We start from the raw sequence: 248,545 nt of genomic DNA, 5'->3' as shown, positions 1-248,545 counted from the left end.
TCATGACTTCCATACTTTTGTACTCTATGACTCTATTTATAAAGCCCAGGATCCCGTATGCTTTTTTAACCACTTTCTCAACCTGCCCTGCCACCTTCAATGATTTGAGCACATATACCCCCAGATCTCTGTTCCTGTACCCCTTTTAGAATTGTGCCCTCTAGTTTATATTGCCTCTCCTTGTTCTTCCTACCGAAATGTATCACCTCGCATTTTTCTGCGTAAAATTTCATCTGCCACATGTCCGCCCATGCCACCAGCCTGTCTATATCCTCTTGAAATCCATCACTATCCTCCTCGCAGTTTACTACCGTCCAAGTTTTGTGTCATCTGCAAATTTTGAAATTGTGCCCTGTACATCCAAGTCCAAGTCATTAATATATATCAAGAAAAGCAGCGGTCCCAGCACCGACCCTGGGGAACACCACTGTACACCTCCCTCCAGTCCGAAAAACAACCGTTTACCATTACTCTCTGCTTCCTGTCCCTTAGCCAATTCTGTATCCATGTTGCTGCTGCCCCCTTTATTCCATGGGCTGCAATCTTGATGATAGGCCTACCGTGCGACACTTAATCAAACGCCTTTTGAAAATCCATATACACCATATTAATTGCATTGTCCTCAAGTACCCTCTCTATTACCTCATCAAAAAACTATATCAGGTTAGTTAAACAAGATTTGCCTTTAACAAATCCTTGCTGGCTTTCCCTAATCAATCCACACTTGTCCAAGTGACTGTTAATTCTGTCCCAGATTATCGTTTCTAAAAGTTTCCCCACCACCGAGGTTAAACTGACTGGCCTATAGTTGCTGGGTTTATCCTTACACCCTTTTTTGAACAAGGGTGTAACACTTGCAATTCTCCAGTCCTCTGGCACCACCCCCAGAGCGAATAGATTCCCTCTATCTACCCTATCAAATCCTTTAATTCACCTTAAACATCTCAATTAGATCACCCCTTAATCTTCAATACTCAAGGGAATACAAGCCTAGTCCATGCAACCGATCCTCATCGTCCTTTTAGCCCCTTTTAAATCTCTGCTTTGCTCCAATTCTTGCCTCTTGCGCATCCCCAATTTTCATCGCTCCACCATTGGTGGCCGTGCCTTCAGCTGCCTCGGCCCTCAGCTCTGGAATTCCCTCCCTAAACCTCTCTGCCTCTCTCTCCTCCTTTAAGACGCTCCTTAAAACCTACCTCTTCGACCAAGCTTTTGGTCACCTGTCCTAGCGTGGCTCGGTGTCAAATTTTGTTTGTTAACCGCTCCTGTGAAGTTTGGGCACGATTTAAATCCAAATTGTTGTTGTTGAATGGTGATGAGGAGGGATGAATTTTGACCTTGAACTAACTACAAGATGCACTGCAGCAACTTGCCAAGGCTTCTTCGACAGCACCTCCCAAACCCGCGACCTCTACCACCTAGAAGGACAAGAGCAGCAGGCACATGGGAAAAACACCACCTGCACGTTCCCCTCCAAGTCACACACCATCCCGACTTGGAAATATATCGCCGTTCCTTCATCGTCGCTGGGTCAAAATCCTGGAACTCCCTTCCTAACAGCACTGTGGGAGAACCTTCACCACATGGACTGCAGCGGTTCAAGAAGGCGGCTCACCACCACCTTCTCAAGGGCAATTAGGGATGGGCAATAAATGCCGGCCTAGCCAGCGACGCCCACATCCCATGAACGAATAAAAAAAAAAGCACAAACCAGCTGTCAAACTCGGATTTCAGGCCTGGTCAATGTTGCTGGCAGGCACTGTTTTGCAGGCATCTGCTTCAATCCTGTCGATTTTGGAGCCTAATTTTCTTTTGTCCAGCCCTTAATTATTCTGGACTCAGCCTGTGTTCTTGCTGGGCAGGATTTTGCAAACTTAGCACTGGGGTTGGCAAATAATCAGTGAATTTCCGATTCATGGAGAGAGAGTCTCCGCCTGATAATCTGAAGTCATTTCTCCCCCCCAAAAAATGCAGCTATCCAATAATTTTGAACTAAGTAATGTAAATAACACAGCCTAATTGGAATTTAGGGCTGAATTTTTTTGAATTTAAATTAAGCAAATTTTGAATGACGAGAAACATCTCTGACTCGGAGTGGGATTTGCTGCATCCATCATTTCCCATTTTTTCTTTTTCTTGTGCATGGAATCACCGTGATAGAATTGTCTCGTTTTTCGACTGGCCAGTTCAAGGTTCAGTTTAATTACAGTGTCGAATAATAGAATACAAAGACCATGTCATGAAACTAGGCACACGTCGAAGAGAAAACAGACGGGTATTTACATGTAGCCTGAAGCAGTGAGGCACCAAAATGCAACGCACCAACACTCTTGTTTTATCGTATATATAGACATCAAGCCATATACATTACATTGGATTGTGGCTCCCGCCAAAGATTGTCAGACACAGACAGCACAAGTTACACAGCTCGCTAAAAACAAGCACAGAGGAATGCATCAAGTCTTTGAAGAATATACAGTCAGAACTTTTCTTTTTAAGTGCTATGGTCACAAACATTAGTAAGTTGGGAGTCAATGGTTCATCATACAGTGAAGGAATAAAATATCAATGACACAAGCTGTGTTTTTATTTAAATATTTGGTTTGTACTCCATGTACGTTGTCCCTCTCCGATTTGTCTCATCCTGTGGGTGTGGGAAGTGTGTGTAACCTGTCCAACGTGAAGAAGAGTGAAACAGAACTTGCTCACGCTTTCTGATACAACGTTGACTGAATTTCCAAAGGTGAAGGTTTGTATTTGATCTGAGCAGCGTGTCACTCTGAACTGTGCCGACACAGGAGCCATTATCTTTGGGAAAGGTACGTCTGGAATCTTACTTTAAGGTACATTGCGAGACTAAGACAAGGAGACGCAGGTTCAAACTAGGAAAAGGCAAATTCAGGACTGATATCAGGGAGTTTTTATCCACACAGAGAGCGATTAACGGACTCCCATATGGAGGAGTGGAGGTAAAATCCTTGGAATCATTTAAGAACCAACAGGACGGTGCAATGGGGGGAGTGGATGAATGAATTAAGATGGACTCAATGGTTCTCCTCATCCATGTTGACCTTGTGGTCTTTTGAAAGCACTCAAAGGAGAAGTGTACTCATCTCAATTATCACCTACTCCTGCAAGTTACAAAGAGCAAATACTACACCAATGTCCTCACCGCAGTCCCTTCCTTCTTACGTTTTAAGAACTCGAGAGGCAGCTCGACAGCGAGCATTTTGTGTCACCATCGTCCTGCAGTAACAGGGCTCAGTCACCTCCCTCAGCAGGTGCTGTTGTGACTGTGTCACATTACACGCTGCTCCTTGTGTGGATCCACCATCTGCTCGCTGCACACGGCATTTTATCAGCAAATTGTGGCTTGAGAAGATAACCGAGTTACTTTAACTGACTGCCAGCTTTTTATTTCCCGATTTATTTTAAAACCGAATTCAAATTCTCAAACTGCCCTGGTGGGGATGTGAACTCACATTCTCTGGATTATTCGTTCTGCGACAGAGCGAACCCCATCATTGAAAGTCCTTTGTTTGTTCTCCTAAACCAATGCTTCAATTATCAGACAACACCATGGATAAATGGCTAAAGGACTCAGATAACGGGGATTATTTAAAGATGTAGTCCAGACAACTGAATTTCCACATAGTCTTTGTTGATATCCAGCGATGTGTTTGTAAACTCACTGGGGTTTCTCAAACAGTGACTGTATTGTGTTGAACTTCCCTTGGAGTGACATCTTCAAGCTTTGCCCCGAAGACACCATGAAAAAGATGAGGGAGTGGGGGCTACAACTAACGATGAACTCCACCCAACAATTTGCACAGATCCTCTCTGCCCCTACAAACGTAAATCAAGCTAAACTCCAAAATACTGAACTGATCATCTACTATCCATCTTAGATTGGCTTCCTCCCCCCCTGGCACGACAGTTCCCAGGGCTCAGTAACTCGGGGCCACCATGTTCCACACAGTGTTCAATCATCTGTGTCAGTACTTTTCCTTGCAACATGCGATCTTGCACCTAACCATTTGTTTGTCCAGCTCGCTGACGTTGAGGGATAAAGCTTTCTTTTGCCACTGTATGGGGAAACACAAAATGGTTGCTACTTGCGGTTGCGGCCGTGCCTTCAGCTGCCTGGGCCCTAAGCTCTGGAATTCCCTCCCGAAACCTCTCCGCCTCCAGCTCACTCTCCTTCTTTAAGACGCTCCTTAAAACCTACCTCGTTGACCAAGCTTTTGGTCACCTGTCCTAATATCTCCTTATTTGGCTCAGTGTCAATTTTTGTCTGATGACGCTCCTGTGATGCACCTTGGGACCTTAAAGGTGCTGTAAAAATGCAAGTTGTTGTTGATATCTCCATTTGGAACATCATCTGACAGATCAGCTGAATAGAGTTTCAAACAGAACAGAAAATGGTAATTCCCCCCAAAATTAAATGGACAATCTCTACATCCCTCGCAGTTCAGTCAGAAGAAAGCCTGCAAACTCCACCTTTCAGTTCAATGATGCGTGGTGGCTGTTTTGGCGAGGACACTGAAGGTGGTCACCGTGTGCAGCGGTGCGACACAGTCACCTCTCCGGAAATCGCTGCATCGTTTCCACTGTAGGTCGAGGTTGATCTCACCAGAAGTGGCGAGCCATGGTGGGCCTCCCAGGGGTGTGACCTTCACAAGAGACCCGTGAAGCTCACACTGGCCCTGGACATGACTGAGTCACCATGGTCTTTTTGCACAACAGGAAGCAAGCACTCAGCGAGGTATTTGGACCTATTCCATGGCCTTGAAATAAATTGTAGAATTCGGCACAATCCCAACGGTTTATTGGGAATATTATCCCATCGATCCTGGGCCTGTGGAGAGTGAGCAAAATCGGCACCTAAACACCCTCCTCAACTCCGTCCTCAACTCCCACCTCAACTCACCTGATGAAGGAGGAAAGCTCCGAAAGCTTGTGATTTCAAATAAAGCTGTTGGACTTTGACCTGGTGTTGTAAGACTCCTTACATTAATCAACTCACTTAGAAACAGGAGAGTGTAGAGGAAAAGAAAAGCCTTGGGTTCCCATCTGACTGGTACAGAGTTATTTTGGTCTCCTTATCTAATGAAGGATGTACTTGCCTTAGAGGTGGTACAACGAAGGTTCACTGGATTGATTCCTGGGATGAGAGGGTTGTCCTGTGAGGAGAGATTGAGTAGAATGGGCCTATACTCTCTGGAGTTTAGAAAAATGAGAGGTGATCTCATTGAAACATATAAGAGTCTGAGAGGGCTTGACAGGGTAGATGCTGAGAGGCTGTTTCCCCTGGCTGGAGAGTCTAGAACAAGGGGGCACAGTCTCAGGATAAGGGGTCGGCCATTTAGGACTGAGATGAGGAGAAATTTCTTCACGCGGAGGGTTGAGAATCTTTGGAATTCTCGACCCCAGTGGGCTGTGGATGCTCAGTCGTTGAGATCGATAGATTTTTGGACTCTAAGGGAATCAAGGGATATGGGGATCGGGCAGGAAAGTGGAGTTGAGGTCGAAGATCAGCCATGATCTGATTGAATGGCAGAGCAGGCTCGAGGGGCCGAATGGCCTACTCCTGCTCCTATTTCTTATGTTTTTAAAATATCACCTTCGACCCCATTTCTCGCACCGCTTTCTCAGCCAAATGTCTATCCGGCTCTTCCTTGAATCTGCCTTCCCAAGCAATCTGTTCCCGATGTTCCATCCCCCTCTGCGTAAAGTGGCTAAACCTAGACCCTCTGCTCCTTTCCCCCCTGCTGAGCTTGAATCCGTGTCCCCTTGTAGAGTTTGCGATTACAATCAGACAGGGTTCAGTGTCCTTCTCCCCCTGCGTCTCGATATCAGTGAGCCTGCTCGTCTCCAGGATAAACACTCCCCGGTTTCTGTTGCCTCTCCTTAAGGTTCAGGTGCCTGGTTTTCAGGTGTCAATTTGGGCACCCTTCACTTGCACATCTACGGTGTAACACTCTTAACCACACTGCAGTCATGCAGGTGACCTTGTGCACCTCAGAGCATTTTGTGATCAGAGCGGTCAGACTGCGCCGTGCCCACGGACTTGCTGCGCAGGGCATGGCAGGGAAGGGCCGATGTCCCTCTGTCTGCTACTTCCAGTGCACTGGTTGGGATCAGATTCCTGTCCGCATCATTTGAACTAAACCACAAACCGATTTCAAACAAATGGATTACCCACTTAGTTAAAATAATGTGTCAAACAAGTGTGGCAAAAATAGTGAGCAGAGGAATTTCAGCACCCACCCCGCACCGTGCTCAGGTAGGTCCCACTGTATTGTCACTTTGCACTATATTATTAGTGTCAACGTAACAAAAATTGGTGCACTTAACTGACTGATATACAATACAAAATTCCCTGTTTGAGTCGGGTGCTCCTTCAAACAAGTTATTTTTTTTTTACATTGATTTCCCTCCCCTCAGCCCCCACCCCACCCACCCCCCAAATTCAGGACTCTGTTTTCTCTTTCTTTTTACTCTTTTTCAGGAAAGATGGAGTGCGAAACTTTTTCTTCTTTTTCGACGGAGACTTGGACGGTGACCCCTCGGGTGAGAGCGGACCCGAGACTGATTCGGATTTGTCCTTGGCCGGTTTAATGGGGGCCTCGGTGCCATTCTCTGTGTTGGTCATCATCTGACTTATCCCTTTGCTCAGCTGCTCCTCCACGGACTGGTCCTCCTCCTCCTTCCCGTTAACCACTACTCCGGGGGACGTGGCGGTCTCGCACTCACCCGGTCCCTTCGAATCTTCGGACAGCTTGGTTTCTTCACCAAAAAGCGCAAGAGAAAAAAAAAAACGTGTGAGAGTCGTAATATTCCCAGTCTGAGTAGAACTGAACTGCCACAATACTTGTGTACTGCAGTGAGTTATTGCAGAACGCGAAAGAGCAGAATTGATGGGCAGAGCTGTCTTCTGGCTGCTTCTGCAGAGAACTGACTGGAAAGTGAAGCTAAAACAGTCCTTGAATGGCCTTGGACAATTTTGCTGCTATCACTCAGAGTGCTCGGTACAAGAACTGCACTGCACTGTGATTTGCCAATGTGCTGACGCTGCCATCTCAGCCTCCCAAAACAGGTTATTATTTGTGCCACTCAACATCTAAATAAATTTTTTTTTGTACATTTGCACCGGATGTTGAGTCCGTTCAACGACAAGCGCAATCTGAATTGGCACGTCGTTAATACCTAAGAGTTGCCGAGTCTCTTCCGCAAGAGGGGGGAAGCTGCACATGGAGCCTCGTTACCATGAACCCTGTCACTGGGTGAGCTTCTCTCCTGGTTCCAGTGGCCCTCCGGTTCCAGTCCAGAGAGAGAGCAGCGGAAGCCCACAGTGAGCTCGACCCTCGATCAGAAGACCGACGTGGTTGGTCCCAAATGAGGGTTGGGTGGACAGCGGTCATCGGAGGTCAAGGCGTAGAGGAGCGGGGCCTGTGCGGGGGGGGGGGCGCGGGGGCACACGCACTTTAGCAAAATGAATCCACAAGCACAGGATGACCAAGGTTCAGGGACAAACCACACATGCAGGGAGACTCGGAGAACAGTCCGATTTCAAAGGCGGCAGCCGGGAGAGGCAGAGGAGGAGATGGCCTAAAAACGTCACGGCCGGCCACAGGGAAGAGGAGCTTGTCGGGAAGCGGGGGATCAAAGCTGGGATGAAGCTTTACCATAATCAGAAGATAGTCCTGGATGAAGGGGTCTGACTGCTGCCTCATAGAGCAAGATGCAAATTGGAAGTATCCCCTTTTGAAGCCAGTCCCTGGGGCAGTTTAAAGCTTTGATGGGGTTTGAATTCAATTTCAAAGTATTATTGGAACTTACTCAACTGTTTCTTTGAAATACTTCATATTTTTTGGTATATTTTTCTGCTGATCAAAGTGAGGGATGTCATTGCTGGGGAATGTAAGGATCAGTGCGAGCCGCTGTCAGCAGCATGAGGAGAGTTTTAATTGATTATAGCGCGCTGTCTTCACGCCCAGAGACAAAATCACAGTGCGATGCCCCATTTGACCCGCCCTTCCCAACACCCTTTCTAAAAAAAAATTATAAACACAACAAACATAGAAACTGAAAGGCACACAAACAAAAGATGCCAACCATCCCAAAACAAAGTATAAATCAAATCAGTTCATTCAGACCACACACAAATCCAAGGATTGTGCGAATGAGTGGTGAATGGGAGTTGTTAATCTGCTTATCTCACTTTACAGCATTCAAAACCGAATCCTATTGCCCGACTTAATCCTGCGTTCCAAAGAAGCAAACCGTCAAAAATGTATAAACGGCTTGAAGCCTTACCAAGCGTAGGCTGGTCACGGTTATCTTCTCCCTCTCCCTGATGGGGTGGGGGGGGAGAGTCATTCATTCTGACTGGGCAGAAAAGATATGCAAACTCGGAGGCTGAAACGTAAGCGGTGAGGGGAAAGTGCAGACTGGATCTTTGCCGCACAGGGGGCGGTTCTTTCAGCGAGATTGAACTGAGTGGGTGGGTGAGTGGGGGAGAAGTTAATCCTCCAGCAGTCACTGCTGAAGACCTACCAGGAACCGGTGTCTCACTTGCGAGAAACATGAACTGCCCAATCAAGACACGCGTGTCAAACAGATACACGTATGGTCGCTCTCTGTCACTGCTGCGTCACACGATGTGGGGGTGGGTCAGACTAAGGGGAATACTGAGGATTGCGAGCGATAGCATGGCGGGGGATGGAGGAGGTGAGGGGGGGTGGGGGTTGAACAATATACTTACTACAAAGACAAGTACTCAGTATCATGAGGAACTCCTTTTAGCGTCAGCCAAACAAAGGAAAAAAAAAGAGAACAAAGATGGGACGAGATGGACACAATTCAGCATGCATCACACAATTAACCATATTCGATAGAAATTAAGAAGCATCATATTCTTCAATCACAAAGTGGCAGGATTTTGAACAAACACCCATTTAACTTTGTCGGCTCGAAACGAGCCTCGGCGATGTTGGCAGACAGATGCTCGGCGCGTTGGTTCCTTTACTCTGCTGGTCCAACCCGCTCCCAGACGAGGGCCTGCCGCACCCCTGCATCGGGATCCTGGGGTTAACGGGCCGAGGGGTTCGAGTGCTCACTGCCCCGAGTCGCAGGAAAAGGTGTGGCGGGGGTGGGGTGGGTGAGCGCAGTGAGAGGGCAGCGTTGGCACGGGAGAGCTGTGCCGTTCCCAAGCAGCGTCATGCACAAGCTGCCAACCACCCGACCTCACCGAGCATCTCTGCCTCCTTGTAAGACCAGGAGCACCACTGAAATATCAAGTCGGGGTCAAGACATCCTTTCGACTCTTGGCCTGAACTTTCTCGGCGACAGTCTCACACATTTTGCCTGCAACTGTGAAAAGTTTACCGGCGGCTGTGAATTTGCCCGTGAGCGTAACAGGTGCTGCACAGACCGGAAGAACCCAACACTGTGCGACGTCAGTACCTGTGGCTGTCTGTTAGGAGCGGAATCGGGGAGCGGGGAGGTGGAGAATGTCAAAACAACTTTCTCTCAAAGAGTGGGAGTGGGAGTGGGAGCTTTTGCCCGAGTTTCTGTCACCATTACGTGGGTCGTTCCTTGACTCGCTCTGCACTTGACAGTCACAGCTGGTTTACAGGTCTGGAGTCTCCTATCTGATTATAATTTTGGTTGGCTTTGTGTTCACTCCCTGGATGACCTGGTGGGGACAGGCAACACCGGGTGTGACGTTCAGCTATTCAGACCAGGAAGGGGAGAGGCTCCGTCACGGCTTTGTATCGACTTAGCTGATCTCAGCTGGGGGGGGGGGGGTGGGGGAAAGTTACAATTGAACCCACCTCTGCTGGAGTAGGGCAGGATCGGCATCTGATTGCCAAACCTGTGACTCTTTGCTGGAAAGGGCTCCGCTGTGATGCACTTCACGGTCAAACAGCCAACTGTCCAGTAGCCATCTGGTGATGGACCACAGGCTGGTCGGTATCACAGCCCCTCGAGGTGGGGGTGGGGAGAGAAGAGAGAGGAAAGCTCCTTGCACCAAACACAACCTTTTGTCAAGGTAAACAACTCAACAGACCCAAAAAATACCAGGACTATTCCCGTCATTATCTTCTGTGGCACTGGGTGGGTTAAGAGGTTAATTTCTTTGTAATCGGAAACCTTCCTTCAGTAAAAATGTCACAAAAATAAGTCCCCCCACCACTTGTTGACGTTACTCTTGACTCTCTTGACGTGTATACGTGTCGCCCAGCAGGAACCCTCGAGCCACAGGCTGACGGGGATTAACACCAGCCCCCAATCTCTGTGTAGCAGATGCTTCTCTTTTCATTGAAATACAGTATGGAGGCAACACAAAACACGGCATGCAGCACAATACAGAGAAACAAACACGGCAACAAACCAAAGACATTCAGCAATGGCACCAAACCTAAAAGGAAGTACTGTTTAAAATAGTAACAGACTGTGAGTAACAGATACGTGGGTGTACACAGGGAATAACAGATACCTGAGTGTACACAGGGAATAGCAGATACGTGGGTGTACACAGGGAATAACAGATATCTGGGTGTTCACAGGGAATAACAGATATCTGGGTGTACACAGGGAATAGCAGATATCTGGGTGTACACAGGGAATAGCAGATACCTGGGTGCACACAGGGAATAGCAGATACGTAGGTGTACACAGGGAATAGCAGATACCTGAGTGTACAAAGGGAATAGCAGATACCCGGGCGTACACAGGGAATAGCAGATATCTGGGTGTACACAGGGAATAGCAGATCCCTGGGTGCACACAGGGAATAGCAGATATCTGGGCGTACACAGGGAATAGCAGATCCCTGGGTGCACACAGGGAATAGCAGATATCTGGGCGTACACAGGGAATAGCAGATATCTGGGTGTACACAGGGAATAGCAGATATCTGTGTGTACACAGGGAATAGCAGATATCTGGGTGTACACAGGAATAGCAGATATCTGGGTGTACACAGGGAATAGCAGATATCTGGGTGTACACAGGGAACCGCAGACACTTGATCGTAAAGCTGACAGAAATGCTTTGCACTTTGATTCATCCCCTCCTTTTCTGCTAGCTTTCCCCCCTCCTCTGCCCAAGGAATGATTCGTTGCTGGGGTACAGTTTGCCCATGAACTCCCATAAAAGGCTGGCACATTCTTCAGCAAAGATGGCCACAAACCTTCTGTTATTTCTTTGGTCACAGTAAAAAAAAAAGTTGGACTGTCAAAAGTAACTAAGAAAGCCTGATCCGATCTCCCAGTAACAGGAGCGGGTGGTGGTGGTGGGAACGCTCCCAGTAACAGGAGCTGGTGGTGGAGGTGGGAACGCTCCCAGTAACAGGAGCTGGTGATGGAGGTGGGAACGCTCCCAGTAACAGGAGCTGGTGGTGGAGGTGGGAACGCTCCCAGTAACAGGAGCGGGTGGTCTAGGTGGGAACGCTCCCAGTAACAGGAGCTGGTGGTGGAGGTGGGAACGCTCCCAGTAACAGGAGCTGGTGGTGAAGGTGGGAACGCTCCCAGTAACAGGAGCGGGTGGTGGAGGTGGGAACGCTCCCAGTAACAGGAGCTGGTGATGGAGGTGGGAATGCTCCCAGTAACAGGAGCTGGTGGTGGAGGTGGGAACGCTCCCAGTAACAGGAGCTGGTGGTGGAAGTGGGAACGCTCCCAGTAACAGGAGCTGGTGGTGGAGGTGGGAACGCTCCCAGTAACAGGAGCGGGTGGTGGAGGTGGGAACGCTCCCAGTAACAGGAGCTGGTGATGGAGGTGGGAACGCTCCCAGTAACAGGAGCTGGTGATGGAAGTGGGAACGCTCCCAGTAACAGGAGCTGGTGGTGGAGGTGGGAACGCTCCCAGTAACAGGAGCTGGTGGTGGAGGTGGGAACGCTCCCAGTAACAGGAGCGGGTGGTGGAGGTGGGAACGCTCCCAGTAACAGGAGCTGGTGATGGAGGTGGGAACGCTCCCAGTAACAGGAGCTGGTGGTGGAGGTGGGAACGCTCCCAGTAACAGGAGCTGGTGGTGGAGGTGGGAACGCTCCCAGTAACAGGAGCTGGTGGTGGAGGTGGGAACGCTCCCAGTAACAGGAGCTGGTGATGGAGGTGGGAACGTTCCCAGTAACAGGAGCTGGTGGTGGAGGTGGGAACGCTCCCAGTAACAGGAGCTGGTGGTGGAGGTGGGAACGCTCCCAGTAACAGGAGCGGGTGGTGGAGGTGGGAATGCTCCCAGTAACAGGAGCTGGTGGTGGAGGTGGGAACGCTCCCAGTAACAGGAGCTGGTGGTGGAGGTGGGAACGCTCCCAGTAACAGGAGCTGGTGGTGAAGGTGGGAACGCTCCCAGTAACAGGAGCTGGTGGTGGAGGTGGGAACGCTCCCAGTAACAGGAGCGGGTGGTGGAGGTGGGAACGCTCCCAGTAACAGGAGCTGGTGGTGGAGGTGGGAACGCTCCCAGTGAACAGGAGCTGGTGGTGGAGGTGGGAACGCTCCCAGTAACAGGAGCTGGTGGTGGAGGTGGGAACGCTCCCAGTAACAGGAGAGGGTGATGGAGGTGGGAACGCTCCCAGTAACAGGAGCTGGTGGTGGAGGTGGGAACGCTCCCAGTGAACAGGAGCTGGTGGTGGAGGTGGGAACGCTCCCAGTAACAGGAGCTGGTGGTGGAGGTGGGAACGTTCCCAGTAACAGGAGCTGGTGATGGAGGTGGGAACGCTCCCAGTAACAGGAGCTGGTGGTGGAGGTGGGAACGCTCCCAGTAACAGGAGCTGGTGGTGGAGGTGGGAACGTTCCCAGTAACAGGAGCTGGTGGTGGAGGTGGGAACGCTCCCAGTGAACAGGAGCTGGTGGTGGAGGTGGGAACGCTCCCAGTAACAGGAGCTGGTGGTGGAGGTGGGAACGCTCCCAGTAACAGGAGCTGGTGGTGGAGGTGGGAACGCTCCCAGTAACAGGAGCTGGTGGTGGAGGTGGGAACGCTCCCAGTAACAGGAGCTGGTGGTCTAGGTGGGAACGCTCCCAGTAACAGGAGCTGGTGGTGGAGGTGGGAACGCTCCCAGTAACAGGAGCTGGTGGTGGAGGTGGGAACGCTCCCAGTAACAGGAGCTGGTGGTGAAGGTGGGAACGCTCCCAGTAACAGGAGCTGGTGGTGGAGGTGGGAACGTTCCCAGTAACAGGAGCTGGTGGTGGAGGTGGGAACGCTCCCAGTAACAGGAGCTGGTGATGGAGGTGGGAACGCTCCCAGTAACAGGAGCTGGTGGTGTAGGTGGGAACGCTCCCAGTAACAGGAGCTGGTGGTGGAGGTGGGAACGCTCCCAGTGAACAGGAGCTGGTGGTGGAGGTGGGAACGCTCCCAGTAACAGGAGCTGGTGGTGGAGGTGGGAACGTTCCCAGTAACAGGAGCTGGTGGTGGAGGTGGGAACGCTCCCAGTAACAGGAGCTGGTGGTGGAGGTGGGAACGCTCCCAGTAACAGGAGCTGGTGGTGGAGGTGGGAACGCTCCCAGTAACAGGAGCTGGTGGTGGAGGTGGGAACGTTCCCAGTAACAGGAGCTGGTGGTGGAGGTGGGAACGCTCCCAGTAACAGGAGCTGGTGGTGGAGGTGGGAACGCTCCCAGTAACAGGAGCTGGTGGTGGAGGTGGGAACGCTCCCAGTAACAGGAGCTGGTGGTGGAGGTGGGAACGCTCCCAGTAACAGGAGCTGGTGGTGGAGGTGGGAACGCTCCCAGTAACAGGAGCTGGTGGTGGAGGTGGGAACGTTCCCAGTAACAGGAGCGGGTGGTGGAGGTGGGAACGCTCCCAGTAACAGGAGCTGGTGGTGGAGGTGGGAACGCTCCCAGTAACAGGAGCTGGTGGTGGAGGTGGGAACGTTCCCAGTAACAGGAGCTGGTGGTGGAGGTGGGAACGCTCCCAGTGAACAGGAGCTGGTGGTGGAGGTGGGAACGCTCCCAGTAACAGGAGCTGGTGGTGGAGGTGGGAACGCTCCCAGTAACAGGAGCTGGTGGTGGAGGTGGGAACGCTCCCAGTAACAGGAGCTGGTGGTGGAGGTGGGAACGCTCCCAGTAACAGGAGCTGGTGGTGGAGGTGGGAACGCTCCCAGTAACAGGAGCTGGTGGTCTAGGTGGGAACGCTCCCAGTAACAGGAGCTGGTGGTGGAGGTGGGAACGCTCCCAGTAACAGGAGCTGGTGGTGGAGGTGGGAACGCTCCCAGTAACAGGAGCTGGTGGTGAAGGTGGGAACGCTCCCAGTAACAGGAGCTGGTGGTGGAGGTGGGAACGTTCCCAGTAACAGGAGCTGGTGGTGGAGGTGGGAACGCTCCCAGTAACAGGAGCTGGTGATGGAGGTGGGAACGCTCCCAGTAACAGGAGCTGGTGGTGTAGGTGGGAACGCTCCCAGTAACAGGAGCTGGTGGTGGAGGTGGGAACGCTCCCAGTGAACAGGAGCTGGTGGTGGAGGTGGGAACGCTCCCAGTAACAGGAGCTGGTGGTGGAGGTGGGAACGTTCCCAGTAACAGGAGCTGGTGGTGGAGGTGGGAACGCTCCCAGTAACAGGAGCTGGTGATGGAGGTGGGAACGCTCCCAGTAACAGGAGCTGGTGGTGGAGGTGGGAACGCTCCCAGTAACAGGAGCGGGTGGTGGAGGTGGGAACGCTCCCAGTAACAGGAGCTGGTGGTGGAGGTGGGAACGCTCCCAGTAACAGGAGCGGGTGGTGGAGGTGGGAACGCTCCCAGTAACAGGAGCTGGTGATGGAGGTGGTAATGTTCCCAGTAACAGGAGCTGGTGATGGAGGTGGGAACGCTCCCAGTAACAGGAGCTGGTGGTGGAGGTGGGAACGCTCCCAGTAACAGGAGCTGGTGATGGAGGTGGGAACGCTCCCAGTAACAGGAGCTGGTGGTGGAGGTGGGAACGCTCCCAGTAACAGGAGCTGGTGATGGAGGTGGGAACGCTCCCAGTAACAGGAGCGGGTGGTGGAGGTGGGAACGCTCCCAGTAACAGGAGCTGGTGGTGGAGGTGGGAACGCTCCCAGTAACAGGAGCTGGTGGTGGAGGTGGGAATGTTCCCAGTAACAGGAGCTGGTGGTGGAGGTGGGAACGCTCCCAGTAACAGGAGCTGGTGGTGGAGGTGGGAACGTTCCCAGTAACAGGAGCTGGTGGTGGAGGTGGGAACGCTCCCAGTAACAGGAGCTGGTGATGGAGGTGGGAACGCTCCCAGTAACAGGAGCTGGTGGTGTAGGTGGGAACGCTCCCAGTAACAGGAGCTGGTGGTGGAGGTGGGAACGCTCCCAGTGAACAGGAGCTGGTGGTGGAGGTGGGAACGCTCCCAGTAACAGGAGCTGGTGGTGGAGGTGGGAACGTTCCCAGTAACAGGAGCTGGTGGTGGAGGTGGGAACGCTCCCAGTAACAGGAGCTGGTGGTGGAGGTGGGAACGCTCCCAGTAACAGGAGCTGGTGGTGGAGGTGGGAACGCTCCCAGTAACAGGAGCTGGTGGTGGAGGTGGGAACGTTCCCAGTAACAGGAGCTGGTGGTGGAGGTGGGAACGCTCCCAGTAACAGGAGCTGGTGGTGGAGGTGGGAACGCTCCCAGTAACAGGAGCTGGTGGTGGAGGTGGGAACGCTCCCAGTAACAGGAGCTGGTGGTGGAGGTGGGAACGCTCCCAGTAACAGGAGCTGGTGGTGGAGGTGGGAACGCTCCCAGTAACAGGAGCTGGTGGTGGAGGTGGGAACGTTCCCAGTAACAGGAGCGGGTGGTGGAGGTGGGAACGCTCCCAGTAACAGGAGCTGGTGGTGGAGGTGGGAACGCTCCCAGTAACAGGAGCTGGTGGTGGAGGTGGGAACGTTCCCAGTAACAGGAGCTGGTGGTGGAGGTGGGAACGCTCCCAGTGAACAGGAGCTGGTGGTGGAGGTGGGAACGCTCCCAGTAACAGGAGCTGGTGGTGGAGGTGGGAACGCTCCCAGTAACAGGAGCTGGTGGTGGAGGTGGGAACGCTCCCAGTAACAGGAGCTGGTGGTGGAGGTGGGAACGCTCCCAGTAACAGGAGCTGGTGGTGGAGGTGGGAACGCTCCCAGTAACAGGAGCTGGTGGTCTAGGTGGGAACGCTCCCAGTAACAGGAGCTGGTGGTGGAGGTGGGAACGCTCCCAGTAACAGGAGCTGGTGGTGGAGGTGGGAACGCTCCCAGTAACAGGAGCTGGTGGTGAAGGTGGGAACGCTCCCAGTAACAGGAGCTGGTGGTGGAGGTGGGAACGTTCCCAGTAACAGGAGCTGGTGGTGGAGGTGGGAACGCTCCCAGTAACAGGAGCTGGTGATGGAGGTGGGAACGCTCCCAGTAACAGGAGCTGGTGGTGTAGGTGGGAACGCTCCCAGTAACAGGAGCTGGTGGTGGAGGTGGGAACGCTCCCAGTGAACAGGAGCTGGTGGTGGAGGTGGGAACGCTCCCAGTAACAGGAGCTGGTGGTGGAGGTGGGAACGTTCCCAGTAACAGGAGCTGGTGGTGGAGGTGGGAACGCTCCCAGTAACAGGAGCTGGTGATGGAGGTGGGAACGCTCCCAGTAACAGGAGCTGGTGGTGGAGGTGGGAACGCTCCCAGTAACAGGAGCGGGTGGTGGAGGTGGGAACGCTCCCAGTAACAGGAGCTGGTGGTGGAGGTGGGAACGCTCCCAGTAACAGGAGCGGGTGGTGGAGGTGGGAACGCTCCCAGTAACAGGAGCTGGTGATGGAGGTGGTAATGTTCCCAGTAACAGGAGCTGGTGATGGAGGTGGGAACGCTCCCAGTAACAGGAGCTGGTGGTGGAGGTGGGAACGCTCCCAGTAACAGGAGCTGGTGATGGAGGTGGGAACGCTCCCAGTAACAGGAGCTGGTGGTGGAGGTGGGAACGCTCCCAGTAACAGGAGCTGGTGATGGAGGTGGGAACGCTCCCAGTAACAGGAGCGGGTGGTGGAGGTGGGAACGCTCCCAGTAACAGGAGCTGGTGGTGGAGGTGGGAACGCTCCCAGTAACAGGAGCTGGTGGTGGAGGTGGGAATGTTCCCAGTAACAGGAGCTGGTGGTGGAGGTGGGAACGCTCCCAGTAACAGGAGCTGGTGATGGAGGTGGGAATGTTCCCAGTAACAGGAGCTGGTGGTGGAGGTGGGAACGCTCCCAGTAACAGGAGCTGGTGGTGGAGGTGGGAATGTTCCCAGTAACAGGAGCTGGTGGTGGAGGTGGGAACGCTCCCAGTAACAGGAGCTGGTGGTGGAGGTGGGAATGCTCCCAGTGACAGGAGCTGGTGATGGAGGTGGGAACGCTCCCAGTAACAGGAGCTGGTGGTGGAGGTGGGAACGCTCCCAGTAACAGGAGCTGGTGGTGGAGGTGGGAACGCTCCCAGTAACAGGAGCTGGTGGTGGAGGTGGGAACGCTCCCAGTAACAGGAGCTGGTGGTGGAGGTGGGAACGCTCCCAGTAACAGGAGCTGGTGGTGGAGGTGGGAACGCTCCCAGTAACAGGAGCTGGTGGTGTTGGGAACGCTCCCAGTGAACGGGACTGTCTGCTGTCAGAACCACCGCAGAATCATGCTTTAAACACCCAACAGCAAGCTCGGGGGATGACTGCCCTTCCGATCAATCTTTCCAGCTGTTCTTATTCGACCTCAATGAGAAATGTAACAAATTCAGATACAGAGCTACGATGGTGGAGACGCTCGAATTGGGAGAGGTACAGGAACCAATCAACATCCACCAACAACTTACCTCCTGGTGACTTGGGAGATGCGGGTGCTTTAACTGGTGAAGTTAGCGGGGTCTTTAGAGGAGAAATCCCTGCGGAAGTATCATCCTCATCTGGACCTGTGTGCGAAAAAGTCTCACTGTTCATTTAAAATACTTGGAAGGTCAATTGATGTTTTAATACTGATTGTGGGATGAAGTCGAGGAGACAGGACCTTCTGCTCAGACATTCAGGAGGTTCACTGCAGTGATAATGTGAACAGGGACTGCTGTGAAAGGAGGAAAGACTTGCATTTATATATAGCCTTTCACATCCTCGGGACGTCCCAAAGCACTTTACAGCCAGTGAAGTACTTTTGAAGTGCAGTCACTGTTGTAATGTGGGAAACACAGCAGCCAATTTGCGCACAGCAAGATCCCACAAACAGCAATGTGATAATGACCAGATAATCTGTTTTTACTGATGTTGGTTGAGGAATAAATATTGGCCCCAGGAGAAGCTTCCCTGCTCTTCTGTCAAATCGTACTGTGGGATCCTTCACATTGACCTGGGAGGGCAGATAGGGACGCGGTTCAATGTCGCATCTGAAAGATGGCACCTCCGACAGTGCAGCACTCCCTCAGTACTGTCCTGGAGTATCAGCCTGGATTATTATGCTCAAGTCTCTGGAGTGGGACTTGAACCCACAACCTTCTGACTCAGACCAGTGTGCTACCCACTGAGCCACAGCTGACACCTGACACGAGCAAGGGAGGGTCTCTCTCTTCAAAACATTTTTGAATCGTGCCTGAATTCCGACGAATACAATGCCCCTTCAGTTTAATGGAAAATTCCTTTGGATTGAAGTGTGACCCTCATTGTGAAACGATATCTTGATGTCATCCAGCAAGGGTTGGAACAAGAGCCACACTGTGACCAGCTTTGGCCAGTTCCACCCGCACTTCAACAAAACGCAAACGCTATCGATGATTTATTTTTTTCAAAACATAAATTCTGCGTCACTAAAACAAAAGCAGAATGCTGCGGACCCTGGAAACCCGAAATAAAAACAAGAAAATGCTGGAAACACCTGGCAGGTCAGGCGGAGAGAGAAACAGAGTTAACGTTTCAGGTCGATGACCCTTCGTCAGAACTGGAAGATGTTGAAGACATAACAATCAATCAGCTAGTGCGGAGCGGGGGACGCGGGGGGAGCGGGGTGTTGATGAAATGTTCCAGTTCGGGGCGAGAGCAGGAAGCTGCACCAACACAGTCCTCAATCTTCCGTGTCACGTTTATCCGAACTTTCAGAAGTTTCCTCCGAACATTTGGCGCGCAAGAGAACGAGGAGACCTTACCGTCCAATCCCAGCTGCTTCCGCTCCACTTCTCTCTTGTACTCCTCGAGTTCCTGGTCCGTGAGCTCGTTGAAAGGGTTCGGCGGCTCTGGCTCCTTTGTCACCTCCTGCGGTTCGTCCTCGGTCAGAGTTCGGGCTTCCGAAGCCAGCTCACTTTCTGCGGACTGACAAGAGGACAAGGCACAAGAGCCGTCAGCCCAGTTCTGAGCACCCCACGGAGGGTCGTTTGCCTGAACGACGGAACGCTGGGGTGAATTTGACCTTTAATCAGGATTTCATCAAACTGCAGGTGAAGTCGAACCACAGAGGTTTACAGCACAAAAGGGTGGCCGTTCGGCCAGTCGTGCCCATGCCATCCCTTTCATTACAGAACCACACAGCACAGGCGGAGGCCATTCAGCCCGTCGTGCCTGTGCCGGGCTCTTTGAAAGAGCTGACGTAAACTTGTCGTAAGACGATCGGAAAGCGGTTTTTGGGAATATTGAGGGTCAGTCAAGCCGTGGTTGCAACTTACTGGGCTGCGACTCTTCTCTGCGATGACTCCGGCTAAGAGCTGTGACTGGGGTCCTGCTGACTTCATATCCTGCCGATTCTGCTCTCGGATCTAAGGGTGAAAGAACAATCTTCAATAAGATAATGAACAGATCTTACTGCGTCATCAGACACAAAGGTGGCAAGCAAAATGTTTTTAAGCAATTGATGTCTCTTGGCACTGCGAACAAACAGAAAGGAAAAGACAACTGAATCGCCTCCTGGAAAAGTCCTTCTCTGCTCGTCTCTCATCTTCTAACTTCTTCCCTCTCTGATTCTTTCTGCCTCGCTCCCTCTCTGATTCTTTCTGCCTCGCCCCCTCTCTGATTCCTTCTGCCTCGCTCCCTCTCTGATTCTTTCTGCCTCGCTCCCTCTCTGATTCTTTCTGCCTCGCTCCCTCTCTCATTCTTTCTGCCTCGCTCCCTCTCTCATTCTTTCTGCCTCGCTCCCTCTCTCATTCTTTCTGCCTCGCTCCCTCTCTGATTCTATCTGCCTCGCTCCCTCTCCAATTCTTTCTGCCTCGCTCCCTCTCTGATTCTTTCTGCCTCGCTCCCTCTCTGATTCTATCTGCCTCGCTCCCTCTCTAATTCTTTCTGCCTCGCTCCCTCTCTGATTCTTTCTGCCTCGCTCCCTCTCTAATTCTTTCTGCCTCGCTCCCTCTCTGATTCCATCTGCCTCGCTCCCTCTCTAATTCTTTCTGCCTCGCTCCCTCTCTGATTCTTTCTGCCTCGCTCCCTCTCGAATTCTTTCTGCCTCGCTACCTCTCTGATTCTTTCTGCCTCGCTCCCTCTCTGATTCTTTCTGCCTCGCTCCCTCTCTGATTCTTTCTGCCTCGCTCCCTCTCTGATTCATTCTGTCTCGGCCCCTCTCTGATTCTTTCTGCCTCGCTCCCTCTCTGATTCTTTCTGTCTCGCCCCCTCTCTGATTCTTTCTGCCTCGCTCCCTCTCTGATTCTTTGTGCCTCGCTCCCTCTCTGATTCTTTGTGCCTCGCTCCCTCTCTGATTCTTTCTGCCTCGCTCCCTATCCGATTCTATCTGCCTCGCCCCCTCTCTGATTCTTTCTGCCTCGCTCCCTATCCGATTCTATCTGCCTCGCCCCCTCTCTGATTCTTTCTGCCTCGCTCCCTCTCTCATTCTTTCTGCCTCGCTCCCTCTCTGATTCTTTCTGCCTCGCCCCCTCTCTGATTCTATCTGCCTCGCCCCCTCTCTGATTCTTTCTGCCTCGCTCCCTCTCTGATTCTTTCTGCCTCGCCCCCTCTCTGATTCTATCTGCCTCGCCCCCTCTCTGATTCTTTCTGCCTCGCTCCCTCTCTAATTCTTTCTGCCTCGCTCCCTCTGATTCTTTCTGCCTCGCTCCCTCTCTGATTCTATTTGCCTCGCCCCCTCTCTGATTCTATCTGCCTCGCTCCCTCTCTGATTCTTTCCGCCTCGCTCCTTCTCTGATTCTATCTGCCTCGCTCCCTCTCTGATTCTATCTGCCTCGCCCTCTCTCTGATTCTTTCTGCCTCGCTCCCTCTCTGATTCATTCTGCCTCGCTCCCTCTCTGATTCATTCTGCCTCGCTCCCTCTCCAATTCTCCCTGCCTCGCCCACTCTCTGATTCTATCTGCCTCGCTCCTTCTCTGATTCTATCTGCCTCGCTCCCTCTCTGATTCTTTCTGCCTCGCCCCCTCACTGATTCTTTCTGCCTCGCTGCCTCTCTGATTCTTTCTGCTTCGCCCCCTCTCTGATTCTATCTGCCTCGCTCCCTCTCTGATGATATCTGCCTTGCTCCCTCTCTGATTCTTTCTGCCTCGCTCCCTCTCTAATTCTTTCTGCCTCGCTCCCTCTCTAATTCATTCTGCCTCGCTCCATCTATGATTCTTTCTGCCTCGCCCCCTCTCTGATTCTTTCTGCCTCGCTCCCTCTCTGATTCATTCTGCCTCGCTCCCTCTATGATTCTTTCTGCCTCGCTCCCTCTCTAATTCATTCTGCCTCGCTCCCTCTATGATTCTTTCTGCCTCGCTCCCTCTCTAATTCTTTCTGCCTCGCTCCCTCTCTAAATCTTTCTGCCTCGCTCCCTCTCTGATTCTTTCTGCCTCGTCCCCTCTCTGATTCCATCTGCCTCGCTCCGTCTCTGATTCTATCTGCCTCGCTCCCTCTCTGATTCTTTCTGCCTCGCTCCCTCTCTAATTCCTTCTGCCTCGCTCCCTCTCTGATTCTTTCTGCCTCGACCCCTCTCTGATTCTTTCTGCCTCGCCCCCTCTCTGATTCTTTCTGCCTCGCTGCCTCTCTGATTCTTTCTGCCTCGCTCCCTCTCTAATTCTTTCTGCCTCGCTCCCTCTCTGATTCTTTCTGCCTCACTCCCTCTCTGATTCTATGTGTCTCGCTCCCTCTCTGATTCGTTCTGCCTCGCTCCCGCTCTAATTCGTTCTGCCTCGCTCCCTCTCTGATTCTATCTGCCTCGCTCCCTCTCTGATTCTTTCTGCCTCGCACCCTCTCTGATTCTATCTGCCTCGCTCCCTCTCTGATTCTTTCTGCCTCGCTCCCTCTCTAATTCCTTCTGCCTCGCTCCCTCTCTGATTCTTTCTGCCTCGCTCCCTCTCTGATTCTTTCTGCCTCGTCCCCTCTCTGATTCTTTCTGCCTCGCTCCCTCTCTAATTCTTTCTGCATCGCTCCCTCTCTAATTCTATCTGTCTCGCTCCCTCTCTGATTCTATCTGCCTGGCCCACTCTCTAATTCTATCTGCCTCGCTCCCTCTCTGATTCTATCTGCCTCGCTCCCTCTCTGATTCTATCTGCCTCGCTCCCTCTCTAATTCTTTCTGCCTCGCCCCCTCTCTGATTCTTTCTGCCTCGCTCCCTCTCTGATTCTATCTGCCTCACTCCCTCTCCAATTCAATCTGCATCACCCCCTCTCGAATTCTTTCTGCCTCGCTCCCTCTCTGATTCTATCTGCCTCGCTCCCTCTCTAATTCTATCTGCCTCGCTCCCTCTCTAATTCTATCTGCCTCGCTCCCTCTCTGATTCTTTGTGCCTCGCCCCCTCTCTGATTCCTTCTGCCTCGCACCCTCTCTGATTCTATCTGCCTCGCACCCTCTATGATTCTTTCTGCCTCACTCCCTCTCTAATTCTATCTGCCTCACTCCCTCTCTGATTCTTTCTGCCTCGCTCATTCTCTGATTCTTTATGCTTCGCTCCCTCTCTAATTCTTTCTGCCTCGCTCCCTCTCTGATTCTATCTGCCTCGCTCCCTCTCTGATTCTATCTGCCTCGGTTCCTCTCCAATTCAATCTGCCTCACCCCCTCTCGAATTCTTTCTGCCTCGCTCCCTCTCTAATTCTATCTGCCTCACTCCCTCTCTGATTCTTTCTGCCTCGCTCATTCTCTGATTCTTTATGCCTCGCTCCCTCTCTGATTCTTTCTGCCTCGCTCCCTCTCTGATTCTATCTGCCTCGCTCCCTCTCTGATTCTATCTGCCTCGGTCCCTCTCCAATTCAATCTGCCTCACCCCCTCTCGAATTCTTTCTGCCTCGCTCCCTCTCCAACTCTATCTGCCTCGCTCCCTCTCTGATTCATTCTGCCTCGCTCCCTCTCTGATTCTTTCTGCCTCGCTCCCTCTCCGATTCTATTTGCCTCGCCCCCTCTCTGATTCTTTCTGCCTCGCTCCCTCTCTGATTCTTTCTGCCTCGCTCCCCCTCGCTCCCTCTCCGATTCTATTTGCCTCGCCCCCTCTCTGATTCTTTCTGCCTCGCTCCCTCTCTGATTCTATCTGCCTCGCTCCCTCTCTGATTCTTTCTGCCTCGACCCCTCTCTGATTCTTTCTGCCTCGCCCCCTCTTTGATTCGATCTGCCTCGCTCCCTCTCTGATTCTTTCTGCCTCGCTCCCTCTCTGATTCTTTCTGCCTCGCTCCCTCTCTGATTCTTTCTGCCTCGCTCCCTCTCTAATTAATTCTGCCTTGCTCCCTCTCTGATTCTTTCTGCCTCGCTCCCTCTCTGATTCTTTCTGCCTCGCCCCCTCTCTGATTCTATCTGCCTCGCCCCCTCTCTGATTCTTTCTGCCTCGCTCCCTCTCTGATTCTTTCTGCCTCGCCCCCTCTCTAATTCATTCTGCCTCGCTCCCACTATGATTCTTTCTGCCTCGCCCCCTCTCTGATTCTTTCTGCCTCGCTCCCTCTCTAATTCATTCTGCCTCGCTCCCTCTCTAATTCTTTCTGCCTCGCTCCCTCTCTAATTCTTTCTGCCTCGCTCCCTCTCTGATTCTATCTGCCTCGCTCCCTCTCTGATTCTTTCTGCCTCGCTCACTCTCTGATTCTTTATGCCTCGCTCCCTCTCCAATTCAATCTGCCTCATCCCCTCTCGAATTCTTTGTGCCTCGCTCCGACTCTGATTCTTTCTGCCTCGCTCCCTCTCCAATTCTATCTGCCTCGCTCCCTCTCTGATTCTTTCTGCCTCGCCCCCTCTCTGATTCTTTCTGCCTCGCCCCCTCTCTGATTCTTTCTGCCTCGCCCCCTCTCTGATTCTTTCTGCCTCGCTGCCTCTCTGATTCTTTCTGCCTCGCTGCCTCTCTGATTCTTTCTGCCTCGACCCCTCTCTGATTCTTTCTGCCTCGACCCCTCTCTGATTCTTTCTGCCTCGCTCCCTCTCTGATTCTATCTGCCTCGCTCCCTCTCTGATTCATTCTGCCTCGCTCCCGCTCTAATTCGTTCTGCCTCGCTCCCTCTCTGATTCTATCTGCCTCGCTCCCTCTCTGATTCTTTCTGCCTCGCTCCCTCTCTGATTCTATCTGCCTCGCTCCCTCTCTGATTCTTTCTGCCTCGCCCCCTCACTGATTCTTTCTGCCTCGCTGCCTCTCTGATTCTTTCTGCTTCGCCCCCTCTCTGATTCTATCTGCCTCGCTCCCTCTCTGATGATATCTGCCTTGCTCCCTCTCTGATTCTTTCTGCCTCGCTCCCTCTCTAATTCTTTCTGCCTCGCTCCCTCTCTAATTCATTCTGCCTCGCTCCATCTATGATTCTTTCTGCCTCGCCCCCTCTCTGATTCTTTCTGCCTCGCTCCCTCTCTGATTCATTCTGCCTCGCTCCCTCTATGATTCTTTCTGCCTCGCTCCCTCTCTAATTCATTCTGCCTCGCTCCCTCTATGATTCTTTCTGCCTCGCTCCCTCTCTAATTCTTTCTGCCTCGCTCCCTCTCTAAATCTTTCTGCCTCGCTCCCTCTCTGATTCTTTCTGCCTCGTCCCCTCTCTGATTCCATCTGCCTCGCTCCGTCTCTGATTCTATCTGCCTCGCTCCCTCTCTGATTCTTTCTGCCTCGCTCCCTCTCTAATTCCTTCTGCCTCGCTCCCTCTCTGATTCTTTCTGCCTCGACCCCTCTCTGATTCTTTCTGCCTCGCCCCCTCTCTGATTCTTTCTGCCTCGCTGCCTCTCTGATTCTTTCTGCCTCGCTCCCTCTCTAATTCTTTCTGCCTCGCTCCCTCTCTGATTCTTTCTGCCTCACTCCCTCTCTGATTCTATGTGTCTCGCTCCCTCTCTGATTCGTTCTGCCTCGCTCCCGCTCTAATTCGTTCTGCCTCGCTCCCTCTCTGATTCTATCTGCCTCGCTCCCTCTCTGATTCTTTCTGCCTCGCACCCTCTCTGATTCTATCTGCCTCGCTCCCTCTCTGATTCTTTCTGCCTCGCTCCCTCTCTAATTCCTTCTGCCTCGCTCCCTCTCTGATTCTTTCTGCCTCGCTCCCTCTCTGATTCTTTCTGCCTCGTCCCCTCTCTGATTCTTTCTGCCTCGCTCCCTCTCTAATTCTTTCTGCATCGCTCCCTCTCTAATTCTATCTGTCTCGCTCCCTCTCTGATTCTATCTGCCTGGCCCACTCTCTAATTCTATCTGCCTCGCTCCCTCTCTGATTCTATCTGCCTCGCTCCCTCTCTGATTCTATCTGCCTCGCTCCCTCTCTAATTCTTTCTGCCTCGCCCCCTCTCTGATTCTTTCTGCCTCGCTCCCTCTCTGATTCTATCTGCCTCACTCCCTCTCCAATTCAATCTGCATCACCCCCTCTCGAATTCTTTCTGCCTCGCTCCCTCTCTGATTCTATCTGCCTCGCTCCCTCTCTAATTCTATCTGCCTCGCTCCCTCTCTAATTCTATCTGCCTCGCTCCCTCTCTGATTCTTTGTGCCTCGCCCCCTCTCTGATTCCTTCTGCCTCGCACCCTCTCTGATTCTATCTGCCTCGCACCCTCTATGATTCTTTCTGCCTCACTCCCTCTCTAATTCTATCTGCCTCACTCCCTCTCTGATTCTTTCTGCCTCGCTCATTCTCTGATTCTTTATGCTTCGCTCCCTCTCTAATTCTTTCTGCCTCGCTCCCTCTCTGATTCTATCTGCCTCGCTCCCTCTCTGATTCTATCTGCCTCGGTTCCTCTCCAATTCAATCTGCCTCACCCCCTCTCGAATTCTTTCTGCCTCGCTCCCTCTCTAATTCTATCTGCCTCACTCCCTCTCTGATTCTTTCTGCCTCGCTCATTCTCTGATTCTTTATGCCTCGCTCCCTCTCTGATTCTTTCTGCCTCGCTCCCTCTCTGATTCTATCTGCCTCGCTCCCTCTCTGATTCTATCTGCCTCGGTCCCTCTCCAATTCAATCTGCCTCACCCCCTCTCGAATTCTTTCTGCCTCGCTCCCTCTCCAACTCTATCTGCCTCGCTCCCTCTCTGATTCATTCTGCCTCGCTCCCTCTCTGATTCTTTCTGCCTCGCTCCCTCTCCGATTCTATTTGCCTCGCCCCCTCTCTGATTCTTTCTGCCTCGCTCCCTCTCTGATTCTTTCTGCCTCGCTCCCCCTCGCTCCCTCTCCGATTCTATTTGCCTCGCCCCCTCTCTGATTCTTTCTGCCTCGCTCCCTCTCTGATTCTATCTGCCTCGCTCCCTCTCTGATTCTTTCTGCCTCGACCCCTCTCTGATTCTTTCTGCCTCGCCCCCTCTTTGATTCGATCTGCCTCGCTCCCTCTCTGATTCTTTCTGCCTCGCTCCCTCTCTGATTCTTTCTGCCTCGCTCCCTCTCTGATTCTTTCTGCCTCGCTCCCTCTCTAATTAATTCTGCCTTGCTCCCTCTCTGATTCTTTCTGCCTCGCTCCCTCTCTGATTCTTTCTGCCTCGCCCCCTCTCTGATTCTATCTGCCTCGCCCCCTCTCTGATTCTTTCTGCCTCGCTCCCTCTCTGATTCTTTCTGCCTCGCCCCCTCTCTAATTCATTCTGCCTCGCTCCCACTATGATTCTTTCTGCCTCGCCCCCTCTCTGATTCTTTCTGCCTCGCTCCCTCTCTAATTCATTCTGCCTCGCTCCCTCTCTAATTCTTTCTGCCTCGCTCCCTCTCCAATTCTTTCTGCCTCGCTCCCTCTCTGATTCTATCTGCCTCGCTCCCTCTCTGATTCTTTCTGCCTCGCTCACTATCTGATTCTTTATGCCTGGCTCCCTCTCCAATTCAATCTGCCTCATCCCCTCTCGAATTCTTTGTGCCTCGCTCCGACTCTGATTCTTTCTGCCTCGCTCCCTCTCCAATTCTATCTGCCTCGCTCCCTCTCTGATTCTTTCTGCCTCGCCCCCTCTCTGATTCTTTCTGCCTCGCCCCCTCTCTGATTCTTTCTGCCTCGCCCCCTCTCTGATTCTTTCTGCCTCGCTGCCTCTCTGATTCTTTCTGCCTCGCTGCCTCTCTGATTCTTTCTGCCTCGACCCCTCTCTGATTCTTTCTGCCTCGACCCCTCTCTGATTCTTTCTGCCTCGCTCCCTCTCTGATTCTATCTGCCTCGCTCCCTCTCTGATTCATTCTGCCTCGCTCCCGCTCTAATTCGTTCTGCCTCGCTCCCTCTCTGATTCTATCTGCCTCGCTCCCTCTCTGATTCTTTCTGCCTCGCTCCCTCTCTGATTCTATCTGCCTCGCTCCCTCTCTGATTCATTCTGCCTCGCTGCCGCTCCAATTCGTTCTGCCTCGCTCCCTCTCTGACTCTATCTGCCTCGCTCCTTCTCTGATTCTTTCTGCCTCGCTCCCTCTCTGATTCTTTATGCATCGCTCCCTCTCGAATTCTATCTGCCTCGTTCCCTCTCTGCTTCTATCTGCCTGGCCCCCTCTCTGATTCTATCTGCCTGGCCCCCTCTCTAATTCTATCTGCCTCGCTCCCTCTCTGATTCTATCTGCCTCGCTCCCACTCTAATTCTTTCTGCCTCGCCCCCTCACTGATTCTTTCTGCCTCGCTCCCTCTCCAATTCTTTCTGCCTCACCCCCTCTCGAATTCTTTCTGCATCGCTCCCTCTCTGATTCTATCTGCCTCGCTCCCTCTCTGATTCTTTCTGCCTCGCACCCTCTCTGATTCTTTCTGCCTCGCACCCTCTCTGATTCTATCTGCCTCGCACCCTCTATGATTCTTTCTGCCTCGCTCCCTCTCTAATTCTATCTGCCTCGCTCCCTCTCTGATTCTTTCTGCCTCGCTCACTCTCTGATTCTTTATGCCTCGCTCCCTCTCCAATTCAATCTGCCTCATCCCCTCTCGAATTCTTTCTGCCTCGCTCCCACTCTGATTCTTTCTGCCTCGCTCCCTCTCTAATTCTATCTGCCTCGCTCCCTCTCTGATTCTTTCTGCCTCGCCCCCTCTCTGATTCTTTCTGCCTCGCCCCCTCTCTGATTCTATCTGCCTCGCTCCCTCTATGATTCTATCTGCCTCGCTCCCTCTCTGATTCTATCTGCCTCGCTCCCTCTCTGATTCTTTCTGACTCGCCCCCTCTCTGATTCTATCTGCCTCACTCCCTCTCTAATTCTTTCTGCCTCGCTCCCTCTCTGATTCTTTCTGCCTCGCCCCTTCTCTGATTCTATCTGCCTCGCTCCCTCTCTGATTCTATCTGCCTCGCTCCCTCTCTAATTCTATCTGCCTCGCTCCCTCTCTGATTCTTTCTGCCTCGCCCCCTCTCTGATTCTTTCTCCCTCGCTCCCTGTATGATTCTATCTGCCTCGCTCCCTCTCCAATTCTATCTGCCTCGCCCCCTCTCTGAATCTTTCTGCCTCGCCCCCTCTCTGATTTTTTCTGCCTCGCCCCCTCTCCAATTCTATCTGCCTCGCTCCCTCTCTATTTCTGTCTGCCTCGCTCCCTCTGATTCCTTCTGCCTCGCTCTCTCTCTGATTCTTTCTGCCTCGCTCCCTCTCTGATTCCTTCTGCCTCGCTCCCTCTCTGATTCCTTCTGCCTCGCTCTCTCTCTGATTCTTTCTGCCTCGCTCCCTCTCTGATTCCTTCTGCCTCGCTCTCTCTCTAATTCTATCTGCCTCGCCCCCTCTCTGATTCTATCTGCTTCGCCCCCTCTCTGATTCTATCTGCCTCGCCCCCTCTCTGATTATTTCTGCCTCGCCCCCTCTCTGATTCTTTCTGCCTCGCTCCCTCTCTGATTCTATCTGCCTCGCTCCCTATCTGATTCTTTCTGCCTCGCTCCCACTCTGATTCTATCTGCCTCGCTCCCTCTCTGATTCTTTCTGCCTCGCTCCCTCTCTGATTCTATCTGCCTCGCTCCTCTCTGATTCTTTCTGCCTCGCTCCCTCTCTAATTCTTTCTGCATCGCTCCCTCTGATTCCTTCTGCCTCGCTCCCTCTCCAATTCTATCTGCCTCGCTCCCTCTACGATTCTTTCTGCCTCGCTCCCTCTCTGATTATTTCTGCCTCGCTCCCTTTCTGATTCTTTCTGCCTCGCTCCCTCTCTGATTCTTTCTGCCTCGCTCCCTCTCTGATTCTTTCTGCCTCGCTCCCTCTCTGATTCTATCTGCCTCGCTCCCACTCTAATTCTTTCTGCCTCGCCCCCTCACTGATTCTTTCTGCCTCGCTCCCTCTCCAATTCAATCTGCCTCGCCCCCTCACTGATTCTTTCTGCCTCGCTCCCTCTCTAATTCTATCTGCCTCGCTCCCTCTCTGATTCTTTCTGCCTCGCCCCCTCTCTGAATCTTTCTGCCTCGCCCCCTCTCTGATTTTTTCTGCCTCGCCCCCTCTCCAATTCTATCTGCCTCGCTCCCTCTCTATTTCTGTCTGCCTCGCTCCCTCTGATTCCTTCTGCCTCGCTCTCTCTCTGATTCTTTCTGCCTCGCTCCCTCTCTGATTCCTTCTGCCTCGCTCCCTCTCTGATTCCTTCTGCCTCGCTCTCTCTCTGATTCTTTCTGCCTCGCTCCCTCTCTGATTCCTTCTGCCTCGCTCTCTCTCTAATTCTATCTGCCTCGCCCCCTCTCTGATTCTATCTGCTTCGCCCCCTCTCTGATTCTATCTGCCTCGCCCCCTCTCTGATTATTTCTGCCTCGCCCCCTCTCTGATTCTTTCTGCCTCGCTCCCTCTCTGATTCTATCTGCCTCGCTCCCTATGTGATTCTTTCTGCCTCGCTCCCACTCTGATTCTATCTGCCTCGCTCCCTCTCTGATTCTTTCTGCCTCGCTCCCTCTCTGATTCTATCTGCCTCGCTCCTCTCTGATTCTTTCTGCCTCGCTCCCTCTCTAATTCTTTCTGCATCGCTCCCTCTGATTCCTTCTGCCTCGCTCCCTCTCCAATTCTATCTGCCTCGCTCCCTCTACGATTCTTTCTGCCTCGCTCCCTCTCTGATTATTTCTGCCTCGCTCCCTTTCTGATTCTTTCTGCCTCGCTCCCTCTCTGATTCTTTCTGCCTCGCTCCCTCTCTGATTCTTTCTGCCTCGCTCCCTCTCTGATTCTTTCTGCCTCGCCCCCTCACTGATTCTTTCTGCCTCGCTCCCTCTCCAATTCAATCTGCCTCGCCCCCTCACTGATTCTTTCTGCCTCGCTCCCTCTCTAATTCTATCTGCCTCGCTCCCTCTCTGATTCTTTCTGCCTCGCACCCTCTCTGATTCTATCTGCCTCGCACCCTCTCTGATTCTTTCTGCCTCGCTCCCTCTCTAATTCTATCTGCCTCGCTCCCTCTCTGATTCTTTCTGCCTCGCTCACTCTCTGATTCTTTATGCCTCGCTCCCTCTCCAATTCAATCTGCCTCATCCCCTCTCGAATTCTTTCTGCCTCGCTCCCACTCTGATTCTTTCTGCCTCGCTCCCTCTCTAATTCTATCTGCCTCGCTCCCTCTCTGATTCTTTCTGCCTCGCCCCCTCTCTGATTCTTTCTGCCTCGCCCCCTCTCTGATTCTATCTGCCTCGCTCCCTCTATGATTCTATCTGCCTCGCTCCCTCTCTGATTCTATCTGCCTCGCTCCCTCTCTGATTCTTTCTGACTCGCCCCCTCTCTGATTCTATCTGCCTCACTCCCTCTCTAATTCTTTCTGCCTCGCTCCCTCTCTGATTCTTTCTGCCTCGCCCCTTCTCTGATTCTATCTGCCTCGCTCCCTCTCTGATTCTATCTGCCTCGCTCCCTCTCTAATTCTATCTGCCTCGCTCCCTCTCTGATTCTTTCTGCCTCGCCCCCTCTCTGATTCTTTCTCCCTCGCTCCCTGTATGATTCTATCTGCCTCGCTCCCTCTCCAATTCTATCTGCCTCGCCCCCTCTCTGAATCTTTCTGCCTCGCCCCCTCTCTGATTTTTTCTGCCTCGCCCCCTCTCCAATTCTATCTGCCTCGCTCCCTCTCTATTTCTGTCTGCCTCGCTCCCTCTGATTCCTTCTGCCTCGCTCTCTCTCTGATTCTTTCTGCCTCGCTCCCTCTCTGATTCCTTCTGCCTCGCTCCCTCTCTGATTCCTTCTGCCTCGCTCTCTCTCTGATTCTTTCTGCCTCGCTCCCTCTCTGATTCCTTCTGCCTCGCTCCCTCTCTGATTCCTTCTGCCTCGCTCTCTCTCTAATTCTATCTGCCTCGCCCCCTCTCTGATTCTATCTACTTCGCCCCCTCTCTGATTCTATCTGCCTCGCCCCCTCTCTGATTATTTCTGCCTCGCCCCCTCTCTGATTCTTTCTGCCTCGCTCCCTCTCTGATTCTATCTGCCTCGCTCCCTATCTGATTCTTTCTGCCTCGCTCCCACTCTGATTCTATCTGCCTCGCTCCCTCTCTGATTCTTTCTGCCTCGCTCCCTCTCTGATTCTATCTGCCTCGCTCCTCTCTGATTCTTTCTGCCTCGCTCCCTCTCTAATTCTTTCTGCATCGCTCCCTCTGATTCCTTCTGCCTCGCTCCCTCTCCAATTCTATCTGCCTCGGTCCCTGTACGATTCTTTCTGCCTCGCTCCCTCTCTGATTATTTCTGCCTCGCTCCCTTTCTGATTCTTTCTGCCTCGCTCCCTCTCTGATTCTTTCTGCCTCGCTCCCTCTCTGATTCTTTCTGCCTCGCTCCCTCTCTGATTCTTTCTGCCTCGCTCCCTCTCTGATTCTTTCTACCTCGCTCCCTCTCTGATTCTTTCTACCTCGCTCCCTCTCTGATTCTTTCTACCTCGCTCCCTCTCTGATTCTTTCTGCCTCGCTCCCTCTCTGATTCTTTCTGCCTCGCTCCCTCTCTGATTCTTTCTGCCTCGCTCCCTCTCTGATTCTATCTGCCTCGCTCCCTCTCTGATTCCATCTGCCTCGCCCCCTCTCTGATTCTTTCTGCCTCGCTCCCTCTCTGATTCTATCTGCCTCGCTCCCTATCTGATTCTTTCTGCCTCGCTCCCACTCTGATTCTATCTGCCTCGCTCCTCTCTGATTCTTTCTGCCTCGCTCCCTCTCTAATTCTTTCTGCATCGCTCCCTCTGATTCCTTCTGCCTCGCTCCCTCTCCAATTCTATCTGCCTCGCTCCCTCTACGATTCTTTCTGCCTCGCTCCCTCTCTGATTATTTCTGCCTCGCTCCCTTTCTGATTCTTTCTGCCTCGCTCCCTCTCTGATTCTTTCTGCCTCGCTCCCTCTCTGATTCTTTCTACCTCGCTCCCTCTCTGATTCTTTCTACCTCGCTCCCTCTTTGATTCTTTCTGCCTCGCTCCCTCTCTGATTCTTTCTGCCTCGCTCCCTCTCTGATTCTTTCTGCCTCGCTCCCTCTCTGATTCTTTCTGCCTCGCTCCCTCTCCAATTCTATCTGCCTCGCTCCCTCTCTGATTCTATCTGCCTCGCCCCCTCTCTGATTCTTTCTGCCTCGCTCCCTCTCTAATTCTTTCTGCCTCGCGCCCTCTCTAATTCTTTCTGCCTCGCTCCCTCTCTAATTCTTTCTGCCTCGCCCCCTCTCTGATTCTTTCTGCCTCGCTCCCTCTCCGATTCTTTCTGCCTCGCCCCCTCTCCGATTCTTTTTGCCTCGCTCCCTCTCTGATTCTATCTGCCTCGCTCCCTCTGTGATTCTTTCTGCCTCGCTCCCTCTCCGATTCTTTCTGCCTCGCCCCCTCTCTGATTCTTTCTGCCTCGCTCCCTCTCTGATTCTTTCTCCCTCGCTCCCTCTCCGATTCTTTCTGCCTCACCCCCTCTCCGATTCTTTCTGCCTCGCTCCCTCTCTGATTCTTTCTGCCTCGCTCCCTCTCTGATTCTATCTGCCTCGCTCCCTCTCTCATTCTTTCTGCCTCGCTCCCTCTCTCATTCTTTCTGCCTCGCTCCCTCTCTCATTCTTTCTGCCTCGCCCCATCTCTGATTCTTTCTGCCTCGCTCCCTCTCTGATTCTATCTGCCTCGCTCCCTCTCTCATTCTTTCTGCCTCGCTCCCTCTCTCATTCTTTCTGCCTCGCCCCCTCTCTGATTCTTTCTGCCTCGCCCCATCTCTGATTCTTTCTGCCTCGCTCCCTCTCTGATTCTATCTGCCTCGCTCCCTCTCTAATTCTTTCTGCCTCGCTCCCTCTCTAATTCTTTCTGCCTCGCTCCCTCTCTGATTCATTCTGCCTCGCTCCCTCTCTGATTCTTTCTCCCTCGCTCCCTCTCAAATTCTATCTGCCTCGCTCGCTCTCTGATTCTTTCTGCCTCGCTCCCTCTCTGATTCTTTCTGCCTCGCTCCCTCTCTGATTCTTTCTGCATCGCTCCCTCTGATTCATTCTGCCTCGCTCCCTCTCCAATTCTATCTGCCTCGCTCCCTCTACGATTCCATCTGCCTCGCTCCCTCTACGATTCTACCTGCCTCGCTCCCTCTCTGATTCTTTCTGCCTCGCTCCCTTTCTGATTCTGTCTGCCTCGCTCCCTCTCTGATTCTTTCTGGCTCGCTCCCTCTCTGATTCGATCTGCCTCGCCCCCTCTCTGATTCTTTCTGCCTCGCCCCCTCTCCAATTCTATCTGCCTCGCTCCCTCTCTATTTCTGTCTGCCTCGCTCCCTCTCTGATTCCTTCTGCCTCGCTCTCTCTCTGATTCTTTCTGCCTCGCTCCCTCTCTGATTCCTTCTGCCTCGCTCTCTCTCTGATTCTTTCTGCCTCGCTCCCTCTCTGATTCCTTCTGCCTCGCTCTCTCTCTAATTCTATCTGCCTCGCCCACTCTCTGATTCTATCTGCCTCGCCCCCTCTCTGATTCTATCTGCCTCGCCCCCTCTCTGATTCTTTCTGCCTCGCCCCCTCTCTGATTCTTTCTGCCTCGCTCCCTCTCTGATTCTATCTGCCTCGCTCCCTCTCTGATTCTTTCTGCCTCGCTCCCTCAATGATTCTATCTGCCTCGCTCCCTCTCTGATTCTATCTGCCTCGCTCCCTCTCTGATTCTATCTGCCTCGCTCCCTCTCTGATTCTTTCTGCCTCGCTCCCTCACTGATTCTTTCTGCCTCGCTCCCTCACTGATTCTTTCTGCCTCGCTCCCTCTCTGATTCTATCTGCCTCGCTCCCTCTCTGATTCTTTCTGCCTCGCTCCCTCTCTGATTCCTTCTGCCTCGCTCTCTCTCTGATTCTTTCTGCCTCGCTCCCTCTCTGATTCCTTCTGCCTCGCTCTCTCTCTAATTCTATCTGCCTCGCCCACTCTCTGATTCTATCTGCCTCGCCCCCTCTCTGATTCTATCTGCCTCGCCCCCTCTCTGATTCTTTCTGCCTCGCTCCCTCTCTGATTCTTTCTGCCTCGCTCCCTCACTGACTCTATCTGCCTCGCTCCCTCACTGATTCTATCTGCCTCGCCCACTCTCTAATTCTTTGTGCCTCGCTCCCTCTCTAATTCTTTCTGCCTCGCTCCCTCTCCAATTCTATCTGCCTCGCTCCCTCCACGATTCTATCTGCCTCGCTCCCTCTACGATTCTATCTGCCTCGCTCCCTCTCTGATTCTTTCTGCCTCGCTCCCTTTCTGATTCTGTCTGCCTCGCTCCCTCTCTGATTCTTTCTGGCTCGCTCCCTCTCTGATTCTTTCTGCCTCGCTCCCTCTCTGATTCTATCTGCCTCGCTCCCTCTCTGATTCGATCTGCCTCGCCCCCTCTCTGATTCTTTCTGCCTCGCCCCCTCTCCAATTCTATCTGCCTCGCTCCCTCTCTATTTCTGTCTGCCTCGCTCCCTCTCTGATTCCTTCTGCCTCGCTCTCTCTCTGATTCTTTCTGCCTCGCTCCCTCTCTGATTCCTTCTGCCTCGCTGTCTCTCTGATTCTTTCTGCCTCGCTCCCTCTCTGATTCCTTCTGCCTCGCTCTCTCTCTAATTCTATCTGCCTCGCCCCCCCTCTGATTCTATCTGCCTCGCCCCCTCTCTGATTCTTTCTGCCTCGCCCCCTCTCTGATTCTTTCTGCCTCGCTCCCTCTCTGATTCTATCTGCCTCGCTCCCTCTCTGATTCTTTCTGCCTCGCTCCCTCACTGATTCTATCTGCCTCGCTCCCTCACTGATTCTATCTGCCTTGCCCCCTCTCTAATTCTTTGTGCCTCGCTCCCTCTCCAATTCTTTCTGCCTCGCTCCCTCTCTGATTCTATCTGCCTCGCCCCCTCTCTGATTCTATCTGCCTCGCTCCCTCTCTGATTCTTTCTGCCTCGCTCCCTCTCTGATTCTATCTGCCTCGCTCCCTCTCTGATTCTTTCTGGCTCGCTCCCTCTCTGATTCTTTCTGCCTCGCTCCCTCTCTGATTCTATCTGCCTCGCTCCCTCTCTGATTCGATCTGCCTCGCCCCCTCTCTGATTCTTTCTGCCTCGCCCCCTCTCCAATTCTATCTGCCTCGCTCCCTCTCTATTTCTGTCTGCCTCGCTCCCTCTCTGATTCCTTCTGCCTCGCTCTCTCTCTGATTCTTTCTGCCTCGCTCCCTCTCTGATTCCTTCTGCCTCGCTGTCTCTCTGATTCTTTCTGCCTCGCTCCCTCTCTGATTCCTTCTGCCTCGCTCTCTCTCTAATTCTATCTGCCTCGCCCCCCCTCTGATTCTATCTGCCTCGCCCCCTCTCTGATTCTTTCTGCCTCGCCCCCTCTCTGATTCTTTCTGCCTCGCTCCCTCTCTGATTCTATCTGCCTCGCTCCCTCTCTGATTCTTTCTGCCTCGCTCCCTCACTGATTCTATCTGCCTCGCTCCCTCACTGATTCTATCTGCCTTGCCCCCTCTCTAATTCTTTGTGCCTCGCTCCCTCTCCAATTCTTTCTGCCTCGCTCCCTCTCTGATTCTATCTGCCTCGCCCCCTCTCTGATTCTATCTGCCTCGCTCCCTCTCTGATTCTTTCTGCCTCGCTCCCTCTCTGATTCTATCTGCCTCGCTCCCTCTCTGATTCTTTCTGCCTCGCTCCCTGTCCGATTCTTTCTGCCTCGTCCCCTCTCCGATTCTTTCTGCCTCGCTCCCTCTCCGATTCTTTCTGCCTCGCTCCCTCTCTGATTCTTTCTGCCTCGCTTCCTCTCTGATTCTTTCTGCCTCGCCCCCTCTCTGATTTTTTCTGCCTCGCTCCCTCTCTGATTCTTTCTGCGTCGCTCCATCTCTGATTCGTTCTGCCTCGCCCCCTCTCTGATTCTTTCTGCCTCGCTACCTCTCTCATTCTTTCTGCCTCGCCCCCTCTCTGATTCTATCTGCCTCGCCCCCTCTCTGATTCTTTCTGCCTCGCCCCCTCTCTGATTCTATCTGCCTCGCTCCCTCTCTGATTCTTTCTGCCTCGCCCCATCTCTGATTCTTTCTGCCTCGCTCCCTCTCTGATTCTATCTGCCTCGCTCCCTCTCTGATTCTATCTGCCTCGCTCCCTCTCTGATTCTGTCTGCCTCGCTCCCTCTCTGATTCTATCTGCCTCGCTCCCTCTCTGATTCTTTCTGCCTCGCTCCCTCTCTGATTCTATCTGCCTCGCTCCCTCTCTAATTCTTTCTGCCTCGCTCCCTCTCTAATTCTTTCTGCCTCGCTCCCTCTCTGATTCTATCTGCCTCGCTCCCTCTCTAATTCTTTCTGCCTCGCTGCCTCTCTGATTCTATCTGCCTCGCCCCCTCTCTGATTCTTTCTGCCTCGCTCCCTCTCTGATTCTATCTGCCTCGCTCCCTCTCTGATTCTTTCTGCCTCGCTCCCTCTCTGATTCTATCTGCCTCGCTCCCTCTCTCATTCTGTCTGCCTCGCTCCCTCTCTGATTCTATCTGCCTCGCTCCCTCTCTGATTCTTTCTGCCTCGCTCCCTCTCTGATTCTATCTGCCTCGCCCCCTCTCTGATTTTTTCTGCCTCGCTCCCTCTCTGATTCTATCTGCCTCGCCCCCTCTCTGATTCTTTCTGCCTCGCTCCCTCTCTGATTCTATCTGCCTCGCTCCCTTTCTGATTCTTTCTGCCTCGCTCCCTCTCTGATTCTATCTGCCTCGCTCCCTCTCTCATTCTTTCTGCCTCGCTCCCTCTCTCATTCTTTCTGCCTCGCCCCATCTCTGATTCTTTCTGCCTCGCTCCCTCTCTCATTCTATCTGCCTCGCTCCCTCTCTCATTCTTTCTGCCTCGCCCAATCTCTGATTCTTTCTGCCTCGCTCCCTCTCTGATTCTATCTGCCTCGCTCCCTCTCTCATTCTTTCTGCCTCGCTCCCTCTCTCATTCTTTCTGCCTCGCCCCATCTCTCATTCTTTCTGCCTCGCTCCCTCTCTGATTCTATCTGCCTCGCTCCCTCTCTCATTCTTTCTGCCTCGCCCTATCTCTGATTCTTTCTGCCTCACTCCCTCTCTCATTCTTTCTGCCTCGCTCCCTCTCTCATTCTTTCTGCCTCGCCCCATCTCTGATTCTTTCTGCCTCGCTCCCTCTCTGATTCTATCTGCCTCGCTCCCTCTCTCATTCTTTCTGCCTCGCCCCATCTCTGATTCTTTCTGCCTCGAACCGTCTCTGATTCTATCTGCCTCGCTCCCTCTCTCATTCTTTCTGCCTCGCCCCCTCTCTCATTCTTTCTGCCTCGCTCCCTCTCTGATTCGATCTGCCTCGCTCCCTCTCTGATTCTATCTGCCTCGCTCCCTCTCTCATTCTTTCAGCCTCGCTCCCTTTCTAATTCTTTCTGCCTCGCCCCCTCTCTGATTCTTTCTGCCTCGCTCCCTCTCGAATTCGATCTGCCTCGCTCCCTCTCTGATTCTTTCTGCCTCGCCCCCTCTCTGATTCTATCTGCCTCGCTCCCTTTCTGATTCTTTCTGCCTCGCTCCCTCTCTGATTCTATCTGCCTCGCTCCCTCTCTCATTCTTTCTGCCTCGCTCCCTCTCTCATTCTTTCTGCCTCGCCCCATCTCTGATTCTTTCTGCCTCGCTCCCTCTCTGATTCTATCTGCCTCGCTCCCTCTCTGATTCTATCTGCCTCGCTCCCTCTCTCATTCTTTCTGCCTCGCTCCCTCTCTCATTCTTTCTGCCTCGCCCAATCTCTGATTCTTTCTGCCTCGCTCCCTCTCTGATTCTATCTGCCTCGCTCCCTCTCTCATTCTTTCTGCCTCGCTCCCTCTCTCATTCTTTCTGCCTCGCCCCATCTCTGATTCTTTCTGCCTCGCTCCCTCTCTCATTCTATCTGCCTCGCTCCCTCTCTCATTCTTTCTGCCTCGCCCAATCTCTGATTCTTTCTGCCTCGCTCCCTCTCTGATTCTATCTGCCTCGCTCCCTCTCTCATTCTTTCTGCCTCGCTCCCTCTCTCATTCTTTCTGCCTCGCTCCCTCTCTCATTCTTTCTGCCTCGCCCCATCTCTCATTCTTTCTGCCTCGCTCCCTCTCTGATTCTATCTGCCTCGCTCCCTCTCTCATTCTTTCTGCCTCGCCCTATCTCTGATTCTTTCTGCCTCACTCCCTCTCTCATTCTTTCTGCCTCGCTCCCTCTCTCATTCTTTCTGCCTCGCCCCATCTCTGATTCTTTCTGCCTCGCTCCCTCTCTGATTCTATCTGCCTCGCTCCCTCTCTCATTCTTTCTGCCTCGCCCCATCTCTGATTCTTTCTACCTCGAACCGTCTCTGATTCTTTCTGCCTCGCTCCCTCTCTCATTCTTTCTGCCTCGCCCCCTCTCTCATTCTTTCTGCCTCGCTCCCTCTCTGATTCGATCTGCCTCGCTCCCTCTCTGATTCTATCTGCCTCGCTCCCTCTCTCATTCTTTCAGCCTCGCTCCCTTTCTAATTCTTTCTGCCTCGCCCCCTCTCTGATTCTTTCTGCCTCGCTCCCTCTCGAATTCGATCTGCCTCGCTCCCTCTCTGATTCTTTCTGCCTCGCCCCCTCTCTGATTCTATCTGCCTCGCTCCCTCTCTAATTCTTTCTGCCTCGTCCCCTCTCTAATTCTATCTGCCTCGCTCCCTTTCTAATTCTTTCTGCCTCGCTCCCTCTCTTATTCTTTCTGCCTCGCTCCCTCTCTGATTCTTTCTGCCTCGCTCCCTCTCTGATTCTTTCTGCCTCGCTCCCTCTCCAATTCTATCTGCCTCGCTCGCTCTCTGATTCTTTCTGCCTCGCTCCTCTCTGATTCTTTCTGCCTCGCACCCTCTCTGATTCTTTCTGCATCGCTCCCTCTGATTCTTTCTGCCTCGCTCCCTCTCCAATTCTATCTGCCTCGCTCCCTCTACGATTCTTTCTGCCTCGCCCCCTCTCTGATTCTATCTGCCTCGCTCCCTCTCTGATTCTTTCTGCCTCGCCCCATCTCTGATTCTTTCTGCCTCGCTCCGTCTCTAATTCTATCTGCCTCGCTCCCTCTCTGATTCTTTCTGCCTCGCTCCCTCTCTGATTCTTTCTGCCTCGCTCCCTCTCTGATTCTTTCTGCCTCGCTCCCTCTCTGATTCTTTCTGCCTCGCTCCCTCTCCGATTCTATCTGCCTCGCTCGCTCTCTGATTCTTTCTGCCTCGCTCCTCTCTGATTCTTTCTGCCTCGCTCCCTCTCTGATTCTTTCTGCCTCGCCCCCTCTCTGATTCTTTCTGCCTCGCTCCCTCTCTCATTCTTTCTGCCTCGCCCCCTCTCTGATTCTATCTGCCTCGCCCCCTCTCTGATTCTTTCTGCCTCGCCCCCTCTCTGATTCTATCTGCCTCGCTCCCTCTCTGTTTCTTTCTGCCTCGCCCCATCTCTGATTCTTTCTGCCTCGCTCCCTCTCTGATTCTATCTGCCTCGCTCCCTCTCTGATTCTATCTGCCTCGCTCCCTCTCTGAATCTTTCTGCCTCGCTCCCTCTCTGATTCTTTCTGCCTCGCTCCCTCTCCGATTCTATCTGCCTCGCTCCCTCTCTGATTCTTTCTGCCTCGCTCCCTCTCTGATTCTATCTGCCTCGCTCCCTCTCTAATTCTTTCTGCCTCGCTCCCTCTCTAATTCTTTCTGCCTCGCTCCCTCTCTGATTCTATCTGCCTCGCTCCCTCTCTAATTCTTTCTGCCTCGCCGCCTCTCTGATTCTATCTGCCTCGCCCCCTCTCTGATTCTTTCTGCCTCGCTCCCTCTCTGATTCTATCTGCCTCGCTCCCTCTCTGATTCTTTCTGCCTCGCTCCCTCTCTGATTCTATCTGCCTCGCTCCCTCTCTCATTCTGTCTGCCTCGCTCCCTCTCTGATTCTGTCTGCCTCGCTCCCTCTCTGATTCTTTCTGCCTCGCTCCCTCTCTGATTCTATCTGCCTCGCCCCCTCTCTGATTCTATCTGCCTCGCCCCCTCTCTGATTCTATCTGCCTCGCCCCCTCTCTGATTCTTTCTGCCTCGCTCCCTCTCTGATTCTATCTGCCTCGCTCCCTTTCTGATTCTTTCTGCCTCGCTCCCTCTCTCATTCTTTCTGCCTCGCCCAATCTCTGATTCTTTCTGCCTCGCTCCCTCTCTGATTCTATCTGCCTCGCTCCCTCTCTCATTCTTTCTGCCTCGCTCCCTCTCTCATTCTTTCTGCCTCGCCCCATCTCTGATTCTTTCTGCCTCGCTCCCTCTCTGATTCTATCTGCCTCGCTCCCTCTCTCATTCTTTCTGCCTCGCCCAATCTCTGATTCTTTCTGCCTCGCTCCCTCTCTGATTCTATCTGCCTCGCTCCCTCTCTCATTCTTTCTGCCTCGCTCCCTCTCTAATTCTTTCTGCCTCGCTCCCTCTCTGATTCTATCTGCCTCGCTCCCTCTCCAATTCTTTCTGCCTCGCTGCCTCTCTGATTCTATCTGCCTCGCCCCCTCTCTGATTCTTTCTGCCTCGCTCCCTCTCTGATTCTATCTGCCTCGCTCCCTCTCTGATTCTTTCTGCCTCGCTCCCTCTCTGATTCTATCTGCCTCGCTCCCTCTCTCATTCTTTCAGCCTCGCTCCCTTTCTAATTCTTTCTGCCTCGCCCCCTCTCTGATTCTTTCTGCCTCGCTCCCTCTCGAATTCGATCTGCCTCGCTCCCTCTCTGATTCTTTCTGCCTCGCCCCCTCTCTGATTCTATCTGCCTCGCTCCCTCTCTAATTCTTTCTGCCTCGCCCCCTCTCTAATTCTATCTGCCTCGCTCCCTTTCTAATTCTTTCTGCCTCGCTCCCTCTCTTATTCTTTCTGCCTCGCTCCCTCTCTGATTCTTTCTGCCTCGCTCCCTCTCTGATTCTTTCTGCCTCGCTCCCTCTCCAATTCTATCTGCCTCGCTCGCTCTCTGATTCTTTCTGCCTCGCTCCTCTCTGATTCTTTCTGCCTCGCACCCTCTCTGATTCTTTCTGCATCGCTCCCTCTGATTCTTTCTGCCTCGCTCCCTCTCCAATTCTATCTGCCTCGCTCCCTCTACGATTCTTTCTGCCTCGCCCCCTCTCTGATTCTATCTGCCTCGCTCCCTCTCTGATTCTTTCTGCCTCGCCCCATCTCTGATTCTTTCTGCCTCGCTCCGTCTCTAATTCTATCTGCCTCGCTCCCTCTCTGATTCTTTCTGCCTCGCTCCCTCTCTGATTCTTTCTGCCTCGCTCCCTCTCTGATTCTTTCTGCCTCGCTCCCTCTCTGATTCTTTCTGCCTCGCTCCCTCTCCGATTCTATCTGCCTCGCTCGCTCTCTGATTCTTTCTGCCTCGCTCCTCTCTGATTCTTTCTGCCTCGCTCCCTCTCTGATTCTTTCTGCCTCGCCCCCTCTCTGATTCTTTCTGCCTCGCTCCCTCTCTCATTCTTTCTGCCTCGCCCCCTCTCTGATTCTATCTGCCTCGCCCCCTCTCTGATTCTTTCTGCCTCGCCCCCTCTCTGATTCTATCTGCCTCGCTCCCTCTCTGTTTCTTTCTGCCTCGCCCCATCTCTGATTCTTTCTGCCTCGCTCCCTCTCTGATTCTATCTGCCTCGCTCCCTCTCTGATTCTATCTGCCTCGCTCCCTCTCTGAATCTTTCTGCCTCGCTCCCTCTCTGATTCTTTCTGCCTCGCTCCCTCTCCGATTCTATCTGCCTCGCTCCCTCTCTGATTCTTTCTGCCTCGCTCCCTCTCTGATTCTATCTGCCTCGCTCCCTCTCTAATTCTTTCTGCCTCGCTCCCTCTCTAATTCTTTCTGCCTCGCTCCCTCTCTGATTCTATCTGCCTCGCTCCCTCTCTAATTCTTTCTGCCTCGCCGCCTCTCTGATTCTATCTGCCTCGCCCCCTCTCTGATTCTTTCTGCCTCGCTCCCTCTCTGATTCTATCTGCCTCGCTCCCTCTCTGATTCTTTCTGCCTCGCTCCCTCTCTGATTCTATCTGCCTCGCTCCCTCTCTCATTCTGTCTGCCTCGCTCCCTCTCTGATTCTGTCTGCCTCGCTCCCTCTCTGATTCTTTCTGCCTCGCTCCCTCTCTGATTCTATCTGCCTCGCCCCCTCTCTGATTCTATCTGCCTCGCCCCCTCTCTGATTCTATCTGCCTCGCCCCCTCTCTGATTCTTTCTGCCTCGCTCCCTCTCTGATTCTATCTGCCTCGCTCCCTTTCTGATTCTTTCTGCCTCGCTCCCTCTCTCATTCTTTCTGCCTCGCCCAATCTCTGATTCTTTCTGCCTCGCTCCCTCTCTGATTCTATCTGCCTCGCTCCCTCTCTCATTCTTTCTGCCTCGCTCCCTCTCTCATTCTTTCTGCCTCGCCCCATCTCTGATTCTTTCTGCCTCGCTCCCTCTCTGATTCTATCTGCCTCGCTCCCTCTCTCATTCTTTCTGCCTCGCCCAATCTCTGATTCTTTCTGCCTCGCTCCCTCTCTGATTCTATCTGCCTCGCTCCCTCTCTCATTCTTTCTGCCTCGCTCCCTCTCTAATTCTTTCTGCCTCGCTCCCTCTCTGATTCTATCTGCCTCGCTCCCTCTCCAATTCTTTCTGCCTCGCTGCCTCTCTGATTCTATCTGCCTCGCCCCCTCTCTGATTCTTTCTGCCTCGCTCCCTCTCTGATTCTATCTGCCTCGCTCCCTCTCTGATTCTTTCTGCCTCGCTCCCTCTCTGATTCTATCTGCCTCGCTCCCTCTCTCATTCTGTCTGCCTCGCTCCCTCTCTGATTCTATCTGCCTCGCTCCCTCTCTGATTCTTTCTGCCTCGCTCCCTCTCTGATTCTATCTGCCTCGCCCCCTCTCTGATTTTTTCTGCCTCGCTCCCTCTCTGATTCTATCTGCCTCGCCCCCTCTCTGATTCTTTCTGCCTCGCTCCCTCTCTGATTCTATCTGCCTCGCCCCCTCTCTGATTTTTTCTGCCTCGCTCCCTCTCTGATTCTATCTGCCTCGCCCCCTCTCTGATTCTTTCTGCCTCGCTCCCTCTCTGATTCTTTCTGCCACGCTCCCTCTCTGATTCTATCTGCCTCGCTCCCTTTCTGATTCTTTCTGCCTCGCTCCCTCTCTGATTCTATCTGCCTCGCTCCCTCTCTCATTCTTTCTGCCTCGCTCCCTCTCTCATTCTTTCTGCCTCGCCCCATCTCTGATTCTTTCTGCCTCGCTCCCTCTCTGATTCTATCTGTCTCGCTCCCTCTCTGATTCTATCTGCCTCGCTCCCTCTCTCATTCTTTCTGCCTCGCTCCCTCTCTCATTCTTTCTGCCTCGCCCAATCTCTGATTCTTTCTGCCTCGCTCCCTCTCTGATTCTATCTGCCTCGCTCCCTCTCTCATTCTTTCTGCCTCGCTCCCTCTCTCATTCTTTCTGCCTCGCCCCATCTCTGATTCTTTCTGCCTCGCTCCCTCTCTCATTCTATCTGCCTCGCTCCCTCTCTCATTCTTTCTGCCTCGCCCAATCTCTGATTCTTTCTGCCGCGCTCCCTCTCTGATTCTATCTGCCTCGCTCCCTCTCTCATTCTTTCTGCCTCGCTCCCTCTCTCATTCTTTCTGCCTCGCCCCATCTCTGATTCTTTCTGCCTCGCTCCCTCTCTGATTCTATCTGCCTCGCTCCCTCTCTCATTCTTTCTGCCTCGCCCAATCTCTGATTCTTTCTGCCTCACTCCCTCTCTCATTCTTTCTGCCTCGCTCCCTCTCTCATTCTTTCTGCCTCGCCCCATCTCTGATTCTTTCTGCCTCGCTCCCTCTCTGATTCTATCTGCCTCGCTCCCTCTCTCATTCTTTCTGCCTCGCCCCATCTCTGATTCTTTCTGCCTCGAACCGTCTCTGATTCTATCTGCCTCGCTCCCTCTCTCATTCTTTCTGCCTCGCCCCCTCTCTCATTCTTTCTGCCTCGCCCCCTCTCTGATTCTTTCTGCCTCGCTCCCTCTCGAATTCGATCTGCCTCGCTCCCTCTCTGATTCTTTCTGCCTCGCCCCCTCTCTGATTCTATCTGCCTCGCTCCCTCTCTAATTCTTTCTGCCTTGCCCCCTCTCTGATTCTATCTGCCTCGCTCCCTCTCTAATTCTTTCTGCCTCGCGCTCCTCTCTAATTCTATCTGCCTCGCTCCCTTTCTAATTCTTTCTGCCTCGCTCCCTCTCTTATTCTTTCTGCCTCGCTCCCTCTCTGATTCTTTCTGCCTCGCTCCCTCTCTGATTCTTTCTGCCTCGCTCCCTCTCCAATTCTATCTGCCTCGCTCGCTCTCTGATTCTTTCTGCCTCGCTCCTCTCTGATTCTTTCTGCCTCGCTCCCTCTCTGATTCTTTCTGCATCGCTCCCTCTGATTCTTTCTGCCTCGCTCCCTCTCCAATTCTATCTGCCTCGCTCCCTCTACGATTCTTTCTGCCTCGCCCCCTCTCTGATTCTATCTGCCTCGCTCCCTCTCTGATTCTTTCTGCCTCGCCCCATCTCTGATTCTTTCTGCCTCGCTCCCTCTCTAATTCTATCTGCCTCGCTCCCTCTCTAATTCTTTCTGCCTCGCCCCCTCTCTAATTCTATCTGCCTCGCTCCCTCTCTGATTCTTTCTGCCTCGCTCCCTCTCTGATTCTTTCTGCCTCGCTCCCTCTCTGATTCTTTCTGCCTCGCTCCCTCTCTGATTCTTTCTGCCTCGCTCCCTCTCCGATTCTATCTGCCTCGCTCGCTCTCTGATTCTTTCTGCCTCGCTCCTCTCTGATTCTTTCTGCCTCGCTCCCTCTCTGATTCTTTCTGCCTCGCCCCCTCTCTGATTCTTTCTGCCTCGCTCCCTCTCTCATTCTTTCTGCCTCGCCCCCTCTCTGATTCTATCTGCCTCGCCCCCTCTCTGATTCTTTCTGCCTCGCCCCCTCTCTGATTCTATCTGCCTCGCTCCCTCTCTGTTTCTTTCTGCCTCGCCCCATCTCTGATTCTTTCTGCCTCGCTCCCTCTCTGATTCTATCTGCCTCGCTCCCTCTCTGATTCTATCTGCCTCGCTCCCTCTCTGAATCTTTCTGCCTCGCTCCCTCTCTGATTCTTTCTGCCTCGCTCCCTCTCTGATTCTATCTGCCTCGCTCCCTCTCTGATTCTTTCTGCCTCGCTCCCTCTCTCATTCTTTCTGCCTCGCCCCATCTCTGATTCTTTCTGCCTCGCTCCCTCTCTGATTCTATCTGCCTCGCTCCCTCTCTCATTCTTTCTGCCTCGCCCAATCTCTGATTCTTTCTGCCTCGCTCCCTCTCTCATTCTTTCTGCCTCGCTCCCTCTCTCATTCTTTCTGCCTCGCCCCATCTCTGATTCTTTCTGCCTCGCTCCCTCTCTGATTCTATCTGCCTCGCTCCCTCTCTCATTCTTTCTGCCTCGCCCCATCTCTGATTCTTTCTGCCTCGAACCGTCTCTGATTCTATCTGCCTCGCTCCCTCTTTCATTCTTTCTGCCTCGCCCCCTCTCAAATTCTATCTGCCTCGCTCCCTCTCTGATTCTATCTGCCTCACTCCCTCTCTCATTCTTTCTGCATCGCTCCCTCTCTCATTCTTTCTGCCTCGCTCCCTCTCTGATTCGATCTGCCTCGCTCCCTCTCTCATTCTTTCAGCCTCGCTCCATTTCTAATTCTTTCTGCCTCGCCCCCTCTCTGATTCTTTCTGCCTCGCTCCCTCTCTAATTCGATCTGCCTCGCTCCCTCTCTGATTCTTTCTGCCTCGCCCCCTCTCTGATTCTATCTGCCTCGCTCCCTCTCTAATTCTTTCTGCCTTGCCCCCTCTCTGATTCTATCTGCCTCGCTCCCTCTCTAATTCTTTCTGCCTCGCCCCCTCTCTAATTCTATCTGCCTCGCTCCCTTTCTAATTCTTTCTGCCTCGCTCCCTCTCTGATTCTTTCTGCCTCGCTCCCTCTCTGATTCTTTCTGCCTCGCTCCCTCTCTGATTCTTTCTGCCTCGCTCCCTCTCTGATTCTTTCTGCCTCGCTCCCTCTCCAATTCTATCTGCCTCGCTCGCTCTCTGATTCTTTCTGCCTCGCTCCCTCTCTGATTCTTTCTGCATCGCTCCCTCTGATTCTTTCTGCCTCGCTCCCTCTCCAATTCTATCTGCCTCGCTCCCTCTACGATTCTTTCTGCCTCGCTCCCTCTCTGATTATTTCTGCCTCGCTCCCTTTCTGATTCTTTCTGCTTCGCTCCCTCTCTGATTCTTTCTGCCTCGCTCCCTCTCTGATTCTTTCTGCCTCGCTCCCTCTCTGATTCTTTCTGCCTCGCTCCCTCTCTGATTCTATCTGCCTCGCTCCCTCTCTGATTCTATCTGCCTCGCCCCCTCTCTGATTCTTTCTCCCTCGCTCCCTGTATGATTCTTTCTGCCTCGCTCCCTCACCAATTCTATCTGCCTCGCTCCCTCTCCAATTCTATCTGCCTCGCCCCCTCTCTGAATCTTTCTGCCTCGCCCCCTCTCTGATTCTTTCTGCCTCGCCCCCTCTCCAATTCTATCTGCCTCGCTCCCTCTCTATTTCTCTCTGCCTCGCTCCCTCTCTGATTCCTTCTGCCTCGCTCGCTCTCTGATTCTTTCTGCCTCGCTCCCTCTCTGATTCATAAGAACATAAGAACATAAGAAATTGGAGCAGGAGTAGGCCAATCGGCCCCTCGAGCCTGCTCCGCCATTCAATAAGATCATGGCTGATCTGATCCCAACCACAAATCTAAAGAACACAAGAAGTCGGAGCAGGATCCGGCCACATAGCCCCTGGGCCCTCTCCGCCACCCACAGGGCATTGACCGATCCGAACTCAGCTTCATGTCCAATTTCCTGCCCGCTCCCCATAACCCCTAATTCCCTTTACTTCTCGGAAACTGTCTATTTCTGTTTTAAATTTATCTAATGATGTAGCTTCCACAGCTTCCTGGGGCAGCAAATTCCACAGACCTACCACCCTCTGAGTGAAGAAGTTTCTCCTCATCTCAGTTTTGAAAGAGCAGCCCCTTATTCTAAGATTATGCCCCCTAGTTCTAGTTTCACCCATCTTTGGGAACATCCTGACTGCATCCACCCGATCAAGACCCTTCACAATCTTATATGTTTCAATAAGATCGCCTCTCATTCTTCTGAACTCCAATGAGTAGAGTCCCAATCTACTCAACCTCTCCTCATATGTCCGCCCCCTCATCCCCGGGATTAACCGAGTGAACCTTCTTTGTACTGCCTCGAGAGCAAGTATGTCTTTTCTTAAGTATGGAGACCAAAACTGTATGCAGTATTCCAGGTGCGGTCTCACCAATACCTTATATAACTGCAGCAATACCTCCTTGTTTTTATATTCTATCCCCCCAGCAATAAAAGCCAACATTCCGTTGGCTTTCTTGATCACCTGCTGCACCTGCATACCAACTTTTTGATTTTCTTGCACTAGGACCCCCAGATCCCTTTGTACTGCAGTACTTTCCAGTCTCTCGCCATTAAGAAAATAACTTGCTCTCTGATTTTTCCTGCCAAAGTGCATAACCTCACATTTTCCAATATTATATTGCATCTGCCAAATCTCCGCCCACTCACCCAGCCTGTCTATATCCCCTTGCAGGTTTTTTATGTCCTCCTCACTCTCTACTTTCCCTCCCATCTTTGTATCATCTGCAAATTTTGATATGTTGCACTCGGTCCCCTCCTCCAAATCGTTAATATAGATTGTAAATAGTTGGGGACCCAGCACCGACCCCTGTGGAACACCACTGGTTACTGGTTGCCAGTCCGAAAATGAACCATTTATCCCAACTCTCTGCTTCCTGTTCGATAACCAATCCTCCACCCATGCCAGAATATTACCCCCAATCCCGTGATTTTTTATCTTAAGTAATAATCTTTTATGTGGCACCTTGTCGAATGCCTTCTGGAAGTCCAAATACACTATGTCCACTGGTTCCCCTTTATCCACCCTATACGTTATATCCTCGAAGAACTCAAGCAAATTTGTCAGACATGACTTCCCCTTCATAAAGCCATGCTGACTTTGTCCTATTAAATTATGCTTATCTAAATGTTCCGTTACTGTCTCCTTAATAATAGACTCCAAAATTTTACCCACCACAGATGTTAAGCTAACTGGCCTATAATTTCCAGCCTTCTGCCTACTACCCTTTTTAAATAACGGTGTTACATTGGCAGTTTTCCAATCTGCCAGGACCTCTCCTGAGTCCAGGGAATTTTGGAAAACTATCACCAAAGCATCCACAATCCCTACTGCCACTTCCCTCAAGACCCTAGGATGGAAGCCATCAGGTCCAGGGGATTTATCCGCCTTGAGTCCCATTAATTTACTGAGTACCATCTCCTGAGTGATTTTAATCGTATTTAGCTCCTCCCCCCATAGAGTCCCCTGTTTGTCCAGTGTTGGGATATTCTTAGTGTCCTCTACTGTAAAGACTGAAACAAAATATTTGTTCAGCATTTTTGCCATCTCCATGTTTCCCACCATTAATTTCCCGGTCTCATCCTCTAAGGGACCTATGTTTGCCTTAGCCACCCTTTTTCTTTTTATATAACTATAGAAACTCTTGCTATCTGTTTTTATATTTTTTGCTAATTTCTTTTCATAATCTAACTTCCCTTTCTTAATCAATCCTTTAGTTACTTTTTGTTGTCTTTTGAAGAATTCCCAATCTTCTATCCTCCCACTAAGTTTGGCTACCTTATATGTCCTTGTTTTTAGTCGGATACTATCCTTGATTTCTTTACTTAGCCACGGATGGCTGTCATTTCTTTTACACCCTTTTTTCCTCAGTGGAATATATTTATTTTGAAAGTTGTAAAATAACTCCCTAAATGAACACCACTGCTCATGCACCGTCTTACCCTTTAATCTATTTTCCCAGTCCACTTTAATCAATTCCGCTCTCATACCATCATAGTCTCCTTTATTCAAGCTCAGTACGCTTGTTTGAGAATCAACCTTCTCACCCTCTAATTGGATATGGAATTCAACCATGTTGTGGTCGCTCGTTCCAAGGGGATCCTTAACTAGGACATTATTAATTAATCCTGACTCATTACACAGGACCAGGTCCAAGGTTGCCTGCCCCCTTGTAGGATCAGTTACATACTGCTCAAGAAATCCATCCCTGATGCACTCAATGAACTCGTCCTCAAGGCTGCTCTGCCCAATTTGATTTGTCCAGTTAATATGATAATTAAAATCCCCCATAATTATGGCTGTTCCCTTATTACATGCCCCGACTATCTCCTGATTAATACTTCTTCCAGCAGAGTTGCAACTATTAGGAGGCCTATATACTACGCCCACTAATGTTTTTTTTCCCTTATTATTCCTTATCTCCACCCAAACTGTTTCATTATCTTGATGCTTCGCTCCCTCTCTCATTCTATCTGCCTCGCTCCCTCTCTGATTCTTTCTCCCTCGCTCCCTGTATGACTCTTTCTGCCTCGCTCCCTCTCTAATTCTATCTGCCTCGCTCCCTCTCTAATTCTATCTGCCTCGCCCCCTCTCTGAATCTTTCTGCCTCGCTCCCTCTCTGATTCTTTCTGCCTCGCTCCCTCTCTGATTCTTTCTGCCTCGCTCCCTCTCTGATTCTTTCTGCCTCGCTCCCTCTCTGATTCTTTCTGCCTCGCTCCCTCTCTGATTCTATCTGCCTCGCTCCCTCTCTCATTCTTTCTGCCTCGCTCCCTCTCTCATGCTTTCTGCCTCGCCCAATCTCTGATTCATTCTGCCTCGCTCCCTCTCTGATTCTATCTGCCTCACTCCCTCTCTCATTCTTTGTGCCTCGCTCCCTCTCTCATTCTTTCTGCCTCGCCCCCTATCTGATTCTATCTGCCTCGCTCCCTCTCTCATTCTTTCTGCTTCGCTCCCTCTCTCATGCTTTCTGCTTCGCTCCCTCTCAAATTCTATCTGCCTCGCTCCCTTTCAAATTCTATCTGCCTCGCTCCCTCTCTGATTCTATCTGCCTCGCTCACTCTCTGATTCTTTCTGCCTCGCTCCCTCTCTCATTCTTTCTGCCTCGCCCCATCTCTGATTCTTTCTGCCTCGCTCCCTCTCTGATTCTTTCTGCCTCGCTCCCTCTGTGATTCTTTCAGCCTCGCTCCCTCTCTAATTCTTTCTGCCTCGCCCCCTCTCTGATTCTTTCTGCCTCGCTCCCTCTCTGATTCTATCTGCCTCGCTCCCTCTCTGATTCTTTCTGCCTCGCCCCCTCTCTGATTCTATCTGCCTCGCTCCCTCTCTAATCCTTTCTGCCTCGCCCCCTCTCTGATTCTATCTGCCTCGCTCCCTCTCTGATTCTTTCTGCCTCGCTCCCTCTCTGATTCTTTCTGCCTCGCCCCATCTCTGATTCTATCTGCCTCGCCCCCTCTCTGATTCTATCTGCCTCGCTCCCTCTCTGATTCTTTCTGCCTCGCCCCCTCTCTGATTCTATCTGCCTCGCCCCCGCTCTGATTCAATCTGCCTCGCTCCCTCTCTGATTCTTTCTGCCTCGCTCCCTCTCTGATTCTTTCTGCCTCGCTCCCTCTCTAATTCTTTCTGCCTCGCTCCCTCTCCGATTCTTTCTGCCTCGCCCCCTCTCCGATTCTTTCTGCCTCGCTCCCTCTCTGATTCTTTCTGCCTCGCTCCCTCTCCGATTCTTTCTGCCTCGCTCCCTCTCTGATTCTTTCTGCCTCGCTCCCTCTCTGATTCTTTCTGTCTCTCCCCCTCTCTGATTCTTTCTGCCTCGCTCCCTCTCTGATTCTATCTGCCTCGCTCCCTCTCTGATTCTATCTGCCTCGCTCCCTCTCTGATTCTTTCTGCCTCGCCCCATCTCTGATTCTTTCTGCCTCGCTCCCTCTCTGATTCTATCTGCCTCGCTCCCTCTCTCATTCTTTCTGCCTCGCTCCCTCTCTCATTCTTTCTGCCTCGCCCTCTCTGATTCTATCTGCCTCACTCCCTCTCTGATTCTATCTGCCTCGCTCCCTCTCTCATTCTTTTTGCCTCGCTCCCTCTCTCATTCTTTCTGCCTCGCTCCCTCTCTGATTCTTTCTGCCTCGCCCCATCTCTGATTCTTTCTGCCTCGCTCCCTCTCTGATTCTATCTGCCTCGCTCCCTCTCTCATTCTTTCTGCCTCGCTCCCTCTCTCATTCTTTCTGCCTCGCCCCATCTCTGATTCTTTCTGCCTCGCTCCCTCTCTGATTCTATCTGCCTCGCTCCCTCTCTGATTCTTTCTGCCTCGCTCCCTCTCTGATTCTTTCCGCCTCGCCCCATCTCTGATTCTTTCTGCCTCGCTCCCTCTCTGATTCTATCTGCCTCGCTCCCTCTCTCATTCTTTCTGCCTCGCTCCCTCTCTCATTCTTTCTGCCTTGCCCAATGTCTGATTCTTTCTGCCTCGCTCCCTCTCTGATTCTATCTGCCTCACTCCCTCTCTCATTCTTTCTGCCTCGCTCCCTCTCTCATTCTTTCTGCCTCGCTCCCTCTCTCATTCTTTCTGCCTCGCCCAATCTCTGATTCTTTCTGCCTCGCACCCTCTCTGATTCTATCTGCCTCGCTCCCTCTCTCATTCTTTCCGCTTCGCTCCCTCTCTCATTCTATCTGCCTCGCTCCCTTTCAAATTCTATCTGCCTCGCTCCCTCTCTGATTCTATCTGCCTCGCTCCCTCTCTGATTCTTTCTGCCTCGCTCCCGCTCTGATTCTTTCTGCCTCGCTCCCTCTCTGATTCGATCTGCCTCGCTCCCTCTCTCATTCTTTCTGCCTCGCTCCCTCTCTCATTCTTTCTGCCTCGCCCCCTCTCTGATTCTTTCTGCCTCGCTCCCTCTCTGATTCTTTCTGCCTCGCCCCCTCTCTGATTCTATCTGCCTCGCTCCCTCTCTGATTCTTTCTGCCTCGCTCCCTCTCTGATTCTTTCTGCCTCGCCCCCTCTCTGATTCTATCTGCCTCGCCCCCTCTCTGATTCTATCTGCCTCGCTCCCTCTCTGATTCTTTCTGCCTCGCCCCCTCTCTGATTCTATCTGCCTCGCCCCCTCTCTGATTCAATCTGCCTCGCTCCCTCTCTGATTCTTTCTGCCTCGCTCCCTCTCTGATTCTTTCTGCCTCGCTCCCTCTCCGATTCTTTCTGCCTCGCTCCCTCTCTGATTCTTTCTGCCTCGCTCCCTCTCCGATTCTTTCTGCCTCGCCCCCTCTCCGATTCTTTCTGCCTCGCTCCCTCTCTGATTCTTTCTGCCTCGCTCCCTCTCCGATTCTTTCTGCCTCGCTCCCTCTCTCATTCTTTCTGCCTCGCTCCCTCTCTCATTCTTTCTGCCTCGCCCCCTCTCTCATTCTATCTGTCTCTCCCCCTCTCTGATTCTTTCTGCCTCGCTCCCTCTCTGATTCTATCTGCCTCGCTCCCTCTCTCATTCTTTCTGCCTCGCTCCCTCTCTGATTCTTTCTGCCTCGCTCCCTCTCTCATTCTTTCTGCCTCGCCCCATCTCTGATTCTTTCTGCCTCGCCCCCTCTCTCATTCTTTCTGCTTCGCTCCCTCTCTCATGCTTTCTGCTTCGCTCCCTCTCAAATTCTATCTGCCTCGCTCCCTTTCAAATTCTATCTGCCTCGCTCCCTCTCTGATTCGATCTGCCTCGCTCCCTCTCTGATTCTTTCTGCCTCGCTCCCTCTCTCATTCTTTCTGCCTCGCCCCATCTCTGATTCTTTCTGCCTCGCTCCCTCTCTGATTCTTTCTGCCTCGCTCCCTCTGTGATTCTTTCAGCCTCGCTCCCTCTCGAATTCTTTCTGCCTCGCCCACTCTCTGATTCTTTCTGCCTCGCTCCCTCTCTGATTCTATCTGCCTCGCTCCCTCTCTGATTCTTTCTGCCTCGCCCCATCTCTGATTCTATCTGCCTCGCCCCCTCTCTGATTCTATCTGCCTCGCTCCCTCTCTGATTCTTTCTGCCTCGCCCCCTCTCTGATTCTATCTGCCTCGCCCCCGCTCTGATTCAATCTGCCTCGCCCCCTCTCTGATTCTATCTGCCTCGCTCCCTCTCTAATCCTTTCTGCCTCGCCCCCTCTCTGATTCTATCTGCCTCGCTCCCTCTCTGATTCTTTCTGCCTCGCTCCCTCTCTGATTCTTTCTGCCTCGCCCCATCTCTGATTCTATCTGCCTCGCCCCCTCTCTGATTCTATCTGCCTCGCTCCCTCTCTGATTCTTTCTGCCTCGCCCCCTCTCTGATTCTATCTGCCTCGCCCCCGCTCTGATTCAATCTGCCTCGCTCCCTCTCTGATTCTTTCTGCCTCGCTCCCTCTCTGATTCTTTCTGCCTCGCTCCCTCTCTAATTCTTTCTGCCTCGCTCCCTCTCCGATTCTTTCTGCCTCGCCCCCTCTCCGATTCTTTCTGCCTCGCTCCCTCTCTGATTCTTTCTGCCTCGCTCCCTCTCCGATTCTTTCTGCGTCGCTCCCTCTCTGATTCTTTCTGCCTCGCTCCCTCTCTGATTCTTTCTGCCTCGCCCCCTCTCTGATTCTATCTGTCTCTCCCCCTCTCTGATTCTTTCTGCCTCGCTCCCTCTCTGATTCTATCTGCCTCGCTCCCTCTCTGATTCTATCTGCCTCGCTCCCTCTCTGATTCTTTCTGCCTCGCCCCATCTCTGATTCTTTCTGCCTCGCTCCCTCTCTGATTCTATCTGCCTCGCTCCCTCTCTCATTCTTTCTGCCTCGCTCCCTCTCTCATTCTTTCTGCCTCGCCCTCTCTGATTCTATCTGCCTCACTCCCTCTCTGATTCTATCTGCCTCGCTCCCTCTCTCATTCTTTTTGCCTCGCTCCCTCTCTCATTCTTTCTGCCTCGCCCCATCTCTGATTCTTTCTGCCTCGCTCCCTCTCTGATTCTATCTGCCTCGCTCCCTCTCTCATTCTTTGTGCCTCGCTCCCTCTCTCATTCTTTCTGCCTCGCCCCCTCTCTGATTCTTTCTGCCTCGCCCCATCTCTGATTCTTTCTGCCTCGCTCCCTCTCTGATTCTATCTGCCTCGCTCCCTCTCTCATTCTTTCTGCCTCGCTCCCTCTCTCATTCTTTCTGCCTCGCCCCATCTCTGATTCTTTCTGCCTCGCTCCCTCTCTGATTCTATCTGCCTCGCTCCCTCTCTGATTCTTTCTGCCTCGCTCCCTCTCTGATTCTTTCCGCCTCGCCCCATCTCTGATTCTTTCTGCCTCGCTCCCTCTCTGATTCTATCTGCCTCGCTCCCTCTCTCATTCTTTCTGCCTCGCTCCCTCTCTCATTCTTTCTGCCTTGCCCAATGTCTGATTCTTTCTGCCTCGCTCCCTCTCTGATTCTATCTGCCTCACTCCCTCTCTCATTCTTTCTGCCTCGCTCCCTCTCTCATTCTTTCTGCCTCGCTCCCTCTCTCATTCTTTCTGCCTCGCCCAATCTCTGATTCTTTCTGCCTCGCACCCTCTCAGATTCTATCTGCCTCGCTCCCTCTCTCATTCTTTCCGCTTCGCTCCCTCTCAAATTCTATCTGCCTCGCTCCCTTTCAAATTCTATCTGCCTCGCTCCCTCTCTGATTCTATCTGCCTCGCTCCCTCTCTGATTCTTTCTGCCTCGCTCCCTCTCTCATTCTTTCTGCCTCGACCCATCTCTGATTCTTTCTGCCTCGCTCCCTCTCTGATTCTTTCTGCCTCGCTCCCTCTGTGATTCTTTCAGCCTCGCTCCCTCTCTAATTCTTTCTGCCTCGCCCCCTCTCTGATTCTTTCTGCCTCGCTCCCTCTCTGATTCTATCTGCCTCGCTCCCTCTCTGATTCTTTCTGCCTCGCCCCCTCTCTGATTCTTTCTGCCTCGCTCCCTCTCCGATTCTATCTGCCTCGCTCGCTCTCTGATTCTTTCTGCCTCGCTCCTCTCTGATTCTTTCTGCCTTGCCCAATGTCTGATTCTTTCTGCCTCGCTCCCTCTCTGATTCTTTCTGCCTTGCCCAATGTCTGATTCTTTCTGCCTCGCTCCCTCTCTGATTCTATCTGCCTCACTCCCTCTCTCATTCTTTCTGCCTCGCTCCCTCTCTCATTCTTTCTGCCTCGCTCCCTCTCTCATTCTTTCTGCCTCGCCCAATCTCTGATTCTTTCTGCCTCGCCCAATCTCTGATTCTTTCTGCCTCGCACCCTCTCTGATTCTATCTGCCTCGCTCCCTCTCTCATTCTTTCCGCTTCGCTCCCTCTCAAATTCTATCTGCCTCGCTCCCTTTCAAATTCTATCTGCCTCGCTCGCTCTCTGATTCTATCTGCCTCGCTCCCTCTCTCATTCTTTCTGCCTCGCTCCCTCTCTCATTCTTTCTGCCTCGCCCCATCTCTGATTCTTTCTGCCGCGCTCCCTCTCTGATTCTTTCTGCCTCGCCCCCTCTGTGATTCTTTCTGCCTCGCTCCCTCTCTGATTCTTTCAGCCTCGCTCCCTCTCTGATTCTTTCTGCCTCGCCTCCTCTCTGATTCTTTCTGCCTCGCTCCCTCTCTAATTCTATCTGCCTCGCTCCCTCTCTGATTCTATCTGCCTCGCTCCATCTCTGATTCTTTCTGCCTCGCCCCCTCTCTGATTCTATCTGCCTCGCTCCCTCTCTGATTCTATCTGCCTCGCTCCCTCTCTGATTCTTTCTGCCTCGCCCCCTCTCTGATTCTATCTGCCTCGCCCCCTCTCTGATTCTATCTGCCTCGCTCCCTCTCTAATTCTATCTGCCTCGCCCCCTCTCTAATTCTATCTGCCTCGCTCCCTGTCTAATTCTTTCTGCCTCGCTCCCTCTCTGATTCTTTCTGCCTCGCTCCCTCTCTGATTCTTTCTGCCTTGCTCCCTCTCTGATTCTATCTGCCTCGCTCGCTCTCTGATTCTTTCTGCCTCGCTCCCTCTCTGATTCTTGCTGCATCGCTCCCTCTGATTCTTTCTGCGTCGCTCCCTCTCCAATTCTAGCTGCCTCGCTCCCTCTACGATTCTTTCTGCCTCGCTCCCTCTACGATTCTTTCTGCCTCGCTCCCTCTACGATTCTTTCTGCTTCGCTCCCTTTCTGATTCTTTCTGCCTCGCTCCCTCTCTGATTCTTTCTGCCTCGATCCCTCTCTGATTCTTTCTGCTTCGCTCCCTTTCTGATTCTTTCTCCCTCGCTCCCTGTATGATTCTTTCTGCCTCGCTCCCTCTCTAATTCTATCTGCCTCGCTCCCTCTCTAATTCTATCTGCCTCGCCCCCTCTCTGAATCTTTCTGCCTCGCTCCCTCTCTATTTCTGTCTGCCTCGCCCCCTCTCTGAATCTTTCTGCCTCGCTCCCTCTCTGATTCTTTCTGCCTCGCTCCCTTTCTGATTCTTTCTGCCTCGCTCCCGCTCTGATTCTTTCTGCCTCGCTCCCTCTCTGATTCTATCTGCCTCGCTCCCTCTCTCATTCTTTCTGCCTCGCTCCCTCTCTCATTCTTTCTGCCTCGCCCAATCTCTGATTCTTTCTGCCTCGCTCCCTCTCTGATTCTAACTGCCTCACTCCCTCTCTCATTCTTTCTGCCTCGCTCCCTCTCTCATTCTTTCTGCATCGCCCCCTTTCTGATTCTATCTGCCTCGCTCGCTCTCTCATTCTTTCTGCTTCGCTCCCTCTCAAATTCTATCTGCCTCGCTCCCTTTCAAATTCTATCTGCCTTGCTCCCTCTCTGATTCTATCTGCCTCGCTCCCTCTCTCATTCTTTCTGCCTCGCTCCCTCTCTCATTCTTTCTGCCTCGCTCCCTCTCTCATTCTTTCTGCCTCGCTCCCTCTCTGATTCTTTCTGCCTCGCCCCCTCTCTGATTCTATCTGCCTCGCCCCCTCTCTGATTCTATCTGCCTCGCTCCCTCTCTGATTCTATCTGCCTCGCTCCCTCTCTGATTCTTTCTGCCTCGCCCCCTCTCTGATTCTATCTGCCTCGCTCCCTCTCTGATTCTATCTGCCTCACTCCCTCTCTCATTCTTTCTGCCTCGCTCCCTCTCTCATTCTTTCTGCCTCGCTCCCTCTCTCATTCTTTCTGCCTCGCCCAATCTCTGATTCTTTCTGCCTCGCCCAATCTCTGATTCTTTCTGCCTCGCACCCTCTCTGATTCTATCTGCCTCGCTCCCTCTCTCATTCTTTCCGCTTCGCTCCCTCTCAAATTCTATCTGCCTCGCTCCCTTTCAAATTCTATCTGCCTCGCTCGCTCTCTGATTCTATCTGCCTCGCTCCCTCTCTCATTCTTTCTGCCTCGCTCCCTCTCTCATTCTTTCTGCCTCGCCCCATCTCTGATTCTTTCTGCCGCGCTCCCTCTCTGATTCTTTCTGCCTCGCCCCCTCTGTGATTCTTTCTGCCTCGCTCCCTCTCTGATTCTTTCAGCCTCGCTCCCTCTCTGATTCTTTCTGCCTCGCCTCCTCTCTGATTCTTTCTGCCTCGCTCCCTCTCTAATTCTATCTGCCTCGCTCCCTCTCTGATTCTATCTGCCTCGCTCCATCTCTGATTCTTTCTGCCTCGCCCCCTCTCTGATTCTATCTGCCTCGCTCCCTCTCTGATTCGATCTGCCTCGCTCCCTCTCTGATTCTTTCTGCCTCGCCCCCTCTCTGATTCTATCTGCCTCGCCCCCTCTCTGATTCTATCTGCCTCGCTCCCTCTCTAATTCTATCTGCCTCGCCCCCTCTCTAATTCTATCTGCCTCGCTCCCTGTCTGATTCTTTCTGCCTCGCTCCCTCTCTGATTCTTTCTGCCTCGCTCCCTCTCTGATTCTTTCTGCCTCGCTCCCTCTCTGATTCTTTCTGCCTCGCTCCCTCTCCGATTCTATCTGCCTCGCTCGCTCTCTGATTCTTTCTGCCTCGCTCCTCTCTGATTCTTTCTGCCTCGCTCCCTCTCTGATTCTTTCTGCCTCGCTCCCTCTCTGATTCTTTCTGCCTCGCCCCCTCTCTGATTCTATCTGCCTCGCCCCCTCTCTGATTCTATCTGCCTCGCTCCCTCTCTGATTCTTTCTGCCTCGCCCCCTCTCTGATTCTATCTGCCTCGCCCCCTCTCTGATTCAATCTGCCTCGCTCCCTCTCTGATTCAATCTGCCTCGCTCCCTCTCTGATTCTTTCTGCCTCGCTCCCTCTCTGATTCTTTCTGCCTCGCTCCCTCTCTGATTCTTTCTGCCTCGCCCCCTCTCCGATTCTATCTGTCTCTCCCCCTCTCTGATTCTTTCTGCCTCGCTCTCTCTCTGATTCTATCTGCCTCGCTCCCTCTCTCATTCTTTCTGCCTCGCTCCCTCTCTGATTCTTTCTGCCTCGCTCCCTCTCTGATTCTTTCTGCCTCGCCCCCTCTCTGATTCTATCTGTCTCTCCCCCTCTCTGATTCTTTCTGCCTCGCTCCCTCTCTCATTCTTTCTGCCTCGCTCCCTCTCTCATTCTTTTTGCCTCGCTCCCTCTCTCATTCTTTCTGCCTCGCCCCATCTCTGATTCTTTCTGCCTCGCTCCCTCTCTGATTCTATCTGCCTCGCTCCCTCTCTCATTCTTTGTGCCTCGCTCCCTCTCTCATTCTTTCTGCCTCGCCCCCTCTCTGATTCTTTCTGCCTCGCCCCATCTCTGATTCTTTCTGCCTCGCTCCCTCTCTGATTCTATCTGCCTCGCTCCCTCTCTCATTCTTTCTGCCTCGCTCCCTCTCTCATTCTTTCTGCCTCGCCCCATCTCTGATTCTTTCTGCCTCGCTCCCTCTCTGATTCTATCTGCCTCGCTCCCTCTCTGATTCTTTCTGCCTCGCTCCCTCTCTGATTCTTTCTGCCTCGCTCCCTCTCTCATTCTTTCTGCCTCGCCCCATCTCTGATTCTTTCTGCCTCGCTCCCTCTCTGACTCTATCTGCCTCGCTCCCTCTCTCATTCTTTCTGCCTCGCTCCCTCTCTGATTCTTTCTGCCTTGCCCAATGTCTGATTCTTTCTGCCTCGCTCCCTCTCTGATTCTATCTGCCTCACTCCCTCTCTCATTCTTTCTGCCTCGCTCCCTCTCTCATTCTTTCTGCCTCGCTCCCTCTCTCATTCTTTCTGCCTCGCCCAATCTCTGATTCTTTCTGCCTCGCCCAATCTCTGATTCTTTCTGCCTCGCACCCTCTCTGATTCTATCTGCCTCGCTCCCTCTCTCATTCTTTCCGCTTCGCTCCCTCTCAAATTCTATCTGCCTCGCTCCCTTTCAAATTCTATCTGCCTCGCTCGCTCTCTGATTCTATCTGCCTCGCTCCCTCTCTCATTCTTTCTGCCTCGCTCCCTCTCTCATTCTTTCTGCCTCGCCCCATCTCTGATTCTTTCTGCCGCGCTCCCTCTCTGATTCTTTCTGCCTCGCCCCCTCTCTGATTCTATCTGCCTCGCTCCCTCTCTAATTCTATCTGCCTCGCCCCCTCTCTAATTCTATCTGCCTCGCTCCCTGTCTGATTCTTTCTGCCTCGCTCCCTCTCTGATTCTTTCTGCCTCGCTCCCTCTCTGATTCTTTCTGCCTCGCTCCCTCTCTGATTCTTTCTGCCTCGCTCCCTCTCCGATTCTATCTGCCTCGCTCGCTCTCTGATTCTTTCTGCCTCGCTCCTCTCTGATTCTTTCTGCCTCGCTCCCTCTCTGATTCTTTCTGCCTCGCTCCCTCTCTGATTCTTTCTGCCTCGCCCCCTCTCTGATTCTATCTGCCTCGCCCCCTCTCTGATTCTATCTGCCTCGCTCCCTCTCTAATTCTTTCTGCCTCGCCCCCTCTCTGATTCTATCTGCCTCGCCCCCTCTCTGATTCAATCTGCCTCGCTCCCTCTCTGATTCAATCTGCCTCGCTCCCTCTCTGATTCTTTCTGCCTCGCTCCCTCTCTGATTCTTTCTGCCTCGCTCCCTCTCTGATTCTTTCTGCCTCGCCCCCTCTCCGATTCTATCTGTCTCTCCCCCTCTCTGATTCTTTCTGCCTCGCTCTCTCTCTGATTCTATCTGCCTCGCTCCCTCTCTCATTCTTTCTGCCTCGCTCCCTCTCTGATTCTTTCTGCCTCGCTCCCTCTCTGATTCTTTCTGCCTCGCCCCCTCTCTGATTCTATCTGTCTCTCCCCCTCTCTGATTCTTTCTGCCTCGCTCCCTCTCTCATTCTTTCTGCCTCGCTCCCTCTCTCATTCTTTTTGCCTCGCTCCCTCTCTCATTCTTTCTGCCTCGCCCCATCTCTGATTCTTTCTGCCTCGCTCCCTCTCTGATTCTATCTGCCTCGCTCCCTCTCTCATTCTTTGTGCCTCGCTCCCTCTCTCATTCTTTCTGCCTCGCCCCCTCTCTGATTCTTTCTGCCTCGCCCCATCTCTGATTCTTTCTGCCTCGCTCCCTCTCTGATTCTATCTGCCTCGCTCCCTCTCTCATTCTTTCTGCCTCGCTCCCTCTCTCATTCTTTCTGCCTCGCCCCATCTCTGATTCTTTCTGCCTCGCTCCCTCTCTGATTCTATCTGCCTCGCTCCCTCTCTGATTCTTTCTGCCTCGCTCCCTCTCTGATTCTTTCTGCCTCGCTCCCTCTCTCATTCTTTCTGCCTCGCCCCATCTCTGATTCTTTCTGCCTCGCTCCCTCTCTGACTCTATCTGCCTCGCTCCCTCTCTCATTCTTTCTGCCTCGCTCCCTCTCTGATTCTTTCTGCCTTGCCCAATGTCTGATTCTTTCTGCCTCGCTCCCTCTCTGATTCTATCTGCCTCACTCCCTCTCTCATTCTTTCTGCCTCGCTCCCTCTCTCATTCTTTCTGCCTCGCTCCCTCTCTCATTCTTTCTGCCTCGCCCAATCTCTGATTCTTTCTGCCTCGCCCAATCTCTGATTCTTTCTGCCTCGCACCCTCTCTGATTCTATCTGCCTCGCTCCCTCTCTCATTCTTTCCGCTTCGCTCCCTCTCAAATTCTATCTGCCTCGCTCCCTTTCAAATTCTATCTGCCTCGCTCGCTCTCTGATTCTATCTGCCTCGCTCCCTCTCTCATTCTTTCTGCCTCGCTCCCTCTCTCATTCTTTCTGCCTCGCCCCATCTCTGATTCTTTCTGCCGCGCTCCCTCTCTGATTCTTTCTGCCTCGCCCCCTCTGTGATTCTTTCTGCCTCGCTCCCTCTCTGATTCTTTCAGCCTCGCTCCCTCTCTGATTCTTTCTGCCTCGCCTCCTCTCTGATTCTTTCTGCCTCGCTCCCTCTCTAATTCTATCTGCCTCGCTCCCTCTCTGATTCTATCTGCCTCGCTCCATCTCTGATTCTTTCTGCCTCGCCCCCTCTCTGATTCTATCTGCCTCGCTCCCTCTCTGATTCTATCTGCCTCGCTCCCTCTCTGATTCTTTCTGCCTCGCCCCCTCTCTGATTCTATCTGCCTCGCCCCCTCTCTGATTCTATCTGCCTCGCTCCCTCTCTAATTCTATCTGCCTCGCCCCCTCTCTAATTCTATCTGCCTCGCTCCCTGTCTAATTCTTTCTGCCTCGCTCCCTCTCTGATTCTTTCTGCCTCGCTCCCTCTCTGATTCTTTCTGCCTTGCTCCCTCTCTGATTCTATCTGCCTCGCTCGCTCTCTGATTCTTTCTGCCTCGCTCCCTCTCTGATTCTTGCTGCATCGCTCCCTCTGATTCTTTCTGCGTCGCTCCCTCTCCAATTCTAGCTGCCTCGCTCCCTCTACGATTCTTTCTGCCTCGCTCCCTCTACGATTCTTTCTGCCTCGCTCCCTCTACGATTCTTTCTGCTTCGCTCCCTTTCTGATTCTTTCTGCCTCGCTCCCTCTCTGATTCTTTCTGCCTCGATCCCTCTCTGATTCTTTCTGCTTCGCTCCCTTTCTGATTCTTTCTCCCTCGCTCCCTGTATGATTCTTTCTGCCTCGCTCCCTCTCTAATTCTATCTGCCTCGCTCCCTCTCTAATTCTATCTGCCTCGCCCCCTCTCTGAATCTTTCTGCCTCGCTCCCTCTCTATTTCTGTCTGCCTCGCCCCCTCTCTGAATCTTTCTGCCTCGCTCCCTCTCTGATTCTTTCTGCCTCGCTCCCTTTCTGATTCTTTCTGCCTCGCTCCCGCTCTGATTCTTTCTGCCTCGCTCCCTCTCTGATTCTATCTGCCTCGCTCCCTCTCTCATTCTTTCTGCCTCGCTCCCTCTCTCATTCTTTCTGCCTCGCCCAATCTCTGATTCTTTCTGCCTCGCTCCCTCTCTGATTCTAACTGCCTCACTCCCTCTCTCATTCTTTCTGCCTCGCTCCCTCTCTCATTCTTTCTGCATCGCCCCCTTTCTGATTCTATCTGCCTCGCTCGCTCTCTCATTCTTTCTGCTTCGCTCCCTCTCAAATTCTATCTGCCTCGCTCCCTTTCAAATTCTATCTGCCTTGCTCCCTCTCTGATTCTATCTGCCTCGCTCCCTCTCTCATTCTTTCTGCCTCGCTCCCTCTCTCATTCTTTCTGCCTCGCTCCCTCTCTGATTCTTTCTGCCTCGCCCCCTCTCTGATTCTATCTGCCTCGCCCCCTCTCTGATTCTATCTGCCTCGCTCCCTCTCTGATTCTATCTGCCTCGCTCCCTCTCTGATTCTTTCTGCCTCGCCCCCTCTCTGATTCTATCTGCCTCGCCCCCTCTCTGATTCAATCTGCCTCGCTCCCTCTCTGATTCAATCTGCCTCGCTCCCTCTCTGATTCTTTCTGCCTCGCTCCCTCTCTGATTCTTTCTGCCTCGCTCCCTCTCTGATTCTTTCTGCCTCGCTCCCTCTCTAATTCTTTCTGCCTCGCTCCCTCTCCGATTCTTTCTGCCTCGCCCCCTCTCCGATTCTTTCTGCCTCGCTCCCTCTCTGCTTCTTTCTGCCTCGCTCCCTCTCCGATTCTTTTGGCCTCGCTCCCTCTCTCATTCTTTCTGCCTCGCTCCCTCTCTGATTCTTTCTGCCTCGCCCCCTCTCCGATTCTATCTGTCTCTCCCCCTCTCTGATTCTTTCTGCCTCGCTCTCTCTCTGATTCTATCTGCCTCGCTCCCTCTCTCATTCTTTCTGCCTCGCTCCCTCTCTGATTCTTTCTGCCTCGCTCCCTCTCTGATTCTTTCTGCCTCGCCCCCTCTCTGATTCTATCTGTCTCTCCCCCTCTCTGATTCTTTCTGCCTCGCTCCCTCTCTCATTCTTTCTGCCTCGCTCCCTCTCTCATTCTTTTTGCCTCGCTCCCTCTCTCATTCTTTCTGCCTCGCCCAATCTCTGATTCTTTCTGCCTCGCTCCCTCTCTGATTCTATCTGCCTCGCTCCCTCTCTCATTCTTTGTGCCTCGCTCCCTCTCTCATTCTTTCTGCCTCGCCCCCTCTCTCATTCTTTCTGCCTCGCCCCATCTCTGATTCTTTCTGCCTCGCTCCCTCTCTGATTCTATCTGCCTCGCTCCCTCTCTCATTCTTTCTGCCTCGCTCCCTCTCTCATTCTTTCTGCCTCGCCCCATCTCTGATTCTTTCTGCCTCGCTCCCTCTCTGATTCTATCTGCCTCGCTCCCTCTCTGATTCTTTCTGCCTCGCTCCCTCTCTGATTCTTTCTGCCTCGCTCCCTCTCTCATTCTTTCTGCCTCGCCCCATCTCTGATTCTTTCTGCCTCGCTCCCTCTCTGATTCTATCTGCCTCGCTCCCTCTCTCATTCTTTCTGCCTCGCTCCCTCTCTCATTCTTTCTGCCTTGCCCAATGTCTGATTCTTTCTGCCTCGCTCCCTCTCTGATTCTATCTGCCTCACTCCCTCTCTCATTCTTTCTGCCTCGCTCCCTCTCTCATTCTTTCTGCCTCGCCCAATCTCTGATTCTTTCTGCCTCGCCCAATCTCTGATTCTTTCTGCCTCGCACCCTCTCTGATTCTATCTGCCTCGCTCCCTCTCTCATTCTTTCCGCTTCGCTCCCTCTCAAATTCTATCTGCCTCGCTCCCTTTCAAATTCTATCTGCCTCGCTCGCTCTCTGATTCTATCTGCCTCGCTCCCTCTCTCATTCTTTCTGCCTCGCTCCCTCTCTCATTCTTTCTGCCTCGCCCCATCTCTGATTCTTTCTGCCGCGCTCCCTCTCTGATTCTTTCTGCCTCGCCCCCTCTGTGATTCTTTCTGCCTCGCTCCCTCTCTGATTCTTTCAGCCTCGCTCCCTCTCTGATTCTTTCTGCCTCGCCTCCTCTCTGATTCTTTCTGCCTCGCTCCCTCTCTAATTCTATCTGCCTCGCTCCCTCTCTGATTCTATCTGCCTCGCTCCATCTCTGATTCTTTCTGCCTCGCCCCCTCTCTGATTCTATCTGCCTCGCTCCCTCTCTGATTCTATCTGCCTCGCTCCCTCTCTGATTCTATCTGCCTCGCTCCCTCTCTGATTCTTTCTGCCTCGCCCCCTCTCTGATTCTATCTGCCTCGCCCCCTCTCTGATTCTATCTGCCTCGCTCCCTCTCTAATTCTATCTGCCTCGCCCCCTCTCTAATTCTATCTGCCTCGCTCCCTGTCTAATTCTTTCTGCCTCGCTCCCTCTCTGATTCTTTCTGCGTCGCTCCCTCTCTGATTCTTTCTGCCTTGCTCCCTCTCTAATTCTATCTGCCTCGCTCGCTCTCTGATTCTTTCTGCCTCGCTCCCTCTCTGATTCTTGCTGCATCGCTCCCTCTGATTCTTTCTGCGTCGCTCCCTCTCCAATTCTAGCTGCCTCGCTCCCTCTACGATTCTTTCTGCCTCGCTCCCTCTACGATTCTTTCTGCCTCGCTCCCTCTACGATTCTTTCTGCTTCGCTCCCTTTCTGATTCTTTCTGCCTCGCTCCCTCTCTGATTCTTTCTGCCTCGATCCCTCTCTGATTCTTTCTGCTTCGCTCCCTTTCTGATTCTTTCTCCCTCGCTCCCTGTATGATTCTTTCTGCCTCGCTCCCTCTCTAATTCTATCTGCCTCGCTCCCTCTCTAATTCTATCTGCCTCGCCCCCTCTCTGAATCTTTCTGCCTCGCTCCCTCTCTATTTCTGTCTGCCTCGCCCCCTCTCTGAATCTTTCTGCCTCGCTCCCTCTCTGATTCTTTCTGCCTCGCTCCCTTTCTGATTCTTTCTGCCTCGCTCCCGCTCTGATTCTTTCTGCCTCGCTCCCTCTCTGATTCTATCTGCCTCGCTCCCTCTCTCATTCTTTCTGCCTCGCTCCCTCTCTCATTCTTTCTGCCTCGCCCAATCTCTGATTCTTTCTGCCTCGCTCCCTCTCTGATTCTAACTGCCTCACTCCCTCTCTCATTCTTTCTGCCTCGCTCCCTCTCTCATTCTTTCTGCATCGCCCCCTTTCTGATTCTATCTGCCTCGCTCGCTCTCTCATTCTTTCTGCTTCGCTCCCTCTCAAATTCTATCTGCCTCGCTCCCTTTCAAATTCTATCTGCCTTGCTCCCTCTCTGATTCTATCTGCCTCGCTCCCTCTCTCATTCTTTCTGCCTCGCTCCCTCTCTCATTCTTTCTGCCTCGCCCCCTCTGTGATTCTTTCTGCCTCGCTCCCTCTCTAATTCTATCTGCCTCGCTCCCTCTCTGATTCTTTCTGCCTCGCCCCCTCTCTGATTCTATCTGCCTCGCTCCCTCTCTGATTCTTTCTGCCTCGCTCCCTCTCTGATTCTTTCTGCCTCGCCCCCTCTCTGATTCTATCTGCCTCGCCCACTCTCTGATTCTATCTGCCTCGCTCCCTGTCTAATTCTTTCTGCCTCGCTCCCTCTCTGATTCTTTCTGCCTCGCTCCCTCTCTGATTCTTTCTGCCTCGCTCCCTCTCTGATTCTTTCTGCCTCGCTCCCGCTCTGATTCTTTCTGCCTCGCTCCCTCTCTGATTCGATCTGCCTCGCTCCCTCTCTCATTCTTTCTGCCTCGCTCCCTCTCTCATTCTTTCTGCCTCGCCCTCTCTGATTCTATCTGCCTCACTCCCTCTCTGATTCTATCTGCCTCGCTCCCTCTCTGATTCTATCTGCCTCGCTCCCTCTCTGATTCTTTCTGCCTCGCTCCCTCTCTGATTCTTTCTGCCTCGCTCCCTCTCTGATTCTTTCTGCCTCGCTCCCTCTCTGATTCGATCTGCCTCGCTCCCTCTCTCATTCTTTCTGCCTCGCTCCCTCTCTCATTCTTTCTGCCTCGCCCTCTCTGATTCTATCTGCCTCACTCCCTCTCTGATTCTTTCTGCCTCGCCCCCTCTCTGATTCTATCTGCCTCGCCCCCTCTCTGATTCAATCTGCCTCGCTCCCTCTCTGATTCTTTCTGCCTCGCTCCCTCTCTGATTCTTTCTGCCTCGCTCCCTCTCTGATTCTTTCTGCCTCGCTCCCTCTCTGATTCTTTCTGCCTCGCCCCCTCTCTGATTCTATCTGCCTCGCCCCCTCTCTGATTCAATCTGCCTCGCTCCCTCTCTGATTCTTTCTGCCTCGCTCCCTCTCTGATTCGATCTGCCTCGCTCCCTCTCTCATTCTTTCTGCCTCGCTCCCTCTCTCATTCTTTCTGCCTCGCCCTCTCTGATTCTATCTGCCTCACTCCCTCTCTCATTCTTTCTGCCTCGCTCCCTCTCTGATTCTTTCTGCCTCGCCCAATCTCTGATTCTTTCTGCCTCGCTCCCTCTCTGATTCTATCTGCCTCACTCCCTCTCTCATTCTTTCTGCCTCGCTCCCTCTCTCATTCTTTCTGCCTCGCTCCCTCTCTCATTCTTTCTGCCTCGCCCCCTCTCTGATTCTATCTGCCTCGCTCGCTCTCTCATTCTTTCTGCTTCGCTCCCTCTCAAATTCTATCTGCCTCGCTCCCTTTCAAATTCTATCTGCCTTGCTCCCTCTCTGATTCTATCTGCCTCGCTCCCTCTCTCATTCTTTCTGCCTCGCTCCCTCTCTCATTCTTTCTGCCTCGCCCCATCTCTGATTCTTTCTGCCTCGCTCCCTCTCTGATTCTTTCTGCCTCGCCCCCTCTGTGATTCTTTCTGCCTCGCTCCCTCTCTAATTCTATCTGCCTCGCTCCCTCTCTGATTCTATCTGCCTCGCTCCCTGTCTAATTCTTTCTGCCTCGCTCCCTCTCTGATTCTTTCTGCCTCGCTCCCTCTCTGATTCTTTCTGCCTCGCTCCCTCTCTGATTCTTTCTGCCTCGCTCCCTCTCTGATTCTTTCTGCCTCGCTCCCTCTCTGATTCTTTCTGCATCGCTCCCTCTGATTCTTTCTGCCTCGCTCCCTCTCCAATTCTATCTGCCTCGCTCCCTCTACGATTCTTTCTGCCTCGCTCCCTCTCTGATTCTTTCTGCCTCGCTCCCTTTCTGATTCTTTCTGCCTCGCTCCCTCTCTGATTCTTTCTGCCTCGCTCCCTCTCTGATTCTTTCTGCCTCGCTCCCTCTCTGATTCTTTCTGCCTCGCTCCCTCTCTGATTCTTTCTGCCTCGCTCCCTCTCTGATTCTTTCTGCCTCGCTCCCTCTCTGATTCTTTCTGCCTCGCTCCCTCTCTGATTCTTTCTGCCTCGCTCCCTCTCTGATTCTTTCTGCCTCGCTCCCTCTCTGATTCTTTCTGCCTCGCTCCCTCTCTGATTCTTTCTGCCTCGCTCCCTCTCTAATTCTATCTGCCTCGCTCCCTCTCTGATTCTATCTGCCTCGCCCCCTCTCTAATTCTATCTGCCTCGCTCCCTGTCTAATTCTTTCTGCCTCGCTCCCTCTCTGATTCTTTCTGCGTCGCTCCCTCTCTGATTCTTTCTGCCTTGCTCCCTCTCTAATTCTATCTGCCTCGCTCGCTCTCTGATTCTTTCTGCCTCGCTCCCTCTCTGATTCTTGCTGCATCGCTCCCTCTGATTCTTTCTGCGTCGCTCCCTCTCCAATTCTAGCTGCCTCGCTCCCTCTACGATTCTTTCTGCCTCGCTCCCTCTACGATTCTTTCTGCCTCGCTCCCTCTACGATTCTTTCTGCTTCGCTCCCTTTCTGATTCTTTCTGCCTCGCTCCCTCTCTGATTCTTTCTGCCTCGATCCCTCTCTGATTCTTTCTGCTTCGCTCCCTTTCTGATTCTTTCTCCCTCGCTCCCTGTATGATTCTTTCTGCCTCGCTCCCTCTCTAATTCTATCTGCCTCGCTCCCTCTCTAATTCTATCTGCCTCGCCCCCTCTCTGAATCTTTCTGCCTCGCTCCCTCTCTATTTCTGTCTGCCTCGCCCCCTCTCTGAATCTTTCTGCCTCGCTCCCTCTCTGATTCTTTCTGCCTCGCTCCCTTTCTGATTCTTTCTGCCTCGCTCCCGCTCTGATTCTTTCTGCCTCGCTCCCTCTCTGATTCTATCTGCCTCGCTCCCTCTCTCATTCTTTCTGCCTCGCTCCCTCTCTCATTCTTTCTGCCTCGCCCAATCTCTGATTCTTTCTGCCTCGCTCCCTCTCTGATTCTAACTGCCTCACTCCATCTCTCATTCTTTCTGCCTCGCTCCCTCTCTCATTCTTTCTGCATCGCCCCCTTTCTGATTCTATCTGCCTCGCTCGCTCTCTCATTCTTTCTGCTTCGCTCCCTCTCAAATTCTATCTGCCTCGCTCCCTTTCAAATTCTATCTGCCTTGCTCCCTCTCTGATTCTATCTGCCTCGCTCCCTCTCTCATTCTTTCTGCCTCGCTCCCTCTCTCATTCTTTCTGCCTCGCCCCCTCTGTGATTCTTTCTGCCTCGCTCCCTCTCTAATTCTATCTGCCTCGCTCCCTCTCTGATTCTTTCTGCCTCGCCCCCTCTCTGATTCTATCTGCCTCGCTCCCTCTCTGATTCTTTCTGCCTCGCTCCCTCTCTGATTCTTTCTGCCTCGCCCCCTCTCTGATTCCATCTGCCTCGCCCACTCTCTGATTCTATCTGCCTCGCTCCCTGTCTAATTCTTTCTGCCTCGCTCCCTCTCTGATTCTTTCTGCCTCGCTCCCTCTCTGATTCTTTCTGCCTCGCTCCCTCTCTGATTCTTTCTGCCTCGCTCCCGCTCTGATTCTTTCTGCCTCGCTCCCTCTCTGATTCGATCTGCCTCGCTCCCTCTCTCATTCTTTCTGCCTCGCTCCCTCTCTCATTCTTTCTGCCTCGCCCTCTCTGATTCTATCTGCCTCACTCCCTCTCTGATTCTATCTGCCTCGCTCCCTCTCTGATTCTTTCTGCCTCGCTCCCTCTCTGATTCTTTCTGCCTCGCTCCCTCTCTGATTCTTTCTGCCTCGCTCCCTCTCTGATTCGATCTGCCTCGCTCCCTCTCTCATTCTTTCTGCCTCGCTCCCTCTCTCATTCTTTCTGCCTCGCCCTCTCTGATTCTATCTGCCTCACTCCCTCTCTGATTCTTTCTGCCTCGCCCCCTCTCTGATTCTATCTGCCTCGCCCCCTCTCTGATTCAATCTGCCTCGCTCCCTCTCTGATTCTTTCTGCCTCGCTCCCTCTCTGATTCTTTCTGCCTCGCTCCCTCTCTGATTCTTTCTGCCTCGCTCCCTCTCTGATTCTTTCTGCCTCGCCCCCTCTCTGATTCTATCTGCCTCGCCCCCTCTCTGATTCAATCTGCCTCGCTCCCTCTCTGATTCTTTCTGCCTCGCTCCCTCTCTGATTCGATCTGCCTCGCTCCCTCTCTCATTCTTTCTGCCTCGCTCCCTCTCTCATTCTTTCTGCCTCGCCCTCTCTGATTCTATCTGCCTCACTCCCTCTCTCATTCTTTCTGCCTCGCTCCCTCTCTGATTCTTTCTGCCTCGCCCAATCTCTGATTCTTTCTGCCTCGCTCCCTCTCTGATTCTATCTGCCTCACTCCCTCTCTCATTCTTTCTGCCTCGCTCCCTCTCTCATTCTTTCTGCCTCGCTCCCTCTCTCATTCTTTCTGCCTCGCCCCCTCTCTGATTCTATCTGCCTCGCTCGCTCTCTCATTCTTTCTGCTTCGCTCCCTCTCAAATTCTATCTGCCTCGCTCCCTTTCAAATTCTATCTGCCTTGCTCCCTCTCTGATTCTATCTGCCTCGCTCCCTCTCTCATTCTTTCTGCCTCGCTCCCTCTCTCATTCTTTCTGCCTCGCCCCATCTCTGATTCTTTCTGCCTCGCTCCCTCTCTGATTCTTTCTGCCTCGCCCCCTCTGTGATTCTTTCTGCCTCGCTCCCTCTCTAATTCTATCTGCCTCGCTCCCTCTCTGATTCTTTCTGCCTCGCCCCCTCTCTGATTCTATCTGCCTCGCTCCCTCTCTGATTCTTTCTGCCTCGCTCCCTCTCTGATTCTTTCTGCCTCGCCCCCTCTCTGATTCTATCTGCCTCGCTCCCTGTCTAATTCTTTCTGCCTCGCTCCCTCTCTGATTCTTTCTGCCTCGCTCCCTCTCTGATTCTTTCTGCCTCGCTCCCTCTCTGATTCTTTCTGCCTCGCTCCCTCTCTGATTCTTTCTGCCTCGCTCCCTCTCTGATTCTTTCTGCATCGCTCCCTCTGATTCTTTCTGCCTCGCTCCCTCTCCAATTCTATCTGCCTCGCTCCCTCTACGATTCTTTCTGCCTCGCTCCCTCTCTGATTCTTTCTGCCTCGCTCCCTTTCTGATTCTTTCTGCCTCGCTCCCTCTCTGATTCTTTCTGCCTCGCTCCCTCTCTGATTCTTTCTGCCTCGCTCCCTCTCTGATTCTTTCTGCCTCGCTCCCTCTCTGATTCTTTCTGCCTCGCTCCCTCTCTGATTCTTTCTGCCTCGCTCCCTCTCTGATTCTTTCTGCCTCGCTCCCTCTCTGATTCTTTCTGCCTCGCTCCCTCTCTGATTCTTTCTGCCTCGCTCCCTCTCTGATTCTTTCTGCCTCGCTCCCTCTCTGATTCTTTCTGCCTCGCTCCCTCTCTAATTCTATCTGCCTCGCTCCCTCTCTGATTCTATCTACCTCGCTCCCTCTCTGATTCTTTCTCCCTCGCTCTCTGTATGATTCTTTCTGCCTCGCTCCCTCTCTAATTCTATCTGCCTCGCTCCCTCTCTAATTCTTTCTGCCTCGCCCCCTCTCTGATTCTATCTGCCTCGCTCCCTCTCTGATTCTTTCTCCCTTGCCCCATCTCTGATTCTTTCTGCCTCGCTCCCTCTCTAATTCTATCTGCCTCGCTCCCTCTCTGATTCTTTCTGCCTCGCTCCCTCTCTGATTCTATCTGCCTCGCTCCCTCTCTGATTCCTTCTGCCTCGCTCCCACTCTGATTCTATCTGCCTCGCTCCCTCTCTAATTCTTTCTGCCTCGCTCCCTCTCTGATTCTTTGTGCCTCGCTCCCTCTCTGATTCTTTCTGCTTCGCTCCCTCTCTGATTCTTTCTGCCTCGCTCCCTCTCTGATTCTTTCTGCCTCGCTCCCTCTCTGATTCTTTCTGCCTCGCTCCCTCTGATTCTTTCTGCCTCGCTCCCTCTGATTCTTTCTGCCTCGCTCCCTCTCCAATTCTATCTGCCTCGCTCCCACTACGATTCTTTCTGCCTCGCTCCCTCTCCGATTCTTTCTGCCTCGCTCCCTTTCTGATTCTTTCTGCCTCACTCCCTCTCTGATTCTTTCTGCCTCGCTCCCTCTCTGATTCTTTCTGCCTCGCTCCCTCTCTGATTCTTTCTGCCTCGCTCCCTCTCTGATTCTTTCTGCCTCGCTCCCTCTCTGATTCTTTCTGCCTCGCTCCCTCTCTGATTCTTTCTGCCTCGCTCCCTCTCTGATTCCTTCTGCCTCGCTCTCTCTCTCATTCTATCTGCCTCGCCCCCTCTCTGATTCTTTCTCCCTCGCTCCCTGTATGATTCTTTCTGCCTCGCTCCCTCTCTAATTCTATCTGCCTCGCTCCCTCTCTGATTCTTTCTGCCTCGCTCCCTTTCTGATTCTTTCTGCCTCGCTCCCGCTCTGATTCTTTCTGCCTCGCTCCCTCTCTGATTCGATCTGCCTCGCTCCCTCTCTCATTCTTTCTGCCTCGCTCCCTCTCTCATTCTTTCTGCCTCGCCCCCTCTCTGATTCTTTCTGCCTCACTCCCTCTCTGATTCTATCTGCCTCACTCCCTCTCTGATTCTATCTGCCTCGCTCCCTCTCTGATTCTATCTGCCTCACTCCCTCTCTCATTCTTTCTGCCTCGCTCCCTCTCTCATTCTTTCTGCCTCGCTCCCTCTCTCATTCTTTCTGCCTCGCCCCCTCTCTGATTCTATCTGCCTCGCTCGCTCTCTCATTCTTTCTGCTTCGCTCCCTCTCAAATTCTATCTGCCTCGCTCCCTTTCAAATTCTATCTGCCTTGCTCCCTCTCTGATTCTATCTGCCTCGCTCCCTCTCTCATTCTTTCTGCCTCGCTCCCTCTCTCATTCTTTCTGCCTCGCCCCCTCTGTGATTCTTTCTGCCTCGCTCCCTCTCGAATTCTATCTGCCTCGCTCCCTCTCTGATTCTTTCTGCCTCGCCCCCTCTCTGATTCTATCTGCCTCGCTCCCTCTCTGATTCTTTCTGCCTCGCTCCCTCTCTGATTCTTTCTGCCTCGCCCCCTCTCTGATTCTATCTGACTCGCCCACTCTCTGATTCTATCTGCCTCGCTCCCTGTCTAATTCTTTCTGCCTCGCTCCCTCTCTGATTCTTTCTGCCTCGCTCCCTCTCTGATTCTTTCTGCCTCGCTCCCGCTCTGATTCTTTCTGCCTCGCTCCCTCTCTGATTCGATCTGCCTCGCTCCCTCTCTCATTCTTTCTGCCTCGCTCCCTCTCTCATTCTTTCTGCCTCGCCCTCTCTGATTCTATCTGCCTCACTCCCTCTCTGATTCTATCTGCCTCGCTCCCTCTCTCATTCTTTCTGCCTCGCTCCCTCTCTCATTCTTTCTGCCTCGCCCAATCTCTGATTCTTTCTGCCTCGCTCCCTCTCTGATTCTATCTGCCTCACTCCCTCTCTCATTCTTTCTGCCTCGCTCCCTCTCTCATTCTTTCTGCCTCGCTCCCTCTCTCATTCTTTCTGCCTCGCCCCCTCTCTCATTCTTTCTGCCTCGCCCCCTCTCTCATTCTATCTGCCTCGCTCGCTCTCTCATTCTTTCTGCTTCGCTCCCTCTCAAATTCTATCTGCCTCGCTCCCTTTCAAATTCTATCTGCCTTGCTCCCTCTCTGATTCTTTCTGCCTCGCTCCCTCTCTCATTCTTTCTGCCTCGCTCCCTCTCTGATTCTTTCTGCCTCGCCCCCTCTCTAATTCTATCTGCCTCACTCCCTCTCTAATTCTATCTGCCTCGCTCCCTCTCTGATTCTTTCTGCCTCGCTCCCTCTCTGATTCTTTCTGCCTCGCCCCCTCTCTGATTCTATCTGCCTCGCTCCCTGTCTAATTCTTTCTGCCTCGCTCCCTCTCTGATTCTTTCTGCCTCGCTCCCTCTCTGATTCTATCTGCCTCACTCCCTCTCTAATTCTATCTGCCTCGCTCCCTCTCTAATTCTATCTGCCTCACTCCCTCTCTAATTCTATCTGCCTCGCTCCCTCTCTGATTCTTTCTGCCTCGCTCCCTCTCTGATTCTTTCTGCCTCGCCCCCTCTCTGATTCTATCTGCCTCGCCCACTCTCTGATTCTATCTGCCTCGCTCCCTGCCTAATTCTTTCTGCCTCGGTCCCTCTCTGATTCTTTCTGCCTCGGTCCCTCTCTGATTCTTTCTGCCTCGCTCCCTCTCTGATTCTTTCTGCCTCGCTCCCTCTCTGATTCTTTCTGCCTCGCTCCCTCTCTGATTCTTTCTGCCTCGCTCCCTCTCTGATTCTTTCTGCCTCGCTCCCTCTCTGATTCTTTCTGCCTCGCTCCCTCTCTGATTCTTTCTGCATCGCTCCCTCTGATTCTTTCTGCCTCGCTCCCTCTCCAATTCTATCTGCCTCGCTCCCTCTACGATTCTTTCTGGCTCGCTCCCTCTCTGATTCTTTCTGCCTCGCTCCCTTTCTGATTCTTTCTGCCGCGCTCCCTCTCTGATTCTTTCTGCCTCGCTCCCTCTCTGATTCTTTCTGCCTCGCTCCCTCTCTGATTCTTTCTGCCTCGCTCCCTCTCTGATTCTTTCTGCCTCGCTCCCTCTCTGATTCTTTCTGCCTCGCTCCCTCTCTGATTCTTTCTGCCTCGCTCCCTCTCTGATTCTTTCTGCCTCGCTCCCTCTCTAATTCTATCTGCCTCGCTCCCTCTCTAATTCTATCTGCCTCGCCCCCTCTCTGAATCTTAATGCCTCGCCCCCTCTCTGAATCTTTCTGCCTCGCCCCCTCTCCAATTCTATCTGCCTCGTTCCCTCTCTATTTCTGTCTGCCTCGCTCCCTCTCTGATTCCTTCAGCCTCGCTCTGGCTCTGATTCTTTCTGCCTGGCTCCCTCTCTGATTCCTTCTGCCTCGCTCTCTCTCTGATACTTTCTGCCTCGCTCCCTCTCTGATTCCTTCTGCCTCGCTCTCTCTCTAATTCTATCTGCCTCGCCCCCTCTCTGATTCTTTCTCCCTCGCTCCCTGTATGATTCTTTGTGCCTCGCTCCCTCTCTAATTCTATCTGCCTCGCTCCCTCTCTGATTCTTTCTGCCTCGCCCCCTCTCCAATTCTATCTGCCTCGCTCCCTCTCTGATTCTTTCTGCCTCGCCCCCTCTGTGATTCTTTCTGCCTCGCCCCCTCTCTGATTCTTTCTGCCTCGCTCCCTCTCTAATTCTATCTGCCTCGCTCCCTCTCTGATTCTTTCTGCCTCGCCCCCTCTCTGATTCTATCTGCCTCGCTCCCTCTCTAATTCTTTATGCCTCGCCCCCTCTCTGATTCTATCTGCCTCGCTCCCTCTCTGATTCCTTCTGCCTCGCCCCCTCTGTGATTCTTTCTGCCTCGCTCCCTCTCTGATTCCTTCTGCCTCGCCCCCTCTGTGATTCTTTCTGCCTCGCTCCCCCTCTGTGATTCTTTCTGCCTCGCTCCCTCTCTGATTCCTTCTGCATCGCTCCCTCTGATTCTTTCTGCCTCGCTCCCTCTGATTCTTTCTGCCTCGCTCCCTCTCCAATTCTATCTGCCTCGCTCCCTCTCTGATTCCTTCTGCTTCGCGCCCTCTCTGATTCTATCTGCCTCGCTCCCTCTCTGATTCTTTCTGCCTTGGTCCCTTTCTGATTCTTTCTGCCTCACTCCCTCTCTGATTCTTTCTGCCTCGCTCCCTCTCTGATTCTTTCTGCCTCGCTCCCTCTCTGATTCTTTCTGCCTCGCTCCCTCTCTCATTCTATCTGCCTCGCTCCCTCTCTCATTCTATCTGCCTCGCCCCCTCTCTGATTCTTTCTCCCTCGCTCCCTGTATGATTCTTTCTGCCTCGCTCCCTCTCTAATTCTATCTGCCTCGCTCCCTCTCTAATTCTATCTGCCTCGCCTCCTCTCTGAATCTTTCTGCCTCGCCCCCTCTCCTATTCTATCTGCCTCGCTCCCTCTCTATTTCTATCTGCCTCGCCCCCTCTCTAATTCTGTCTGCCTCGCTCCCTCTCTGATTCTATCTGCCTCGCCCCCTCTCTGATTCTTTCTGCCTCGCTCCCTCTCTGATTCTTTCTGCCTCGCTCCCTCTCTAATTCTTTCTGCCTCGCTCCCTCTCTAATTCTTTCTGCCTCGCTCCCTCTCTAATTCTTTCTGCCTCGCCCCCTCTCTGATTCTATCTGCCTCGCTCCCTCTCTGATTCTATCTGCCTCGCCCCCTCTCTGATTCTATCTGCCTCGCTCCCTCTCTGATTCTATCTGCCTCGCCCCCTCTCTGATTCTATCTGCCTCGCTCCCTCTCTGATTCTATCTGCCTCGCTCCCTCTCTGATTCTATCTGCCTCGCTCCCTCTCTGATTCTATCTGCCTCGCTCCCTCTCTGATTTGATCTGCCTCGCCCCCTCTCTAATTCTTTGTGCCTCGCTCCCTCTCCAATTCTTTCTGCCTCGCTCCCTCTCCCATTCTTTCTGCCTCGCCCCCTCTCTGATTCTTTCTGCCTCGCCCCCTCTCTGATTCTTTCTGCCTCGCCCCCTCTCTGATTCTTTCTGCCTCACTCCCTCTCCAATTCTTTCTGCCTCGCCCCCTCTCTGATTCTTCCTGCCTCGCTCCCTCTCCAATTCTTTCTGCCTCGTCCCCTCTCTGATTCTTTCTGCCTCGCCCCCTCTCTGATTCTTTCTGCCTCGCTCCCTCTCCGATTCTTTCTGCCTCGTCCCCTCTCTGATTCTTTCTGCCTCGCCCCCTCTCTGATTCCTTCTGCCTCGCTCTCTCTCTGATTCTTTCTGCCTCGCTCCCTCTCTGATTCTTTCTGCCTCGCTCCCTCTCCGATTCTTTCTGCCTCGTCCCCTCTCTGATTCTTTCTGCCTCGCCCCCTCTCTGATTCTTTCTGCCTCGCTCCCTCTCTAATTCTATCTGCCTCGCTCCCTCTCTAATTCTATCTGCCTCGCCCCCTCTCTGAATCTTTCTGCCTCGCCCCCTCTCTGATTCTTTCTGCATCGCTCCCTCTCTGATTCTTTCTGCCTCGCTCCCTCTCTCATTCTATCTGCCTCGCTCCCTCTCTGATTCTATCTGCCTCGCCCCCTCTCTGATTCTTTCTCCCTCGCTCCCTGTATGATTCTTTCTGCCTCGCTCCCTCTCTCATTCTATCTGCCTCGCTCCCTCTCTGACTCTTTCTGCCTCGCTCCCTCTCTCATTCTATCTGCCTCGCTCCCTCTCTAATTCTATCTGCCTCGCCTCCTCTCTGAATCTTTCTGCCTCGCTCCCTCTCTGATTCTTTCTGCCTCGCTCCCTCTCTGATTCTTTCTGCCTCGCTCCCTCTCTGATTCTTTCTGCCTCGCTCCCACTCTGATTCTTTCTGCCTCGCTCCCTCTCTGATTCTTTCTGCCTCGCTCCCTCTCTAATTCTATCTGCCTCGCTCCCTCTCTGATTCTATCGACCTCGCTCCCTCTCTGATTCTTTCTCCCTCTCTCTCTGTATGATTCTTTCTGCCTCGCTCCCTCTCCAATTCTATCTGCCTCGCTCCCTCTCTAATTCTATCTGCCTCGCCCCCTCTCTGATTCTTTCTGCCTCGCTCCCTCTCTGATTCTTTCTGCCTCGCTCCCTCTCCAATTCTATCTGCCTCGTTCCCTCTCTATTTCTGTCTGCCTCGCTCCCTCTCTGATTCCTTCTGCCTCGCTCTCGCTCTGATTCTTTCTGCCTGGCTCCCTCTCTGATTCCTTCTGCCTCGCTCTCTCTCTGATACTTTCTGCCTCGCTCCCTCTCTGATTCCTTCTGCCTCGCTCTCTCTCTAATTCTATCTGCCTCGCCCCCTCTCTGATTCTTTCTCCCTCGCTCCCTGGATGATTCTTTGTGCCTCGCTCCCTCTCTAATTCTATCTGCCTCGCTCCCTCTCTGATTCTTTCTGCCTCGCCCCCTCTCCAATTCTATCTGCCTCGCCCCCTCTGTGATTCTTTCTGCCTCGCTCCCTCTCTGATTCTTTCAGCCTCGCTCCCTCTCTGATTCTTTCTGCCTCGCCCCCTCTCTGATTCTTTCTGCCTCGCTCCCTCTCTAATTCTATCTGCCTCGCTCCCTCTCTGATTCTTTCTGCCTCGCCCCCTCTCTGATTCTATCTGCCTCGCTCCCTCTCTGATTCTTTCTGCCTCGCCCCCTCTCTGATTCTATCTGCCTCGCTCCCTCTCTGATTCCTTCTGCCTCGCTCCCTCTCTGATTCTATCTGCCTCGCTCCCTCTCTAATTCTTTCTGCCTCGCTCCCGCTCTGATTCTTTCTGCCTCGCTCCCTCTCTGATTCCTTCTGCATCGCTCCCTCTGATTCTTTCTGCCTCGCTCCCTCTGATTCTTTCTGCCTCGCTCCCTCTCCAATTCTATCTGCCTCGCTCCCTCTCTGATTCCTTCTGCTTCGCGCCCTCTCTGATTCTATCTGCCTCGCTCCCTCTCTGATTCTTTCTGCCTTGGTCCCTTTCTGATTCTTTCTGCCTCACTCCCTCTCTGATTCTTTCTGCCTCGCTCCCTCTCTGATTCTTTCTGCCTCGCTCCCTCTCTGATTCTTTCTGCCTCGCTCCCTCTCTCATTCTATCTGCCTCGCTCCCTCTCTCATTCTATCTGCCTCGCCCCCTCTCTGATTCTTTCTCCCTCGCTCCCTCTCTGATTCTTTCTGCCTCGCTCCCTCTCCAATTCTATCTGCCTCGCCTCCTCTCTGAATCTTTCTGCCTCGCCCCCTCTCCAATTCTATCTGCCTCGCTCCCTCTCTATTTCTATCTGCCTCGCCCCCTCTCTAATTCTGTCTGCCTCGCTCCCTCTCTGATTCTATCTGCCTCGCCCCCTCTCTGATTCTTTCTGCCTCGCTCCCTCTCTAATTCTTTCTGCCTCGCTCCCTCTCTAATTCTTTCTGCCTCGCTCCCTCTCTAATTCTTTCTGCCTCGCCCCCTCTCTAATTCTTTCTGCCTCGCCCCCTCTCTGATTCTATCTGCCTCGCTCCCTCTCTGATTCTATCTGCCTCGCCCCCTCTCTGATTCTATCTGCCTCGCTCCCTCTCTGATTCTATCTGCCTCGCTCCCTCTCTGATTCTATCTGCCTCGCTCCCTCTCTGATTCTATCTGCCTCGCTCCCTCTCTGATTTGATCTGCCTCGCCCCCTCTCTAATTCTTTGTGCCTCGCTCCCTCTCCAATTCTTTCTGCCTCGCTCCCTCTCTGATTCTTTCTGCCTCGCTCCCTCTCCCATTCTTTCTGCCTCGCCCCCTCTCTGATTCTTTCTGCCTCGCCCCCTCTCTGATTCTTTCTGCCTCGCCCCCTCTCTGATTCTTTCTGCCTCACTCCCTCTCCGATTCTTTCTGCCTCGCCCCCTCTCTGATTCTTCCTGCCTCGCTCCCTCTCCAATTCTTTCTGCCTCGCTCCCTCTCTGATTCTTTCTGCCTCGCTCCCTCTCCGATTCTTTCTGCCTCGTCCCCTCTCTGATTCTTTCTGCCTCGCCCCCTCTCTGATTCCTTCTGCCTCGCTCTCTCTCTGATTCTTTCTGCCTCGCTCCCTCTCTGATTCTTTCTGCCTCGCTCCCTCTCCGATTCTTTCTGCCTCGTCCCCTCTCTGATTCTTTCTGCCTCGCCCCCTCTCTGATTCTTTCTGCCTCGCTCTCTCTCTAATTCTATCTGCCTCGCCCCCTCTCTGATTCTTTCTCCCTCGCTCCCTGTATGATTCTTTCTGCCTCGCTCCCTCTCTAATTCTATCTGCCTCGCTCCCTCTCTAATTCTATCTGCCTCGCCCCCTCTCTGAATCTTTCTGCCTCGCCCCCTCTCTGATTCTTTCTGCATCGCTCCCTCTCTGATTCTTTCTGCCTCGCTCCCTCTCTCATTCTATCTGCCTCGCTCCCTCTCTGATTCTATCTGCCTCGCCCCCTCTCTGATTCTTTCTCCCTCGCTCCCTGTATGATTCTTTCTGCCTCGCTCCCTCTCTCATTCTATCTGCCTCGCTCCCTCTCTAATTCTATCTGCCTCGCCTCCTCTCTGAATCTTTCTGCCTCGCTCCCTCTCTGATTCTTTCTGCCTCGCTCCCTCTCTGATTCTTTCTGCCTCGCTCCCTCTCTGATTCTTTCTGCCTCGCTCCCACTCTGATTCTTTCTGCCTCGCTCCCTCTCTGATTCTTTCTGCCTCGCTCCCTCTCTAATTCTATCTGCCTCGCTCCCTCTCTGATTCTATCGACCTCGCTCCCTCTCTGATTCTTTCTCCCTCTCTCTCTGTATGATTCTTTCTGCCTCGCTCCCTCTCCAATTCTATCTGCCTCGCTCCCTCTCTAATTCTATCTGCCTCGCCCCCTCTCTGAATCTTTCTGCCTCGCCCCCTCTCCAATTCTATCTGCCTCGTTCCCTCTCTATTTCTGTCTGCCTCGCTCCCTCTCTGATTCCTTCTGCCTCGCTCTCGCTCTGATTCTTTCTGCCTGGCTCCCTCTCTGATTCCTTCTGCCTCGCTCTCTCTCTGATACTTTCTGCCTCGCTCCCTCTCTGATTCCTTCTGCCTCGCTCTCTCTCTAATTCTATCTGCCTCGCCCCCTCTCTGATTCTTTCTCCCTCGCTCCCTGTATGATTCTTTGTGCCTCGCTCCCTCTCTAATTCTATCTGCCTCGCTCCCTCTCTGATTCTTTCTGCCTCGCCCCCTCTCCGATTCTATCTGCCTCGCTCCCTCTCTGATTCTTTCTGCCTCGCCCCCTCTGTGATTCTTTCTGCCTCGCTCCCTCTCTGATTCTTTCAGCCTCGCTCCCTCTCTGATTCTATCTGCCTCGCTCCCTCTCTGATTCTTTCAGCCTCGCTCCCTCTCCAATTCTATCTGCCTCGCTCCCTCTCTGATTCTTTCTGCCTCGCCCCCTCTGTGATTCTTTCTGCCTCGCTCCCTCTCTGATTCTTTCAGCCTCGCTCCCTCTCTGATTCTTTCTGCCTCGCTCCCTCTCTAATTCTATCTGCCTCGCTCCCTCTCTGATTCTTTCTGCCTCGCCCCCTCTCTGATTCTATGTGCCTCGCTCCCTCTCTGATTCTTTCTGCCTCGCCCCCTCTCTGATTCTTTCTGCCTCGCTCCCTCTCTAATTCTATCTGCCTCGCTCCCTCTCTAATTCTTTATGCCTCGCCCCCTCTCTGATTCTATCTGCCTCGCTCCCTCTCTGATTCCTTCTGCCTCGCTCCCTCTCTGATTCTATCTGCCTCGCTCCCTCTCTAATTCTTTCTGCCTCGCTCCCGCTCTGATTCTTTCTGCCTCGCTCCCTCTCTGATTCCTTCTGCATCGCTCCCTCTGATTCTTTCTGCCTCGCTCCCTCTGATTCTTTCTGCCTCGCTCCCGCTCTGATTCTTTCTGCCTCGCTCCCTCTCTGATTCCTTCTGCTTCGCGCCCTCTCTGATTCTATCTGCCTCGCTCCCTCTCTGATTCTTTCTGCCTTGGTCCCTTTCTGATTCTTTCTGCCTCACTCCCTCTCTGATTCTTTCTGCCTCGCCCCCTCTCTGATTCTTTCTGCCTCGCTCCCTCTCTAATTCTATCTGCCTCGCTCCCTCTCTAATTCTTTGTGCCTCGCCCCCTCTCTGATTCTATCTGCCTCGCTCCCTCTCTGATTCCTTCTGCCTCGCTCCCTCTCTGATTCTATCTGCCTCGCTCCCTCTCTGATTCCTTCTGCTTCGCTCCCTCTCCAATTCTTTCTGCCTCGCTCCCTCTCTGATTTGATCTGCCTCGCCCCCTCTCTAATTCTTTGTGCCTCGCTCCCTCTCTAATTCTTTCTGCCTCGCTCCCTCTCCCATTCTTTCTGCCTCGCTCCCTCTCTGATTTGATCTGCCTCGCCCCCTCTCTAATTCTTTCTGCCTCGCCCCCTCTCTGATTCTTTCTGCCTCGCCCCCTCTCTGATTCTTTCTGCCTCACTCCCTCTCCAATTCTTTCTGCCTCGCCCCCTCTCTGATTCTTCCTGCCTCGCTCCCTCTCCAATTCTTTCTGCCTCGCTCCCTCTCTGATTCTTTCTGCCTCGCTCCCTCTCCGATTCTTTCTGCCTCGTCCCCTCTCTGATTCTTTCTGCCTCGCCCCCTCTCTGATTCTTTCTGCCTCGCCCCCTCTCTGATTCCTTCTGCCTCGCTCTCTCTCTGATTCTTTCTGCCTCGCTCCCTCTCTGATTCTTTCTGCCTCGCTCCCTCTCCGATTCTTTCTGCCTCGTCCCCTCTCTGATTCTTTCTGCCTCGCCCCCTCTCTGATTCTTTCTGCCTCGCTCTCTCTCTAATTCTATCTGCCTCGCCCCCTCTCTGATTCTTTCTCCCTCGCTCCCTGTATGATTCTTTCTGCCTCGCTCCCTCTCTAATTCTATCTGCCTCGCTCCCTCTCTGATTCTATCTGCCTCGCCTCCTCTCTGAATCTTTCTGCCTCGCTCCCTCTCTGATTCTTTCTGCCTCGCTCCCTTTCTGATTCTTTCTGCCTCGCTCCCGCTCTGATTCTATCTGCCTCGCTCCCTCTCTATTTCTGTCTGCCTCGCTCCCTCTCTGATTCCTTCTGCCTCGCTCTCTCTCTGATTCTTTCTGCTTCGCTCCCTCTCCAATTCTTTCTGCCTCGCTCCCTCTCTGTTTCTTTCTGCCTCGCTCCCTCTCTGATTTGATCTGCCTCGCCCCCTCTCTAATTCTTTCTGCCTCGCCCCCTCTCTGATTCTTTCTGCCTCGCCCCCTCTCTGATTCTTTCTGCCTCACTCCCTCTCCAATTCTTTCTGCCTCGCCCCCTCTCTGATTCTTCCTGCCTCGCTCCCTCTCCAATTCTTTCTGCCTCGCTCCCTCTCTGATTCTTTCTGCCTCGCTCCCTCTCCGATTCTTTCTGCCTCGTCCCCTCTCTGATTCTTTCTGCCTCGCCCCCTCTCTGATTCTTTCTGCCTCGCCCCCTCTCTGATTCCTTCTGCCTCGCGCTCTCTCTGATTCTTTCTGCCTCGCTCCCTCTCTGATTCTTTCTGCCTCGCTCCCTCTCCGATTCTTTCTGCCTCGTCCCCTCTCTGATTCTTTCTGCCTCGCCCCCTCTCTGATTCTTTCTGCCTCGCTCTCTCTCTAATTCTATCTGCCTCGCCCCCTCTCTGATTCTTTCTCCCTCGCTCCCTGTATGATTCTTTCTGCCTCGCTCCCTCTCTAATTCTATCTGCCTCGCTCCCTCTCTGATTCTATCTGCCTCGCCTCCTCTCTGAATCTTTCTGCCTCGCTCCCTCTCTGATTCTTTCTGCCTCGCTCCCTTTCTGATTCTTTCTGCCTCGCTCCCGCTCTGATTCTATCTGCCTCGCTCCCTCTCTATTTCTGTCTGCCTCGCTCCCTCTCTGATTCCTTCTGCCTCGCTCTCTCTCTGATTCTTTCTGCCTCGCTCCCTCTCTGATTCTTTCTGCCTCGCTCCCTCTCTTTCTGCCTCGCTCCCTCTCTGATTCTTTCTGCCTCGCTCCCTCTCTGATTCTTTCTGCCTCGCTCCCTCTCTGATTCTTTCTGCCTCGCTCCCTCTCTGATTCTTTCTGCCTCGCTCCCTCTCTGATTCTTTCTGCCTCGCTCCCTCTCTGATTCTTTCTGCCTCGCTCCCTCTCTGATTCTTTCTGCCTCGCTCCCTCTCTGATTCTTTCTGCCTCGCTCCCTCTCTGATTCTTTCTGCCTCGCTCCCTCTCTGATTCTTTCTGCCTCGCTCCCTCTCTGATTCTTTCTGCCTCGCTCCCTCTCTGATTCTTTCTGCCTCGCTCCCTCTCTGATTCTTTCTGCCTCGCTCCCTCTCTGATTCTTTCTGCCTCGCTCCCTCTCTGATTCTTTCTGCCTCGCTCCCTCTCTGATTCTTTCTGCCTCGCTCCCTCTCTGATTCTTTCTGCCTTGCTCCCTCTCTGATTCTTTCTGCCTCGCTCCCTCTCTGATTCTTTCTGCCTCGCTCCCTCTCTAATTCTTTCTGCCTCGCTCCCTCTCTAATTCTTTCTGCCTCGCTCCCTCTCTGATTCTATCTGCCTCGCTCCCTCTCTGATTCTATCTGCCTCGCTCCCTCTCTGATTCTATCTGCCTCTATCCCTCTCTGATTCTATTTGCCTCGCTCCCTCTCTGATTCTTTCTGCCTCGCTCCCTCTCTGATTCTATCTGCCTCGCTCCCTCTCTGATTCTTTCTGCCTCGCTCCCTCTCTGATTCTTTCTGCCTCGCTCCCTCTCTAATTCTTTCTGCCTCGCTCCCTCTCTGATTCTATCTGCCTCGCTCCCTCTCTGATTCTATCTGCCTCGCTCCCTCTCTGATTCTATCTGCCTCTATCCCTCTCTGATTCTATCTGCCTCGCTCCCTCTCTGATTCTTTCTGCCTCGCTCCCTCTCTGATTCTTTCTGCCTCGCTCCCTCTCTGATTCTTTCTGCCTCCCCCATCACTCGTTCGGTTTCTTTCTCTCTGTCTGGTTCTCACACGACTTCACTCATCATTTTGTGCCGCTCTCTGTGTTGAACTCCTTCTCTCCCTCTTTCTTTCAGTCTCTCCCTTGCTCCGTTTCCTCTCTCTTCTGTATTTCCCATTCCCTCTGCACAGCTTCTCTATCCTGCTCTGTGTATGTTTTTCTCTCTCTTTCTGTGCGTCTCTCACTCTGTGTGTCAGATTTTTTACTATTTCTGGTTGCATGAGGTGTGAATCGCAGCTTCCGATGTGCTGACCTCACAGAGTTGTAAATTCAGCAAGTTGGTCACCAATCAATCCAGTAAGGAATTCAGGAGAAACTAATTTCTTTTTACCGTTTATTCCAGCCAAACACACCACTCAATAACTGGCCATGTGTGTTGAACAGTCCATTTGATAGTATTTGAACTCTTGTGAGGCATCTTACCTTGTTCCTTGTTTCAAGCACTTCCCGAGGGTCTGTAAATAGAGGCACAAATTGGTTGGGCATTTCAATCTTGATTGGAGTCCCACTGCCAGATTTTGTGACGTCATCAGCCTTCATCCACTGTTTCAAACCAAAAGATAAATGTGTCACTTCTACAGCGATTCCAGAGGGCTTCACTTCCTCTGGTAGCACACACTGGCAGGTCACACTGGCAGAGAGCACTGGCAGGTCACACTGGCAGAGAGCACTGGCAGAGCACACTGGCAGAGAGCACTGGCAGAGCACACTGGCAGAGCGCACTGGCAGGTCACACTGGCAGGTCACACTGGCAGAGCGCACTGGCAGAGCGCACTGGCAGGTCACACTGGCAGAGCACACTGGCAGGTCACACTGGCAGAGCGCACTGGCAGAGCGCACTGGCAGAGCGCACTGGCAGGTCACACTGGCAGAGCACACTGGCAGAGCACACTGGCAGAGAGCACTGGCAGAGAGCACTGGCAGCGCACACTGGCAGAGAACAATTGACAGAGCGCAATGACACAAAGGTGCAAACAAACCAAATGCAATTATAAATCCAATCACAAAGTTTTGATTGATTTAATTTCCAAGTACGTTCAATAAAGATCTCACCGCAGATGTAATCTTTTCAACTCGATAGAAAAATGCAAAAATTCTGAATTTGCAAAAATCTTTGCGTTGGTGCCTCAACATTTGGTTCAAAAAATGTTACATTTCTGATTTGGGCACAGAAACAGGATCAGGAGGAGGCCATTCAGCCCCTCGAGCCTGTTCCACCATTCAATTAGATCACGGCTGATCTGTATCTTAACTCCATTTACCCGCCTTGGTTCCATATCCCCTTATACCTTTGCCGAACAAAAATCTATCAATCTCAGTCTTAAAAATGTTGAACTGATTCCCAGCATCGACATAGAACTGAAGTCCGCACGGAGGGAGGAGATTGAATGGGGAGGGAGATGAGGATCTGTGTCAGAGGACCTGCTGTGTGTCAATCACAAAAATACCCCAGGACTATCCAGATGGGGGGGGAAAAAAAAAGAGAATTATAATTCTGGCTCCTTTTAAACTTCTTCACTCGTCACTCTTTCCACCAGAGGGTGCTGACGGCGGGAGGCGTGTGCTGCCCCTGCACTGCACCAGGCACTGCTCATCCTGCAGGGAGAGGCTGAAGGTTTGCTGGGGAGGCCAAATGAGATTCGATTTCCAGAAAGCCACGGGCAAGTCGATCTTTTACGCATGCATTAAATGCATGATCAAAAATAAAAGAGGCTGCACCTGACACCGGCCGCAGCCTCCTCCCACGGGGAAAACTGGTTTTTTGCATTCTGCAAACTGAAGTGAACGCGCTCTTTTTTTTTTTCAAACTGGTCGTCCGAATGCAGGCTTGGTTTGGGAATCCATTTAACCCTGTGAGATCTGAACCTGCTGTCGAGGGAGACGCCCAGTTTCTGTTTGCATTAACAACTGCAGGCACACTGCATGGTGGCGTGCTTGGGTACTGGGGAGGCATACCCGGTCTGATGCCCTCCCGGACACTCCTCCCGACACCCTCCTGCATACAGCCAGGTCCTCATCTCGGCCCAGAAGGGGTAAAATGATCCATTCCTGTCCGTCCCCTCGCGGTAGGCTCAAGATAGGGGCCAGCGGGCTCCGCCTGTGTCACATTCCAGTGTGGTCGGACAGTCCCAGGTATCCATTACTCTTCAGGTGACTGACCGCCTGTGTTACATTCCAGTGTGGTGGGCAGTCCCAGGTATCCATTGCTCTACAGGTGACTGACCGCCTGTGTTACATTCCAGTGTGGTCGGACAGTCCCAGGTATCCATTACTCTACAGGTGACTGACCGCCTGTGTCACATTCCAGTGTGGTCGGCAGTCCCAGGTATCCATTGCTCTACAGGTGACTGACCGCCTGTGTCACATTCCAGTGTGGTGGGCAGTCCCAGGTATCCATTACTCTTCAGGTGACTGACCGCCTGTGTTACATTCCAGTATGGTGGGCAGTCCCAGGTATCCATTGCTCTACAGGTGACTGACCGCCTGTGTCACATTCCAGTGTGGTCGGCAGTCCCAGGTATCCATTGCTCTACAGGTGACTGACCGCCTGTGTCACATTCCAGTGTGGTCGGCAGTCCCAGGTATCCATTGCTCTACAGGTGACTGACCGCCTGTGTCACATTCCAGTGTGGTGGGCAGTCCCAGGTATCCATTACTCTACAGGTGACTGACCGCCTGTGTCACATTCCAGTGTGGTGGGCAGTCCCAGGTATCCATTGCTCTACAGGTGACTGACCGCCTGTGTCACATTCCAGTGTGGTGGGCAGTCCCAGGTATCCATTGCTCTACAGGTGACTGACCGCCTGTGTCACATTCCAGTGTGGTCGGCAGTCCCAGCCAATATTTTTTGTGCAAAAATAAAAAAAACAATGCTGCATCATCGGTCATAACATCTGGCAACTGACCCACGTGATTGTCAGAAGCCTGACAGAGGCCCACCGACTGGGGGTTATTCCAAATCAAAGGTGCCTAAACTTCACAACTTGGCTTTTTTTTGTCTGACAGATGAAGGACTTTTGTTTCAAGCCTGAAGTTTAACTGTCGATTTCAACTACTTCAGATCGGAACCAGTTTTTTCAGACAGCAAGTGTTGCTCATGGTTCTGCTGTTGCCATTTACAGCTCTTGTACAGCCATCTTTTGTTTCTTTACCTGTCCCATTCCCACCCTCCCCCATTACCTGTCCCATTCCCACCCTCCCCCATCACCTGTCCCATTCTCACCCTCCCCCATCACCTGTCCTATTCCCACCCTCCCCCATTACTTGTCCCATTCCCACCCTCCCCCATTGCCTGTCCCATTCCCACCCTCCCTCATTGCTTGCCATATTCCCACCCTCCCCCATTACCTGTCCCATTCCCACCCTCCCCCATTCCCTGTCCTATTCCCACCCTCCCCCATTACTTGTCCCATTCCCCCCTCCCCCATTCCCTGTCCCATTCCCCCCTCCCCCATTACTTGTCCCGTTCCCCCCTCCCCATTCCCTGTCCCATTCCCACCCTCCCCCATTCCCTGTCCCATTCCCCCCCTCCCCCATTACCTTGCACCATTATCCCTTTTGTTATTTAATCACTCCTGCGCTCCACCCTCTCACACACCTTCCCCTTTTGTTCTTTCCTTTCCTCCTCCTCCTCCCTCACTTTCCCGGGCTCCGGACTTGCTTAAAAACTGTTTAATCTTCAACTTCTTCCAGTTCTGAAGAAGGGTCATCGACCTGACACGTTAACTCTGTTTCTCTCTCCCCAGACGCTGCCCTGACTTGCTGAGCGTTTCAGGTTTCCAGCATCTGGGCTATTTTGCTTTTGCTGAAGTTTAACGAGGCTGCCTGAGAGCTGATGCCATTGGACGCACAGCTCCTGCAGTCTCTGCTCCTGTCACCTCTGCGCCGTACAGTAAGATAACTTGTGGGATGTTCTGGGAAAACACTCGGCAGCATCTGTGCAGAGAGACACGCGGTTAACGTTTCATCAGAACTGGTCCCGTACACCCCGTTCACCTTCGCTGCTCTCTGTTTCCCCTCCTCGCGTTTGATCGCACGTCTGCCAAAACCCGCTTTGACAGGCCACATCGCTTTCCCCAGCCGACTGTCTCCGGCTCCGAGTTAATTCCAGGTGGATCCCAACTTCAATTCCATCCTCCATTTCTCCGATCCATCCTTGGCCGCCGATTATCTCAGCGTCCACTCTAACCACCGCTCGCGCCAATTCCTGAAGACCAGTTCTGATTGAAAGGTCATCGGCCTGAGACCTGAACTCCGGCCCCGATATTTATGGCTGAATAACGCAGTGAGGTCGGAACACTCCAAGACGGGACATTTGTATGGCACGCTACCCCTCCAGCCCGTCGTGAGGGGGGAGTTAATATTGAGGCCTCTGTTTTACTCTCTCCTCTGCCTGACCTGATGAGCATTTTCCCAGCATTTTCTGTTTTTTTTTAATTTCAGATTTCCAACATCCGCTGTTTTCGAAGGTTCCTTGTGGGGGCTGCATTCCTGATAATTCCCCTCCGCTCCCCGCGCCCTTTCCCTGTCGCTGGCGAGTACGGAAAATCCATTGGCTTGACCCTCATGATTGAGGTGTACAAAATTATGAGGGGCACAGATAGGATGGATACTAAGGAGCTTTTTCCCTTCGTTGAGGGTTCTATAACAAGGGGACATAGATTCAAGGTAAAAGGCGGGAGGTTTAGAGGGGATTTGAGAAAGAACTTTTTCACCCAGAGGGTGGTTGGAGTCTGGAACTCACTGCCTGAAAGGGTTGTGGAGGCAGGAACCCTCACAACATTCAAGAAGCATTTGGATGAGCACTTGAAATGCCATAGCATACAAGGCGACGGACCAAATGCTGGAATATGGGATTAGAGTAGACAGGGCTGATGGCCGGCGCGGACACGATGGGCCGAAGGGCCTCTATCCGTGCTGTATGACTCTATGACTCTATGACTCTATGACCCCTCCCTGACAGCACCAAACCCGCAAGCGCGCACCGCGGACAACACTGCGCACGTCGTCTTGTTACCGTGGTTTTGGCCCTGGGGCTGCTGGGCCCTCCTTGTGACTCGTCGCTGACGTTAACCCTCAGGTAAGTGTTTGGAGAGTTCAGCCACCTGGTCTTCTCCTGCTGCTGTTTGTGGCTGTGGTGCCTGATCGAGGGGAGAGGAAGCACGTCATCGTCGAAGGTGAAAGCCGTGACAGTGGCGGGGATCTCCACCTCACTCTTGTGCTTGACCTTCTCCTGGACAATCGGGTGCCTGTACGCATAGCCCGTTCGGTAACCCTGGAATCGCAACGGGAAAAGGTCGGCTGACAGCAAACACGCACAAGAGCTCGTCGCCTCGCTTTTCCCAGTTCTCTAAACCCGCTGACTTGTAAAATAAAAAGGGATCAATAGCCACTGTTATAGAATAACACTCCTAGAACATAAGAACATAAGAAATAGGAGCAGGAGTAGGCCAATCGGCCCTTCGAGCCTGCTCCGCCATTCAATAAGATCATGGCTGATCTGATCCTCGCCTCAAATCTAAATTCATGTCCAATTTCCTGCCCGCTCCCCGTAACCCATCCTGTCCTGCCATCGTGACAAACAGTCTGGAACTTAATTCGGAGGAATGATCTTCAATTGTTTATCCCACCAGGTGTAATGGAATATTGCACACGGATCAACAGAATAAGCTGCCTCCAGTCACAAAGCTTTGGAACAGGAGGAGGCCATTCAGCCCCTCGAATCTGTTCCGCCATTCAATTGGATCATGGCTGGTCTGTATCTTAACTCCATTTACCCACCTTAGCCCTTGATTCCATTACCGAACAAAATTCTTTCCATCTCAGTCTTGAAAGTTTCAGCATCCACAGGTTTTTTGCGGGGGAGAGAGAGTTCCAGATTTCCACTCCCCTTTGTGTGAAGAGGTGCTTCCTGACATCACCCCTTGAATGTCCGAGCTTTAATTTTAAGGTTATGCCCCCTTGTCTAATCCCGGCCTCTCCACTGACTGAAAGTCTTGATTGCACCTCATAAAAACATCCATTCCTGCTCAGACTCACAGCGAACAGTCTCAGGATCTCAAACATTTATTTATTTTTTATGCCCAGTGCAATTTTTGGAGAGGATGACATCCCACCAGAAGCGTGGAGTTGATTGGAGCGGCTTTCAATTGGTCTGAGCGACAGGCCCACTTTCAGACAGGCAGTAAGCGAACGTGAACTTGCTACTCCCACCACTTCAGGGAGTGCAGACGGTGGAGTTTGACCAGTCGGTCCCTGCCACCGTGCCACAGTACTGTGGGTGACGGCCTCTCACTGTGCACCGCGGTGACAACATTCATCTTTGCCACCTCCCCCTTTTACCACAGTCATTCTCCCAGTTAAAGACCCCCTCCCCGAATACCCTACTCATCTCTAAGCACCCAAAGGACAATCACACTGAGTGGCCCCGGCAAAACATATATTTTTTTTTTACAAGTCTCGCAGATAAGCAGCAAAATCAAAATAAGATTGTTCATAGAATCTTCCAGCACAGATGGAGGCCGTTCGGCCCATCGTACCTGTTCGAACTCTTTGAAAGAGCTATCCAATTATTGCCACTCCCCTGTTGTCAGGGTGTCGCACTCTCCTCTCGCCTCTGAGTCGGACAGTTGTGGGTTCAAGTCCCATTCCAGAGACTTGAGAATATAATCCAGGCTGACACTGCCTGAGGGAGTGCTGCACTGAAGGAGGTACCAACTTTCGGATGAGACGTTAAACCGAGGCCCCCATCTGCCCTCTCAGGTGGACGTAAAACATCCCATGGCCACGATTCGAAGAAGAGCAGGGGAGTTCTCCCCAGTGTCTCGGGCAATATTTGTCCCTCAACCAACGTCACGAAAACAGATTATCTGGTCTTTCTCACATTGCTGTTTGTGGGATCTTGCTGTGCACAAATTGGCTGCTGCGTTTCCCACATTACAACAGTGACTACACTTCAAAACATGTGTTTTTGGCTGGAAAGCGCTGTGGAACGTCCTGAGGTTGTGTAAGGTGCTGTCTAAATCCAAGTCTTTCTTTCTGCCTTTATAAAAACAAGTTGTTATATGCCTCGATACTTTTGATATCTGCTTGTGTGATTTCAATCCTTTGCATGTGTGTTTAGCATCTCTTCTGCAAGCCACTCCAATAACAAAGCAGGCCACTCAATCAAAGAGCTTAAATACCGGCTCTGTCCATTCGACTCACCAAGTTGTCCAGCATCCTCATCAGAGCCTCAAACTCATGTTCACCGACTCGGCTCTTCTGCATCCGTCCAAACGTATTGCCTGCCCAGCCCACAGAGCCGATTTCGTAGGCCTTGCATTTGTCGCGGTCCAAAAGGATCACGTTCTCCACTCCGCCTGCACTGGAGAGGGACGAGATCTGCAAACGAGGCGCACGTGTTAAAGTCTTACCAGCGGACTGAGGTTGGGGTGTCACTTTGGCCTGAGTCCTGAGTCAAGGAGAGATCCAGACTTCAGCCATGCGATTGGGGAGACGGTAAGAAGCTGAGGCAAGACTCCACCCACCCCCCCATCTCCCCAACGACAGGTGGAGAGGGCCAGTGGGATGAGGTAAACAGAGGGGCTTTGGAAAAGACTTGGGAGCAAGTCACCTCCCTGCTAATTAGGCTTACTGGAAAAAAAAACTTTTACGAAGGCCCAATCCCAATTTCTCCATCGCACAGAATGATGGCTACCTGAAGGTGTTATCAACAGGCCATTCCCATTCCTTGGAGTTATTACATCAAAGGGACTTGAAACTTTAGAGAAGTATAGACTATGGGGTGACCTGGTCGAGGTTTATAAGATGATGAAAGGAATAGATTGTGTGTGTGCAGACAGTTTGTTCCAATTAAATACATTAGGGAGGACCAGGAGTCACGATTTTAAGTTGTATGAGGCCAGATCTGGGTTAGATGTCGGGAGGTGGTTCTTTTCCCCAGAGAATAATGGGCCTCTGGAACAGGCTGCCGGCTCGTGCGGTGGACGCCGATTCGCTGAAATCCTTCGAGCGAGAGCCGGACCTGTTTCTGGCTGGGGCGGAGATCACCTCATATAAAAGGTAGGTGCCGTGTTACTATTAATCGGGGCCAAAGTGATCTCCTGGACCAGTTTCGACTGCCTAAAGGGGGAGGGGTCAGAGAGGAATTTCCCAGACTTTTCCCCCCCTGAATTAGCCTGGGTCTTTTATCTGATTTTTCGCCTTTCCCAGGAGATCACATGGAGTTGGGTGGTGTGGGGAGTGTCCACATTGTGATACACGAGGCAGTTGTGTGGGACAGGCTGGGTGGACCTGAGGGTCTTTTCCTGTCCGTCACTGGTCGTATGTAAGCACCCTCCAACCTGTTACTCTGCACCACGTTCAGGAGTGGACTTCATGCTTTATTAATTTTGATCAAGCTTTTTTTGTTCCTGTTGACTGCAAGTTCCTGTAAACGATTTGCTCCAGAGTCATGTTGGGTTTTAATTCATCGCATATTATGAGAGGATGGGTCCAGCCGGCTGTAAGGGAATTAAACGGGAATTCTAAAGCAGAATCATAAGGGAATTAAGAACCTGAAAATGGTGCATTTTACTCTCACCTGTATTTCACAGGCAGACTGAAGATGGTAAATCTTATAGAAAGCCTCTTCCACAGTTTCACCAAGGGCTATCACACCATGATTTCTTAAAACCAGTACCTGAATGGAAGACAGAATTAAAATTAACGTGGCAGCTTGCAACAACACATCCCAATGACTGCGCTCCACTGGAGTAAGTTGTAACTTGGCATCTCCGAAGATCACTTGTTAAGATGACGGGTGTGTTTGGCAGTGTTTTCCCGTTAGCACACAGAGAATGCAGTAATACCAAGTACGGGTCTGTGGCCTGCAATGTGCCGGAGGTGCCCGAGTGTGGTTCAGTAGAGCTCCAGTCACACGCAGCCCATGGAATGGGTGGTGAAGAGGAAACCAGCCACATAAAGAATGTGGCTACGAGAGCAGGTCAGAGGCTGGGTATTCTGTGGCGAGTGACTCACCTCCCGACTCCACAAAGCCTTTCCACCATCTACAAGGCACAAGTCAGGATTGTGATGGAATACTCTCCACTTGCTTGGATGAGTGCAGCTCCAACAACACTCAAGAATCTCGACACCATCTAGGACAAAGCAGCCCGCTTGATTGGCACCCCATCCACCACCCGAAACATTCATTCCCTTCACCACCGGCACACAGTGACTGCAGTGTGTACCATCCACAGGATGCACTGCAGCAACTCGCCAAGGCTTCTTCGACAGCACCTCCCAAACTCGCGACCTCTACCACCTAGAAGAACAAGGGCGGCAGGCACATGGGAACAACACCACCTGCACGTTCCCCTCCAAGTTCCGACTTGGAAATATATCACCGTTCCTTCATCGTCGCTGGGTCAAAATCCTGGAACTCCCTTCCTAACAGCACTGTGGGAGAACCTTCACCACACGGACTGCAGCGGTTCAAGAAGGCGGCTCACCACCACCTTCTCAAGGGCAATTAGGGATGGGCAATAAATGCCGGCCTCGCCAGCGACGCCCACATCCCATGAACGAATAAAAAAAAAAGCTCCCCCTGTAAACATTTTAAAATCTCCATGCCTGCTGCCTCCCTGCAAGGTGCCTTCTTGCCCCTGCCAGTATTCTATGTGCAGCCGGCAACTCTTGGCTCACTGTCGCTGCCCGACATGCGAGGGCCCTGTTGCCCTTTCTGGTGCTCCCGCACACAATGAGCAAAACAAAATATTCAAATGAGCTGACCCGGTGCTGCGCCTCGCCAGAATCATCGACACCAGCACGTTCACTCCCGTGAAGCTTTCAACATCGGAGAGGTTTCTTTGTTTTTTGCAGTCATTAGCACAACATTCTGTCCTTCAATCCTGATCTATTGCAGTGACCCGACAGCGAGAATGGAGGACGCTGTGTCCAAGGCGCTGCTCGTACTCTTTCGCTGCTGAACCGTGAGGGTGGAATTCAGATTATTTCTTCTCAACAGCCTTTCAGCTCAACTCATTGGCCTGTGCTGTGTCAGTCAGTCCCCCGAGCATCATTACTCTTTCATAGTTCCTCATGGTGGTTTTAGCAGTTGATTGCTAAGGCACTTTATCCCTCTGTGTTCAGCGATCATAAACCTTCCTACCCTATACTGCAAGGGGGTGGGTGGGGGGGGAAGGTGTATGAGAATCATGTGACTTGTTTCATAACGCCCGTTGCCTGATCAATCTCTTGTACGTCAAGCCTAGACGGCCTGAGACCAGCAGGTAAAATCTGGTGTTGGCGAGGCCCAGCGTCCAATCTCAGGTGGGTTATTGGGGGGGGCGGGAGGGGGCGCGAAACCGAGACCAAACAGGGGACAGGTGAAAAGCAAAGGGTCAAGGTTCACACAGCAAAGTTGTCAACTCAACAGCCAGTGCAATAGCTCACCTCACCTCACCCATTCCCTTTCCAGACGGTGGTCGGTGCATTTGGGGGCGGGGGGATAAGAAATGACTGAAGGAAATGGGCAAGTAAGGATCAAATATAAAACTATGAGTAATATAGGTGTAAAGGCAAGTACCTTGCAGGTGGGTCCCAGGCATTTCTGTAGCTGAATCCGATCGTCCTCCTCATCCGGGGCTCCATTGTATTCATAATACGCCACATCCCCAACTAGCAAGGCCTCGTGGGATAAAGGCAAAATGCCGCACTTCATCGCTGAAACCTGTAAGACAAAAGGAAATTGCTCGGTCGAAGGACAGTATCCTGCTTTGCGATAAATAGAGTGATGTTTTACCATTCATATCTTGAGGGACTGGAGTGAAGCCAGACAGATGCTTCCTTCAGTAAACAGCCGAGATACCAATATTGAATAATTACAATAATACAACAGAATACACAGTCAATTATGAAGGACTCTCTGGCAGCGCTGACTGCTCTACTATAGTGCATGAGTGACAGGCACCAGCACCAGCTTAAAAAGGGAATCCTTTGGGGGGGGGCGGGAGGGGTAATTGTAACTTTCGGCGATAGGGTACGATGGTGTAGTGGTTATGTTACTGGCCTAGTAATCCCGAGGACTGGACCAATAAGCTAGGTTTGATTCCACTCCGCTCAGTTCCCAATCTGTATTGTACCCTGGGGTCGGGGGGTTGGGGGAGGTTGTGTTGTGATTCCTGGTGGTTCCAGTACCTCCTGATGGCCAGATACAAGGACCACCGGGGGTGTTCTTCGAACTGGCTGAGTCTCCTTTCTCTCAGCAGCAGAGCTATCGAGGGGTAGGCAGACCAGAGAGGGACAACAACTTTCCGAGAACCAAAATTACATAAGAAAGGAATTAAATAAACCATAAAACTGAATAGCTGTGGATGCTGGGACAACTGAAAATGACAAAACTAAGATCGGTAGATTTTTATCGGGGGAGGGTTTTGAGAGAAAAGGAACCAAGGCAGGTGAATGGAGTTGAGGTCCTGATCAGCCATGATCTAATTGAATGGAGGAATAGGCTCGAGGGGCTGAATGGCCTCCTCCTGTCCCTGTGCAGATCCAGAGTTTGACTGGCCGAGGAATCTAGAGTTGACCGTTTCCACATACCGTTAAATAACACAGCGGACATCGAGAAGTCCGGCGCTGGGAACACATCTGGCCGTCTCGATTTCACGTTGCAGTACTCACCGCAGCAGTGGCAGGCGTGTGCAGGTGTATTATGCACCGGACGTCAGGGCGGGCAGCGTATATCGCCGAGTGCAGACTGAATCCGGCACAGTCCACAGAGAAACCGGTGCTGCCCTGGTTAACCACTTCTCCCAGGATGTTCACCTTCACCTGTGAACGATTGAGTGAACATCAGTCGCAAATCCTTAATCTTCATCGGGTATGAAGCGAAAAGGGCAGGTAGACATCGGGGACTTGTTGAGGCGAGGAGAGAAAGAGGCACAGCATGGGACAGTTGGGGAACAAGCAGGGAGAGGAACCAAGTAGTCAGGCTTTCCGGCCTACCAGAACCACTGTCTTGCTGTCACAGCAAGATCTGTTGCCGCAGGGCCACCTTTGACAAAGTATTTTTAATGTATTTCATGTGATATTTTGACAAATATTCTTCAGATTTTCATTTCAGGATTCTTTTCTTAAAATTTAATTTTAAGTCCATCATTAAAAACTGGATCCAGCAGCACAGCCTGGCCCAGAAATGACTGTTGTAGACATCAGGAGATGAACAATGAGCACATTTCCTACGACCTTCCTCTGTCTTATTTTGAACGCAGACATTTGACATGTTTCATTTAACTGGGTTAACTCCTCTCCTGAAACAATGGACAAAGGAATGTCGCAGGAGCATGTCGAACATTTGTCCCACTTTTATCGACAAATGTTGGGACTGAATTCCCCAAATACCCTGAATAAATGTCCCAGCTCCCCTTCCATCCAGAAACATCCCAGGCTGAGGAGCCCGACCTGACTTTCCCATTTTCAAAAGCTCTCCTGTCCTCACTGAGCGGTCAGATGGTTGGTGAACTGGGAGTGGACAGTTCAGCACCTTTTAATTGCAGCGAAACCATTTTCTATCATGAGTATATCAGCGGCTTCACTTCAAGCAACATTTAATGGTCAGCAATCTTCATCTTAGTTCACAGCATCTTGAGACAAAAGCAATGTCTCTCCAACACCGAAACAGAATATCTGGTCACTTACCCATTTGCTGTTTGTGGGAGCTTGCTGTGCACAATTTGACCGCCACATTGGCTTGCATTACAACAGTGACCACATTTCAAAAATAATTTACTGACTATGAAACACTTTGGGACATCGTCATGATGCGATAGGTGGTATATAAATACAAGTTATTTCTTTCTTTGCTTTCCCCCATATAGTGCAGGTACAACCTATAACAAGGAACTCTGAGCTGTACTTTGCCCTGTGCGATTACATGGGGTGGAAATTTGTCCTGGACAGTATCGCATCAGCCACCAATTACGCTCCCTGCCCAGATATTCAGTTCTACACCCTTACTGTTCTTCATGGGATCTTTTATATCCACCTGAGGGGGCAGACGGGGCCCTTGGTTTAACGTCTCATCTGAAAGACGGCACCTCCGACAACGCAGGACTCCCTCAGTACTGCACTGGAGTGTCAGCCTAGATTAATGTGCTCAAGTCCCTGGTGTGGGGTTTGAACCTACAACCTTTTGACTCATGGGCGAGAGTGCTACCCACTGAGCCACAGCTGAAATACCAACTGAACAGGCTTACAACGAATCCAGAAATAATTCTTCACAGAAAGCCTGTGAGGATGTGGACTGCACCTCCCCGGAAGGCCCCAGATGCAGAACGAATTGAGGTGTTCACAAGATGGACAGATATTGATTTGGGAAGTGAGAATATGAGAAAAGAAGGGGGAATTGTGATTGAACAAATAAAGAGCTGGCATGACTAACAAATGGCCAATCAGATGGGCCGAATGGCCGACTCCTGTTCCTTTGTGAAAAACACTGGGCAACTAGCCTTGGTTTGGTATTAAATTAAAAGCAAAACCAAAGAAGTTGAACCCATGAGAGAGAAGGGTTAAAGGTTCAGTGTTTACGATGAAGATACTCACCAGGATAGATCCAGAGACCTCCCCGTAGGAGATACCTCTGGGGATGATGAGAAAATGATCTTGTTCTTTGCTAACTCTGAGCTGAAGACAAACACACAGAGAAGAAAAGATAAGGTCAGATCACAAGTTAATTTAGCAATGAGGAAGACCATTTGGCCCATCTTAGTGCATCCGTCCCTGAAGTCCCCCATTACAGCATCCAATGAAATGATTCTAGGGTTTTCACATTTACCACTTCCCCTGGAAGTCCATGTGTTAATCACTCTATGGGTGAAGAGGTTTGAACCTGTGTCCCCTTGTCCGCCTCCAGCAATTTACTAACATAGAATTACATAGAATCTGCAGCATAGAAACAGGCCATTCGGCCCAACTGGTCTATGCTGGTGTTTATGCTCCTCGCGAGCCTCCTCCCTCCCCTCTTCATCTCGCCCTATCAGCATAACCTTCTATTCCTTTCTCCCTCATGTGTTTATCCAGCTTCCCCTTAAATGCATCTATGCTAGTCGCCTCAATACTCCTTGTGGGAGCGAGTTGCACATTCCCACCACTCTCTGGGTAAAGGAGTTTCTCCTGAATTCCCGATTGGATTATCGGTGACTATCTTATACTTATGGCCCCTAGTTTTGGGCTCCCCCACGAATTTGAAGTAATTTTCTGGATCCATTTCTTCTGAAACCATTTCCAACCTTCTTTCCCTCGACAAGGCCACCACTCAGACTCGAGGATGAGAAGCCGAATTTTCTCCAGTACCTTTCCTCTTAACTCAGGCCCTGACACGAGGGATCAGCATCTTTGGAGCAGTATTCAACAAACAACAAATGCTGCTGACAGAACAGCAATGGTGTTACGGTCTCCAGGCAGCACAACGAGGCTCCCAAAACCTTTCCCACACTAACTGTTCTCCAGAGTTTGTATCGTGGAAACACTGTGTACGGGTGTCAGTTACTTCAGGCAACTTAGGGAGGCACATCTTCAAGTAAATGGCCACTTTTTGTGAATCTTCCATTGTCAAACCTCCATCAAATGGTATTGTAAAAATTACATAGAATGTACAGCACAGAAACAGGCCATTCGGCCCAACTGGTCCATGCCGGTGTGTTTATGCTCCACCCGAACCTCCTCCCACCTTACTTCATCTAACCCGATCGCCATATCCGTCTGCAGCACAAAACTGAATGTAGCAAAGTTGATTTTGAGGTGTTGACCGTTAATCAGTCCATGATACCGTGTGTCACGTGTGTTGGCTTCGTTTTGTAAAATCTCTTTCCTTTTATAAGGTTCTCCACCCCTGAATCCAACTGCGGTGGCTGGGAGACCAGGCCTGTGCTTCTCCATGACGAGTGAGGGGAGGATGCTCACATCAAGGTCAGGAATTGGCAACAAGAAAATAGCTTTCACACACCGTGTCCAACCGACCCTCTCACTTACATTATCTTCTGAGCAAAACTGCAGGTAACAATTTGAAAGAGAATTTTCTCCTTCACCTTCAAAGCGCCATGAAATCCATCTAACAGACATGGCAACTCAGAGTCTTCAATCTTAGCCTGTTGCATTCCACAGACTCCCTGCACAAGGGCTGAATCCAACGTGCCTCCTCCCAATAGCCAGAGGTTCACAAAGTGGGTTCCTGGGACACAAGGGAATCCATGAGTGGGGGTGAGGGGGTCCGCCAATTCATAAATGTCTGTGCTTTTCTGTATTTGTTGACTCACGAACACATTGTTTCCTATTGCCTTGCACCAGGGCAGAAACATTTCCTTCAATTAATGCAATTCCCTTTGAATAGCTCTCACCATCCAACTGAATTAGGACAGAGGTGTCTGGGAGTCTGCCCGGATTTCAGGGGTCCGGGGGAATTTGTCCGTATTTGAGGGAGTCCTTGGGAGTTTTCCAAGGTCCAAAGGGGTTTGCTGGAAGTGTTGCGATACTCGAGAGGGTCCCTGAAAGTGTATCAATATTTGAGGGGGTGCACAGGAGTGTGCCAATACTCGAGAGGGTCCCTGAAAGTGTATCAATATTTGAGGGGGTGCACAGGAGTGTGACAATACTCGAAAGGGTTCCTGAGAGGGTGTATCAATATTTGAGGGGTACAGCGGAGTGTGACAATACTCGAGAGGGTTCCTGAGAGGGTGTATCAATATTTGAGGGGGTGCACAGGAGTGTGACAATACTCGAGAGGGTTCCTGAGAGGGTGTATCAATATTTGATGGGGTGCACAGGAGTGTGCCAATACTCGAGAGGGTTCCTGAGAGGGTGTATCAATATTTGAGGGGGTGCACAGGAGTGTGACAATACTCGAGAGGGTTCCTGAGAGGGTGTATCAATATTTGATGGGGTGCACAGGAGTGTGCCAATACTCGAGAGGGTTCCTGAGAGGGTGTATCAATATTTGATGGGGTGCACAGGAGTGTGCCAATACTCGAGAGGGTTCCTGAGAGGGTGCATCAATATTTGAGGGGTGCACAGGAGTGTGCCAATACTCGAGGGGGTTCCTGAGAGGGTGCATCAATATTTGAGGGGTGCACAGGAGTGTGCCAATACTCGAGAGGGTTCCTGAGAGGGTGTATCAATATTTGAGGGGGTGCACAGGAGTGTGCCAATACTCGAGAGGGTTCCTGAGAGGGTGTATCAATATTTGAGGGGTGCAAAGGGGTGTGACAATACTCGAGGGGGTTCCTGAGAGGGTGTATCAATATTTGATGGGGTGCACAGGAGTGTGACAATACTCGAGGGGGTTCCTGAGAGGGTGTATCAATATTTGAGGGGTGCAAAGGGGTGTGACAATACTCGAGGGGGTTCCTAAGAGGGTGTATCAATATTTGAGGGGGTGCACAGGAGTGTGCCAATACTCGAGGGGGTTCCTGAGAGGGTGTATCAATATTTGAGGGGGTGCACAGGAGTGTGACAATACTCGAGGGGGTTCCTGAGAGGGTGTATCAATATTTGATGGGGTGCACAGAGGTGTGCCAATACTCGAGGGGGTTCCTGAGAGAGTGTATCAATATTTTAGGGGGTGTGCCAATATTTGAGAGGGCCCCTGAAAGTATATTAATATTTGAGGGGACCTCCACACAGACGCGTTTAGAACGCACTGATCTGTGCCGATACAAACTCTTACAAGCTCCAATCTTGTCCTTAACGAGACATTTCTTCAGTTCTTTCTGACCAGTTAATGGGCACAGCAGACACTGTTGTAATTGAAGGCTGCTGTACATATCCATGACTTGGGATGGGGGCAGGCCTTCTTCTGAGTCGAGGTTTCACTTGTTAATTGCGCCCTCAATTTCTCCAATCACACCTCGGCTTAACTATGACGTAAAATTACACAGAATATACAGCCCAGAATCTGGCCACTCGGCTCAGCGGGTCCGTGATGGTGTTTATGTTCCACACGTACCTCCTCCCAACGAGAGCCTGAGAGCACCCACACCACTCATAACCTGCACCACTTTAGTCGACACGTATGTCGGCCGCTGTGGAACTGTCACATTGTTCACCTCCCACTGAGAATTTCTATTGATTTAACTGAGAGTCCTGCAGTGTTGTGGCCGAATTTTATTTCTCAGATTCAATTCTGGTTCAGTTCAGGGGAATCAGTATCGACCCATGACTCATTGAGCAAGCTGCCAATAAAAAGGATTTAATGTCATGTCAGCCCTGCTCTCAACCAGACAGAATAAGACGATTCGTCCGGTGCTGGGGTGCAGGGAGATTACTGTCTGTGGAGTTTATTGTCTAAACAGTTTAAATAGCGTAAGTCGACAGATATTGTGGGGTTTTGCTTGACTCGCAATGAGGGTCATGGAGTATTTATGCAAAACAACCACTTAAGAGATTAAATGGATCGGCAGAATGAGTGGGCTTGGTGCAAGTGTTCTTTCTCCTGCCTTCATGTCTGATGTTCCTGCATAACAGACAGATCCGATCTGGTACTGTCCCAAGGCTGGGCGATTACATTTCATTCAGTCTGGGCTCAAGGAGCAACCTCAAGCAACACGATGGCAAAGTGAAGACGAGGGAGGGTGGAAGATGACACTCGATTTAAGTAAGGAATAAAGTTCGAGGCACAGCGAGGGAACACTTTCAGAGCGATCGGCTCCTGCTTCCCATTCCACATAAATCAGCTGCTCCAGTACAAGCAGCAAGCTGAGCTGTGTCGCTCCCCGACCTGGAAAGATCAGAGTGCGGTGAGTTCAACAACGGCCCAGGCCGAAGCCTGGAATTCCGTCCATGTTTGGGTTTTATATGATGGACTCGGAAGGTGTAACTTCAGGGACTGATACAATCGACCTGTTTCAGAGATTGGAATGTATAGAGTGTCTAAGAGGCACCTGAGACAGAGAGCGAGAGAGAGAAAGAGAGAGATAGAGACATAGAAAGAGAGTGAGAGAGAGGGAGAGGGAGAGAGAGAGACATAGAGAGAGAGGGAGAGAGAGAAAAAAAAAGAGGGAGAGAGAGAGAATTAGAGAGACAGAGGGAAAGAGAGAGAGGGAGAGAGAGTGAGAGATAGAGACATAGAGAGAGGGAGAGATAGAGACAGAGACATAGAGAGAGGGAGAGAGAGGAAAAAAGAGGGAAGGAGAAAGAGAGAGAGAGAATTAGGGAGACAGAGGGAAAGAGAGAAAGGGAGAGTGAGAGATGGAGACATAGAGAGAGGGAGAGAGAGGGAGAGAGAGGAAAAAAGAGGGAGGGAGAAAGAGAGAGAGATAGAGAGAGAGAGAAAATTAGGGAGACAGAGGGAAAGAGAGAGAGGGAGAGAGAGTGAGAGATAGAGACATAGACAGAGGGAGAGAGGGAGAGAGAGGAAAAAAGAGGGAGGGAGAAAGAGAGAGAGAGAATTAGGGAGACAGAGGGAAAGAGGGAGAGATAGAGAGAGGGAGAGAGAGAAAAAAAGAGGGAGGGAGAAAGAGAGAGAGATAGAGAGAGAGAGAATTAGGGAGACAGAGGGAAAGAGAGAGGGAGAGAGAGTGAGAGACAGAGACACATAGAGAGAGGGAGAGAGAGAAAAAAAGAGGGAGGGAGAAAGAGATAGAGAGAGAGAGATAGGGAGACAGAGGGAAAGAGAGAGAGGGAGACATAGAGAGAGAGAGAAAAAAGAGAGGGAGGGTGAAAAAGAGGGAGGGGGGAGAGAGAAAGAGAGAGGTAGTGAGGGTGATAGAGAGAGAAAGAGAGAGACAGAGACAGAGAGAGAGAGAGAGGCAGATAGAGGAGTGAGAGAAACAGACAGAGAGAGGAGAGAGAAGAAAGAAGACAGCGTAGGAGAGAGGAGATAGAGAGAGAGAGAATGAGAGAATGAGAATATGGGGGCTGCCCTTTTGCTCAGAGAAATGGTGACATGGATGTGACAGTGAGGAGACCATTTCCGACCCAGATACACCTTTCCAAATGTCCCTTGCAAATATGCCAAGTGAGGACTTCCTTACAGGCACTGCACTGACAGTTCAAAGCCAACCGCTCACCTTCTTGAGCAAATACATCTCTTTCCCCCACAAGGTCATGTCCAAGTTGCCTCACCAGGGTCGTGCCCAAATAAAACCAATGTCCTGTGTATAAAATGCAGCATCCTATTTGCCGATTTTAGGGCCTTTCTTCCCTGCACTTTCAAATATCCACATAAATACCAACCAGCAGGAAGGAAAGCTTCAGAATTGTCGACGGGCAGAATTCATCCATTCTCATTTGAGTGAACCTCTGCTGTTTTTAATAAGGGATACATCCCCTGAGCGTGTGGTCTCACCAATCCTACTCACTGTGATGTATGTGTTAGCAAGCTGAGCCCAACCAAAGAGGTCCAACAGTCGATGGATACTGGCAATCTTGCATCGCATTAGTCTCTCTCCCTTGACAAAGGCCAAAGATTCAGTTGTTCGGAAGTCATTGATTGGTGCGACCATCGTCACCCCTTTTTTTGACAGAAAGAGTTAAAAAAAATTACTTATCTGCTCGCTTATCAGCAAGCCCAGTGCTTGCATATTAATACAAAATGTGAGACGCGAAGACACAAAGTTTCTTGTAAATTTCCCTTGTGCTCACAACCTCTCAGTCGGCACGACTGTTACATCCTTTTCTCTGGTGTTGTATTCTTTGACAGGATTTGAGTGGTTTGCAATGTTACGCCCATGTTACGACCAACCAGAACTTTCACTGTACATTGGACGCAACCAAGACCATTCACCATTGTTGCTCGCAAGGTTGAGTGGGATTGGGTCCAAGGACTTGCCTCATCAGAAGTGGCGACAAATATGTTATTTTTGTGAAAGAAATCAGTTGGAGGTTACACTCAAGTCAACAGGACTGACCTATCTTGAGACTGACCAGTGTGGGAACGCGAGGTGGGGAAAGTGTGTGTGTGGGGAGGAGAGGGAATTATCGCTGTGTGTTTAAGAGGACACCAAATCATCCAACCCGAAATGTTTGGTGCTGAGGGAGGAAAAGTTTACACAGGAAGTAAATCGAAAACACTGAATAGACTGCAACTCACGGCCTTACCGAGCGGTGAGGTGGGGATTGTCAATGGAGTGCTCGTCATAAAATCCACAATCTGACGCAGTGCCCAGAGGTTGGAGGAGTCATTTCCTTTCTTCATCTGCTCCTGGATCAAACTTTCCAGTTCATCTCTGAAGGCCTAAAAAAAACCCCAATGGACCTTGTCACTGGTACTCAGCACAACAGCCTGGTAATTACTGTCAGCGGTGTTACCATTTAAGATGCTTGAATCAAATTTCTTTTATTGGAGGCATTAACCTGTTTTGAATGAATCCTTTACGGTGCAGCTCATGATGAGGTTTATCACGGAGTGGCACAAAGTGTGGGATTTTTTCTTCCACTTTCAGGTTCAAATACCGGGTGATCTCCCTTTATTCTTACCCCCAATGCACCTTAACTCCATCCCTTCAAGACCATCCCCTGCTGCACCGTTGTGACGCTCCCGTTTCAAACAGTAACCGTCCTTGCGGCGTCTCTGAACGAGACTGCGATGTCCTGCAAACGATGGGTGATTTTTGTTTGTCACCTGGCACTGGCTGGGAACTGGGCTGATGTTGTCCAGCATCATTTCACTTCAGACACAAAGAGCCAGCAGAGAGTGGAGACACTCATTCCATTAGTGACAGCTCAGGGCGCTTGATTCTCTATGGACAGATATCACGGGCTGTAGCCCGTGTGATTTTTCTGATCCACACTCTCCTCAGGGGAGGCTGTGTGCCCCGGAGTGGAGAAGCAGAACATTTACCCTTGCGCATTAATCCAATGCTACACAGGTGAGTAGTGCTTACCGAGCAAGTACCTGCAGCTCTCACCAGACTGACTTGTACCATTACTCACTGGACTTTGCAGGATCATGGTCACTCGCTTTTTCTGCTCCATCAGGTTAAAGTCCTGCCTCAGGGTTGGAGCCATGTTCCTCAGTCGAAGATATTCCGGATCATCCTCAGAGACCCGGTCGAAATAGCACTCCTTTCGGGTGGAGCTTGGCGGAGAGGGCACCGACAGAACCTCCTGGGCGGTCTCACTGCTCATAGTTGGGTTCGATTCTGCCGCTGATCCCCTTTCCTGGACAGGACAATAAAACCAGTCAGTGAATTACCTTCCAACAAGGAATCAGATCTCGAGCAGTCCCTTTCTCTCCAGCCATTGGATCTACTGATGCTGGCGCTCGCACATTAATCTCCGATCCCACGGATGTTAAATTCTGAACGCACTCTTTGGCATCATCCAAGGACCAGAATTTATCACATCAGTGAAACTTTTCAAAGTGCTTCAAACTGTCGGTGATTTTTTTTTGAGTGAAGGGAGGAATGTTGGCCAGGCCACAGGAGAATGCCCAGCCCCTCAAACAACATCCGCGAAGACAGGCAAGCAAGTCACGAGGTCTCAGCCGTGGCTCAGCGGCGAGCACTCTCACCGCTGAATCAGAAGGTCGTGGGTTCGAGTCCCACTCCAGAGACTTGATGAGCACATAATCCAGGCTGACGCTCCCAGTGCAGTACTGAGGGAGCGCCGCACTGTCGGAGGTGCCGTCTTTCGGATGAGACGTTAAACCGAGGCCCCGTCTGCCCTCTCAGGTGGATGTAAAAGATCCCATGGCCACTATTTTGAAGAAGAGCGGGAGGAGTTCTCCCTGGTGTCCTGGCCAATATTTATCCCTCAACCAGCATCACTAAAACTACAGTTGCTGAGGAGACACTGGTTGCGAAGGAGACCCCAAGCTTCCGAGAGAGGGAGTGAAAATCGCTCTTCCCTGCTTCCAACCAACCAGCCTTCGAACTGCATGTGGGGAGCCTGTGGAAGGTGGCCATTCTAATGATATCAGGTAAGGAACAGAGGAGACTTCAGGGGAAGAAAAGAAAATAAAATTAATAAAGCATTGACAGCAATATCTTTATTTCAGGAATATATAATTTTTTTCACCCAATGCAGGTTAAGCTTCTGTTTGAGAGATAGGTGTAGAACTGATGCGTCCTCGATCCTTATTGAAGGGAAATTAAAGAATGAAACTTTGCCCGTTGCTTATCGGGAAGCTATTTCATCCTTTCACAAGCTGCAATGTTGGCCCCTGGGGTGGCTGGAGCTCCTTCCAATCCTTTCACTGCACAGAATGTTTCTCTGAAATTCACTCAGTGGAGCGCGCTGTCTACCCTGAAGCAGCAAACGGTGCAGATTCGAGGTGCCTGGAAACGAGAGCTATTTCAAAGAGAAAGAAATCGAGAAGTGGACTTTTCTTCAGCATTGTGTTGTTTTGTCAGGTGGACCATCTGCTCTCTCGGGGGGTCTGCCGTTGCACTGGTGGTTATATTCTATTTCTGATAGAACACTGCGCTGTGCCAATTAAAGTCACATGGCCACCTTGAATCATCGAGTGTGGGAGACAGTTGGATGAATTCAGTTGGCTGAAGAATCTAATTGTTGCGAGAAACTAGCCAAGGGTTGGGAGTGAAGTGGCCATTTCCTGTCACCAATTCACACTTTATTCCAAAAAAAACCAATCATTTTCAAGTAAATTTTCTTGCTTATTGGGTGATGGGTGTCATTGCAATGAAACAGAATAATTCGATCACTTTTTTTTAGCTTTAGTGTCAGCATTGTGCACACCTATGGCAGACTTAACACAGCCAGGTTTTAAGTGCAAACAATTTTACAACACCAAGTTATAGTCCAGCAATTTTATTTTAAATTCACAAGCTTTCGGAGGCTTCCTCCTTCCTCAGGTGAGGAAGGAGGAAGCCTCCGAAAGCTTGTGAATTTAAAATAAAATTGCTGGACTATAACTTGGTGTTGTAAAATTGTTTACAATTGTCAACCCCAGTCCATCACCGGCATCTCCACATCAGGTTTCAAGTGAAGAGCCTTAAGCTTAAGCTCAGAAGAGCTCCCTCTGCTGTACCATGATGTGGAGATGCCGGTGATGGACTGTGGTGGACAAATGTAAGGAATCTTACAACACCAGGTTACAGTCCAACAGTTTTATTTGAAAATCACAAGCTTTCGGAGATTATCTCCTTCGTCAGGTGAGTGAGTGCTCACCTGACTATAACCTGGTGTTGTAAGATTCCTTACTGCTGCACCAGAGTGACATTTCTAATGACCACATGAGCCATCTTCACAGTTCCAATTCAGTGGCAATATGTGATGAATTATGGGCAGTTTTATGTTATACACTTGCACCAAAATAGGAATTGGATGGAGGCATTCATTGCTTTCTCAGTCAGCTGCACACTGTCCAACCACAGAGCTCGTTGGTACTCCGAAAGGTTGTGCGAGTGAAGGTTTGGACAGATCGTGAAGGGACAAAGAAGAGAGAACTTCCATTTATATATATTGCCTTTCACGATCCAAAGCATTTTTTTTACTCGTTCACGGGATGTGGGCATCGCTGGCGAGGCCGGCATTTATTGCCCATCCCCCTAATTGCCCTTGAGAAGGTGGTGGTGAGCCGCCTTCTTGAACCGCTGCAGTCCGTGTGGTGAAGGTTCTCCCACAGTGCTGTTAGGAAGGGAGTTCCAGGATTTTGACCCAGCGACGATGAAGGAACGGCGATATATTTCCAAGTCGGGATGGTGTGTGACTTGGAGGGGAACGCGCAGGTGGTGTTGTTCCCATGCACCTGCTGCTCTTGTCCTTCTAGGTGGTAGAGGTCGCGGGTTTGGGAGGTGCTGTCGAAGAAGCCTTGGCGAGTTGCTGCAGTGCATCCTGCAATGAATTACTTTTGAAGTGCAGTCACTGTTGTAATGTTGAAAAACGCAGCAGCCAATTTGTGCACAGCAAGATCCCACAAACAGCGACAAGCAAACAGCGACGACTTGCATTCATATAGCGCCTTTAACAGAGTAAAAGTTCCCAAGGCGCTTCACAGCAGCGTTACTGAAAAAAATTTGACAGCAAGCCACAAAAGGAGACATTACGACAGGTGACCAAACCCTTGGTCAAAAAGGTAGGTTTTAAGAAGCGTCTGAAAGGAGGAGGGAGGGGTGGAGAGGTTTAGGGAGGGAATTCCAGAGCAGAGGAACCAGTCAACATGTTTTTATATGGTGGGTGGTTGAGGGATAAATGTTGACCAGGGCACCAGGCGAACTCCCTTGCCCTTCTTCCAATGGTGCTGTAGGATATTTTATATCCGGCTGAGAAGACCGACAGGGCCTCATTTATCATCTCATGTGAAAGATAGCACCTCCGACAGTGCGGAACGGCTGAAGAACTGCACCGAGATATCAGCCCAGATGATTGAGCCGACAATCTTCAGACTCAGAGATAAGAAGTTACCACTGAGTGAAGGCTGACACCCAACTGAAGGTGCAGCCATTTTTGGTGCATTAAAAAAATAAGATTTGAGCTTCTTTTAAGGCTCCCCAAGCAGTGATTTCCCAAAATTTAACAGGTCAACAGAAGGATGTACAGAGGTCATCTCAATAGCAAAAGAACAGAAACCAAGGAAATCATCACCGAAATTCACAATGTCATTAACACACAGCACTGACAGGAAACCTTCTCACTATATTCACAGTGACACTAACACACAGCACTGACAGGAAACCTTCTCACTATATTCACAGTGTCACTAACACACAGCACTGACAGGAAACGTTCTCACTATATTCACAGTGTCATTAACACACAGCACTGACAGGAAACCTTCTCACTATATTCACAGTGTCACTTACACACAGCACTGACAGGAAACCTTCTCACTATATTCACAATGTCACTAACACACAGCACTGACAGGAAACCTTCTCACTATATTCACAGTGACACTAATACACAGCACTGACAGGAAACCTTCTCACTATATTCACAGTGTCACTAACACACAGCACTGACAGGAAACCTTCTCACTATATTCACAGTGTCACTAACACACAGCACGGACAGGAAACCTTCTCACTATATTCACAGTGTCACTAACACACAGCACTGACAGGAAACCTTCTCACTATATTCACAGTGTCACTAACACACAGCACGGACACGAAACCTTCTCACTATATTCACAATGTCACTAACACACAGCACTGACAGGAAACCTTCTCACTATATTCACAGTGTCACTTACACACAGCACGGACACGAAACCTTCTCACTATATTCACAGTGACACTAACACACAGCACTGACAGGAAACCTTCTCACTATATTCACAGTGTCACTAACACACAGCACTGACAGGAAACCTTCTCACTATATTCACAGTGTCACTAACACACAGCACGGACAGGAAACCTTCTCACTATATTCACAGTGTCATTAACACACAGCACGGACACGAAACCTTCTCACTATATTCACAGTGACACTAACACACAGCACGGACAGGAAACCTTCTCACTATATTCACAGTGTCACTAACACACAGCACTGACAGGAAACCTTCTCACTATATTCACAATGTCACCAACACACAGCACGGACAGGAAACCTTCTCACTATATTCACAGTGTCACTAACACACAGCACTGACAGGAAACCTTCTCACTATATTCACAGGGTCACGAACACACAGCACTGACAGGAAACCTTCTCACTATATTCACAGTGTCACTAACACACAGCACGGACAGGAAACCTTCTCACGATATTCACAGTGTCACTAACACACAGCACGGACAGGAAACCTTCTCACTATATTCACAGTGTCACTAACACACAGCACTGACAGGAAACCTTCTCACTATATTCACAGTGTCACTAACACACAGCACGGACAGGAAACCTTCTCACTATATTCACAATGTCACCAACACACAGCACTGACAGGAAACCTTCTCACTATATTCACAGTGACACTAACACACAGCACGGACAGGAAACCTTCTCACTATATTCACAGTGTCACTAACACACAGCACGGACAGGAAACCTTCTCACTATATTCACAGTGACACTAACACACAGCACGGACAGGAAACCTTCTCACTATATTCACAGTGTCACTTACACACAGCACGGACAGGAAACCTTCTCACTATATTCACAATGTCACTAACACACAGCACTGACAGGAAACCTTCTCACTATATTCACAGTGTCACTAACACACAGCACTGACAGGAAACCTTCTCACTATATTCACAGTGTCACTAACACACAGCACTGACAGGAAACCTTCTCACTATATTCACAGTGACACTAACACACAGCACTGACAGGAAACCTTCTCACTATATTCACAGTGTCACTAACACACAGCACTGACAGGAAACCTTCTCACTATATTCACAGTGTCATTAACACACAGCACTGACAGGAAACCTTCTCACTATATTCACAGTGTCACTAACACACAGCACTGACAGGAAACCTTCTCACTATATTCACAGTGTCACTAACACACAGCACTGACAGGAAACCTTCTCACTGTATTCACAGTGACACTAACACACAGCACTGACAGGAAACCTTCTCACTATATTCACAGTGTCACTTACACACAGCACTGACAGGAAACCTTCTCACTATATTCACAGTGTCATTAACACACAGCACTGACAGGAAACCTTCTCACTATATTCACAGTGTCACTAACACACAGCACTGACAGGAAACCTTCTCACTATATTCACAGTGTCATTAACACGCAGCACTGACAGGAAACCTTCTCACTATATTCACAGTGACACCAACACACAGCACGGACAGGAAACCTTCTCACTATATTCACAGTGTCACTAACACACAGCACTGACAGGAAACCTTCTCACTATATTCACAGTGTCACTAACACACAGCACTGACAGGAAACCTTCTCACTATATTCACAGTGTCACTAACACACAGCACTGACAGGAAACCTTCTCACTATATTCACAGTGACACCAACACACAGCACGGACAGGAAACCTTCTCACTATATTCACAGTGTCACTAACACACAGCACGGACAGGAAACCTTCTCACTGTATTCACAGTGTCACTAACACACAGCACTGACAGGAAACCTTCTCACTGTATTCACAGTGTCACTAACACACAGCACTGACAGGAAACCTTCTCACTATATTCACAGTGTCACTAACACACAGCACGGACAGGAAACCTTCTCACTGTATTCACAGTGACACTAACACACAGCACTGACAGGAAACCTTCTCACTATATTCACAGTGTCACTAACACACAGCACGGACAGGAAACCTTCTCACTATATTCACAGTGACACTAACACACAGCACGGACAGGAAACCTTCTCACTATATTCACAGTGTCACTAACACACAGCACTGACAGGAAACCTTCTCACTATATTCACAGTGTCACTAACACACAGCACTGACAGGAAACCTTCTCACTATATTCACAGTGTCATTAACACACAGCACTGACAGGAAACCTTCTCACTATATTCACAGTGTCACTTACACACAGCACTGACAGGAAACCTTCTCACTATATTCACAATGTCACTAACACACAGCACTGACAGGAAACCTTCTCACTATATTCACAGTGTCACTAACACACAGCACTGACAGGAAACCTTCTCACTATATTCACAGTGTCACTAACACACAGCACTGACACGAAACCTTCTCACTATATTCACAATGTCACTAACACACAGCACTGACAGGAAACCTTCTCACTATATTCACAGTGTCACTTACACACAGCACGGACACGAAACCTTCTCACTATATTCACAGTGTCACTAACACACAGCACGGACAGGAAACCTTCTCACTATATTCACAGTGTCACTAACACACAGCACGGACAGGAAACCTTCTCACTATATTCACAGTGTCACTAACACACAGCACGGACAGGAAACCTTCTCACTATATTCACAGTGTCACTAACACACAGCACTGACAGGAAACCTTCTCACTATATTCACAGTGTCACTTACACACAGCACGGACACGAAACCTTCTCACTATATTCACAGTGACACTAACACACAGCACGGACAGGAAACCTTCTCACTATATTCACAGTGTCACTTACACACAGCACTGACAGGAAACCTTCTCACTATATTCACAGTGTCACTAACACACAGCACGGACAGGAAACCTTCTCACTATATTCACAGTGTCACTAACACACAGCACTGACAGGAAACCTTCTCACTATATTCACAGTGTCACTAACACACAGCACTGACACGAAACCTTCTCACTATATTCACAATGTCACTAACACACAGCACTGACAGGAAACCTTCTCACTATATTCACAGTGTCACTTACACACAGCACGGACAGGAAACCTTCTCACTATATTCACAGTGTCACTAACACACAGCGCTGACAGGAAACCTTCTCACTATATTCACAGTGTCACTAACACACAGCACGGACAGGAAACCTTCTCACTATATTCACAGTGTCACTAACACACAGCACGGACAGGAAACCTTCTCACTATATTCACAATGTCACCAACACACAGCACTGACAGGAAACCTTCTCACTATATTCACAGTGACACTAACACACAGCACGGACAGGAAACCTTCTCACTATATTCACAGTGTCACTAACACACAGCACGGACAGGAAACCTTCTCACTATATTCACAGTGACACTAACACACAGCACGGACAGGAAACCTTCTCACTATATTCACAGTGTCACTTACACACAGCACGGACAGGAAACCTTCTCACTATATTCACAATGTCACTAACACACAGCACTGACAGGAAACCTTCTCACTATATTCACAGTGTCACTAACACACAGCACTGACAGGAAACCTTCTCACTATATTCACAGTGTCACTAACACACAGCACTGACAGGAAACCTTCTCACTATATTCACAGTGACACTAACACACAGCACTGACAGGAAACCTTCTCACTATATTCACAGTGTCACTAACACACAGCACTGACAGGAAACCTTCTCACTATATTCACAGTGTCATTAACACACAGCACTGACAGGAAACCTTCTCACTATATTCACAGTGTCACTAACACACAGCACTGACAGGAAACCTTCTCACTATATTCACAGTGTCACTAACACACAGCACTGACAGGAAACCTTCTCACTGTATTCACAGTGACACTAACACACAGCACTGACAGGAAACCTTCTCACTATATTCACAGTGTCACTTACACACAGCACTGACAGGAAACCTTCTCACTATATTCACAGTGTCATTAACACACAGCACTGACAGGAAACCTTCTCACTATATTCACAGTGTCACTAACACACAGCACTGACAGGAAACCTTCTCACTATATTCACAGTGTCATTAACACACAGCACTGACAGGAAACCTTCTCACTATATTCACAGTGTCACTAACACGCAGCACTGACAGGAAACCTTCTCACTATATTCACAGTGACACCAACACACAGCACGGACAGGAAACCTTCTCACTATATTCACAGTGTCACTAACACACAGCACTGACAGGAAACCTTCTCACTATATTCACAGTGTCACTAACACGCAGCACTGACAGGAAACCTTCTCACTATATTCACAGTGTCACTAACACACAGCACTGACAGGAAACCTTCTCACTATATTCACAGTGACACCAACACACAGCACGGACAGGAAACCTTCTCACTATATTCACAGTGTCACTAACACACAGCACGGACAGGAAACCTTCTCACTGTATTCACAGTGTCACTAACACACAGCACTGACAGGAAACCTTCTCACTGTATTCACAGTGTCACTAACACACAGCACTGACAGGAAACCTTCTCACTATATTCACAGTGTCACTAACACACAGCACGGACAGGAAACCTTCTCACTGTATTCACAGTGACACTAACACACAGCACTGACAGGAAACCTTCTCACTATATTCACAGTGTCACTAACACACAGCACGGACAGGAAACCTTCTCACTATATTCACAGTGACACTAACACACAGCACGGACAGGAAACCTTCTCACTATATTCACAGTGTCACTAACACACAGCACTGACAGGAAACCTTCTCACTATATTCACAGTGACACCAACACACAGCACTGACAGGAAACCTTCTCACTATATTCACAGTGTCACTAACACACAACACGGACAGGAAACCTTCTCACTATATTCACAGTGTCATTAACACACAGCACTGACAGGAAACCTTCTCACTATATTCACAGTGTCACTAACACACAGCACTGACAGGAAACCTTCTCACTATATTCACAGTGACACCAACACACAGCACTGACAGGAAACCTTCTCACTATATTCACAGTGTCACTAACACACAGCACTGACAGGAAACCTTCTCACTGCATTCACAATGTCACTAACACACAGCACTGACAGGAAACCTTCTCACTATATTCACAGTGTCACTAACACACAGCACTGACAGGAAACCTTCTCACTATATTCACATTGTCACTAACACACAGCACTGACAGGAAACCTTCTCACTATATTCACAGTGTCACTAACACACAGCACTGACAGGAAACCTTCTCACTATATTCACAGTGTCACTAACACACAGCACTGACAGGAAACCTTCTCACTATATTCACAGTGTCACTAACACACAGCACTGACAGGAAACCTTCTCACTATATTCACAGTGTCACTAACACACAGCACTGACAGGAAACCTTCTCACTATATTCACAGTGACACTAACACACAGCACGGACAGGAAACCTTCTCACTATATTCACAGTGTCACTAACACACAGCACTGACAGGAAACCTTCTCACTATATTCACAGTGTCACTAACACACAGCACTGACAGGAAACCTTCTCACTGTATTCACAATGTCACTAACACACAGCACTGACAGGAAACCTTCTCACTATATTCACAGTGTCACTAACACACAGCACTGACAGGAAACCTTCTCACTATATTCACAGTGACACTAACACACAGCACTGACAGGAAACCTTCTCACTATATTCACAGTGACACTAAGACACAGCACTGACAGGAAACCTTCTCACTATATTCACAGTGACACTAACACACAGCACTGACAGGAAACCTTCTCACTATATTCACAGTGTCACTAACACACAGCACTGACAGGAAACCTTCTCACTATATTCACAGTGTCACTAACACACAGCACGGACAGGAAACCTTCTCATTATATTCACAGTGTCACTAACACACAGAACTGACAGGAAACCTTCTCACTATATTCACAGTGTCACTAACACACAGCACTGACAGGAAACCTTCTCACTATATTCACAGTGTCACTAACACACAGCACTGACAGGAAACCTTCTCACTATATTCACAGTGTCACTAACACACAGCACTGACAGGAAACCTTCTCACTATATTCACAATGTCACTAACACACAGCACGGACAGGAAACCTTCTCACTATATTCACAGTGTCACTTACACACAGCACGGACAGGAAACCTTCTCACTATATTCACAATGTCACTAACACACAGCACGGACAGGAAACCTTCTCACTATATTCACAGTGTCACTTACACACAGCACTGACAGGAAACCTTCTCACTATATTCACAGTGTCACCAACACACAGCACTGACAGGAAACCTTCTCACTATATTCACAGTGTCACTAACACACAGCACTGACAGGAAACCTTCTCACTATATTCACAGTGACACTAACACACAGCACTGACAGGAAACCTTCTCACTATATTCACAGTGTCACTAACACACAGCACGGACAGGAAACCTTCTCACTATATTCAGAGTGTCACTAACACACAGCACTGACAGGAAACCTTCTCACTATATTCACAGTGTCACCAACACACAGCACTGACAGGAAACCTTCTCACTATATTCACAGTGTCACCAACACACAGCACTGACAGGAAACCTTCTCACTATATTCACAGTGTCACTAACACACAGCACGGACAGGAAACCTTCTCACTATATTCACAGTGTCACTAACACACAGCACTGACAGGAAACCTTCTCACTATATTCACAGTGTCACTAACACACAGCACTGACAGGAAACCTTCTCACTATATTCACAGTGTCACTAACACACAGCACTGACAGGAAACCTTCTCACTATATTCACAGTGACACTAACACACAGCACTGACAGGAAACCTTCTCACTATATTCAGAGTGTCACTAACACACAGCACTGACAGGAAACCTTCTCACTATATTCACAGTGACACTAACACACAGCACTGACAGGAAACCTTCTCACTATATTCACAGTGTCACTAACACACAGCACGGACAGGAAACCTTCTCACTATATTCACAATGTCACTAACACACAGCACGGACAGGAAACCTTCTCACTGTATTCACAGTGTCACTAACACACAGCACTGACAGGAAACCTTCTCACTATATTCACAGTGTCACTAACACACAGCACTGACAGGAAACCTTCTCACTATATTCACAGTGTCACTAACACACAGCACTGACAGGAAACCTTCTCACTATATTCACAGTGTCACTAACACACAGCACTGACAGGAAACCTTCTCACTATATTCACAGTGTCACTAACACACAGCACTGACAGGAAACCTTCTCACTATATTCACAGTGTCACTAACACACAGCACTGACAGGAAACCTTCTCACTGTATTCACAGTGTCACTAACACACAGCACTGACAGGAAACCTTCTCACTATATTCACAGTGTCACTAACACACAGCACTGACAGGAAACCTTCTCACTATATTCACAGTGTCACTAACACACAGCACTGACAGGAAACCTTCTCACTATATTCACAATGTCACTAACACACAGCACTGACAGGAAACCTTCTCACTATATTCACAGTGTCACTAACACACAGCACTGACAGGAAACCTTCTCACTGTATTCACAGTGTCACTAACACACAGCACTGACAGGAAACCTTCTCACTATATTCACAGTGTCACTAACACACAGCACTGACAGGAAACCTTCTCACTATATTCACAGTGTCACTAACACACAGCACGGACAGGAAACCTTCTCACTATATTCACAGTGACACTAACACACAGCACGGACAGGAAACCTTCTCACTATATTCACAGTGACACTAACACACAGCACGGACAGGAAACCTTCTCACTATATTCACAGTGTCATTAACACACAGCACTGACAGGAAACCTTCTCACTATATTCACAGTGTCACTAACACACAGCACTGACAGGAAACCTTCTCACTATATTCACAGTGTCACTAACACACAGCACGGACAGGAAACCTTCTCACTATATTCACAGTGTCATTAACACACAGCACTGACAGGAAACCTTCTCACTATATTCACAGTGTCACTAACACACAGCACTGACAGGAAACCTTCTCACTATATTCACAGTGTCATTAACACACAGCACTGACAGGAAACCTTCTCACTGTATTCACAGTGTCACTAACACACAGCACTGACAGGAAACCTTCTCACTATATTCACAGTGTCACTAACACACAGCACTGACAGGAAACCTTCTCACTATATTCACAGTGACACTAACACACAGCACTGACAGGAAACCTTCTCACTATATTCACAGTGTCACCAACACACAGCACTGACAGGAAACCTTCTCACTATATTCACAGTGTCACCAACACACAGCACTGACAGGAAACCTTCTCACTATATTCACAGTGTCATTAACACACAGCACCGACAGGAAACCTTCTCACTATATTCACAGTGTCACTAACACACAGCACTGACAGGAAACCTTCTCACTATATTCACAGTGTCACTAACACACAGCACTGACAGGAAACCTTCTCACTATGTTCACAGTGTCACTAACACACAGCACTGACAGGAAACCTTCTCACTATATTCACAGTGTCACTAACACACAGCACTGACAGGAAACCTTCTCACTATATTCACAGTGTCACTAACACACAGCACTGACAGGAAACCTTCTCACTATATTCACAGTGTCACTAACACACAGCACTGACAGGAAACCTTCTCACTATATTCACAGTGTCATTAACACACAGCACCGACAGGAAACCTTCTCACTATATTCACAGTGTCACTAACACACAGCACTGACAGGAAACCTTCTCACTATATTCACAGTGTCACCAACACACAGCACTGACAGGAAACCTTCTCACTATATTCACAGTGTCATTAACACACAGCACCGACAGGAAACCTTCTCACTATATTCACAGTGTCACTAACACACAGCACTGACAGGAAACCTTCTCACTATATTCACAGTGTCACCAACACACAGCACTGACAGGAAACCTTCTCACTATATTCACAGTGTCATTAACACACAGCACCGACAGGAAACCTTCTCACTATATTCACAGTGTCACTAACACACAGCACGGACAGGAAACCTTCTCACTATATTCACAGTGTCACTAACACACAGCACTGACAGGAAACCTTCTCACTATATTCACAGTGTCATTAACACACAGCACTGACAGGAAACCTTCTCACTATATTCACAGTGTCACTAACACACAGCACCGACAGGAAACCTTCTCACTATATTCACAGTGTCACTAACACACAGCACTGACAGGAAACCTTCTCACTATATTCACAGTGACACTAACACACAGCACGGACAGGAAACCTTCTCACTATATTCACAGTGTCATTAACACACAGCACTGACAGGAAACCTTCTCACTATATTCACAGTGTCACTAACACACAGCACGGACAGGAAACCTTCTCACTATATTCACAGTGTCACTAACACACAGCACGGACAGGAAACCTTCTCACTATATTCACAGTGACACTAACAGACAGCACGGACAGGAAACCTTCTCACTATATTCACAGTGTCACTAACACACAGCACGGACAGGAAACCTTCTCACTATATTCACAGTGTCACTAACACACAGCACTGACAGGAAACCTTCTCACTATATTCACAGTGTCACTAACACACAGCACTGACAGGAAACCTTCTCACTATATTCACAGTGTCACTAACACACAGCACTGACAGGAAACCTTCTCACTATATTCACAGTGTCACTAACACACAGCACGGACAGGAAACCTTCTCACTATATTCACAGTGTCACTAACACACAGCACTGACAGGAAACCTTCTCACTATGTTCACAGTGTCACTAACACACAGCACTGACAGGAAACCTTCTCACTATATTCACAGTGTCACTAACACACAGCACGGACAGGAAACCTTCTCACTATATTCACAGTGTCACTAACACACAGCACCGACAGGAAACCTTCTCACTATATTCACAGTGTCACTAACACACAGCACGGACAGGAAACCTTCTCACTATATTCACAGTGTCACTAACACACAGCACCGACAGGAAACCTTCTCACTATATTCACAGTGACACTAACACACAGCACGGACAGGAAACCTTCTCACTATATTCACAGTGTCACTAACACACAGCACCGACAGGAAACCTTCTCACTATATTCACAGTGTCACCAACACACAGCACTGACAGGAAACCTTCTCACTATATTCACAGTGTCACCAACACACAGCACTGACAGGAAACCTTCTCACTATATTCACAGTGTCATTAACACACAGCACCGACAGGAAACCTTCTCACTATATTCACAGTGTCACTAACACACAGCACTGACAGGAAACCTTCTCACTATATTCACAGTGTCACTAACACACAGCACTGACAGGAAACCTTCTCACTATGTTCACAGTGTCACTAACACACAGCACTGACAGGAAACCTTCTCACTATATTCACAGTGTCACTAACACACAGCACTGACAGGAAACCTTCTCACTCTATTCACAGTGTCACTAACACACAGCACTGACAGGAAACCTTCTCACTATATTCACAGTGTCACTAACACACAGCACTGACAGGAAACCTTCTCACTATATTCACAGTGTCATTAACACACAGCACCGACAGGAAACCTTCTCACTATATTCACAGTGTCACTAACACACAGCACTGACAGGAAACCTTCTCACTATATTCACAGTGTCACCAACACACAGCACTGACAGGAAACCTTCTCACTATATTCACAGTGTCATTAACACACAGCACCGACAGGAAACCTTCTCACTATATTCACAGTGTCACTAACACACAGCACTGACAGGAAACCTTCTCACTATATTCACAGTGTCACCAACACACAGCACTGACAGGAAACCTTCTCACTATATTCACAGTGTCATTAACACACAGCACCGACAGGAAACCTTCTCACTATATTCACAGTGTCACTAACACACAGCACGGACAGGAAACCTTCTCACTATATTCACAGTGTCACTAACACACAGCACTGACAGGAAACCTTCTCACTATATTCACAGTGTCATTAACACACAGCACTGACAGGAAACCTTCTCACTATATTCACAGTGTCACTAACACACAGCACCGACAGGAAACCTTCTCACTATATTCACAGTGTCACTAACACACAGCACTGACAGGAAACCTTCTCACTATATTCACAGTGACACTAACACACAGCACGGACAGGAAACCTTCTCACTATATTCACAGTGTCATTAACACACAGCACTGACAGGAAACCTTCTCACTATATTCACAGTGTCACTAACACACAGCACGGACAGGAAACCTTCTCACTATATTCACAGTGTCACTAACACACAGCACGGACAGGAAACCTTCTCACTATATTCACAGTGACACTAACAGACAGCACGGACAGGAAACCTTCTCACTATATTCACAGTGTCACTAACACACAGCACGGACAGGAAACCTTCTCACTATATTCACAGTGTCACTAACACACAGCACTGACAGGAAACCTTCTCACTATATTCACAGTGTCACTAACACACAGCACTGACAGGAAACCTTCTCACTATATTCACAGTGTCACTAACACACAGCACTGACAGGAAACCTTCTCACTATATTCACAGTGTCACTAACACACAGCACGGACAGGAAACCTTCTCACTATATTCACAGTGTCACTAACACACAGCACTGACAGGAAATCTTCTCACTATGTTCACAGTGTCACTAACACACAGCACTGACAGGAAACCTTCTCACTATATTCACAGTGTCACTAACACACAGCACGGACAGGAAACCTTCTCACTATATTCACAGTGTCACTAACACACAGCACCGACAGGAAACCTTCTCACTATATTCACAGTGTCACTAACACACAGCACGGACAGGAAACCTTCTCACTATATTCACAGTGTCACTAACACACAGCACCGACAGGAAACCTTCTCACTATATTCACAGTGACACTAACACACAGCACGGACAGGAAACCTTCTCACTATATTCACAGTGTCACTAACACACAGCACCGACAGGAAACCTTCTCACTATATTCACAGTGTCACTAACACACAGCACGGACAGGAAACCTTCTCACTATATTCACAGTGTCACTAACAAACAGCACTGACAGGAAACCTTCTCACTATATTCACAGTGTCACTAACACACAGCACTGACAGGAAACCTTCTCACTATATTCACAGTGTCACCAACACACAGCACGGACAGGAAACCTTCTCACTATATTCACAGTGTCACTAACACACAGCACTGACAGGAAACCTTCTCACGATATTCACAGTGTCACTAACACACAGCACTGACAGGAAACCTTCTCACTATATTCACAGTGTCACTAACACACAGCACTGACAGGAAACCTTCTCACGATATTCACAGTGTCACTAACACACAGCACTGACAGGAAACCTTCTCACTATATTCACAGTGTCACTAACACACAGCACGGTCAGGAAACCTTCTCACTATATTCATAGTGTCACTAACACACAGCACTGACAGGAAACCTTCTCACTATATTCACAGTGTCACTAACACACAGCACTGACAGGAAACCTTCTCACTATATTCACAGTGTCACTAACACACAGCACTGACAGGAAACCTTCTCACTATATTCACAGTGTCACTTACACACAGCGCTGACAGGAAACCTTCTCACTATATTCACAGTGTCACCAACACACAGCAGGGACAGGAAACCTTCTCACTATATTCACAGTGTCACTAACACACAGCACTGACAGGAAACCTTCTCACTATATTCACAGTGTCACTAACACACAGCACTGACAGGAAACCTTCTCACTATATTCACAGTGTCACTTACACACAGCGCTGACAGGAAACCTTCTCACTATATTCACAGTGTCACCAACACACAGCAGGGACAGGAAACCTTCTCACTATATTCACAGTGTCACTAACACACAGCACTGACAGGAAACCTTCTCACTATATTCACAGTGTCACTAACACACAGCACGGACAGGAAACCTTCTCACTATATTCACAGTGTCACTAACACACAGCACGGACAGGAAACCTTCTCACTATATTCACAGTGTCACTAACACACAGAACTGACAGGAAACCTTCTCACTATATTCACAGTGTCATTAACACACAGCACTGACAGGAAACCTTCTCACTATATTCACAGTGTCACTAACACACAGCACGGACAGGAAACCTTCTCACTATATTCACAGTGTCACTAACACACAGCACGGACAGGAAACCTTCTCACTATATTCACAGTGTCACTAACACACAGCACGGACAGGAAACCTTCTCACTATATTCACAGTGTCACCAACACACAGCACGGACAGGAAACCTTCTCACTATATTCACAGTGTCACTAACACACAGCACGGACAGGAAACCTTCTCACTATATTCACAGTGTCACTAACAAACTGCACTGACAGGAAACCTTCTCACTATATTCACAATGTCACTAACACACAGAACTGACAGGAAACCTTCTCACTATATTCACAGTGTCACTACCACACAGCACTGACAGGAAACCTTCTCACTATATTCACAGTGTCACTAACACACAGCACGGACAGGAAACCTTCTCACTATATTCACAGTGTCACTAACACACAGCACTGACAGGAAACCTTCTCACTATATTCACAGTGTCACTAACACACAGCACTGACAGGAAACCTTCTCACTATATTCACAGTGTCACTAACACACAGCACGGACAGGAAACCTTCTCACTATATTCACAGTGTCACTAACACACAGCACTGACAGGAAACCTTCTCACTGTATTCACAGTGACACTAACACACAGCACTGACAGGAAACCTTCTCACTATATTCACAGTGTCACCAACACACAGAACTGACAGGAAACCTTCTCACTATATTCACAGTGTCATTAACACACAGCACTGACAGGAAACCTTCTCACTATATTCACAGTGTCACTAACACACAGCACTGACAGGAAACCTTCTCACTATATTCACAGTGTCACTAACACACAGCACTGACAGGAAACCTTCTCACTATATTCACAGTGTCACTAACACACAGCACGGACAGGAAACCTTCTCACTATATTCACAATGTCACCAACACACAGCACTGACAGGAAACCTTCTCACTATATTCACAGTGTCACCAACACACAGCAGGGACAGGAAACCTTCTCACTATATTCACAGTGTCACTAACACACAGCACGGACAGGAAACCTTCTCACTATATTCACAGTGTCACTAACACACAGCACTGACAGGAAACCTTCTCACTATATTCACAGTGTCACTAACACACAGCACTGACAGGAAACCTGCTCACTATATTCACAGTGTCACCAACACACAGCACGGACAGGAAACCTTCTCACTATATTCACAGTGTCACTAACACACAGCACGGACAGGAAACCTTCTCACTATATTCACAGTGTCACTAACACACAGCACTGACAGGAAACCTTCTCACTATATTCACAGTGTCACTTACACACAGCACTGACAGGAAACCTTCTCACTATATTCACAGTGTCACTAACACACAGCACTGACAGGAAACCTTCTCACTATATTCACAATGTCACTAACACACAGCACTGACAGGAAACCTTCTCACTATATTCACAGTGACACTAACACACAGCACTGACAGGAAACCTTCTCACTATATTCACAGTGTCACTAACACACAGCACTGACAGGAAACCTTCTCACTATATTCACAGTGACACTAACACACAGCACTGACAGGAAACCTTCTCACTATATTCACAGTGTCACTAACACACAGCACTGACAGGAAACCTTCTCACTATATTCACAGTGACACTAACACACAGCACTGACAGGAAACCTTCTCACTATATTCACAGTGTCACTTGCACACAGCACTGACAGGAAACCTTCTCACTATATTCACAGTGTCACTAACACACAGCACGGACAGGAAACCTTCTCACTATATTCACAGTGACACTAACACACAGCACTGACAGGAAACCTTCTCACTATGTTCACAGTGTCACTAACACACAGCACGGACAGGAAACCTTCTCACTATATTCACAGTGACACTAACACACAGCACGGACAGGAAACCTTCTCACTATATTCACAGTGTCACTAACACACAGCACTGACAGGAAACCTTCTCACTATATTCACAGTGTCACTAACACACAGCACTGACAGGAAACCTTCTCACTATATTCACAGTGTCACTAACACACAGCACTGACAGGAAACCTTCTCACTATATTCACAGTGTCACTAACACACAGCACTGACAGGAAACCTTCTCACTATATTCACAATGTCACTAACACACAGCACTGACAGGAAACCTTCTCACTATATTCACAGTGTCACTAACACACAGCACTGACAGGAAACCTTCTCACTATATTCACAGTGTCACTAACACACAGCACGGACAGGAAACCTTCTCACTGTATTCACAGTGTCACTAACAAACAGAACTGACAGGAAACCTTCTCACGATATTCACAGTGTCACTAACACACAGCACGGACAGGAAACCTTCTCACTATATTCACAATGTCACTAACACACAGCACTGACAGGAAACCTTCTCACTATATTCACAGTGTCACTAACACACAGCACTGACAGGAAACCTTCTCACTATATTCACAATGTCACTAACACACAGCACCGACAGGAAACCTTCTCACTATATTCACAGTGTCACTAACACACAGCACGGACAGGAAACCTTCTCACTATATTCACAGTGTCACTAACACAACGCACTGACAGGAAACCTTCTCACTATATTCACAGTGTCACTAACACACAGCACTGACAGGAAACCTTCTCACTATATTCACAGTGTCACTAACACACAGCACGGACAGGAAACCTTCTCACTATATTCACAGTGTCACTAACACACAGCACGGACAGGAAACCTTCTCACTATATTCACAGTGTCACTCACACACAGCACGGACAGGAAACCTTCTCACTATATTCACAGTGTCACTAACACACAGCACCGACAGGAAACCTTCTCACTATATTCACAATGTCACTAACACACAGCACGGACAGGAAACCTTCTCACTGTATTCACAGTGTCACTAACACACAGCACGGACAGGAAACCTTCTCACTATATTCACAGTGTCACCAACACACAGCACTGACAGGAAACCTTCTCACTATATTCACAGTGTCACTAACAAACAGAACTGACAGGAAACCTTCTCACTATATTCACAGTGACACTAACACACAGCACTGACAGGAAACCTTCTCACTATATTCACAGTGTCACTAACACACAGCACTGACAGGAAACCTTCTCACTATATTCACAGTGACACTAACACACAGCACTGACAGGAAACCTTCTCACTATATTCACAGTGTCACTAACACACAGCACTGACAGGAAACCTTCTCACTATATTCACAGTGTCACTAACACACAGCACTGACAGGAAACCTTCTCACTATATTCACAGTGTCATTAACACACAGCACTGACAGGAAACCTTCTCACTATATTCACAGTGTCACTAACACACAGCACTGACAGGAAACCTTCTCACTATATTCACAGTGTCACTAACACACAGCACTGACAGGAAACCTTCTCACTATATTCACAGTGTCATTAACACACAGCACTGACAGGAAACCTTCTCACTATATTCACAGTGTCACTAACACACAGAACTGACAGGAAACCTTCTCACTGCATTCACAGTGTCACTAACACACAGCACGGACAGGAAACCTTCTCACTATATTCACAGTGTCACTAACACACAGCACTGACAGGAAACCTTCTCACTATATTCACAGTGACACTAACACACAGCACTGACAGGAAACCTTCTCACTATATTCACAGTGTCACTAACACACAGCACTGACAGGAAACCTTCTCACTATATTCACAGTGTCACTAACACACAGCACTGACAGGAAACCTTCTCACTATATTCACAGTGACACTAACACACAGCACTGACAGGAAACCTTCTCACTATATTCACAGTGACACTAACACACAGCACTGACAGGAAACCTTCTCACTATATTCACAGTGACACTAACACACAGCACTGACAGGAAACCTTCTCACTCTATTCACAGTGTCACCAACACACAGCACTGACAGGAAACCTTCTCACTATATTCACAGTGACACTAACACACAGCACTGACAGGAAACCTTCTCACTATATTCACAATGTCACTAACACACAGCACTGACAGGAAACCTTCTCACTATATTCACAGTGTCACCAACACACAGCACTGACAGGAAACCTTCTCACTATATTCACAGTGTCACTTACACACAGCACTGACAGGAAACCTTCTCACTATATTCACAGTGTCACTAACACACAGCAGGGACAGGAAACCTTCTCACTATATTCACAGTGTCACTAACACACAGCACGGACAGGAAACCTTCTCACTATATTCACAGTGTCACTAACACACAGCACTGACAGGAAACCTTCTCACTATATTCACAATGTCACTAACACACAGCACTGACAGGAAACCTTCTCACTATATTCACAATGTCACTAACACACAGCACTGACAGGAAACCTTCTCACTATATTCACAGTGTCACCAACACACAGCAGGGACAGGAAACCTTCTCACTATATTCACAGTGTCACTAACACACAGCACTGACAGGAAACCTTCTCACTATATTCACAGTGTCACTAACACACAGCAGGGACAGGAAACCTTCTCACTATATTCACAATGTCACTAACACACAGCAGGGACAGGAAACCTTCTCACTATATTCACAGTGTCACGAACACACAGCACTGACAGGAAACCTTCTCACTATATTCACAGTGTCACCAACACACAGAACTGACAGGAAACCTTCTCACTATATTCACAGTGTCACTAACACACAGCACTGACAGGAAACCTTCTCACTATATTCACAGTGACACTAATACACAGCACTGACAGGAAACCTTCTCACTGTATTCACAGTGTCACCAACACACAGCACTGACAGGAAACCTTCTCACTATATTCACAGTGTCACTAACACACAGCACTGACAGGAAACCTTCTCACTATATTCACAGTGTCACTAACACACAGCACGGACAGGAAACCTTCTCACTATATTCACAGTGTCACTAACACACAGCACGGACAGGAAACCTTCTCACTATATTCACAGTGTCACTCACACACAGCACGGACAGGAAACCTTCTCACTATATTCACAGTGTCACTAACACACAGCACCGACAGGAAACCTTCTCACTATATTCACAATGTCACTAACACACAGCACGGACAGGAAACCTTCTCACTGTATTCACAGTGTCACTAACACACAGCACGGACAGGAAACCTTCTCACTATATTCACAGTGTCACCAACACACAGCACTGACAGGAAACCTTCTCACTATATTCACAGTGTCACTAACAAACAGAACTGACAGGAAACCTTCTCACTATATTCACAGTGACACTAACACACAGCACTGACAGGAAACCTTCTCACTATATTCACAGTGTCACTAACACACAGCACTGACAGGAAACCTTCTCACTATATTCACAGTGACACTAACACACAGCACTGACAGGAAACCTTCTCACTATATTCACAGTGTCACTAACACACAGCACTGACAGGAAACCTTCTCACTATATTCACAGTGTCACTAACACACAGCACTGACAGGAAACCTTCTCACTATATTCACAGTGTCATTAACACACAGCACTGACAGGAAACCTTCTCACTATATTCACAGTGTCACTAACACACAGCACTGACAGGAAACCTTCTCACTATATTCACAGTGTCACTAACACACAGCACTGACAGGAAACCTTCTCACTATATTCACAGTGTCATTAACACACAGCACTGACAGGAAACCTTCTCACTATATTCACAGTGTCACTAACACACAGAACTGACAGGAAACCTTCTCACTGCATTCACAGTGTCACTAACACACAGCACGGACAGGAAACCTTCTCACTATATTCACAGTGTCACTAACACACAGCACTGACAGGAAACCTTCTCACTATATTCACAGTGACACTAACACACAGCACTGACAGGAAACCTTCTCACTATATTCACAGTGTCACTAACACACAGCACTGACAGGAAACCTTCTCACTATATTCACAGTGTCACTAACACACAGCACTGACAGGAAACCTTCTCACTATATTCACAGTGACACTAACACACAGCACTGACAGGAAACCTTCTCACTATATTCACAGTGACACTAACACACAGCACTGACAGGAAACCTTCTCACTATATTCACAGTGACACTAACACACAGCACTGACAGGAAACCTTCTCACTCTATTCACAGTGTCACCAACACACAGCACTGACAGGAAACCTTCTCACTATATTCACAGTGACACTAACACACAGCACTGACAGGAAACCTTCTCACTATATTCACAATGTCACTAACACACAGCACTGACAGGAAACCTTCTCACTATATTCACAGTGTCACCAACACACAGCACTGACAGGAAACCTTCTCACTATATTCACAGTGTCACTTACACACAGCACTGACAGGAAACCTTCTCACTATATTCACAGTGTCACTAACACACAGCAGGGACAGGAAACCTTCTCACTATATTCACAGTGTCACTAACACACAGCACGGACAGGAAACCTTCTCACTATATTCACAGTGTCACTAACACACAGCACTGACAGGAAACCTTCTCACTATATTCACAATGTCACTAACACACAGCACTGACAGGAAACCTTCTCACTATATTCACAATGTCACTAACACACAGCACTGACAGGAAACCTTCTCACTATATTCACAGTGTCACCAACACACAGCAGGGACAGGAAACCTTCTCACTATATTCACAGTGTCACTAACACACAGCACTGACAGGAAACCTTCTCACTATATTCACAGTGTCACTAACACACAGCAGGGACAGGAAACCTTCTCACTATATTCACAATGTCACTAACACACAGCAGGGACAGGAAACCTTCTCACTATATTCACAGTGTCACGAACACACAGCACTGACAGGAAACCTTCTCACTATATTCACAGTGTCACCAACACACAGAACTGACAGGAAACCTTCTCACTATATTCACAGTGTCACTAACACACAGCACTGACAGGAAACCTTCTCACTATATTCACAGTGACACTAATACACAGCACTGACAGGAAACCTTCTCACTGTATTCACAGTGTCACCAACACACAGCACTGACAGGAAACCTTCTCACTATATTCACAGTGTCACTAACACACAGCACTGACAGGAAACCTTCTCACTATATTCACAGTGTCACTAACACACAGCACTGACAGGAAACCTTCTCACTATATTCACAATGTCACTAACACACAGCACTGACAGGAAACCTTCTCACTATATTCACAGTGTCACTAACACACAGCACTGACAGGAAACCTTCTCACTATATTCACAGTGACACTAATACACAGCACTGACAGGAAACCTTCTCACTGTATTCACAGTGTCACTAACACACAGCACTGACAGGAAACCTTCTCACTATATTCACAGTGACACTAATACACAGCACTGACAGGAAACCTTCTCACTGTATTCACAGTGTCACTAACACACAGCACGGACAGGAAACCTTCTCACTATATTCACAGTGTCACTAACACACAGCACTGACAGGAAACCTTCTCACTATATTCACAGTGTCACTAACACACAGCACTGACAGGAAACCTTCTCACTATATTCACAGTGTCACTAACACACAGCACGGACAGGAAACCTTCTCACTATATTCACAGTGTCACTAACACACAGCACTGACAGGAAACCTTCTCACTATATTCACAGTGTCACTAACACACAGCACGGACAGGAAACCTTCTCACTATATTCACAGTGTCACTAACACACAGCACTGACAGGAAACCTTCTCACTATATTCACAGTGTCACCAACACACAGCACTGACAGGAAACCTTCTCACTATATTCACAGTGTCACTAACACACAGCACTGACAGGAAACCTTCTCACTATATTCACAGTGTCACCAACACACAGCACGGACAGGAAACCTTCTCACTATATTCACAGTGTCACTAACACACAGCACTGACAGGAAACCTTCTCACTATATTCACAGTGTCACTAACACACAGCACTGACAGGAAACCTTCCCACTATATTCACAGTGTCACTAACACACAGCACTGACAGGAAACCTTCTCACTATATTCACAGTGTCACTAACACACAGCACGGACAGGAAACCTTCTCACTATATTCACAGTGTCACTAACACACAGCACTGACAGGAAACCTTCTCACTATATTCACAGTGACACTAACACACAGCACTGACAGGAAACCTTCTCACTATATTCACAGTGTCACTAACACACAGCACTGACAGGAAACCTTCTCACTATATTCACAGGGTCACTAACACACAGCACTGACAGGAAACATTCTCACGATATTCACAGTGTCACTTACACACAGCGCTGACAGGAAACCTTCTCACTATATTCACAGTGTCACCAACACACAGCACTGACAGGAAACCTTCTCACTATATTCACAGTGTCACTAACACACAGCACTGACAGGAAACCTTCTCACTATATTCACAGTGTCACCAACACACAGCACTGACAGGAAACCTTCTCACTATATTCACAGTGTCACTAACACACAGCACGGACAGGAAACCTTCTCACTATATTCACAATGTCACTAACACACAGCACTGACAGGAAACCTTCTCACTATATTCACAGTGTCACTTACACACAGCACTGACAGGAAACCTTCTCACTATATTCACAATGTCACCAACACACAGCACTGACAGGAAACCTTCTCACTATATTCACAGTGTCACCAACACACAGCAGGGACAGGAAACCTTCTCACTATATTCACAATGTCACCAACACACAGCACTGACAGGAAACCTTCTCACTATATTCACAGTGTCACCAACACACAGCACTGACAGGAAACCTTCTCACTATATTCACAGTGTCACTAACAAACAGCACGGACAGGAAACCTTCTCACTATATTCAGAGTGTCACTAACACACAGCACGGACAGGAAACCTTCTCACTATATTCACAGTGTCACCAACACACAGCACTGACAGGAAACCTTCTCACTATATTCACAATGTCACTAACACACAGCACTGACAGGAAACCTTCTCACTATATTCACAGTGACACTAACACACAGCACTGACAGGAAACCTTCTCACTATATTCACAGTGACACTAACACACAGCACTGACAGGAAACCTTCTCACTATATTCACAGTGTCACTAACACACAGCACTGACAGGAAACCTTCTCACTGCATTCACAATGTCACTAACACACAGCACTGACAGGAAACCTTCTCACTATATTCACAGTGTCACTAACACACAGCAGGGACAGGAAACCTTCTCACTATATTCACAGTGTCACTAACACACAGCAGGGACAGGAAACCTTCTCACTATATTCACAGTGTCACTAACACACAGCACTGACAGGAAACCTTCTCACTATATTCACAGTGTCACCAACACACAGAACTGACAGGAAACCTTCTCACTATATTCACAGTGTCACTAACACACAGCACTGACAGGAAACCTTCTCACTATATTCACAGTGTCACCAACACACAGAACTGACAGGAAACCTTCTCACTATATTCACAGTGTCACTAACACACAGCACTGACAGAAAACCTTCTCACTGTATTCACAGTGTCACTAACACACAGCACTGACAGGAAACCTTCTCACTATATTCACAGTGTCACTAACACACAGCACTGACAGGAAACCTTCTCACTATATTCACAGTGTCACTAACAAACAGCACTGACAGGAAACCTTCTCACTATATTCACAGTGTCACTAACACACAGCACTGACAGGAAACCTTCTCACTGTATTCACAGTGTCACTAACACACAGCACTGACAGGAAACCTTCTCACTATATTCACAGTGTCACTAACACACAGCACTGACAGGAAACCTTCTCACTATATTCACAGTGACACTAACACACAGCACTGACAGGAAACCTTCTCACTTTTTTTCACAGTGTCACTAACACACAGCACTGACAGGAAACCTTCTCACTATATTCAAAGTGTCACTAACACACAGCACTGACAGGAAACCTTCTCACTATATTCACAGTGTCACTAACACACAGCACTGACAGGAAACCTTCTCACTATATTCACAGTGTCACTAACACACAGCACTGACAGGAAACCTTCTCACTATATTCACAGTGTCACTAACACACAGCACTGACAGGAAACCTTCTCACTATATTCACAGTGTCACTAACAAACAGCACTGACAGGAAACCTTCTCACTATATTCACAGTGTCACTAACACACAGCACTGACAGGAAACCTTCTCACTATATTCACAGTGTCACTAACACACAGCACTGACAGGAAACCTTCTCACTATATTCACAGTGTCACTAACACACAGCACGGACAGGAAACCTTCTCACTATATTCACAGTGTCACTAACACACAGCACTGACAGGAAACCTTCTCACTATATTCACAGTGTCACTAACACACAGCACTGACAGGAAACCTTCTCACTATATTCACAGTGTCAATAACACACAGCACGGACAGGAAACCTTCTCACTATATTCACAATGTCACTAACACACAGCACTGACAGGAAACCTTCTCACTATATTCACAGGGTCACTAACACACAGCACTGACAGGAAACCTTCTCACTGTATTCACAGTGACACTAACACACAGCACTGACAGGAAACCTTCTCACTATATTCACAGTGTCACAAACACACAGAACTAACAGGAAACCTTCTCACTATATTCACAGTGTCACTAACACAACGCACTGACAGGAAACCTTCTCACTATATTCACAGTGTCACTAACACAACGCACTGACAGGAAACCTTCTCACTATATTCACAGTGACACTAACACACAGCACTGACAGGAAACCTTCTCACTATATTCACAGTGTCACTAACACACAGCACTGACAGGAAACCTTCTCACTATATTCACAGTGTCACTAACACACAGCACTGACAGGAAACCTTCTCACTATATTCACAGTGTCACTAACACACAGCACGGACAGGAAACCTTCTCACTATATTCACTGTGACACTAACACACAGCACTGACAGGAAACCTTCTCACTATATTCACAGTGTCATTAACACACAGCACTGACAGGAAACCTTCTCACTATATTCACAGTGTCACTAACACACAGCACTGACAGGAAACCTTCTCACTATATTCACAGTGTCACTAACACACAGCACGGACAGGAAACCTTCTCACTGTATTCACAGTGTCACTAACACACAGCACTGACAGGAAACCTTCTCACTATATTCACAGTGACACTAACACACAGCGCTGACAGGAAACCTTCTCACTATATTCACAGTGTCATTAACACACAGCACGGACAGGAAACCTTCTCACTATATTCACAATGTCACTAACACACAGCACTGACAGGAAACCTTCTCACTATATTCACAGTGTCACTAACACACAGCACTGACAGGAAACCTTCTCACTGTATTCACAGTGTCACTAACACACAGCACTGACAGGAAACCTTCTCACTATATTCACAATGTCACTAACACACAGCACTGACAGGAAACCTTCTCACTATATTCACAGTGTCACTAACACACAGCACGGACAGGAAACCTTCTCACGATATTCACAGTGTCACTTACACACAGCACGGACAGGAAACCTTCTCACTATATTCACAGTGTCACCTACACACAGAACTAACAGGAAACCTTCTCACTATATTCACAGTGACACTAACACACAGCACTGACAGGAAACCTTCTCACTATATTCACAGTGTCACTAACACACAGCACTGACAGGAAACCTTCTCACTATATTCACAATGTCACCAGCACACAGCACTGACAGGAAACCTTCTCACTATATTCACAGTGTCACTAACACACAGCACGGACAGGAAACCTTCTCACTGTATTCACAGTGTCACTAACAAACAGAACTGACAGGAAACCTTCTCACTATATTCACAGTGTCATTAACACACAGCACGGACACGAAACCTTCTCACTATATTCACAGTGTCACTAACACACAGCACTGACAGGAAACCTTCTCACTATATTCACAGTGACACTAACACACAGCACTGACAGGAAACCTTCTCACTATATTCACAGTGTCACTAACACACAGCACTGACAGGAAACCTTCTCACTATATTCACAGTGACACTAACACACAGCACTGACAGGAAACCTTCTCACTATATTCACAGTGTCACTAACACACAGCACTGACAGGAAACCTTCTCACTATATTCACAGTGACACTAACACACAGCACTGACAGGAAACCTTCTCACTATATTCACAGTGACACTAACACACAGCACTGACAGGAAACCTTCTCACTATATTCACAGTGTCACTAACAAACTGCACTGACAGGAAACCTTCTCACTATATTCACAGTGTCACTAACACACAGCACTGACAGGAAACCTTCTCACTATATTCACAGTGTCACTAACACACAGCACTGACAGGAAACCTTCTCACTATATTCACGGTTCACAACGGGGAGAATGGAGAAAGCAGACCGAGAAACAAAGTGTGATTGGGACCAAAGATTAGTTTACTGCAGAATCTGTTTCCTCCCACAGCGCCACACTGTAAACATAAAGCCGTTGTGAATCGCATACCAGTGTTTATTGGGGCACACTGCCAGTGGTAGCTTGCTTTGGTCAGCTTTTCTCTTGTGATGCTATTTCTACAATGTGCCAATGATGTTGAATTAGTAACTGGCAGGAGCTGACCCCCCGTCTAACATCTTTCTGCAATTTGTCAAATGATTTGAAACAAAAACTTCCAATTGTTGTGCTGTGAAATTTTTCCTTTGGAAGAAAACCCAAGAAGCACTGGGGTCCAAATTAATCAAATGAGCTCGCTGCACACATGAGGAAAATATTGGCCCTTCCTTTGAAATGTTAATGAATTTTAAAAATAATTAAATGTCGAAAATATTTGGTACTTGCATTGCACCAAGTGCTCGGGGTGACTGTGGGCTCCCAGTCACTGTAATTAGTCAACAGTGACAGGCTTACATACTGATTATAGCTCATTACAGCTGATAGCCATTGTACTGTCTGATTATAACAATTACACCATCACTGACTGGCAGCCTCTTTTGTGAAGGGCTGGCTTTGGGCACGTGTACTGGAGGGCGAAACCATGCTTTCTTCAGTCGTCACAGACATGCTCACTCTCAGGTTTTAAAGCCAAATGGATTAAAACAAAGATCTGGGGCTCTTTTCTCTAGAAAAGAGGAAGGCCGAGGGCGGGGGGACCTAATGGAGGGCTTCAAAATAATAACGGGGGTTTGATCGGGTAGACGCAGAGAAGATGTTTGCACTCTTGGGGGAGACCAAAACTCGGGGCCATAAATATAAGATAGTCACCAATAAATCCAACAGGGAATTCAGGAGAAACTTCTTCACCCAGAGAGTGGTTAGAATGTGGAACTCGCTCCCACAAGGAATGGTTGAGGTGACGAACATAGATGCATTTAAGGGGAAGCTGGGAAGACACATTTGGGAGAAAGGAATAGAAGGATATGCTGATAGGGTGAGATGAAGTAGGGAGGGAGGAGGTTCATGTGGAGCATAAACACCGGGATAGACCGGTTGGGCCGAATGGCCTGTTTCGGTGCTTTATATTCTATGCAAAAGCTCCTCTGGTTGGAAATAGTTCAGTTGCTCCCACTTGTTGTCTCAAGTGATACTGCAGAGCAACCACCCCTCGGCCGTGTCCCAGGACAAGAGCTCTGCATTGGAGGCGGGGGGGTGGGGTGGGGTGGGGTGGGGTGGGGTGGGGGCGGCCGGCAGCGGAGCTATTATTTATTTCAGCTCCCCGAGATTGAGGAGGAGGTGAAAAACATCGGTTGCCAATCATTGTCCAGCGGCACCTGCTGGAAAGTGCAGATGTGTGGACGTCAGCGATGCCTTCTATGGTCGAATAGCCCTCTGGCACTCACTGCCTAAACTCTGGCGTGAGGAAGGGCCACTGGGACAAGGATCAGCGACTGTAACTGTGCTCCCACCTTCAGGAGATGAAGGGGGAGTAAATGAAGGGGTGTGGGTGGGATGAATAAAGCAGGTGCACTGTCAACTGAAAAAACAATGGGAATAGGGTATTTTCAGGCACCCAACCGGGACTATCGTTCTCATGCTTCTTGGACATCCCAAACGCACAAATAAAGAGGATGGTGGGTGATGCAATGTGTTGTCACAATATCTTCCAGTGACGTGAAGTCTTGTCGAGGAGACTCAGCAGAACACAATTCAAGCACTGCCCTTTTCTCCAGGGACTGAATGATGTCGTTTCACTTGGGTTCGATGCATCCCAGAGGATCAGACAGTTCAACAGCTTAGAACACGAGGTCGCGCAAAACGAGCAAAGGCCAGACATCGGCCCTTCAAGTCAATTCCTTCCGCGGACGATATATTGCTGGCCGATCGTCAATCCGACCCAACCCATTGCTCTCTTTGGCCAAGTCCAGATCTGACCCGGACTCAAGGGATTAAGTTCGGGCTGTCTGAGTTTATGGTCTTTGTCGGGGACGTGGGGATGTACCATGGAATCTCGGAGGGCCACGTAGAAAATTTAGATCCACGATCCCATTAACTTCCATACATGTCACGTTGCTGATCCTTGGTGGTTCTGATGTAGGGCTCAGAGCCCTTTCCAAACCTCCAGGCCCTTAAAATTCAAGATCACAAGCTTTCGGAGCTTTCCTCCTTCCTCACTCACCTGACGAAGGAGGAAAGCTCCGAAAGCTTGTGATTTCAAATAAAGCTGTTGGACTGTAACCTGGTGTTGTGCGATTCCTTACATTTGTCCACCCCAGTCCATCACCGGCATCTCCACTTCATGGCCTTAAAATTCAAACAGCACAAGCCAGCAAATAAGAAGTTCTGTCGAAGCACAAATTGATGTTGAGTTGCCTGGGCTTTGATCACCAGATTCCAAGGGTTCAGGGTCTCCACTGGGTCAAAGGGTAGGTGCATTGCACTGAGCAGCTCATTGTCCCCACACGTTACACCTTGTCGCACAGAACCAGCCATTGCCTTCCTGGCACTAAAACAGATCTGATGCCACGTCAGAGAGGGTCCGAGACACTAATCCCTGACAGTCTCTCACCAGGAGTCCTGAAGCAAAAGCCAACATTAACTGAGAGACATCAGAAATGAACTGAATGACCTGGGAAAACGGACAGGTCGTTGATAGCAAGCATTTACGGATATCAACAGAAATGTATCAAGTTGCAAGTGAACACAAGTCCACAGTACATCACCGCCCAGAGGGTGCCAATAACCCACACTGGCAGCAATCCAGAATAGCCGGTGAGGGAATTCACAGTTGCATGCCAGAGAAGGATGGTGTTCCGATATTCTGCTGCGTGACTGGGATTTGGGTCCCGAGAGGCCCCGAGACCATGACTTAATCGCTGCAACTTTGTCAGTGTGGGAGGAGCCGAGCGGAACTGAAGGGGAGGGAGAGAGAGAGGGAGCCACACTGGGGACACTCCCAGCTGGATCGTGAGAGAGCAGCACTGAAGGCTGGTGGGTGGGGGACGCGGGTTGCCTGCCGACGGCCGGGGTGGGGGAGGAAGGGCGGGGATGTCAAGAAAGAAATGTGAGAAAATATAAACATTTAAAGACACCGCCTCTTTTTTATTTAAAAGAAATAATTCTGGTGGACGCACAGCACATTAGAGTTGCCACCGAGAGCATTACCGAGCTGTCTTCAGCTGTTGTCACAAGAATAGAAGGAAAAAAAACACTTGCATTTATGGAGCCGCATAACAGGTATGTGAATCTCCAAGTGAACTGCTGCAGTTTCGAGCTTGATTTCCCCTTTGAGGAACCTTTTCTGAAATGCAGCAATCCTCCCTTCAGATTGCAAATGGTGCAACTTTCGAGGAAGTGACACTGTGTGTTGCTGGTTGTTTATCTTTCTGTTAAGTTTTTTGAGAACACTGTCACCAGAAACACTGGATGGATTTCATTCCCTCCCCACAACCAATCTGGAAGCCGGCTCTGCGGGGGTCACGGGGAGCTTGGTTCTGGAGCAGAGAGGAGACAAATGCAGGAAACTCCGGTTTCCTCTCCGTGGCTCTGTCACGCTCGAGTTGCATTGTGTGGTGGGGTCCGAAAAACATGTGCAGAAGACAAATGGGACGGAGAACCACCTTTGTGAGGAAACCTGACCCACAATGTTTCTCCCTCCCTTTCTCAACTGCCTTGGACTGCGTGACGCCCTCTGATCATGGTGAAGGAAACCAGAGGGACCGCACGCTGAGCTGCCTGTGTGCTTTAAGTGTAACTGAGATATCCCATGGTAACCAATTAAATACTGTGACCTTTGTTTCTTGTGCAGTTGCGCACAGCACAAGTAAACTAACGACGAGATGCTAATCCTTTTATTCGATGCACCAGCTCCATATTATTATGGGCATCAGTGACTGCCGATAAGGAATTATAAACCACTGTTAAAAATTATTGAAACTGGTGCCTTTTATGTCCCAAACTGTAGACACAAGGCATACTCAACAGGTCATTTACACACAAAGCAGAAAGCTCTGCTTGTCTGTGGTTCAGTGGGTTGCACTCTTGCTTCTGAGGCAGGGGAAGGTCATCGGTTCATCGTCCCACTTCAGGGACTTCAGTCCAACATCTCGGCTGACAATCCCAGTGCAGTACTGAGGGAGTGCAGGTCATGTCCTTTGGATGAGATGTGAAACTGTGCTCCTATCTCAAGTGGATATAAAAGATCCCATGGCCACCATTTCAAAGAAGAGCAGGGGAGTTCTCCCCGGTGTCCTGGCCAATATTTATCCCTCAACCAACATCACTAAAAAGAACATTGTCTGGTCATTCATCACATTGCTGTTTGTGGGATCTTGCTGTGTCTAAATTAGCTACATTATGATGTGGAGATGCCGGTGATGGACTGGGGTTGACAATTGTAAACAATTTTACAACACCAAGTTATAGTCCAGCAATTTTATTTTAAATTCACAAGCTTTCGGAGGCTACCTCCTTCCTGAGGAAGGAGGTAGCCTCCGAAAGCTTGTGAATTTAAAATAAAATTGCTGGACTATAACTTGGTGTTGTAAAATTGTTTACAATTAGCTACATTATAACAGTGACTACACTTCAAAAGTGCCTCATTGGCTGTGAAGTACTTTAGGGTGCCCTGAGGTCATGAAAGGTGTGATATTAGTGCAAGTCCTTCTTTCTCAGAAAAATTCAATTCAGTGTGAGTTTTATTTTATTATTCATTCATGGGATGTGGGCGTCGCTGGCGAGGCCGGCATTTATTGCCCATCCCTAATTGCCCGTGAGAAGGTGGTGGTGAGCCGCCTTCTTGAACCACTGCAGTCCGTGTGGTGAAGGTTCTCCCACAGTGCTGTTCGGAAGGGAGTTCCAGGATTTTGACCCAGCGACAATGAAGGAACGGACGATATATTTCCAAGTCGGGATGGTGTGTGACTTGGAGGGGAACGTGCAGGTGGTGTTGTTCCCATGCGCCTGCTGCCCTTGTCCTTCTAGGTGGTAGAGGTCGTGGGTTTGGGAGGTGCTGTCAAAGAAGCCTTGGCGAGTTGCTGCAGTGCATCCTGTGGATGGGACACACTGCAGCCACTTTGCACCGGTGGTGAAGGGAGTGAATGTTTAGGATGGTGGATGGGGTCCAATCAAGTTGGCTGCTTTGTTCTGGATGGTGTCGAGCTTCTTGAGTCTTGTTGGAGCTGCACTCATCCAGGCAAGTGGAGAGTATTCCATCACACTCCTGACTTGTGCCTTGTAGATGGTGGAAAGGCTTTGGGGAGTCAGGAGGTGAGTCACTTGCCGCAGAATACCCAGCCTCTGACCTGCTCTTGCAGCCACAGTGTTTATGTGGCTGGTCCAGTTAAGTTTCTGGTCAATGGTGACCCCCAGGATGTTGATGGTGGGGGATTCGGTGATGGTAATGCCATTGAATGTCAAGGGAGGTGGTTAGACTCTCACCTGTTGGAGATGGTCATTGCCTGGCACTTGTCTGGCGCGAATGTTACTTGCCACTTATGAGCCCAAGCCTGGATGTTGTCCAGGTCTTGCTGCATGCGGGCTCGGACTGCTTCATTATGTGAGGGGTTGCGAATGGAACTGAACACTGTGCAATCATCAGCGAGCATCCCCATTTCTGACCTTATGATGGAGGGAAGGTCATTGACAAAGCAGCTGAAGATGGTTGGGCCGAGGACACTGCCCTGAGGAACTCCTGCAGCAATTTGGATTATCCCAGCATGTATTCCAGAGTCAAGGGTATTGGTAAAGACCAAGAATTGGGGGTTCTGTCACGTGGCATTTTTCCATTTGTCCTCCAGGGGAAAGGGGAGGTTAGGCCCCCTCCATTTTGGTGAATACTGGATCCTGATACTAGTTTCTTCAGTTTCGGGACAAACTGCAGTGGCAGATCCCCGCCATATTTTACAGTGTCCATTCTTGCTGTGTGTGCAGTTGACGCTTTGGGGGTGAAATCAGACTTGGGCGGGCACTGAGGACGGGCGGTATCGCAGCTGCCGCCAGTTATTCGCCCCGCCCAATATTCAATCCCATCAAAGTCAATAGAACAGAATATCAAACCAGACGGATCACGGGTGGCAGATGCGATTTCGCCCGTTCTGAGTCCCCGCCCACTTCTGGAACAGCCCACAGCTGGAACTGATTGTCCTCGCTCAAAACAGTTTGCGACTTGATCCGACATATTACATATTCAGCATTACCATCGCCGAATCCCCCACCATCAACATCCTGGGGGTCACCATTGACCAGAAACTTAACTGGACCAGCCATATAAATACTGCGGTTACAAGAGCAGGTCAGAGGCTGGGTATTCTGCGGCGAGTGACTCACCCCCTGACTCCCCAAAGCCTTTCCACCATCTACCAGGCACAAGTCAGGAGTGTGATGGAATACTCTCCACTTGCCTGGATGAGTGCAGCTCCAACAACACTCAAGAAGCTCAACACCATCCAGGACAAAGCAGCCCGCTTGATTGGTACCCCATCCACCACCCTAAACATTCACTCCCTTCATCACCTGCGCACCATGGCTGCAGTGTGTACCATCCACAGGATGCACTGCAGCAACTCGCCAAGGCTTCTTCGACAGCACCTCCCAAACCCGCGACCTCTACCACCTAGAAAGACAAGAGCAGCAGGCACACGTTCCCCTCCAAGTCACACACCATCCCGACTTGGAAATATATCGCCGTTCCTTCATCGTCGCTGGGTCAAAATCCTGGAACTCCCTTCCTAACAGCACTGTGGGAGAACCTTCACCACACGGACTGCAGCGGTTCAAGAAGGCGGCTCGCCACCACCTTCTCAAGGGCAATTAGGGATGGGCAATAAAATGCTGGCCTCGCCAGCGACACCCACATCCCATGAATGAATTAAAAAAAACATGGTTTGCTTTGACTTCTTAATCTGGCATTTATGGAAATCTGGGCCTCTACCCAAAATCTTTTATATTAAAAACTGCTTTCCATTCTTTGTTGTGTCATCGACCTTGAGTAATCAAGACAAAAGTATTTTTTTCTCCCCTCACTTTCAGTCTTCCTAAGTACTCTTAAAGGAACAGACCTGCAGGTACAGCTGTTGTAAACACTGAGATCTGGTTCCATTTACTGCAAATATTGCAAGTGTGCTAAACAGGGAATAACTGACACCTGGGAGCACACGGCAAAGGGTTAAGAAGATGTCAAACAACTTACGCTAACACCTGAGCCCCATGAGGGCCTTGCAGACTCGCAAACACTTTCTCGTGACTGGCGAATCCCCTGTGGCGTGGCTCGCATGTCATCCGGGGTCTGGAGCACAGTTGCTGTTGATGTTCAACTGCAAAACTGACACAGTGCTTAACCTGACCTGTCCCTTTAAGGTCGCTGCCCTGGTAATTCTTACTTTGCTTGCTGCGTCTCCTGAAGACAGCTCAGTAATACTCTGGGGAACACTCTCACCTCTGAGTCGGAAGGTTGTGGGTTCAAGTCCCACTCCAGAGACTTGATGAGCGCACAATCCAGGCTGACGCTCCCAGTGCAGTACTGAGGGAGTGCCGCACTGTCGGAGGTGCCGTCTTTCGGATGAGATGTTAAACCGAGGCCCCGTCTGCCCCCTCAGGTGGATGTAAAAGATCCCAGGGCCACTATTTCGAAGAAGAGCAGGGGGAGTTCTCCCCGGTGTCCCGGCCAATATTTATCCCTCAACCAACAGAAACGTCAAATTATCCAGTCATTATCATGTTGCTGTTTGTGGGACCTTGCCGAGTGCAAATTGGCTGCCACGTTTCCTACATTATAACAGTGACTGCACTCCAAAAATACTGCAATGGCTGGAAAGCGATTTGGGATGTCCTGAGGTCACTGCAGAAATGCAAATTCTTCCTTTTGAAGGAAAAAGCTGCCACAGAAACTCCGGCGTCTTTTTTTGCAACAGATGGAAATGGTGCAGAAACCAGGGACCCGGCTCCCTTCCCAGTGAGATTGGAGCGCCTTGCTGTGGGAAAAGCGGTTTCTCCGACAGCCTCTGGCCGCACGCTGGCGGAATTCACCTGTTGCGGGGAGGAAAACGCTGTCCGTTATCTGGAGCTGGGAACTCTGGCTCTCTGAATGGGAGCTCTGTGCTCGATCACTGGGATTTACTCGGACACCCTCACCATGTGTCACAGCCTTTTTTTTAAAAAGCCGAAATCATATTTGTGGCTTGAGAACTGCAAAGCCATTTCTGTGTTTTCATTCCATTCGGTATATTAAAAAACAAAACTCTGGAAAATCCCGTATAAAATCAGACATTAATAACAGCTTTGGAATTTTGTTGTATCTGGGCTCCTGTGCGACTGGACTTGAGAATTTGACACATGTTTTTGGTTTCTGATGTATTATGGCATCTGCCCTGTATTTTTCTGGAATCTATCAAAATATTACTACGAGCAGCTTGAACGAACATTCGTGGCTGCAACAAACTCTCCAAGTCCGTCAAGTGAATGAGAACCAGGGTTATTTCATCAGCCATGGGCTGTCCCATTCAGGCAAACCGAGAATCGATCTAGCTGGCAGTAGCTTACGCCAAGGAAACAGCAAGGAGGTGACTGATTATGCTAAAAAAATAAACCTCGAAGAACATCTTGTTCAGTGAATTTTCACAAAAGTCAAAATAAAGAGTAGACCAAAGGAACTGGAGCAATAAAGGTTAAAGACCCGATACAATAGCAGAGAAAGGAAAAAGAAAGAGAAGTACTTAATCGAGGTGATCAAAATCATGACGGGTTTTGATGGAGTAAACAAGGAGAAACTTTTTCCACTGGCAGAGGGGTCGGTAACCAGAGGACCCAGATTTATGATAGGGTGAGATGAAGTAGGGTGGGAGGAGGCTCATGTGGAGCACTTTGGCAGGAAAAATCAGAGAGCAAGTTATTATCTTGATGGCGAGAAACTGGAAAGTACTGCAGTACAAAGGGATCTGGGGGTCCTAGTGCAAGAAAATCAAAAAGTTAGCATGCAGGTGCAGCAGGTGATCAAAAAGGCCAACGGAATGTTGGCTTTTATTGCTAGGGGGATAGAATATAAAAACAGGGAGGTATTGCTGCAGTTATATAAGGTATTGGTGAGACCGCACCTGGAATACTGCATACAGTTTTGGTGTCCATACTTAAGAAAAAACATACTTGCTCTCGAGGCAGTACAAAGAAGGTTCACTCGGTCAATCCCGGGAATGAGGGGGCGGACATATGAGGAGAGGTTGAGTAGATTGGGACTCTACTCATTGGAGTTCAGAAGAATGAGAGGCGATCTTATTGAAACATATAAGATTGTGAAGGGGCTTGATCGGGTGGATGCGGTAAGGATGTTCCCAAGGATGGGTGAAACTAGAACTAGGGGGCATAATCTTAGAATAAGGGGCTGCTCTTTCAAAACTGAGATGAGGAGAAACTTCTTCACTCAGAGGGTAGTAGGTCTGTGGAATTTGCTGCCCCAGGAAGCTGTGGAAGCTACATCATTAAATAAATTTAAAACAGAAATAGACAGTTTCCGAGAAGTAAAGGGAATTAGGGGTTACGGGGAGCGGGCAGGAAATTGGACATGAATTTAGATTTGAGGTTAGGATCAGATCAGCCATGATCTTATTGAATGGCGGAGCAGGCTCGAGGGGCCGATTGGCCTACTCCTGCTCCTATTTCTTATGTTCTTATAAACGCCAGCATAGACCTGTTGGGCCGAACGGCCTGTTTCTGTGTTGTACATTCTATGTAATTTAAGGTGATTGGCAAAAGGATCAGAGAGGAGAAGAGGAAAAACTTTTTTACACAGCGATTGTTATGATCTGGAATGCGCTGCCTGAAAGGGCGGTGGAAGCAGATTCAATAGTAACTTTCAAAAGGAAATTGGATAAATACTCGAAAAGGAAAACATTTATTGGGCTATGGGGGAAGAGCAGGGGGGGTGGGATTAATTGGACAGCTCTCCCAAAGAGCCAACATAGGCACGGTGGGCTGAAGGGCCTCCTTCTGTGCTGCATCATTCTATGATTCTATTTAGACAGCGCCTTTCATGATCTCAGGACATCCCAAAGCGCTTTCCAGCCAGTGAAGTTCTTTTGAAGTATAATCACTTGTAACAACGTTGGAAACATGGCTGCCAATTTGCGGGTTTAATTTTTCGTTCAAAGAAATCTTTTGCTTGTTCTGTGCTCGTGGGGATGAGGGGTGTCAGTACTTGGCAATGAAACTTATCTCCATTTTGCACCCAGTTGCATTGAGCACTCCCAAGGAGGAACAGTGCTCGTCAGATGCAAGGAATCAATCTGCCGCACGTCTCTGACAACCGACCCTAACCTCTTCCAGAAGAACGACCCGTAATGCAGCAAGTGTGACATTGCTGTTTCTCACAACAGACCCACTTTGAGGAAGACTGATAATTTAATATTACTTAGTGTCTGATTATTGACTAATGTTTTGTGCTGTGGACTTGTTCCCATTAGGGACTGGACTGAGAATGTTCAAACTCATTTCACGTCGGACTACAATACCTTTATATTCGTTCATGGGATGTGGGCATCGCTGGCGAGGCCGGCATTTATTGCCTATCCCTAATTGCCCTTGAGAAGGTGGTGGTGGGCCTCCTTCTTGAACCGCTGCAGTCCGTGTGGTGAAGGTTCTCCCACAGTGCCGTTAGGAAGGGAGTTCCAGGATTTTGACCCAGCGACGATGAAGGAACGGCGATATATTTCCAAGTCGGGACGGTGTGTGACTTGGAGGGGAACGTGCAGGTGGTGTTGTTCCCATGTGCCTGCTGCAGAGGAGACTTTTACTCTCTCAGCATGATATGAACTTTAACCCTGGCTCCAGAGGTGAAAGGGTAACCGGTAACTGCGCCGCTGAGTCCCCGAAATCGAGCCATTCTTTCAAGTCTGGTGACTTAGGGGTAGAATTTCAACCTGCCCCGTCCGGGTGTAAACCTGGCGTTGCTGATTGATTGCCCGTTGTGGTGTCTCTAACGGGCGGTCGATCAGCACCAGGTTTACAGCCCAGGCGGCAAGTTGAAAATCTCCCCCTGAACGTTTAACACCCAGAACCGATTTTACTGTAACAGCAAGGGGTAAATGTTGACTTTGTGCGAAAGTGCAACACGGGCGAGAGTGAGTCAGAAGCTCGTTTTACATCTCTCCCCGTTTTTATATCCATTGACGTCAGGGGCTGCCGATTCGCTATTGCCCGTTTCACACTATCACAGGGACAGGAGGAGGCCATCAGCCTCTCGAGGCTGTTTTGCCATTCAATGAGATCATGGCTGACCTGTATCTCAACTCCATCGACCCGACTTTGTTCCGTATCCCTTAATCCTTGCCTCACAAAAAATCTAACGATCTCAGTTTGGAGATTTTTAATTGACCCCCAGCCTCAACAGCTTTTTGGGGGGGGAGAGAGTTCCAGATTCCCACTCCCCTTTGTGTGAAGAAATGCTTCCTGACCTCACCCCGAGCTCTAATTTTCAGGTTATGCCCCATTGTTCTGGACTCTTCCCACCAGAGGAAACCACTGTCGCACAAAGTCAAGATCTACCCCTGAGTATTTGTCTTCTGCTATTTAATGAGGTACCAGTTCTTGCTGATCATCCACAACCTCAATGACTTCTGGTGGATGCTGCACCATCCTACGTTGAACAAGAAGGCTGACGGAGGCTAATGTGAATTCTGTTGCCAGCTGACAGTGTGGCTTTGCTTGTCCGACTGCCGGGGGAGGGGGGGGTGTGGCCAGTGTGGTTTACTGGGTGACAGGAGGGGAAGAGCTGCATTTATCTGCTTGCAGGAGATAAAACAGATCGACTCCACCCTCCTCGCTCACTGCAGCTGCAACAGCTGGCCAGCTCCCACCCCCCGAGTATTCAATTTCCTCTTGAGCTGCTACTACAGACAAACATGTTTTTGCTCGTTAAAAATACCTTCGCTCTCTGTTTGAATACTACGATTTTAAACAGTCTATCTGCGTCGTTGCACATAAACCCACGATTCATGCACAAATAATGCACGGGTGTGTTTCTAATATTGGGTGTTTGATTGGCAATCAAACTGGGAATATTTCAGTGGTGACACAAGGAAACATTTTTCCACGCGGTGAGTTGTTATGATCTGGAATGCGCTGCCTGAAAGGGTGGTGGAAGCAGATTCAATCATAATTTTCAAAAGGGAATCGGATAAATACTTGAAGGGAAATAATTTACAGGGCTATGAGGAAAGAGCAGGGGATTAAGTCAAATTGGATAACTCTTTCAAAGAGCCAGCACAGGCACGATGGGCCAAATGACCTCCTCCTGTGCTGTACCTGCTTCATCAATGACCTTCCCTCCATCATAAGGTCAGAAATGGGGATGTTTGCTGACGATTGCACAGTGTTCAGTTCCATTCACAACCCCTCAGATAATGAAGCAGTCCGTGCCCGCATGCAGCAAGACCTGGACAACATCCAGGCTTGGGCTCATAACATTCACGCCAGACAAGTGCCAGGCAATGACCATCTCCAACAAGAGAGAGTCTAACCACCACCCCTTGACATTCAACAGCATTACCATCGCCGAATCCCCCACCATCAACTTCCTGGGGGTCACCATTGACCAGAAACTTAACTGGACCAGCCATATAAATACTGTGGCTACAAGAGTAGGTCAGAGGCTGGGTATTCTGCGGCAAGTGACTCACCTCCTGACTCCCCAAAGCCTTTCCACCATCTACAAGGCACAAGTTAGGAGTGTGATGGAATACTCTCCATTTGCCTGGATGAGTGCAGCTCCAACAACACTCAAGAAGCTCAACACCATCCAGGATAAAGCAGCCCGCTTGATTGGTACCCCATCCACCACCCTAAACATTCACTCCCTTCACCATCAGTGCACAGTGGCTGCAGTGTGTACCATCCACAGGATGCACTGCAGCAACTCGCCAAGGCTTCTTCGACAGCACCTCCCAAACCCACGACCTCTACCACCTAGAAGGACAAGGGCAGCAGGCGCATGGGAACAACACCACCTGCACGTTCCCCTCCAAGTCACACACCATCCCGACTTGGAAATATATCGCCGTTCCTTCATCGTCGCTGGGTCAAAATCCTGGAACTCCCTTCCTAACAGCACTGTGGGAGAACCTTCACCACACGGACTGCAGCGGTTCAAGAAGGCGGCTCACCACCACCTTCTCAAGGGCAATTAGGGATGGGCAATAAATGCCGGCCTCGCCAGCGACGCCCACATCCCATGAACGAATTAAAAAAATACTACGGTGTTCTCCAAATGGTTCATTTCTAGAGGGATAGAATTGAAAAACAGAGAAGTTGTGTTAAACTTGTATTGAACTGTGGTGAGACCACACTTGGATACTGTGAATAGTTCTGGTCTCCGTATTACAAAAAGAATATAGAGGCACTGGGGAAGGTGCAAAAAAGATTCACAAGGATGATACCAGAACTGAGAGGTTATATCAGGAAAGATTGATCAGGCTGGGGCTCTTTTCTCTCGAAAAGAGAAGACTGAGGGATGACCTGATAGAGGTCTTGAAAATTATGAGAGGGTTTGATAGGGTAGACGTAGAGAAGATGTTTCCACTTGTGGGGGAGACCAAAACTAGGGCCCATAAATATAAGATAGTCACCAACAAATCCAAAAGGAATTCAGGAGAAACTTCTTCACCCAAAGTGTGGTTGGAATGTGGAACTTGCTGTCACAAGGAATAGTTGAGGCGAATAGCATAGATGCTTTTAAGGGGAAGCTGGATAAACACATGGGAGAGAAAGGAATAGAAGGATATGGTGATGGGGTTAGATGAAGAAGGGAGGGAGGAGGCTCGCGTGGAGCATAAACACCAGCATAGACCAGTTGGGCCGATTGGCCTGTTTCTGAGCTGTAGATTCTATTAATTCCATGGTGAAAAAAAAGCTTTAACTGTTCTTTCCCAGCTAGCTCAGACCCCACCCCCCAGAGAGTCAATCTCCGATTAGTCCACACTGGTCCCACTTGCTCAACTTCTGCCTCTCTCTTACTCCAATCCCATCAGTTCTCGATGTGTCACCCACTTTCCTGATACTCATCTCTGTACCTTTCTTCTCTACGATCAGCACGAATGAATAATTCAACTGGAACGTCATTCAAAGTTCGGAAAGAACAAGCCAGGGCACCGTGTGGTAATTTTGTGAAAGGTCTTTGTTGGTGCCATCATCTGTCTTTCAGATGAGACATTAATCCATGGCCCCGTCTGCCCTGTCAGGTGGGTGTGAAAGGGATACGGGGAAAGGGCGGGAAAGTGGAGTCGAGGTAAAAATCAGATCAGCCATGATCTCATTAAATGGCGGAGCAGGCTCGAGGGGCCGAATGGCCGACTCCTGCTCCTATCTCTTCTGGTCTTATTATGATCCCATGGCACTATTCGATGAAGAGCAGGGGAGTTCTCCCCAGTGTCCCGGGGCCAATATTTATCCTCAATCAACACTAAAAGAGTCGATCTGGTCATAATCACATTGCTGTTTGTGGGAGCTTGCTGTGCGCAAATTGGCTGCCCCGTTTCCTCCATTACAACAGTGACTACACTTCAAAAGTACTTCATTGGCTGTAAAGCGCTTTGGGACGTCCTGAGGCCGTGAAAGGCGTTAGTCTTTCTTTTCTTTCCTCCTTTCTGTGTTCGTTACCTTCGAAATTGGGAAAATATCAGCTCCTGGCAGCATGTTAGAATAAATAACACTTGCAGTTGTACAGTGCCTCTCGCGTTGGGACGTGTCAAACATGGAGTGGTTTCTCGAGGTGCAGTGCCTGTCGGCTGTGTATGTTAATGCACCAGCCACACTGCAAAAGCAACCTCTGCCAAACAGCCTTGCGATGCCACACTCGGTCAACCTGTTCATTTTTTTTTTAGGGTGGCATCAGTTGTGGAAGGAGCAGCAGTGTGCAGTGCAGTGGTGGGTTCATGGCCAAACGCTGCATTCCCAATCTCAGTCAGATGTTTCAGAGAGTCACTGGGGATCATCTTAACTCTGGGCGATGGTTTAAAGCTTGTGATATCGGATAGATCAGAACAGAAGGCCGTTGTACACTGCGCCAGAGTTTAATTTCCGTTGACTTCAATCGCAGTGAAAATCGGGGGTGGGGGTGTGGAGGGGGACAACGAGTGTGTGTTTTACACCATCGCTCAAAGTTAAAGTGATCCCCACATAAGCCTGGGCCAGACTCCACCCCACAGGCGGAGGGCGCAGAGTCTCCTGAGCTGCTTCTCGTTTACCTATCAAGTGCTTTGTTCCGGAGTGGCATTGTCGAAGGCCTGGCAATAACCGGCTGGTCATCTCGCTGGTCAATAGTGTGTCGGAACATTGGGATCAGGAGTGGGCCATTCAGCCCCTCAAGCCTGTTCCGCCATTCAATGAGACCACGGCTGATCTGTACCTCAACTCCACTTACCTGCCTTTCAGCCGTGTGCCTCGCAGGGCAGAAGGTAACTGGAAAGGAGGGATTCTCACTCAGCAGAACAGAATGAGCTCCTCCATGAAGAAACTTCAGTGGATTTTGCACTTTAACCAATCTTCGTTGAGACAAAGTGAATTAATCCTCAAACTACCGAGCCACAATGGCGTGAGGACAGACTTCAAGTCCTGTCACACCTGTTCCCCATTCGAGAGGCGCAGAGCTGGTCGCCCCTCCCAGCAGGGAGGGGGGAAAATACAGAGGGGAGGGCCACACCCAGGTGGTCTCTGCTGCCTACTGGTGCTTGGCTCCAGGAGATACCAGCAGTGGCTGGTGAACGGACTGAGAACCCAACCTCTCAGGTACAGTCATTAAAAATGAGAGACTTGCATTCATATAGCGCCTTTCATGACCTTCACAGCCAATGAAGTACTTTTGAAGCGTAGACACTGTTAATCCAGATGCACAAAGAAAAGGAAATGAAAGGACAAAGAGACAAGGGGAAAACTCACCCAAATACCCCCACATAATAAAAGCAAACTCACTCATATCCCCCAAGAGCGATCTGGTACCCACAAAGATGAAAACACGTTACCTACAGAGTATAACATGGCCCATCCAACATGGGCGGGACTGCAACACCTTTGCAGTAATATTTTCAACCAAAAATAAAACCTCGGCGCAACTTGCAGCAAATGAAGACTTGTCCTGGGGTGAAATACCTCAAATTCCACCATCCAACATTTGAAATCGACTCAATGTCCCCTTGGCGGTGACCTGCATCTTCCGCTGACTGAGAAAGCAGTAAATGGAATTCAGCACTTGCTACTGGGTGGGAAAAGAACAGGAAACGAGCGACAGCAAAAGAAAACTGGATCACGTAACTTTAAAAATGTCCTCGAGGTTTCTATCCAATTAAACATCTATCAAATTCGTTGAGTTGAAAGCGGAGGACCTGAAACTAAACAGCAGCAGCAGGGGGGGATCAGCTCTGTGTTTGCAGTGCTCTCTGAGTAAAACACTTAAAAATGATATTGTTTTCATAGCTCAAAAGGCCCTCAACTACGTTCTTTCCTTACCCCTTTTCCCCATGCCCTCTTTGAGTCTTTCCGAGACGCCACGTACAATTTGACATTCGGTCGAGGGCTTGGGCAGTTGACCTGGTCACACACCTCAACCAATGTTACTCTAAAATTATAAACTGAGGAACCGTACCCCCCACTCCCCACAAACCCGGTGATTGTCTTTTGTTTTCTGTTAAAAAAAATTAATCCCCCCGCCTCCCGTCCCCCCAACAACCATAAAATCTCCCAACGACACAAAGTGTCCCTTTCACCATCACAACACACTGGAAAGTTTGCCCAAACTGATTCTGCATTTTTACTCAGTTTGCTCTCAGCAATACAACTTGTTCTCTCAAAGTGTTTACCGATAATTTCTCTTTAACTGATACAGTTTAAAAAAAAAACTTTCAAAAAAGCAGAATCAAGTTTCGACCGCCTGGGCTGCTTCCTTTCCTTTCACAGAATATTCGTTGCGCTCGAGCAGGATTATTCGTACCTGTGCACCGTGTCTGCATTTGAATGGTCTCTGCTGCTCTGTCCGCTTCTTGCAGTCGAATGGTTTCTCCACAAACCCTCACTGTTGCTTGGACCGTCGACTCAAGCCCAACCCTGCAGGCACCTGCCAATCAGATAATAGCAGTTCAAGGTTTTTGCAATGTGCAGCAGGGCCTCAGGGAGAATCCCACTTCCCATTCACCAGCTGCTGGTGACTTGATATAAATTACTCAGCTCGCTCGCCATAAATACGGCGTCTATCATTGACATCATGGAGGGCTGGGGGGAACAGACTGACCAAAACTTGCTGCTGTCCATATCTGAGGCTTTAACTGAACATAGTCAAACATCATAAACACAGATTGGTAAATAGTTACAAACGAAAGGACTGTTTGCTCAGAAGAACACTTATTAACACAGTGTTAGCAGGTTTAGGTAATAGGAGCTCGGTTGGGGAAAATGCACTGGCTGTTGTGTTTGCTGTGCAGTCCGGTACAGGGAGGCGCCAGCTGGTTGGGGGCATGTGAATAAACGGCCAACCACCTTCCCCCTTTCCCCGCCCCCGCCCCCCACCGGCCCCCCGCCCCACCATGCTCCTAATGGCTGCCCAGTGGCCTTTGCTTGGAAAATGCATTCGTGTGGGCGATAGAACGACAGGCTTGGCCTGGCTGTGATGCCCCGTGCAGTTGAATAGCCCGCCACTCGGATGAGGTGTAGGAGGGAGCCAGTACCCACGGAACGATACCCCAATATGAAATCAGGAGGGGCTTGGAGGTGTTGGGGGGGGGGGGGGGTGGGGGAAGAAGACTGGCTTCTAATTCCTTTCTTTGACAAACTGAATGCCAAATTGCATTGAATACACACGGGGTCATGCCACTGATTGGTGCCTGTCAATCTTGGATTGTGGTTTAAAGTGCCAAACAAGAAGGAGCAAGTCGAACTGTCAGGGAAGAAGAGCGTACCTTGGCAAGCAAACATATTCCTGCCATGCGAAGACTTAAGCTGGTCCAACCTAACGATTATTGGGGGGGGGTGGGTGGGGAAACAGGGTGGATTAGTCCATTTCAAATCGAGCGCTGACCAATGGTATATGAGAAGGATGGCTGGGCTCAGAGCCGCACAGAGCTCAGTGCTGCAGTAAGGAGACCCTCCTTCTGGAGTTGGAAGTTGGGACATTGGGGGCAGAGTCCTTTTCTGCATCCGACCTCTGCTGCATCCAGATCTGGGAGTGCTCGATGCTGGGGCAAAGAATGGAAAATATCCCATTTCTCGCTCTGATGTCCCGAACCAGAATGATCTCAAAATTTAACAAAATTGTAATAAAAGTGAACACCTGGGGGTACTTTCACAGAATGATGCAGCACAGAAACAGGCCATTCGGCCCAACAGGTCCATGCAGGTATTTATGCTCCACACGAACCTCCTCCCACCCGACTTCATCTCACCCAATCTCCTGCTATTCCTTTCTCCCTCATGTGTTTAACCAGCTTCCCCTTAAATGCATCTAAGCTAGTCGTCTCAATACTCCTTGTGGTAGTGAGTTCCACATTCTCACCACTCTCTGGGTAAAGAAATTTCTCCTAAATTCCCCACTGGACTTACTAATATCAGCAGAAAGTCAGCCTCAGTATGGAGTGGAGATGCCTGCATTACACTCAGGATAACCGCTCCATTATCATTCGTGAACAAAGGAAGATATATTCGGGTTTTCGGAGAACCAAAACTTGTCTCTCAGCATCCCGTTTACACCATGAGCTATGTCCTCCAAGGGGCACTGTGGGCCTTTCATCTCCTTTGGCTCAGTTTCCATTTCTTTCCCATGTCTTTGCGAAGTACATTGGTACTTCTATCTGCGTTAAAGGCCCTTTATAAATGCAAGTTGTTGCTGTATAGTGGCCTCTCCAGGCACCTTGACCCCTTGAGACAGATGGCTCCCAGGACCCTATTTCTGGAGGCACTAAATTGGACCAGTTTGAGCTGCATCTGATGTGACATCGTCTGCTCTCCCCATTACCAACACCTAATGTTATGACTTACCAAAGCCCTTGATTTCCCTGTGTTATAAGTGTATATTAATTCCTTCAGACGAGAGCTGGACCTATTTTTGGCTGGGGTGGAGATCACCTCTTACAAAAGGTCATGATGTGGAGATGCCGGTGATGGACTGGGGTTGACATTCACCTGACATTTCCTGACATTCACCTGACGAAGGAGGAAGCCTCCGAAAGCTTGTGATTTTCAAATAAAATTGTTGGACTATAACTTGGTGTTGTAAGATTGTTTACACTTACAAAAGGTCGGTGGTGCATTGAATTACCAGGGCCAAAGTGATCTCCTGGACTAGTTTCAATATCCATGGGGGGTCGGAGAGGGATTTCTCAGGTTTCCCCCCCCCGGGTTTTTAATCTGGTTTTTCGCCTCTCCCAGGAAATCACATGGTTTTGGGTGGGATGGGGAGTGTATTATGTTATGATACACAAGGTAGCACAATTGTGTGAGACAGGCTGGATGGACCAGAGGGTCTTTTCCTGTCCGTCATGTGTGGCACGTTTCCCACTATTTTATCTGCCTGTTTTATGCCAAGATATTTCGGCCCCGAGGGGCTAGGTTTTCCCCCCATTCCCAGATTATCCAGAATTTGCAGTCGGGCAGAATACACCAAGTTAAAGCAAAGGGAGGCCAAAGAAACTGACCCAGAGGTATCCATGATATTGTAGAGCCAATTCAACATCTTTCGACCACAAACTGAAGCCCTGATGAATGATAGCCAGATTACAGTGCAGTCTCTTTAGCAGAACCGAAGGCTTGTTTTATGGCGTTCATTAGCATTTAGTAAAGCAACTATTTCTTTTTTTGACAAACACATCACTCAGTATCAATCGCCTTTCAGCAGCTTGAAAAGGTTTCGATGCCAGATCAATATCTCCATTTCTTCCTGCCACCCAAATATATTCTTGAATCTCTTCCCTGAAAGGAAATTTGGCAGCAGTCCTGCCTTTTCTGAAGATCAGTGAAATTCATTTGTAGATTAAACTGTCATTCATTAGGTGCTGCTTCTATGAGGCACTTCCAGAAATATCCCAAACCCATCTTCAGGCTATCGCAAGTACCTGGTCCACCATACGCAAAGTGTAGGCACATCGTACCCCCATAGGGAGGGAGCAAATGGCTACAGTTCAGCTTAAGTACCCCCAATAACTGTCGTCGCTGTCAGAGGCCTGGGAATATAACGTCCGCCCTGTCGTTTGAGTTGGTGGGAAATGCTGGTGGGAGATCTTGAAGAAGGGAAAGGGGGAAGAAGTTAAATATCCAGATGGATCTCACTGCAGTGGCCAAAAGCTTTCCACGGAAGTTCAACTGATCAAAATGTTAAAGCAAAATTTGTTCTTAAGGGGAACTGATAGGGTAGATAGGGAGAAACTATTTCCGCTGGTTGGGGAGTCTCGGACGAGGGGACATGGCCTAAAAATTAGAGCCAGGACTTTCAGGAGTGAAGTTGGGAAACGCAAAGGGTGGTAGAAGTTTGGAACTCTCTTCCGCAAACGGCAGTTGATGTTAGCTCAATTGTTAATTTTAAATCTGAGATTGACAGATTTTTGTTAACCAAAGGTATTAAGGGATATGGGGCCAAGGCGGATATTTGGAATTAGGTCACAGATCAGCCATGATCTCATTGAATGGGCTCGAGGAGCGAAATGGCCTCCTCCTGTTCCGACATTCCTGTACTCTTAAATTATCAGCCAAACCTCTCGGGGATGTTTTAGAGTCCTGCAGTGCAAGCACGTTTCCTCGCTGAAAGGAGTGGTCGCTGCAAGATTGCTTTCGATGCATTTTCCGTGACAGTATTAAAACACTCAGGCCGGATCTGCAGTTCATGATCTTCACTGAAAGATGAATGTGATTCAGAAGAGAAGTTTCTCCTTGGTGTTGTAAGATGATCCTGAGCTCCCAGTGGGAGCTTTGAATGCAGTGAGCACTGGTTGGAGAATTGGGACCACAATATTCTTGATGGATCACCGACCTGCACTCCCTGTCAGTGCTGCTTCTCTGCTGGGAGTTTCGGATTGTGGAATTCCCCCTTACGTTCAATTAAAAAGGTGCCACTCTTTAATTGGCTGAGAACCACTACTGGTGCAGCAGGGAAGGCAGAGCGGCTGAAAGGATTACATGCTCGCCGACCTGTGATATCGGTGCGTGTGAGGTCCCCGGTTCGATCCCAGCCAAGGTGCAGAGCTCAGGTGGGCTGGGCCGAGTTAGGGGTGTGGTGTGTGTGAGAGGGGGAAGCTGTAGGTGGGGTGGATGGGCGATATCAATAAAGAGGATTCTCTCTCTACCTCCTATTGTAGCCTGACCAGCTTAGAGAGAGTGTCCGGGGTACATGTGAGTGAGGTTGCTGAGTGCCTGTGTGGAACATCCAGTCGTGAATGGTGGTGGACAATTAAACAACTAACGGGAGGAGGAGGCTCTGCAAACATCCCCATTCTCAATGATGGCGGAGTCCAGCACGTGAGTGCAAAAGACAAGGCTGAAGCATTTGCAACCATCTTCAGCCAGAAGTGCCGAGTGGATAATCCATCTCAGCCTCCTCCCGATATCCCCACCATCACGGAAGCCAGTCTTCAGCCAATTCGATTCACTCCACGTGATATCAAGAAACGGCTGAGTGCACTGGATACAGCAAAGGCTATGGGCCCTGACAACATCCCAGCTGTAGTGCTGAAGACTTGTGCTCCAGAACTAGCTGCGCCTCTAGCCAAGCTGTTCCAGTACAGCTACAACACTGGCATCCACCCGACAATGTGGAAAATTGCCCAGGTATGTCCTGTCCACAAAAAGCAGGACAAATCCAATCCGGCCAATTACCGCCCCATCAGTCTACTCTCAATCATCAGCAAAGTGATGGAAGGTGTCGTCGACAGTGCTATCAAGCGGCACTTACTCACCAATAACCTGCTCACCGATGCTCAGTTTGGGTTCCGCCAGGACCACTCGGCTCCAGACCTCATTACAGCCTTGGTCCAAACATGGACAAAAGAGCTGAATTCCAGAGGTGAGGTGAGAGTGACTGCCCTTGACATCAAGGCAGCATTTGACCGAGTGTGGCACCAAGGAGCCCTAGTAAAATTGAAGTCAATGGGAATCAGGGGGAAAACTCTCCAGTGGCTGGAGTCATACCTAGCACAAAGGAAGATGGTAGTGGTTGTTGGAGGCCAATCATCTCAGCCCCAGGGCATTGCTGCAGGAGTTCCTCAGGGCAGTGTCCTAGGCCCAACCATCTTCAGCTGCTTCATCAATGACCTTCCCTCCATCATAAGGTCAGAAATGGGGATGTTTGCTGACGATTGCACAGTGTTCAGTTCCATTCACAACCCCTCAGATAATGAAGCAGTCCGAGCCTGCATGCAGCAAGACCTGGACAACATCCAGGCTTGGGCTGATAAGTGGCAAGTAACATTCGTGCCAGATAAGTGCCAGGCAATGACCATCTCCAACAAGAGAGAGTCTAACCACCTCCCCTTGACATTCAACGGCATTACCATCGCCGAATCCCCCACCATCAACATCCTGGGGGTCACCATTGACCAGAAACTTAACTGGACCAGCCATATAAATACTGTGGCTACGAGAGCAGGTCAGAGGCTGGGTATTCTGCGGCGAGTGACTCACCTCCTGACTCCCCAAAGCCTTTCCACCATCTACAAGGCACAAGTCAGGAGTGTGATGGAATACTCTCCACTTGCCTGGATGAGTGCAGCTCCAACAACACTCAAGAAGCTCGACACCATCCAAGATAAAGCAGCCGCTTGATTGGCACCCCATCCACCACCCTAAACATTCACTCCCTTCACCACCGGCGCACTGTGGCTGCAGTGTGCACCATCCACAGGATGCACTGCAGCAACTCGCCAAGGCTTCTTCGACAGCACCTCCCAAACCCGCGACCTCTACCACCTAGAAGGACAAGGGCAGCAGGCGCATGGGAACAACACCACCTGCACGTTCCCCTCCAAGTCACACACCATCCCGACTTGGAAATATATCGCCGTTCCTTCATTGTCGCTGGGTCAAAATCCTGGAACTCCCTTCCGAACAGCACTGTGGGAGAACCGTCACCACACGGACTGCAGCGGTTCAAGAAGGCGGCTCACCACCACCTTCTCGAGGGCAATTAGGGATGGGCAATAAATGCCGGCCTTGCCAGCGACGCCCACATCCCATGAACGAATAATTTAAAAAAAGAAAAAAAAGTGACCCGCTGGAGGGAGAAGGTGGTAAAACATCAGGCTAAAAATGGCCAGAAAACTTAACAAATTTATGGATAAATACCTTCGAAAAGGAAAAATTTGCAGGCCAAGGGGAAAGGGTGAAGGTCGCTCTTTCAAAGTGCCGGCACAGGCACAATGGGCCGAACGGCCTTCTTCTGTGCTGTATGATTCTAATTCTTGAACTAACAATTTCTGCCACTTGAAAGTAATTTGTTTCTTGCCTCTACTCAGGCATGAAGACCTCAAAGGTCTCCGGTTTGATGCTTGGTCTCACTGAACGAGCTGATCTCATTGGAGGTGGCAGTGGGGGAGGGGACCACAATTGGCCTCGGAGTAAAGTTCTCACTGTGAACTTATTTTACAGCTCCTTGCGATCCAAGGTTGAACGAAAAAGTACAACTCGAATGAAGGTTTAAAACCGACATTACGGACAGCAGTGGTTTCACTGCCACCATCGTCAGTCTTCTGGCTTCAAACCAGTGGTCTAATTGATGCACTGTCAGACACTGAATGTTAAAGTAATGCCTCTGAGTGACGCACTCAACTGATATGAACCATTGACGCTGACTGAAGTAAAGGACATTTCTGAAATCGCCACAGTTTCCCAGGCCTGAATGCCACCCAGTGACTCCTGCTGCAAGCCACATGTATGTTTGGACATCGCAGTGAGCAGCGGGACAGGACCGGCTATAATTAAATGAAACAGCCCATCGTCATTCAATATGAAGGCTGAAGATTGCGTGTCGTTAACATGTGATTTCCCGGGAACCAAACAACCGATTAAATTCCGAGTGTATGAAGGATGTCTGAATGAAGAGTGTTCCAATCTCTCGTTTTCCTGTAACTTTGCCAATTTTCTACCTGTGCACTCTAGCCCAGTACATGATGTGGAGATGCCGGTGATGGACTGGGGTTGACAATTGTAAACAATTTTACAACACCAAGTTATAGTCCAGCAATTTTATTTTAAATTCACAAGCTTTCGGAGACTTCCTCCTTCCTCAGGCAAATGTTTGCCTGAGGAAGGAGGAAGTCTCCGAAAGCTTGTGAATTTAAAATAAAATTGCTGGACTATAACTTAGCCCAGTACACGCAGATGATCTCTGTTCACTGTTTTTCGTTCACTTGGTGGAACTGCACCCCATTGTGCATTATTTTAACAACGTAGTTTCACCCATTTTAAAATGGTGAGCGCCTTTGTGAAAACAGCGCAGGCAGGTGCTTGAAGTGAATGTGTTATCTGAGGCACTGAAGATGCACAGAGAGAGAGAGAGAGACTTCAACCCCGACCCGACGCGAGTGTTACATTTCTGTCGGCCGGATTAACAGCTACCAAGGCACACTTTTAATGCTTGTGCAGTCTGTACAAGAATAGCTCCCTTTGAAGCAAACTCAACATCTCCTGCACGAGGTGTGAGATGTTACAGTTGCCTCCCCTTGACAATCTGGTCTTTTATGGGCAAATTTTAGAGATGATAAACTTTGCAAAGTTACCGTCGTTGTATTCGGAAAGCCCTGAGCGGTCGGATGAACTTTTGATGATCTGAGCAGTACTTTGCTGTTCTTGCTGTCATCTTAACAGGGCTTTGGAAAAATAGAAGAATGAGGAAAGGCCACGTCGGCCAGTCTTCATGTCCCTCCTAGCCCGCACTCATCCCATATCCCTCTATTCCTGCTAACTCAGGAAGACGTCCATGTCCTTGCTGAATGCTTCCTCTGACTCAGCAATCACTGCTCAGGATCTCTTTTTAACTTGCTCATTAATAATTCTTCAGTACTTAAGTCGTGAAATATGTTATGCAGGTCACATTTATATTGTGCCTTCACTGGCTTATGACCACAGCTACTGCGTCTGGTTAAAATGCCTCTCAACGTGCCCCGCATCAAACAGAACAGCGAGCGCATCTGTTGGCAAGCGTCCCGATGGCAGCCTGGAAAACTGGGTCAGGCAGCCAGTGGGTGGGAATGCACAGCTGCAGTGTGCTTGATTCTACCCACACAAGCCCCCCCGGCTGAGAGGAGGGAGGGCTGCTCTCCAGAAAGGGGCAGGCCACCGATGAGACAATCACAAATGGTTACCAAGGAGGAGGTGGAGTCTCTTGACTGGATTACAGCCTGAATCTTGGATCCCACTCCCTGTTACTCTGCATCGATCCAACAATCTTCACACTTGGTCGTTTCTGCAGGTGCCGGTCAACTTCAGAAACTGTTCTCGTTTCTTTCTGCTTTTTGGTTGCTGCCAGTGGCCGTTTGCACCTCGCGGTGATGGTCCGGGGAGGAATCTCTCCCACACGCACCCAGCTTCAGCCGATGTCAGAGAGACACATCTCAGTGCCTTCCTGTGGGTAGGGTGGGCGATGGGGGGTGTCGAGTACAGCAGGGGTCTTGGTCATGTACTGTCTATTCAACACTTACAGGCAAAGGTGGTTGCACGGAATACAGGGGTTTGGGGGGGGGGGACTTTGGGGACTCGAGTTAAATGTGCCGACACTCTGGTGTTTGTGTGATCATCTATTAAATTAATATTTCAAGGAGTTTGATGTTGAGAAGGATTTGTTACAGTTAGGTGGAGTGGAGATATATATATATAAAAAAAGAATCACACAACCCTACAAAAAGGAATGTTTTTCTTCAATAATGTGGCTCAGTGGATCGCACTCTTGCCTGTGAGTCAGAGGGTTGTGGGTTCAAGTCTCAGTCCAGAGACCTGAGCACATAATCCAGGCTGACACTCCCAGTGCACTAATGAGGGAGGGCTGCACTGTCGGAGGTGCCGTTTTCTCTCAGTTGGATGTAAAAGATCCCACAGCAATATTTTGAAGAAGAGCAGGGGAGTTCTCCCCGGTGTCGAGGCCCAATATTTATCCCTCAAACAACATCACTAAAAAACAGATTATCTGGTCATCATCACATTGCTGTTTGTGGGAGCTTGCTGTGCGCAAATTGGCTGCCGTGTTTCCTACATTACAACAGTGACTACACTTCAAAAGTACTTCATTGGCTGTAAAGCGCTTTGGGTCATCTTGAGGCTGTGATAGGCGCTGTATAAATGCAAGTCTTTCTTTCTTAAGCAATTGGCTGATTCTTCAGCTCATAAAACTTTCTTCAGGATAAATGGTCTAAGAAAGTACTTTGCAAAAAAATAAATATATTATATATGAAAAGGTAAAGTCAGAGAGAGGCACGAAACTCGGGAACACTCATTAGTTCTTTGTACTGAAAACTCCCTGAGTTGGAGAACATTGTTGCAACTTTTGAGGTGGAATAACACTGCCATGGTTCTCAAAAGGGTAAAAATGAGGACGAGGTGATGGGGTCAGAGGTTGGGAAATCAGTGAGGAGAGGTCCAGAATGGCCTCCAGCTGCAGCACGAGTTGAAACGGTCACAGAGGCGATTGTGAGCGACAAGTTTCTGAACTGCCCATTTTCCAGGTGGGTATATTTTGATACTCTGTCAAAAGATTGGATTAGAGGGAGAAACAACAGTTCAAACGATGTGTTCCGTTATTCCTCTGGGCTTGAGGAAGCATGTTCCTCTCACCCAAGCCCAAATCAAAAAAATATGCTGAAAAAGTTGGGAACTCATACTTTGAATGATCACTGAAGCTGGCTGCAAGAGTGAACGCAAAATTGTGAGGTCAAAATGGCATCTCCAGACAATTACACTTCTTAAAATTAGATATTTCCTCAGCCGTACAAATCTGGAAAGCCCCAGGTTTGATCCCTGGTTTGTGTTGAGTTATCTGATCTCAGCTAGGAAAACTGTCAAGAGCTACAACTGGGTTTCACCATCCCTTGGTCCAGGGAGCAAAGACAATCATTTACGATCCACGCACTTGTTTACCATCTGGCAACCCCTCCAGGAAGTGTATCCATGTAGTGACAGGACCAAACTTGGCTGTGACATCTCTTCCCTAAATCAAGTAGCTTGCCAACACTGGGTTGAGAGTGCCTTAACTCACACATGAACCATACAGCCAGCAAAACAGAAGAGACTTTCAATCGAAGATTTGAACCAGAGATGTCAGGTCAGTACTAGGGTTCACTGTACTATTCGTTCCATTATATATCGAATGGGTAGGACTTAAATCCTAGTTTCCTGACTGAATATTTTGAATCAGATGAACCTTATTCCAACCTGTAACATCCCTCCCCGCAACACGATGGGTTTCTGAGCCTCAAACAATGCCATCTGGGGAAATCACAGGACAAAGGCTGGGCGCTTCACGTGAGAGGGAGGGAGAAACAGCTCTTGCACAGTCAAAGTGGCGCAGGAGGAAGAAGTCTGGGGAGGTAGTCACCAGCCAACTCTGAGATGAAGAGGGGAGGGAGGAGGCTCGTGTGGAGCACAAGCACTGGCATGGACCAGTTGGGCCGAATGGCCTGTTTCTGTGCCGTACATGCTATGTTATTCTTACCCAAGGTATGGGGAGGAACAAATGGGGCAAGTAGAATCGAACCTCCGGTGACCAGTGTGTTGTGGCGAGTCCCGTATTCCGACTCGGTCCTGTTTCGACTTTCTCCGCTGCATCATTTGGAACTCTCTCTCCTCCAAGAGCTTTCAAGACTGAGAGCCATCGATTTTTGTTGGATAAGGGTATCAAGGGATGTGGAGCCAAGGTGGGAAGATGGAGTTGAGGGACAGATCAGGCACGATTTAACTGAATGGTTGGAGCAGGCCCGAGGGGCTCAATGACCAACCTTGTTCCTAATGTTTCAATATTTCCTATCAATGTTTCCCTTGCCAAAGTAAACAAATCCAGCAGAAGCCAGATGCTACTGTAAACCGTGAGTGCTCATGATATCACTTTTACAGTTTGGAGAAGGAGCAATTATTCTCTTACCTTGAATGATCTTTCTACAATAGGGAGGTGTAATCGTTTTTGCCTAAACAAGAAAACAGAAATAAACAACGATTAGTGCACAAAACCAATGTTCGAACATGGATCCAACCTCAGTACAGTGTGAAGAGTCTTTGAGGGGGCAGGGTCATCGGTCAGTGGCAAGTAACAACAACAGCAACACTCTCTCCAAGATCACACCAGGTGATTGAGAAGGCATATGGTAACACCGTAAAATGAACAAAGGCAAGAGGGACCCAGTGAGGCAGTCCTGAATTATCTCACCCCCGCAGATCTTTTCTCCTCTGCTCCTCTCCCCCACCAGCAAAAACACATCAATGCTCACTCAAGCTGCACGGAGCATCCACCATCACTTGTCAAACTGGGCAACGTGTAACATAATTCAACAATGTGTTGTGCTATGTCTACACGGGGATACATGACACCCTGCAACTGAGCAAAATATGAGGCAGGATTAAAAAGGGCAATCAGCTTTCCGTTTCTACAAGTCTTATTGTGTCTATCGACAGAAGAGGGTGCGACGCTGTCGTCATCACCGTCTCAGCAGTTCAACGCAGCAAATGTACACCCGAAGCTAAGCTTCCGACCCCATATCCTCCCCTTCACCAAGACCGCCTACTTCCACCTCTGTAACATCGTCCGTCTCTGTCCCTTCCCTCAGCTCATCTCATGCATGCATTTTCTACCTCCAGACTGGACTATTCCAATGCTCTCCTGGCCGGCCACCCTCCTTGCACCCTCCGTAAACTTGAGCTCATTCAGAACTCTGCTGCCCGTATCCTAACTCGCACCAAGTCCCGTTTGCCCATCACCCCCTGTGCTCGTTGACCGACATTGGCTCCCGGTCCGGCAATGCCTCGATTTTAAAATTCTCATCCTTGTTTTCAAATCCCTCGATGGCCTCACCCCCTCCCTAACTCTGTAACCTCCTGTAACCCTCCGAGATCTCTGCGATCCTCCAATTCTGGCCTCTTGCACATCCCCGATTTTCTTCACTCCACCATTGGCGGCCGTGCCTTCAGCTGCCTCGGCCCAAAGCTCTGGAATTCCCTCCCTAAACCTCTCCGCCTCTCTACCTCTCTCTCTCCTCCTTTCAGACGCTCCTTAAAACCGACCTCTTTGACCAAGCTTTTGGTCACCTGTCCTAATATCTCCTTAAATGGCTCGGTGTCACATTTAGTTTGATAATCGCTCCTGTGAAGCGTCTTGGGACGTTCTACTACGTTAAAGGCGCGATATAAATGCAAGTTGTTGTTGTTGTTGACTGGCAAACACCAATTTTATCCCCATTGTCTTTTTACTTCTGGGACCTGGATTTGGATGCAGCTCACTCTGAAGAGATAAGAACGCCCCTCTTTAATAGCTCCATTGCTCCGATATGAAATGATTTTGGGCTGGCTCAACCCAATCCCTTGGAAAAGAAAATGAAGGATCGTTTCACTCACCGGCACGGACATCTCTCTGGGGTCGAACATTCGCTCACTGCTGCAACCATCACATTTATTCAGCAAAAGTTACATTTTGGCAAAGGAGTAAATGACGCCATTGAGCTCAGAATTCAAAAAAAAAATGGCAGATGAACATCCTCCCCACTCATGTCCCGTTCCCTCTTGTGAGATAATACTTTCCACCCGGAGATTTATGCCCCGTGCTAGTTACCGTTTACTGCAATCTGTAGCTGTCCTCTTAAGTCAGCATCTTCCCTTTCTTTCTATTCCCCATTCGACAAACAGATGCCAGTGACACAAATTACCAATCATTACATTGTGAAATCCAGTGACCACATCGCAGAACATTGCAAAAACATATCACTGGAGAAATATCTGTGAAACGTTCAGCTCCACCCAGTCTATGTGGCTGCAAAGGCGCTGTAACTGCAGAAATGACATGCGATCCTGCATCACTTATCTTCAAAAACAGTCTGTCTGTGAAGGGATTCAGTTGCAAATTGTTACTGGTACTGAGCACTGAGGATCAAAGACAAAGCAACATAAGCATCTGCTTTTAAAGGAAGTGCAAGTCTCTGTCCTGGCACACATTGGGTAGTGGCATTTGTTAAAACGGGTCACATGGTTTTTTTACTGGGTGTTGCCAACTGACACATCCCTTAATGCCTCCGTCTGCTGATTCACTGGAAACCTTTGTGGTGCAGGTCAAAATTAAATCATCAGGTTCTTCATGCGCACACTGTGTGTCAACAGGAACGATTGTTTCATTGTCGAGCACGGCTATTTCTTTTAGATCCCCTACACTGCAACAGTGAGTGCACTTCCCAATTGCTTCATTGGCTGTGAGGAAGCACTGTGGGACGTCCTGAGGTCAGGAAAGGCATTATATAAATGCAAGTTCTTTCTTTTTCTTTAAAAGAACGACGGAAGAATGTTTGGGTGCAGGAAGAATGTCATTATGCCCCCAAGAAACCTCTCCCTTATTCAACTGATCTCCAACGGCCTTCTCACCATCTCCTTCCCTCCCGAAACATGTCCAGTTGTCCCCTTGAACTTATTTATATTTCAACGGCCAACCCTGCTAACTGATTCCCCAAGTCCACTGCTTTTCACGTTAAAAAAAAAGATCCACCTGACGTTCTCCGACTCCCTCTGTCACAATTTTTAATTTGTGTCGGCTGGTATTTGAGCATTTCATTGCAATGATCAATTTACTTGGGCCAACTTTGAAAATCCCCTTCATAATCTTGAAAACTTGAGTTAATCTGCTCTTTCGCAAAGAGAGGCAGCCCAACTTCCTCAGACTTTCCTCGTAATTTAGATTCCTGATACCCGGGTTAATTTCAGACACGTGTATCTGCACCCTCTCAAAGTCAACAATATCTTAACTATTTTCAATGAAGAAAAGGTCACACGGGTACATAAGAGTAGGCCTCGAGCCTGTTCCGCGATCCAATAAGATCATGGCTGATCTGTATCTTAACTCTGTTTACCTGCCTTTGTTCCATGTCACTTAACACCCTTACCTAAAAAAGTTTTGACATTTTCAATTGACCCCCAGCCTCAACAGCTTTTGGGGGAGAGAGTCCCAGATTTCCACTCCCCTTTGTGTGAATAAGTGCTTCCTGACATCATCCCTGAACGGACTGGCTCTAATTTTAAGGTTACGCCCCCTTGTCCTGGACTCTCCCACCAGAGGAAATAGTTTCTCTCTATCGACCCTATCAAATCCTTAAACATCTTAATTAGATCACCCCTTAATCTTCGATACGCGATGGAATACAAAGCTAGTCTATGCAACCTGTCCTCGTAATTTAACCCTTTGAGCTCCGGGATCATTCTGGGGAATCTGCGCAGCACCCCCTCCAAGGCCAAGTTTTCCCCAAATATGTTACTTTTGGGAGAAAAGGCTATATTTTGATACAAAGCTCCAATACAGTGGGCACGATGGTTGTACATGACTCCGTGCTCACAGACTGAGTGCTGGACAAAGGTCAAAGGACACAGGGAGGAAAAGACAAATCAAGGAAGAGTCACTCCCTTACTGGCATCGACAACAACAACCTGCATTTATATAGCGCCTTTAACATAGTAAAACGTCCCAAGGCGCTTCACAGGAGCGAATACCAAACAAAATTTGACACTGAGCCACATAAGGAGATATTAGGACAGGTAAAAGAGGTAGATTTTAAGGAGCATCTTAAAGGAGGAGAGAGAGGCGGAGAGGTTTAGGGAGGGAATTCCAGAGCTTAGGGCCCAGGCAGCTGAAGGCACGGCCGCCAATGGTGGAGAGATTAAAATCGAGGATGTCCAAGAGGCAATAATTGGAGGAGCACAGAGATCTCGGAGGGTTGTCGGGCTGGAGGAGGTTACAGAGATAGGGAGGGGCGAGGCCATGGAGGGATTTGAAATCTAGCTGCAGATCAGCAGCAACACATTTCTGAGAATATGCTGCCTGCACACTGGTCATCTGGGATTTAGGCTTTGGCCAAGGGAGACAAAAGAGAGCAGAAATAAGGGGGAAAAAAATCATTAATCCTTCACAAACTCCAACCCTCTGGATTTCCAAAATGTCCCTAATTTTCTTCGCTCCAGAACTGGCGGCCGTGCCTTAGAATCATAGAATTATAGAAGTTTACAACATGGAAACAGGCCCTTCAGCCCAACATGTCCATGTCGCCCAGTTTATACCACTAAGCTAGTCCCAATTGCCTGCACTTGGCCCATAATCCTCTATACCCATCTTACCCATGTAACTGTCCAAATGCTTTTAAAAAGACAAAATTGTACCCGCCTCTACTACTGCCTCTGGCAGCTCGTTCCAGACACTCACCACCCTTTGAGTGAAAAAATTGCCCCTCTGGACCCTTTTGTATCTCTCTCCTCTCACCTTAAATCTATGCCCCCTCGTTATAGACTCCCCTACCTTTGGGAAAAGATTTTGACTATCTACCTTATCTATGCCCCTCATTATTTTATAGACTTCTATAAGATCAACCCTAAACCTCCTACTCTCCAGGGAAAAAAGTCTCAGTCTATCCAACCTCTCCCTGTAAGTCAAACCATCAAGTCCCGGTAGCATCCTAGTAAATCTTTTCTGCACTCTTTCTAGTTTAATAATATCCTTTCTATAAGAAGGTGACTAGAACTGTACACAGTATTCCAAGTGTGGCCTCACTAATGTCTTGTACAACTTCAACAAGACATCCCAACTCCTGTATTCAATGTTCTGACCAATGAAACCAAGCATGCTGAATGCCTTCTTCACCACCCTATCCACCTGTGACTCCACTTTCAAGGAGCTATGAACCTGTACTCCTCGATCTCTTTGTTCTATAACTCTCCCCAACGCCCTACCATTAACGGAGTAGGTCCTGGCCCGATTTGATCTCCCAAAATGCATCACCTCACACTTATCTAAATTAAACTCCATCTGCCATTCATCGGCCCACTGGCCCAATTTATCAAGATCCCGTTGCAATCCCAGATAACCTTCTTCACTGTCCACAATGCCACCAATCTTGGTGTCACCTGCAAACTTACCAACCATGCCTCCTAAATTCTCATCCAAATCATTAATATAAATAACAAATAACAGCGGACCCAGCACCGATCCCTGAGGCACACCGCTGGTCACAGGCCTCCAGTCCAAAAAACAACCCTCTACAACCACCCTCTGTCTTCTGCCGTCAATCCAATTTTGTATCCAATTGGCTACCTCACCTTGGATCCCGTGAGATTTAACCTTATGGAACAACCTACCATGTGGTACCTTGTCAAAGGCTTTGCTGAAGTCCATGTAGACCACGTCTACTGCACAGCCCTCATCTGCCTGGGCCCTAAGCTCTGGAATTCCCTCCCTAAACCTTTCCGCCCCCTCTCCTCCTTCAAGATGCTCTTTAAAACCCACCTCTTTGACCAAGTCACCTGTGCTAACATCTCTTTGTGTGGCTCGGTGTCGAATTTTGTTTGATAATTGCCTCCTGTGAAGCGCCTTGGGACGTTTTACTATGTTGAAGGCGCTATATAAATGCAAGTTGTTTGTTGTTATTTTACGTAAAGATTCTGGCCCTTGATTCTGATGCAGAAAACTGGCAAAATGTCAGTCCTCTGCTGACTGCCACAAGTAAAATCAATCATTGGAATTCTATTACCTTTAAAGATCCTTCCGGCTTTTTTTTTCCAGATAAAGGTCATTGAGCAGCAGGTAAAATAATTGACGGCCAATCTTTACAGCAGACATTGCAGGCAGCACGTTTACAAAGAAAGCAGAGAGCTTGGCCTGCTCACTGTGCTTCAGCCCTTACCTTCTCCTGCAGTGCAATGGACATTAAAAGTCTCTCAGCTTCAAGCTTGGCCCAGTCGTGTTAGAGCCGCTCATTAATCTTTCATGTTTTAATATTTCATGTTCTCATTACCTCAAGAGATTCTTTTTTCTCCCCTGGCCCCAACACTTTAACGGCAGCACCTGAGCGTGGCCAACATAATTCTCACCGATTTCCCACTGGGCTGAACTCCCAGGATGTTCTGGGGTCGGCCCTAATTCATTAGCCACTGTGACCTCCCAGTCTCAATTGAGCGTGGCAATTTGAGTTTGCCATGGGTACCGGGGTTGCGGGGCGGGGGGGGGTGGGCAGTGTGAGTTGGAAATCATACTGCTAAAAAATTAAAAGGGTCCACCCATTTAAAAAGGTATGTGGCTGCGTGAGGCAGTAATAATTCTCACAGGCTTCACAATAATTGCATTGCGTCCTTTCCAAAGGCAGTGCCTTGGGTGGGGCGCGGGGGGGGGGGGAAGAAGTGGCTGGCAAAATAAATGTGGAGGCAGAAAACAGAGTGGGCAAGTGATGGACGCAGGCTTGCTCGAGGCATCCTCATTTGCCTGGTTTCCGCCAGGTCGGCAATGTTAAAATTGGCCCTCATATTTCTGGTACTTAAAAACTAGACACCATGAATTTTAACTTGACTTGCTGAGTGCAGATTGACATCCAGAAGCCCTGTCATGGCGTTAGCTCCTGTGAAAATCTATATTGCAAGTTCCTTTTTCATGCTGCCTTTTCCCAGCTCTTTCTGTTCTGCTGCAGTCTTGGAAATGCTTCAATTACTGTCAGCTTTCTGGTTAATCAGCAGACAATATTCAGCTGTTTTAGGTTCTGCATAACCATTAAACGATGTTCCGAGAAAGAACAAAAATAAGCCATAAATATGCCAAGAAAAATTGATAACAAAACCCACTGCTAAAAATCTACTGGAAACGTGAAAATAAATAAAAGGGGCTAAAAAAAAAAACTGCGACCCTTAAAGAGCTCCTTCACCCAGTCCAATTGCCTCTTGAGCGGAGGGAAAAATTGAGTTAGGTTTTATTTAAATCCATTACAGTAATTGAATGAAACAAAGGCTCCTCTTTGAATAGACCAGACTTGTGGACTCGGCAGGTCCAAAAGGTCTGCTGAAAATTCACGCTCAGCACCAAAGTGACTGCAGGGGTCTGCACCAGATCTTCGAGATTTCCCCCTGCCAACCCCCGCCTCCTCCCATGCACCGCCCCCCCCCGTCATTCTACTTGTGCCTTTGGTTTTAGTGACCAGAAAATCTCCCCTCATTGGTTTTCAAACTGGGCACCTGGATTTGTTGAGGGTCCACAAGGGCATCCCGATGGGTCCATCAATCAGGTCATCAGGTTTCTGCCTGTCTGTCGTCAGATTTCTGTAATTCGTTGAGTTAGCATTGGGTGATTGATGTTTCCATCTTCTAATAACATAGAAACATAGAAAATAGGAGCAAGAGTAGGCCATTCGGCCCTTCGGGCTTGCTCCGCCATTCAAAATGATCATGGCTGATCGTCTAACTCGGAATCCTGTTCCCGCTTTTTCCCCGTATCCCTTGATCCCTTTAGCATTTAGATGGCCGGCGCGGACACGATGGGCCGAAGGGCCTCTATCCGTGCTGTATAACTCGATGACTCTATGACTCTAAATATATCCATCTCCTTCTTGAATACATCGAATGACTTGGCCTCCACTGCCTTCTGTGGTAGAGAATTCCACAGGTTCACCACCCTCTGAGTGAAGAAATTTCTCCTCATCTCGGTTCTAAATGGCATTCCCCGTATCCTGAGACTGTGACCCCTGGTTCTGGACTCCCCAGCCATCGGGAACATCCTCCCTGCATCTACTCTGTCTAGTCCTGTTAGAATTTTATATATTTTGAAGAGATCACCTCTCATTTTTCTAAACTCTAGTGAATATAGGCCAAGTCGACCCAATCTCTCCTCATACGTCAGTCCTGCCATCCCAGGAATCAGTCTGGTAAACCTTCGTTGCACTCCCTCCATGGCAAGGACATCCTTCCTCAGATAAGGAGACCAAAACTGCACACAATACTCCAGATGTGGTCTCACCAAGGCCCTGTATAACTGCAGTAAGACATCCCTGCTCCTGTACTCAAATCCTCTTGCAATGAACGCCAACATACCATTCACCTTCCTAACTGCTTGCTGCACCTGAATGCTCGCTTTCAGCGACTGGTTTACAAGGACACCCAGGTCTCGTTGCACCTCCCCTTTTCCCAATCTGTCACCATTCAGATAATAATCTGTCTTTCTGTTTTTACAACCAAAGTGGATAACCTCACATTTATCCACGTTATACTGCATCTGCCATGTTCTTGCCCACTCACCCAACTTGTCTAAATCACATTGGAGCCTCTTTGCATCCTCCTCACAGCTCACATTCCACCCCAGCTTTGTGTCGTCTGCAAACTTGGAAATGTTACATTCCATTCCCTCATCCAAATCATTGATATATATTGTGAATAGCTGGGGCCCAAGCACTGATCCCTGCGGTACCCCACTAGTCACTGCCTGCCACCTGGAAAAAGACCAGTTTATTCCTACTCTCTGTTTCCTGTCTGTCAACCAATTCTCAATCCATGCCAGTATATTCCCCCCAATCCCATGTGCTTTAATTTTGCACACTAACCTCTTATGTGGGACCTTATCAAAAGCCTTCTGAAAATCCAAGTACACCACATCCACTGGTTCTCCCCTATCTATTCTACGAGTTACATCCTCAAAAAACTCCAGTAGATTTGTTAAGCATGATTTCCCTTTCATAAACCCATGCTGACTTTGTCCAATCCCGTAAATGCCTTCCAAGTGTTCTGTTATCACATCCTTTATAATAGACTCGAACATTTTCCCCACTATTGATGTTAGGCGAACTGGCCTGTAATTCCCTGTTTTTTCTCTCCCTCCTTTTTTAAATAGTGAGGTTACATTTGCCACCCTCCAATCTGTAGGAAGCGTTCCGGAGTCTATAGAATTTTGGAAGATGATCACCAATGCATCCACTATTTCCAGGCCCACTTCCTTTAGTACTCTGGGATGTAGATTATCAGGCCCTGGGGATTTGTCAGCCTTTAGTCCCATTAATTTCCCTAGCACAATTTTTTTGCTAATACTGATTTCCTTCAGTTCCTCCCTCTCACTAGACCCTTGGTTCCCTAACATTTCTGTCAGGTTATTTGTTTCCTCCTTTGTGAAGACAGAACCAAAGTATGTGTTTAATTGTTCTGCCATTTCTTTGTTCCCCATTATAATTTCCCCCATTTATGACTGTAAGGGACCTACATTTGTCTTCACTAATCTTTTTCTCTTGACACAACAAAATATCTCTTGCTGTGGTAGCGTAGCACTGTTTTGCTTTGGGCTGCTGATCCTGCCCTTTGGGAGTCAGGTTACAGGTCTGGAGCAGTGCCTCAATATACACGGGGTCCCTCACGCCGAACAATTTGAAAGCCACTGGGTAGATCTTGACTTTGTGCCATAGTGTAAAGCGGGTGTTAGTGAGGCAGCCAGTTTTGCATCTCCTGATTTTTATTTCCACTGAAGTCAGTGGGCTGCTGACTCGCTGCTGCCCGTTTTACACAATCGACAAAGATCAGATCTATCCCCACTGAGCCATGTAATCCGGTATTCACTGTGTCAACGGGTGGTGGCTGAGAGGGAAACAAAATGGGCTGCTCACCAGTTGGCAACATGTCTAAGGGCCTTAATGTTACCATCAACCTGCAGTCTGAGTACAACCACGTGCAAAAAATGTGTGAAGGACACTGGGCAATCGTTACGGAGAGACTGGCGTTACGAATTCGGGTCTGCTGCAGGTATCTACTCAGTGCTGTCAGTCGCTCTCTTCAGCGGTCTGGTTGCCAGCTTTATTTCCCGAAGTTGACTCACACTGCCCTGTTATCTGCTAGGAGCGGGAGGGGCGCTCGGGCTTGTCACAGTAAAACTCCTTTGTGCTCTGGGCCGATCTCTGGGTCTTCAACCCCTTCTTTGAAGGTGGACCGAGTTCATACCAGGTGAGGTGTTGTTTGGTTCAGGGGGCGCACGCTGCTTTGTTGCACAAGTGGGTAAAACAGACAGAACATTGCAGATGATGAAAGTCACGTGGTGAAATCAGTTCAGCTTCTGTTTGCCTCCCATTACAAAAATAAAGGGCACGCTCGCCTACTTTGTGAGGCAAGGATCCTTGACTTCACATTAAAACACGAACTCCCCCTGGCCGGGCTAGAGGTTCCACTGCCACCTTCCTGCTGTTTTGCTCCTTTCACAGCCTGTCTACTATACGTGCTGACCGTGGGTGTCTCCCTTCAAAGACTAACCGAGGTCTAAGAAATAGGTCAACCTCAATGTGAGGTGTTGAATTAAGAACATCACGCAACACTGAAGCAGATTAGCTGATGCACTGCATTCTCAAGAGTCTATTGGTCCATCTGCACTACAGAACGTAGTCTAGTGGGAACACGGTTTCATACTTTTTACTGTGTGCATTGAATGCTTAAGCATTGTCCATCAGTCTGTGCCACTGCACAGATACCTCACAGGTATTATCCCTGAAATGAGAAATGCTGCAGCCTCTCCTACACACTGAAGACGACCAGTCAGTTCCCCCATGCTTTGAATGTAAGGGTCATTCATATTTTCTCTGTCAAATCCTGTACAGACAAAGTACGTGAAAGATAACAAGTCACTCCTGTCTATTACAGTGTGGCCCATTCATAATTCAGTGTGGTCTTATTGGGTCAATCAATGCTACAATCAATTGGGGTCACTTGGGATAATGTTTTTGATGCTTGTGTATTTCATTTACAACCAGCCAAAGGGTTACTAGTCAGTGACGGCTGGAACTGTTTATGTATTGTGGGTGTGTGTACGTGTCTGCGTGCCAACTCCTGCTCATGTTTGCAGCAAAGCTGGTCTGATGGATTCCTACCGCAGTAGAGGAGGCTGCACTTGATCACCAGGCGAGCTGCATTGGTGACGAAGGAGCCAGTATTAAATTGTCTGGGTACAGCAGCTGTACGAAATGTCAAAGATCTCCAAAATAATGGGGTATGTCTCCTGTGAAACATACAGCAGAGAGAGCCTTTGTGCAGTGCACTGCAAATGGAGATGAAATGTACCATACAAGCGTGTGAGCATTACGACGTATGATTTTTGATTGACTGCAGCTTGTTTGCACGTAACCCTACAACTGCGGAAAACTTGAACTGGATGTGTTTTGAGATAGTTATATCACTGTCTAAACATGTGAATTCTTTCCATTTCAAGAAAACTCAGCATGAAAGGTTCAGGGAGAGCTAAACATCTGGTGCAGTTTCCTCCGAGTCAGGTAACGGGTTTAAACCCCATTCCAGGATTTGAGTCCATAATCCAGGCCGACACTTCATTCCAGTACCGAGGGAGTGCTGCATTATCGGAGTTGCGAACTTTCAAGATGGCAAGTTAAACCAAGGCTCTGCCTGCCTGTCCAAGATTCTGTGACACTTGCAATGATGCTTCCTCCTCAACCAAATGCTGGTCGTCCATCTCTTGTGGATTTTGCAAATTCGTGCTGCATTTGCCGACATAACAGTCACTGCACTTCAAAGTAGTAAATTATGTACAAAGTATTGTGAGAGAAACACACTAAGATCTTAGGTAATTGCAAGTTCTTTTTTTCCCTCGCAGTGCATGCTTCATGAGACCCAAAAGTTTGTGTTTTCTGCCTGGAATTTAGGCTCCAGCTGTTAACTTGCACAGTAATCTGGCAGCAGGTCAGAGACTGGGTATTCTGAGGCGAGTGACTCACCTCCTGACTCCCCAAAGTCTTTCCACCATCTACAAGGCACAAGTTAGGAGTGTGATGGAATACTCTCCACTTGCCTGGATGAGTGCAGCTCCAACAACACTCAAGAAGCTCAACACCATCCAGGACAAAGCAGCCCGCTTGACTGGCACCCCATCCACCACCTTAAACATTCACTCCCTTCACCACCGACGCACTGTGGCTGCAGTGTGTACCATCCACAGGATGCACTGCAGCAACTCGCCAAGGCTTCTTCGACAGCACCTTCCAAACCCACGATCTCTACCTCCAAGAAGGACAAGGGCAGCAGGTACATGGGAACAACACCACCTGCACGTTCCCCTCCAAGTCACACACCATCCCGACTTGGAAATATATCGCCGTTCCTTCATTGTCGCTGGGTCAAAATCCTGGAACTCCCTCCCTAACAGCACTGTGGGAGAACCTTCACCACACGGACTGCAGCGGTTCAAGAAGGCGGCTCACCACCACCTTCTCAAGGGCAATTAGGGATGGGCAATAAATGCTGGCCTTGCCAGCAACACCCACATCCCATGAACGAATGAAAAAAAAGATTAAAATAACATCCTGGCAAGGTTGCTGGAAAATAAAGTCACTAGGGCTGGCCGAATAAAATTGATGAACAGAATAATAATATTGGTGAACAGAATAACAATATTGGTGAATGGAATAATAGTATAGGTGAATGGAATAGTAATATTGGTGAATGGAATAATAGTATAGGTGAATGGAATAGTAATATTGGTGAACGAAATAACAATATTGGTGGAACTGACTCAAAGATGAAGGGAGGCCTGTTATAAATGAGGATGTTAGAGGCAAGGAAGGAATCAAGGGAAACTTTTATACCCAGAAGATAATAAGTGGAATAAGTTCCTTTGGAAGGCCGTTTAAGTTTACAATATTAATGGGTTCCAGAGACAATGGGATGTGTTTCTGGAGAGACTGGGGATTGAGGACGACGATCAGAAGGTGGAGTTACTTCAGATGTCAGGATTTGTCTGAGGTCTCGTTGCCTTTTCTGGTCCCTGAGAATTCTCGTGCTCTTCTTTTCTCTGAGTTTTCTCTTTCCCATTCGCTTGAATTTTTCAAGGTAAGTACGTGCTCGAGCATGGAACACTTGTTCTCCTTTTCCTTCCTGTGTCAGGGTTGAAGCACTGTCCAGGTCAAGTACAGTACTTCAGATGCAGAGTAAAGCTCCTTCTACACTGCCCCGACCTCAGTGGTGTGTTCCCTGTTGAAACGGTGTGTTATTTTCATTTCCCATACCACCCTTGAGGCCTCTCTAATCTGCACTGACTTGTTTTGTGGTGTGAGCTGAACTGGTTGAAACTTTACCAAACCCCCTCGCACTTGGTGCCTTTAGTTCTTGTCTAAATCGGAGACTATGATGTCAGCCTGCACTCGACTTAATCTCATTTTCCGTTCCAGCATTTTATCAAGACCTGAACATTTTGTTCCAATGTCACAGACAAGTCTAGACCTCAGATTGGGATTCGGTTGAATTTGTACCACATCATGCATTCAGCTATTTTTTGTTGGTTCCAAGGCCTTCCAGCTGATAGATGGCTGAAGGAAACTTGGACTCCACCATATGGTCCCACGAAACGAGCAAATCTTGGCTGTTACACGTTCTTTGGGAGAGAGGCCGTGTTTGCAAGAGAACCAAGTGACTCGGTTAAAATGCTATCCGTCCCGGTGCCCCTCGGGAAATTGGGTGGGATGGCGGGAACTCAAAGTAGTTGCTTCATGGGTAACTATGGAGTCCAGGAGCGTCGGGAGCAACTTCCCAGTTTTTATCCTGTTCCCCCCACACCCCCCCTCAGAGTTAGCATTACTGGTGACTGGGGATGGCAGTGCATGAGGCTACAGTAGGCAGTACCACCGAATGGATAGGGTAAACATGGGTGGGCCTGATGGACCACTTCACCTCTCTTTTTGCAGGTTCACGTGTAATAGAAGGCTCAGATTTAACTTGGGATTTCAGATGACAGATGGCAGCCACTCAAAGGCAGAACTTTACTCTGAAAGACTGAGTCTGTTCTAACGAATGCACAGCTGATTCGTATGTACTTGTGGCACCAACGTTACTATGTGTACACTTCGTGAGTTCAAATCCGCAAAAGTTGGCCCGTTCTCCCGTGTCCAGCGCACAACTACAGAACCACAGGAGTCAACAATATAGGAGACCATGTGGCTTGTGGTGGCTGCGCTGCCTCTTTGCTGGAGAAATCCAAAACTAATCCCACTGGCCCGTTCTCTCTAAATAACCCTGCATCTGCCTCCGCCTCAACTGTTTATCTGTTCTCCCCTTTAAACGATGCAACGATCCCCGCCCGAACCCCTCCCCCGTGGTAAAGCTTCCCCTGCTCTGCGGAAAGAAATTCCTTTCGACCTCTGTCCTCATTCTTCGTGACAATTTTTAAATTGACGGCCCCTTCTTGATGACTCCTTGAGAGTGAGGTCTGTGCTGAGTGGTTCACGGAAAAATGGGGGAAAGCTAGAATTGGCTGCGGTAGCTCACGCCTCGAATGGCGGCCGGTCTGCTTTTTACAGACAAAAATGTTGTGGCTCGTCGAACAATAATTACTCGTGGGTTTGCTCCGTGTTCCCTGTTATATAAGGATTTTCCGCAGCGACATACATGCTCACTGTCTCATGGAACAGATCAGTATCTTTTTCAAATCAGTGAGCAAGAACTCATATTACAGGAATGTCAATTTTTAGACTGTTATGCGTAGAAAAAAAGCAACAAAGTAGTGCAGCCGCACTTGGATGTCTGACAAGCTCAGGTGCACAGTCATGGTGGGTGGGGGGGTGTCGGGGGTGGAATTAGCTTGAAACGGATGATAGCCAAAGGCCAGCTCATTTTACACCGCGCACAATTTTCTTTTCTACTGACTTCAACGGAGACAAAAACGAGGCACGTTGTAAACTGGGCGGCCGATTCGCTATCGACTGTTTCTCACCACCAACCGAGACCTATTTCACCACTCCCCCCACCCACGGTATTTGTGAATTTGCTTTTATTTTGCACTGTTAAGTAGTGAAAAAGTGACAAAGCATGCAAGCATTCTTTGACGTGCATCAGCATCAGCAACAGCCAACCCCTGTCCTCAGATCAGAAAGTCTAATTTAGACACATCACATCCTATTAATACATCTGATGCTTGGGATCCTTTTATTGGTTGCATAATTTGAGCATCTATAATCGGACAGAAAAGTAAAATTCAAGCATCCTACGCTAACAGCAGTTTCAACATCAGAAAATGTTGGCAGTTCTACGTCAAATGCTGATCCTTTGTACATAATCATTCATAATACCATGTTAATCTGGTTAGGGAATTGAGCAGAGGCACTCTTCACAAAGATAACACAGGTACGGTAACCGATTGGTTATGGTATTGGACTAGCGGCCCAGAGGTCAGGAAGACAAATCTTAGCTTGGCATGTTGTGAAATTGAATTTAATAAATCAGGTCACTTACGGGCTGGCACCAGGAAACCGGTCATGAACCTGCTGGATTGTTGTTAAAACCCAACTGGTTCACTCATGGCCTTCAGGGAAGGGAACCTGCCACCAGGACCCAGCCTGCCCGATATGTGACTGTACTTCCACACTCTGTGGTTCACAATAGGATTGGGCAATAAATACTGCCTTTGCAATGTTGCCCCCATCTCACGAATGACAAAATAAGTACAGACATGGCGGGCCATTCAGCCCATCTAAACTCCTCTCCCTTATAAAACTATAGTCTACTCATTACAGCCCCTTGAATGATTTCAAAGCATTTTGCATCTCATATGAACATATGTTGCATTATAAACTGGGCTTGATATCTGCTTGATACCTGCTTGAGAGCAGGTCAGAGACTGGGTATTCTGCGGTGAGGGACTCACCTCCTGACTCCCCAAAGCCTTTCCATCATCTACAAGGCACAAGTCAGGAGTGTGATGGAATACTCTCCACTTGCCTGGATGAGTGCAGCTCCAACAACACTCAAGAAGCTCAACACCATCCAAGATAAAGCAGCCCGCTTGATTGGAACCCCATCCACCACTCTAAACATTCACTCCCTTCACCACCGGCGCACTGTGGCTGCAGTGTGTACCATCCACAGGATGCACTGCAGCAACTCGCCAAGGCTTCTTCGGCAGCACCTCCCAAACCCGCGACCTCTACCACCTAGAAGGACAAGTGTAAACAATTTTACAACACCAAGTTATAGTCCAGCAATTTTATTTTAAATTCACAAGCTTTCGGAGACTTCCTCCTTCCTCAGGTAAATGTTCAGGATCTCCTTGAAGCCTACGCATTTATACATATAGAACAATACATGGTGTTTACAGACTGCCCCTGCAACTGCCCGTTGCCAAGGCAATCACCGTGTTCAGACAGAGAGGTGTCACCTGCAGAACCCCCGAATACACATTCAACAAAAAAACAAACAGGGAAAAAAAACAGAGAAGAAAAACAGAGAGAGGCAGAAACATCCGGAAGGCAGAGAGAGCCAGCAAATGACCCAGCAAAGGACAAGAGCAGCAGGCACATGGGAACAACACCACCTGCACGTTCCCCTCCAAGTCACACACCATCCCGACTTGGAAATATATCGCCGTTCCTTCATCGTCGCTGGGTCAAAATCCTGGAACTCCCTTCCTAACAGCACTGTGGGAGAACCTTCACCACACGGACTGCAGCGGTTCAAGAAGACGGCTCACCACCACCTTCTCAAGGGCAATTAGGGATGGGCAATAAATGCCGGCCTTGCCAGCAACGCCCACATCCCATGAACGAATAAAAAAAAACATACCCTCGGTACCAGGTCAGATCTTAGCAGCAAGCGAAGCACTTTCTCAATAGAGCAGCCAGTGTTTGTCCCCCTGCTGTCTCCTTGCCACTCCATGCATTTATCTCAGCTTCTCTAGGCCAGTACATTACTCTGAGTAATTTAAGCAGCAGGGGCAAAAGTTAGCCACTGGCCTATTAATGTGAAGGTACAAAGTTTCTTCACCTTAATGAACACTTGGCGCCTGCACTGTGCCAAACACAGAGAGCAATTTTACCCCAATAAAAAGGGACTAAATACACTGTAGGCTTTTAAACAAAATAAAAATGTGACACATTTGAGTCCTACAACAGACCCCCACAGTTGCTGCTCTTTCGTCGCTGGCATTGTCTTCGGCCAATTGGTCTTGGGTGATTGGATTGATGTTCATGTGGGTTTTACGTCCCAGGTCTGGCTAGGAATGGACCCTACTGCTCTGACATCAAGCCACGGGTTTCGTGCACCATTGGGCGCTGATAACACACTGATTACTTTCAACAAAGAGGATTTAGTCTCCTGGGACCACGACCTTCCAAACAACCGACAGCACCAACATTCATCCAATTTGCACTTCCATTTAAATGGTTTCCTTTTCCCTGAATCTAACTTCTCAGGCAGTTTGTGACTGGCAGGGTTTTTACCACCACTTTAACCTCTTGGCATTCCACCATTTCCCAGCCTTTCATTGTGTGACGATTTTTCCCATTTGTCAAAAAGGTCCAGTCCACCGGCTATGAGAGCAGAGTCAGCAATGCTGCTTTTTGTATCTCGTGCCATGGCTTTGTCTGTTGGTAACACTCCAGCCTGCAGGCACTGCGCAAATGGAAATAAAGTCATTTCCTTTCACTGTCAGCTTAATGGGACTTGGAAGCATTCCAGTTATTAAAGAGCATTACCTTCATGAAACTGGACTTGGAGGGGAGCAGCAATTGGAGGCGAGGCATCACCTTCATTATACACAAGAGTAATGGTAAGACTTATTTTTCTACCCCTTTCTTTTCTCATCGTCTTTCTCTCTTCCTCTCCCAAAGGCTTGCACTCCTTAGGGGCCGGCAATTTCAGGGGATACCACAGCTGAACCCAATGCTGGACAGCGATCACCAGACAGATCCCTGGCTGATTTTCCACTCCCGAACCTGGGGTCAATTGCCGTGCGTCCACCTCCACCTTTCCTTGCCGAGATCAACTCATGTAGCACAGGACTGAACCTGGGATTTCCCTGGTCTATATTCCTCAGCGAGTAGCTGCTTTAAGCAGCTGACCCAATGCCAATAATGTACTTTGATGCAGTTTATAATATAATAAAATGTAGACTTGCATTTAATATAGTGCCTTTCACAACTTCAGGGTGTTCCAATGAAGTACTTTTGAAGTGTAGTCACTGTTGTAATGTAGGAAACGTGGCAGCCAATTTGCGCACAGCAAGGTCCCGCAAACAGCAATATGATAAATGACCAGATAATCTGTTTTAGGTATTGGTTGAGGGATAAATGTTGGCCAGGACACCAGGGAGAACTCCCATGCTCTTTTTCGAATCGTGCCATGGGATCTTTTACACCCATCTGAAAGGGCAGACGGGGCCTCAGTTTTACGTCTCAACCAAAAGACAGTCCAGCTCTCCCTCAGTATTGCACTGGAGTGTCAGCCTAGATTATGTGCTCAAGTCTCTGGAGTGGGACTTGAACCCACAACCTTCCGAATCAGAGGCAAGAGTGCGACCCACTGAGCCACAGCTGACACTTTGATGTTGCTGCGTTGCATGTTTTTGGGTAAATAAAACAAAATTTGCCCAACACTTCATGGAAACAATGTCCCTTTAATCTTAGCGTGTGGGCAACTCCTCCCATCAACACTCAAGTTGGAGCATGGATGGTGCATCTCTAAAATACAGGGCCAATTAAAGGCAGGACATGGGTTCACCTGATGAGTTCCTGATTTCAGCGTGCTGTTGGCATGGTTGAGAGTGTGGGGAAGTTGAGACAAAAAGAGCACAAGAAGAGGCCAGATGTTTTCCTGCGATGGGCCCCGACAATATCCCGGCTGTACTGCTGAAGACTTGTGCTCCAGAACTAGCTGCGCCTCTAGCTAAACTGTTCCAGTGCAACTACAACACTGGCATCTACCCGACAATGTGGAAAATTGCCCAGGTATGTCCTGTCCACAAAAAGCAGGACAAATCCAATCCGGTCAATTACCGCCCCATCAGTCTACTCTCAATCATCAGCAAAGTGATGGAAGGTGTCGTTGACAGTGCTATCAAGCGGCATTTACGCACCAATAACCTGCTCACCGATGCTCAGTTTGGGTTCCGCCAGGACCACTCGGCTCCAGACCTCATTACAGCCTTGGTCCAAACATGGACAAAAGAGCTGAATTCCAGAGGTGAGGTGAGAGTGACTGCCCTTGACATCAAGGCAGCATTTGACCGAGTGTGGCACCAAGGAGCCCCAGTAAAATTGAAGTCAATGGGAATCAGGGGGAAAACTCTCCAGTGGCTGGAGTCATATCGAGCACAAAGAAAGATGGTAGTGACTGTTGGAGGCCAATCATCTGAGCCCCAGGATATTGCTGCAGGAGTTCCTCAGGGCAGTGTCCTAGGCCCAACCATCTTCAGCTGCTTCATCAATGACCTACCCTCCATCATAAGGTCAGAAATGGGGATGTTCGCTGATGATTGCACAGTATTCAGTTCCATTCGCAACCCCTCAGATAATGAAGCAGTCCATGCCCGCATGCAGCAAGACCTGGACAACATCCAGGCTTGGGCTCATAAGTGGCAAGTAACATTCGCGCCAGACAAGTGCCAGGCAATGACCATCTCCAACAAGAGAGAGTCTAACCACCTCCCCTTGACATTCAACAACATTACCATCACCGAATCCTCCACCATCAACATCCGAGAATCATAGAAGTTTACAACATGGAAACAGGCCCTTCGGCCCAACATGTCCATGTCGCCCAGTTTATACCACGAAGCTAGTCCCAATTGCCTGCACTTGGCCCATATCCCTCTATACCCATCTTACCCATGTAACTGTCCAAATGCTTTTTAAAAGACAAAATTGTACCTGCCTCTACTACTGCCTCTGGCAGCTCGTTCCAGGCACTCACCACCCTTTGAGTGAAAAAATTGCCCCTCTGGACCCTTTTGTATCTCTCCCCTCTCACCTTAAATCTATGCCCCCTCGTTATAGACTCCCCTACCTTTGGGAAAAGATTTTGACTATCTACCTTATCTATGCCCCTCATTATTTTATAGACTTCTATAAGATCACCCCTAAACCTCCTACTCTCCAGGGAAAAAAGTCTCAGTCTATCCAACCTCTCCCTATAAGTCAAACCATCAAGTCCCGGTAGCATCCTAGTAAATCTTTTCTGCACTCTTTCTAGTTTAATAATATCCTTTCTATAATAGGGTGACCAGAACTGTACACAGTATTCCAAGTGTGGCCTTACTAATGTCTTGTACAACTTCAACAAGACATCCCAACTCCTGTATTCAATGTTCTGACCAATGAAACCAAGCATGCTGAATGCCTTCTTCACCACCCTATCCACCTGTGACTCCACTTTCAAGGAGCTATGAACCTGTACTCCTAGATCTCTTTGTTCCATAACTCTCCCCAACGCCCTACCATTAACGGAGTAGGTCCTGGCCCGATTCAATCTACCAAAATGCATCACCTCACATTTATCAAAATTAAACTCCATCTGCCATTCATCGGCCCACTGGCCCAATTTATCAAGATCCCGTTGCAATCCTTCTTCACTGTCCACAACGCCACCAATCCTGGTGTCATCTGCAAACTTACTAACCATGCCTCCTAAACTCTCATCCAAATCATTAATATAAATAACAAATAACAGCGGACCCAGCACCGATCCCTGAGGCATACCGCTGGACACAGGCATCCAGTTTGAAAAACAACCCTCTACAACCACCCTTTGTCTTCTGCCGTCAATCCAATTTTGTATCCAATTGGCTACCTCACCTTGGATCCCGTGAGATCTAACCTTATGTAACAACCTACCATGCGGTACCTTGTCAAAGGCGTTGCTAAAGTCCATGTAGACCACGTCCACTGCACAGCCCTCATCTATCTTCTTGGTTACCCCTTCAAAAAACTCAATCAAATTTGTGAGACATGATTTTCCTCTCACAAAACCATGCTGACTGTTCCTAATCAGTCCCTGCCTCTCCAAATGCCCGTAGATCCTGTCCCTCAGAATACCCTCTAACAACTTACCCACTACAGATGTCAGGCTCACCGGTCTGTAGTTCCCAGGCTTTTCCCTGCCGCCCTTCTTAAACAAAGGCACAACATTTGCTGCCTTCCAATCTTCAGGCACCTCACCTGTAGCGGTGGATGATTCAAATATCTCTGCTAGGGGACCCGCAATTTCCTTCCTAACCTCCCATAACGTCCTGGGATACATTTCATCAGGTCCCGGAGATTTATCTACCTTGATGCGCGTTAAGACTTCCAGCACCTCCCTCTCTGTAATATGTGCACTCCTCAAGACATCACTATTTATTTCCCCAAGTTCCCTAACATCCATGCCTTTCTCAACCGTAAATACCGATGCGAAATAGTCATTTCGGATCTCACCCATCTCTCGTGGTTCCGCACATAGATGACCTTGTTGATCCTTAAGTGGCCCTACTCTCTCCCTAGTTACTCTTTTGCCCTTTATGTATTTGTAGAAGCTCTTTGGATTCTCCTTTGCCTTATCTGCCAAAGCAATCTCATATCCCCTTTTTGCCCTCCTGATTTCTCTCTTAACTCTACTCCGGCAATCTCTATACTCTTCAAGGGATCCACTTGATCCCAAGTGCCTATGCATGTCATATGCCTCCTTCTTCTTTTTGACTCGGGCCTCAATCTCCCGAGTCATCCAAGGTTCCCTACTTCTACCAGCCTTGCCCTTCACTTTATAAGGAATGTGCTTACCCTGAACCCTGGTTAACACACTTTTGAAGGCCTCCCACTTACCAGACGTCCCTTTGCCTGCCAACAGACTCTCCCAATCAACTTCTGAAAGTTCCTGTCTGATACCATCAAAATTGGCCTTTCCCCAATTTAGAATTTTAACTTTTGGGCCAGACCTATCATTCTCCATAGCTTTCTTAAAACTAATGGAATTATGATCACTGGTCCCAAAGTGATCCCTCACTAACACTTCTGTCACCTGCCCTTCCTTATTTCCCAAGAGGAGGTCAAGTTTTGCCCCCTCTCTAGTCGGGCCATCCACATACTGAATGAGAAATTCCTCCTGAATACACTCAACAAATTTCTCTCCATCCAAGCCCCGAATGCTGTGGCTGTCCCAGTCAATGTTGGGAAAGATCAAGTCCCCTACTATTACCACCCTATTTTTCTTGCAAGTATTTATCCAATTCCCTTCTGAAAGTTACAATTGAATCTGCTTACACCGCTCTTTCAGGCCGCACATTCCTGATTGTAACAAGTCGCTGCATCAATGGTTTTTTCCTCACATCGTCACTGGTTCTTTTGCCGATTAGCTTAAATGCACAGATACCAGCGGTGAGTGATTTCAGTTGTGTGGAGAGACTGGAGAAGCTGGGATCGTTCTCCTCAGAACGGAGAAGGATAAGGGGAGATTTAATGGAGATGTTCAAAATTATAAGAGGTTTTGATAGAGTAAATAAGGAGAAACTGTTTCCACTGGCAGGAGGGTCGGTGACCAGAGGTCACAGATTTAAGATACTTGTCAAAAGCACCAGAGGTGAGATGAGAGAATATTTTTTATGCAGTGAGCTGTTAAGATCCGGAATGCGCTGCCTGAAAGGGCGGTGGAAGCAGAGTCAATAGTAGCTTCCAAAAGGGAATTGGATAAATACTTGAAAAGGAAAGGGCTATGGGGAAAGAGCAGGGGAGTGGGACTAATTGGATAGCTCTTTCAAAGAGCCGGCACAGGCACGATGGACCGAATGGCCTCTTTCTGTTCTGTGTGCTTCCACTTTCTCTTGTGTGCTTTTGTATCAGTTTGATTGCACAACATCTGAAGTCCTACATTACAACAGTGACTACACTTCAAAAGTACTTCACTGGCTGTAAAGTGCTTTCGGGACGTGATGAGGTCATGAAAGGCACAATATAAATCCAAGTTCTTTCTTTCTTTTTCAAGACTGCACGAGATTATGCACCCAAGTCTTTGGAGCTGGGCTCAAAGGACAAGCTTCTTTCTAAACCACACTTTGTCTGGAACTTCAGCACATCCATCAACTAAGTTGCTCACTCCAACAGCAGAGGTACATCTCCATCACCAGGCGCCTCGCAAGTCGAAGGTTGAACCAGCTCAAGACTCTGAAACATTCTCAACGTCAACTGAAGCGAAGCGGTCACTGGGGGGCGGGGGGGTGGGGCGGGGGGGAGAGGAAGAGAGGGTGAACGGGATAATTGAGCGAGATGCTGCATTATTAAATCAGTGCTCCACAGAATGGTTCAAGGTGGGTTTTAGTAACTGCACCGGACGCACGATCTCAAACGTAGCTGGAGATCTGGTATTCGCCGCGAGGCAATGAAGAGAAACCGAAGAGACAAATCGCCCTGACCATGGTTTCTGGTGGTTGGCTTTGATTTGCTGTGGCAGAGGCCTGGGAGGACGTCGTCTCCACCCTCCCCCTGCACCATGGGTTGGGGTAGGGCCGCCCACCCTCTAGGAGTGTCCTGGAGTCTCCAGAAATTAAAAAGTAATCTCCAGAACACTGCTGCGAGCAACCCAGGAGACAAACGACAGTGGCGTTAAAAAAAAGTGTCATTATTTTTTTTATTTTCATTGAACACTTTTGTTCATTCGTTCTAAAAATTTTGGAGATGGAAAAAAACAGGGCTGTTTGACCCAGGCAGGGCGGCTCTCAGTCATGTGGTGAAACCTCCAGGAATACATCCAACCAGAGTTGGCAACTCTGGACTGAAGAGACCACAATTTAAGTGGAAGACAAACTAAAATAAATCTGAAAGAAATATAAATCTTCCAAATTACTATTAAGGAGACAATTTACTTTTATTTATTTTGCAGTTAAGCTGCTCTCCATGCTGGTCAATCCACAGGGGAAATATATAATTCGAAGCAATGTAGTAGTTTTCAGTGCATTGAGCAAAGAATTGGACAGTGTCCACATCAAGATATTAAAGTTGTACACATAGAATCTGTGCTTCGCAGAGATCGCTGCAGGGAGTTGGAGCTGTGCTGTATAATTCAGGCCTAAATCACATTTCAGCTCGTGCTTTACTCTTCAGCAATATTAATTGTCACTGCAGCACACTCCCACCGCTGGTAAGTGATTACCTGCGGGTTTTCATTCGAGCCCCACGTGTAACCTCAGAAGCAGCCAGAGGTTGGCTGAGCAAACCCCGTCTAAAGATTGAAAGCAAAGGCCTCCTTCTTGTTGTTCCCTATGAAGTTTTATTGACGTGCACACTGACGCACAGCTCAATCCCGATCAATGGTAATCAGGGAGTATGGGGCTACGGCTGGTATATGCAGTTGGGCCACAGATCAGCCATGATCTCATTGATTGGTGGAACAAGCTTGAGGGGTTAAACGGCCTACTCCTGTTCCGACGTTCCTCATGCTGGACTTCATTTGCCAAGGAGTGTTTGTACTTCCGTCGGCATTCTGCTCAGATCAGGATTACGACAGACCCACAGCGAAAAGTACAAAAGGGGCAAAGGTTCAGCCCCAGAGCCCTGCCTTGTCATCCACTCCGCAGCTCAATTCTCAACAAAAAACGACTGGAAACAATGACTGTATTTCCCCTCAAAATAAACAGCTTTCCACAATGTGCTGCTTCCTCTCGTGACAACTTGGCAACGAGGACAACATTTGAAAGGAAGACTTGCATTTATATAGCACCTTTCATCACCTCAGGCAGTCCCAAAGCGCTTTATAACCAATGAAGTACTTTTGAAGTGTAGTCACTGTTGTAATATGGGAAACCCGGCAGCCAATTTGCGCACAGCAAGATCCCACAAACAGCTATCAGATAATGACCAGATAATGATGTTGTTTGAGGGATAAACACTGGCCAGGACACCGGGGGGAACTCCCCTGCTCTTCTTCGCAATAGTGCTGTGGGATCTTTTACATCCACCTGAGAGGGCAAACAGGGTCTTGGTTTACCGTCTCATCTGAAAGGCAGCACCTCCGGCAGTGCAGCACTCCCTCAGCACTGCACTGAAGTGTCAGCCTCGATTTTGTGCTCAAGTCTCCGGGGTGGGACTTGAACCCACGACCTTCTGACTCAGAGGCCTGAGCCACAGCTGGCCCCGAAAGGTTTAGCATCTAAAATCCAGTGGTTTAATTTCCTCTGCTGATCAACAGAATCGTATAAAATTCTGTTTTCTCCTTATTGTAACGCAGTCGTTAACTCGTTGGTTAACGATTATTTTAAAAAGTGCGCACAGGAATTAATGGCTTATGTGTTAACCAGCGCACAACTGGAGGAAATTCAGATAAAGTGCAGAACATCTTGTGATGAGCTGGTGCTGCTCAACAGAGGGAGAAATCCACTGGCCCGATGAGTGAGCTCACTTGCATTGGAAGTTGCACTGTGATGCTTCAGTGTTGGGAAACATGGGGGTGCTGATTGGCACTGGTGGCTGCTGGCTTAACGAGGAATTTGTGGGTTAAATGAGGAATTTGTGCCGGAATGCCGGAGGCTGGCACAAAGCCTGTGCTCCCTGGCACTCAACAGCTACTAAAATCAATAGTCTGGGATGCCTGCCTCCGGGGCAGGCTCTGTGTTGCTGCTCCTGTTGCATTGAAATACAAAACAATAAAATAAAATACCAGACAAAGGGGCTGACTGGTGACAAGTTTTTGCTTTATTCACTCTCGGGATGTGGACATCTCTGGCAAAGCCGGCATTTATTGCCCATCCCTAGTTTCTCTGAGAAGGTGGTGGTGGTGGTGGGTCGTCTTCTTGTAACTAAGTGGCTAGACTACTTCAGAGGGCAATTAAAAGTCAACCATGCTGTCGTGAGCCTGGAGTCACGAAAAGGCCAGACCGGGTAAGGACGGCAGGTTTCCTTTCAACAATCTGATCGCTCCATGGCCCCTTTTACTGATACCAGCTTTTTACTACTTGATTTTTAAAAAAATAAAAACTCAATTTAAGTTCTCAGACTGTCATAGTGGGATTTGAATCCATGTTCTAATGGATTATTAGTCCAGGCCTCGGAAGGATTACGAGTCCAGCATCGTCGCCACGATGCCACCGCACCCCATACGGTGATGTGACCCTTTAAAAAAAATGCAGCATTGCTTCTCCCGCTCCCAGCTGAGAAAGCACGACAATGCCCCGAGCTGCAGTCACATTCACCACAGCACCTTGCTCGGAACACGCGGACGGCAATGTTGTTGAGAGAATAGATAAATTAAATGTGCTGTTCCAAGAGCCCATTCACCTTACATCACCAACAGGTAGTGAAGGCCAGGAACAAGTTGTGAAGGTCAGTTTCCCTCTTGGGGAACATGACCTCAGTTCTTGAGGCCGATGTGTCAATTAATGACACATGACGTTAAGCCTCTCTATCTCGCACTCCATCGTGCCTGGTTGTCGTTCTGTTGTCACTTCTTGTTAAAAGCTGACCCATCATCCTGGTTACAGCAATATAATCATTACAGTGGCTTTGAACACACGACAGTTAATGGTCTCGGTTCAATATTTGGTCTCCAACTGGTGATGGGTGAAGGGAGGGCCATCCAATCTTCACACAATTAACCATCAGAAAGAATTATATCGAAATGACTGCAGGAATGGGTGAATGACAGCAAGACAACTGGTCCAGGAAAATATATTTTAGCCCACATGGGATCTTTATTCTTTCCTCCTTTTGATAAGGAACTTGTTTGATGGGGTGTTTATTTTCCGTGACTCAGTCATTGACTGTGGGGCTTCCAGGTGAGTGGTAAGGTGCTACGATTGCTGCAATGACCCCTTGGTTAGGGAGGGAGCGAGAAGGCGGCTCCTGATCGCTGTCCAGCAAAACCCGCCCTCCCCGCTGGAAGTGCGCGATCGTTGATATCGAGTGAGAGCAGGATCAGACTTGGGTAAGAAGGCTCCCGCAATACAACAGCCTGGGTGAAGAATGCCCACTTTGGCAAGTATAAGGAATCTTACAACACCAGGTTATAGTCCAACAGTTTTATTTGAAAATCACAAGCTTTCGGAGTTTACCTCCTTCGTTTTCAAATAAAACTGTTGGACTATAACCTGGTGTTGTTAGATTCCTTACATTTGTCCACCCCAGTCCATCACCGGCATCTTCACATCACACTTTGGCAAGGTACTCAAAGCCACCTGGGGCATATGGTGTACTGGTTGTCCTCCAGCAACTTGGCTAAAGAGGGCCTTCTTCAGCCAGGCTATTTCACAGCCATGGATTCAACAACTTCAGAAGGGGTTGGGGAGAAAACTGAAAGGGTGAAAACGGCCTGCAGGGTTTACCCAAGATGGAAGGCGGTGGGGCTGATACAGAAATGGGTGGACAATGGTTTGCAGCCATAATTCCCCAGTAAGCAAGTGACTGATCTCAAGTCATGGGGAGGAATTTTTTTGAAAGCAGAGTAGGGAAAATTCAAGAGGACAGTTGTCCGGGGCCCACCTGCTTATAGAATGCCAATGGCAGAGATCCAGGAGATCTCTTTCTCCCTCCCTCTCTCCGAAACCCCCGCCCCCCAATCCCACCCGAGAAGGGTCGTGACTGTGAAAAGGCCAACCCAAGTGGCGAGAGAACAAATACAAAATAAAAGTAAAAGGACTAATTTTTTCCATCCCACGTGTTCAGAACACTTTCCGCCCCTTTCGCACTCAGTGAGAGGAATTAGATGTCCTCCATGTCTGTTTTGGGAAGAGTTAACAGCAACGCAGAGTAGTCCTGAACGGTGCACTGCTCCCCAGACTGAACCCGACGAGCCCACCACCTCCTGCTCCAGTTCAATTCAGAAAACACTCAGTGCGAAAAGGCCAATCGGCCCTTCATGCCCAATGTTTCTGGTGACTGTGCTTGACTTGCACCGTCAGGGGCTTTACTAATGTCCCTTGGCTTCCTCGGGAATCTAAATAAATGCATGCGAGGCTGTTCATCCAATCACTCCAACAATGTACTCATCACGTCATTCCCCTTTTGTTCCTGCTGTGGAGCTGCTCATGGACATGTTCCGATTACAAGTAGAAAGCGTCCTCACAGGTAAGTGCTCGACTTTGAACGGATAATTGACCTTTTGTAAAGAATTTACAAGACTGGTGTGGGAAAAATTCAGCTCCCTAACAATGCATTATGGATTTCAAACCATGAATTTTATAGTTTGATTTTGACTCCGGCTGCTCCCTTCAGGCTGTGGACTCCCAACATTTCTACAAGATGTCCATGCAGTGACTTTCGCGATTAATTAACCAGCCAGTCTGGATTGATGTTGCGGCCTGGAGAGGTTCGATCTGTTACGCCAGACTGTAACTCTTCCCACTTGGCTTCAGATAATCCTGCAAGGCAGAGGGTAGGGTGGACAAGCAGTCGGAAGTTCACCATTGCTGGTAAGCTGTGCGGTTTTAGCCGACTGGTAGAACCACATACACTTCGGTATCCCAAACCTTGACCCTTGCCAACCTGCGCCAAAGGTCTCCAAGCTTCGCTCGGCGGTTTGTGTCGCTGCGGAACAGAATGTGCATTGCGTATCAGGCAGTGAGAAACTCGGCTTGTGCGGATTTCTCAGTAGTTTTGGGTGATAAGAAAAGGAAAAAACTTGCATTTATATCGCACCTTTCATGACCTCAGGACGTCCCACAGCGCTTTACAGCCAATGAAGTACTCCAGAAGTGGAGTCACTGTTGTCAACGTAGTTCAGGTGCTTCCATATCGCACTTGTGCCGCTGACTTCCCAACCTGCCCGTCTTGCTCAGGCCCCTGCTGCGACGTCCAAAGACTCACAAAGAACAGGTTTTCCTGGCTGCCAGTCTTGACGAGCGCTCACAGTTCGCCAAGCTGAACACTCGAAGCCCACACTTTGGGACCTGACCGTACCAGCACAGGTCTGAACGCAATAGAAAAGCACCTTTGAGCTGATGGGTCTCTGTGCGTATCAGACACCCAGCTGACCAAATACAACCTGTGATCCAGAATTTATAAACAGGAAGGGGTTAACTTTATTCTGTAACTCTGTCAAGCAGCGAATGAGATTTATCATACATCACTTAATGAGCACAAGGGAAACACCATATGATGTAAATTGCTCTCAAAGTCATCTCTACTAAAATGTGAATCAAATACAACAGAGGCAGACTGCACGTGGAGATCGTAATGATTAACTGGGAGAGAATTAGACGGACACAAGGCATGCTTCCCAAACCTGGTCTGGGTGAAACACAACACAGTCTCCAGCACTGTGCAAGATATCAAATCCAGATGGGGAAAGTTGTTATGATCTGGAATGCGCTGCCTGAAAGGGCGGTGGAAGCAGATTCAATGGTAACGTTCAACAGGGAATTGGATAAATACTTGAGAAGGAAAAAAGGTGCAGGTTTATGCAGAAAGAGCGGGGGAGTGGGACAAGTTGGATCGCTCTTTCAAAGAGCCGGCACAGGCACGATGGACCGAATGGCCTCATTCTGTGCTGTATGATTCTATTCAGCTGTCATACAACCATATACATTAATTCTTTTGACGACCAACACAGTTTGAAACCAAACTGTATGGATCCATTACACTGCGCAGTCATTTCAACACAAGTATCATTTGAAGGCAAAAGGAGCAACCAGGAGCGATTACTGGATAAGAGAGGCGACTTAAGGCTGAAAAGACTAACTCCTGCCCATCTGGTACTGTATGGTTCTTCTCAAATCCTGTCTTTGGGTAAAAATGGGTAACTTAGTAACATCTGCGACTGTACTGATCGAATATATCTCAACGCCAACTCCCAACCAGGCAGAACATACAACTGGTAATTGGGAACACTTCACTCCCATGTGTGTCTCTGCCGATTACACTTATGCTTTTATTTAATTTATTACTTTTTCGAACTAAATTCATAAAAGCAATAAGCAGTTCCATTAAACTCAGCAAAAAGGAAATTATGCATCGATTTTGGCGTCCTGTGAAGGAAAAATTATACAAACGCTGGCCGTGAAAAGCCGTGTCAAATATATCAACAAAACTTCACCACATCCACAAAATGGATTATTACCCAATTGCTTTCAAAGCTAACTCTACGAAACACAGGTAGAAGTGTTATATTGTAGAAGTGTAATACAGGGTGTATTATATAACACAGGCGGGAGTGCGATACCCCAGTAACAGGGTGTATTATATAACACAGGCGGGAGTGCGATACCCCAGTAACAGGGTGTATTATATAACACAGGCGGGAGTGCGATACCCCAGTAACAGGGTGTATTATATAACACAGGCGGGAGTGCGATACCCCAGTAACAGGGTGTATTATATAACACAGGCGGGAGTGCGATACCCCAGTAACAGGGTGTATTGTATAACACAGGCAGGAGTGCGATACCCCAGTAACAGGGTGTATTATATAACACAGGCGGGAGTGCGATACCCCAGTAACAGGGTGTATTATATAACACAGGCGGGAGTGCGATACCCCAGTAACAGGGTGTATTATATAACACAGGCGGGAGTGCGATACCCCAGTAACAGGGTGTATTATATAACACAGGCGGGAGTGCGATACCCCAGTAACAGGGTGTATTATATAACACAGGCGGGAGTGCGATACCCCAGTAACAGGGTGTATTATATAACACAGGCGGGAGTGCGATACCCCAGTAACAGGGTGTATTATATAACACAGGCGGGAGTGCGATACCCCAGTAACAGGGTGTATTATATAACACAGGCGGGAGTGCGATACCCCAGTAACAGGGTGTATTATATAACACAGGCGGGAGTGCGATACCCCAGTAACAGGGTGTATTGTATAACACAGGCAGGAGTGCGATACCCCAGTAACAGGGTGTATTATATAACACAGGCGGGAGTGCGATACCCCAGTAACAGGGTGTATTATATAACACAGGCGGGAGTGCGATACCCCAGTAACAGGGTGTATTATATAACACAGGCGGGAGTGCGATACCCCAGTAACAGGGTGTATTATATAACACAGGCGGAAGTGCGATACCCCAGTAACAGGGTGTATTATATAACACAGGCAGGAGTGCAATACCCCAGTGACAGGGTGTATTATATAACACAGGCGGGAGTGCGATACCCCAGTAACAGGGTGTATTATATAACACAGGCGGGAGTGCGATACCCCAGTAACAGGGTGTATTGTAGAACACAGGCAGGAGTGCGATACCCCAGTAACACGGTGTATTATATAACACAGGCGGGAGTGCGATACCCCAGTAACAGGGTGTATTATATAACACAGGCGGGAGTGCGATACCCCAGTAACAGGGTGTATTATATAACACAGGCAGGAGTGCGATACCCCAGTAACAGGGTGTATTATATAACACAGGCGGGAGTGCGATACCCCAGTAACAGGGTGTATTATATAACACAGGCGGGAGTGCGATACCCCAGTAACAGGATGTATTATATAACACAGGCGGGAGTGCGATACCCCAGTAACAGGGTGTATTATATAACACAGGCGGGAGTGCGATACCCCAGTAACAGGGTGTATTATATAACACAGGCAGGAGTGCGATACCCCAGTAACAGGGTGTATTATATAACACAGGCGGGAGTGCGATACCCCAGTAACAGGGTGTATTATATAACACAGGCTGGAGTGCGATACCCCAGTAACAGGGTGTGTTATATAACACAGGCAGGAGTGCGATACCCCAGTAACAGGGTGTATTATATAACACAGGCGGGAGTGCGATACCCCAGTAACAGGGTGTATTATATAACACAGGCGGGAGTGCGATACCCCAGTAACAGGTTGTATTATATAACACAGGCAGGAGTGCGATACCCCAGTAACAGGGTGTATTATATAACACAGGCGGGAGTGCGATACCCCAGTAACAGGGTGTATTATATAACACAGGCGGGAGTGCGATACCCCAGTAACAGGGTGTATTATATAACACAGGCGGGAGTGCGATACCCCAGTAACAGGGTGTATTATATAACACAGGCGGGAGTGCGATACCCCAGTAACAGGGTGTATTATATAACACAGGCGGGAGTGCGATACCCCAGTAACAGGGTGTATTATATAACACAGGCAGGAGTGCGATACCCCAGTAACAGGGTGTATTATATAACACAGGCAGGAGTGCGATACCCCAGTAACAGGGTGTATTATATAACACAGGCGGGAGTGCGATACCCCAGTAACAGGATGTATGATATAACACAGGCGGGAGTGCGATACCCCAGTAACAGGGTGTATTATATAACACAGGCGGGAGTGCGATACCCCAGTAACAGGGTGTATTATATAACACAGGCAGGAGTGCGATACCCCAGTAACAGGGTGTATTATATAACACAGGCGGGAGTGCGATACCCCAGTAACAGGGTGTATTGTATAACACAGGCAGGAGTGCGATACCCCAGTAACAGGGTGTATTATATAACACAGGCGGGAGTGCGATACCCCAGTAACAGGATGTATTATATAACACAGGCGGGAGTGCGATACCCCAGTAACAGGGTGTATTATATAACACAGGCGGGAGTGCGATACCCCAGTAACAGGGTGTATTATATAACACAGGCGGGAGTGCGATACCCCAGTAACAGGGTGTATTATATAACACAGGCGGGAGTGCGATACCCCAGTAACAGGGTGTATTATATAACACAGGCGGGAGTGCGATACCCCAGTAACAGGGTGTATTATATAACACAGGCGGGAGTGCGATACCCCAGTAACAGGGTGTATTATATAACACAGGCAGGAGTGCGATACCCCAGTAACAGGGTGTATTATATAACACAGGCGGGAGTGCGATACCCCAGTAACAGGGTGTATTATATAACACAGGCGGGAGTGCGATACCCCAGTAACAGGGTGTATTATATAACACAGGCAGGAGTGCGATACCCCAGTGACAGGGTGTATTATATAACACAGGCGGGAGTGCGATACCCCAGTAACAGGGTGTATTATATAACACAGGCGGGAGTGCGATACCCCAGTAACAGGGTGTATTATATAACACAGGCGGGAGTGCGATACCCCAGTAACAGGGTGTATTATATAACACAGGCGGGAGTGCGATACCCCAGTAACAGGGTGTATTATATAACACAGGCAGGAGTGCGATACCCCAGTAACAGGGTGTATTATATAACACAGGCGGGAGTGCGATACCCCAGTAACAGGGTGTATTATATAACACAGGCGGGAGTGCGATACCCCAGTAACAGGGTGTATTATATAACACAGGCAGGAGTGCGATACCCCAGTGACAGGGTGTATTATATAACACAGGCGGGAGTGCGATACCCCAGTAACAGGGTGTATTATATAACACAGGCGGGAGTGCGATACCCCAGTAACAGGGTGTATTATATAACACAGGCGGGAGTGCGATACCCCAGTAACAGGGTGTATTATATAACACAGGCGGGAGTGTGATACCCCAGTGACAGGGTGTATTATATAACACAGGCGGGAGTGCGATACCCCAGTAACAGGGTGTATTATATAACACAGGCAGGAGTGATATAGTTTGACAAATTCACTAAATATATGAAAATTTGCAATTTCTAATGGATTGCACAGACTGCAAAAAAAGTGCAATTTTTCATTTTCTATGGACACATGAAGTAGCTCGGAGAGAAATACCAGCGAGCAGAGAGTCAAATAAACCGAGTGACAGGATCCACAGTGGACCTTTCCATCAAAAGCAAAATACTGTGAATGCTGGAAATCTGAAATAAAAACAGAAAATGCTGGAGAAGCTCAGCAAGTCAGGCAGCGTCTGTGAAGAAAGAAACAGAGTTAATGTTTCAGGTCGAAGACCTTTCATTAGAGCTGGAAGAAGTTGAAGAGTTAAAGTTTTTAAGCAAGTACACAGCCAGGGGAAGGGCGGGGGGGGAGGAAAGAACAAAGGGGAAGGTCTGTGATAGGATGGAGGGCAGGAGTGATTAAATGACAAAAGTGACGATGGTGCAAGGAAAGGAGGGTGGGAATGGGACAAGTTAAGAGACAAAAGATGGGACTAGATTAGCTGTAAATGGCAACAGCAGAACCACTCCAGAGATCTTGGAGGGTTGTGAGGCTAGAGGAGGTTATGGAGATAGGGAGGGGGTGAGGTCATGGAGCGATATGGAGGGACATGAAGGGTACGGTAGCATAGTGGTTATGTTACTGGGCTAGTAATCCAGAGGCCTGGACTAAAATCCAGAGTCACGAGTTCAAATCCTGCCATGGCGGCTGGCGAATTTAAATTCAATTAATTAAATAAAAATCTGGAATTAAAATACTAGTATCAGTAATGATAGCCATGAAACTACCGGATTGTCGTAAAAACCCATCTGGTTCACTAATGTCCTTTAGGGAAGGAAACCTGCCGTCCTTACCCGGTCTGGCCTATCTGTGACTCCAGACCCACAGCAATGTAGTTGATTCGTAATTGCCCTCTGAAATGGCCTAGCAAGCCACTCAGTTGTAAAAATCTCACTAGGGATGGGCAATAAATGCCAGCCTTGCCAGTGACGCCCACATCCCGTGAACGAATAAAAAAAAAAAATATGAAAACAAGGATGAGAATTTTTAAAATCTTTCAGGGTAATGCTTTCAATGCAATATGGGAAACCTGCAGTCTGTGTTACAATATATGTTCAATTGTAAAAGTTTAAATTTCAAGAGTATGCAGATGAAACATGTTCTTAGTATTCTATGAAAAATATCAGTTATATTAACTATAACTTGCAAGTCTCTTAATTGCCAATAATGGATTTACCGTGCCTCCGCTTAAAGTCACGGTGAAGTAGAAGATGACAACTTTTTTTTTGTCTCGTGTTTGATTTCCAGGTCAGCAATACTGAGCAATTGTGGGGAAAGTGAGAGATAGTTTGGGGTGGGAGTGAATGAAATGAAAATACTTCTCAGAAAAACAAACTGAATTGTGGAATGTGATCCAGAGACACTATTAAAAATCCAACGGAATAAAAAGATCCCCTCATTCAGTCACCTTGAAGCACTGATCTTGGCCTTTATTCGGGGTTGTCCCTCAATGTCAAGGTATACAGCACAAGGATCTTTGCAAAAGCACAGAGCTTGAACAGAGGTTGTAAAGACAGAGTGAATTGCGAACAGAGTGAGAACTTCCAACTGGAATCTGTTGCGTGTGGGAACTCACCAGAAAGTCGCAAGTGTGTTTTTTTTTAATCAAACTGAAGTTTAACATCGTTTATTAACTTCAAAAAGCTGCAAGTCAGTGATGCAAGTCAGTAGTTAACAGACAGACTGTTAACTACTGACTTGCTGTCAGTAGGTTCCTGACTCGGTCTTAATTATTTTGACTGGAAGTTGACTTACCAATTGTAACTCGGGTCAGAGGATGCATGTAGTATAAAGATTGCAAAGGTTGGTAAAGACAGCCACTCATTCCATTAGAGGTTCACTAACAGTGAGGACTTTCAACTGGAAATTTGGTGAGTGTGTTTTATTCTCCAACTGAAATTTAACTGAGCTTAAACTTTGACTTGCAGCTTTTTAAAGTTAACAGACTATCAGCTGTAAGTAAGTTCCTGACTAGGTATTAATCACTATGGCTGGAACCAATTCACTAGGGTGTGTCAGAAAGGTATATGGTACAAGGCACAGAGCACTGGAAATTAGGTGCAGAGGAAGAAGTGATTTTAACCAAGGGACTCTAAACTTATCTATCAAGTTTTAAAATTTAAATTTTTTTAAAAAACAACTTAAGACTGATTACTAATTATTTTGAAATCAAGCTAAATTCATTTACTAAATATAATCTAGATCTTGTGATTGTTAGTCCTAGAAATAAAGTACTGATTAAATAAAAACTAGAAATGGCAGGACAGGCTGTGTTTGGACTGCAGCATATCGGAGTTTGTGGACAGTGGGACTCTCCCTGATTGCCATATCTGCAGTAAATATCTGCCTTGAGACACTTTGGCTCAGAACAGAGGTGAGGGCTGGGGATAGGCAGAAAGGTGAATGCTTGGCTGAAAGGCATGGGCTGGAGGGGTTCCATTTCATGGGACACTAGCACCAATATTGGGACAGGATGGAGCTGTACCGCTGGGATGGGCTCCACCTGAACTGGAATGGGACCAGAGTCCGAGTGGGAAGGATAAACACAGTGGTGCATGAGGCTTTAAACTCGCAAGATAGAGGGTAGCATCTGGTAGCAATAGCACCAGCTGAAAGGAGATGAGTGTAAAGGTCAGACAGGGTAAGGAATAAAGATAACAAATGGTCAAGGAACAAATAGTTATTTTTAAAAAAAAAGTATGAAAGGACTGTTTAAAAATAAAGGAACAACTTTAAATATGAATTAAAACTGCCTGTACACAGCATCCAAAATAAAATGGTGGAACTGGAGGTAATAATCTATAGCGAGGAACCAGATCTAGTAGGAGTAACAAACATGGCTACAGAAAGGACAGGACTCGCAACTAAATATTGCAGGCTATAACATAATGTAGGGGTATACTACAGACCTAATAGTGGAAAGGAAATTGATCACACCAATAGGGGTATACGACATACCACCTAATATTGGAAAGGAGGTGGAGGATGAAATACGTAAGCAAATATGTGAAGTAAAGGACTTGGAATAATAATCATTTTAACTATCCCAAATAAACTAGCAAGAGGTAGGTAAAGGGGTACAGGGAATGGGTGTTTTTAGTGTGGCAGAACTCCTTCCTTACCCAGTGTGTAAAAATCCCAGCAAGAGAGGAACCACTGCAGAATCTGGTAATGGGACATGAACCAGAACAGATAAGAGCGGTAAATGTCGGGGAGCATCTAGGCAATAGTGATCACAACATAATAAGGTTTAAGATCAAGATTAAGGGCCAAAGTAATGAACTGGAAAATTGGGGGGAAAAAAGCTGATTTTCAGGGGATGAGAATGGAACTAGGGAAAATAAACTGGAAAAATGTATTGATTAAACAAACAAATAGAACAACAGTGAGAAACATTTAAAATGGCGATCAAGAAAGTCCAGGAGAAATATATTCCACTAAAAAGCAACAGCAATCTAGCCAGTAATGATACACCATGGATGAATAAAGTCAGGGAAAAATTGAAACTGAAGAAAAAGCTATACATATGCACTAAGTACATAGACAAAGGAGAGGATGACAAAAGGGAATGTGAAAAGGTTAGGGAAGAAGTTTTTAAAAAACTATTAGTTTCTCTTTGCCTTCCTATCAAGGAATATCCAATAGTAAAGTAATACTGACACATAAATAAGAAAAATCAGGATAAGGTTAGAGCCACTAAGGGGTACACATGATAAACTCATAGGTAATGGCAGCAATATTAAATAATTACTTTGCCTCAGTATTTACCAGGGAGACTAACATGGTAGGCACAACATTAGTAGTAGAAGATATCAAAAAAGAGATAAAGACATTTAAGATAGAATGGGGGGAGATAATTGCTAAACTGGTCAAACTTAGAGGGGATAAAACCCCTGGTCTGGATGGACTGCATCTACACACATTAAAAAGTTAGAGAAGAGACAGTCCAGGGAACTATAGACCAATTAGCTTAATGTCGGTGGTGGAAAAGATAATGGAATCCTTACTCAAAGATGTAATCGAAAAATATAAAAGAATAGTTTGCAAGAATTTCAAAAGGCCTTTGATAAACTACCGCACAGTAGACACATGACTAAGGTCAGAGCATGTGGAGGCAGGGGACAGGTCGCAGAATGGAGAGCAAGCTGGCTACAAAACAGGAGAGTAGGGGTTAAAGATCGTTACTCAGATTGGCAAAAGGTGGGAAGTGGTGTTCCACAAGGATCAGTGCTGGGACCACTGTTGTTCACCATTTACATCAACGATTTGGACTCAAGAATCAGAAGTACAATTTCAAAATTTGTGACGACACCAAATTGGATATAATTAATACAGGAGGACTGTAACAAAATACAGGAAGACATTAATAAACTTGCAGAATGGGTAACTGGCAAATGAATTTAAATATAGATCAGTGTGAGGTATTACATTTTGGTAGGAAGAATAAGGGGGCCACGTAATGATTGGATAATAAGAGTCGAAAAGGGGTTGAGGAGCAGAGGGATCTGGGAGTACAGATGCACAAATCAATAAAAGTAGTGACGCAGGTTAATAAGGCCATTTTTTTTTTTAAAAAGCAAGCTAAGCACTGGTTTATTTTCTAGAAGGTTAAAATTGAACAGTGGAGAAGTTATGTTAAACTTATATAGAACCTTGGTTAGACCACACTTGAAGTACTGTGAACTGTTCTGGTCTCCATATTATATAAAAAAGGATATCAAGGCACTGGAGAAGATGCAAAAAAAAGTTTCCTGGGATGATACCAGAACTGAGGTTATACCCTATCAGGAAAGATTGAGCAGACTGGCCTCTTTTCTCTAGAAAAGAGAAGACTTGGGGGTGACCTGATAGAAGTCTTTAAGATTATTGAAGAGTTTGATAGGGTCGATGTTGAGAAGACATTTCACTTACGGGGGAGACCAGAACTAGAGGCCATAATATAAGATAGTCACTAATAAATCCAATAGGGAATTCAGGAGAAACTTCTTTACCCAGAGAGTGGTTAGAATGTGGAACTTGCAACCACAAGGAGTAGTTGAGGCAACTACTCCTTGTGGTTGCAAGTTCCACATTTAAGGGGATGCATTTAAGGGGAAGCTGGATAAATACATGAGGGAGAAAGGAATAGAAGGATATCCTGATAGGGTTAGATGCAGTAGGGAGGGAGGAGGCTTGTGTGGAGCATAAACACCGGCTAGGACTTACTGGGCCGAATGGCCTGTTTCTGCACTGTACGTTCTATGTAATGTCAGACATCTTTTCCAAGTTTTGTAGGCTTACATGACGGCCTTTAAGCCTGTGGCTAAGTCTCCAGGCCACCATACAATTCTGGAGTCCGTTTCGGCATTAAGTTGACAGCTGATAAAGGAATACACACAACATACTTTCTGGGGAGATGCAAAGAGAACGAGAGCCTCTGGCAGGATGTGCTGAGATAAAGAATCTCTTTCTCTGTCTCTTTCCCCCCCTCCCCCCCGCTCCCCTTCCCCTTTTAAAACTTAATTTTGAAAATTCCACCTTTTACATGGAGGAATATAATTTTTGGCTGACAAATGCCCCTGGACTATGCTGTATAAACCCACAAGTTCAAATGCACTTGCGTTCTGCACTAATTAATACGCATTGTGCATTGCAGACTGGTGCCTACTGGGAACGGGATCAGGACTGACTAAAATCATTTGATTCTGAACCCTTTAGCCTCAGCTGGCAAGGCTGCATCCCCACCCCCCCCCCCCCCCCACTCCCTGGGGTGAAACATTCTCCTAAAGGAGCTCCACCCAGTCTGCAAATGAGTGATTTTGTTCAGCAATCACAGTGGAACATGCTTCGGTTACAGATTTAGGCAACATTAATCATTTATATATATATTTTTTTTCATCTGTCTCAACTGGCTGTTTGCTCTTAATCTCGAAGATTAACAACGACGAAAAAAAAACACTGGCAGGCTGAGTGTGTTCAATTAACCGAATGAAAACATCTGTATTAACGTGATATCTTTGCGAGCACCTACACATCAGCATGTCTGCATGGTGCTTAGCAACAGCACTGCAACCTGAAACACTCCAAAACTCTGTGGAACTGCAAATGGTACTGCTCCCATCAGCTGAAGCAACCCCCAGCTGCCGATTGAAACCATTTCATGGAACTCGCTGCAGGGGACAGTTTAGAAGTAATTCAAGAACACTTTTTAACCTTTCTCCAAATCAGGAGGTTTTCTGTACGATTAAGAGGGGAAACTTTTTGGCTTTTGGCCAGTTTTAAAAGGCCTCTTCGACTTGTTGACTCGTACTGCTGCCTAACCCAGAGGGTGTTCACTGTCACCAGAACTGTATTGTGTTTAGCTGTATTTATCCAGTATTTTATACAATGCAACCAGCATTTTGATATTAAGATCAATGGAAAATGTACAACTTAAATTACTTGTTACATTTTACTTAAGATCAGACTGTATCCATTGACAAAAGATGAAATGGATTCATTTTACTTGATTGATTTAGCACCTTTGTTCCTACGATCACCACATAGTTCATTCTATTACATGTGATCGTCATGTCTGTGGGAATACAGGCGTGATGGAAACAGGCATTGGTCCCATTTCAATTATCAGCAGGAATTTCCTGGGGGGGTGGGGGGGGGAACAGCCACCCTAATTTTGGCAGAGACCGCATGCGTGCGCTTATCTGGGGTTTCCGCACAAGTGACGGCGCCCGAGCTGGAGGAAATTCCCAGCGTGCGTCTTTCCATTTATGAGAATACAAGAATGATGGACAGGAATAGACCAGCTGGCCCATTGAGCCTGTTCCCATACAGTCACGTTGCACCGAGCATCATGATTCCCCAATACTCCCCTTCCACCACCAGGCGCATATTCGCCCCGGAGAGGCAAAAAGATACAAGAATCCTTGGCCAATTCAGGGAGGGGAAAGCATTCTGGGAAACATAAAGCAAGGCACACATCGCTAACCAAGAACAACTTAGCAAAGAGTGCTGCCAGATGTCAGAAAATATTAAGTCTGTGCACAGATTCCACCTCCTGGGTTACTGGCCCATCTTTTTATCTGCTGAGATTTGTGCGTAAATATCACCGTAGACTCCTGGCTCCTGTACAACAGTCAACTTTTCATGACACTATTTAAGTACCAGAGTTTTCTCAATGTTTGGGGAAAGAGGACGATGACTTCACAAAACAATGAAATTGGGTCTTCTGAATCATTTACTTATAATTCTTTGCAGAATTAACATGTCTGGGCGACCCAGCTGACCGGAAATAATGTGAAGCTCGGTTAATTCAGTCATGTTAATGAAAATGTTTTGTGAGCAGAGCACCTCTTCCAGCTGTTACCTCTTCTCTTTGGTGCGTTAAGACTTTGTGAGTGGCATTGACACAAATGATCTTTGTCAAGTCTCATTCAAAATCACAATTACTTCTGTGGTCACAGATGCAAGACCACGTCAGGCTAATTAACGTAAATTCCATTTATCAAGCCCACAAAGGACTCCTGACATCAGTCGCTGCCTCTCACCTCGCAGGGCCTCCAGATCTTCCCACCCACCACTCCTCACTCCCCCCGCAACCTTACTGAGACAAAAGATTGAAGCACTTCATCTTGATGCAGACACACCGTGCAGTGTATGACAATATCTTGTCTGCAGAACACGTACAGTGGACTAGCGGTCTCAGCTGGCCAAGTTTGCTTTTCGCCATCTATAATGTGCTTTGTCTGTAGTTTTTTTTCAAATGCAATGTGGTCATGGAATTTAAACACCTTCCTTCTTTGGTGAATCCCTAATACTGTGCTCCCTCCATGACCAAATATAAAAAAATCCACAACACAAGAAAACAAGACTCAAACGTAAGACGTTTGAAATCTCTGCGAAATTCTACCTGCAAAGACAGCAAGAAACATCGGATCTGTGTACAGGAAGTGCATGTCTGGCGAGTGCTCACTACTGAAATGTTTTTGACTGGCTCCTGGCGAGGTGCCCACCTGTGCTTGGGATCACACCATTTAGGCAAGTGAGAAATGGCCCCTGCTCCAGGAGATGGATGCTTGCGGCAGCAAGAGAGGTCGGGCGGCCTCGAAGAGAATTTGCAGCAAAATGCTTTGGTAAAATTTATCACTGCAGGACTGCGCCGAAATCCACTTGTCACCCTGTTTTGGCCCCTGAAACGTTCTCCTGCTTTCTGCCTCCCGAAGCAATGCCGAACACCTGCTAAATGCCGCCACAAGTAGTTCCCAAGGCAATAATAGCGGAAAGGGGACAGGTGAGGAATGAAATTGGTCTTGGGCAGGAGGGCAAAAACTGGCCATAGCGAATTGGCAGCCTGCTTCACACTGCACCCGATTTTCGTTTCCACTAACTTTGGGCGGGGTGTAAAACAGGCTGCCGATTCGCCACGGGCCTGTTTCTGGTGCAGACCAATTTCCCCACCACGATAGCTTCATTTCGACACACATGGGTGTGCGCTTCCGGCAGAACTAGAGTCCGAAGATCCTGACAAGTGTACGAGTGGGTGGGGCTCCAGTGGAAAGGGTTCCACATCCAATGTGCCAGAGTAACAGACAAGCAGCAGAGCCTGGGAGGAAAATCGTGCCTTTCTATTAGGGGGATAAAGTCTGTCAACACAGGAGGCAAGAAAAACAGCCAGCAGAGTGCGTATGTGCTGCTGAAAAAAGAAATGCCTCCTTGCTCACTCTCTCTTCCCCAGGGAAATCCGTGAACTTTCGAAAGCTGCAGCAGATTTCTCTCGGGTGATAGACCAACGATCTTGTAAGCATTTCGATTAAGGTGGTACAATCCTTTGTCTCTTCCCCACGGTAATGCTAAGATGGGCCATGGAGATGGAAATGCCAAATTACAGTTCCCTCAGTCAGTTATTCCAAGCAGAATCCTCAAACCCATCCTTGCATTGAGTTCATCCCCCAAATTTTGCAACAAACATTTGTCCCATATCGAGATGGCCCCAATGGCAGAAGGCAGGGAAGACTTCCATCTCATTTGGCTGAGCTGGATTTTAAGCAAGGTTTGAGGTGAAAGGGCCGTGGGCTAACCCACAGCAACATCTTGTGCTATCCATTTCTTCATCCCACTAATCTGGAACATATTTCATTTCTTGTAAATTGAATACGCTGCAGTGTTGAAATTGATGCAAGTTCAGTGCAACCTGGAAATGAATTAGACTGCAATCTGGGCCAAGAATTCAGATGGTTTATACAAGGAGTAACGAACACCTGGGAGCGATTACAACACGGCAATCTGAAAAAAAGGGGCTCGGATGACATGAACTTTGAGCAGAAGGCACAAGTCCCAGTCCATCTTAAGGCAGAGCTTCGATTACAGCCCAATTATTCCTTTCGGATCTGTTTTTCTTTAAAATGTTTAGCTTGGGAAGGGTATTCAGTTTTTTGTGGCTGATGTGAGATCACAACATCCCACTTTGTTCAACATGACGACATCGACAATGAAAGATTAACGACTCCGATGTCGTGATTGCAATTTTAACAACTGATTTCCTGGAAAAACTGAATGGCCCGCGCACAGCAGATGTGACTGCGTTTGGCAACGAGACAGTCTTATCCTCCGCTCGAGACAGCGCAGTAAAGAAAGGATGAGTTTGTTTAAATGATTGACTATGAAGCCAAACAATAAACCAGGTGCACCATAAAGTGGTGACGTGGTCCAGGACAGAGTTATAGTTGGCACCTGCTCAATGCAGTTTGGCCCCAATCTGTTGCTGCAGGCAGTGCAAGCTTTGGGCTACATACCTGATCGTCAAGGCTTCAATAAGATGTCGTAGAAAATATCTAAATTGAAAAAAAAATCACCTTTTTAAAAAAAAACAGCAGGTTTTTCCTGATGCTTTGCCACCAACACATTCAGAAAATACAATGCACCACATTTGGAAAGTACAAGATGTTAAGAGGAGAGAACATGTTTACTGCAACGATTTTATCCTCTTTCTGAAGTGCAATTAACTCCTGAAATGAGTGCCCTGTGATGAATGCTCCACACTTTAAAACACAACATTTAGCCCTGCCGGCCCGCAGGGAACACGGCAGGCAGGTGCTTCCCGTTGTATTCCCCAAGCATTCGCACCCACTGCCATTTTAACCGCTGGGTTTCGGCAGCTTCGGGACTGCCGACTGTGGCCAGGTGGGGGTGGGGGGCCTAATCGGTAGTTAAAAGCCAGGGTCCGATTAGGTCGTTCGGGCCTGACGTGATTTTCAACTGCCGATCGTGGCAGCGATGCCAGTAAAACAAGAGGCCCATGAAAATTTCAATGTTTAATTATTTTAAAGTTTCCTTGTGGGCCATAAAAAGAGTGGGCCCCACAAGGAAACCTTGGGCCATTCATAAATCCTCCCAACAACGAAGCAGCCGATAGCAGGGCGTAGATAACAACCTGCCTGCCAAAGCTTGGTTAACATTTGTGCCAGGTTACAATCCCATCAACATCTCAGGGGTCACCATTGCCCAGAAACTTAACTGGACCAGCCATATGAACACCATGGCTGAGAGCAGGGCAGAGGTTGTGCGCTCTGCAATGAGCAACACAGCTAGTGACTCCTCAAAGCCCATCCACCATCTCCAAGGCTCCAGTCTTGACGTGAGATGGAATAATGGCCACTCACCCGGATGGGTGCAGTCACGAGTTGACTATTAGAAAACTGACTAGCACAGGTTTCAGCAGGTTCCAAGATCTCCTCACAAGCGGTCGGGTGAGCAGCACAACCCAACCACACCAAGTGTGCGAGCGCACGGTCACTATCCTGACACCACACTCCATCCAACGCTAGTTCCAGCAGTTGGAGGGATTGAGCTTCAGCAGCATCAGCTTGCCTCTCCGCAACCCAATCACGGCAGGCACCAAACCCTGGATGGATGAGCTTATACCTGGCCACCAATTAATGCCTTGCAGGAGCAGTCGGCCCAGGTCTCAATTGCCTCGTCGGCTATAAAACAAACACCTGCCTTCAGTGCAGTTGGAGGAACTCCACAGGCCATCTTGTGACCAGCAGGGCACGGTGATGTTCTCTGCACCCAGGTTGAGAACCGTGTACCAGGTGAACTTGTCACCAACTGTTCAATCTTGGCTTTGGCAAAGAAACATGCCGGCCCTGAGCTGGACTCCTCCACCAGCGAAGTCTGACTGGTCAAGAGAGTTTGAAGGAAGAATGGGCTACAAACCGATCACCGACCGAGCCAAGGTCATGGAGAGATAATTGCCGAAGAAAAGCTCTCGATTTGCACCTTGCAATCACACATGGATTCCATGTGCTTTTTATGGGCTCACTGGAGTTAAGATTATTTGATTCCTCGTGCTGCATAATGCTTATCAATCTAATATAAAGTTCTTTTTTGTATCCTAAGACCATGCATCTGGCCATACTTTTTAATAATTACTTAGACCTGCTTATATTTTGTTCAGGTGTAAAACAGGAAGACACATTTAAGATTGCACTGAGCTTTTCGCACGACCATGTGAATTCCCCGGTGACACACCCAGTTTCAGGCGACCATACATTACAGTCGAATCCAACCTGCGATCCTCCTAAAAGAACCGAAGCACAAGGACAAAAACCACTTCCTAAATTTTCTACGACTAATTTCACTCCAACAATATTTTAGTTTGGTAAAATGATGCTGGAGTCAGAGGAAGTTTCCTGCTCCTGTGGCGTTATCAGCTCTCGTCTCCTTTCCAGTCCAGTGTGTCCTCCCGTTTGTGATCCGTACTTCGGAACTGAGGGAGCGATCCTGAAATTTGGTCTGACACGAAAACCGTGACCAAGATTAAAAACTGCAGGAGGGCACGGTGGGCCGGGCAGGCAGACTTCTGAAAATTCTGACTGATTTGAACAGAAGATTTGCATTCACTCCCTACTTGAGAGATGGAGGTAGTTTTGATTCAGCACTTTACAGAAATCATGAAAGAGGAACAAGATGACAAGGTACTGAATTCACCTTACAAGTAACTCGCATTTTGTTTTCAAACCTTAACTCCATCATAGTTCCTCAGAAGTTCTTAAATGTCCACCTGCAGCTACTGACGAACCGCATTTCGGAGCTGGAGCTGCGGGTGGATTCACTGTGGAGCATCCGCGATGCTGAGATTATCGTGGATAGCACGTTCAGGGAGGTGGTCACACCGCAGGTAGAGATTATGCAGGAAGAAATGGGTGACCACCAGGCAAAGTAAAAGGATCAGGCAGGTAGTGCAGGAGACCCCTGGGCCATCTCCCTCTCAAACAGATATTCCGCTTTGGATACTGTTGGGGGAGATGGCTTATCAGGGGAAAGCAGCAAGAGCCAGGTTCGGGGCACCACGGGTGGCTCTGCTGCACAGGAGGGGAGGAAGAAGAGTGGCAGGGCTATAGTGATAGGGGATTCAATTGTAAGGGGAACAGATAGGCGTTTCTGCAGCCACAAACGTGACTACAGGATGGGATGTTTCCTCCCTGGTGCTAGGGTCAAGGATGTCACAGAGCGGCTACAGGGCATTCTGGAGAGGGAGGGTGAACAGCCAGTAGTCGTGGTCCAAATCGGTACCAACGACATCAGTAAGAAAAGGGATGAGGTCCTGCAACGTGAATTTAAGGAGTTAGGAGATAAATTAAAAAGCAGGACCTTAAAAGGTAGCGATCTCAGGATTACTACCAGTGCCACGTGCTAGTGAGTATAGGAACAGGAGAATAGACCGGATGAATGCGTGGCTGCAGGGATGGTGCAGGAGGGAGAGATTTAGATTCCTGGGACATTGGGACCGGTTCTGGGGAAGGTGGGATCTGTACAAGCGGGACGGGTTACACCCGAGCAGGACCGGGACCGATGTCCTCGCGGGGGTGTTTGCTGGTGCTGTTGGGGACGGTTTAAACTAGAATGGCAGGGGGATGGGAACCTGAGCAGGGAGACAGAGGAGGGGGAATCAAGGATAGAAACAAAAGGCAGAAAGGGAAGAAGCAATAGTGGAAGGCAGAGAAAACAAGGGCGAAAAACAAACAGGGCCAGAGTGCAAAATATAACTAAGATGATTAGCAATCTTAAAAAGACAAGTCTAAAGGCATTGTGTCTTAATGCGTGGAGCATTCGCAATAAGGCGGATGAATTAACAGCGCAGATAGATATTAACTTATGATATAGTTGCGATTACGGAGACATGGCTGCAGGGTGACCAAGGATGGGAACTGAACATCCAGTGGTATTCAATATTTAGGAAGGACAGGCAAAAAGGGAAAGGCGGTGGGGTAGCGTAGTTAGTAAAGGAGGAAATCAATGCAAGAGTGAGGAAGGATATTGGCTCGGAAAATCACGATGTGGAATCTGTATGGGTGGAGCTAAGAAACACCAAGGGGCAGAAAATGTTGGTGGGGGTTGTCTATAGGCCCCCAAACTGTAGTGGAGATGTAGGGGAGGGCATTAAACAGGAAATTAGAGACGCATGCAAGAAGGGTACAACTATAATCATGGGTGACTTTAATCTACATACAGATTGGTCAAACCAAATTAGCAATAATACTGTGGGGGAGGAATTCCTGGAGTGTGTACGTGATGGTTTTCTAGACCAATACGTTGAGGAACCAACCTGAGAACAGGCGATCCTGGACTGGGTATTGTGCAATAAGAAAGGATGAATTAACAATCTTGTTGTGCGGGGTCCCTTCGGGAAGAGCGACCATAACATGATAGAATTCCTCATTAAGGTGGAGAGTGAAGTCGTTGAATCCAAAACTAGGGTCCTGAATCTAAATAAAGGAAATTATGAAAGTATGAGGTGCAAGTTGGCTATGATAGATTGGGGAACTTTACTAAAAGGGATGACAGTGGATAGGCAATGGCTAATATTTAAAGAACGTGTGCAGGAATTACAACAATTATTCATTCCTGTCTGGCGTAAAAATAAAACAGGAAAGGTGGCTCAACCGTGGCTTACAAAAGAAATTAGAGATAGTATTAGATCCAAAGAGGAGACATATAAAATTGCCAGAAAAAGCGGCAAGCCTGAGGATTGGGAACAGTTCAGAATTCAGCAAAGGAGGACAAAGAGATTGATTAAGAGGGGAAAAATAGAGTATGAGAGTAAACTAGCAGGGAACATAAAAACTGACTGTAAAAGCTTCTATAAATATGTCAAAAGAAAAAGATTAGTGAAGACAAATGTAGGTCCCTTACAGTCAGAAATGGAGGAAATTATAATGGGGAACAAAGAAATGGCAGAACAATTAAACACATACTTTGGTTCTCTCTTCACAAAAGAGGACACAAATAACCTGCCAGAAATGTTAGGGAACCAAGGGTCTAGTGAGAGGGAGGAACTGAAGGAAACCAGTATTAGTAGAAAAATAGCGCGAGGGAAATTAATGGGGCGAAAGGCTGCAAATCCCCAGGACCTGATAATCTCTATCCCAGAGTACTAAAGGAAGTGGCCCTGGAAATAGTGGATGCGTTGGTGATCATCTTCCAAAATTCTATAGATTCTGGAACAGTTCCTACAGATTGGAAGGTGGCAAATGTAACCCCACTATTTAAAAAAAAGGAAGAGAAAAAAACAGGGAATTACTGACCAGTTAGCCCAACATCAGGAGTGGGGAAAATGCGAGAGTCTATTATAAAAGATGTGATAACAGAACACTTGGAGGGCATTAACGGGATTGGACAAAGTCAGCATGGGTTTATGAAAGGGAAATCCTGCTTAACAAATCTACTGGAGTTTTTTGAGGATGTAACCAGTAGAATAGATAGGGGAGAACGAGTGGATGTGGTGTATTTGGATTTTCAGAAGGCTTTTGATAAGGTCCCACACAAGAGGTTAGTGTGCAAAATTAAAGCACATGGGATTGGGGGGAATATACAGGCATGGATTGAGAATTGGTTGACAGACAGGAAACAGAGTAGGAATAAACGGGTCTTTTTCCGGGTGACAGGCAGTGACCAGTGGGGTATCGCAGGGATCAGTGCTTGGGCCCCAGCTATTCACAATATATATCAATGATTTGGATGAGGGAACTAAATGTAACATTTCCAAGTTTGCAGACGACACAAAGCTGGGGTGGAATGTGAGCTGTGAGGAGGATGCAAAGAGGCTCCAATGTGATTTAGACAAGTTGGGTGAGTGGGCAAGAACATGGCAGATGCAGTACAACGTGGATAAATGTGAGGTTATCCACTTTGGTTGTAATAAAAGAAAGGCAGATTATTATCTGAATGGTGATAGATTGGGAAAAGGGGAGGTGCAACGAGACCTGGGTGTCCTTGTAAACCAGTCGCTGAAAGCGAGCATTCAGGTGCAGCAAGCAGTTAGGAAGGTGAATGGTATGTTGGCCTTCATTGCAAGAGGATTTGAGTACAGGAGCAGGGATGTCTTACTGCAGTTGTACAGGGCCTTGGTGAGACCACATCTGGAGTATTGTGTGCAGTTTTGGTCTCCTTATCTGAGGAAGGATGTCCATGCCATGGAGGGAGTGCAACGAAGGTTTACCAGACTGATTCCTGGGATGGCAGGACTGACGTATGAGGAGAGATTGGGTCGACTAGGCCTATATTCACTAGAGTTTAGAAGAACGAGAGGTGATCTCATCGAAACATATAAAATTCTAACAGGACTAGACAGAGTAGATGCAGGGAGGATGTTCCTGATGGCTGGGGAGTCCAGAACCAGGGGTCACAGTCTCAGGATATGGGGTATGCCATTTAGAACCGAGATGAGGAGAAATTTCTTCACTCAGAGGGTGGTGAACCTGTGGAATTCTCTACCACAGAAGGCAGTGGAGGCCAAGTCATTAGATGTATTCAAGAAGGAGATCGATATATTTCTTAATGCTAAAGGGATCAAGGGAGATGGGGAAAAAGCAGGAACAGGGTACTGAGTTATATGATCAGCCATGATCATTTTTAATGGTGGTACAGGCCCGAATGGCCAACTCTTGCTCCTATTTTCTATGTTTCTAAGTAAATAGGATAACAGACTCATTATGGACAGATGAATGTTTCATTTTGTACTTATAACGTTTGCTGAACTTTTATGCTTTCGATCTCAGACCGTGGCTCAGTGGTAACGCACTTGCTTTCGAGTCAGAAGGTTGCGGGTTCAAACCCTACTCCAGAGACTTGACTGCAAAACCTCGGCTGACACTCCAGAGGGAGTACTGCACTGTCGGAGGTGCCATCTTTTGGATGAGACATTAAACCGAGACCCCGTCTGCCTCTCAGGTGGACGTAAAATATCCCATAGCACTATTTGTAGAAGAGCAGGAGAGTTTTCCCTGGTGTGCTGGCCAAAAATGTATCCCTCAAGCAACATCACTAAAAAAAAAATTCGCTGGTTATTATCTCATTGCTGTTTGTGGGACCTTGCTGTGTATAAAATTGGCCACTGCGTTTTACTACATTACAACAGTGACTATACTTCAAAAGTACATTGGCTGTGAAGTGGTTTGGGATGTCCTGAAATTGTGAAAGGCACTATTTCAATGCAAGTTCCTTCTCTTAATTGTAAATACACACATTACTTGTAGTCCTTAATACCCAGACAGTGTTTTAATATCTACCATTTCAAAGTTGAACTGGTGGCATTATGAAAGACCACGTTTAGTCCAATATAAACTTTACTGCAAGTAGGAAAGCTGTTAATGTTTGGGATACGCATCTCTGCGAGAACAGGCGACAGAAAAGTTACAGCTTCTGGGATGTCGGGGACAAAATCCATTGAAGGAAGCTGCCGTTAAATTGAGAGCAAAGATGGTTCTATTAAACCTCAAAACTGTAACACCTCTTGAAAAAATGTTGTATAGCCCTTTAATATGTGCACATAGTTTAGTTGCAAGCCTAGCAGCAAAGCAACACGCACCAGAGCAAAAGGACCTGAAATCGTGTCGCCAATCCCCACCGAGTGAGATTTCATCAAGACGAGGTGTTGAGCAGATGTCAGATGCTTCCCTGCAGGGAAGGGGAGGGAGAATGGGAACACAATCTTGTGGATGGCACAAGAACGCCAAAGGCCTGGAAATGTGCCATCTGCTTACGCTGAGGAACGGAAATAGGTGCAAGAGAATCTACAAGAAGGGGTTTCAAAAGGGGGAAACCATTAGAAATGACATTCCAATATAAATATATATTTGGAGTGTAATCAGACCAAAAAATGCCTGTAGTTTTAATCATGGCCTTAAATGACCAGCAGTGAGTCAGAGCATTTCCTTCCCCATCTCCTCCCACGAGCACCACCACCCCCCACAACCAAACACTTTCCCAATCTCCTGTGGCAAGATGTGCCCGCATACAATCAGAGGTAAGGACAATGCTTACATTTGTAATTTTCCTCCGTTTCTAATGACATTTCATTTGATGAAGCGGGAAATTTTGATGAGATTTTCAGTGGCCTTGGTTGTTCACTTTTCTCCCTCCCCTCCTGTGGTATCCCTCACGTACTCCATTCCTGAAGGGAGCTAGTCACACAGGTATGGTATCACAGGTGGCAGTCCTTGGGTACCGTACCTCACTGTTCATTCATCACAGATGAGCTTCCTCGGTTAGTGTCAGCTTTTCAACTGTGGGGTCACTTACAACCTTACAATAGTTTCATTGGGTGTCTGCACATGTCCATGTCTTGCAGGGGTAACTGGGTATGGACTAGAAGTGGGAACTCTGAGGAATTTTCTCCCTCCGAACCAAGAAATGCTTGGGTGCCGCCCTAACTACCACACAGCGGAGATGACTCGCTCAACAAAGCATCAAGCTTCAACCTCCCAAGGCTGCATGTCTCAACACTGCACTGTACATTTACCAACTGGGGGTATAAAATGTTGCAAATTTCTTGACATTTCACAACGTGTTTCATTCAGGTTGGTATTTTCTCATGTATAAAAGTAAACTTTCAATGAAGCAGAACATTTTTAGCAGGAGACGTGTTCTGTGACATCAATGGCTCAACAGCATCAATGAGCTTCTCATTGATAAACTTTGCAAAGAGACGTGCAAGTCAAACTGGGATATGAATGTGTTCCTTCAATTCCTCAGGGTCAAATGCATATTGGTAATGTGGCTCATGTCCTTTTACTGGGTTTGTTAATAGAGCTGCTCAATGTGAGACAAAAAGAGCTTAGATTATAAATAGAATAGGTAGTTTAAGGCACATGACAATCTTGCCTTGAAGGGTGGGGATGATGTCACAAACTACATACAAAACTGCTTTATAAAGTCAGCTGGCAAATATTTATCCCTCCCACGACACTGCTAAAACAGATTATCTGGTCATTATCACATTGCTGTTTGTGGGAACTTACTGTGCACAAATTGGCTGCCGTGTTTCCTACATTATAACAGTGGCTACACTTCAAAAATACTTAATTGTTTGTAAAGTGCTTTGTGACATCCGGAGGACTTTCTTTCTTTTCATCTGATAAATGCAGAAGCACTGTTCTCCTACAAAAAAATAATTATAAAGGCGAAGAGAATGTTAGCCTTTATCTTGAGGGAGCTGGAATACAAAGGGGTAGATGTTATGCGACAGTTATATAAGGCTCTGATTAGACCTCATCTGGAGAACTGTGTTCACTGCTGGGCACCACATCTCAGGAAGGATATACTGGCTTTGGAGGGGGTGCAGCGCAGATTCACCAGGATGATACCGGGTTAAATTATGAGGACAGGTTGCATAGACTAGGCTTGTATTCCCTCGAGTACAGAAAATTAGGGGGTGATCTAATTAAGATGTTTATGATGGTTGAAGGATTTGATAGGAAAGATAGAGAGAAACTGGTGAGAGTCCAGAACAAGGGAACATAACCTTAAAATTAGAGCAAGGCTGTTCAGGGTTGAAATCAGGAAGGACTTCTTCACAAAGGGTAGCGGAAATCTGGAACTCTCTCCTCCCACCAACACCCCCGCCCGCCTCCCCTTCCCAAAAAAAGCTGCTGAGGCCAGTTCAAATGAAAAATTTAAAACTAAGATAGGTAGATTTTTGTTAGGTAAGGGTATTAAGGGATATGGAGCAAAGGCGGGTAGATAAAGTTAAGATACAGATCAGCCATGATCTAATTGAATGGCCGAACAGGCTCGAGGGGCTGAATGGCCTTCTCCTCTTCCGATGTTCTCGAACACAACACTGGAGTGAAAAGACAGAGTAACCTGGCCAATTGAAAGAAGTTCCACAAGACTGGGTGGAGTGGGGAAGAGAGGAGATGAATTATATAACCTGTACACAGTAATATTCTTCCAATCTCTCCTTGTGTAAAAACAGTATCAATATCAGCTTCCTATGTGGTCCAAAAGCCAGCACAATAATGTGTACTGTTTCTCAAACTGAAACACACATCATACACATTAACAATGTAACACAATCTGCATATTAACATGTGGCATTGTATGACACTAATTTTCCATTTGCAAACAAAATACAAAGTTTTCATAAAGCCATCTGAACCAAGATATTGTGTTACACCCTTGCAGTATATCCAGTAGCACACTATGAAATCAGTTAGAATTACTTACTTGGTACAAAAACACATTAGCAGTTCCACTCAAATCCCATCATTCAATCACATGAGCCCGCCATCTATTTCAAATCAATCATTATACAATATCAATCAATTCAAGGGACTCTTTGGGCAGTTTTCAAACAGACTCAGTCCCCGGAGCAGCCTCAATATTCTCCTTCACAGCTGCCTTCAGAAAGTCTAGCAGATGTGCAAAGATCTAAGATGTGACTTTCATGGAATTATCTTAAATTTTGAAATAAATCAATCATCAAATGAAAGATTTTTTTCTTGTTGCCACAAACACGCCGGGTGACACCCCAATGTCCTGTTCCAATTGGGACGTCCCGACACTAAACAGTACTGCTGAGAAAAGAGAACGTAACATGCCCTCAAGTGATGGCCCGATTCCACACTTTCAACCACTGTGCGTTGAGAGTTCTGCACATCCCCAGTGACTTCATGGAGCAGTCCCACTGACAAACCTAAGACAGGAGAGTCACTGTGCAAATATGAATTTGTGCTTTCATTACTCCAAGTATTAATTTTTCAACAAATTCATCAATACCACAAAATAAGAAAGTATCTGAAGGAGAAACATCTGTGGTTTCAGTTGATGGAACGAAATGATTCATGTTTTTTGCTGTTCCAGTTTATGACATCACCTGATCCATGCCTTTTAATGTACTCCAGTCTGCAGATCATCTTATAAGTAATCAAATCTGATGAACTTCAAGAAAAAAAAATCTGTTGTGCATAAAATGCATCGAGGGGTTGAATTTCCTCCAGCAGCGCATTGATTAATGTATTAACATAAAATTCCTTTAAGGCTATTTTAAGATGGTCATTGACCCATTTATTTTTTAAAAAGTGCACAAAAGGAATTTCATGCAAGAAAAAAAATGTATGCAACCAGGTTAACCAGTACCTTACCAGAGGAAATTTAACCCCCATGGTGTCTGTTTATATTTCAGTGTTATTGTGTTGCATAATCCGAACAGTCCCAGAATGTGTGACCACTCCCGCCCCCCGCCTTTACAGGGCTATCTGACAAACAGGAAGCACAGAGGTGGTTTCGAGTTATTTGCTTTCAAAACAATGAGAAACAAGGATATCCAACACAGTGTACATCAGACACCTGGCAGTACTACACTGCAGTACATGGTCAAAGGGGTTTCATTTAGCAAGAGGAGCGGGGTACTCCTGCTGTCGATGGTGAGCATGCACTGTCCACAAACAATAGCACATCACCGGGTCAGTTACTCACTCTGTTGTGTGTGTGCCTGCGGTCTTGGGGACTGAAAATTAATCTCTCCATTCACTGGGTGCATAATAATAATAATAGATCAACCTTTTATCACCATTCCAGCAGTAAAAGTTCGCATTCCGCACCCTATGGGGATGTGCAATGATAAATATATCATGTAGTGGCTCCCTCGGTATTTTAGAAATCGATTAAATCAGTGCAACGATTGTTATAAAATTCTCCCATCTGGAGTAAACATTTGCACAGATCCAGAATCACGCCCATCGCCGCCTTTTTGATGATGCCCTTTTATTCACACTAATTGTAAAATAACACAAGCAATTGTAACCGCCAGGACACTGACAACACACACCGTCTGATCATCTGCATCACATCCCCAAAAAAAATCTGTACAAAAGAAACAAATCACGACAAAAAAAAATAGCTTTCACCTGGCTCTCCAAAGATACTGATAATCCGCTCACATGGTAATTATCCATAAATCTGCAGAATAAAAGCGACCACTTACCTTCTGAAATCCGATGGCCACAGATGCAGGTCCTGTTCACGCTCCCGCCCTTGTCATCACTCTGGTTTTCTCTCTCTCTCCCCCTCTCTCTTTGCGCAGATCTGAATCACTCCTCTCTCTCTCTCTCTCTCCCACCCAAACACGGTTTTAATTAGCAGGTAGGGTTCATCACGACCATCCTCTCTCTCTCCTCATCCCTGCAAAAAACACACACACACACACACACACACACGCGGAATTCGCTCCGCTGCACTGTCAGCCGAATTAAACCTGCAATCGACTTGCTGCACCCAATGCACCGCGATGGTGGTGCGGAAAGCGCCCCGTTACTCGGCGAACAAAGGCTGCCCGACTCCGTCTGTTCACGGTAAGAGCCCTGTTGTGATCCGCTCACTTGGAGGCTCGCAATGGCTCGGTGCAACAGCCCGCAATCTTTTGCTTGAAAGCCTCTGGGCGCCCTCTGTTGGGATTCTGCAGAATCATTCCATCTCAATGTTGTCACAACTGCTCAAAGCGATACAGTGGGATTGGTGACAACAAGGGCGTGTTTGCAGTGCACATATCCAAACCGAACTTAAAAGACTTCGTGAGGCAACTCGTGATTTCTAACAGCACCAGGGCCCTCTATTCCAATTTGGAGCACGCACATTTGCCAGCCAGACATCCATCCCTTTAAGCTGGTCATCCATCGAGGCGGAAAAGACAAACCTCCATTGAGCCAGCCAGTCAGACCCAAAGCTCGCCATCCATTTAGCCAGACAGACAATTTTTATCACTCGTTGATCCCCCCCCGTGGTGTTGCACATTGATGCAAGAGTAAGTCAAATCCTTGGGTTGAAAGTAGGGCAAGAGGCAGGGGTGTGCTGGCAGATGGCAAATCTGGAGATTTGCCAAAAGGCCCAGTGAATGGTTCCAGGAGTGCCATCTGATCGGCAGTCCCCTTTTCCGGTGAGAATCCTGAATTCCAGCACAGGTTAGAAATCAGGGGTTATAAGCACACAGATATAATTCAGCTGCCATTTTGAAAATCATACCCTCCTTTTTTAAAAATTAAAAACACCTGTCCATTTTTATAATGGAAACTGCCATCTAAATTGGTCCCATTTTATTTATAGCCTTGTATCACTGTTGGTGCTGTGTTGTGCAACACATTAGCCACATGTGGTTAACTAAGAATCCAGATGTTGCGAATTGTATTTTGATGAAGTAAAATTGAGTAATGGACACAATCCTTGGGTACATGATCTCAATACTCATTCACACTGGAGATGCATTTTCACCTTTTTTGTGCTTCTGTTGATATAATAGAAAGACAAAAAGCAATGTATGCAAATTCTTTGATTGTTTGTTGCTTGGTTACTGTTTATTGCCCATCTTTTGAAATGGTATGTTGCCCACTTAAAAAATGCCAGGGTTTAGCACTATGGCAACACCAGCATTGCAGGAGGAGTGATTATCATGGGCAGCTTGTCCAATCAAAATAACTGCTCTTGACCAGCAAAAGAAAGCAAGGCCAACCAATAAGGAGCAGCTCCAACAGGGCATGATCTGGCAAAGGGGAAACAGCAAGGAAGCACCTTCTGTATGGCGAGCAGAGACAGGGCTACTCGTATCATTGTGCGAGTCAATATTCTCAGCAAGCGCTCGGAAGAAATCGGAGTACCAATTACATTGAGTTACATCAAAACTACAGCACAAAAACAGGCCCTTTGGCCTGACTGGTCAAGGCTGGCGTGTATGCTCCACACAAACCTCCTTCCTCCCTCCTTCATCTAACCCGATCAAGATACCCTTCTCTACCTTTCCCCCTCATCTGCTTACCCCTTCATTGTATCTATGCTATTTGCCTCAACTAATCCTTGTGGTAGCATGTTCCACATTCTTACTACTCTGGAGTAAAAAAAAAGGGTTTCTCCTAAATTCCCTATTGGATTTATTCGTGACAACTTTATATTTATGACCTCTAATTTTATGCTCCCCCACTCCATCTACCCCATCATGCTCCATTATCTTAAAGGCTTCAATCAGGTCATCCCTCAGCCTTCTCTTTTGTCAGAGGAAAGAGCCACAGCCTGTTCAGCCTTCCCTGCTAAGTGTATCCTCCCAGTCCTGGTATCATTCTTTGAATCTTTTTTCACCTTTATTGCATCGATATCCTTTCTATAATATTTAGATCAGTACTATGCACAGTACTCCAAGTGTGGTCTAACCAAGGTTCTATACAAGTTTAACAACTTCTGCTTTTCAATTCTATCCCTCTAGAAAATGAACCAGAGTGCTTGATTTACCCTTTGTTAAAAAAAAAATGGCCTTTCCGTATGTAACTTTTATTGAGCTGTGTATCTGTCGCCCTCGATCGCTTTGCTCCTCGAGCCCATTTGGACTATTATCCAAGTAGTGTGCAGCTTCCTTATTCTTCCTACCAAAACACTACCTCACACTCAATATGAAAATTCACTTGCCAATTCCGCAAGTTTATTCATGTCCTCTTGCATTTTGACAGATTCTTCCTTTGTATTAACTACACCTCCCAACATGGGATTGTTTGCGAAATTTGAAATTGTACTTCTGATTCCCAAGTCCAAATCATTAATGTTAATGGTGAACAACAGTGGTCCCAGCACCGCTGCCCATCGAACACCACTTCCCACCAGTCTGACTATGTACCCTTAACCCCTTCTATCTCTTCTGTTTTATAGCCAACTTGCCATTCATTCTGCTACTGGTCCCGAGACTCCATATGCTCTGACCTTAGTCATAAATCTACAACACAGTACCTTATTGCAGGCCTTTTGAAAAATCCACATATTACATCTACTACATTAACCTTATCTATTTTTTGTTACTTCTTCAGAGCAATGGTTGGTCAACAATGTAGAAGTTCGACTACAATGTGGCGTGTCAGATCATGTTTAGTTTTTCTACTTTTGATCAGTGGGTGATGTTTAAGTAAATGCACATTTACTTGCATCATACTTAAGGCCTTTGCTTCTACAATTACTGCATGTGGTTAAAATATTGTCACCATTGTCCCACTTATGGTGAAGCACAATGATTTTTATTAGACAAAGCTGCTATTGTTTCCCAACTGTGGGAGTACCATTGCCAAGGTGACATTTAGAGTGTTAGAAATGTAGACTGGAGGAAATTAATTGTAAAAGTTGACTTTAAACATTTGCAACTGTAAAATGGGAAAGCAGCTCACAATAATGCCACAAATTGGAATTGCAATGTCAGACTACTGGAAATTTGTTATATTTTATAATAGACCATAAATTTCAAACTGCACAGGTTGGAGAGCCAGCAGGATATTGATCTTTGACACTTGTGGAAGTCAGTTATAAAATGGTGGGATGAGAAGGATTCTTGTACAACACTAAAGACTGATTGATACCCTCCCTCCTACAATATTGATGTTATTCATTTAAAGGTTGCAAAGCAGCAATCAGAAATCAACTGGTTTGCCTTCTATATATTAAAAAGGAGTAAACAGGAGTCAGTCAATAACTGGACAAGACATCATTGAAAAGCAAGTTTTTGAAAAATCACTGCCTAAATTTATTCATTCAACATTATTGGGTTGGTTTTAGTGACTAGCTGTAGAGTACCAGTACTCCACACTGCTGAAGCATCATAATGTCAAGTCTGAAAAATTAGTGGCAAGAGTAGTGTTTGTCACTTTGGAAAAAAGTGACAGACAAAAGGATGGACCTCAGCAGTTGAAGGATTAAAATAATCTCACTGTTAAACACACAAAAAGGTTTGCAGTCAGTTTCGAGAGGCAGTGTTTTCAACCATCAAAATAGTCAAGCTGTGGAAGGTGTTTTTGGGCAGTGAAGATGATGACAAACTGCAACAGGCACAACTGAGGAGTAATGTTTGCAGTTACTCCATGATAGATTACTGTATGTAACTACTCTATTCTGAACCAGAGGCATAGGAAACTATACAGCAAAGTCCCAATTTATCTCTTACCTCACTGAAGCACCTCTTTTTGGAAGGTGGGAGGGGGGGGGGGGGGGGGGGGAGGCAGGGGGAAGGGGCTTTATGCTTTTACACTGATCCCGAGGATAAGCAGCAAGTATAGTTACATCTACAAAACTCGTGCCTGAATTTACAGCTCAGGCACTGGAAGCCAGAGGACAGATTGACTCCAATGAGTACACTTCACGTTTGTCAGTGACACTCCAGTCACCACGGTTTTGTAATTAGATCTAAATCACCAGCTGCAGATTAAGACCCACCCACTGAAAGGAAAAGCTAATGGCTCAAATATGCATGACCTTTGGAATTTCCATCATGATGGTTCTAGCGAAAGAGCTAAGGATGGACAGAAAATTGCACCAACTGGCCATCGAAACCAGAGGAAAAGTTTTGCAAGATAACCCATTCCATTTGAGTCGAAGATGACACACAATTTGCATAAAGCACTGTTGTGGGAAAAGGATCAAAACAGCATGGAGAAAGTTCATTTAGCATCATTTACTCCCAAACAAACTCACTGAAAAAGTGGGTTCACTTCAGCACAGCAATTTGACAGAAGCTGCTGCCAAATATCTTTGCAACATACCCATGGCTATGACAACAAACTAACCTTGAAAAGCAAAAAGGAGCACAAGAGATATGGTCTTGGCATGGGTGAAGTTACCATTCACAACCTTTTGCTGTAAAAGTGGGACCAAGTACATTCGTTGGACAATTGAATTCTCACCAAGTTTGGAGTTTGACTTTGAGCACACTAGTTGGATCGGAATAAGAGGCAGGGAGGTCTTTTGAAACAAAAAGGTAATAGCAGCAGTCAGGCTTTTAAAAAGATGCAAAAAAAACACCTTTCGGCAGGATCGAACTCACAACTTGTGGTCCAGTTTGAAGACTTCATGTGGCATATTGATTTTGCATCATTTTGCAAAGCTGCATCAATATAACTTTAGCAAATAAAGCTGCTTAATTTCAGTTAGAGATAATCAAGCCTTGCCAAGTCATGAACTCTTTTTTACAGCAAGATTTTGGCCCCTCTATCTAGTCCAGATCCCAACAGGATGAGTATAACCCCAAGTTGCACTACTGTCTAGCAGGTATAGTGCAGTGAAAGATAGAAAGAGCTTGCATTTCGATAGCACCTTTCACAACCTCAGGATGTCCCAAAACACTTCAGCCAAGGAAGATTTTTTTTTTACAATTGTCATCACTGTTCTAATGTAGGCAAGCCAATTTGCACACAGCAATGGCCCACAAACAGCAATGTGATAATTATCAGATAATCTCATTTTAGTAATGTGATTGAGGGATAAATATTTGCCAGGACACTGGGGAGAACACCCCAGCTCTTCAAGATCGTGCCATGGGATCTTTTACCTCCACCCTTGATTTAACATCTCATCCAGAAGATGGCACCTCTGACAGTGCAGTACACCCTCAACCTAGACTGGCATCCCAGTGCAGTACTATGTGCTCAAGTTTCTGGAGTGGTACTCGAACCCAACCTTCTGACTTGGCAAGAATGCTACCAACTGAGCCATGGGTGACACTCAGTGAACTTCCATGTAATTAAGCTGCTTTGACAACTCATTGGAGCAACTAACCACAAGATGATGTTTACCTATAATGGTCTATTTACAAATTCAGGTCTAACACAAGAGTTCAACCTTTCTGTGCCATGTCTGACGAAGTGGACAGATTATGCACCATTCCTGTTACAAGGTGCCTGCCAAGCTCAACGATCTGTGCAGTCGCTATAGGTATGTGGGAACAGGAAACAATGGCACCCTTCTTGATGGCACCAACAATGGCCCATTTACTTAGGCAATGAATGCCATTGTGTTACTGGGTGACCTATTCAAAATTTATATGCAATCAGACAACCCAACCATCCTTTGATTCCAACTCATGGACACCCATACCTCAGCAGGGCATATTCATCAATATAAATGGGTAGCCATATATCTTTCACAAGGGTCAGCCATTTAAGACTGAGCTGAGGAGGAATTTCTTCAGGAGGTCTGTGAACCTTTGGAATTCTCTATGTCAGGGGGCTGTGGATGTTGAGTCCTTCAATATGTTCAAGGCTGAGATAAATAGATTTTTGGACTCTAGGGGAAATCAAGGGATAGGGGGATTGGGTATGTAAGTGAAGTTGAGGTCAAAGATCAGCCATGATCTTAGTGAATGGCAGAGCTGACTCAAAGGACTGTATGGCCTACTCCTGACGTTCTTCTAAGCTGCACAAGTAATCAAAATCCAAGCTGGCTTCATGATCACTTACTGACACCCAGATTGTCAGCTGATGTCCTTACAAGAGATGACACAGCTCGGCAACTGTTTCCCTCGTCACCCATCGACGAGACTGGTTGTTGTCCACCATCAGGAAGGGGTGGACAAGGACTGCAGCAATGGTCAGTGGTTATAATGGCAGGTGAAGCCAAGGTGACATGTGGGATTTCCCTGGCACGACATCATCTACTACTGACACTGTATGGAAGATCTAAAATTTCTAGTCCCCACCTGCAGCTTCAATCCCACTCGAGCTCCTGTTGAAAAGTTGATAACCCAAGAGCTCCCGGCAGCTCTACGTGCCTGTTTGCCATAAGCCGACACATGGAGCGGTGGCAGGCAATTTGATCAAAGGTTGTCACCAAACATCTGCACCTTGGTTGATTTGCCCTGCCCTATTCCAGGGCCAGCAATACCAACTATTACAGCAAAGTGAGCATAAAACCTCCTGGTTTGTCATATTGCAACATGGAGTGCCTTGAATGTGAAATCCTGAGGGAAAGGAGACAAAAAGGTTCAAAACCAAAGTTCTCTGATCAAGTATGATTTACAAGAGTCAACCAAATGATCATTATTACAAAATTCAAGAGTGAATACTCAATTTTAATATGTTTCACAGAGCATTGAAAGTTTACAATTCAGTCTTTTGAATTAGTTGGAAGCAATTTTATACAAATCATTTCTCCCAATACATTGCAGTTAATACAGACACTTCTTTCAGTATCATGCCCTGTGATCATAGCATCTGTAACAAAATTCACATTAGAAACAAATTAGATATCGGGTACTCCTGATCTTAAAGGCAGCCTGTTACACTACGATCCCCGAAGTTGGGGGGGGGGGGGGTGGGGAAGAAAGGGAGGGGTAGGCTTTTTTGGCCAAAAGCTACTCTTTCACAAGTGTTAAACTTAGGTTTCTCAACTGACGAATAGACTCACTCGGACAGTTAAAGAAAGTGAACCTGGAGGAGAATGATTGTTTAAAAAAAAACAGCTGAATCCTGAATCCAAACAAAGAAACTGTCTCCTGAATATATCCTCAAGGCCCCCTTATTCTTTGCAAGGAGTAAAAGCAGACTGATCAGTTGAAGTGATCATTGCCAGAACCCCAACTGTAAATTTAGTGTCTGCAAATCAGGTGTTACTTCAGTATATATTATGGGTTCAGACCAGTACCTCGTGCTGAAACTGGACAGCATGATTCAGCTGAAATCGAGTTTCACCCAAATACAATGTTTCAATGGCTAAAGCCACAAGATTGCGGAGGTTTTCTCCCCCGTCAATAGGTCCTGGACACCACATGAGACAAGATCTCCCAATTTATAGGAAATAGAGTGCACATTGGAGAATGCTGTATTAGAGCTGAGCAGTCAATGCAAATATTGAGCAGCAAAGTTGTAATTTCAGGTTATCACAATAAATCATTGATTTTTCTTCCCTTCAAAAGATGTCTATATACTGATTAACCACACAAATTCTTTTCAAATGCACATTCATACAGGAATAAAGTATTAATACAAAAGTGTTCACCTACCAGTGCATATTGGTACATTTATACCAGGAATAACTGATCAGTCAATGATCAGGACTAACAAAACATGCACACAATACCTTGTTCTTGCAATTTGGAAAGGCAAGCAGAAATTCGGATTTGTCTCGACAGCTGTATGCAGACAAATGTTCAAGAACTTCAGTTTTGTTCAAAGTTACTAATATTAATAATTCAGGATATGGGTGCTGGGAAACACAAGGCACCAGCACCGAGCACTCCAGTCTCATCTAACAACTTGATCCAAAGCAACAACATTCTAACCGTCCCAACAACAGGTCTCAGTTCCAATTCTCAGACAGGCATTCCCTGCTGTGCATCCAAAGACACTTGCATTTTCCTACACCTGCTGCCTTTTACTGAGGGACTGCTGTGAACTTCAGCTCTTGCACACCAGGAAATGGATTGAGGCTAAACTCATTTCATGTCAAACCTGAACTAGAGGGAACTGACAACAGAGCAGCTGGATTGGATTTGAAACGAGATGTGAAAGTTGGTCAGAGAAGAGCCTGTCACCCAGGTCCAGCCTCCAGACAACATTAGACGACCAATTGCCGAATGAGTTTGCAGCCAACTAGTGGAATTAGGAACTGCTTACCTTGCTTTACTCCAAAAGCAACCCAACGGCTACAGTGGAACAGGAACCCTCATTTGCCTGGAATATCTGAAATTGAAATAAGCCAAATTCAGGGTAAGCTACATCCTTGCATAAAGCTTGAGCAACATATTTTGTCTATGCACCATACTGCATCATTACAACATGCAATTTACAGCACAAACAGGCCATTCGGTCCAACTGGTCCATGCTGGCGTTTATGCTCCATGAGGCTCCTCCCACCCAAGCAGCATATACTTCTATTCCTTTCTCCCTCATGTACTTTGCTAACTGTGCCTTAGATGCATCCATGCTATTTGCCTCAACTATGCCATGTGGTAGAAAGTTCCACATTCTAACCACTTTGGGTAAAGTTTTTCCTGAAATCCTTATTGGATTTAATAGTAACTACCTTTTGTGTCCTCTAGTTTCAGACTCCCCACAAGTGGAAATATCTTTATGTCCATGATCAATCCCTTTCATAATTTTTTTTAAAAGGCCTCTTATTTTGTCACCCTTCTGCTTTCCAGAGGGAAGAGCCCCAGCCTGTTCAGTCTGTCCTGATAGTTCTGTGGCACATCTTTGTAAATTTTTTGTGCCTTCAGTGCCTCCCATCATTTTTGTAATATGGAGACCAGAACTGTACACTGTACTTGTGGTTTGTAAAATGTTAATTATTTTACACCAGGATCAAAGAGTCTAGAAAATTATCTGAACCTCGCCAACAGCAAACATTAATTTTTAAAAATTTTTTTTCATGGGATGTGGGTGTCACTGGCGAGGCCGGCATTTATTGCCCTTCCCTAATTGCCCTTGAGAAGGTGGTGGTAAGCCGTCGCCTTGAACCGCTGCAGTCCGTGTGGTGAAGGTTCTCCCACAGTGCTGTTCGGAAGGGAGTTCCAGGATTTTGACCCGATGAAGGAACAGCGATATATTTCCAAGTCGGGATGGTGTGTGACTTGGAGGTGGTGTTGTTCTCATGTGCCCACTGCCCTTGTAGGTGGTAGAGGTCGTGGGTTTTGGAGATGCTGTCGAACAAGCCTTGGCGAGTTGCTGCAGTGCATCTTGAAGATGGTACACACTGCAGCCAGTGTGTCAGTGGTGAAGGGAGTACCAATCAAGCAGGCTGCTTTGTCCTGGATGGTGTCAAGCTTCTTGCCTGGAAAAGTGCAGCTCCAACAGCACAAGGGGAGAGTATTCCATCACACTCCGGACTTGTGCCTTGGAGATGGTGGAAAGGCTTTGGGGAGTCAGGTGGTGAGTCACTCGCCGCAGAATACCCAGCCTCTGACCTGCTCTTGCAGCCACAGTATTTACGTGGCTGGTCCAGTTAACTTTCTGGTCAAAGGTGGCGCCAGTGTTGTAGCTGTATTGGAACAGTTTGAATAGAGGCACAGATAGTTCTGGAGCACAAGTCTTCAGAACTACAGTTGGGATGTCAGCAGGCTCCATATCTTTTGCTGTATCCAGTGCACTCAGCCGTTTCTTGATCTCATGGGGGGTGAATCAAATTGGCTGAAGACTGGCTTCTGTGATGGCAGGGATATTGGGAGGAGGCAGAGATGGATCATCCACTCGGCACTTCTGGCTGAAGATGGTTGCAAACACTTCAGCTTGTGTATTCTGTGAATATATCAACTGCTGTAAGTTTGTCAAGCATAATCTCAGGACATTCTGAGGAACACAAAACTTGCATCTCACTTACTTCTTACACAAAGACTTTTAGGGGGTGGGGGTGCAACAGAGATGAAGTGTTTTTCTAAGCAATTCCCTTGATTCTATATTGTGGGGTGGGAGAAAAGAGAGTTTGTTTTCTGACCAACGAGATGCGGTCTCCCTTGCTGCTCAGCGGCTCAATGCAAAGTCTGAGAATCAATGGAACGTAGAGTTGCTTTGCTCTATGAGAATGTATGTGCAGTTCAAAGACTTATGCTGGCCTTATGCCATTTAATGAGCTGCTCTGCAACACCCATTGATGTCTTACAGCATTTGGCAGCAAGGTACATGACCTGTCAAGTCTCTCCACATCAGGAAACAAACACAGTACTATGAACCACTCAGTTTGCCTTTGACCCTTAACTCCACCGACAGAAGGCAAGTAACCCTACCACAGTCATGGGACATTTCATTTCTCCCCTACCCCACGGAAGTATGTCGTCATTTCCCAGTGGGATTTTAGGACAGATATACCAAACGGTAAAGTCACATGGCTGTAGAAACATGGAACTAAACCAGCCATGTCTTCTGGCATCAATAGCAACATGCATTCTTCACCCAATCCCAAGAGGCTGTTCTCATGCCCAAGATTGACAGTCAGTCATTAACCATTCAACACAAGCTTTAAAGCAGGAACAGGACAGCAGCATTAAAACATCAATTACTTTAACATTACAACAAGTATCAAAATATTTTATATCCAAAAGAGATACATGAAACATTAATACAATATCTAGCTGCCTTGCCATTTTTCCTCTTCCTCCACTTGCACCCACCCACCTCTCTCCGCCGCCCCCCCGCAAGCATTGAGCGTTCATCAGGGGGCACTGCTCTGCAGGAACCTGCCCGTGCATATCAGCTTCAGTGACAGTCAGGTGTGGAGGGGGTAAATAATCAAATAAAAACAAACACAGCCTTCTTTTGTCTTCATCCAACTCAAAAAATAGGACATCACTGGACAATCAGGAATAAAACCCTGGAAGATTTGTCCTTCTCTAACCCAATAATGCCGAGCCAATTGACTGCTCCCAATAGCTGAGTGACAGGTATTAGCTAGCTCGAGGAGGTGGTTCTTCTGTATATCATTGTTACAAAACATAATGGATGAACGCAACCATCATTTCAACACAGATTTAAAAAAACATTCTGCAAAATAATGAACAATTGTATAGACTCAGATACATCACCAAGTTTCCATTCTGTAGCTGGACATTGCCTACATAGGGCATAATGTGACTATCCCATATGTTGTGTTCATCTTCACAAGCCACAGGTTCAAGGTGGCTTCTCATGCCATCGTCCATTTGAAGGTGAGGACCACAGCTAGCAAGGATGCTTCCTGTAGGTGCTCTGTTCACTAACAGTGGTGGCTCCTCAAAGTCAGGAAGTTCTGCATTCCACTCCTTCTCAACATCTTCCTGTCTCAAAAGTAAGAGTTGATCAAAGTTACAGCATAGAAGGAGGCCATTCAGCCCATCATCTCCGTGCCGGCTGAAAAAGCTCTCCAGCTTAATCCCACTTTCCAGCACTTAGTCCATAGCCCTGCAGGTCACGGCACTTCAGGTGCCCATCCAGGTACTTTTTAAATTGAGTTCAGGGTTTCTGCCTCTATCACCCTTCAGGCACGAGTTCCAGACCCTCACCACCCTGAAAAAATTTTCTCCTCAGCTCCCCTCTAATCCTTCTATCAATTTCATTGAATCTACACTCCCGGTCACTGACCAAGGGAAATAAGTCCTTCCTATCCACTATCTACACACTCAATTAAATCTCCCCTCAGCCTCCTTTGTTCCAAAGAAAACAACCCCAGCCTATCCAATCTTCATAGCTAAAAATTCTCATAAATCTCCTCTGTACCCTCAAGTGCAAACACATCCTTCCTGTAATGTGACCAGTATGCATAAGAACATAAGAACATAAGAAATTGGAGCAGGAGTAGGCCAATCGGCCCCTCGAGCCTGCTCCGCCATTCAATAAGATCATGGCTGATCTGATCCCAACCACAAATCTAAAGAACACAAGAAGTCGGAGCAGGACCCGGCCACATAGCCCCTGGGCCCTCTCCGCCACCCACAGGGCATTGACCGATCCGAACTCAGCTTCATGTCCAATTTCCTGCCCGCTCCCCATAACCCCTAATTCCCTTTACTTCTAGGAAACTGTCTATTTCTGTTTTAAATTTATCTAATGATGTAGCTTCCACAGACCGACCACCCTCTGAGTGAAGAAGTTTCTCCTCATCTCAGTTTTGAAAGAGCAGCCCCTTATTCTAAGATTATGCCCCCTAGTTCTAGTTTCACCCATCTTTGGGAACATCCTTACTGCATCCACCCGATCAAGACCCTTCACAATCTTATATGTTTCAATAAGATCGCCTCTCATTCTTCTGAACTCCAATGAGTAGAGTCCCAATCTACTCAACCTCTCCTCATATGTCCGCCCCCTCATCCCCGGGATTAACCGAGTGAACCTTCTTTGTACTGCCTCGAGAGCAAGTATGTCTTTTCTTAAGTATGGAGACCAAAACTGTATGCAGTATTCCAGGTGCGGTCTCACCAATACCTTATATAACTGCAGCAATACCTCCTTGTTTTTATATTCTATCCCCCTAGCAATAAAAGCCAACATTCCGTTGGCTTTCTTGATCACCTGCTGCACCTGCATACCAACTTTTTGATTTTCTTGCACTAGGACCCCCAGATCCCTTTGTACTGCAGTACTTTCCAGTCTCTCGCCATTAAGAAAATAACTTGCTCTCTGATTTTTCCTGCCAAAGTGCATAACTTCACATTTTCCAATATTATATTGCATCTGCCAAATCTCCGCCCACTCACCCAGCCTGTCTATATCCCCTTGCAGGTTTTTTATGTCCTCCTCACTCTCTACTTTCCCTCCCATCTTTGTATCATCTGCAAATTTTGATATGTTGCACTCGGTCCCCTCCTCCAAATCGTTAATATAGATTGTAAAGAGTTGGGGACCCAGCACCGACCCCTGTGGAACACCACTGGTTACTGGTTGCCAGTCCGAAAATGAACCATTTATCCCAACTCTCTGCTTCCTGTTTGATAACCAATCCTCCACCCATGCCAGAATATTACCCCCAATCCCGTGATTTTTTATCTTAAGTAATAATCTTTTATGTGGCACCTTGTCGAATGCCTTCTGGAAGTCTAAATACACTACGTCCACTGGTTCCCCTTTATCCACCCTATACGTTATATCCTCGAAGAACTCAAGCAAATTTGTCAGACATGACTTCCCCTTCATAAAGCCATGCTGACTTTGTCCTATTAAATTATGCTTATCTAAATGTTCCGTTACTGTCTCCTTAATAATAGACTCCAAAATTTTACCCACCACAGATGTTAAGCTAACTGGCCTATAATTTCCAGCCTTCTGCCTACTACCCTTTTTAAATAACGGTGTTACATTAGCAGTTTTCCAATCTGCCGGGACCTCTCCTGAGTCCAGGGAATTTTGGAAAACTATCACCAAAGCATCCACAATCCCTACTGCCACTTCCCTCAAGACCCTAGGATGGAAGCCATCAGGTCCAGGGGATTTATCCGCCTTGAGTCCCATTATTTTACTGAGTACCATCTCTTGAGTGATTTTAATCGTATTTAGCTCCCCCCCCCCCCCCCCCCGAGAGTCCCCTGTTTGTCCAGTGTTGGGATATTCTTAGTGTCCTCTACTGTAAAGACTGAAACAAAATATTTGTTCAGCATTTTTGCCATCTCCATGTTTCCCACCATTAATTTCCCGGTCTCATCCTCTAAGGGACCTATGTTTGCCTTAGCCACCCTTTTTCTTTTTATATAACTATAGAAACTCTTGCTATCTGTTTTTATATTTTTTGCTAATTTCTTTTCATAATCTAACTTCCCTTTCTTAATCAATCCTTTAGTTACTTTTTGCTGTCTTTTGAAGAATTCCCAATCTTCTATCCTCCCACTAAGTTTGGCTACCTTATATGTCCTTGTTTTTAGTCGGATACTATCCTTGATTTCTTTACTTAGCCACGGGTGGCTGTCATTTCTTTTACACCCTTTTTTCCTCAGTGGAATATATTTATTTTGAAAGTTGTAAAATAACTCCCTATGCAGTACTCAAGCTGTGGCCGAACCAATGTTGTACAGTTCCAGCATAACTTGCCTGCTCTTATATTCTATGCCTTGGCGAATAAAGTATCCTGTATGCCTTTTTAAACCACCTTATCTACCAGTCCTGCAACCTTCATGGATTTGCAGACATGCACTCCAAAGTCCCTCACTTCTTCTGCACCTTCCAGTATCCTCCCATTTATTGTGCACTCCCTTGCCTTGTTTGCCCTCCCCAAATGCATTACCTCACACTTCTCTGGATTGAATTCCATTTGCCTATTTTCTGTTCACCTGAACAGTCCATTGATATCTTCCTGCAGTCCACAGCTTTCCTCCTCACTGTCAACCACATGGCCAATTTTGTATCATCTGCAAACTTCTTAATCATGCCCCCACATTCAAGTCCAAATCATTAACAGATAGCACAAAAAGCAAGGAACTTAGCACTGGGCCCTGCAGAACCCCACTGGGAACAGCCCTCCAGTCACAAAAACACCTGTCAACCATTACACTTTGCTTTCTGTCACTGAGCCAATTTTGGATCCAACTAGCTACTTTCCCTTGGATCCCATGGGCTTTTACTTTTCTGACCAGTCTATGGGGACCTTGTCAAAAGCCTTGCTAAAACACATGTAAACTACATCAAACCTGTTACCCTCATCGACCCTCCTAGTTACTTCAATTTTTTTGAGCAATCAAGTTAGTCAGACACAACCTTCCCTGAACAAATCCACGCTGACTGTCCTCGATTAACCTGTTAATAGCCACTCCAGAGCACCCAAAAGCAACTTTATTGCACAAGGATAGGATTTGATAGGGTCGATGCGGAGACGATGTTGCCACTTGCAGAGAGACCAGAACTAGGGGCCATAAATACAAGATATTCACTAATAAATCCAATGAGGAATTCAAGAGAAACTACTTTACCCTGAGAGCAGTTAGAATATGGAACTCACTACCATAAAGAGTAGTTGAGGCAAACAGCATCGATGCATTTAAGGGGAAGCTAGATAAACATGAGGGAGAAAGGAATAGAAGATTATGCTGGGAGGGTTAGATGAAGTAGGGAGGAGGCTCATGTTGTTCATAAATACCAGCAGAGACCTGTTGGGCCAAATGGCCTGTGTCTGTGCATTTGATGCAATTCTGTGTCAGGGGTGCAAGTGGGCCAACTTTCCTGCAGGATCCTCAGAACCCACCAACTTTTCTGCAGGAGCACCAGAAGAAAGCAACTTTACTGCAGCAGGAGGATAGGATTTGACAGGGTGGATGTAGAGAAGATGTTTCCACTTGTATTTATGGCCCCAAGTTCTGGATTCCTCCAAGATATTCACCAATAAATTCAATAGGGAATTCAGGACAAACCCCCTTAAGGGCAGGGGAATTCACAGGAGTGAAAAATCTCAGTAGTGAAATTAATTTCATAGAAATTCAAAAAAAAGTGTCATTTGAGTTAAGTCAATAGCAATGACTGCCACTGGTTCCATGTCCAGACAATTGAGAATTCACCAGGAAGACTCCTGGAGGGTTGGACATTCCTGGGCATTCTCCATAATTGGATAAATTTTCGTGAAATTCAATGCCATCAACTCTGAAGCATCAACACAGCACCAATAAAAATTCAAACCATCATTACCTGAAATGGCCATATTTGAAAGTTACATGTAGATTGAGAAAAATATCTTGCTGGCTCCAGTTTTTTCTTCCCCTCTCATGAAGAAAGCAATAAATGAATGAGACATCATTCCATGGGCAGTGGTCACCTGCCATCAACTGACCATAAGCCATGATTAAATAGCTAGCAAATCTTTAGACTACAAACTGTACTGCCCCTCCAACTATAGTTGGAATGGATCATCTGTACAATCCAGAAGTTAAACTCAAATCTTTCTGGGGCTTAAGACATGGATGCCCAGCCATTTAAAAAGCTCAGCAAAACACAGGCCCAATTTCAAGGCCATCACATCTCTCACCTCCTGATCTTTTCCCCCTTATCTCATTCCACCCCAAGTTACAAATGTAATCAATCTCACGATGCTTACCTCAGTACCTCCGCTTTCCTCCAAGATAATACGCAGCAGACGAATGTATTCTGATGCAGCCCTGAGCACATGAACTTTGCTTGGTTTTCGATCTTTAGGAATCAAAGGAACCAGAGTCTTAAGCTTTGAAAAGCCATCATTTATGCTTTGTACCTGAAATAAGAGAAACATTTTTCCATGAACTCAAATACTCAAGGTTTTACGTTTGATTGATGTTTTATCCCATCAGCAACATTACAGCCAAAGCTCTGCTACTAATGGAGAGAGTGTTAAATATTGACCCAACCATCGATCAACTCCTTGGGGGAAAAACTATGGGATGTGTAAAAGCAGGAAGGAACCTTCTTAACCTCATTTATCTTTGAAACACGATAAAGCATATGCTGACAGTACGATCACTTGCTGTGACCATATGCTAACGATGAGGTTTAACAAATATAGCGACTTCAATTGATTCGCAGCCTTGTATTCCAAGGCCAGAGTCGCCAAGTAGGCACATTTACCAATAAATCAAAGTTTAATCACAGCAGTGTGACCAAGGTCTATGTTTTATACCATATGCAGCAATGGCACATGTTTAATTTTTAAAAAAAACTTACACCCAGCAATAAACCAGATCCATCTAAATTCATGAGCTTAAGACATTGCACCAAGGAACTGTAGAATTGCAACAGGTGGGTGGGAAAGGAGGAAAGAGGACTTCAGGGGATATTTCTTAAAACCAATATCAGTTTAGAAGTTAACTCCCCGAACCACCTCACCCATTTGAAAATCCCCAGCAACACCTCAACCCTCCCCATCTAAATACCCTGCTCCCACGATAAGTGGACCCGAGTACGTGCTTCCTAATACTCCTAAACACAACAGTCACACGAGCCAGCCAGAGTCATCCCCCTCCTTGTTTGTCCAATCCTCACTCAATACCCACCCAACAGGACAGCTCCCATTCCTGCTACATGCAGTTCGGTGTGCAGACAACAGTGTGAACTGCTGAGAGTTTGGTCCGTGTGGGAGTTGGGTGAAGTGGGGGAAGGAGGTGCTGCTTTGCCTTGCTTTTTCTAACTTTTTCCCCCAGAGCGGCAGTGGACCTGAGAGTAGAAGACTGAGATTGGGGAATAAAAGCAGCAGCAGACCTGTAACAAGAGACAACTACTGTGCGACGTCACAGGTGATGCTGCAGAGTCCGAGAGGTGAGCACAGTATAAAAGGAGAGACCAAGAGCAGGAGGAGAGTCTGAGAGTCTAAGGCAAGTCATGGCAGCACAGCTCGCACCAGTGATATGCTCCACCTGCAATGTGTGCAGGAAGTGTGTCCAGCTGCAGCTACTGGCTAACCGTCTTTCGGAGCTGAAGCTGCGGGTGGATTCACTGTGGAGCATCCGTGATGCTGAGACTATCGTGGATAGCACGTTCAGTGAGGTGGTCACGCCGCAGGCAAAGATTACGCAGGCAAAAAGGAAGTGGGTGACGGCCAGGCAGAGTAAAAGGACTAGGCAGGTAGAGCAGGAGTCCCCTGGGACCATCTCCCTCTCAAACAGATATTCTGCTTTAGATACTGTTGGGGGGAGATGGCTGATTAGGGGAAAGCAGCAAGAGCCAGGTTCGGGGCACCACGGGTGGCTCTGCTGCACAGGAGGGGAGGAAGAAGAGTGGCAGGGCTATAGTGATAGGGGATTCGATTGTAAGGGGAACAGATAGGCGTTTCTGCGGCCACAAACGCGACTCCAGGATGGTATGTTGCCTCCCTTGTGTTCGGGTCAAGGATGTCACGGAGCGGCTGCAGGGCATTCTGGAGGGGGAGGGTGAACAGCCAGTAGTCGTGGTCCATATTGGAACCAACGAACATAGGTTAAAAAAAGGGATAGGGTCTTGCAAGGTGAATATAAGGAGTTAGGAGATAAATTAAAAAGCAGGACTTCAAAGGTAGTGATCTCAGGATTACTACCGGTGCCACGTGCTAGTGAGTATAGGAACAGGAGAATAGACAGGATGAATGCGTGGCTGCAGGGATGGTGTAGGAGGGAGGGATTTAGATTCCTGGGACATTGGGACCGGTTCTGGGGAAGGTGGGACCTGTACAAGCGTGACGGGTTACACCCAAGCAGGACCGGGACCAATGTCCTCGCGGGGGTGTTTGCGAGTGCTGTTGGGGAAGGTTTAAACGAGAGTGGCAGGGGGATGAGAACCTGAGCGGGGAGTCAGAAGGGAATAAAGTTGAGAGCAGCAAGAGAGGGGAAGACCCAGGGGAAATCGACAATACAAATAGTACAAACAGTTGTTCAAGAACAAGTGAAAGGGAAAAGCGTAGAGCAGCAGAAAGAAAGTGTACTTTAGGCACGACAGATAAAATAAAAACTAGAAGGCGCAAGGAGATTAACCCAGCATCAAAGCTGTGGCAGGGGGTTGGGAACCTGAGCAGGGAGACAGAGGAAAGCGTGTCAGGAAGGGACAGAAGGTATGGAGTAAAAGGTAAAGTGTTAAAAAAGGAAAAAGCAGGAACGAAGTGTCACACAACATATTTGAAAGTTCTTTATCTGAATGCACGTAGCATTCGTAACAAAATGGACGAGTTAACGGCACAAATAACTACGTATGGGTATGATCTTGCGGCCATTACAGAAACATGGCTGCAGGGTGACAACAACTGTTAAATACCCTGGCATATTTATTTCCCAATCAGGAAGGACAGGCAGGAAGGAAGGGGAGGTGGGGTGGCTATGTTAATAAAGGAAGGAATCGCTAATACAGAGAAATGATATTGGGACAAAGGGTCAGGACAATGAAAAAGTTTGGGTAGAGATAAGGAATAATAAGGGGAAAAAAACACTAGTGGGCGCAGTATATAGGCCTCCTAATAGTTGCAACTCTGCTGGAAGAAGTATTAATCAGGAAGTAGTCGGGGCAGGTAATAAGGGAACAGCCATAATTATGGGGGATTTTAACTATCATTAACTGGACAAATCAAATTGGGCAGGGCAGCCTTGAAGAAGAGTTTATTGAGTGTATTAGGGATGGATTTCTTGAGCAGTATGTAACTGATCCTACAAGGGGGCAGGCAACCTTGGACCTGGTCCTGTGTAATGAGCCAGGATTAATTAATAATGTCCTAGTTAAGGATCCCCTTGGAATGAGTGACCATAACATGGTTACATTCCATATCCAATTAGAGGGTGAGAAGGTTGGTTCTCAAACAAGCGTACTGAGCTTCAATAAAGGGGACTATGATGGTATGAGAGCGGAATTGATTAAAGTGGACTGGGAAAATAGATTAAAGGGTAAGATGGTACATGAGCAGTGGTGTTCATTCAAGGAGTTTTTTACAACTTCCAAAAAATATATATTCCACTGAGGAAAAAAGGGTGTAAAAGAAATGACAGCCATCCGTAGCGAAGTAAAGAAATTAAGGATAGTATCAGACTAAAAACAAGGACATATAAGGTAGCCAAACTTAGTGGGAGGATAGAAGATTGGGAAGTCTTCAAAAGACAGCAAAAAGTAACGAAAGGATTGATTAAGAAAGGGAAGACAGATTATGAAAATAAATTAGCAAAAAATATAAACAGATAGCAAGAGTTTCTACAGTTATATAAAAAGAAAAAGGGTGGCTAAGGCAAACGTAGGTCCCTTAGAGGATGAGACCAGGAAATTAATGGTGGGAAACATGGAGATGGCAAAAATGCTGAACAAATATTTTGTTTCAGTCTTTACGGTAGAGGACACTAAGAATATCCCAACACTGGACAAACAGGGGGCTCCAGGGGGGGAGGAGCTGAATACGATTAAAATCACTAAGGAATTGGTACTCAGTAAATTAATGGGACTCAAGGCGGATAAATCCCCTGGACCTGATGGCTTACATCAGAGGGTCTTGAGGGAAGTGGCAGTAGGGATTGTGGATGCTTTGGTAATAATTTTCCAAAATTCTCTGGACTCGGTAAAGGTCCCGGCAGATTGGAAAACTGCTAATGTAACACCGTTATTTAAAAAGGGTAGTAGGCAGAAGGCTGGAAATTATTGACCAGTTAGCCTAACATCTGTGGTGGGTAAAATTTTGGAGTCTATTATTAAGGAGACAGTAGCAGAACATTTGGATAAACATAATTTAATAGGACAAAGTCACCATGGCTTTACGAAGGGGAAGTCATGTCTGACAAATTTGCTTGAGTTCTTTGAGGACATAACGTACAGGGTGGATAAAGGGGAACCAGTGGACGGAGTGTATTTAGACTTCCAGAAGGCATTCGACAAGGTGCCACATAAAAGATTATTGCTCAAGGTAAAGAATCACTGGATTGGGGGTAATATTCTGGCATGGGTGGAGGATTGGTTATCTAACAGGAAGCAGAGAGTTGGGATAAATGGTTCATTCTCGGACTGGCAACCAGGAGTCAGTGGTGTTCCGCAGGGGTCAGTGCTGGGTCCCCAACTCTTTACAATCTATATTAACGATTTGGAGGAGGGGACCGAGTGTAACATATCAAAGTTTGCAGACGATACAAAGATGGGAGGGAAAGCAGAGAGTGAGGAGGACATAAAAAACCTACAAGGGGATATAGACAGGCTGGGTGAGTGGGTGGGCGGAGATTTGGCAGATGCAATACAATATTGGAAAATGTGAGGTTATGCACTTTGGCAGGAAAAATCAGAGAGCAAGTCATTATCTTAATGACAAGAAACTGGAAAGTACTGCAGTTCAAAGGGATCTGGGGGTCCAAGTGAAAGAAAATCAAAAAGTTAGGATGCAGGTGATCAAGAAGGCCAACGGAATGTTGGCTTTTATTGCTAGGGGGATAGAATATAAAAACAGGGAGGTATTGCTGCAATTATATAAGGTATTGGTGAGACTGCACCTGGAATACTGTATTCAGTTTTGGTGTCCATACTTAAGAAGACATACTTGCTCTCGAGGCAGTACAAAGAAGGTTCACTCCGTTAATCCCGGGGATGAGGGGGTGGACCTATGAGGAGAGGCGGAGTCGATTGGGACTCTACTCATTGGAGTTCAGAAGAATGAGAGGCGATCTTATTGAAACATATAAGATTGTGAAGGGGCTTCATCGGGTGGATGCGGTAAGGATGTTCCCAAGGTTGGGTGAAACTAGAACTAGGGGGCATAATCTTAGAATAAGGGGCTGCTCTTTCAAAACTGAGATGAGGAGAAACTTCTTCACTCAGAGGGTAGTAGGTCTGTGGAATTTGCTGCCCCAGGAAGCTGTGGAAGCTACATCATTAAATAAATTTAAAACAGAAATCAACAGTTTCCTAGAAGTAAAGGGAATTAGGGGTTACAGGGAGCAGGCAGGAAATTGGACGTGGATTTAAATTTGAGGTTAGGATCAGATCAGCCATGATCTTATTGAATGGCGGAGCAGGCTTACTCCTGCTCTTATGTTCTTATGTTCGATAACTGCTTACCATCTTCCCCAGGTATAACAAAAGAAACTTAGATATGTTTATAGTTTCTACACAATCGTAACCTCCAAGCTCAAATAAGTAATCAATACACCTACAATAAAAACAATTCACATAAATCACTTTATATCAGTGGCACCAATAATACATTCTATAGCATATGGCTTGAAAGCACTAATCAACCTGTGGCCAATAACCAATGTAGCCAGAAAACAACTATCCTTCCAACTCAAAGCTGCAAGGCTGGAGATCATATAGACAATTGCTCCTCACATTTCAAGGCTTTAACTAGATGGAGTTTAAAAGTTCACCAATAACTCATTTAATTTGTCAAACTAGATTATCTATTCGCCCTCAAAAAGGCTTTAAGCCTTCCTCACCCTGTGGCGCTCTCTTGCATTGGCTGCTCGCCTCTTGCCAAACAAGTCCTGCACATCTTTGCTGGTGTCGTAGTGGCCAGAAGGTTGTCTCTTGAATTTCCTTATGGGAGCCAAAACAGGCAATGGCCCAAAAGCCCCCTCCAACACATCATTCATCATTTCTGCCTCGGGCACAACAAGCAGTTGGCCAGAAACACCTGCCACCACTCCCTCCTGATGGAGGAATCCACAGTCCTGCAACTCCTTGCAAACAATTTCAGAACAAAACTGCATTTCCTGCTTATCAGCCATCTCCTTCATCAACATGGTTTTATACACATAAACTTTCAGTGAGTAGTGACCCCCCCCGCACGGGGCTTTTGAACCTTTTCGGTTGACTGTGTTTCTTGTCACAGGTGCTCATCATGACAGGTTGAGTCGGTGGGGGATCGCACGGCATTGTGGTGATTGTAGTTCCAACAGGCCCGCCTGCCTCGCAAAGGATGGCGGTCGGAACTACATCTCCCGTGGTGCAATTCGGCGAGAGGCGCATGCGCCCTGGCTCCCGCCGTTCTTGGCGGTCAGGCGTCAATGAGGGAGCATGGACTCTTCCTGATGGGTTGATTGAAGGAGTTGAGGGGGAAAGGGGAAGGGAAAGGGGGAATGGAGGGGGAAAGGGGAATGGAAGGGGAAAGGGGGAATGGAAGGGGGAAGGGGAAGGGGGAAGGGGAAGGGGGAAGGGGAAAGGGGGAATGGAAGGGGAAGGGGGAATGGAAGGGGAAAGGGAAAGGGGAAGGGGGAATGGAAGGGGAAAGGGGAAGGGGAAGGGGGAATGGAAGGGGAAAGGGGGAATGGAAGGGGAAGGGGGAAGGGGGAAGGGGAAGGGGGAATGGAAGGGGAAAGGGAAAGGGGAAGGGGGAATGGAAGGGGAAAGGGGAAGGGGAAGGGGGAATGGAAGGGGAAAGGGGGAATGGAAGGGGAAGGGGGAAGGGGAAGGGGAAGGGGAAAGGGAAAGGGGAAGGGGGAATGGAAGGGGAAAGGGGAAGGGGGAATGAAAGGAAGGGGGAATGGAAGGGGAAGGGGGAATGGAAGGGGAAAGGGGAAGGGGGAATGAAAGGAAGGGGGAATGGAAGGGGAAGGGGGAATGGAAGGGGGAAAGGGGGAAAGGGGGAATGGAAGGTCTTTTGAATTGTTGCAGAGCATGGAAAAGGGGGGAATGGAAGGACTTCTGGATTGTTGAAAAAAAAAGTGTCAACAGCAATAACCAATAGTGAAATTTAAACTCAAAAATAAACAGCGACTGTGAGGGTTTGAGGAATTCTTCAGGAACCAATGGATTGGTATGTCTTCATTTCCAATAAGGGTCTTCTGCCTTATGTCATTTGAAGTTATTTCATTTTGTTTTCATATTTTTAAAGGTGACAAAATTGAGCATTTTTTTAATATGGCAGCATTGGGTTTTAACACTGTTTCTGTGCAGAGAAACTGCAGTCATGTGCTGCCAGCAATACCTTGATCAACAGTCATTGGTATCTGTGCTGGGAATGAGAAAAGTCCTTTTCCAGCTTGGCCACCTTGCTCTATTGTTTAAGCCCACGTACAAGTTCCTGTTTATTTTTCTTAAACTTCGGGGCCAAGCCTGCTTCCTTCTGTCTGTTTTGTGTGTTGGAGAGACGCTCTTTTTTTTAAGTTATTCTCCTCCTCCTTTGCTCGGGTCACCTTGCATCATGCACTGTCTCTTGCTTAATGGCCGATCTGTACTCCAGCCATTACAATAGCCTCTGTGAAGAAGGGTTAGTCGGAGACGGTTGGCATTGGTGACCCTCTGAACAGTTATTTTCCTCTTGCCGTGCGTTTGGTGCCTCACCACGGCAGCGTGGGCTCCTGCGAACCTGTGCCGTAACAAATGACAAGTTATCAGGGGGAAAAATGCCATTTGTCTCATCCAAGCTCATCGCTTTGGAACCCTAACTCTTTATTGAAAGCATCTATTAGCAACTGTGTGTTTAATTTTGATTACAAGGCTCCTACAATTTAATCATTTGTTGCTTAGATTTTATTCAATGATGGAGGAGACAATTTTTTTTAATGGACTTTGTGAGGCATTGCAGTTCCACTGTTGCTTGGTACAATGTTTTGAGTTATTCCTGTGCTGAGCCACAGTACCTTCTGGCAATTAAGGTTTATGCTTCTGAATCATAGGAACATGGGAACAGGAGCAGGCCATTCAGCCCCTCGAGCCTGCTCCGCCATTTGATAAGATCATGGCTGATCTGTGATCTAACTCCATATACCTGCCTTTGGCCCATATCCCTTAATACCTTTGGTTGCCAAAAAGCTATCTATCTCAGATTTAAATTTAGCAATTGAGCTCGTATCAATTGCCGTTTGCGGAAGAGAGTTCCAAACTTCTACAACCCTTTGTGTGTAGAAATGTTTTCTAATCTCGCTCCTGAAAGGTCTGGCTCTAATTTTTAGACTGTGCCCCCTACTCCTGGAATCCCCAACCAGCGGAAATAGTTTCTCTCTATCCACCCTATCCGTTCCCCTTAATATCGAATAAACTTCGATCAGATCACCTCTTAACCTTTCTAAACTCTAGAGAATACAACCCCAATTTGTGTAATCTCTCCTCGTAACTTAACCCTTGAAGTCCGGGTATCATTCTAGTATAAACCTACGCTGCACTCCCTCCAAGGCCAATATGTCCTTCCGAAGGTGCGGTGCCCAGAACTGCTCACAGTACTCCAGGTGCGGTCTAACACAGGGTTTTGTATAGCTGCAGCATAACTTCTGCCCCCTTGTACTCTAGTCCTCTAGATATAAAGGCCAGCATTCCATTTGCCTTCTTGATTATTTTCTGCACCTGTTCATGACACTTCAATGATCTATGTACCGACTGTGTGCCAAAATATTTGAACTTTTGAATTATTTTGCTAAATAAAAGAAAATTACAGATGGAGATCTGTAACTTCTTAAAAGATGGACAGATTTAAAAGATGCCGTAGGAATTTCCCACTTGAGAAAGCATATCTGTTCTACCTCTCTCCTTTCCAGGAATTGTGTAATTCAGTAAGATCGTTGCCCTTAACTTCTATCGTACAATTCCCCAGTACCCAGTTACAGAGCAGTGTAATTCTGGGAGTTGGGCTATAGAATCACAATTACAGCACAGAAGGAAGTAATTTGGCCTGTTAAGCCTGTGCTAGTGTAAGCTCCTCAATTGGTGCTGTCTACTGGGTTGTTCTCCTCTCTTCCTCCCCCTCTTGGAAGGGTGCAAAGGCAATGCTGCAAGGGGAGCATATATAAGTTTCTGTATGAGGCCATCCCCAACACAACCCCAATCTCCAGATTTTGGAATTGTCCAATCATATATTGGAGTTCCTGCCAATTTCTTTCCACTGGCAGGAGGCTGTAATTAAGACGTGACAAGTTTGCAGAGGCGGTTCCCCTTGTAAATGGGGGGACAAAGGAATTTATAATGGCAGTATTCTGCCCAAGAACAGAAAGTATGACTGCAAAATTGGGACTCAATTGCATCTGCACACCTCGTCCAATTATCCCGCTTTAACCTGAAGCCTACATTTAGTCTTGACGCCATGGGAGATTAACAACTGTAGAAGGAGAGATACCAAGTAGAAAGTTACAAAGCAGTGAATCACCTTTGAGATTAACTAATAAAACTCCACCAGATAGAAAAATTTAGAGTCAGGTAATTTGGCAACAGCAAAAAAAAAACCAGAAAAATAAAAAAAAAAACAGTTTTTATATCATTATAAAATGGAGGAACATTAATATTTTTGTCATTTTAATTTTGTGGACTATTTCTGGAGTGGAGAGTCATCAATTTAAAAAAGGGAGTTTTCCAATTGTGATTTTTAAAAAAAATAGCTTTCTTCACGCTGGGAGGCTGGAACCAGAACCAGCCAGTTCATGGGTGAATCTCTACTTTCTCATCCAACTGGACATTCAATGGTGTGCAAGTCCAAACAGAGAGTGTTGGGACTTTGGGACTGCATTTTTTCACACCAGAGCCACCAGTTCTCTTGTATTGGCAGGAGCCTTAAATGCCAGGTAGTAATCTCTTTCCCTCCCGTGGGATCTTTTACGTTCACCTGATTTAAAAGTTTCAACAACTTTTTTTTTTGGCCTTTGTTGTTTATACAAGTCAGTCCTGGTGACGTTATAAGGAGCACTTACCTGAAGGGACCTTCAGGTAAGTGCTCCTTGCTCACCTGATGAAGGAGAAAGCCTCCGAAAGCTTGTGATTTTCAAATAAAACAGTTGGACTATAACCTGGTGTTGTAAGATTCCTCACATTTACCTGAAGGGATTATTGATTCCAACAGTGCAAGGAAACTGAGTAAACATCACTTCATCCCATCATCATGCCAGGTTTTTAGAAACTTTTCATTGCTCAGTGTCATATGTTAGTAATGGCAATTTGATTCCCATATCCTTGGGGTCAATGAATTCCACCCCTGAATCCCTGCCAATAATATCATCTGGACCCATTCTTCAAAATATCCTGAAACAGCGAAAAAATAAGTCAAAAGGGTACAGCAGTTTGACCTGAATTTTTTTTTAACGAGTTGATTATTGAAAAAAAAATACATTTTTGGAGATTTATTTTTTTGGAGATTATATTTAAAAAAGGCTTTTGAGGGTAAGAATGCCTCTGTGTTTCTGATACCAAGTATTCCAGGAGTAGGCTTGAGGTGAACCCCCTCCCACTATTTACTGTGTATTCTGGATAAGGGGCACAGTTTAGGATTTGTGAATTGGAGTGGGGGAGTGGCGTCAGGGGGCTCGGAAAGAAAAGAAGTGAAGACTCGGTGGGCGGACTTGGAATATGTTAGATTTTGTGTGGAGAGAGGTTTGTTCTGGCTGTGCCCTCAAGTCACTCGGGGGTCTCCTAGCTGGCACTTGTATTCAGTGTTGATAAAGTCGGAAAAATGCTGCTCATTCAATTCAGTAGTTGCTCCTTGAGTGAAAATGGTTGCAATGTTTCCTACATTAAACTTGTGACTGCACTTCAAAAGTATTTTATTGGCAGTAAAGCGCTTTGGGGACGTCCTGAGGTCATGAGAGGCGCTAGAGAAATACAAGTTTGTTCTTTCTTTCCCAACAAATTGCGGAGAGCTGGTTATTGATAACAGTGTTCAGTGGTGTAACAGCAGATGTCCTCAGTGAGCTGTGATTCATTGATGTGGAGATGCCGGTGATGGACTGGGGTTGACAATTGTAAACAATTTTACAACACCAAGTTATAGTCCAGCAATTGTATTTTAAATTCACAAGCTTTCGGAGACTTCCTCAACCGGGATCTTGGGTTCATGTCACGCTACACGTTACCCCCACCAGCGAACAAATGTTATCTGTTTTTAATATAATGGGTCATTTGCTGGCTCTCTCTGCCTTCCGGATGTTTCTGCCCTCTCTCTGTTTTTTTTCTCTGTTTTTTTTTCCCTGTTTGTTTTTTTGTTGAATGCGTATTCGGGGGTTCTGCAGGTGACACCTCTCTGTCTGAACAACGGTGATTGCCTTGGCAACGGGCAGTTGCAGGGGCAGTCTGTAAACACCATGTATTGTTCTATATGTATAAATGCGTAGGCTTCAAGGAGCTCCTGAAACATTTACCTGAGGAAGGAGGAAGTCTCCGAAAGCTTGTGAATTTAAAATAAAATTGCTGGACTATAACTTGGTGTTGTAAAATTGTTTACAAGTGATTCATTGAAACACACGACCAGATAACATGACTGAGTGGAAAGGAATTCACACTCCACATCCAGGGGAGCAGGCCAGTTTCTTTCAACAATTTAAAACAACTTTCACTTTCTCCCAATCTTATGGCCAATTTAACGGGATGTTTCAACAGGCAGTTGGATGAAAGAAAGAACTCGCATTTATTTTTGAACCGCAGTCACTGTTTTTTGCAGGCAAACGGAGCAGCAGTGAGATAAATTGTTATTCTTGGTGGTTTTGGTTGAGGGGAGAATACAGGCCATGAGAGGCAGAAGAACTTCCCACTCTTTTACAGGCAAACAGGGCCTCAATGTAGCATCTCGTCTGAAAGCAGGCACTTTGGACGATGCAGCACTCCCTCAGTGCTGCGGCAAAGTGTCAGCCCAGATAATGAGCTCACGCCCTTGAGTGGGGTTCAGACCCCCTCAACCTGCTGACTTGAGAGGCAAGAGTGCGACTAAATGAGACAAACGAACACTCTGTGATGATAATGCTGCCGATCCCAATTGTGGACCATATTCAGAACCTGGGCTTTTCATCTGTCAAATCCATTTTTTTGTTGTAATTTCTCCAACTCTGCTCATACGCACTCTCGTTTCCTTCCCTGAGCAACTTCTGAACTTTTGCTCTCTCTTGGTGACTCATCGCAGGAAGTTACTGAGAATATTATTTTTCTCTGTGCCTGACTGTAACAAGTGTATTGTTTCCTGATCATCAGCCGCTGGTTTTTGCTCAATAAACTTGCAGTGATTGCATCGCCATCGTTTGTTCCTCAGTGCTGTCAGTGTGCCTCAGTTCCACAGACGACACTGGCTGTCCTGAACAGCCCTGACGACTGATTAAAGGACAGAGCTGAAATCGCAAAAACCGCACCCCAATGTGATAAACAATATTTATATCATTAAAAATATTACATTACGCTTAATAACTTTAAGATTATGAGAGGGTCGATGCAGAGAAGATGTTTGCACCTGTGGGGGAGACCAAAACTGGAGGCCATAAATATAAGATAGTCACTAATAAATCCAACAGGGAATTCAGGAGAAACTTCTTTACTCAGAGAGTGGTGAGAATGTGGAACTCGCTACCACAAGGAGTAGCAGAGGCGAATAGTGCAGATGCATTTCCAGGGAAGCTGGATAAACACGAGGGAGAAAAGAATAGAAGGATATGCTGATAGGGTTAGATGAAGAGGGGTAGGAGGAGGCTCGTGGAGCACAGACTAGTTGGGCCAAATGGCCTGTTTCTGTCTGCACGTTCTATGTAACATTTGAACACAAAAAAAGTGGATTTTTGATTTCTCTGGGTTTTTTTTGCTGTTGCCAAAATACCTGACTCTAAATTTTTCTATCTGGTGGAGTTTTATTAGTTAATCTCAAAGGTGAAGCACTTAATGATTCACTGCTTTGTAACTATCTACTTGGTATCTCTCCTTCGACAGTTGATAATCTCCCATGGCGTCAAGACTAAATATAGTCTTCAGGGAAAGCAGGTGGGGGATAATTGGAGCAGGTGTGCAGATGCAATTGAGTCCCCATTTTGCAGTCACACTTTCTGTTCTTGGGCGATATTTCCAATATAAATTCCTATGTCCCCATTTATAAGGGGAACCGCCTCTGCAAACTTGTCACACCTTAATTACAGCCTCCTGCCAGTGGAAAGAAATTGGCAGGAACTGCGAGCAGGTGTAATATATCCCATCTATGTTAATAACCCTGTGATGTAAGAGTGTTCTGAGGGATTTTTAGCAACAAGAAAAGGCCATTGCACCTTTTGTATAAGTGATGGGTACATTATGTTTGCGTTGTGGATATAGTAATATAAATTGGTGTGAAGGACAGGCAAAGAAATTGCAAACAAGACACTTTTTTTAGTTCATTGGAGAACAGTGAGGTTAAAAACAATACCCAAGAAAATAAAATTGGAAATGTTTTTTTTTGTCTTCAACCCAGGTCTTGGCGTTTAACAAGATACTTCATTGGAGAGTCCATCGAAAAAGTGAGTATCTTAATCACAATGTGGGACTGGCGAATCCAGAGGATTAATTTTTGAAGAAGGTCGATCAGGTTTGAGAAGGGAGGGGCCGTCTCAAGGTTCTTTGTTTAATGCCCCTGACTCCTTCAGGTGATACCAAAGCCCGAGGAAGAGAAAGATTGTGGTTTCAGCTCTTCGCCTGCTGTCGGGTTTGAGATTAAACTGCTGGTGATTTTTTAAGGTGTGAGATTCAATATTGGATTTGAGCTTTAAATATTAACCATTGGGACAGGTCGGAGTGGAATTTACGTCTGTGTTGGAAAATAGACAAACCCAAAATTTCCCGTGACCTGCTGGAACCGATTACAAGTACAAACTTTCCAGGTAACAGTGCTTCGGGGTATGAGGAAGATTGATGGAGAATGAAGGAAGAACATGATTACTTGTTAAACTATTGAAAGATGGACCATTATGTTCAAATAAACATTTGCTCCCCCCCCCACCTTACCCAAAGCCGATCTTGTTGTAAGGGGGCCCCTGAGCTCCTGCGGTCAGTACAGCCACCGATGGGACACCTGGTTTGCTTCACTGACTGCACTCCACAGTGTAAACAAGCACGGCTCCATTGCACATGAAGATGTGGGTCTACCAGTCTATTGTTGGAATCAGGGAGCCAGTTTCAATAGTGTAAACTTGGCCACCTGAGACCTGTCAGTGGCCTGTGTCCCAAGGTACAGGATTGCCAAACATAAAAGCACCTTCACCTGGCACCATAATGGTGTGCAACTCCATGACGTGCTGCATTTTGTTACCACATCTCTTGGAAAATAACTACGAATAATATATAAATTTAAATCCGGGGTAACTATTACTGAGTACATACTTGCACACTCGTAAACTGTCATCGGGGTTCAAATGGCAATGATTAATAATGGGCTGTGCAGGATTGAAACAGTCACGAAAGCAAACCTGAGGTATTATTTTGGGTCAGGCAATATATGTGAAAGATGAACTGGTTTGCATTGCTTGACTCACTCGTGTTTATTCTGTTAGCTGCATTAAATAAATAAAAATTTCTCAAGATTTTATGCTACGATAAAATATTGAAGATGACGGTGAAAGTTAGCAGGTTTTACTGATTAACCAGTTAAAATCCAGTTTGATTTTCTTCCCCCTCCCTCCCTGTGGATGGTGGTGGGAGTTAAGGACGTGCAGATCTGCATGTGGGTGATTATTGCTGTCTTCTAAAGCAACAGACCAACGAAAGAATGTTTCCTGAAAGCAACACTGAGCGAAAATAAACCCAGCCAGCTCCAGGCG

At 48.1% G+C, this 248,545-nt stretch overlaps 2 protein-coding genes across 3 annotated transcripts; both read right to left on the bottom strand.

Moving 5' to 3' along the window:
* Positions 1-6,470: 6,470 nt before the first annotated feature.
* On the bottom strand, positions 6,471-217,815 carry add2 (adducin 2 (beta)). 2 transcript variants are annotated; one of them, XM_068001268.1, is made up of 17 exons: positions 217,460-217,814; positions 163,028-163,070; positions 151,919-152,041; positions 104,756-104,983; positions 103,922-104,057; positions 103,183-103,334; positions 97,433-97,513; positions 95,513-95,662; positions 94,419-94,562; positions 92,433-92,531; positions 91,055-91,231; positions 88,866-89,123; positions 84,272-84,391; positions 19,546-19,635; positions 19,033-19,195; positions 17,719-17,814; positions 6,471-6,789 (listed from the first exon to the last, which is right to left on the bottom strand). In XM_068001268.1, the coding sequence occupies exons 4-17, from the start codon at positions 104,948-104,950 to the stop codon at positions 6,473-6,475; spliced, it is 2,178 nt and encodes a 725-aa protein (XP_067857369.1). In that variant the 5' UTR covers positions 104,951-104,983; positions 151,919-152,041; positions 163,028-163,070; positions 217,460-217,814; the 3' UTR covers positions 6,471-6,472. The 2 variants fall into 2 exon arrangements, with proteins under 2 accessions (XP_067857369.1, XP_067857370.1); XM_068001269.1 differs by lacking the exon at positions 88,866-89,123 and having other exon boundaries at positions 217,460-217,815.
* Positions 217,816-224,348: 6,533 nt separating this feature from the next.
* figla (folliculogenesis specific bHLH transcription factor) lies at positions 224,349-239,845 on the bottom strand. The gene is made up of 5 exons (XM_068001629.1): positions 239,528-239,845; positions 233,737-233,889; positions 228,776-229,006; positions 225,876-225,941; positions 224,349-224,474 (listed from the first exon to the last, which is right to left on the bottom strand). Exons 1-4 carry the CDS (start codon positions 239,831-239,833, stop codon positions 225,882-225,884), a joined length of 750 nt encoding a protein of 249 aa, XP_067857730.1. The 5' UTR covers positions 239,834-239,845; the 3' UTR covers positions 224,349-224,474; positions 225,876-225,881.
* Positions 239,846-248,545: the final 8,700 nt, after the last annotated feature.

Source organism: Heptranchias perlo, chromosome 20 (assembly GCF_035084215.1).
Source record: "Heptranchias perlo isolate sHepPer1 chromosome 20, sHepPer1.hap1, whole genome shotgun sequence".
Taxonomy (NCBI): Eukaryota; Metazoa; Chordata; class Chondrichthyes; order Hexanchiformes; family Hexanchidae; genus Heptranchias; species Heptranchias perlo.
The sequence above is the reverse complement of the archived record's forward strand: the minus strand, read 5'-3'. Positions and strand labels throughout refer to the sequence as shown.

What these genes read in the sequence shown, in the direction of transcription:
- figla (XM_068001629.1), bottom strand. Translation starts at nt 239,833, where the DNA reads ATGTTGATGAAGGAGATGGCTGATAAGCAGGAAATGCAGTTTTGTTCT. An exon ending in AGGAAAGCGGAGGTACTGAG is followed by an intron (nt 229,007 to 233,736) that starts GTAAGCATCGTG and finishes CTTTTGAGACAG; the next exon opens with GAAGATGTTGAGAAGGAGTG. An exon ending in AGCTACAGAATGGAAACTTG is followed by an intron (nt 225,942 to 228,775) that starts GTGATGTATCTG and finishes TTTCAATTTCAG; the next exon opens with ATATTCCAGGCAAATGAGGG.
- add2 (XM_068001268.1), bottom strand. Translation starts at nt 104,950, where the DNA reads ATGAGCAGTGAGACCGCCCAGGAGGTTCTGTCGGTGCCCTCTCCGCCA. An exon ending in TTGCTAACACATACATCACA is followed by an intron (nt 97,514 to 103,182) that starts GTGAGTAGGATT and finishes GTTTGTCTTCAG; the next exon opens with CTCAGAGTTAGCAAAGAACA. An exon ending in CAGAGAAGAGTCGCAGCCCA is followed by an intron (nt 19,196 to 19,545) that starts GTAAGTTGCAAC and finishes TCCTCTTGTCAG; the next exon opens with TCCGCAGAAAGTGAGCTGGC.